At 39.2% G+C, this 288,358-nt stretch overlaps 2 protein-coding genes across 2 annotated transcripts; one reads left to right on the top strand and one right to left on the bottom strand.

The window, feature by feature from the left end:
- Positions 1-90,926: 90,926 nt before the first annotated feature.
- On the bottom strand, positions 90,927-213,896 carry asun (integrator complex subunit 13 asun). Its single transcript, XM_067149287.2, has 13 exons — positions 213,329-213,896; positions 206,578-206,652; positions 199,918-200,076; positions 188,908-189,032; positions 183,813-183,903; positions 172,544-172,754; positions 160,635-160,788; positions 160,046-160,262; positions 158,103-158,267; positions 150,296-150,453; positions 118,477-118,671; positions 113,715-114,077; positions 90,927-91,028 (listed from the first exon to the last, which is right to left on the bottom strand). The coding sequence occupies exons 1-13, from the start codon at positions 213,554-213,556 to the stop codon at positions 90,995-90,997; spliced, it is 2,175 nt and encodes a 724-aa protein (XP_067005388.1). The 5' UTR covers positions 213,557-213,896; the 3' UTR covers positions 90,927-90,994.
- Positions 213,897-214,063: 167 nt separating this feature from the next.
- On the top strand, positions 214,064-278,965 carry LOC136875967 (zinc finger protein 665). The gene is made up of 4 exons (XM_067149582.2): positions 214,064-214,313; positions 214,604-216,221; positions 255,649-256,141; positions 277,338-278,965. The coding sequence occupies exons 2-4, from the start codon at positions 215,258-215,260 to the stop codon at positions 278,641-278,643; spliced, it is 2,763 nt and encodes a 920-aa protein (XP_067005683.2). The 5' UTR covers positions 214,064-214,313; positions 214,604-215,257; the 3' UTR covers positions 278,644-278,965.
- The last annotated feature ends 9,393 nt before the right edge of the window (positions 278,966-288,358 follow it).

The raw sequence follows: 288,358 nt of genomic DNA, 5'->3' as shown, positions 1-288,358 counted from the left end.
GCTCTCATGAGACGGCTTAGGGCGCTTGCGCAAGATGGCGGCTATAAATAGGCTCTTATGAAACGGTCTAACGGCCGCTTGCGCAAGATGTCACCTGCTCTTATGAGACGGCCTAGGGCCGCTTGCGCAAGATGGCGGCCATACACAGACTCTTATGGAGAAATATGACGGCCATGGGCGATTGCACAAGATGGCGGCTATACACGGCCTTTTGTGGGAAAAGATGACGGCTATGGGCGATTGCGCAAGATGGCGGCTATTCATAGGCTCTTATGGAGAAAGATGCCGGCCATGGGTGATTGTGCAATATGGCGGCTATACATAGGCCCTTACAGAGAAAGATGACTCCCATGGGCGATTGCACGAGGTGGCGGCTATACATGGGCTCTTATCAGAACGCCTAGTGCTATAAGAAATACATTGGTTACATTTAAGCCCCTAGCAGTCGAACAAATTATCGGATAAACATGTAACTTGAAATTTCGGTTCGGAAATATACTATTTGAATCTGCTGGCATGGGTTATAAGCATGTAGCTCATGGGGAAAGTGAAATTAAACAGAACGCCTAGTGCCATAAAAAAATACATTGGTTACATTTATGCCCCTAGCAGTCGAACAAATTATCGGATAAACATGTGACTTGAAATTTCGGTTCGGAAATATACTATTTGAATCTATTGGCTTGGGTTATAAGCATGCAGCAGTAGTGGTGTGACGCCGGTTCTGATCCACTTTGGGGTGGGGGTGGGGTGTGGGTGGGCGGGGGGCGTGGTCTGTGCTCTGATTGGTTGGGGGTGGGGGCGTGTCCTGTGCTCTGATTGGTGGGTGGGTGGGGGCGGGGCTTTGCTCTGATTGGTGGGGGTGGGTAGTGCTGGGGGGAGGGTGGGTGTGTTGGTCTGTCTCTGTGGGGGCGGTGAGCGTGCGTGCGCGCGCGCGCGTGCAGGGTGGTTGGGGGGCGGGGTGTGGCCTCCACCCCCTTGGCGGAGGGGGTTACGTTTCCCCCTTTGTGCAGCTGTGTGTGTGACAGGTGCGCGCTCCCCTCCCGCTCAGTCAGCATCGTTCCCCTCCCCTCGCTCCCCCAGCTGAGTCAGCCTTAACCACGTTTCCCTTTGTGCAGCTGTGTGTGGCAGGTGCGCTCTCTTCCCGCTGAGTCAGCATGGCGTGCAGATGTACTCCCCTCCCGCTGAGCCAACATCGTCCCCCCCCTCGCTCCCCCGCTGTGTCAGCCTAGTTTCCCCCCTTCCTCTGTTCTTTTGTGTGTGGCAGGTGCGCTCTCCCGCTAAGTCAGCCTCCCTTATCTCTTATTTTTAAACATGCATGCAGGTGCGGTCTCCCGCTGAGTCAGCATTGTTCCCTTCGCAGGTGCACCCTCTTGCCGAGTCAGCATTTTTCTCTTTGTTATTTTTAAAGAAAATGTGTGCACGTGTGCTCTCCTGCTGAGTCAACATCGTTATCTCTTATTTTTAAATGCATGCGGGTGCAGCAGGAGTGCTTAAGAAAAAAGTGGGTGTTATAAAATTAGGAGCGTTGTTGGCTTGCACGTACGCTTTCAGGGGGAGCGCTCTCCCCCCTAGCCTAACCACCTACAGTTTCATCACGTGCGCTCCCCTACTAGTAAATAAGCGTGTAGTGCCTAAGAGTAGGGGTAAGAGATTGAGTATATATGCTGGAGGGTTTTGTAGACTGTATCAGAGATTCGTCTCTGTTATTGAAGGGAATACTTTTCAACAGCAAAATGGTACGAGTGAAGCAGACGTTGCCGCGATGCTATAAACCTCTGGACTTGAGGTTTAGCCTTCAGCAGCAGCAGCATCAACAACAGGAGGAGGAGGAGATGTTGCCTACACCACCACCGATGCAGAGCTTTCCTCAAGTCCAAACACTATTGGACTTGAGCTGTGGTAGCCTTCAGCAGCGACAGCAACATTACCAGGAGGAGGAGATGTCGTTGGACTTGAGCTGTAACGGTAGCCTGCGACAGCAGGAGTTGCAGACCACACCACCACTTCGTAGTAGAGTTCAACCTCAGCAGCAGCAGCATCAACAACAGCAGTGGGAGGAGGAGAAGGAGATGTTGCCTACACCACCACAGATGCAGTGCTTTCCTCAAGTCCAAACACTACTGGGCTTGAGCTGTGGTTGCCTTCAGCAGCGGCAGCAACATTACCAGGAGGCGGAGATGCTGTTGGACTTGAGCTGTAACGACAGCCTGCGACAGCAGGAGTTGCAGACCACACCACCTCTTCGTAGTAGAGTTCAACCTCAGCAGCAGCAGCATCAACAACAGCAGTGGGAGGAGGAGAAGGAGATGTTGCCTACACCACCACAGATGCAGTGCTTTCCTCAAGTCCAAACACTACTGGGCTTGAGCTGTGGTTGCCTTCAGCAGCGGCAGCAACATTACCAGGAGGCGGAGATGCTGTTGGACTTGAGCTGTAACGACAGCCTGCGACAGCAGGAGTTGCAGACCACACCACCACTTCGTAGTAGAGTTCAACTTCAGCAGCAGCAGCAGCAGCATCAGGAGAAGGAAGAGGAGGAGATGGACTGCAGTTTACAGCAGGAGGAGGAGGAGGAGGAGGAGGAGGAGCTGCGTAATAGTTCAATTGTAAAATGGATTGAAGAAGTGGTGATATTAATAAGAAAAGAAGAGGAAGAAGAGGAACGACAGAAAAAAAATCTTTTCCTCTTTAAGGAGGAGGAAGAGGAAGAAGAAGACCTATATGATGAAGAAGATAGTGATGATGATAATGATGAAAAGACATTCATCAAAGAAATGAAAAAAAATTTCAGTTTTGATTCAGTTGCTCAAAGGCGGCTTGAGGAGCAAGGGTGTTGCAAAGCACCCAATTTGGAAAGAAGTAACAACGGAGAATTTTATACTTGTAAAAATTGTAAATGCATAAATATTTTTAAATATTGTTTTGTATTGTATTTTGTGCACTATTTTTTGTAAATATATAATTAATTTTTATATCTTTTTTATTTCTTAAATCTTTATCTGTATCCTTTCATTATTACTAAGAGCAGAAGGAAGGAAAAAGGGAAACAAAAAAAACATCTTTTACTTTTTTATTACAATCTATTCCTTACAATACATTAGTTTCTTTAATCCAAGATTTATGAGAATCATCATACCCTAACCATTTTACAAGCACTTTATTTCCTTTCCTTCGAAGTACGCGTTCTACTAGGTAGATGTCTGGATGTTTAGTCTTTTGCAATTCTTCTGTGTAGAAAGCACCAGCTATTAGATGTTGTTGACAATCTTTTAAGAGGTATGTTACAGGGTTAGTAGGTTGCACCTTATAAATAGTGAAGAGCTCAGTAGTCCAGTTAGGTGTATACCCTTTTTCAAATTGATGTTTTTGCTTGCTGATGCGAACAATATCACCTACTTGAAATTTTCTCTTTCTAGTATCTACTGTTTTAATTGCGTTATACACTGTTGCAAGCAGTCGATTGTCTTTTACATCACAAGGTTTCATTTTAATAGTACGGTGATAAGTGTGATTATAATCACGGATAAGCTTTTGTAACCTATGTATCCATGAATGAGTTCCTTGTTTAGTAAACATTCTCCACATACGTTCACGAAGTGTTCGGTGGAAACGTTCTACAACACAAGCTTTCATATTGCTGTACGTTGAGTAATGATTAATGTTGTGTGATGTGGTCCATCGTTTGAACTCAGCATTGTAGAACTCTTTTCCTCTGTCTGTTTGAATATGTTTAGGAAATCGTTTGCTCTTATTGTATATCTTACGTAGCACTGCAGCAACTTCTTTTCCACTCTTACTTTTTAAAGGTTGTGCCCAAGCATATTTAGAATAAACATCTATAATGGTTAGCATATACTTAAAACCATTATTTTCTCGAGAATAGGGTATCATTTCTACTAAATCCATTTGGTGTAGATCATCTAATCCTTTAGTAATAACCCTCCGCCGCATGTAACATCTGCGAGCGGGGCGGTGTAACTCTCTAGCAATATTAGCTCTGATGTCAACACTCATTCTGATGTGGTGTAAAACGAAGACTGGTTATTTATGCAATAATTCGAGCTTCTCGAAGTTCTTCAATAATAGATAAAATTTCGTTTTCGTGTGCAGTATGACCTGCAGATTTAGAAGCCATTAACAGCTGTAGACGTTGTACAAGCTCATTAGGATCATCCCAGTGTACATAGTCAACAATAGGTTGTTGATGATTATATTTCCACTTCAAACCCATGCCTGTTCGCTTTCTTTCTCTACATGGCGAACTTTCTGTAGAGAAGAGTGGTTTAATAATGTTTGTATATTTATACCCTCGATTAGACATTAACTGTTTATCCGATCGATGCTGAACTCTGTGCGCGTTTGTAGATTCTAATATTTTTACATAATTTGAAAGATCTCTCTTTGTGTATATACTATTATTGGGGAAGGATTTAAAAATTAATTCATAAAGACCCCGTGTGCCTTTATAGCTTTTGTTATTTATGACTATGTCGTTACCGTGGAAACGTATTTCTGAATCACCAAGAAACCATCTAGCTTCTTCTTTTCGTACCCCATAAACTCGATCTAATACTTTGCGTACACTGTGTGGTTGTGTAAATACATCCAAGTAAGAAGAAGCAATATTCCCTATTATTGGCTTCTGTGCTTTAAAAATGAATGGAACTTCTGCATAGGGTTGTTCTAGAAGAGTTATTTCTTCGTTTTCTTTTGTTTCTTCTGCTTCTTTTGTTTCTTCTGTTTCTTCTTGTTTGATAGGAGGTGCTGAAGGAGAGTTGAATGAATTAGATTTTTCTGAGACGGTAGCCAGTAGAGATTTTAAGGGTTTGGATATAGGACTAAATGTTTTTTCAAGTTGATTTTCTTGTAAAAGCTCTCCTGATTTAAGCGCATCATATTTATATTTTACATTTTAATAGCTTGCGCAAGATATTGATTGTCATATATGTCTTTCTTTATGTCAGATTGTACTTGGTTTCTCGAACGGATGCTGTTTTTCAAACGGGTGTTCGTTGAACGGGTGCTGTTTTTCGAACGGGTGTTCGTCGAACGGGTGCTGTTTTTCAAACGGGTGTTTGTCGAACGGGTGCTGTTTTTCAAACGGGAGTTCTTCGAAGGGCTCCTGTTTTTCAAACGAGTGTTCTTCGGACAAGTATTCGTTGAACAATTCATGTTTTTTCAAAGATGTTCTGTAGATCTTTAGCTGTTGTTCTATATCTATGAGCAGACAAACCCATAATGGTATTGTAATACGTTTTTCAAAGCTTTTTATTCTATCATAGAGAAATCCAGGTTTGTTGTGTAGTCAAACACAATATGTAAAGGTAAAGTAGTCGTTGAATGCTTACCATCGTCTCCAACCAATTTAAATTGCAGTTTGTCTTTTGCGTGAACAGTAATTATAGTTCCTTCTCCGATTGTTATAACATTTTCATTATGTTTACACTGAATCTTGTTAGCTGCAGGAACAATAGACAATACTTCAAGTGTTCCCGATTGTGGTAACGTGTATGTAAGATGTCCATTATTGAGACGATAAAAGGGACTATCGTACATTGATGGTATGCTTGTTATTTGTAGAAGGAAATGAACAAGCAGCTTATTTTTTAAAGCCTGTACTATAGATAGAACGCGTTCATTTATAATGCTTAATATATTATCTTTTGTTTCAACGATGGATTTTTGGATCCATTCTATGTTCTTTTCGTTTAACAAATTAAGCGTTTTAGTCATGCTAGCTTTGAGTGTAGCGATGTCTTGCTTATAGGTAACCTCTATGTTATCGGTGTGCTGTTTGTTGTACGCATAATCTTCCAGGTGGTGCAGAGTGACAACATCTTGAGCTTCTTTGGGGTTTGAAACACCAGATAGTCGTTTGTCATTTATATCAATAGTCTCTTCGTTAATATGAAAATGAGCAAAGTGATTGCTAACGTTATTTTTAAGTTCATTGATATCATAGATTACTACATCAGTTATGAAATTTTTAAGATTAGCTATGTCTTGCTTATGGTAGACCTTTATTTTATCAATATCTTGTTTGCCACATGCATAATTTTCTAGATGCTGTAAAGTGACGACATCTTGAGCTTCTTTGGGGTTTGAAACATCAGATAAACGTTTGCCTTTTATGTTGATAGTATCTTCGTTTATATCAAAGTGCTCAACGTGATTGGTAACGTTATTTTTAAGTTCATCAAGATTATTGACTACTACATCAGTTATGTGAGTTTGAAGATTAGCGATGTCTTGCTTATAATTAGTCTCTATATTATCGGTGTGCTGTTTGTTGTACACATAATCTTCTAGGTGCTGCAAAGTGACAACATCTTGAGCTTCTTTAGGGTTTGAAACCCCAGATAGTAGTTTGTCTTTTATGTTAATGGTTTCTTCGTTTATATCAAACTGAGCAACATGATTGCAAACGTTATTTTTGAGTTCATTGATATCTTTGACCACCACATCCGATATACGGGTTTTAAGATCAACAATATCTTGCTTATAGGCAATTTCTATGTCATCAGTATGTTGTTTGCTGCATGCATAACTTTCTAGATGCTGCAAAGTCATCACATCTTGAGCTTCTTTGGGGTTTGAAACCCCGGATAGACGTTTGCCTTTTATGTTGATAGTATCTTCTTTTACATCAAAGTGAGCAACATGATTGGTAACGTTATTGTTAAGTTTATTGATATCATCGGTTACTACATCAGTTATATGAGTGAGATCAGTGATGTCTTGCTTAAAGTTGGCCTCTATGCTATCGGTATGCTGTTTGTTGTATGCATAATTTTTTAAGTGGTGTAGAGTAACAGCATCTTGATCATTTTCAGGGTCTGAAACATCAGATAGGCGTTTACCTTTTATGTTAATGGTTTCTTCTTTTATATCAAAGTCAGCAACGTTCTGTTTAAGTTCATTAATATCATTTTGATGGTTGGCTATCACACAGTCTGTGTATTGTTTGTTATATGCATAATTCTCAAGATGATGCAACGTAACAACATCTTGAGAATCAATTGGATTAGAAGCTTCAGATATGCGTTTATTGTGTATATTGAGGTTATCAGTGTTTACTTCTATAATGTTATTTTGCTTATTTAAGTTTGATTTGAGTTCGTTTACAGCTTGGTTTATGCTTTCTACAACAGCATTAACATCTTCCTGACTAGATGCATACAGTTCCAAATATTGTTTATTTACCGAATCAAGAGGTTTTCTCGGATCTTCTAAACCGGTTAGTCTTCTTTTCTTAACATCTATATCACTCTCTGTTTGAATATCAAAAATATCAGCGTAAGTGTCAATCTTACGTTTCAATTCATTAAGTTCTTTTACAACTGATTCGTCTAAATACTCTTTAGAATGTGTATAATTATGAAGATGTTCCAAGGTCACTGCATCAGAAGCTATGTTTTGATTTACTATTCCGGTAACTGTAGTGGATCCTAATTCCAAACTTCCTACTCCAGAATTGTTAACAATTGTTTTCTTGAATTCGTTCAGAGAATCTACAACAATTTTTTTATTACATGCATCATTTTCAAGTAGAGGGTCGGCTACACAACGTAGTCGCTTATTATTTAATGAATAATCTCCATCTTCAGTGCGGTATAAGTTATTGGCTACAGCTTCAAACAAAATACCATCCACATAAGCCTTAGTTGGTATACCATCTTCCAGTACTGGGTAAGATACAGCAACCTTAACATTTCCACATACCTCCATGATGTTTACACTCACTACTCAGTAGATCAAATGAACATGATCCATATTATATTCGCAGTATTTATACCTTCCGTGTATCGAAATACTTATCGAATCCATTACGATACCGTCCGTTATGTAATTCACTATCTTTATCGATAACAAGGAAACTGTATCGATATTCATTCCAACACTGAGCGCAGAGTTCTTTAAACTCATCGAAGCTCATATCCGTATTAACATGATCATCGTACACATGCTTTAGGTTTCCAACATCTTGTCGAAATAATATAATAAAATTTGCGTTATCTCGAAGTAAATGTTTGGGTAGACAGGTGTAAGTTTGACATAGATAAAACACGTCAACACCAAAATGTCTAGCCATACTGAAATATGTTTTCATTATACTTTGTTTATCGCACGCTACATCATCGAAAATAATCACAGAGTGAGGTTTTGTTTCTTCAGGACGTATAACATCTTCGTTTTCAGAATAGCTGTAATAGGAGATACTTGGATTGGAAGCCAGCACCTTTTCTAAGCGAGCATATTTACTTTGCTGTAACGATTTCGAATAGACGTAGACGTTGGCGAAAAGCAAACCATTTGGGTGTTCCAACAGATTAATCATAAGATTAGTTTTTCCACAATTCGATGGACCACATATGATACAACGCAAAGAGTTTGGAAGGAGAACACTGTGGCGTCGCACAGCATTTTGTTCTCCTCCTCCATCACCGTCTTCTATTACACGAACAGGTAGAGAGATGGTTTGTTTTACCGTTTTAACCATAGCGGACTGAATGATATGCATCACCTGCATGCTTATATATATATGCTTACCATGAGGTGAAAGCTTTCACACGATGTTTGTCACTCGAACGAGTAACAACAACGTTACTAGTACAACAAAGAAGACGAAGAAAAATAAGAAGAAGAAGAAGACTTGTTGTGGACGTGGGTTATTGAATAAAATTATAAACAAAGGTATTGACCACCTCCCATTTGAAGCACACATTCCAGGTTACCAGTATTGTGGACCAGGCACCCGACTCGAAAAACGATTGAAACGTGGTGATCCAGGCATCAATCCTCTAGATAAAGCGTGCAAAGAGCACGATATTGCGTACCAAGAAACTGATGCAAATCATCGACGTGAAGCCGATCGAGTATTAGCTTCTAAGGCTTGGGCTCGAGTCAACTCACGGGACGCAAGCGTACGGGAAAGGCTTGCGGCGTTAGCCGTAGCTGGAATTATGAAAGGCAAGGTAAAGCTAGGAGCTGGAAAACAAAGAAGACAAAAAAGGAAAAACCATTTATTGTTAGCTATTCAGAAAGCTCGCTCTGCGCTCGCACGTCTAGGACCAGGTGTCGGCATCAAACAGGCAGCTTCCGCAGCACTCAGAGCTGCACGCAAAGCTGTAGGAAACAACAACAAGAACAACAACAGCGTAGGGAAAAGAAGAAGTGTTATCCCATTACCACAAAAAAGTTGGGGGGATTATTCCACTTATTCCACTATTCGCAGGCCTATCAGCCTTAGGAAGCCTAGCGGGAGGAGCGGCAGGTGTAGTGAACGCTATAAACAAAGCCAAAAAAGCAAGAGAGCAACTGTCCGAGATGCAACGTCACAACCATGTCATGGAAGCAGTAGCTTTACGGGGCGGAAAAGGCCTCTATTTAACTCCTTACAAAAAAGGATTGGGTCTATACCTCTGAAACTACCATACAAACCGCTCTCTAACATTGAATTACATCAGTATGCCTTACAGTTAGGAATTCCTTATTTTCGTGGTGTTTACATGAGAGACACGTTGCCTAAGTACGCACACAAAAACGAGAGTTGTATTGTAAATCTAGAACCCTCTTCCCTTTCAGGTTCACACTGGGTAGCAATATATAAAAGAGGGAAGCATGCACACTATTTTGACAGTTTTGGTGATTTGAGACCACCTTGTGAAGTATCACGCTATTTGCGTGGTTGTAACCGTATTCTATATAACTACGAACGTTACCAATCTTTTGATAGCGTTATTTGTGGACATTTATGTCTACAGTTTTTACTATCTATAAATACTGCTGATAAGTGTTGACAACACATCATTCATCATGAAGAGTAGAAAGGAGTCGGTGTACACGTTGACTGGAAATGGGTCGGAATTGAGCATGGAACTATCTCCAGCGCTTGTTTTAGATGACTATTCGTACGAAGTAGGCATGAAGAGTTTGTATACCTCATACACGATTCCAAACATAACTAAAAATAATAATCTTCTTAGAATTAGGTATGTAGGTAAACATAAAGATATCAATCATGATATAAAGATACCACCAGGAATGTATGAAATTCAGGATCTCATAGATGTTTTAAATAGAAAGCTTGCACGAATAGGAGATACTCCTGATCAAACACATGAATACGAAAAGAATGGTACAAACAGACCCAACAGTAATTTTACTTTAACCTTTCACAAACATACTTTAAAATCAAAACTTTACAGCAAGTATACAATCGATTTCACCGTTGACGATTCTTTGGCACCTATTCTTGGTTTCGGGCGAACTATTTTGAAACCAAACACAACTAATATCTCACCTTCCCCTATCTGCATTTCGAACATTAACGTTATCCGTGTAGAGTGCAATATTGCAAGCGGTGCATTTTTAAACGGAAAACGTACACATTCCATTTACGATTTTTATCCTAACGTTGCTCCAGGGTATAAAATAGTTGAGCAACCCTTACCTATCATTTATTATCCTATTGCCTTACAAAGTGTAAACAACATCACTGTGACTCTCAAAGATCAAACTGAAAATAAGGTTGATTTGCTTGACGAAAACCTTTCGGTTACGCTTCACATACGATCTATCGAATGAACACATGGGAATCGTCTACAGAAATACAAGCGATAGAAGTGGTAGTGGAGAACGTAAAGCTTCGAACCACATCAATCTAAAACCATTGACGTTAAGCAACAAACGATATCTGGAATCTTTAGGATACAAAGTTCTTTACCCTTATAAAGATATAAAACTAAACAGACACACCTCGTTCTCACCTACAGTCAGCTAAGCCTTTATAGAGTAAACAACATATTCACCATGTCTCAAGTGCCAAAACAAGAAAAACCGTTTTTCAATCATTCTACTTCGGGTACTGCAGGATACAATGATGAAATACGAATCCCCTATTACGCGAGCAAGGATTCTATCTCTTGTAATCCTCACGTTATAAGTACAGTTACAGGCGGAATCTTAAAGTTATTACAAACGGACACACGTACACCCAATATGTACAACAGTTACAAACGAAAGTTTTAAGTTTTAGTGCTATCAGCCCTTATAAAGGTAAAACACACTCTGTGTTTTGCTCATAGTGAGCTAAACTTTTGTATGGTAAACAACACCTCCACCATGTTTCGTACGCTAAACATAGAAGAAAAACCTGTTTTAAATCGTTCTATTACTGCTGTTAAGGAGCGAACCTATCGCCCTTACGCAGGTACAACATTCGGATACAATGATGAAATACGAATCCCAGCACGCAAGCAAGAATACCATCTGTTGCCTTCAAAAAGTTCTCTTCACGTTATAGGTAAAGTTACAAACGGAGCAGGAGCTATATCCAATACTTCTACCCTAGATAGCAATTTCGGTGCTTTTCTCTTCAGCGAATGTCGATATGAACTTAATGGTACAGAAATCGATCGAACAAGGAATTTGGGAATAGCAAGTACTATGAAGACTTTTGCATCAACGAAATCTACAACCAATCTCCAAAATACTGGTTGGTTCCCTGTCAGTCCGGGTTATGCCCTAGCTGACCGTACAACAGGTTACTTTCACATCGTTATGCCTCTTTCTAATATTTTAGGTTTTGCTGAAGATAATCAAAAGTGTATCACAGGTTGCTCCCACGAACTAGTATTAATTAGAAGTAGCAACGATAATTGCACCCTCAAATCTACAGAAGATAATGATAACTCTAATATAATTATTGAGGATATTTACTGGAAGGTGCCTTCACTCTCTCTCTCCCACCAAGAACAAGCACGCATGCTTAACATTGTAGAAAGAAATGAGAACTTGCAAATCGCATTTCGATCGTGGGAATTGTATGAACTTCCTTCTCTGCCTGCAACCAAACGAATGAATTGGACAATAAAAGCATCTTCACAACTAGGAAAACCACGTTTTATTATCTTTGGATTTCAAACTGACAGAAAGAAAAAAACCACTAACGCTTGTGTGTTTGATCATTGTAATATTTCTAAACTAAAAGTCTTTCTCAATGAAGAATATTATCCAAATGAAGACATACGTGTTAAAATAAGTGGTGGAGACTTTTCCGAACTGTATGATATGTATACAAAATTTCGAGCTGCTTATTACTCATTAGAGGAAAATGAAATCGTTGGACCTATCCTTGATAGACTTCAGTTTAAAACATTGGCACCTTTGATTATTATCGATTGTTCTCACCAAAATTACTCTATTCGCTCATCTCCAGTCGACATTCGTGTAGAATTTGAAACCGACGCCGATATTCCTGCGAATACATCTCTTTACGCACTTCTTCTTCATGACCGAATTGTGGCTTATAAACCACTTAGCGGAGAAGTTACCATAAAACAGATGTAGACTTGAGAAGAAACACTCACCATGCTTGCATACTTCTCTGTTATTATGGAACATACTATACTAGAACTTAAAAATAGGTATGACTGAACAATAGCGTGGTGTCGTCATAAATCAATGCTTCCTTCACCGCGCTCGTGTCGCCATCTATAAAGTGTTTATTGATGGAGTTACTATAAAAGAGATGTGGGCTAAGAGGAAACCTTCACTCCATGTGCGTGTACTTCTCTTTCATCATGGAACAGTCTCCACTAGTTCTCATCGATCTGAAACCTTTAGATAATGGGCGAGTTGAATGTGCTTTCTGTGAATACACCAAGGATGCTGACTTTAGTTGTGCAGCTTTAATTAAATTCGACAAACAAGATAAGTTAAAAAAAAATTTAAAAGACTTACAAAACAAATGTTTCGTTGTGGTGAACGGATTGGGTGAAGAGTTTAAAACTGTTTTTTCTAAACCTGTTGCTGATTTGTCAATGTACGGATGTTCGAAAGCAGCCTTGACAGCAGAAGAAACCAGTGATGATGAATACTTTCCGTGTGAACTACATCAAGAAGAAAAACAGAAATGTGCGTTATGGCATAATAAACACATGCATGATTGGCTCTCTAAAGAGAGTAATGTTATGCGTATGGTGAGTGCTTCTATAAACAAATATCGTCATAGTGGACTTAAATCATTCAACACTCTGGACTGGTGTTATATGCCTGATGAGATTCTGATTTCGCTTGCTGATCATCAACTTCCTTTTCTTTGGAACATACTGCCAGATGAATTCAAGGAAAAACATCCTGAATATGAATATTGTTATGAACATTACTTCAACAACGATCCAAACGCTACTACTCAAATAGATGGTACTCCCAGTATGAAGAAGGACTGTCGTATGTGTAAACAAAAAAAGGTGAAGGAGATGTATTATAATAGAACAGAAATTATGCCCCAAAAACCAACACAGCTAAAAGAAGTCACCATAAATGGTAATAAAATCAAAATAGTAACTCAGTTTAAATATCTTGGAGAAGTAATAACACATAACTTAAATGAAAAAATCTCAATCCAAGTAAGAACAAATAGATTAGCTAAAGCACAAAAATTAACATGGGATATCTACAAAAAGAAATGTCTATCAATAAATACAAAAATAAAACACTACAACACAGTTATAAAACCGGAAGCTACATATGCAGCAGAAACACTCTTTTACCTGAATAAACAATCAAAGACTGACAGACTTCAGAAAATTGAAAGGAGGATTGGAAGAACCTGTATCAACAAAAAATATCAGAAAGATGGACAGTGGCGGTTAATACCTAACAAAGTCGTGTACAAAGAGATAGAACCCATTACAGATACTATGCGTAAGAGGAGACTGGGATTCTTTGGACATATCATGAGGATGCAGGACTCGAGACTTCTGAAACAACTAGTACAACACAATCTCGTCTCAAAAAATACCACAACAGGATGTAAATGGATCAGAGAAGTAAGAGAGGATCTGAAGGAAATAGGCCTTACAACAGAAGACACCAAAAATAAGATAAAATTGAATACAAAACTCAAGAATACAAACCTCCGCTTTACCCTTACACAAAACAAACCAACAACACGCACATTTTCAACTGAGGAAAGGGCACGAAGATCGGAGCGTCTGAAGAAGTACTGGGAGGACCGCAAAGCCCGAACAATCCCTTCAAAGAGACCTGAACGACGGACTGACTAAAGTGATCCTATGTGGTCATAAAAGAAGAAGAAGAAGAAGAATAGTCCTTGCTGTTCAAAGGAATAAATAATAAAAAAGATGGTGTAATTATGTTTATATACACATTTTTCGTATATGTGTCTTGATTAAATAAATATCATATAACCTCTTTTGTGTATTATTTATTTCACCACCTTCCTTATTGTTAAAATAAAAACAAGCAATATATATAAATTTATTATTTTTTATTTTTACAAACTAGCTCTTTTACATTTAATTACATATATAATCACTTCATTTATACTTTAATAACAATCAAATAGGTACACAAATAATTTATTAGTTCCTGTACATACATTTTAATTAGTACATGAAACATCATACTTCTTATACTTGTTTACTATTACCATCGATGCGGTAATGACCCCACGCTAAAGTTGAAATACCATCTGATTGGATGTATCGTTTATCATCATCTGGTGTTAAAACTACTTTGTTTTGACACACAGTAAACACATGATGAAGATTTGATTGTATAGAATACTGATTTTTCATCATATGCTTATTTTCTCTGAAACACTCCTCATAATCATCTATTGTCAAATTCGCTGTAGATTTTACACCTTTGGCTTTTGTTACAGTTTTCTTTTCTGTTTTTATAGCATACATTTTTGCTCTAAGTCCAATAAATTTACAAAACAACACACCTGACAATTCATCCTTCATGTAGACTATTTCACGTCTATTCATTCTAGGAATTCTGTAAGGATTATCCTCTGAATAGTCTCCTGTATCAAACCATTCAGCAATATCTTCCTTTATATCTGCGTAAACATCCTTAGTTTTTATATGATAAATAAGGCTATCTGTATCAGTATACACTAATGTAAGGTCCCCCTCCTTTGGATACTTTTGCTACATGTACGCATAATGAAAATCAACTACCTTTGTTTTAGATAAGTCTAATATCGTCATTCCTACAAACATTGGTTTATCGCTCTTGACTATCACCCTTTCCATTTCAATAGCCGCACACGATTCATCAAAAATGACTCGTTTCTTAAAGGTAGGTTGCGCTATTAAACGCCCAGCACCAAAAGGTCCATCCCAACGTGTTGTCAATTTAACATCCCTAAACTTTCTCACATTCATTAGTGTGCGACCAAAAACGGAATTATTCATTAACTTGAAAAAGTTTTTATCAAGATCGTTTGTGCTTTGCTTACGTTTTTCTGTATTCAATTCAATGTAAGGTTTCATCCAAGGAGCTTGATTAAATTGTAGTATTCTGTAAATTTTTAAACATTGCAAACCATACTTTAAACATTGTTTCAAGTTTCGATAATGCAACACATACCGATGTTTATTATGTAGTGTTGTCATAAGTTTAGGAAGAGCCTTTTGTGCAGGAGATTTCCTCATTTCAGGACAAAGTGGAAAATCGTTATGCCAATCATGTATTTCTCTAGGATATAATAAATCCACTTCTAAAATATAACCTATTTCAGATTCATCATCTACATTTAGCACATCAAATTCATCTACATTTTCTACCCAAGAAAAATTGCCTACTGGGAGATACTGCATCATAGCCCACCCATATAGGTTATTTACATCCAAGTACAGTAAATAAGAGTCGGGTATTTCTGGGTTGTAATCGCTCATGTATTTATTGTTAGCTTCAACATACCTATGAGCACAATATACTACTCCTCCTCGAATACCTCTTTCTACAAATTGCATCATATCCACATCGGTGATGAGTTCTATGTGAACTTTTGTTGTCTTTAGAAGCGAACTCCAAGCTAAACCAGGAGCAGTAAAATAATGAGCAGGATCCAACCCATAAGTCTCTCTGCACACCTTTCTAAAGTTTTCAAAAATATCTGCTAAAATAGCACATCAGTTTTCAAATACAAATCTGAATAGTCACCCAAAGTAACACAATTAAAAGTTTTCCATACACGTTGTGCTCGTTCATATTCTATCTCAGAAATAGAACTACCAGTAAGCAAACTACCAAACATATCTTTTGGTGGTAAACGTCTTTCATCTAATACGCTTATTTCCTTTACATATTCGTAAGGAAAAACACCTTTTTGACACATCAATTCGAAATGAACAGCATCTGGAAAATATTTCCGCGTGATATGTTTAGCATCATTGTTCATGTACAAAGCACATTTCTCTAATGAACTGCCTAAGAAGTTGAATGAATCAAGAAATCGTAATTGCAGCGACCTGAAAGCTTTACTATCAACAACAGGAACAACTTTAGTAAACGACTTATAGCGTTCTGTATTAGTAGGTATTAATGTTACCCTTCCTGGATTAAATACCTCACTCGCATTATCATCATTCTCCTCTACCTCTACAATCTTCTCACACAATCGTTTGATAATAAAATGACTATCGTATCCACTCAAATTATGAAAAAAGACTGGTATGTAATTCGGTAAGGTGTACTGTAGATTACAACACTGGTGACTAGCACCAAGGAATTTTCCAGTTAAGTAGTCATGATCTTTAACTTTAACATCTGTTGCGACAAACTCTTTTTCGCAAATATGACAAGTAGTTGCTCCTAAATATTCTTCTTCCTGATCTCTATTAAGTTCCTCTATCGGAACTACTTGAGCATAATAATGTGCTATATCTTGAACAATACTAGATAATTCTCTAACAAACCATTCGCAACAATCGTCTCCGCGATATAAATTAAATCTACTGTATGTTTCATTGTAAGAACAATGCAAATAGTAAGCGATACTGTGCGCTCTGTGATAATTCAAGGGAGCTGTATAGGAAGTTTCATTGTTTGGCATAGCCGTGTCAATCGGGTTCAAAACGCATTCGATGTCAGCATAAATAGTAAAAGGAACTATTTCTTTATGTTTATAATGAATGAACTTGATTATTTTTTCATGCTCTTTCGGCATTTCTAACTTTACAGGATTAAATTGACTGCACGTAACCATGTGGTTATCTAGTCTGGGTTGTGTACCAAAGTATGATAAACAGCGTTCACACACATAGATCTTATGATTATGTTTGTTAACTGTTGAAGACACCAACCGAGATAGAGATTTGATCCACGAAAAATGGTATACAACGTTATCTTGTTCCGTTTGGAGCAGCAATAGGTTTACATGCTTCCTTGCAGAACCCTCTAATTTCTTTGTAATGTAAATAGGTACAATTGTAAACGGTTGATTGCTATCTTGTCCTGCATACATCCACTTTCCATTTTCATACATTACTCCATACACATTCACTGATATATCGTTTTGGTTTTCAAATTTAGACAACTTTTGCATTTCCATAGGAAATGAAATTCCTTCTAAGTTTAAAACACTTCTATAGTGTGGATATGATGATCGACGCTCGGTATGCGTTCTTGCTGGGTTAAGAGCAGCTACAATTGACCATGCAAAACAGTCATCATCGTTGCATTGTACATTAACAACAGCTTTCTTATCCCGTATGGCTTTAGGTAATTTCAAATGGTGACCCACATGAAATCCTACATATGAATTTATGTTTATTCGCAGTTCCAACAGCGACTTAAGAGCCCACCCAGAATCTCTCTCTGGATAGCGACTCAATTTGGTTAAGGTCTCTTGCACAACATTTTCTTCATACCAGTCTCGTAAATCTGTTGCAATAGTAATAATATGATTTTTTGTGTTGGTGTGAAGTTTAGTTGTCTGATCCGAACTAGGCAATATGTGTTCAGATATCAATGATGTGTTTACTTTAAGCGCACTACTTTCTAACGCTTTTTGCACATACTTTTTAAACCATATGTAACACCTTTCCAAAAACAATTTAGGATCCTTCAACTCACAACTATTTCTAATTGACCCTGTAAACATACGCGTCCTGTAACTAGTTTCTAGTAATGTCCAAGCCATACAACATTTTTCTACTCTTACAGTTACTTTGCTTAAACAATTGTTTTGTATACAATTCTTTAGACTGTCAACTAGATTTACCCAATATGTATTCAATTCATTTGTATTTTCAATTAACGTGGGTTCATAGATTGAAAGATGAGTTGATCGAATAACGTCTACAGACACATTCAACCCTCTGTCCAAACCACATTGTTCTAACATACTCTCTACGGAGGTGTATGTGTCACTTAAAAATTCTTCAAATTTATGATTGTTTGTTACATTATCCAAAGAAAAGGAAAGTTCTTCTGACAACCTCAAACGTTTTGGTTCCATCATTGTTTACCTAATTTCTCTATTTTTAATAAAAAACAGCAATAACAGTTATGTACTTCCGCATGAATCCACCATTGTGGAAGGAATGTATAATGCTGCTAGAACAAGGAATTAGTTTCAAATCACACTTGTTCTCAAGACTTCATAACAAATGCTAATGATATACCTTACTGTACATATCAATAAACATTAATACATTTGGCATAATTTCTTTACTTTAAATAGACAGTAATAACAGTTGCTGTACACAGTATGTACATCCGTATTGTAGTTCAATAACTGTTTTTGAATCCACGAATACGGGGAATGTATAACGTCACAAGAACAGTGAATTAGTTCGGAATCACACTCATCTTGAAGACTGCATAACAAATGCTGTTGATATATCTTACTGTACATATCAGTAAACACTATCACATTCGATTCAAACCTTAGAGTTTTGTAGTTATAACCAGAAATTATTAAAAAATGAGCATTTTTATCCAACCCTGGAGTCTGTAATATCACACGTAACACACACTCATCAACATTTTTCCTGTGCTCTTGATAGTATTCTTTCGAAGAATCTGATGTGTATACAGTAAACGTTAAGGGTGTAATATTGTTTAACCAACAGTCTTCTTCTTCTTCTTCTGCCTTACAACCCTCAAGACATGAAGAAACTATAACTAACTGTTCGATTCCTTCTCTCTGTCTTACACTTATATGCTTATATTTCATATTTTAGACACACATATAAACAAAAAAACAGCTTAGGCACACATATAAACACAGCTAAAAACTATGGTAGATAAAACATAGGTAGGGAAGATTCTAGCGCCTTCTCCTCCTCAGCAGACTACCCTTCCCCTTATACACGCATGAACAATGTTAGAATATTAAAGCAAACATTTTAAACTTTCTATTTAACAAAATCTACCTCGTTACGTGAATTTATTTTGCCTTTATATATGAGCTTCAATCCCCTTTGATTTAATTCCTCCACGTCGTTATCGGTTAGTTCTTGGTACTGAACTGGTAAAAATACTGATGTTGCCACCTCTTCGTCACCAGATTTTTCTAAAATATCTGCAACAATTCGCCTCCCGTACCGAGTTTTAACAGCTCGGTACGAGAGTACATTGTAAACTTCATTGACCGCTAATTGATCTAGCGGTCTATACTCGCTTCCTCTTGATTTGGATAAAGTAGAAAGTTTCTTCAACAAGTCCATTACTTGATGACAAACAGTTAAATCACACAATCTGAAACCAAAAAAAAAGAAATCCTAATATTATCCTCTCTATTCAATCAAGTTATAACTTATTACATTGCGTTACAAAGAAACAGAGAGAAAAAACTTACCAAAAGATTAGGTGTGAATCAAATCTCTGGTCAATCCCGAACAGCGCAACAGCAATCAAGGATATATGTAACAGATCACTGATGTACACAAGCAAGGTCGCAGAACCAGCGAATACGTTTCCACAAACGAATGTTGGCTATATATATACTAAACTCATCGCAGCAGGAGAGCGCACATGCAAACCAACTCAGCGGGAGGGCGCACGTGCATGCATGTTTAAAAATAGGAGATAAAGGATGCTAGCTCAGCGGTAGAGCGCACGTGCAAACCAACTCAGTGGGCGAGCGCACCTGTCACACACACAAAAGAACAAAGGGAGCGGGGGAAACAAGGCTGACTCAGCTGGGGGAGCGAGGGGAGGGGAACGATGCTGACTCAGCGGGAGGGGAGCGCGCACCTGTCACACACACAGCTGCACAAAGGGGGAAACGTAACCCCCCTCCGCCAAGGGGGTGGAGGCCACACCCCGCCCCCCCAACCACCCTGCACACGCGCACGCGCACGCATGCTCACCGCCCCCACAGAGACAGACCAACACACCCACCCTCTCCCCAGCACTACCCACCCCCACCAATCAGAGCAAAGCCCCGCCCCCACCCACCAATCAGAGCAAAGCCCCGCCCCCACCCACCCACCAATCAGAGCACAGGCCACGCCCCCACCCCCACCCCCCCAACCAATCAGAGCACAGACCACGCCCCCGCCCACCCCCCACCCCACCCCCCACCCCAAAGTGGATCAGAACCGGCGTCACACCACTACTTGCAGCTCATGCGCAAGGTGAAATAAACAGTTCGCGTAGCACTATAAGAAATACATCGGTTACATTTAAGCCCCTAGCAGTCGAACAAATTATCGGATAAACATGTAACTTGAAATTTCGGTTCGGAAATATACTATTTGAATCTGCTGGCATGGGTTATAAGCATGTAGCTCATGGGGAAAGTGAAATTAAACAGAACGCCTAGTGCCATAAAAAATACATTGGTTACATTTATGCCCCTAGCAGTCGAACAAATTATCGCATAAACATGTAACATGTAATATCGGTTCGTAAATATACTATTTGAATCTGTTAGCATGGGTTCCTCCTCTGACGGGAAACAGCCGCCCTCCTGCTCATCCTCCTCGACGTGACGTAAGAGGTCAGCTTATAGCTTTATGTCTGTATCCGACAAGTATAAACATGCATAACAATAACGACGCGATCTTATGCTTAAGGCTTTCCGCATTACAGTGTTAGCACGTATTATTATTCTGTTTTTAACTTACAGTTATGACGTTATATGGTTATTCATGTTTGGACTTGTCCGTTATCAAGGTCACTCACTCAAGCCTTTATAGATGGAATGAGTAGGTGTAAGGAGGGAAAGGAATGCAATAAGTACAACGTTTTGAATGTAATGCAATTGTTATTGTATAATGATTTACAGTATTAAAACAATCTACTGCAACAGTCTTGGTTTCGCTGCTGACAAAGTTGCTATGCTCTTTAACAGCTTTCTGTGAAGAGGTAGCATGCTTCTGAAATTGTACGTAATGCCTCCTGCAGTATTCAAATTAAACAAAATATTTAGTGTTTAAGAAATATATTATACTATGTATGTTATGCTTTACAAAGAAGATAATGCAGTTCTTACCTTGTTGTTATTCATGTGATTTGTTCCTTTTCTGAATTATCTTGATTATGTACTGAAATGAATGGAAAAAGTTCATCCATACACTGTGTACATTGTTTAATCCTCGGATTTTGTCCATCCCAAACATCATGACTCTTTTTACCTCGATGCTTGTGACGACGTTGACAGGTTCTGTATAAAGCTACATCGATTTACATCTTACTGTGGAGAGGAAGGATATCACGAAAATTGCTTACGAAAGGAGCAGCGTACGTAGATAAAAATCCTGGTGGTAAACATTGAATCAGATGTTTCAGCATCTGTGATAAGGTTCCATGTTTATAGAACATCCTAATAGCCTTACTTACTTGTGTGAGATAAATAAGATGTTGCGTTTTCTTTTTTTCATAAATTGGCATGCGAACAGCATGCACATTGACAGTTTTGTTTGTTATTAAGACGATTGTCTGTAACCACGTAGACTTTTTTCTTTCTCTTCCATAGCGTACGATGTCGAAGCACACACTAATGTTGATGATAAAGGACTATTCCGTAACAGTGAGGAGGAGGGGGGGGACGTTGCTGACCTGTGAGACGGAGGAGAAGGAACACGGCTATGTCCGGTCGAAGAAGGGGGAGGATGAAGCTGTTTTCTTATCAGGTGTTACATTTTAAAATATAATGTCGGGAAGGGATCATGTCGAGGAGGGCCGCTTGCTTAGTCCTCTCTCCAAAATGATGTGAGGAAGGAACTATGTCTTTGACACTTCTGTATCTAACAGTGTGACGATACGGAGGACACCACAATACCTTCTCCTCCTGTTCCTTGTCTTTATTACAGGTATAGAGGTCCGCTCAATACCCTCCTCCTCGTACAGTTCTGTATCCGACAGCGTAACATGATAGAGAACAGTACAATCCGTCCTCCGCAGCGATGACGTCAACATGGTTATGCTTGTTTAGTTATGTATTAGCAAAACTCTGTTACCCTACGCACATGTAAGATACTGTAAAGATGTTAACTTACTCGTTGAACGATTACAATTCCTAAGAGCTTATCAAAATGCTGGATACACAGTGTATGTAGAAGAGATTCAAAAAATAGAAGACGAATAACGTCGTAGGCGTATTATTGTGTAAAGACGCGCCTAAGTTACAACAATAATGTTATTGTGGCATTACATGTAGAAATAGGATAAAAACCAGTGAATAAATGTTCTACTTATTGCATTCCCTTTACACCTATCGTAAAGGCTTGAGATTACTAGAGAGTAACATTGTTAACGAACATAACTAAATAAGGCTGTAAAAGTAAGAAAATCCTTTTAAGATGGCGGATGTGAGGTTAGGCACGCTCTCTTAGGTGTTCGGAAGGGCAACTAGCCGTTAAAGTGAGGTTAGGCCCGTCAAGATTGCAACCGTGAGGTTAGGCTCACCCTCTTATACAAAATCCGCAACTCGTCATTGTACATCTTCTTTACTAGGGGTCAATGACCTCGGGTCTGGACCCGGCATTGCTACACTACTAGACCTCGGGTACTGACGCAGCAAAGAATTGGTGACTGAGCAGATTCAGTAACCCCTTTGCCCTACTACTAAAGTTCTCTGCGAAACGTAAAGAGTTTCACATTGTTTTCTTGACACGGCATAAGCCCAAAAGCCCATATTATGTCTACAAGTACGGACCGTGAGAGCATCAACTCATAATACAATTACAAACTAATATCCAGGCCACGAATGTAGTCTATCGATCCCTCCGTCATAACCTGGAACTCTGTTGGATCGCCAAAGTGTTCTCAAAGGACATTCGTGAACCACATGGTGAGCAGTCTGCTTTTCAGTGCCGCAGTCCCAATTTAGAGAAGTTATTTTCTTCAACTTGTACAGGAAATATGCACTCCTGCCAGTGTTGGATCTTATTCGGTTAAGAACCAACCAGATCTTGCGTGGCAATTGAAAGCCAGGTGGCTTTTGACGATATGCATGGCACCTTAAGTTGTTCCGTCGTAGCATTAATCTGTATTCTTTTCCTTATTACTATATTATGTCTATTACTATATTAAACCTTAACATTAAACTTATTAACTATTTCAATCCAGTTTCTAAATTTTAGTTTTTTCTTTAAAGTTTGCCAGCCCCGTGGTGTAGGGGTAGCGTGCCTGCTTCTTACCCGGAGGCCCCGGGTTCTATTCCCGGCCAGGTCAGGGATTCTTACCTGGACCTGAGGGATTGTTCGAGGTCCACTCAGCCTACGTGATTAGAAATGAGGAGCCATCGGATGGTGAGATAGCGGCCCCGGTCTAGAAAGCCAAGAATAACGGCCGAGAGGATTCGTCGTGCTGACCACACGACACCTTGTAATCTACAAGCCTTCGGGCTGAACAGCGGTCGCTTGGTAGGTTAAGGCCCTTGAAGGGCTGTAGTGCCATGGGGTTTGGTTTCGCTTGGTTCTTTAAAGTTTATTTATTTATTTATTTATTTATTTATTTATTTATTTATTTATTTATTTATTTATTTATTTCCTAGATGATAAGAGAGTTATATAGTCTAGAAAACATGTATCTTACCCTCCTAAGTTGCATTAGTGCTTACTTAAGCTCACCAGTCTTTACACAGTTGTCCTATAATTAAAACATGTATTTTGAATGAATGAATGAATGAATGAATGAATGAATGAATGAATGAATGAATGAACACTCTTCTCACCCAGATACCAGCTGGGGAGAAGCATTCATTAATGAGTGAATGATGGATTGGGGAATGAAATTAACTGAATGCACACCTACCCGCTACCGAACCCGGCCGTCAAGTGGAGAACATTCCATTTTGTATAAATGAATGAATGAATGAATGAATGAATGAATGAATGAATGAATGAATGAATGAATGAGTCGATGAATGAATGTACTGGGTTCCTGTGAAAAGAATCACGCCGGTTATCGTCCGATCACCGTAGTTAAACATCACTGGACGTGGTCAGTACTTGGATGGATGAGTGATCACACGGTTTTTCTGATTATGACAATAACAACAACCCCCACCGTTGCCAGTACATTCGTTACAATGACGAATGAACAATACTGCTCACTTCAACAAAGTTCACTATTGGTGGACTTGGCAATAAAAACTTATATTCGTGATTATCGCCATTATTATAGCTCGTACGATAAAACTCTGTCAGCCATTAAAAATGTGAACAGAAGACATTTTTATTACTTTTGTTATGTACTGCTAATCGCCTGCTAATTTGTCGGAAGATATTTTGAAGCTTGTGAAAAATGTAATAATCACAAATACTTCCGCAACTGCAAGTTTTATAATGTGCAGTATTTCGATACAGCTAGTCTAATATAATCGGAAAAATTTAACATTTTCTGTACGGCTTCCCTTAATATTGATACGCCAGTGTATATTAATCAAATAATACACAGAGCGTAATAATGAGGTACGGATAAACTTTCAGGACACACACACGTAGAAGAAAATATGTTATAAGGACATGGGTCCAGAAAGGCTTTATTTCCATGTTAGAAGCTGCTTCTGTAGATCAGTGGTAGAGTGTCGGCCTCCGGATCCCAAGATAGCGGGTTCAAACCCGGTAGAGATAGTCGGATTTTCGAAGGGCGGAGAACGTCCATTTGACACCCCATGCCGTACGATGTCGGCAAGTAAAAGATCTCAGGTGACACATCTGATGTTTGCCCGACAAAATTCATTAAATCTCAGCCATAGACGCCGAAAAGAGTTTCGGTTTACACGGTCTGCCATCTAGTAGGCCTAGAGTAATACGGAACGTCGAAATTGACGAGCAGACAGCCAGATGGCGTCAAATTAAAATGTCTGCACACGGTAGTTGAGGCCATAAGATTATTATTATTATTATTATTATTATTATTATTATTATTATTATTATTATTATTATTATTATTATACCATGTTAGAACTCATTTTATACGACTCTACAACTGTATATAATATATACATCATAGGAAACACACAGGAACAGAACGGACCAGCATACTACATGAAACTCTTTCTTACATGAACTGTTCAAAATGCCCTCCGTTAGCATTGATACATCTATACATGATGTATCAGGGCATCCGGGTTTCAGTGCGACGGCGGTTGGATGCATATATCAGTGCTAACAGAGGGCATTGAATATTTCGTAGTATACTCGTACGTTCTGCTCTTGTGCATTTCCCATGATTAATGTACTACCTACCTACAGATAAAACACAATTTTATATTCATAGAAATAGATAAATTAATACCAGATCCATTTCTGGTGAGACGTTCTTGATACTTTCGGAGTACAATTTTATATTCATAGAAATAGATAAATTAATACCAGATCCATTCCTGGTGGACGTTCTTGGTACTTTCGGAGTACGGCCCATCAGAAACCTTGTAATTTATGTTACTCTCACTACATAACAGAATTAGTTAGAACCAATGGCTTTTTTTTTACGTCGCACCGACACAGATAGGTCTTATGGCGACGATGGGATAGGAGAGGCCTAGGAAGTGGAAGGAAGCGGCCGTGACCTTAACTAAGCTACAGCCCCGGCATTTGCCTGGTGTGAAAATGGGAAACCACGGAAAACCATCTTCAGGGCTGCCGACTGTGGGGCTCGAACCCACTATCTCCCGATTACTGGATACTGGCCGCACTTAAGCGACTGCAGCTATCGAGCTCGGTAAACCAATGGCTTAGACAACGTGAAAGTGACTGAGATATATGCAGTACTAGTAATACCATTCGTTATCCAGCCAGTCTTTGTTGCGAATGTTGTGAAAGTGTAGCTCATAGGGTCAATTATAAGTGTACGCATTTTATTGGGCTTGACAAAATTGTACCATATGTCGTCGTTGCGCCTGCGAAAACTGCTACGTGGGAGAAATACTGACCCGCATCACACAGTGGTGGCTGAAAAGAACGCAGTCAATTCTCGCAATTTCAGTTTAATTGGAGTGATGAATCTAAGTTCAGTTTCTTTGGATCTGAGGGGAAAACGTACGTGAAAAGGCTTAAAAATACTGGATACGATCCCAAATATACAAAGAAGACAGCTAGATTTAGATGAAGAAACAACATTATTTTCTCGTAAAAGTGCAGATCCCATGTTTTGGACAAAAGACCTGATGACAAAAGAGATTCTAAAAACATGTCAGACAACTGGGTTATCAGCAGGATAACGATCCGAAAAAACTTCTCTAAATTAGTGAATAAATGGTTTGAAGACAACTAGTTGTCTATTATGCCTTGGCCGGCACAGTCGCCTGATTTAAACGCCATTGAAAATCTATGGGGGAAGTGAAAAAAACCATACGGATAGAAAAAGTTGCCAATAGAAATTAGTTGAAGCAAGAAGTCCAGAAAGCCTGGAACAATATTCGAAAGGTAATATGCAAGCATTTGATGGACTTCATGAATCGACAAGGTAGTGCTAAAACACAAGGTAAATGCTACTAAATATTGACTTGAAGTAAAATAAACAGTTGTGGTCAAATTTATTCTTGTTTTTCATCATATTTGTGACACAGGCACTTTTTGTAAAAGCCGTTGATTTTGTAGTTCTGAACTATGAAGTAGAATTATTTTCAAAAAATCACAATAGTCGTTGTATCAATTTCTAACTTGACTTGCTGAAAATATTCACAAATTCCCTTGTAACGTTTAAAAAATCAACTTTACGTCGTCGTTGGTATTATTTGTTCCATCGGTGTATATCATCAAGAGCAAGAATCACATAGCGGTCTTCGCAGGCACAACGGATGATATATTATCACTAGTGTCCGGATTTTTAGGCAGTAATGGGCTAGAATGTAAACTTACCGAAGCGGGTAACAAATATATTCTACCCTGCACAACGGTTATGTTATGCACCTTGCATAAAGTTTAGGGGCACGACCTATCAGAACCCCTAGAATTTATGTTACTCTCGCTACATAATTGAAGAAAGGACTAGGGGACACTTCCCAATAACTTAGTTTGCATCTAACCTAAAAATCCGCAATCTAATTATCACCCTCTGGCTTTTGAGGAAAACAATGAGGAAACTACCTGACTTCTAAGTCTCTTCAGCAGAGGCTACGCCGTCTATAACAGCCGATGGTGAAGCTACTGAGGTACCAAACAGCGTTCGAGCCAAGTTCTACACATACACACATAGATAACTTACAGAATGACTTCAATGATACATTTTTCCAGTAAGACGCCATAATATTTCTAAATATGCAGACTTCAGAGCAGTGAATATCGGCGTACCAAAACATGAAATAGATCATTCTAGCATGAGAGACAAGAATTCGCGCGCTATAAATCATTCAATGTTCTCGATTACTCTGGCCTGCTAATGAATGCAGTATAAATGCGAGTTGAGCTGAAAGCTTACGGCCTGCTCATGTCATAACTCATATGTGCGATTCAATTGTAACAGTCACACATTTCCCATCACTCGATATGTTATAATGAGTCCATTTCAAAGAAGAGAGGGTCGTAAATTGCAAAGCACTCCTTTTCGAAACACAGTGAAATGACTCTCCATGAGAATGTATAACTGAATGTACACATAAATCTAGGTTAGTAAGTGTGTCTAGATAAAAATTCGATTGAATCACTAAACTTCAATAAAAATTCACCATTCTAGAATCGCTAAGGAATGTTATTGCTTTTACGTCCCTTTAAAGGGCTATTGAATATACTTGACGTTTTGTTTTAAATAACTGTTGTAAAACACTTTGGAATGAGTCAAAGATTTGAGAGTTGAAGTTTGGAAACTACAATACTTAATAAAATTACACGAACAGTTCGTAAGGTGGCCTGATTAGCGCAGAGATTTCGGTTGCAAGATTTCCACCCGGACAGTCGAGGTTCGAATTACGTAGCTTCAGAAAGACATCAAGCTTTAAATTCTTAATCAAATCCCTTAATGAGTCACGATGTCTCCATTAATCCTATAAATATTTATGATCAGCAGAGAAAATTGTATATCAACATTGTATATGAACTTCTTTTCGAATAAATTAAGACCAACGCGGAATAAAAATGTAAGCAACAAATCAGTAATTTTTCAGGAGAAATGAACATTATTTTATGGGTTTATACTTGTATCAATTGCTATGCAAGTGTACAAACGAGTTCATCTATTAATAAATACATTTTATTCTTATAAATTAAGGTTTCAAAAATAATGTACGAATTGGAAGTGATCCAAATGCAAAATAATCTGCAGGTACGCCTTACGTTTGTATACAACAGAAGAGAAATCCTGTACATTCACTTGGAACGTAAACGATAGTAAAAAATATTAATGTAATAACAATAAAAATGCCATGAAATTATTTCAAACTATAGATGTAATTTCGTCTATGGCCTTTATTTAAATGGTCTATTACACCTGGTGATGAACCAACACAAGCATGGACCGCCACCTTGACTGATGTCCCATTCTTACACCACGGAGCACAAAGTTCTGCTGGCTGCAAGCTAGCTTGAAGTTCAAATATAAAGCACGAGATGACACCACAGCACGGAGGAGTGATGATACACCCTATTTCCACTGAAACCTCACTTTTTTTTTAATTTGTTGATCACACCCATATTGCGGGGAGATCTTCAAATAGTAAGGAACTATTTTCTTAATATAATGATTTATAAATAATAATAATAATAATAATAATAATAATAATAATAATAATAATAATAATAATAATAATAATAATAATAATAATAATAATAATAATAATAATCACTCACTTTTTCATTTTTCCCTAGAGGTTTACCACTATATAAACTCATATTGGATTTCGGAGTCAATGAAATAGGAAAGGGCCAGGGTGAGTGGCCGTAGTTTTAGCCTCGACAATTATCTGATGTAAAAAGAGGAAACCACAGAAAACTATACAAAGAGTTGCCGACGGTGGGGCTTGAACCCACCTCCTACACAGCGTGTTCTCAAACATGTGAGAAGTAATCACAGGGGGGATAAGGGTGGATAGTATACCCCAAAAACACGCAATGTCCCTATGAACATAAGCCCTATGGTCGATCGTTTACGAGCAATGCCTGTTTTAGTTTTTTGTTAGAATGTGGGGATAATTTATATTTAGGATTAAGTTTAGAGTCAGGCTGTCATTACGAACATAGCAGTACATCGCCCCAAAGTTGCTATCGATGCCTGGAGTGTTCGAATATGTCCGACAAACAGCTAGGCGGCATCTTCAGGCATGCATTCATGCTCAAGGTGGACATTTTGAGCACTTCTTGTATTGGAGTGCAATATCCTTGCTGGAACACCAACGTGGTGACAGTTACTCGATGTGGGATGTGCCAGGGCTAGGATTTTCATGATCAGATATTTCTTGGAAAGACTGATGTCTGTTAGGCTATCAGCCCACAGGCTGGTTGGATCCTCAAATAGCACCAACAAGGGTTATGCGGTTACGGGGAAATCGCAACAACCGATTGCGGCGCGAAAATGAGGCGTACTGGGCAAGATGAGGATTGACGCAGTTTGCCATTGCTTTCCTCATAGGGAAAGAAAGTGCTATTGCAGCACGACTGATGCTATGAGCAACATCTTATCAGACGCTCTAGTCATGCTCCTGATATGTTCCTTTAAATATATATAAATACTTGTTATGACAAATGAAATCTCATTATAGTACTTTGTTAAGTCATGTTTTTGCGAATGTTCGTCTGCACGCTTTAACGCATGCACAATAGTGAATTTGTAAGGATACAGATCCAGGGTGCCTTTGCTGGCGGGACCTAGTGTTTACAGTGCACTATGTCTTCTGGTCTGGGCTGGAGCAATTTTGTTACTTTCATTGATCTGTCTCAGCTTTATCCTTGGCTTTGACAAAATGAAAGTGACTGAGGTATGAGTGATGCTAATAATGTCATTTCTTCTACAGCCAGTCCCTGCTATGAACGGTGTGAAAATATTGCTCATAGGGTCGGTTGTTGCATGTATTTCAGTGGGCTTGGTAGACTGGTATGTAATAGCAACTTCTGGCTCGGTGAGGAAAGCAACGGGAAACTACCTCACTCCTCATTTCCCTAGTACGCCTCTTCAGTGATACCTAGGCCATCTATGACAGCTGATGGCAGAGCTGTTGAGGATCCAACCAGCCTTCGGGCTGAGGACTAAACATACATACATACAGATCCAGGTCATTTTTTTTATAATGTTTCGACACGACGATCTCTTAATTGCCACTTGCACAGGTAAACGGCGCTGAGATTTCATCGGCCTTCGTTGCAGGCTTCCCTTCACTCGAGCAATGTAACTCTTTTCGGATAGTTATAGTTTTATTCGCTACAGAGCCCGTTTCGCGCAATTTTTCAACTACGTTTGCATTGCAGACTTTGCTGGAGGTTTTGCCAAAACATTTCCAGTTTTAAACTCTTGCGCAAACCGTTTCACACACATTTTCCACGAATCGGTCTTCGGATAACACTCGACAATGAACACGCGCTGTTTTATCGTGAATATCATTTTGTATTGCATTCAACTGGTCACTAAACACGTCTGCTCTTCCGATTCACTCACGTAATGAAACAGCGATGTAATCGGGAGATGCGCACAGGCAGACATGTGACAGCAACCGATTAGTGCATCGAAATCAGGGTTTCCAGCATTTTCTGTAATGGGCGTTTCTCCTGTTCATTAACAAGGGCCAATTCCGCGTGAGTCTTATAAATATTTTCCGGGACAATTTTATTTTGCCCTTCTGAAATTAAAAATGTAGTCGGTTGGTCATCATGATTGACGAGTGACGTACCTCATTTACTTCTTGTAGTGGTGCCAACCTGAAATATAACTGTTTAATCAAATCTTGCGCTGGCCTACCTATAGCGAACTGAAGGTTCCTCCGCTCTCACACACACTGCACCACATGGACTCGTCAGCTTACGAAAATCATTTAGTGCGTGGCTAAGGTTATTTTGCCATCTGACAGTAAACGTGCTCTACCTATCTCCTCGCAGGTGATGTGGTCTTTCCGTGAGATCTGAGATACATCTACAATTCAAAACACCCGCACTCGGTTCATTGGCGAAGCCTTTAGTGACCATCTTGCGAGACCGTAAAGCAGTACTGTTTACGCAGAACACTTCAGGAGACGCCAGCGAGCTTCGAATAGGAGATACGGTTGAACACCAGATGTGTTACTTTCAAAACATTTCTTGCAGTCTGGATTCTGGTTTCGATTTAACACTTATTGCAGTGCGGATTCTGGTTCAATTTAACACTTCTTGCAGTGTGGATTCTGGTTTTGATTTAACATTTATTGCAGTGTGGATTCTGGTTTAATTTAACACTCCTTACAGTGTGGATTCTGGTTTTTATTTAACACTTCTAGCAGTGTGGATTCTGGTTTTGATCTAACACTTCTTGCAGTGTGGATTCTGGTTCAGTTTAACACTTCTTGCAGTATGGATTCTGGTTTTGATTTAACACTTATTTCAGTGTGGATTCTGGTTCAAGTTAACACTTCTTGCAGTGTGGATTCTGGTTTTGATTTAACACTTCTTGCATTGTGGATTTTGGTTTTGATTGAACACTTCTTGCAGTGTGGATTCTGGTTCAATTTAACACGTCTTGCAGTGTGAATTCTGGTTTTGATTTAACACTTCTTTCAGTGTGGATTTTGGTTCAAATTAACACTTCTTGCAGTGTGGATTCTGGTTTCGATTTAACACCTCTTGGAGTGTGGTTTATGGTTTTTATTTAACAATTATTGCAGTGTAGATTCTGGTTTAATTTAACACTTCTTGCAGTGTGGATTCTGGTTTTGATTTAACACTTCTTTCATTGTGGATTCTGGTTTTGATTAGACACTTCTTGTAGTGTGGATTCTAGTTCAAATTAACACTTCTTGCAGTGTGGATTCTGGTTTTGATTTAACAATTCTTGCATTGTAGATTCTGGTTTAATTTAACACTACTTGCAGTGTGGATTCTGGTTTTGATTGAACACTTCTTGCAGTGTGGATTCTGGTTTTGATTTAACACTTCTTTCAGTGTGGATTCTAGTTCAAATTAACAGTTCTTGCAGTATGGATTCTGGTTTCGATTTTAACACGTCTTTCAGTGTGGATTCTAGTTCAAATTAACACTTCTTGCAGTGTGGATTCTGGTTTTGATTTAACACTTCTTGGAGTGTGGATTCTGGTTTTGATTTAACAATTCTTGCAGTGTAGATTCTGGTTTAATTTAACACTTCTTGCAGTGTGGATTCTGGTTTTGATTTAACAATTCTTGCAGTGTGGATTCTGGTTTTGATTTAACAATTCTTGCAGTGTAGATTCTGGTTTAATTTAACACTTCTTGTAGTGTGGATTCTGGTTTTGATTTAACAATTCTTGCCAGTGTGGATTCTGGTTTTGATTAGACACTTCTTGTAGCGTTGATTCTGGTTTTGATTCAACACTTCTTGCAGTGTGGATTCTGGTTTTGATTTAACACTTCTTTCAGTGTGGATTCTGGTTTTGATTTAACACTTCTTTCAGTGTGGATTCTGGTTACTATTTAACACTTCTTACAGTGTGAATTTTGGTTTTGATTTAACACTTCTTGCAGTGTGGATTCTGTTTTTGGTTTAACACTTCTTTCAGTGTGGATTCTGGTTTAATTTAACACTTCCTGCAGTGTGGATTCTGGTTTGGATTTAACACTTCTTGCAGTGTGGATTCTGGTTTCTATTTAACACTTGTTGCAGTGTGAATTTTGGTTTTGATTTAACACTTCTTGCAGTGTGCATTCTGATTTTGATTTCACTTCGGTTTGGATTCGGTTTCTAGTATAGCGCAATGGAGCAATGAACCTCCAGTTTATATCAAATATTATTCAACTACTTAATATTTATAACTCCCTTGTCAATCTCGACGCTCTTGCTTAGCCCATCTATCCGTAATATACTCGTACTGACTTTCAATTCATGTGAACTGCGCACGTTCCGTGGCTGGATACTTGTCTGGAATGAACCCCCTTGGAAGGCGATCTCTCCGTCCGTACCTGGGCGAATGGAGTGGCAAGGTGCGGGGGGACATCGGCCGCCACGTAGACAAGACCAGGATATCGCAGAAACAGATATCCGTGGTTTACGCATGCGCAATATGCCACTCTCTCTAGTCGTGTAGTCGGGGGTGTTGGAGCAAGGTCTGTCTAGACTGACCTTGTGTTGGGGTAAGTATGTGCCTGCTATCTGTTGCCCTTACAGGAATTCAACTACGTAGCAGAAAATAGTGCACATAATTAGCGCTAGTGTTGAAGAGCATCAGTACTGCCAGCAGTCACATTAAACTGCCAAATTCCAATTGATGTATTTTCCCAAATACATCAATATTTACTAAACATCTGTTCATTTGCCTTCTTTGGAATAATTTCTTTTTGGAGAGAAAATTAACTTAAAAATCACCGAGGCAAAGAGTAGCGGGAATGTAATACCAAAGAAAACGCTAATTGCCTAGCCACAGGATCTTAAAATTATGTTACCAACATTGCGAACATACATCCCTAAAGTTTACTCTGTTTTTCAAGTGTGATGCTAGTGTTTACAACAGTTTGCAATAGTTATCATAATTCGTGTGAGTGTTTTTCTGCACCGTTGTGCCGTTCAGAAACTTAATTTTTAGGACATAAAGAAGTTAAAATGTTTTCTCCGTGTGTGTATTTTTGTGCACTGTAATTGCGTCCATAATTTTTGTTCCCGAGAAAGGTTAGGAGCTAAATAATGAGTTTGGGCAGTAATATGATACTTAACAAGACAAACTTTTCTTCTCTCTCTCTCTCTCTCTCTCTCTCTCTTGAGCGTAAACTTAAGATTAATATTAAGGATGCCGGACGCCCAATGCCTGATCTTGATATAACGAGGCATCCTAAAAGTAAAATTAATGAAATCATGCGTAAATGCAGAATGGAGTTATACCGTATAAAAGAATCGAGTGGATCTGTGGGTGCGAAATTACTAACATGTTGATTTGTTTTCCTTTTTTATGATTCATGAGTGATGAAAGCGAAGGGCTTGGACCAAAGTCGGAGAGGTAGATATAGGATATTTGTCCAAAAAAATAATAATAAAGAAACACATAAGTTCTAAATCTCATATGCTTGCCCAGTTAAAATTCGATCTCCTGGGAAGGCACGATAACCGTCAGTAATTTGACTGTGCTTACAGGCAGTCTGTGGAAAGAGACAACGACCAAGTACGGAAAAATCGTTATGTGCTGTGTAAAGTTCTGTGGCGCGTTTGAGATGGCATTGCGTGGGCATGACGAAACAAGTGAATCATCGAATCCTGGCATATTTCGAGGCCTCGTCAATTTTAGTTCTGAAATTGACGTTGCATTAAGAGACCATCTGTCCAGAGCTACTGTTTTCAAAGGCACCTCGAAAGACATTCAGAATGATTTGCTTTCGTGCATGTATGAAATCTGTCGTGAGAAAAAAAGAAAAAGAAATCACCATAGCGCACTTCATTTCGGTAATCGCAGATGCGACCACCGATATATCAACTACAGCACAATTTGTTATCGTTCTTCCCAACGGTAAGCCAGTTGAAAGATTCTAGGGTTTCCTCTACCCTCTAGTCATGATGCTAAGACAATAGCAGAGTGTTTAAAATTTTCTTTGAGCGATATTGTGAATAATCCAGATAAGTTAATTTCACAAGGTTACGATGGAGCAAATGTAATGAGTGGTCACCATTCAGGGTGCAAGTTCTCATCAGGGAAGATTTTAGGCAAGCACATTATGTGCACCGTTATGCCCATTCTCTGAACTTAGTCATGGCACAGGTGACAGGGGGAAGAGGAGATATTGAGGGGGGGGGGGACTTTTCCTTCTGTTGAACCCCCAGTGACGAAGGTCACGCACCGCCACTGGGATTCTGGTTATAATTTAACACTTCTTGCAGTGTTGATTCTGGTTTAATTTAACACTTCTTGTAGTGTGGATTCTGGTTTTGATTTAACAATTCTTGCAGTGTGGATTCTGGTTTTGATTAGACACTTCTTGTAGCGTTGATTCTGGTTTTGATTCAACACTTCTTGCAGTGTGGATTCTGTTTTTGGTTTAACACTTCTTACAGTGTGGTTTCTGGTTTTGATTTTACACTTTTTACAGTGTGGATTCTGTTTTTGATTTCTACTTCCGTATTCCTTTCTTGCATTAGCCATCATCTAGAAACGTGAAATGTGACACCCTTTAAACGGACTTTCCGTCCCGGGTGACAGCACAGTTAGTGAATTTCCCTTGCTGATAACTGTGAAAATGTTAAGGTTCTCGTCAAGAAGGGCATCCGGCCAAAACTCTAGACTTAATCTACACGAAACTTGACCCTCAGATAATTGGAGAAAAGTCCGGGAGAGAAGAAGGAAACTATGAATTTTATTTCCCGGATATTTATTTTTAAGGTCAACTCCTTAATTCACTGATGTTGTTCAAAATGAATTGAAAGTCCTCTAAACCGACAAGTATCATGGTGTCATTTGTATAGCGAATGGTGTTTATTTGCTTCCTGTTGATATTCGTTCCTTTATCAACTTCAGCATGGGCTATTCAAAAAATTGTTCCAATGCATAAGTTACAAAGGATTAGAGAGAGGACACAACCTTCTCTCTCACCTGATATTCTGATATTCTACAAAATAAGGTAAGGGCCCTCCTTCTTCCTTCATTGCACAGATTATAAATACCCTCAATCAATCAACCAATGATCGCTGAGCTGAATTTAGCACTGTTGCCTAGGTCGTGGTGGTGGTGGTGATTATTGTTTTAAGAGGAAGTACAACTGGGCAACCATCCTCTATATAACACTAATCAGAGAGAAAAAATGGAAGGGGTCCGACACTTTGAAAAATGAAGGTATCGGCCAAAGGAAGACAAGGGCCACGAAGGGCGTGAAAATGAAAGACTCCCTAGGCCTCCATACGTAATACCGTCGGGGTCGGAAAAGAACAAGAGTTGACCAAGAGAGGTCGGATAGGATAGATGAAAGTGAGGAGCCTGGCACTGCCTAGGTCGTAGAATCCCTATCAATTTTTTTTTTTTGCTTTACGTCGCACCGACACAGATATGTCTTATGGCGACGATGGGATAGGAAAGGCCTAGGAAGTGGAAGGAAGCGGCCGTGGCCTTAATTAAGGTACAGTCCCGGCATTTGCCTGGTGTGAAAATGGTAAACCACGGAAAACCATTTTCACGGCTGCCGACAGTGAGGCTCGAACCCACTATCTCCCGATTACCCCTATCAATTGCCTACCTAGTCTTTTCTTAACTGATTTCAAAGAACTTGGAAACTGATTGAACATTTACCTTGATCAATTATTCCATTCCGTAATTCCTCTTCCTATAAATGAATATTTACCCCAATTTGTCCATTCCAAATTCATCTTCATATTAGGATGTTTCCTACCTTTGAAAACTGCACTCAAGCTTATTCGTCTACTAATGTTACGCCATGCTATCTCTCCGCTGACATCTCGGAACATACCGCTTAGTCGAGCAGCTCGTCTACTTACTCTCAAGTCATACCAGCCCAAAATGTGCAACATTTTCGTAACGCTGCCCCTTTTGTCAGAAATAACTAAGAACAAATCGTGCTGCTTTCATTTGCAACTTTTGCAATGCATCTATTACGGAATCACAGTGTGGGTGCCATACACTAGAACCATACTCTAATTGGTGTATTACCAGAGACTTATACACCTTCATCGTAACCCCTATAACCATAACCTTTATTTGCACCCTCATCAATGTGATTACCCCAATGAAAATGTTGCCTTATACCAGGGCCTCTCAGGGTGCATGCGCGTGGTGCATGCACTGTGCACGGTGCAAAAGACGACTTGGCTTGGTTGACCAGAGTGCAGACCCCCCACTCCTCGATTTGGAGCAATAGCGCTTACTCTCTCTTTCCTCACGCCTCTCTCGCTCGCTCCGCCTGTCTCCCTCTCCCCCACTTGCGCCGTAGCGCTCCAAATCCGGGCTGAGTTGAGCCGAGTATAGCCGAGTAAAGCCGAGCTTAGCCGAATAGCCCAGAGACGAAGCGTTGATCCGAGCTATACCGAGCGGCACCGATGCACAGTGCACGGAGCTCTTGCGCCTCGCTCTGCACGTGTGAGATTTTGGGCGTTTCAGAGGCCCTGCCTTATACTTTTTTTGCTAGGGGCTTTACGTCGCACCGACACAGATAGGTCTTATGGCGACGATGGGATAGGAAAGGCTTAGGAGTTGGAAGGAAGCGGCCGTGGCCTTAATTAAGGTGCAGCCCCAGCATTTGCCTGGTGTGAAAATGGGAAACCACGGAAAACCATTTTCAGGGCTGCCGATAGTGGGATTCGAACCTACTATCTCCCGGATGCAAGCTCACAGCCGCGCGCCTCTACGCGCACGGCCAACTCGCCCGGTCTGCCTTATACTAACACTTAAGCTCTTCGCGAGGTACTTTCAATTGATCAACACATATTTAAAACTGAGAGGACTTTTTCTCCTGTTGAAACTTACAGCCTGACTTTTCATCCTGTTTAACATCTGCTGTGCTGCCTTATCTCATAACTAGGGCTCGAAAGTTGAAGAGCTATAAATTGACTAAAAAGGACTTATAAAAAGACTTAAAATTTCCACAAAACGGAACTAAAAACTGGCAAAAGGGTTGTAAAACGCCGGTCCCAATTCATGCTTATTTAATGAAGGATTTAAATTATTAAGAATGAATATCAATGATATGTGTAAAGAAGTGGAATCAGAGATAAGGCTTTTTGCAGAAGATGTTATTCTGTATAGAGTAATAAATAAGTTACAAGATAGTGAGCAACTGCAAAATGGCCTCGATAATGTTGTGAGATGGACAGTAGGCAATGGTATGATGATAAACGGGTTAAAAGTCAGGTTGTGAGTTTCACAAGTAGGAAAAGTCCTCTCAGTTTTAATTACTGCGTTGATGGGTTGAAAGTTCCCTTTGGAGATCATTGTAAGTACCTAGGTCTTAATATAAGGAAAGATCTTCATTGGGGTGATCACACAAATATGATTGTAAATAAAGGGTAGGCCTACAGATCTCTGCACATGGTTATGAGGTTGTAGTAAGGATGTAAAGGAGAGGGCATATAAGTCTTTGGTAAGACCCCAATTAGAGTATGGTCCCAGTGTATGGGACCCTCACCAGGATTACTTGTGTCAAGAACTGGAAAAATTCCAAAGAAAAGCAGCTCGATTTGTTCTGCGTGATTTCCGACAAAAGAATAGCGTTACAAAAATGTTGCAAAGTTTGGGCTGGGAAGACTTGGGAGAAAGGAGACGAGCTGCTCGACTGAGCGGTATGTTCCAAGCTGTCAGCGGAGAGATGGCGTGGAATGACATCAATAGACGAATAAGTTTGAGTGGTGTCTTTAAAAGTAGGAAAGATCACAATATGAAGATAAAGTTGGAATTCAAGAGGACAAATTGGGGCAAATATTCGTTTATAGGAAGGGGAGTCAGGGATTGGAATAACTTACCAAGGGAGATGTTCAATAAATTTCCAATTTATTTGCAATCGTTTAAGAAAATGCTAGGAAGACAATAGATAGGGAATCTGCTACGTGGGCGACTGCCCTAAATACAGATCAGTAGTGACTGATTGAACAAAATTCTGGTGGTATGCAACATGAAGTGCAAAAATATATGAGTGAAATATGTTATTCTTTCAGACATTATATTTTTAGATTAACATAATTTAAAAAAAAGAATTCCGTGTTTGTTAAAACTACTTGCAGAATTTAGAATGAAATATTTTTTCTCTAGAATGAATTCAGCGAGCCCGCAGCAGACATCCTGGAGAAAGAAATTGAAATTAGTGTAACTGGAATCATATTTGGCTTAATCGCGCTAGAGTTAAAGAGAAATAGGAATTCGGAAACTTTACTACAGTTAGCTTTTCAGTATATCACAATAGTCATGTCCAGGTTGTTTAGGTGTAAGGAATCGTCAGTTTTCAAACAGAACGTTGTGAAACATCGAGAAACTTCAACGGATGTTAAGAGTTCGTACTTGAAGCAAGTGAGATCTTCCTCTTCAAAAACAACCACATGAAAATATTCTCCTTTCAGTATTACACTCTTCTTGAACATAATTTGATACCGCTGGTTTTTTCAAGCACTAGTTTCATTTTTAATTCAATTTCATTTTCTCTTCTGTCAGATACGGTTCAAATATATTTACTAGGTAAAAGATGTTTTAGAGGTAATGCATGAACTAATGATAGTTCTACTTGAGAATAGCCAGTAAAAATATAGTCCAAAGAAGGTTGGGTTGCAGAAAAAGCCGTTAAGAACAAACAAAAGTTAAAAATAAGTTAATAAGCCAAAAACTCCGAAAATGGCAAGAAAAGGGACAAATAAACGCCCCCATTTTTTGGCCTACAATGTGCCAGAATGAACATATATTATGTTGGCCTCGTCTTCGGTCACTCGAGAAATAAAAAAAGGATTTTTCCTTAACTTCCGAGCCCTCCTCGTAACATTATCGAGGGTCTTTTTGCACTCGCTCACAATCCTGTAAATTATTTACTACTGTATACAGCACAACATCATCTGCAGAAAGCCTCGGAATGAAGTCTCTTTTTTTTTTTTTTTTTTTTTTTGCTAGGTGCTTTACGTCGCTCCGACACAGATAGGTCTTATGGCGACGATGGGACAGGAAAGGCCTAGGAGTTGGAAGGAAGCGGCCGTGGCCTTAATTAAGGTACAGCCCCAGCATTTGCCTGGTGTGAAAATGGGAAACCACGGAAAACCATCTTCAGGGCTGCCGATAGTGGGATTCGAACCTACTATCTCCCGGATGCAAGCTCACAGCCGCGCGCCTCAATGCGCACGACCAACTCGCCCGGTTGAAGTCTCTTAAAGCGAATCTTCACTATCATAAATTTCACTACCTCTTCCGACAACCAGAAAACAATAAACAGAAAAGAATACGAACTAGACGATGAAGAAATATAGCTAACATAAGGATTTGTGTGAAATGCCAGATCATCTCAGCATTCAGTGATCCTTTCCCTCTGTTGTTCAGTCCTCAGCCCGAAGGCTGGTTGGATCCTCAACAGCTCCACTACTAGCTGTGATAGATGACCTAGGCGTCACTGAAGAGGAGTACTAGGGAAATGAGGAGTGAGATAGTTTCCCGTTGCTTTCCTCACTTAGCCAGAAGTTGCAATCATATATCAGTCTTCCAAGCCCACTGCAATGCATGAACCAACCCACACTTTGAGCAATATTTTCATACCATTCATAGCAAGGACTAACTGCATAAGGAATGGCATTACAAGCATCGCTCATACTACCTCGGTCACTTTCATATTGTCAAAGCCGCGGATAAGACTGAGACAAATCAATGAAAGTAACAAGAATGTCTAGCCCACATCAGAAGACACAGTGCACTGAAAAACATTAGATCTCGCCAGCAAAGGCATCATTTTCATCTATAGAGCTGGAAATGGTGTAAATTATCTGCATTGTATTGAAGCATAACGGCACGACAATAGTGGTCCACTGCTGATCAACACCGCGTGTAGCGAAGGACATTGATATATTTAATTACAGCTTGTCACACTGATACATTCACTCCGTAATTAATATAGATGCTACTGCTAATGTGAAGTACATCAATTTTAATAACTGTGTGGCATCATTCTGTTCCAGAGCGAACGTTATAGTGAAATGCAAATTTGATTTCGAGCTCTATCCATTGGACATCCAGACGTGCCCGCTGGATTTCATGTCACGTAAGTCTCTTTATGGCCGTTTTAATTGCATCACAGCCACCTGCATGTATCTTTATCGCTGTAACTTTCGTATTTTGGGGGCAATGGATCATAACATTTTTATAACAAGATGTTTATGCCTTTCATGGAGTCTCTTATGGGAGTAAGTGCCTAATTACTGCAAATTAGAGTTACATAAAAAGTATATCACCTAAAGATGAAGCTCAGGTTTATAGTGTTAAGACTATGACACGTAACTTTAAGTTTCTGAGGGCTCAGGGAGGAACACGAATCTGGTTTCCTAAGTTTCGTATTTGATATGAATGAAGTCATCGGCTTCATTACTAATTAACTATTGTGGGAACATCCTAAAGAGCACATGTGAAAATTATTCTTTAACTGCAAAGCAGAGTTATTATTAGTAAAAATCAGTTTAAATAACTATTATCACTTGTGTCTTGGAAAAGGTTGTCATTCATAAGAATACAAATGTTCTACAAATCCGACTGTTCTAGCTGTAAAGTTTTTTTTGCTAGTTTCTTTACGTCGCACCGACACAGATAGGTCTTATGGCGACGATGGGACAGGGAAGGGCTAGGAGTGGGAAGGAAGCAGCCGTGGCCTTAATTAAGGTACAGCCCTAGCATTTGCCTGGTGTGAAAATGGGAAACCACGGAAAACCATTTTCAGGGCTGCCGACAGTGGGGTTCGAATCTACTATCTCCCGAATACTGGATACTGGCCGCTGTAAATTTAAACATATAAATTCATTCATAATCATCAATAGACATTAGAGTGAAAAACAATAAATCGTCTCGCCAAAAGAGGATGCCCTGTTACAACAGTCGGTAAAAATTAAGTTCTTGTTGTTGCTGTTATTTGAGTCATCAGTCTATAAACTGGTTTAATCCCGCTCTCCATGCCACCCTATCCTGTATCCTGTACTAAACTGTTCATGTCTAGGGAAACTACTATATCCTACATCTGCTCTAATCTTGTCATATTCATACCTTGGTCTACCCCTACCGTTCTTACCACCTACACTTCCCTCAAAAAACCAAATGAACAATTCCTAGGTGTGTCCTGTCATTCAGTCTCTTATTTTCATCAAATTTAGCCAAATCGATCTCCTCTCACCAATTCGATTCAGTATCTTCTTAATCGCGATTCGATCTACCTATCTCACTTTCTACTGTAACACCATATTTCAAAAGCTTCTATTCTCTTTCTTTCTGAGCTAGTTATCCTCCATGTTTCACTCTCATACAGGGCCACGCTCCAAACGAAAGTCTTAAAAAACATCTTTCTAATTCCTACAGTATATCATTGTTCGAAGTGAACAAATTTATTTTCTTAAGAAAGGCCATTATTTGAGGTCTTATTAGGAAAGGCCTTTGGTAATAAGCTACCAATGCAAATGTCTCAATGTCCGGTATCAAACTGTGCCTGTTCTTCTATCACTTTTCGAAATTAAAATCATTACCACTTTTTCTGGTATCAACACTGTGTATGTGGTCTTGGTGTGTATTAGCGAACTGCCACATGATTTAGTACCTACTGAGTCACAATAAAAGGCAAACACGTTTTTATGAAGCGAAGAGGACTGAAACATTTTCTGAATTTGGTAAAACTAACAGCAGTGGAAGAAAGGTACCCACTTTTGAAATCATCTTCATTCTGAGTTCATCACACAGAAAGCAACCGCTGTGTCCATGACACAGGCAACTCTTTCTCAACTTTAGGAAAAGTTTAAACTCTAAATCTAAAGGTCTACCCCTACCGTTCCTACCGCATACACTTCCCTCAAAAACCAACTGAACAAGTCCTGGGTGGCTTAAGATGTGTCCTATCATCTTAATGTCTTTGGACATTATTTTTTTTTTCCCCGTTAGGTACACATTTTCCAACGCAGAGTTTACTGTTTTAACAGTGCAAGGGTAGAGCATTAGCTCAGCGTTGTTTCAACTTGCCACTCAGCACCGCCGTCTAATAATCGTCAGTTACTAGAAGGAAGAAGTTAGAATCTGGAGCATGAGCGAGTCTTCAGTCCTTGCTCGATATAGGCACGATAATGTCTCTTTCATTAAGAGTTTCGTTTACTCTAAATCATTCAAACTACACTGAATGATGTACAAGAAATAAATCATTAACACAGGATAAGCAAAGACGATTATGGGGAGGAACACATCTCACTTGTCCTTATCTCTACCTCCTTCTAACGCCGCACATGAAAGAGGTCAGCTGCTAGTGCTTATGAGTCATTGTTGTGGTGGTGGTAGCGATTGTTTTTTTAAAAAAAGAAGGTTTTCTTACGATTTGCTTTAACTCGCACCGACAGAGATAGGTCTCATGGCGACGATGGGATAGGAAAGGGGATAGGAGTGGGAAGGACGCGGACACGAAGTTAATTATTTTATAGCTCCAGCATTTGCCTGGTGTAACAATGGGAAACCACGGAAAACCATTTCAGGGCTGCCGACAGTGGGGTTCGAACCCACAATCTCCCGGATGCAAGCTCACAGCTGCGCGCCCTAACCGCACCTCCAACTTGCCCGGTTAAAGAAATTGCAACTGGGTAACCATTCTTTCTTGAAACTAATCCGATAAAAAAAGGGCAGGAATTCCACACTTCGAAGTAAAGGAAGTGACACGAAGAGAAGCGAAAAGAAGAGAACAAGGGCAGACTACGAGAGGTCAAAGAAGAAATGTGAAAGTGAGGAGCAGCACACAATTAAGTGGAAGTAATATAAGGCTCAGCTAAGAGTCCCATGGACACCAACTGACGCTCCCCTGCTGAGTACTCCTCTTAAGACAGACAGGAGATGCCATGTATGCATTCTATTGCTCCAACACACACGATGTTTCAAGAAAGATAAGCACTGTGATATTCAGCCCCAGTCAATCTACTCCATAGTCCCGTTTCCTGATACGGGATCAGGGGTGAGATGAGGAGGAACTACAAGACACGTTTTACTGCCGGATGGTTCGTTCTCATTTCTGGTGCGGGGGAGACGTCTTCTTCGCGATGATGTCTGCTCGGCGGGCATTGAGGTCTCGTCCTTGTAGCGACCCTCTTCCCACCCTAAGGAGCACGAGAGCGCCGGTTGACCCGCAGCAACTTTGAAATCTTCCTCTTCTTGTTCCTGGCTGGCGACATCACTGGACGCTGGCACGCTGGTGTGTTCCTTGTCCTGTAGAACCATTCAGGTGTCTGCGTCGTGAAGTGGCGCCAGCAGACCGCGAGCCCTAGATAACAGCCTCGGAAGGACAGAGGGCGTCCACCTTAATATCCGTAATGCTGTCCGCTGACCGGGGCGCCGTCGTGGATTGGGTCTGGGTGATAGGACTTTCCTAAGTGGCCCGTGCAGTTGGAGGACGTTGCTGGCAGATAGCCTTGGGGCCTGCGTCCGTTTCATGAAATGGGGTAGTATGGCCTGCGCCTTCTGGTCACGGCGCCATGGATGCCTCCCCCAGTCTACTCCGGTCGTCGAGTCCCTGGCCTCCACGGCTGCTGAAGGGCGTAAGTCCGTGCCCACTTACTTGTGCCTCTGGCTTCTGGCGGTCTGCGTGGTGTTCGTTGTCATTTTAGGTCTGATGTCAGGTGGCGACCTGGTTCACCATCCAGGCCGGGTGCTTCAATCATTAATCAATCAGTCAATCAATCAATCATTGATCTGCATTTAGGGCTGTCGTTCTGGTGGCCAATTCCCTAATCAATTTCTTATAAAGTATTTTCTTAAAGGATGTCAATGAATTTGGAAATCTACCGAACATTTTCCTTGATAAATTATATCATTCCCTTATTCCTCTTCTTATAAATAAATATTTGCCCCAATTTGTTCTCTTTAATTCCAACTTTATCTTCATTTTATGACCTTTCCTACCTTTAAAATTTCTACTCAAGCTCATTCGTCTACTAATGTCATTCTACGCCCTTTCTCCACTGACGGCTCGGTACATCCTGCTTAGTCGAGCATATTCCCAAGCCTGCCAAGCCCACATTTTGCAACATTTTAATAAAATTACTCTTTTGTTGAAAAATTACCCAGAACAAATCGCGCTGCTTTCCTTTGGATCGTTTCCAATTCTTGTACGAATGGATCCCATACACTGGCACCATACTGCAATTGGACACCCTTCTTTAACGTCCCTACTACTAGCCCCTAAATACCCTGATAACCATATCGCTCGTGGGTTGCAACAGTGGCACAACTCCATAAAACACTAAATCGTAGTTATTTCAGACTATAGCAGTGTCTTTAAATTTGTTTTATTATTATAAGCCGCGTCCGCCTCTGTGGTGTAGTGGTTAGTGTGATTAGCTGCCACCCCCGCAGACCAGAGTTCGATTTCCGGCTCTGCCACGAAATTTGAAACGTGGTACGATTGCTGGAACGGAGTCCACTCAGCCTCGGGAGGTCAAATGAGTGAAGGTGTGTTCGATTCCCACCTCAGCCATCCTGGAAGTGGTTTTCCTTGGTTTCCCACTTCTCTTCCAGGCAAATGCCGGGATGGTACCTAACTTAAGGCCACGGCCGCTTCCTTCCATCTTCCTTGTCTGTCCCTTCCAATCTTTTTTATCGCGCTGACATTCTTTGTAGGCAAGTGCAACCCATTGCGCCTGCAATATCCCAAACATTAAAGAATGGATTCACATTTAGAATACAGTCCATTTTACAGTATTTTCTGTACTGATAGCACGTTGTTTCTTGGTGTTCCAGCCATGTTCAGAGCAGAAGATTTGCTATTCACGTGGTACGATGCACGAGTTCCTGTCACCTTTAAGTCACCTAGCGCGAACGTCACCGAACTAGAAACAGCACAGTACAGAGTGTCCCTTTTCATCTGTTACGATGGCTTCCACACCAAGCACGTCTCAGGTGAGTTCCACATTAGTTTAAAACATTTATTTGAAAAATCAACCTCTATAATATGGGCGTTTGAAAAGTCCATGCAAAAATAAAAACTACTTACGTGTTTGGGGTAAACCTTTTTTTATTTTTCGACATAGTCTCCTTTTAGGCTTATACACTTCGTCCAACGATATTCTAGTTTGTTGATCCCCTCCTAATAATAGAATTTGTCCAAGTCTGTAAAATATCCATTAATGTTTGCAATCACCTCCTCGTTTGAATAAAATCTTTGTCCCGCCAGTCATTTCTTCAAATTGGGGAACAAATAGTAGTCCGAGGGAGCCAAGTCTGGAGAATAGGGGGATGTGAAAGGAGTTGGAATCCTATTTCCATTAATTTTGCGACCACAACTCCTGAGGTGTGTGCTGGTGCGTTGTTGTGATGGAAAAGGACTTTCTTGTGGGCCAATCGCGGGCGTTTTTCTTGCAGCTCGGTTTTCAGACGGTCCAATAACGATGAACAATACGCACCTGTAATAGTTTTACCCTTTTCCAGATAGTCAATGAGGTTTATCCCTTGCGAATCCTAAAAGACAGTCGCCATAACCTTTCCGGCCGAAGGAACGGTCTTCGCCCTTTTTGGTGCATATTTCCCCTTGCTAACCCAGTTTTTAGATTGCTGTTTGGTCTCAGGAGTACAGTAATGTATCCATGTTTCATCCACAGTGACGAAACAACGCTCAAAGCCCTCCGGAATCTTTTTGGAACAGCTGCAAACCATGCTTGCAACACTTCACACGATTCCGTTTTTGGTCAAGCGTGAGCAATCGCGGCACCCATCTTGCGGATAGCTTTCTCATGTCCAAATATTTAGGCAAAATATTATGTACCCGTTCAGTCGAGATGCCCACAGCACTAGCAATCTCACGCACCTTAACTCTTTTGCCATCCATCACCATCAATGATTTCTGGATTCGTAACTTCCACAGGCCGTCCGGAACGTTCAGTGTCACTTGTGCCCATATGGCTAGTCCGAAAATGTTGAAACTGTTCTAATCGAAGGTGCAGAGTCACCATAATGTTTATCAAGCTTCTCTTTAGTCTCCTGAGGCGTTTTCCCTTTCATAAAGTAATGTTTAATCACCACACGAAATTATTTTTCGTCCATTTCTTGAAAATCACTCGACTCCCTTGATTCACACAAATGCCAAACACAAAGAAATAGACCAATACGGCTGAAACTTGGTGTGCGTTCATTCAAGAGATGCTACTAACTAAACATGACCTCGATACGCGCCGGTGGTGCCATCTCTCGGACTTTGCATGGACTTTTCAAACCACAAAATGCATATTATGCAATGTCGTAGCGGTTTCCGGTAAGTGGTGCTGTAAATTAATCACTTGCCGCACGTTCCTGAAACTAGTAGTTATCGCTCAGCAACTGTTTACGAGTGTATATAGTACGTGTTGTGATTGCCGACATGTCCGAATATTATGAAGAGCACCGTTCCCGGACATTTTTCCCAACCATTTTCCCCTACTCGCTTACGTCAGCCAGAAAGGCTAGAATATAAAAGGCCAAGGTCAGGGCCACTCTAGTAGTGTAAATTTCTGCCTGGGAGACTGATTACCTCGGATCGAGTAGGAGTATTTCAGTCGCCTTGACAAAGAATACTGCAATGTATTCGAAACGTCGGCAAACTGTACGCGATATGCGTACAAGTACAACACGGTTCAACCCGGAAATTAAATTAAATAATTCTTCACACCATGGAAGCTTCACTTCTAAGTTACTAAGTAGTTTGGCCTATGCAGACTACACTTAGAACATAAATTAACCGTGATATGATCCGATATTTCATATCTGTCTTTTACATGCAGGGTAGAGTGCTACGATTTCGATATAAGTAAAATTCCGATCAAACTTAGAAAACCCGCTGTATTTCTTTCTTCAGTGTTAGTAGCACTTACGTGTGACCGGCTGTGGGAAGAGTTAATCTTCTTTTTTGTGACTGTGAAAAACAATACATCTGTTTCTGTTTGTTTACAAGGAACAGCCCATTTTACATTGCAAGGTGACCGATGCTTCATTGCATTTCACGCTGTTATAAATTTGAAGCTGTCTTAGCTAAGCTCGGGACCTTTTTTTGAAGTGTAAAATGCTATTTATAATAAGGCCATATCTCTACGAGCCTCAAGACGGGATTATGATACTGCAAGCACTATCTCTTGTGTCTCTCTGTTACTGGTTGATGTATCCAGTGTTGAAGTACATACGGTACATTTTCGATCGGATGGAATGGTACAATTTCAATCGTTGATATTTGCGGTTTTCTCACTGCAGATGCCGCACAGATCAGAGAAGAAATTTTGTATTAAATGGTCAATTATGCACCTTCATTGAGATTAAGTCAGTTGGTTATGGAAGAAAAAATACCCTTTCCTAAAATTCTTAAGACTCCTTCAAGCAGTCAACCCAAAATGAATCATCATCCTGTAGCCGAATGTAATGAAGGACTGTAATTCAACACCAGATAATTGAACCATAATAGAAACTGCTTCAACGTTAACTCTTAATGCTACAAGCTGTGTATCTTCCAACGAATCTACGAAACATGTCTTACAGTAACCTGAAAAGAAATCCACGCCAAGAATGTGAAAAGTAATAACTTCATCCTATTTAATATCAGGTCAGCATTTTCAGATTTTTAAATTCAAAAAAATCTCTTCTTAAGAATGGCAACAGCGCAAACATCAATCAAAAGATAACCGGCATGTCAAGCACAACAAATCTTCAAGACGATACATCTCAACGAGAGCAATCGAAAGGCAACCAATGTGGATTTGTCAACTGGGTTATACGTGAATTACCATGAATTCAATGCCAGGACTGCAATGCGTGGTATCTTCAAATACGTGTTGGGGAAAAAAGAAAAGAGATTTTTGAGTATGGGAAATGTGTGTGATCCAAATTGAACATTGTGTGATCAGAATTGTATCACCAGCGGTACAAAAGCGATTAAAGACTAAATAATAAACAAGGTAAGGGTTATTCTGCCCGAAGGCAGGTCCGAACCTCCGCAGAGGCGTTCCTGAGCCAGAGTTTACGTGCGGTAGGGTGGCCAGTTCCTATCCGCTCCTCCATTCCCTTACCCCCACAAACAGCGCATGGCAACCCGTCCAACTCCTGACCACGCCCAATGTTGCTTAACTTCGGAGATCTCACGGGATCCGATGTTTCAACACTGCTACGGCCGTTGGCTAATAAATAATAAATAATAAATAATAAGTAATGTTTGTCATTGCTTAAGGTGGCTACTTCATTTTGAATGTAAAAGAACGTTGATAGTATCTCAAATGAAGTGTAAGTGCACGATTAATTAAATTTTGATCGAAAATGTACCACCTTACCCTATTTTAAGTATAATCATCAACATGTATATGTACGTGGAAACTTTAAAATAAAATAAATTTCCTATGCTGGATGTTCCAAGGTACAAGCTGAATTGCTTCATAATAATAATAATAATAATAATAATAATAATAATAACATGCATACATCTTCGTCACAGAGTATTGTGCCTTTCAGCGTTCAGTCAGCAAACCTCTGTGAATTAAAACTACGCGCTTCCACGATCCTCTATTTGAAACTAGCTCTGAAACCTCGTTGATTCTCACGTCTCTTATTATTACAATTGTACCGGGAGGTACACCTCTACGTCGCAAGTTTAAATATTGCGCCAATTGGAACTCATCTACAGGAGAAACTCTGAACTTTAAAAACTGTATCAACTCATAAGTTTTCTCAGAAGATGTCACTACCGTAAATTTTGGGATTACGAAGTTGTCAGTACTGTGTGGAGTTCAACTTGTTTTATTTTCTATTGATCAAGAAGTGTGGACATTCTCTGATAGATGTCTCTACACAAAAACTATGATCATGCACCCTGGTGCGAAGTTAAGGATCTTTTTGAAGAAATTTTGTATTCATAAGTTTTCTCTTTACTAAATTTGGTTCTTTCATTTGTGGGTTGGCAATATTAATCTTTTCTTTCAGCCAGTTTTGAATTGAGCCAATCCAGAATGTCTGTAATTAATTTTTGACCAATCATGTATTTCTTCTTCGACTTTGAGTGTATTTTCAAGACGGACCAATAAAGAAAGAGGGCGTGGCTTGATTATTCATGAAAGGTCTCGAATCTTCCACGAGGGTATAAAAACTGCTGATTTTCTTGTCTCTCGGCCACTTCATCAACATTTAACTTTGTGTATGGACATGTAGCAGGAGGCGGGAAGCACCCCTTTCGTCAGGCAGCAGCACTTCAATAAGGTAATGGCCATTTAACATCTTTATTTCTTGCTAGCTCAGCAGTTTAACCCGCGGGGATGGTCCGAAACCTTTTACAAATGTAACCTATCTTTTCAAAATGTAAATTCTGCCGGCTTATGTAAAACTTAAATCTCTAACTGTAATTCGGGGATAGAGAGTGCTTTACCCTCTCGAGCTTCCCTTCATTTTGCCTTGAGGTGACTACGTTTTGGTAACATTTTCTTCCTTAATGTATTAAATTTTCTTTACGTGTCACCTCCATAGTTTGGGAATAGCCCCTGGTTCATTGGCCTAGTGCCTCTTAGGTTTTAAAAAGCTTTCATGTAGGAGTGCAAGTACACGCCTCCATTCTACTTGGTGTTGCGGGCCATTTACTTAACCTTTTCTTGTCGGCTAAGGCCCAGTAGGTTGGGTACAAGATACCCCTGTTTTATTGTAAGTTGTGCCTTTATGGCAATCATGTGTAAAAGTCTGGTATTGCCTTTAATAGGCTTGAAAAATTGAGAGCGGGTCAACTCTTTCTAGTATCTGGATATGTGCCTCTAGGAGGCCTGACATTGCTAGGTGGGAGCAAGTGCTCCATGTTATTAGGGGTTTTCTGCCCTTTGATAAATATGTGGTTGTGAGCTGAGAGCTCAGAAATTGTAAAAAGTGGGGCTTGAAGCCCAGATCGTTAATTTGTCTCTAAATATTGGCTTTCCTGGTCTTGTACCCGATTATTTGTTGACTTGTTGTTATTTGTTGAATGTTCAAATTCCATGTGAAAATTGTTAAGTTTTGCTATTTTCGAAAATATAACATTAATGAAATTTTAATTCATATCTCGGCTTTGTGGATAGACCCATTCCAGCCCGCACCTTCTTTCACCTCTGCATTCCACGGGTAGCCCGGAAACAACAATTAAACGCCGATTCTAATCATTGTCACCTTGCTCTCCCTCTACTGTACTTCTCCTGCTCTCCAAGGCCGAGTCGGTTATTCTCATAGGTAACCTATATTCCCCAGTTCATCTCATATGACCCCACCACCGACGCCATTTTTCACGTGGAGCTTCATCCTTCGAGTTCATCCATAATTCAGCCTTTATCTCCCTCATTTCGAGTAGCTTTCTGTCCTACCATTGATCCCTCGTATTTGTACCCGCAATCATTCTCGCTAGTTTCATGTCTGTTACTTCTAACTAATGAATACGATGTGCTGAGTCCACCCAGTTTTCACCTCTGTACTGCAAATTCGGTCTGAAAACAGACCAATGTAAAGACAATTTCGTTCGAGATAAAAATAATGACATATTTGTCCGACTCCTTGGGTGAATGGTCAGTGAACTGCCCTTCGATGCAGAGGGGCCCAAGTTCGATTCCCGGCCGAGTCGGGAACTTTAATAGCTTCTGATTAATTCGTTTTGCTCGAGGACTGTGTGTTTTTTATCCTAACACTCTCATATTCATGTTCAGACAACCACCACAGAAGCACGCAAAAGTGGTTATATCCCTCCATATAGTGCTGGCGACAGGAAGGGCATCCGGCCGTAAAATAGAGCCAAATCCACATGTGCGACGCAGTTCGCACCCGCGACCCCACAGGTACGAGAAAAGTGGTAGAAGAATTACATGTTTTCAACAATGTGTTCATTTTAATAAATGAGTCTTCTATTTCGTTAATTAACAAACGGTACGAATTTTATCATCGACTGCAGGAGAAGCAAGACACGAGCGTATTGTCCGCCAGAAATGGTATAGTTACGTGTAACGACACTAGAAGACGTGTTTCTTACATTGTTGAGTCAAGTGGGGAAGCAACCTTGTTATCAAAATGACACAATTGGAGCGCGCATTCAATTTCGGGAAAACTGCCCAGAGGAGAGCTCTTGAGAGAAATGACAGTCTGTTCCCTTAAAAGTTGGTATGTTATGGCTTTAAGACATATATAATATGGCCATACGAGCAGACTGATAGGTATGATACTAAGCTATATATTGGCTTTCTTTAATAACACTTATTGCTAATAATCGTGGGGAAGACGAAACGATTAGCCACCATGTTCCATTATTATATTTCCCTTGTACCGCATTCATGTGGAGAAGTCATTTCAATTGTCCTTAAAAATTTCCTTGCCAAGGGCGATGACAGTCGTTTGCCAGTGATGGTACAGGACTCTCTCATCTGCGTTCTTTAATATTTCATCTTCCCTGTGCTCACCGTCGGAAACAAGAAACAGTCGTTCTTGCTTTAAAGCCATCTTCCTCCTATTTGACTTGTTCGAGTTTGAGACCTCCGTGGCGTAACGGTTAGCACTATTATCTGCCGTCCTCGGGGGCGCGGTTTCGATTCCCGGCATTGTCAGAAATTTAAGAAAAGGCTGGTATGTGGTACATAGTACATGCAGTTCATCTACATTGGGGGTGTGCCTGAAAAGAGCTGCACCCTCTCGGGACGAGGACGCCGTTTATTTGTTCGGTTCCATGGCTAAGTGGTTAGCGCGCTGACCTTTGGTCCAGAGGGACCCGGGTTCGATTCCCTGCCGGGTCGGGAATTTTAACCTTCATTGCTTAATTCCGATGGCTCGGGGGCTGGGTATGTGTACAGTCTTCATCATTAGAATTCATCCTCATACACGCGCAGGTCGCCTATACGGCGTCAGTATGGCTCGAAAGACCTGCACCAGGCCTCTTCGAAGGCCACACGCCATTATCATTATTATTATTAGAGCCAAGACCAGGTGGGTGGTGGTGGTGATTATAGTTTTAGGGGGAGGTACAACTCGTAACCGTCCTGTCTTAAGGGGGAGTAACACATAACTCAAACAGTCAATTTCTCTTCAATTGGTGTGCATAAATAGCATTTCTTACATCACATGTAGCTAAAAACGGTTAATAATTTGTTATGTATATTTTATCTTTCTTTCTCAATCCGTTTATCCTCCAGGGTTGGTTTTTCTCTCAATCCCAGCGACGGATCCCACTTCTACCACCTTAAGGGCAGTGCCCTGGAGCAGGCGACCTTGGGTCGGGGATATAAATGTGAAGGAGGACCAGTACCTCGCCCAGGCAGCTCACCTGCTATGCTGAACAGGGACCTTGCGGGGGATAGGAAGATTGGAAGGTCGTGGTCTTAAGTTAGGTACCATCCTGGCATTTGTGTGTAGGAGAAGTGGGAAAGCGCGGAAACCACTTCGAGGATGGCTCAAGAGGGAATCGAACGCTCCTCTACTCATTTGACGTCCTGAGGCTGGGTGGACCCCATCCTAGCCCTCGTACCACTTTTTCAAATTTCGTGGCCGAGCCGGGAATCGAACCCGTACCTCCGGGGGTGGCAGCTAATCACGCTAACCACTACACCACAGAGGCGGTGGATATATTATCACTTGACTAAAAATAGTGTGTCTTTCCAAGCCTCTGTATTTATTCTAAGTTGCTTTAACAATCAGAATAAATTAATTTTCGGATTACCTTAATTTTTCATTATTAATATTTATTGAAGAGCCTCCGTGGCTCAGACGGCAGCGCGTCGGCCTCTCACCGCTGGATACCGTGGTTCAAATCCCGGCCGTTCCATGTGAGATTTGTGCTGGACAAAGCGGAGGCGGGACAGGTTTTTCTCCGGGTACTCCGGTTTTCCCTGTCATCTTTCATTCCAGCAACACTCTCCATTCTCATTTCATAGCATCTATCAGTCATTAATAATTCGCTTTGAGAGTGGCGACCCCATCCTACTAGGCCTAATAGCCTATATCTGCTTCATTCATTCCATCCCTGATCCGGTCAATGACTGGAAAACAGGTTGTATGTTTTCATTTTCAATATTTATTGAATTAAAATTTAAAATGTACATCAAATTCTGACATTAAATTTTTGTATATAAGTAGTAAACAACTCCTTGACATTCTAAATATCAGATTGTTTGCAAGGACATAAAACACGTTCAGGAAATTGTTCAAGCTAATAGAGCAAATAGTTCCATAGAAAAGATACATTGTATCTGAGAAAAAATATTTTGTGAGAAAATGTATAAAACTACTTACGTGAACAACCAGTACACAAAGACAGTAGACGCACTGAAGTGTTCAATGTGCAAACAACACATGAAAAAATAGATTTCGTCAGACATTTTTTTCCACAAAGGTGCATTAGACCATTCGAAATAAAACCGTATGAGAAACAAAAAATATTTTGCATATTTTTCCGGTTAATGTCCCATCAGCAATTAGGCGAGAAAGGGTCCGACTCATTGAAGAATGGATCAATCGGGAAAAGAAAGGGAAGGTCATGGACGTGAAAATGAAGGACTCCTTAGGGCTCGCAAGGAAATACCGCCGGGATCGGGGAACGAGAGTTGACCAAGGGAGGTCAAGAAGATCGAAGTGAGGAGCCAAGTAAGTAGAAACAATGCCAAAATCAGCTCAGGGCCCCGTGGTAGCAATCCAACGTTGCCACCCCCGCAGGCCCGGGTTCGGTTCCCGGCTCTGCCATGAAATTTGAAAAGTGGTACGAGGGCTGGGACGGGGTCCACTCAGCCTCGGGAGGTCAAGTGAGTAGAAGTGGGTTCGATTCCCACCTCAGTCATCCTGGAAGTGTTTTTCCGTGGTTTCCCACTTCTCCTCCACGCAAATGTCGGGATGGTACCTAACGTAAGGCCACGGCCTTCCAATCTTCCCCTGGGGATTCCGCTTTTAGACGCCTCTTTTGCCAGGCAGAAGATGCTGGTCGTGGTGGTAATAATTATTGTTTTAAGAGGAAGCACAACAAGATAACCATCCTCTATTAATAAGAATCACATCAGATGTAGTGGGTATGTGGGAAACTGGGAGTGACATTTCAAGATCCTAAAGGGTGGGTAGGAGATAGAGATCTGCGCTCAGATGGCCTTCACTTATACCGCAGTGGTACGTATAAGTTAGGAAATTTGTTTAGAAATATCATAGAGAAGATCATTTGGGGAAACAAGGTGGTCTAAGGAGCGGTGTAGGGATCGGGATGTGTTATATATATATATATATATACACACACAAGTTGCTTTAAGTCGGGCCGACACAGATGGGTCTAATGGTGACGATGGGACAGGAAAGAGATACGGGTGGGAAGGAAGCAGTCGTGGCCTTAATTAAGGTACAGCCCCAGCATTTGCCCGGTGTGAAAATGGGAAACGACGGGAAACATCTTCAGGGCTGCCGACAGTGCGGTTCGAACTCAGTATCTTCCGAATACTGGATACTGGCCGCACTTAGCGACTGCAGCGATCGAGCTTGGTGGACGTCAAGTAGAGATAACATAAAAATGTTAGTGTTGAACTGTAGAAGTATCGTAAAGAAAGGAACAGAATTAAGTAATTCAATAGATATATACTTACCAGATATAGTAATAGGATTCGAATTATGGCTGAGAAATGATATAATGGATGCAGAAAATCTTCTCACGGAACTGAAATAGGATGTGAATGGTAAGAGGGGAAGTATTCATTCTGGTGAGAGAAGAATTTTAAGCTACGAAAAAGTTAAAGATTACAAACATGAAATTCTAGGCGTAAGACTTATCTCTAACTATAACAGGCAACTTGATGTTTTGGAGTGTACAGACCGAGAAAACGTGGCGCAGACACTGATTCGGAATTATTTAATAATAATGTTATTTGATTTACGTCCCACTAACTACTTTTACGGTCTTCGGAGACGCCGAGGTGCCGGAATTTAGTCCCGCAGGAGCTCTCTTTGCGTGCCAGTAAATCTACCGACACGAGGCTGTCGTATTTGAGCACCTTCAAATACCACCGGACTGAGCCAGGATCGAACCTGCCAAGTTGGGGTTAGAAGGCCAGCGCCTTAACCGTCTGAGCCACTCAGCCCAGCCCGGCTCGGAATTATTTGATAAGATAATCAACTATGTGGGAAACGATATGGAAAGAAACGTGATTGCAGTAGGTGATCTCCATTTACCAAATGTCAATTGGGAAGGCAATGCGAACGACAAAAAGCATGACCAACACATGGCAAATAAGTAAATCTGAGAAGGACAACTGAATAAGAAAGTGATAGAACCTAATAGAGGGAAGAATATTCTGGACGTGGTGCTAGTAAAACCAGATGAGCTCTTAAGAGAAACCAAAGTAATAGATGGTATTAGTGACCACGAATCTGTTTTTGTCGTAGTCAAAAATAAATGTGATAGAAAGGAAGGTATTAAAATTAGGACTATTAGTCATAAGGGAGTTTTAAAAAAGTAACTATGATCGGTGGAAAACGGTAAATAAAAATGTAAACATATTGTGGAATGAGTCAAAGTAACTGTTGATGAATTTGAAAACAGGTAGGTACCTCTATGGGTGTTAAGGAATGGTAAAGCCCCACTATATTATAACAGAGAAGTAAAGAGACTAAGAAGGAGGTGCAGGTTGGAAAGAAATAGAGTTAGAAATGGCTGCGGAAGTAAGGAGAAATTGAAAGAACTTATTAGGAAATTGATTATGGCAAAGAAGTCAGTTTGCATTATGGCAAGCATAATTGCCAGCCATACAAATTTTAGTGTAAACTGGAAGGGTATGAATAGGTAATTATAAAAGGCAAAAACAGATTCCAAGAAGGACATTCCAGGAGCCATTAATGAACAAGGGGAATGTGTATGCGAGGAACTTCAGAAGGCAGAAGTATTCAGTGAGCAGTATGTAAAGATTGTTGGTTACAAGGATAATGTCCAGATAGAGGAGGTGACTAATACTAACGAAGTAGTGAAATTTACCTACGATAACAATGACATTTACAATAAAATACAAAAGCTGAAGACTAGAAAAGCAGCTGGAATTGATAAGATTTCTGGGGATATACTAAAGACAATGGACTGGAATACTGTGCCATATCTGAAGTACTTATTTGACTATTGTTTGCATGAAGGAGATATACCAAATGAATCGAGAGTTGCTAAAGTAGCCCCTGTGTACAATGAAAAGGTGAGAGACATAAAGCTGAAAGTTATAGGCCAGCAAGTTTGACATACGTTGCATGTAAGCATTGGGAAAGCATTCCTTCTGATTATATTACACATGTTTGTGAAATTTATAACTGGTTAAAATCCTCAGACCGTCCGGGAATCGAACCCATGGCTCCCTGTACCGAAGGCCAGTACATTGCCAAGCCAGCCAGGAGCTGGACTAATATTTCAAACCCACACTAAGAAGATACTTTATTTCGACATTGCCTACCACGTGGAACGTATTCTACGTGACCTCAACACAGCCCCGTTCGATTTTCTCTTGCCTAAGCATCCTTTGATTTGCGTTTCGTTTTCTTTTGTTTTGTTCTCTTTCGTTTAGTTTACTTCCGTTTCGTTTCTGTTTCCTTTGGTCTTGTTCCGTTTCTTGTCTTTGTGTTTCGTTTCGCTTAATTTTGCCTTGTTTTTAGTTTCACTGTTTATGTCAGTTACTTTCGTTTTGTTTTGTTTTGTTTTGTTTTGTTTTGTTTTGTTTTGTTTTGTTTTGTTTTGTTTCGTTTCGTTTCGTTTCGTTTCGTTTCGTTTCGTTTCGTTTCGTTTTGTTTTGTTTTGTTTTGTTTTGTCTGGGTGTCGGAATACACGGAACACTTGGTTATTGAGATGCTGGAACATTTCTAACGTTGTTTCAAAACTTAACCTTAGATTTTATTTATTTATTTATTTATTTATTTATTTTTATTTTTTTTTTTTTTGCTGAAGTAATATTGTTACTGCACATTATTGTGTTACAGGCGATGTGTCCGTAGTGCGCTTCGCGCTAATTTTGGAGCGTATGCTGCAGCAACACATCTTGGAAGTATACGTACCCACTGCCATGTTTGTTGTGATGTCGTGGGGCAGCTTTCTCGTGAAGCCGGATGCGGTACCAGGCCGCATGGTGCTGCTTGTAACCAACTTACTCTCTCTCATTACCCTCTTCGAGTCGTCAACGTAAGTCTGGCAAAAAATTGACAATATTTATTTATTTATTTATTTATTTATTTATTTATTTATTTATTTATTTATTTATTTATTTATTTATTTATGTATTTATTTATTTATTTATTTATTTATTTATTTGTTTCAAAAATAAAGTTCCCAGATATAAACCATAATTTAATTTCATCGATTGCAAATGTCATAATCATTTAAGCTCTTTAGATATTTTCATTCGTGAAATTACCAGCGTTTCACCCCAGTGTAGCAGTGGACTCATCAGTTGTGTCCGGCTCCATGGCTGAATGGTTAGCGTGCTGGCCTTTGGTTCAAGGAGCCCCGGGTTCGATTCCCGGCCGGGTCGGGGATTTTAACCTTAATTGGTTATTTCCGCTGGCTCGGGGACTGGGTGTGTGTGTCGTCCGTAAGCAGAAATTAAAACGAAAACAAGGAAAGAATGAGAAAAAAAGAAAATATCGGTAAAAATAAAAAGTCTAAAAATAATTTTTTTAAAAAGTTGGATTGCTACGCCTTTCCAAAAAGCTGGTGGTTAGTATGTCGTTGAGACACCATGCATGCGCCAAGCATGTGCCTCTGACAAGCCGACTGCTGCACTGAGGCGATACGCTGGTACTTTCACGACTGGAAAGGCCTAAAGCGCTTAAATATTTTTTTTAAAATTTACTCTTGACTTACATTTCCGGCGAACACTTCACCAGTTTCAATAACACCGGTAAAGTTTAAAATATAAATATAAAAATAAGACATAGTACAAAGGGCACTAGAAAATTTTTGCAGTGTGAGTGAAAGCTTTAGACTTTTTCAAAATAATTTCCACCACACTCAATACACTTCTTCATACGTCGAAACCAGTCACTGAACCAACTCTGCTACTTTTCTTCGGTTACATTTTCACACTCTTGATCCCATGCTGCCAGAAGCTCCTCGTCGGATGCAAAACGCCGCCCTTTCAGCTTCACCTTCACTTCTGGGAAGAGTGAGAAGTCACATGGGGTAAGATCAGGACTGTATGGAGGGTGATCAAGCACAGTCTAGCCTGATCTGGCAAGAAAATCCATTGTTACATTAGCACGATGTGCTGGAGCATTGTCGTGATCCAAGAGCCAAGTGTTGAGCCGTGACCTTGGACGGAGCTGCTTGAGAGCCTGGATGACCTGAGGCAGACAATTCTCACTGTACCACTTCGCAGTAACTGTCCTTTGTGTTTCTAGCACAACCCGAGTCAGGATGCTCCGTTTAGTGAAGAATACTGCAATCATCCTTTTCTTCACTGACCTCGACTTTCGCACAGTCACAGGAGTACCCTCATCTTCAAACAGCCACACCTTGTTCTGGGATTTTGTTTGGACATCGTAATAATAAAGCCAAGTTTCGTCAGATGTAACGATGCTATTGACGTTACGCAAAGTCCCATTTTCAAACTGTTTTAGCATTTTTCGGCACCATTTCAGTCGATGTGCCCTTTGTTCCTCTGAAAGTGAATGGGGCAGCCAAAGGGAATAAACCTTTCTAACATGGAGATGGTCGTGTAGAATTGAATGAATAGTTGGTGCAGGGATATGGAAGGTCTCTTCTACCTGCCGATATGTCAACGCCTTTCTTGCTGCAACATTTTCCTCGCAGCTTCAATGTTTTCCTCAGTCACTGATTCAGATGGTCGCCCAGAACGAGGATCGTCTTCAACCCCAACATTTCCCCTCTGAAACTCTTTGTACCAGCGGAAAATTGTTGTCCGATGTGGACAGTCTTTCCCAAGAACAGGAGTATTTCCGTCAGGCACTGGTCAACAGTTAATCCACGAGCAAAATTGTAGCGGATAATTGCACGATATTCACCTTTAGACCGCACTGACATCTTAACTTGCTTTCAGTCCCACTGCTTGGTAACAACTGGTGTGAAGGTTGCACCTTCCTGTCTCCTAGACCGGTTTTTTACCCCTCTTTTCATCCCTCACCATAACAGGGGTGTCCAGCCAACTGTTTTTGCGTATTGCAAAACTTTCCTAGTGCCCTTTGTAAATTTCACAAAAAATGAATACTAGGGACAAATACGCTAAGATCAGGTTACAACTTGGTAAGGCAATAGGATTTATTTTTTTTTTTTTTTTTTTTTTTGAGGAAGTGTGGAAAATCTTTCATAAGACGCTTGTGAGGGTCCGCACTCAACAAGTGTGTGGAGATTCTTACCCACTAAAAACCACACTCCCTTTTCCCACGACGTTTATCTCCGCCCCGGAAACCGCTTTCGCATTACTTCAGGACGGATATCGTGCGTAATGCATCTAGTGCTTCTTCTTCCTTCTTCTGCTTTACTGTCTGTCGTAATCATCCAGCTCCTTCTTCTTCTGAAGCAGAATATTTTCTACGTAGACTGCCACCTGGTCCCAAGATTCTTGACTTCGTAGCATTACTGACACGATCCCTTCTGGCGTCAATTCTCCCTGCATAACTTCTAAGCATCTTCTTTGCGGCAGCCAATGAACACACACAAAGAATGTAATACGTCAACGATATCACCTCAGTATATGCACACCGGACTAGTTGCTAGCCCTCATGAAGAAATTTTCGGAAGTATCCATGACCTGTCAAGAACTGTGTGAGATAGTAGTTCACTTCACCATGATTTCGGCCAACCCATACGCCCAGAGAAGGTATCAGTCTTTTCGACCATTTCCCTCTAGAATCATCTTCCCATCTTGTTTGCCATCGTTGCATTCTGCGACTAAGAGGCAAAGTCTTTGCCCTTTTCCTTCCTAGCTCTTCTTGTGTGAGCCAAATTTCTTGTCTTTCGAAGGCCAACAAGTCAATACGAGCTACTGCTACTACTACTAGAATCGCAGTTTCTGATACTGTACGATATGCGCAAGCAATTCGTAAAGCTGCTCTCCGTTGTACATGTGCTATATATAAACATTCATATCAGTTCAGTTAATGTAAATACTTGTAAATTAATGTTATAATTTATTCTTACCTGTATATATAAATTGTAATCCAGAATGGTAATAGGCACGAGAACGATAGAGAATATTCCATACATTATAATCTATGTATTATGCACTCTCGAGTTTTCGAGAAGGTATTGCTTGTGATGTACTGTATCTTTCTGGAAGCCTGGTCAGGATACCTATATAAAGAGACGATCTTGAGGGTGAAGTTAGTTACTGTTAAGTGAGTTGTTGGAAGAGAGTTATTGTGTAGCAAGGTTATGCATGTGATCACATGTGGACATGCTTTTAAGCAGTCAATTGTTTTATTTGTGTTCCAAGGTTGTATTCTCCATGTGCAGCGATTGGCTTTTGTCAAAATGGCGGCTTGGTGATGTGAGTGTTTTGTTGTGACGGCAGTGATGAAGGTTATTTATTTATTTATTTATTTATTTATTTATTTATTTATTTATTTATTTATTTATTTATTTATTTATTTATTATAGAATGTCCCAGTGAGCTAGAGGCTCAAGGAGGAACTGCCTTTTACAATCACAGCTTGGCAGCTTTCAGTTTCAGTTAACAGATAAGGTTGATGCTTGTGATGATGCTTGTTATTTAAAGGGGCCTAACATCGAAGGTCATCGGCCCAACAGATAAGGCATAGGCCTACATATATAGCAAGGAATATTTTACAAATATTGATTTACATCATAATATCATTATTTTACATGGAAAAAACAAGATATTTAAAATAAACTAAACTTAGGAGGAAAAATAGGTACCCAGTGGTTATCAATTTATTCTCCAACATACTGTTCAAGGAAGTACCTGCGTACTTTTTTCTTAAATCTGTACAACGTATTGATTTGTTTCAATTTTGGAGGTAGATTGTTAAAGGCTGTGCTTGCTGAATAGGAAATGCCTTTAACACCATATTTTGTAGCGTTAGTGGAATCTTTGTAAAACTGGTTTGCTGATCATGTGTTATGGGTGTGAATATCTTTGCTGTATCGTAGTTCTGTATTAACAGAAATCATATTATTTTTATACCTAACATAAATAAAGCTTGAGAGTATTTAATCTGGCATTGTACTAGTAATATGTTTGTTTCCTGAAAAACTTCCACAGATGGTTTTAGTAAATCATATCTACTCGTATATATAATTTTTAAAGCTCTCTTTTGGTGTACTTCCAGACCCTTTACAGCTTCCTGTGTACAATTTCCCCATACGATATGCATGTACATAAGGTGTGAATGAGGGAGGTATATATGCTTCTTAAGTGTTGCTTGTTTATTCCATAGTCCTTCAATCTTTTTAGTACTCCAATTACACTAATAATTTTTTCTTTACATTTGAGGTATGCTCATTCGAACTTTAGTTATTGTCTAAAGCCGGGCCTAAATATGAAAAGTGCTTTACTTTTTCAATGGGCGTATTGCCAATTTTTACTACATTACAGGAATATTGGTAATTTGTGTTGGTTTATGGAATATCACGTGTTTTGTTTTTGAGGTGCTTATTACTAGATTATTTTTGTTCAGCCATGATGTTAGTATGTCCAGATCTTTTTGCATATACTCCATAATCGTTTGTTTGCAATTGCTGTCATAAAATATAAATATATTGTAAATTTGTAAATACATGTAAATAAATAATTGTACCAACTGACATCATCTCGTGTGCGTCTTTGTGGATTCGTTAAACTGTCCCGAGATTTACCTGAAAGGGGAAATCGGAAAACACAGAAAACAATTCTCAGGACAGACGACGATGGGATTCGAACCCATTTGCCTCTGGAATGCAAATCTTGGCTCCATAGCCATAGCGAAAGGAAACAACCACTCTATTAAATGAACAAAAGAAAAATACCCGAAAAACCACACATGAAAGAGAAAACACGTAGGTCGCGGGTTCAATCCCTGGCCGGGTCGAGAATATTTAACTTTCATTAGTTAATTCGTCTGGCTCGGAGACAGGGTGTTTATGCCATCTTCTGTAACAGAATTCATCTTAGGTAGGAGCCCATCATCACAGACACTCAGATCGACTATATGGCGTCAGCACGAAAGACCTGCCCCAGGCCTCTCCGGTGACCATACAGCATTATTATTATTATTATTATTATTATTATTATTATTATTAATATTATTATTATTATTATTATTATTATTATTTGCGTATGGACACTGTTGGATCACGCAGTGATTTTATAATTCGCCTTTCTGCTCTTCCTTATGGCTCTCAATTTTTCTCCGTGGGCTCTCTTCCTTTCTTCAGTCCATTTGGTTCCTGGTCTCCTCCCAGATGTTTACTTTTTCAAGGAACGGATGTCTGTCTAATATTTCTGATATATCTATCTAGGCTTTTTTCAGGCCTTCTTTGACTTCTTGGCTCCACGGTAGACTCTTCAATTTTCTGCTGTATGTTTCATATTATTAGTATTTATTTATTTATTTATTTATTTATTTATTTATTTATTTATTTATTTATTTATTTATTTATTTATTTATTTATTTATTTATTTATTTATCCGTTTATCCTCTAGGGTTGTTTATTCCCTCGGACTCAGCGAGGGATCCCACCTCTACGCCTCAAGGGCAGTGTCCTGGAGCGTGAGACTTTGGGACGGGAGATACAACTGGGGAGGAGGACCAGTACCCTCGCCCAGGTGGTCACACCTACTGTTTTGAACAGCGGCCTTGTTGGGAGATGTGAAGATTGAAAGTGTTAGACAAGGAAGAGGAAAAGAAGCGGCCGTGGCCTTAAGTTAGGTACCATCACGGTGTTTGCCTGGAGGAGAATTGGGAAAAGCACGGAAAAATACTTCGAGGATGGCTGAGGTGGAAATCGCGTGGCTGAGTGGACCCCGTTCCAACCCTCGTAGCACTTTTCAAACTTCGTGACAGAGCCGGGAATCGAACCCGGGCCTCTGGCGGTGGCACCTAATCACACTAACCACTACACCAGAGAGGCGGGCATTATTATTATTATTATTATTATTATTATTATTATTATTATTATTATTATTATTATTATTATTATTATTACACTACAAAGCACCAAACACGCAATAGTGAATATATTCCTTCACAAAGGGTTGGCATCCAATCGTAAAACTGAGCTAAGTCCAAATACAAAGTGCCGATGGGATTTTTACCTGTACCTCAGGGCTGTTTCGAGGTCCACTCAGCCTATGTGATTACAATTGAGGAGCTATCTGACGGTGAGATGGCGGCCCCGGTCTAGAAAGCCAAGAATAACGGCCGAGAGGATTCGTCGTGCCGACTACACGACATCTCGTAATCTGCAGACCTTCGGGTTGTGCAGCGGTCGCCTGGTAGGCCATGGCCCTTCGGGACTGTTGCTTCATGGGGTTCTTATTACCACTACTGCTACTATAGGCTGTGACTTGCCTGTGAAATTAAACACGTTATTTTTTTTCTTGACTTTCTTATACCCACACGCGACACGATATTTTATCACATTAGATTTTACACCACAATAATTAACCAAGAGAAAAGATAGAGTAGAAACACGCCCAATGACGTCGCACAACAGAAATTAGGAATCAGGATTTTTCAGTGGTTAATAGCGGTTCGAAGTAGAACGTAGCCTATTTTGTATTGTGTCGTGTGAAACATTCACCTTATACAGAAATTTCACATTTTCTTTTAACTGTATAATACTGTTTTCCCTGTTTCTTACAATTTCAATACTTTCAGCATTTCCTTCAGATGTCTGGGTGTTTTTTTTTTTTTTTTTTTTTTTTTTGTTTTTTTTTTTTTTTTTTTTTTTTTTTTGTGAATTTGGGATTTCTGACAAAGGAATCCATCCCCCAAATCTTGAATCTTGAAATCGTGTATAGTATCTTGCCCGTCTTTACATATCCTCGACGAATATCGATGACTTATTCTAACAGTAGAAGCGATTGGGAATTGGAAATTGGCAAAACATTACCAGACAACAAAAAAAAGTACTAGGGTTTGTGGGATATAGCGGCGAGAGGGGGCCGGGATATGTACATCAAAACTGAAAACATATAGCTACAAAATTGTAAGCTCTTGAGCGAGTTTTTACAGAAAGATAAAGTTTGACAGTTTACCAACTTAAGGGCGGTAGTATTTTTATTTTTGAGATCTTGATTCAATACCATACAATAAATCTTCCGCCAAAGGAACAATATTACACATAATTTCGTGTGACTATTTCTAGCCGGGTGCAGCTCTTGTAAGGCAGACCCTCCGATGAGGGTGGGCGGCATTTGCCATGTATAGGTAACTGCGTGTTATTGTGGTGGAGGATAGTGTTATGTGTGAGTTGCAGGGATGTTGGGGACAGCACAAACACCCAGTCCCCGGGCCATTGGAATTAACCAAAGAAGATTAAAATCCCGTATGTATGTATGTATGTATGTATGTATGTATGTATGTATGTATGTATGTATGTATGTATGTATGTATGTATGTATGTAAGTTGAGTGCTCAGCCTGGAGGCTGGTTTGGACCTCAACAGCTCTGCCATCAGCCGTTAGGTGGCTCAGGTATCATTAAAGAGGCATACTAGGGGAATGAGGACTGAGGTAGTTTCCCGTTGCTTTCCTTACTGAGCCAGAAGCTGTTGTTATTATTACATATCAGTCTGCCAAGCCCACTGAAATGCATACACCAACCGACCCTATGAGCAACATTTTCATACCAATCATAACAGGGACTGGCTGCATAAGGAATGGCATTACTAGCATCACTCATACCTCAGTCACTTTCATGTTGTCAAAGCCAAGGATGAGACTGAGACAGGTCAATGGAAGTTAAAATAATGTTCTAGTCTACACCAGAAGACATAGTGCACTTTAAACACTAGGTCTTGCCAGCAAACGCATAGTACATACGCATTACAATTGAATAGAAGTATAGCGTAATTATACAATTAAAAATCAATAAGCATTTGACTACACACTAAGAAACTAACAGACACGAAAGAGACTGTCAGAAATGCGCGTGGCAAGCGGGTGAATCATACTTCAGTGTCCATGGCCTTGGCAAAAAAAAAAAGAAATATCCCTGCTACCCTTCCTCACAGTGTCCACTACTTAATAATAATATAAGAAAATTTATTGGACTCCAACCTATTCAATACATTACAGGATGTTAACGTTTTAGTGTAATGTATTGAATAGGTTGGAGTCCAATAAATTTTCTTATATTATTATTGAGATTCTTTCAATACGGAAAATAAAATGATTTTCATTAATTTGCAATGTCTACTACTTGCCATGGCGCTATACAAATCGGTAAGCCACGACGAACGACATTTTATGCATATTTCCGCTAATAATTGTATTAATAATTAAAGAAAATAAAGGAAAATTAGACAGATAAGACAACAAGGCTTGTACATTTATTAAAATAATTCCTATAATTCCTGCTTTCAGGCGCCTAAAATGGAATACAAATGGAATAAAAATATGTTTTCTCCACAAAGTGAGGGGTGACTGCACCATCTCCTAAGAGCCACCGCTGTTTTTTAACTTGCTCGCATTTTCCCACAGAAACTCGTCACCACCAGCCAATGGAGTTAAGTGTATGGAAGCATGGGTGCTGTCATGTATTGCCTTTGTGTTTTTCGCGCTGTTGGAGTATGCGGTGCAGTTGTATACAACGAGGGGAAGCTGTTTCAAGCGACGGACTTCAGGTCTGACTAAACTGAAGCTTTTCGTAGCTGCTACAACATACAACAAGCAACAACTACAGGTGAGAATCAAATCAGCATGTTGTCTGATCCCTCTTCCAACTTTCTCTTTAATCTATGACGTACTCTTCTCTCAAAAGTAGGAAGGTCCGCCTGTTAATACACGTCTTAATTTGTTATCTATATTGTATTAATTGTGCGACTAGTTTCGACTTCTTTTTAACATATAAGGTATCTTCAGACCCTTTGACCTCTTTTTTTACATATAAGGTATCTTCAGCCATTTATATCATAATAGGAATAATATCAAGTACAGTATAACACAACCAATCACCAAGTATAAGTCCGACTCAATGGCTAAATTGTTAGCGTGCTGGCCTTTGGTCAAAGAGGTCCCGGGTTCGATTCCCGGTAAAATCGCGAATTTTAACCATAATTGGTTAATTTCGCTGACACGGGAGCTGGGTGTATCTTTTCATCCTCATAACGACGCGGTGCACGTCGCCTGCGGGCGTCAATTCAAAAGACCTGCACCTGGCAAGCCGAACTCGTCCTCGGATACTCCAGGCACTACAAGCCATACGCCATTTCTTTAACAAATATAAAATCGAAAACACCTGGTATGTCCTAATACCTACCATAGAAATTGAAACCAATGAAACGTATCAATAAACACATTGAGTCTTGCACAAGGTTGATGTAGATCAACTGATAATTTCAAAACTAAACTGGGGCTTGTACAACAGCTTAGGTCCCTACATTGGAATAACTAGAATGTCAGTTCATGAAAGTATGTACGTGAATATGAAACAATACACTTAAGAAACAGCGTGGAAAACACATTAAAAAGTATTTTCTATTAATTAATCGTGCTAAAGTGGTGATATTGTCCGTATATTTGCTTCCTAATTCTTGTCGTAGCTTGAAGTCCGTTGATCGACGTATTTGTGGGAGACGATTAAATTGTAGCAAGTTGATTCTTGGTGAGTAAATGATGTTACTTCGTGAGTTATTAAAAGGCCGAGGGGGACATCTACAGCTTAAATCAGTGTACCTTTTAGTCCAATGAAAGGATCTTTTTGTCCATGAATCAGTGTGAAGTAGATGTCTGAAAGAGAAAGATGACAGTGATTTAAAAATAAGTTTTTATATTTAAAAAGGAGGAAAAGAAGACAAGTACGAAAGAACATGCAGCTGAGAATGAAATGTATTACTTAATGTACTCTTCTCTTGAAATCACAACATAGGCAGAGACGTGGGAAATTACTTACAGAGAGTGATTGGGCGTCTTCTAATTTATTTATTTATTTATTTATTTATTTATTTATTTATTTATTTATTTATTTATTTGTTTATTTATTTATTTATTTATTTATTTATTTATTTATTTATTTATTTATTTATTTAATCCGTTTATCCTCCAGGGTTGGCTTTTGCCCCGGAATCAACAAGGGATCCCAACTCTACCGCCTCAAGGGCAGTGTCCTGGAGTGTGAGACATTTGTTGGGGTATACAACTGCAGTGGAGGACCAGTACCTCGCCAGGGCGGTCTCACCTGTTATGCTTAACAGATGCCTTGAGGGGGATGGGAAGATTGGAGGGGATTTGGAAGGAAGAGGCATAGAAGTGACCGTCGCCTTAAGTTAGGTACCATCCCGGCATTTGCCTGGAGAAAAATTGGAAAACCACGGAAAAACACTTCGAGGATGGCTGAGGTGGGAATCGAACCTCCTCTACTCAGTTGACCTCCCGAGGCTGAGAGAACCCCGTTCCAACCCTCGTACCACGTCTCAAAGTTAGTGGCAGAGCCGGGAATCGATCCCGGGCCTCTGGGGGTAGCAGCTAACCACTACACCACTGAGGCGGACACATATTCTAACTAACCAGTTATACCCACATTTTTTGTAATAAATGCTTTTGAAATGTGATAATATAGCTCCCGACATAACTTCTTTTTTTTTTTTGCTAGGGGCTTTACGTCGCACCGACACAGATAGGTCTTATGGCGACGATGGGATAGGAAAGGCCTAGGAGTTGGAAGGAAGCGGCCGTGGCCTTAATTAAGGTACAGCCCCAGCATTTGCCTGGTGTGAAAATGGGAAACCACGGAAAACCATTTTCAGGGCTGCCGATAGTGGGATTCGAACCTACTATCTCCCGGATGCAAGCTCACAGCCGAGCGCCTCTACGCGCACGGCCAACTCGCCCGGTGACAGAACTTTTAAATGTTATTTTTGACGGGTTGGTACTGGTGGTTCTGATGAATGGAGAAACCATGGCATGCTGAATAGACAGTAAAATCCGTCAAGTTGACCACCTCTGTAATATAACCGCGCGATGATATTGAACACAGTTTCATGGAACCGGCAAATTTAGATTTTAAGTACAATTTGTTCTAATTTTTTTTAAGAATAAGAAACCAATTTCCTAACAGAAATACTGATATGCATCTTGAATTACACTGCATTATTCATCAACAAGTGCTTTGTGGAAAAGTATTATTTATTTATTTATTTATTTATTTATTTATTTATTTATTTATTTATTTATTTATTTATTTATTTATTTATTTATTTATTTATTTATTTATTTATTTATTTATTTATTTATTTATTTATTTATTATTTCCCTCCAGATCTACAGTATTTCCTACCTTAGTGATCCTTAATGGATAGAAATAATATTGCCCAACCTAGGTGAACACCTTCAAATTAACTGTCCTAGATAAAATACTAATGTGATAATAGATAAGAGTACTGGAATAACCAGAACAATAAATTAAATATAGCGGACCTTTCCTGCAGTGATCACTGCTGGCTGGAGCCTGAAGATTAACAAAAGATTAACTGTAGAATGAATTGTGAGCCCTCCCCTCCTTGATCACTGCGCGGTGGAGTCTGGAAAATACCATATAATCGGCGATTGCCGCGGAATCGCGAGGTTACTCACGATAATAGAAATGGTAACTCAGCACCAGAAGGTTTAAAGACCTCCACCTTCCTTTTGGCTGAATCTCGCGAACCTCGCACATTCCGTAACTACTCCCTTCCACACTCGCTGACCTACTAATGGTTCGCTGATTCAGCCAATGCCCTACATAATCTGCTGCATTAGTGTGCCGTAATTTCCTCGCTTATCAGTTCCTGTATGAACTGCTTTACTCCACACATGATACATACAATAACATTCTTTAATTTACTATTCCTACTTACAACCACTATAACTACCCATTATCATCCAAACTCAATCTCTTGTTGTATCACCATTATTTATATCCATCAGATATCCCGAACTCCCCTGCAATTCCTCCCAGTCACCTCATCACTACCTCTCTTATCAATCAGACATTTAAACTCCATATTTCAAATTATCATCTAACTCCTCAACTGGTTTCTCGTCCATTCCAATTGCTCATAGTCAGATTCCACGCTTAAATTCCAATCACATATCCATCAATCGTCACCATACCATATCTATAAAATAATCATCACTACCACTCTTATCAATCAAACATCTTTAGCCTATATATACAAAACACTAGACATTTCAAATACAATTACCTCTTACCAAACAAATACCACTCATAATCACGTTCATCATCTCTCTAAACATCATCTTCGCCAAATCACCTTATCACTACCTCTCTTATCAATCAGACGTACAGACCCTAACAAACTCCACATTTCAAATTATCATCCAACTCCTCAACTAGTTTTCTTCCATTCAAATTGCTCATAGTCAAATTCCACACTTAAATTCCAATCACATATCCATTCATTTTTACCATATTATGTATATAAAACAATCACTCTTTTCTCCACCATACCACCAAATCTGCCTCTTGCATGTAACAAAACCTCAACCGCCAACCACATCACCACTACCACTCTTATCACTCGAACATCTTTAGACTATATATAAAAACACTAGACATTTGAAATACAATTACCTCTTATCAAACCTATATACCATTCATAATCACGTTCAACATCTCTCTAAACATCATCCAACATTATCTTAATTATAATCATTCTCCACATTAAATTATTCTACAACTTCTTACTCCTTCAATAATTACCATACCATATCTATAATTTAATCACTCTTATTTCAGCTACACTACAAAATCTACCTCTTATCAATAACAATACATTCCACCATTAATTTACTTCCTCTTATACAACTAACATACACACTCCACCACTTACCATAATCACTCTCACATATCACCAAATCCATCCCTTATGAATAACAATCCAATTACATTAATCCATACTTCACATTAAATTACAATTAAATGACATCTTCACTTTTAGCTCACATGCCATTAATACACACACTCAACCACCTCCTCATATCGCCTTTTAATATCACCTAGCTTACTTACTAATACTACTTGACTTTTTACCTCTCGTTACTATGCCTTCATCACTTTTACCTTTTTTCCCCATGGTTCCTTTAAACTCGTGCTTCTCCCCTTAATCATAGTTCATCTTACTTCTTCTGCTTCTTCCCTCAAACCATTATTTTCACTATGCGTGTGTCCACTTGCCATTTCTTATGCTTTTCTCTTCCTCAGCACCTCACTGATTCCTTTTACAGTCGACTCGCTGATCTCCTCCGATCTCGACGCCATACTAAGATCACACCGCTCACTGTTTCCATTGGATCTTTCCTTTCCACCAAGACCGTCTTCTCCAGCGCTGCTTTCTATTGCCTGTCTTTCTTCCACTCTCTTCCATATCACTGCTTCCTGCATCAGGCCCTCCTCTACCATCTCATAGTGCCCGTCATCTCCGCCGTTACATCTCGCACTTGGTACTCCACGCCTTATACCAGCATGCCCTCGCCGTCCCTACTCGTTTCGTTTTTACTTAAATCCTCCTCCATAGACTAAAGTTTCGACACTCCCCACTTCCGAGTCCATCTTCCATTGGACACCACCAGTACTTGGCCCCTGTAGTCTTGCCCTAATCATATGTTTCTTCAAAATTCTGAAGTTTCTATTCCCATCTCTACTCCAGTCTCTCTTATTCCACATTTTTTTTCTTTCTGCAGGTTACCGGCGTTTCTGATTACTATATCTGCCATCAGTGATGATAGCAACGTGACCTTTGCACGCCTGCACCCCCTCAGCCTTCCTATCCTCTGCACGTCATCTACATCGACCTCAGTGAAGTCGATTTTCATTTTTCTCTGTATTACATCTACCACCTAGTATACTGTGTCCTCTTTAGTCTTTACCTTCTATTCTTGTACTCCATAAATAAAAATGGCTTTCTTCATGCTTTCAAGTCTGTAGGCTTCAACTTCTTTCTTCAAATTTTGCACCTCCTCATCCATATTTTTTTACTTTCTCCCTTAGAAAAACTACATCTCTCTCACATTTTAATGAACCACCAGTCTGTAAGACCAGAAGTAAATTTGATATTTCTGCAGTGGCCAACCTCCCGCGAAGTATTTTCGTCTCTCCGTACCCACTCCTCCAAACGATCGTCTTTGTTTTGTTTAGGTGAATCTTTAATTGGCAATATATACACAGATAAAAACTAACTGGCCTCACGTACTGGATACCGGTAGCTCTAGTAACGTGCGATTAGTGTTCATTCTATCAACATTTTACTCTAGTGTCTGTCATGGCTTGTTTAAATTTTACATACCAACATGTTAAAAAGGCCTCTCAACAGGAGTCACATGTACATAGTCTGACGTTTTGTGAATTAACAGTAAGAATATGTGAGAAGTGTTTACCAGTATATGAGTATGAGAACCATCTATTAATGTACACACAAAACTCAATATTGTCACGAATATATGTTGTTGTTTTTTAAGTTTCTCTTATGGTATTCTAAATTTTCTGCAATTATATTTTAATTTAAAATATAACTGCATAATATAGAAATATATAATTTACCGGTCTCATAATGTCTGCAAGAGGGATGGCTTCATTGCAGTGTCCAAAGGCATTTTCAAAATTTACTGCTGTGGGGAGTGAACTATAGCCCAAGCCGGTTAGAATATTTGTTTCTGGTACTTTAAGTGGATAGATAGGCCACCATCCACCAAAATATTTAACATAACATTTGTCACTTGCGTTAGAAACCCTGCCGATAATGAAATGAAGAACCCTACCTCTTAATAGATTAGAAACATTAAAACAATTTAGCTTCGTTGATTACCTCTGTAACTATATTAATAAGCAATATTTATATGCTGTATTTCTTGTTGTTTGGAGAGGAATTCAGGTTTTTTCCATTCTTCCTACAGTGACCGAAAATATTTTCAATGTTAATGTAGCAATTGAATGTCTGTCTGTCCGTGTGGTGATTATAATGATGATGAGGTATGGAGAGGGTGAAAGATCAACAAAATCACTTTTATTTGACTACTGTACTACAGGCTATGCTATGGAAAGATGAAAATGAATGAAAATCCACAGCCTGTTTCCAGTCATTCGACTAGGTCAGGTGAAAGCCCCCCCCCCCCCCCCCCACCTCTAGCGGCGAGAATAGGAGATGTACCGGCTGCTGAAGCCTGTCGCACTCGTCTGCGGCAAACATTAATGACTGACAGATCAGAGTGTTGCTGGAATGAAGGATGACAGATGACAAGCGGTGAAAGGCCGGCGCGCTGCCGCCTGAGCCACGAGGGCCCATTTTGGGAACATAACTCTATCAATCAGTTGTTCTTGTAAAATACTTACTAGTGCCACATGAATATGCGTGTTGTATATAGAACAAAGCCTTTATCTCCTCACTCCGAGTACCCTCCTGACATTGTTCCCACCTGTTTGTACCAGCAATAATTCTCACTATTTTCATGTCTGTTACCTCTAACTTATGAATAAGATATCCTGACCACCTCTGTGGTGGAGGGGTGTTGGAGTGAGATGTGGCTGCCTCTTACCCGGAAGAATTCGGGGACTTTTAATTTTTCACTGAGGGTTGGAACAGTGTTTATTCAGCCTCGTGAGGTCGTCAGAAGAGTTGTCTGACACGAGAGGCAGAGGACCTGGTCAAGAAAGCCAAGCAATACCGTCGCGGTCGGAAAACAACAGTTGACCAAAGGCGTTCAGACAGGACAGATGAAGGTGAGGGGCCTGACACAAGTAAGTGGAAGCAATACTAGGACTCAGCTAAGAGCCCCGTGGTCGCCAACCCCCGCTCTCAAGTTAAGAGCCACTGCAGCCCCTTTTAGTTGCCTCTTACGACAGACAGGTGATACCGTGGATGTTATTCTACCACCCCCAGCCACAGAGGGATTCAACAGACGAATCACAATCAGGCCCGTCATATGCCGTCACTCCGTAGGAACACTGTGGAGAGGTCTGGAATTGATCCCAGGGTTTTGGTGGCGCGCAATACAGTGATTAGAAATTGTATAACACCACCTCCTCTATCCTGTCGGTCAATATTCTAGTAGTGATATTTTTTCCACCAACGGGACTCGAACTAGTAAAGCACAATGTCAGAACATAAAGACTGAGGATGATTTTAAGAACAAGGTATCCTTACAGACGACGATGGTAGTGATTTTGATGATGATGATGATGATGATGATGATGATTGTTGTTTAAAGGGACCTAACATCTACGTCATCGGCCCGGTAGTGATTTTTAGAGGAAGTACAACGAGGTAACCATCCTCTCTTAACACTCATAAGAAGAGATAAAGTAAGAGGTCTGACACTTCGAAGAAGGAAGATATCGGCAAAAGAAAGGGAAGGATCAGAAAAGGCGTGAAATGAGACTCCTTAGACCTCCCAAACCTACAATCGGAGGGGACGGAAGAGAATAAGAGTTGGCCAAGAGGGGTCGGATAGGATGGATGAAAATTAAGAGCCTGGCACAAGTAAGTAGAAGCAATTTCAGACTCATATAGGATCTCCATGGTCACCAAACCACGCCCTCAAGTTGAGGCGGCTTCTTTACAGGAGCATGTCCTGTAAGGATAACCCTAGTGACCTACCCCATTATTTATCGAAAAGATTATACGTTCTCTGTTTGTACTGTAATTACTTTTATTCTTCTTCTCCTTTATCTGTTTACACTCCAGGGTCGGTTTTTCCCTCGGACTCAGCGAGGGATCCCACTTCTACCGCCTCAAAGGCAGTGTCCTCGAGCTTCAGACTCTGGGTTGGGGCATACAACTGGGGAGGATGACCATTACCTCGCCCAGGCGGCCTCACCTGCTATGCTGAACAGGTGCCTTGCGGGGGCATGGGAAGATTGGAAGGGAAAACCACTTCCAGGATGGCTGAGGTGGGAATCTAACCCAGCTTTATTCAGTTGACCTCCCGAGACTGAGTGAACCCCATTGCAGCCCTCGTACCACTTTTCAAATTTCGTGGCAGAGCTGAGAATCGAACCCGGGCCTCGCAGGGTGGGAGCTAATCACACTATCCACTACACCACAGAGGCGGACAATTACTTTTATTACAATCCTATCTTACTTTATAATTCTTCTTCTGGTACTACTTACGTTACCTGTGGGATCACTGGTGCGAATTGTGTCACACATATGGATTTGCCCCTCCTGATGTCAACCCTATGAGGAGAGATGTAATCACTATTGCGTGTTTCTGTGATTGTTGGTAGTGTGGTTTGTTGTCTGATTATGAAGGGGAGAGTGTTGGGACAAACACAAATACCCAGTCCCCGATCCAGAAGAATTAACCAGACTCGATTAAAATCCCCGACCCCGTCGGGAATCGAACCCGTTACCCTCTGAATCGAAGGCCTCAATGCTGACCATTCAGCCAAGGAGTCGGACCCTCTTTTACTTCATAATGATCTCTAAAGTTAGTTTTGATTGACAGGTACATAAAATTTGCAATCAAATTAATACGGTATATTGGGACAAATATATATATTGTATGCAGAGGCTTCTAATACTATTGTACACTGCAAATATACCTTATATTTTCTGCATCAAATATAAAAATCAATAAATACACTGTGGAACATATAAAATATAGGCAATATTTAATTCTAGCTCCATCGTATTTAAAGCTCTGATCAGAGTGGATAGGCACCGCTTATGCTCAAAGACCATAGATAGAGATGGGCTGATCCTTAAAGCAACAACTAAGGTAAATGATTTTGGATAACCGAGCGAGTTGGCCGTGCGGTTAGGACGCGAAGCTGTGAGCTTGTATTCTGGAGATAATGGGTTCAAGCCCCACAGTCGGCACCCCTGAAGATGGTTTTCCGTAGTTTCCCATTTTTGTACCAGGAAAATGTTAGGGCTGTACCTACCTTAATTGACGCCACGGCCCCTTCTTTTCCACTCGTAGCCCTTTCCTATCCTACGTCACCATAAGTCTTATCTGCGTCGGTGCAACATAAAGCAACTTGTAAAAAACAATTATTCCGGATATCTTCTATAAATCTTTTGATCCCAGACATGTTTCCTTTACAAGTTATGGATGTACTCCCTTGCTTACAGTTAACCAGTCTTAACCTAATACACTCTTACTAATAAGAATTATTTTTAATTATGCAAATCATAATGATAATACTGTAATATGAAAAAGAATCATGTTATTAAATACAATAAAAGTAACAGTATGAATAAAATAATCTAATCTGGTGACAAGAAGATAAAATCGCGCACACACACACTGTACCTATACAACATACATATGCACAGTAAATTCAAATCGATGTAAAGGTCAGTATTGTAGAAAATAACTTAATTTAAGAGTACCGGTACTAGATTTACTAACTGAAAGAACGAGTCAAAAAGATACAAATTTGAAGAAGATACCGAAATGTCGCCTCCAATGTGGAGGTGAAGAGAAGGAATACTAAGCAGAAGAGGAAGGAAGTTTTGAGGTCACAGCTAGATGATACATTTATGTTTTCCTAGTATTTCGATATAGTAAGCTTGGTTGCTACAGAACATGCTTCTGACCTTAGCCTACAAGTAATACAAAGCCTGCTCCACAAACATGTTGATTTAGACTGGCAATGAACAGCAGGATTCTGAAGCCTGAGCGTGCGGCCGCGGCCATCTTACGTCACTACACTACCCCGATGCATTAATGTAAAATAGTAGTCGAAATGGGAATATTGGACAGGAGATCATTAAAATAATTAAAAGCCCATAGAAATAATAACAACAACACTGATCAATTAGACCTATTAGGTCCTTCATTTTACTGTTAAAAAGGGAAACACTGGTATATCATGAGGCCCAGAAAACGCTGACATGACTGGTATATCAATTTACAAATGCTTAAAAATAGCCAATCTGTTTTAGACCGATCTATGGTCAAATCTGTTTCCAATCAACTCTCTTACAGGACGATCCACACGTATTTTCAAGTTTGTTTGTTTGTTTGTTTGTTTGTTTGTTTGTTTGTTTGTTTGTTTGTTTGTTTGTTTATTTGTTTGTTTGTTTGTTTGTTTGTTTGTTTGTTTGTTTGTTTGTTTGTTTGTTTGTTTGTTTGTTTGTTTGTTTGTTTGTTTGTTTGTTTGTTTGTTTGTTTGTTTGTTTGTTTGGCCAATCCTTGTCCCGTTTCTGAACAGGGTCGGGTATGAAGTGAGATGAATCTGTCGTGGCGAGTTATTATGACCGGATGCCCTTTCTGACGTCTGATATATGATAGTAAGAAGCGAGAGGGTGAAATACGATGCCGGCACAGAGCCTTCTCCTGTCGAATAGCACCAAGGGGTCTGCTTAAATCTTAACGTCCCCATCTGACGGACGAATCACCTTCAACAGCGTCATATACCCTCACACCATATGAGCACTGCGGAGAGGTTTGGAATTTAATCCAGAATTTCGGCACGCAATCTAGTAATTATAAATTGTATGCCACCACCTCCCCTGCCTTGCCGGCCAACATTCTGATAGTGATTTTTTTTTTCGATCAATGGGACTCGAATCGGTTAACCACGGTGTCAGATTGTTTAGACTTCAACGCCACCAGTAGGGCTCTCACACGTATTTTCAGGTACAGTAATGAATAGGGCTCGGATGTTTAGGAAAAATATTTCTTCTTTGTCTCTATTTTCTTGTCGGATTGGTTTTTGGTGCAATTCAGGTGAAAATCGTCACAATTAAGTGATTTTTATTTGTCATATAAATGCATGTTTTGGTTATTTTTGTCATAAGGTCATATTTTGACCTATTTTCGTAGAAACGTCATATTTTGGCAGTCTGACGACAGATGTAGCTGAGCAAAATTATCTTCAACTTATCGAATGCGAACTAGTGTTCACAAAACTGCTTCTCGGTATCACATCTGCAGTTAATACAAGTGGAGTACCTTTTGTATAGAATGAAGTCCATAGACTTCACTGCACCTTTTACGTGATTAAATATGCACCAATAATCTTGTGACATAGAAAGGAGGTTCTGTTCTTACAAGAATGTGTTAAGTGATAATCGGAGGTTTTTCGCGCCTGATGATTTGAAGATGAATCTTGTTATACACTTCAGTTCCACCCGCGGAGAAGAATGAAAAAAGTATGTTAGTTTGCACTATAGGCCCTGCCGCCCTACCACAATGTATTGAAAGAAATCTACTTAATTCGTTTCATGGTGCTCAATGTAAACTTTAATACATTTAATAATTTTAACGAAATCTGGCTTGAACGTTCCAAAATATTTAAAAAAATTATTGATTTCTAGTTTTCTCGTATTTTAAACCACCACAACAGGGTGCAAATATGTTTCGACTTTCAAACTATTGTGTGATCTGATAATCTTAGTACCGGTACTTTATAGCTATGTATTCACAAATGTTCGATAAGTGAACCAAGGACAATAGACTGTGAATAACTGCTAAACATGTATATTCAGAAAATTAGTCTAATATGAAAGTAAGAATAAATAATTAAGTTATCAAATATGTACCAAAGGAATTGTCCTTTCGATTTATAACTTATTAAAAATGTCAATATTTAGATTAATCATTTTCCGGTCATATTTTGTCATTTTTACGTCATATTTCTCCAATTTTGACGTCATATTTCGTCACTTTTGAGGTCATATTTGCTTGCTTATTTGAGCTATTTTTAGGTCTTAAACATCCGAGCCCTAGTAATGTAAAAGTGCGTGCGTTGAGTTTAGATCTAAAGCATGTTTCATGTTCCATACCACTGATCTGTGACTTCATTAGGTACGTTCCCTTTCATGGCTGAGCTAAACGATTACATTTATTCTCTCCGAAATACATCTCAGTAAGTTTGCACACATGAATAACATATTTTGTAGGAACATGCAGATTACCTCCATTCTTGAAAGAAAGGAATGGAAAATGATTTTCTAATAATAATGTTTAATGTTATTTATTTTACGTCCCACTAACTATTTTTACAGTTTTCGGAGATGAGGTGCCGGAATTTTGTCCCGCAGTTCTTTTAAGTGCCAGAAAATCTACCGAAACGATGCTGACGTATTTGAATACCTTCAAATACCACCGGACTGAGCCAGGATCGAACCTGCGAAGTTGGGGTCAGAAGGCCAGCGCCTCAACCGTCTGAGCCACTCAGCCCAGCTAAGGATTTTCTTTTTGTACAACAGCTTCCTTGGAAATATCACACTGTAGATAATTGACTAACATCTTTACCACAAATCCTGAGATATATTCAATAATATTCTGTGATAATAAACCTAACACCTATTTCGATTGATGCAAGCTTACCTATCCTTCCACTCTAATTTTAACAGAAAGTTTGACATCCTTACAATATATCTTTAAAGAATAGAAGAGATCGAGACCACAGTTATCCAATTACTAACACCACCGAAACAAAAACTGAACTTAAAGCCAAATTTATTATTATTATTATTATTATTATTATTATTATTATTATTATTATTATTATTCCCCAGCCGCACTCCATCCCGGCTCCATGGCTAAATGGTTAGTGTACTGGCCTTTGGTCACAGGGGTCCCGGGTTCGATTCCCGGCAGGGTCGGGTATTTTAAACTTAATTGGTTAATTTCGCTGGCACATTGTCTGGGTACATGTGTCGTCTTCATCATTTCGTCCTCATCACGACGCCCAGGTCGCCTACGGGAGTCATATCGAAAGACCTGCATCTGGCGAGCAGAACTTGTCCTCGGACTCTCACGGCACTAAAAGCCATACGCCATTTCATTTTTTGCTAGTTGCTTTACGTCGCACCGATACAGATAGGTCTTATGGCGACGATGGGACAGGGAAGGGCTAGGAGTGGGAAGGAAGCGGCCGTGGCCTTAATTAAGGTACAGCCCCAGCATTTTCCTGGTGTGAAAATGGGAAACCACGGAAAACCATTTTCAGGGCTGCCGACAGTGGGGTTCGAACCTACTATCTCCCGAATACTGGATACTGGCCGCACTTAAGCGACTGCAGCTATCGAGCTCAGTCATTTCATTTTATGCTGCACTCCATCATAAAGGGGCTAACGCCGACAAATATACACCGGAGGGAAGTGAATTAGGCATCTTTAATAGTTAATTTAATTGCATTAATGTCCGACTCGTTGGCTGAATGGTCAGCGTACTAGCCTTCGGTTCAGAGGGTCCCGGGTTCGATTCCCGACCGGGTCGTGGATTTTAACCTTCATTGGTTAATTGTAATGGCTCGGAGGCTGGGTGTTTGTGCTGTCCCCAACATCCCTACAACTCACACACCACAAAAACACTATCCTCCATCACAATAACACGCAGTTACCTACACATGGCAGATGCCGCCCACCCTCATCGGAGCGTCTGCCTTACAAGGGCTGCATTGCGTCTTCATTCCGAGAGCGAATATGCTGCAAAGTGTTCTTCACGTTGAGGATGGTGAACCATTTATTAATTATCTTCAGGAACTCAGTAGTACCTTCAGCATCCTGAAATTCTTTTATTCCAAACTGAGACCCATATTGCCTGAAAAAATCGAGCACCAAAATGACATCTGAAGAGAAAATATCCATGGCTCTGCCCACATGCATCATCTCAAATGTTGTTGGATAGACATGTTTGTGTGTCAGTCTTCTTACTAATTTTACTTTCATGCCCTTCTGTAAGTCGTTTGTCTATTACAGCATCAATAAGAAATGGATTGGTGATTTTCATGAAACTTGCTATTTATGTTTAGGATAAAGGGTAATAGGATGTTAACTGTTATTGTTCAAAAAATTAGGTATTATAGGGTGCTTCAGATGGGGACGAAAACATAAAATTTGAAAACTGCTCATGATAAAACAGTTTTAGAATACAAACCTCCTTTTTCTATAGGCCTAAGGTATGTTAAAAAAAGTCCCATCTTTCCTCTTCGGTTTAAGGACAAAATCACTGCAATATGTTTATAATGCTTAAATCAGCAATTTGGTAATATGTGTATGTGTTTTCTTTTTCAATGACACTGTATACTATGGTATTATTATTGTCATCATCTTTATCATCATCAATGGGCTTTCAAGATGGAATTTTTGAGACAGTTCTATAATATTTGTTGAATTTTTGTTTTTAATACTTGTTACGGTGTTGAAATACATCTAATGAGGTGTTCTTCTGCAGTATGATAGTTGTCGCTGGATTGAAAAAGTGCGAGCCAAAACACGGCATGTAAAGTCCTGCATCACTACAACAATGTGTCACTGGCAGCTGAATAACAAGTCCTGGAGCCTCCTCGACCAGATAAGTCTTATCGTCTTCCCACTCTTCTTCATACTCTACAACATAGTCTACTGGAAAGTGGTTCTAACAATGAGAGCCAACATCTTCAGAGAGGGGAACTGTGATGCTAGGCTCAGTATGTGAACAAGAGAATCTTCTGCCTCATCATTGAACATGCAGAGAATCAGGTATTATTTAGGACTGCAGCTGCCTACAAGTTGAGACAACATACCTGTATAAAAATACTAAATATTTTTGATGATATATTTCTGTTTGTAATCATTAATATGTTAATGTACAATGATGGATTTTACAACCACTGACAGTATCATCAACACAACATATTCTTTCTACTATAAAATACATATCTAATTTCTTAAAATAAGCTTTAAATTATTGTATTGTATTTTATTTTATTTCGTCCAACTGATCATACAGTGATATGGGACATGTCAATAATCATATTTACAATAACAAAGGATAAAACAGTAATATACATGCCATGATAAATAAAGAGAAATATACAATGTGGTAAAGAGGCACAAAAGTGATACATAAGTTAATTTTCAAGAGCTAAGTATTCTTCAACAGAATAAAAACAATGGTTAGAAACAAATTTGAATAATTATTTCTTAAATTTTGAACATGGTTTTATCTGCTTAATGTAGTCTGGTAATTTATTAAATAAATGTACCACTGCATAACTCAAACTTGATTCATATAGCTTAGTTTTGTGTGGTTCTATGTGCAGACTGTGTCTATTTCTAGTATTATACCTATGTACATCAGAGATTATGGTGTAACTGTTTACATTCTCCTTCATATATACAAGTGTATGGAAGATATAAAGGCTAGGCAATGGTAAAATAAAATAAAGTTTAAAGTATTTCTTGCAGCTTGTCCTGCCGACACCGGCCATTCCTCTAATTATTTTCTTTTGTAACTTAAATATGACTTTGCTATATCGTGAATTCCCCCAGTAAATGATTCCATAGGTTAGTATGGGACGGACGTATGCAAAATACATAATTTGGCAAGCCTCTAAATTAAAACTATTTTTCAAAGATATTATCATGAAATAAATTCTACTAAACTTTTTCCCTATAAACTCTGTATGTTTTTCCCAGGTTAATGATTCATCCATCCACAAGCCAAGAAACTTTGTTGATGATGAGTACTCAATTATGGTCTCTCCAAATGATATTGGACTAATTTCCATATTTAAATTAATCTTATGGTGAAATCTAATCACAGAAACTTTCTGTTTACTTAAAATTAATTTATTATCTTCAAGCCAGCTCAGGATATTACTCACTATTTTGCCTGCCTTTAAGGGCACGTGTACGTGAATTATTTTCAAAAAATTGAATTTTTTATTTTCATGTATTATTATTCTTTGGAGTTCTCTCTTTCAGAATATATATAGTTTACATATGTTAGCAAGCATATTTTGTCCTAAATGTTGTTTTTAAGAATGTCTGCGCTAAGTAGCCAAGCCCCTTTAAATGTCAAACATTTGAAAGTGTCAACTTTTCCACCAGTAAAGATATCGGGAAACGGTAAGTAGTATTTTATCGAAAGCTGCCCTGCGTAAGAATTGATTGCTCTTAGACCTGCCAGCCGCAACGTGCTAGGTTGTAAACAGAAGCCAGTATTGTATTGTATTGTATAGTAGCGTGCATGAAATTCTCTATTTGTAAACATCCAGCATTTGCCTGGAGTGAAAATGGGAAACCACAGAAAACCTCTTCAGGGCTTATTAAAACTGTACTATAGCTTAGCTATAAGGAGAAACCAGGGTAATTTGGAAGCTATGAGAAAATCTGTATGGGCTAGTTTAATTCACAAAGCATCAACTGATGACCACCCACAACACGTGGTATGTCCTCCAGGTCCAGACTTCTGGTGTGGGTACCAGATAGCAAAGACAGAGGGTAAAAGATTATTGTCATAAACATCCATTACCTTATGTTGTTATTGAAGCCATAAAACATATTTATATAGATCTTAGTGCGAAAAATCTCTTGGAAAAATGTTTACATGGACGAACACAGAGCCCTAATTAGAGTTTCCATCATTGCATTAGGAAACGTGTGCCAAAAAGCTTATTTGTAGGCCTTCCTACCCTAAAAATGGGTGTATTGGATGCAGTTATCTACTTCAATGCAGGTGCTGCATCCAGATGTAAGGTACTGGAGTCTTAAGAATATCTCCAGGGGAAAATATGGCATCAGCATTAGCTGCAATTGGTCGTCGTAGGGTAATTGACGCTGAGAGGGCTGTATTTGAAAGCTCTAAAGAAGCCAGAACAAATAGTAGAAATAGGAAAACACAGCAGGATGATGAGTGTGTCCTAAATCATGAGGAATTTGGAGCTGGAATACATCGAAACTGTAGGGGTTGGTCACAAACTTAAATTTTTACTTTAATTGGCTCTCCTGAAAAATTGTATTTTTTAAGAATATTTAATTTACTATCTCAGTAACCGTTAATGATAGAACACTGAAATTCGGCACACAGTTTTAGTGTGCTATTGTCTGAAAAGTAGACTACAATCATGAACGTAGCTCTTTATTTACGAAAAATAGACCATAAAGTATTCAACAAAATTTATGAAATTTTTAATAACAATTTTCGAACTTTTCCCACAAAAGAACCATTTTACTGCATACCATGATTGTAGTCTACTTTGTAGCTACATGCTGTGGGTAGCATCTGTAAAAATATCATTCATATCACACAAGTAGTTTCCGAGTGTACCCTTCCGACAGCTTGGAGTGATTTTGCAATCTTAGAAAACATCACAAGAAATAAACTCTCATAAAAAATTAACAATGAACATTAACCAACAATTAATGATATAACAACAGTCTACAATGTTCATTCATTGCACATAATAATATTTGTCCACCTAGAACAAGTATATCTGTTCAAATTATGATGGCAAATATAGTGATTTATTACATTTTTGCTCAAATCAGTACTGGTATATGATATTTCAACAATCTGCTTCTATCCCCTAAAAATGATTTGAACCAGTCATAGGCCATTCCCCGAACTCCATACATGTATAACTTTTCTAAAAGCAAGCTGTGGTCAATTATATCAAAAGCTTTTGTTAAGTCCAATATGGCAACCAGCTAATATAATTATTATGCTTCTCTAAGAATAATAACAGTCTATCATACATAATTCTTTCCAGTATTTTGGAGAATACAGAAGGGAGGCAGACAGGCCTATAGTTACCAGCATCTTCTTCACTACCCTTTTTATGTATCGGAACAACTTTGGTTACCTTGAATTTGTCTGGAAATGTACCAGTGGTTAGTGACAAATTTATCAATTCTGTTATAATTAACCGCACATTTGTCTCTATTTTTATTGTGATGAATTGCTGTTAATTATCATTTAGCCTTTCACGGCCCGTGTAACTATTCATGAGTTATATTTTGGGCTTATGCCGTGTAAATAATTGTAAACACACTCAATGTTTCAAAAGGAACCTTGCCTTTCTTCATCAGGAGACAAATGAGTAAAGAAACGACGTATTGATGGTTGCTAGGAGAGAGCAACAAGGAAGCTTCAAATGGTGCCCGAAGACAATGAATAGTAACAGCAAAGCATTACTCTCCAATGGTTCTGATTATAGGTAGCCATGATTCACTGAGGTTGTAATCTGTATCGCGGTTGAAATTATCTGGGTGTTTACGTATTTCAACCGCCTCCCTGATAATTCTTGGGCGATATTGCTTTATACGGGCAAGAACATCTATTTCTTGGAACAAGACATCATGACCAGGTGTTAAGGCATGATCAGCAACAGCTGATTATCAGGTTGGTTGAGTCTGATACATCTGGTATGTTCTTTGATGCGAGTACACACCGTTCTCGAAGTCTGCCCAATATAAACCTTGCCACAAGTACAGGGAACTCTGTAGATACCAGGTTGTTGTAATTTAGGCAAACTATCCTTAGTTGGTCGCAGGAGTTGCCTAATCTTAATTGATGTTCCAAAAACAGTTTGTACATGGTACCTACGTAAGATTTTAGCAATACGATCCGTCGTGTTATGTATGTAAGGTAGGTAAGCAGTTCCTTTTACATCTTTTTTCTTAACAGATGTGCGATTATGTGCCGATTTCAGAACCCTTGAGATCAAAGCTCTGCTGTAACCGTTGCTCTCAAAAGTGGTTCTCAAGGTGTTAATTTCCTCTTGTAGATCTGACGCTTCACAAATCCTCCTGGCCCTGGTAGTCAGAGTTGTAAGGATAACATGTTTCTGGGCAGGGTGATAGTGAGAATCTGCGTGGAGATATCTATTGGTGTGTGTAGGCTTACGATACATGCTGTGTCCTAAAGATCCATCCTCTTTCTTGGTGACGAGAACATCTAAAAATGGTATCTTGCCGTCAGATTCCATTTCCAAGGTGAAACAAATGGAAGGGTGCTGGCGATTAAGGTGATCCAGATAGTGACCAAGATTGTCTTCACCTTCTGTCCATACGACGAACGTATCATCCACATATCGCCAGCAGATCTTCGGTTTGCAAGGTGCCGACGACAAACCTTTCTCTTCAAAGTTTTCCATGAAGAAATTGGCCACAACAGGAGAGAGAGGACTTCCCATGGCCACACCATCTGTCTGTTCATAATATTTCCCATTCCATAGAAAGTAGGAGGAGGTCATGCAGTGATAGAAAAGCCTTGCGATCTCTCCAGTAAAAATATCATTAATGAGAGACATAACACCATCAACAGGAACTCTCATAAACAGAAACACCACGTCGAGACTCACCAAGATATCGCCTGGCTGAAGTGATATAGTTTTTAACTTCTCAATGAAGTGTGTGGAATCCTTAATATATGAAGGGGAGTTATCCAGGTGTGGTTGAAGAAGACTACCTAAATATTTAGAAAGGGCATATGTCGGGGAACCAATCGTACTGACAATAGGCCTAAGAAGAACAGCCTCCTTATATATTTTGGGAAGGCCATACAGTCTCGGAGGAATAGCATTCCCTGGAAGGAGACTCTTTGCTGTATCTTCTGGAATAGAAGACTGCTTGACCAATTTGACGGTCATATTTGAGTAGCGAGTTGTGGGATCACGACTGTTAATCCTGTATATAGGATCAGCTAACAAGGATAAGATCTTGTTGTCATATTCATCTTTATCCATCACCACCGTCGCGTTACCCTTGTCAGCGAGGAGAACGATTACATCAGAATTGTCCCTTAGATCTTTTAGTGCCCAGATTTCACCTTGTTTTAAGTTGGACTTAGGTAGGGTTACAGTTTAGCAACTTGGATGTCTTGTCAGATAAAGTTCTTCCTGTCGGTTTTATTTGAGAGAGTCTGTGGTGATATGATCATCCAGAAAGTACGGTCAGTTGTGCCTGATATGGTATTGAACTGGGAGATCAGTACATTGAGAGACAAAAAAAAAACTAAGAATAGGACTGGATGTCGCGATAGAATAGGCATGCAATTTTTCAGTTTTGCTGAATGAGTTGTGGAAGTTCAGTCCCCACCGTTGAGTCAGAAAGGTTCTTCTTGGAAGATCTCGGCAGGTAATGCATGGCGAAGCACATGATTCGAACTTGGGTCTGCAAGATAAGAAATGTGATTTATTGAGAAATAGCAAAGATGCTGCAGATAGGCCTATCCGATGTTGAATTAGGAGTCTGGAGAGAAATTGTACCAGACCAAAGAGAGATTTTGTTACGAGATATATAAGAGCCTTGGCTGCTCGCACTATTGAGATGTTTCCTCGAGCGCGGAGATAAGAATGTAACCAGCTGAGGGGAGTGTTCCCATGTTACCGCCCAGGCGAAGACCCATTTAAACCATGTGTTACGTTACAGCTGTGCAGTGACCTTCCCCGAATAAATAAGTTCCTGCAACAAAAAGGAATGTTTTGTTTGGAATGTAGAAAGATGGACGATCTTGTTAACTGCCCATCTCGGCAGAAGGTAATGAACATCAGCTAAGCAGTCGACTGGAAAGACGAGCATGTATTTTGTCTCGATAAGACAAAGGTTTATTTTTATTTCAGGTATTTGAGTGTGACGTATTTTGTTGCCCATGTGTCATGCATTGTTATTTGTCATTTGTTGTCATTCGTGAAAGGGGAGAGCTCGTAGGCTTGTTTTGGGATTTGAGGATTCATTCTCCTTGATTATGAGAGTGGGGTCATATTTAACTTCAGTGATTATTTTGGGGATAGTATGGTGGTCTGAAGCCAGTGTGTGTGTGTTTTTTGTTCCCTAACCATTAGGAGTCATATTAACAGTGTAATGTGCGAATCTTACATTCCTAATTTCATGTGGTTGAACGTTTTAAATGACAGCATCTACAGTGTTCAAACTTATTTGTCAAATAAAATCACGCCATGTTAATTACTCACGGTTCCAAGAATGTTAAAGACTTTCACATGATTTGGGCAGAGATCCGCAACTTTCAAGGCTATTTGGTTAAAAATTTGTGTTTCTTGTCTGTTTAATGTTTTTGATATCTTTTGGAGGAAGTTTTACCTTAATTTTATGTTTTCGAAGATTAAACTTCTCCATCTCGTATCTCTGGATTCTCATTCACGTATACCGGTAGTTGTTTGTACATGTCCTACTTCAATTTTAGATATTTATTAGAACCATTTTACGGACAGACCATCGTTCTACCGACTGACCAGCCATGCGAAAGAAGAGGACGCCAGGTAAGGTACAGTACACAGTACAGTAGAACACTTAAAGAACATTCCATCCCCTCTACTTCAAATATTAGAAGCCAAAAATACAACTGAAGTTTAGCATGAATGCAAATATGTGATTGATTATTTGTTAGGATCTGTAGAGAAATTATTATCAGAAGAATGTGTAAACGTAACAGTGGAATTTCTTGAAAGACAAGATACAAATTGTGTGACTGTAAAGTCAGTTTTCAGACCTTTAGGTGATGGGGGTAACAAACATATATTTAAAATAATGTGTGTATTAATGATAATAGGGCACTAGAAATTTCTGTAACTATTTGCAGATAGGCAGAATGTCCAGAATGATTTCAGGAAAGACAAGCTCACATTTCAGCGAGCAGTAAGGCACACAGAAGGGAAAATTTAGATAGCCTGGATAGTTCTTTCTTGACAGATCTGAATACTGTAGGAGTTGGCTTAAGAAATATAAACTATAGAAAATGGAACCAGAGGCTATTCAGAATTATATTTTTTTTTAAAAAACACATGGTGCTAAAGATGTAATTATTCTTAAATCAGTGGCAGCTCAGATGGCATTTTCATTAACCATGGAAAAGCTTAGTGCAAAGATGAAAGAATACCAGAAAGAACAGAAGAGGAAATAATAATAATAATAATAATAATAATAATAATAATAATAATAATAATGTTAATAATAATGTCATTAGATTATTCCTATAAAGTATCATTTGATTTGAGTAGTAAATACACTGACATAAACAGCATTAATGTTAATACACTGACTGACAGAGCAAATGCAACACCAAGAAGGAGTGGTCAAATCTTTATGCCAATTGCAGGGTAGACTGACGTCACTGAGGTATGCTCATGATGTGAAATGCGCCGCTGTGCTGCGCACGTAGCGAACGATAAATGGGACACGGCGTTGGCGAATGGCCCACTTCGTACCGTGATTTCTCAGCCGACAGTCATTGTAGAACGTGTTGTCGTGTGCCACAGGACACGTGTATAGCTAAGAATGCCAGGCCGCCGTCAACGGAGGCATTTCCAGCAGACAGACGACTTTACGAGGGGTATGGTGATCGGGCTGAGAAGGGCAGGTTGGTCGCTTCGTCAAATCGCAGCCGATACCCATAGGGATGTGTCCACGGTGCAGCGCCTGTGGCGAAGATGGTTGGCGCAGGGACATGTGGTACGTGCGAGGGGTCCAGGCGCAGCCCGAGTGACGTCAGCACGCGAGGATCGGCGCATCCGCCGCCAAGCGGTGGCAGCCCGCACGCCACGTCAACCGCTATTCTTCAGCATGTGCAAGACACCCTGGCTGTTCCAATATCGACCAGAACAATTTCCCGTCCCGTCGATTGGTTGAAGGAGGCCTGCACTCCCGGCGTCCGCTCAGAAGACTACCATTGACTCCACAGCATAGACGTGCACGCCTGGCATGGTGCCGGGCTAGAGCGACTTGGATGAGGGAATGGCGGAACGTCGTGTTCTCCGATGAGTCACGCTTCTGTTCTGTCAGTGATAGTCACCGCAGACGAGTGTGGCGTCGGCGTGGAGAAAGGTCAAATCCGGCAGTAACTGTGGAGCGCCCTACCGCTAGACAACGCGGCATCATGGTTTGGGGCGCTATTGCGTATGATTCCACGTCACCTGTAGTGCGTATTCAAGGCACGTTAAATGCCCACCGCTACGTGCAGCATGTGCTGCGGCCGGTGGCACTCCCGTACCTTCAGGGGCTGCCCAATGCTCTGTTTCAGCAGGATAATGCCCGCCCACACACTGCTCGCATCTCCCAACAGGCTCTACGAGGTGTACAGATGCTTCCGTGGCCAGCGTACTCTCCGGATCTCTCACCAATCGAACACGTGTGGGATCTCATTGGACGCCGTTTGCAAACTCTGCCCCAGCCTCGTACGGACGACCAACTGTGGCAAATGGTTGACAGAGAATGGAGAACCATCCCTCAGGACACCATCCGCACTCTTATTGACTCTGTACCTCGACGTGTTTCTGCGTGCATCGCCGCTCGCGGTGGTCCTACATCCTACTGAGTCGATGCCGTGCGCATTGTGTAACCTGCATATCGGTTTGAAATAAACATCAATTATTCGTCCGTGCCGTCTCTGTTTTTTCCCCAACTTTCATCCCTTTCGAACCACTCCTTCTTGGTGTTGCATTTGCTCTGTCAGTCAGTGTATGTAAACAGCATTATACATACCGTAGTTATTTTTTAAGTATATGTAAACGATTGAAGAGACAACATTTATACAGTTTACTGTACTTACTTCTTGCGGTGTACTGCTTGTTCCATAGTTTTCCTCTTACCATTTCCGTTTTCCACATGGGAAATGAATAAAAGACATTACCTGGTGTAGTTTTCTTCTAGGTATTACTACACCCAAAAACAAGAGTTTTTGATCCCTTTCTGATTTCCTGTAGTATCTGCATTTCCAGGAGTTTTGATATTTGACATCTTAGCATGCGCTTACATCAGGGGCGTAGCCAGAGGTGGGGGTGTACTTTGGGTTAGAAACCAGCCCCCCATAGAATTTTTACAAAAAGACAATAAACAGAAACTGACAATAAACTAAATAAACATGCAGACATAATTGTAGAACCAACAGATCTGTAATTCACTTATATCAGTGTCATTAAAATGAAAAGTCAAGCATGCACCTTCATTGTGTTTTACCATCATTTTGTAACTATAAAAAAAAACCATTGGCCGATTCTGGCTATGCTACTGGCTTACATATTTATCCCGCTATTTCTGTTACCCACCAATTAGTAATCAACCTTTCCATCAGAGTGGTGCGCACTGTGTCTTTACTATATTTTCTTCTCTCACAGAAGCTGCTGTTATGTTGTTGAGGGAAGGAGGAATAATCTACAAATACGTTATGTACATATGGTTTCTTTTAATTCAAAGCAGTATACATGGAAATTAGAGTGCATAATATCACTGAGACTTCAAGTATTTGATGATTCAGGCTCAACAGATTCTCTGAAACAAATCAGAACATGGTGTGTTAAATAATGGACTTCAACGTATTTGATATAGTTCCAAAATATTCTCCTAGACAGTTTGAATTTTGTGTGATATATTACAGCTATAGTTTCATTTTCTCTGCCATGTCTTGAAGAAATTGGTGAATGACAACACAAGGTTGATGTCCAGGTTAGATAACAATAGAGTAGAGCTCTGTTCTCTTAAGCACTCTTTGATGAACTAGGCCTTGTTGGTTGGAACTGAAACTCAATTCGCAGGGGATCTTCTTCTATACACAACTGAGTTTCATCTCTTTCTCAGTATTTTAATCTTAAGTTAACATTGATGCTTTCATGGTCCATACTTGTGGATATTATATGGTCTTTTGGGTTTATGCCGTGTCAAGAAAACGAGGTGAAACTCCTTATGTTTCGCAGAGAGCTTTGCTCCACATCTTCAGAAGAAAATCTCGACTGTTCTCCAACAATGAATTTACATGTTATATGGGGTATTTCTTAAGATTGACTAAAGAACACATATGTGCTTACTTTTAATGTATTATCACCAAAGCTTCTGATCGTACAGCTGATGATGACTGCAAAGCAGTTGAAACATGTACTGTATTTGTTAATTTTCTTAATAGATTTGCCAAAGACAAAGAATAAAACGTATTGATTAGGTGGAAAAACATTATTGTGATTATCAGACAAACCTATGATTTGGTAGAGGTATGTTGATGACAAATTTGTGATATGGACAGAAGGTCCTGAGAAACTTCATGTATTTTGAAATCACTTAAATCAGCAACATCTTTCATTTAAATTTGCTATGGAGATGGAGTCAGATGGATGCCTTCCTTTCTTGGATGTTCTAGTAAGAAAGAAACTGGATGGCTCCTTAGGGCATACCATCTATCGTAAGCCTACTCACACAAATCAATCTCCACACAGATTCTCACCACCATCCAGCACAAAATAAGGGTATTCTCACAACACTCACCATGAGAGCGACACAAATTTGTGAGCCATCAAATACCTAGGAGGAGATGGACACACACAAAGTCACGTTCAAGGGCAATGGTTACAATGACGTACAGATTCATAGAGCCCTGCATCCTAGAGGGACAACTAAGCAAAGGTCACAGAAAGAAGTGAAGGGAACTGTGTACCTGCCTTACATTCACAACACCACAGACTAAATTGCCAACGTCCTCCGCAAGCACAATATAAAAACTGTGTTTGGCACAGTCATCAAAACTGCTCACAGTTTAGGTAAAAGCAAGGACAAATTGTCCCCACTATTGCACCCTGGGGTGTACGAAATTCCCTGTACTTGCAGTGAGGTATACATTGGCCAAACATGGCAGTCCATTGGAACTCACATCAAGGAACACCAAAGAAATAACCATCTCAACCAGCTAGACAAATCAGCAATAACTGAGCACATCCTATCATCGGGTTGTGTTCCAAGATGTTCGAGCTCTTACCCACACTAGACAGTACAGGTCTAGGATAATACAGGAAGCTATGGAAATATGTAGAAATCCTAACAATTTCAACAGGGACACTGGCAATCAATTAAGTAATACGTGGTTGCCAGTCATTAAGGATTTACATAGGTAATTCTCTTCCCTGTCCTTTCACTATTGTTATTTCATTTTGGTGTATTCCAAATTCATACATTTCTCATCACCAGATGTTTCATTCCAGGCTTGTGTCAGTGTCATACTTTCATAATATGTGTACACCTGTTATGTGCCCCCACTCCCAGACTGATTCTGATGGTGCTGTCAGCGTCCCCTTTGAATGCTAGCGCTGTTCCGTGTACGGTGAGCCATCTGGTGATGAATGCACATACCACTTACACTTCTATTACTAACATCTAAATTCAAACTTTCATTACTGGAGAAATCTTCCATATGAACAGTCAAGATTTTCTTCTGAAGACGTGGAGCAAAGCTCACTGCAAAACATAAAGGGTTTCACCTTATTTTCTTGACACGGCATAAGCCAAAAGCCCATATCATGTCTACTTTAATCTCATTTCACTTCCCACTTAACTACAACAGAAATACAATGATGAAATGAAATGGCGTATGACTTTTAGTGCTGGGAGTGTCCGAGAACAAGTTCGGCTTGTCAGATGCAGGTCTTTTGATTTGACTCCCGTAGGCGACCTGCACGTCGTGATGAGGATGAAATGATGATGAAGACGATACATACACCCAGCCCCCGTGTCAGCGAAATTAACCAATTAAGGTTAAAATTCCAGACCTTGCCGGGTATCAAACCCGGGACCCCTGTGACCAAAGGCCAGCACCAGGACCCAATTACAAGTAGTTAGCGCCCTGGGCAATCAATACTTAGCCGACCGCCCCCACCGCTCGTTTTTCTGTTCCTCTAAAAAATATAATTGTTTACAAATTAAAGATTACATTTTTCAAGATCATGAGTTTTAAAACAGCACATTATGCAAATAAGGTTAATTAAATTTATCAAGCCAAATAAAGGTAACAGCCACATAAGAATCAGGCTGTTTTTATTTCTATTTAAGAAGCCGTTGGTTCAATTTTATAGTTTGTGTGTAAGGAAATAATTTTAGAAATAAGGCATTATCATTACTTTATTGTAATATATTTCGATCACATTTAAAAATACAAGTTTTATTTATAGGGTACTTGCATATAATACTACTTTACATAAAATATTGTTTCCTTGATTTTTTCCTAGCGAACTCTTGAACAGTTTCATCAAATTTGGTTTTCAAGGTTAAATCTTTTAACTTTTCATTAGGAAGTGTTACCCTCTTAGCATTTTTTACTCCACTCAAAACCGAAAAATCCCTTTCTGTAGTACAGTTGGTTATCGGTAAGGTCAAAAACATCCTAATTGCAATTTCAAGGTTGGGAAAAGTACTTGACAAATTGGTTTGCTTAATATAAGTATACACTTAGGCAAGTTTTGGAATACCTCAAGTTCAACTACATTTGAAAGTATACACACTCATTTAAAAAATCTTGACTGATGTCTTTAGGGTACAGCGAACTAAGTTTCAAAGCAGTGTTCTTCACTTCTGATGATTCGGATGAGCAAGTCAGTAGTAGAGGTAACACTCGAAATTTGGAAGCTACGAAATCATATGCTTCTCTTCTTCTTGCTAAGTTTCCTATAAGTGTGTCGATTATTTTAAGGAACACATTATTTTTGAAATTTGTTCTCTCATCTAGGTCTCCTTCAATCCCGCGTGTTTCATCTGCAAATATTTTTCATTTTCTTACTCTTGAGTAGCTTGAAACATCCACCTATTTTCAAAGCAGATTATTCATATAAGTCAAATTCATCCCTTTTCACTTTGATGAATCCTTCCAGGGTTTTCAATTGTTTTACTCCTCCCTCAATATTAAGATGTTCATACTGCAAGTTTTTAGAACACTTGTCAACTTTTCCAAAATGTTGTTCCACACAACTGACAGAAAAATGGTCTCGAAATTCTGAAATTTAGTTTCAAGGTTTTGTGCCTCAAGTCTGCAAGCAGGTTTTATACTGGAGTCTTCAGACAGCTGCCTCAACGATTGTCGTATTTCTTACCTTTTACCAAAGCTCTGACCGCGTCTGCTCTTGCAGACCATTTGATTTCTGATATGATTTTACCACTGGCGTACCGTTTCTTGCCAAGAATTGCTTCAAAATATTCCACCTGTACGTTGACACAGAAAAGTAATTATACAACTCCTGGGCGAAGCCAAAGAAAACTACTGTGGCAGTGTAGCATTCTGTGGCAGGCGAACCAACAAGATTTAATGAATGTGCTGCACACGGTATGTATTCAGCAAAGGGACTTTGCTGCTTTATTCGGGTCTGAAGACCTGAGTAAGCTCCTGACATATTAGAAGCATTATCATAACTTTGGCCCCTACAATTCTTGATGTTGATTTCAAAACTCTCAAGACAGTCAACTACATCTTTTTCTAGTCCCTGTGATATTCCAGGCAGAAGCTTAATGAGTCGTTCTACAGGCTTTGGCTCTGTTTGAGGTACATATTGTAAAACAATAGCCAACTGGCCAGTATGAAAGCGATCAGGCGTCGAATCTACAATGAGAGTGTAGTATCTAGCTTCTTTTACTTCATCAACTACATTTGTAAGCACACAATTCCCCATAACTTCAATAAATTCATTACATATTTGAGAAGACAGGTATGAGGTGTGCCCTTGACCTTTGTTACCATATTTCCTGATGTGTTGGGCAAGTAAAAGGTCATATTCACTAATTAACTCGAGGCATCCAAGATATAATCATTTGAAGTTGATCCAAAATCCTCATTGTCTCCTTGAAAAGGTAAATCCCTAACTGCCAAAAATCGTACAACAGAAACTATTCTTGAGAATATACTTCGCCAGCAGTTTACTTCATACTGAGTAAACAGAATTTTATCAACCTGCATTAACTGTTTTTGTCTGGTGATGTACGTAAGAACATTACGCCTGTGGTCATGAGGATGTTCATGATGTTTCAATAGTTTGTAGCTGTGCTTCCAGTCAATAAAACTGGTAGAAAAATGTGTTTTTGCATTGTCTGGTTGAAATAAACAGCACTGAATACAGAATACTTTCCCAGTTGACTGTGAATACAATAACCAATCTCATAAAACAACGTCCCCACTAGTAAGAGTACTCTTAAACATGTTTTGAGACAATGTTCTTTTACCATCATTGTAAGTTCGCAGAGATTTTGAAAAATCCACCATTACGTTCTGTTTTGGATATTCTCAACTACTGAATTTAATCGGCATTCCAAGTAGCAGGATCATCTATAGAAAATGAATTAGGTAAGGTTACCTCAGGTTGTGATTGTGAAATAGTTCCAAACGGCTGCTGGACAACTTCAGGCTCATCGTCCAATTTAATAGTAACACAGGGCTGATCAGGCTGTATATCTAGGCCTTGTAAGTCTTCTTGTGCAAAATTAAATGGGACCGATGACGAAGTCGAAAGTTTCGTTAGTCATCATGGCATTCCAATTCCGAGGTTGGAGTTGAATGAGTCTAAGTAAAGAACTTCCCCATTTTTGGCACTTTAAGTAGTCCGAGTTCATCACTCTGCTTTTTAGCAACGTGTTTTTTGTATTCAGCACCACTAAACTTTTGGTTAAATACTGAAGAACATGTTGTAAGAATTACACGAGACAATGAGTTGGCTAGGTGAGGTTCAGGTTGATGGTGAGCGGATGTAAACAACAATACGCACATGAGCCATCACGAGCCAATGACAGACAGGGCAGTGGCTGTCTAGACTAACAGGGTTGCCAAGGCACCAACTACAATTGCTCATCCAGCACCAGCACGAGTTAAACAATACCTTTATTGTTAGCAGTTATTTAATTTTCTTCATAAAATTTAAATATATAAATTAAATTCATGTTTTAAAGTTTAGTTTAAATTGCTTTATATAGGCTAATAAAATAATTGGAATAAAGTAAAAGTAATTTGAGTATAATGAATTTAAGACGTAATTCACACAGGCCATAATTACTCGATCCGCCAGCCGCCGCCCCTCAAAACCTGGCGCCCTGGGCAAATGCCCAGTCCGCCCATTTGTAAACTGGGGCCTGGCCAGCACGCTAACCATTTAGCCATGGAGCCAGACAATACAATGATGAGTACTGAGTACTGCCTCATGAGCCAGTAATACATGTCTGGCTCGCTTTTATCCATGTGTGTCATTTGTTATGTTCTTTTTTTACTCAGCTAGATGGCAGAGACCCTCCTACTGTTGAGTTTTAATTAATTTGTTGGATGAACACCGAATGTGACACCAGAGGTACTTTACATGCCTATGTTGTATGGCACTGAGTGCTGAATGCTATCTCTTTGCCCTTCCAATATCCTACAGTAACATAACACAATTACCACTGATCTACATTTAGGGCTGTCACCTAAGTGGCAGATTACCTAGACCATTCTTAAAATTTCAAAGAAGCTGGAAATTTATCGAAGATCTCCCTTGATAAATGATTTCAATCTCTAATTCCTCTTCCAATAAACAAATATTTGCCCAAATTTGTGCTTACAAATTTAATTTTCTTCATATTTTCCTACTTTTAAAAACTACATTCAAGTTTATGCCATTCTACGCCATTGCTCCACTGACAACTCCGAAAATACTGCTTAGTCGAGCACCCCAGTTTGTCAATATCTGAGGAAATTTTACCGGACCACATATCTCACAATAAATTGTACAGCAAGTGACAGCCCAGTGATGTCAGCGGCTTCTCACTGAAGAAGTCACAGTACAACTGGGCAACCATTCTGTCATAACGCGAATCAGAGGAGGATATGGAAGAGGCTTGATCCTTTGAAAATGAGTCTATCAGCAGAAGAAAGGGAAGGGTTGTGAAAGGTGTGAAAATGAGACTCCTTAGGCCTTGCAAACACTGGGTCAGAAGAGAATACGAGTTGTCCAAGAGAGGTCAGATTGGAACAAAGGAGTTGGGCACGAGTAAGTAGAGGCAACGCCAGATTCAACAGGGAGCCCATGGTCATCAACCCTCGCTGCCAATTTGACAGCACCTGGCGGTCCCCTCACAGTCTTTTCTTATAACAAACAGGGGACAGCTTGGATATATTCTACCTCTACCACCACCACCTATGGGAGAAACACCAAGGAATGCATATAGGATATTTAAAATTAAAAGTCACGATGCTGTGGTTAGGTTTCTTCATAAAACTGAAGGTCCTATGAACACAATTTCAAAGGTTCCGTAAAACTAAAAGCTTGCTTCTTGCTTTGTGGCCAAAGCTTGGAGCTGTTGTCTGTGGTGAATCTCCACAAGCTTGCTACCATGCTTTATTTATCAACAACTAGTTATTTCTGCAAGATGGCACAGCAGTTCATCAATCACCACTGCTCTGCATTGAGGGCTGTGATTAAAGTGGCATATTCCCTGTCAGTTGTTTATGTATTCTTTCCTTAAATGATTTAAAAGAAGTTGAAAATTTATCAACGGTCCCCCTTGGTAAATTATTGAAAATCCACAGCCTGTTTCCAGTCATTCGACCGGGTCAGGAATGGGATGAATGAAGCCTTCATCTAGCGGCGAGGATAGGAATTGTGCTGGCTGCTGAAGCCTGTCGCACTCCTCTGGGGCAATGATTAATAAATGACAGGTGAACTGAAATGATATTGGATAGTATTGCTGGAATGAAATATGACAGGGAAAACTGGAGTACCCAGAGAAAAACCTATCCTGCCTCCGCTTTGTCCAGCACAAATCTCACATGGAGTGACCGGGATTTGAACCATGGAACCTAGCGGTGAGAGGCTGTTAGGGGCTTGCGAGCCTTGCAGTACTTTTTCATGTGTTCCGATCTTCATACCCTTACTGGTGTTGAAAATATTTGTGTTGCAAGCTTCTTTCTTATTGAGTATGCAGCAGATAATACATGTCCCAGATTTTTTGTTTAATTTTATCTTATCTATGTTGTCTTCTGGTGTAAAGATAATTTCCTTCAGATCCTCTCTTATTTTTCTGATCCATCTGCAGCCTGTTGTAGTATATTTTGTGTCAAGACTATGCTGTAACAGTTGCTTCAGAAGTGATGATAATGATGCTTGTTTAAAGAGGCCTAACATCTAGGTCATCAGCCCCAAATGGTACAAAATTAGACGAAATGTAATGACAATTTAAAATTCTAAAATTCATCCAATGACCATAATTCAAACTTGATGAAGAAGAATGAATTGCTGAATATGAACGTAAAATAATCAGCGGATCCAACTCACAATATTAAAAGTTAAAAACATTTCCAAAATCACTTCAATTACTAGAATTAAAGAGACGACAATGACCAATGATTATGAACTTAAAACAAACAGTGGATCCAACCCGCAATGCCCCTCCTTCCCAGAAGCAATCTTAAAACAATGGTAGATACTGACCAAGAGGCTGCTTCCAAAGCACAATCCTGAATTGATGATGCTTGTTGTCTAAAGGGGCCCAAAATCTAGGTCAACGGCCCCTCATAATGGTACTTATCACTAGTAAAGTAGAATCATGGTATTTCTCATGTAACAGTATCGTACTAATCACAAGTAGTGTAGACTCACAGTGTTCCTCACACTGTGGTCCTACACACAGGTAATGTACTATGCACAGGTAACGCAGACCCATGGCGTCACTCATCACAGACAATGCCCAGACCCGTGGTGTAGCTTGAAACACAGCCCTATGATATCCACAACCAGATGCTGAAACACCCCAGTGAGGATACTCCCTATTTATTTTTATTTCCCCTTGGGGTGTTCCAACTGAACCTGGACAGAGGGGAGCCTTCATCATAGTCGTGAATACTATACACGGGTACTGTAAACCCATAGTGATCCATCCACAGACCCAGGGTATTCCTCACATAGTGGAACTAAGTGCAAGAAAAGTCGACTCATGGTATTCCATGCGTGATGGTACTAATCACAGGTAATCTCGTGTTCTAATGTTATCATTCCTCAGTCGCCCCTTTTAGTCACCTCTTACGACAGGCAGCGGATACTGTGGGTGAATTCTTTGTCTGCGGCCATCACCCACGGAGGGTGCTTCAGAAGTCTTGAAACCTGCATTCTCATTATGTGTCCAAAGAATCCCAGTCTCCTCTTATGCACAGTATTAGTATTGTACATGACTTTGTTCGGTACTATCAAGGCAAACTAGGTAGACAGGCCATTAGGTTCCCCCTCCGTCTCAGGCGCTATGTCACACTAGAAGCTAGCCGCTTCACTGCTCGTCAGTGACTTTTAGGCTGAGCTGAACCTCGCAGTAATGAGGCTATCAATGGTGTTGAATGATTTAGACATGTGTGAATATTGTGAATTATGCCCACAGCACGTTCTTTATCTGGTTGTAGAAGCAACTATAGTTCCAAAACAGCCTAATATTTCAGTCTTTAAATTTCCTACTGACTTGGTTCGGAAACAAAAGTGGATCTTAGAGCCATCCATTGAACCAAATTTTCCCCTTCAGCAAGCCCAGCTGTATGCATAAAACACTTCGACGAACGTTTCATACTTAGGGAGGATTCTGTTAAAAGACCTCATGGGTCTATTTTAACAGTAAAACGTAACAATTTAAAACTCTCAAACAATGCTATTCCTACTAAGGTTGAAAATGTGCCTGCCAATTTGTCTAAAAATCTTCCAACACTGAGGAAAACTCCTATTCAAAGACAAGAAGAAATTGAAAAACGGGAAGAAAAAAAGAACATAAGCTGAGGAAGATGATGACAGAATCAATTATGTCAATTATGTTAAGGGTAATTTCAGTATTAAATATACATACATATTTTCAAAATTTATGTGACAGGAAAATATTATGAAAATTGGTACTTCTTTATCATTAAACGAGTCTTTTGATTTTAAAGCCAAAAACCATAGTATTTTCATCAATGATAACCCTGATACACGTGCATTAGGTGACGGGGGCAAGGTATTAAAATGGTCAAACTTGAAAAGTATCTGTAACTTCCTCTTTAGCCCTGCTTGTGACTCAAAAGTGACTGTCCACGACAAAATAGGAACTGTGAAAAAAAATAATCGATGAAATTGAAAGTGAAGTTGATGACTGTATCATTACTGATAAATTAGAATTTTGCAAGGAACATTTCAATTTAGCCTTTGTAAAGAAAGTGTCTTCCTCCTGTACACTCATAACATGGTTCGCTTCAATATTTTTCACATTTCATGGGGTATATAATAAGATAAGACAGACAACGTTCATTACAATGCCTCACCCTGTGTATTTACAGTATTTTACTGCAAAACTAAGTACAGGAAATTTGGGTATAGATGAATCACATTGGAATTACTTGAAAAGGCTGGTCTCCACTGTTTAACATCTAACAACAACAACATGTTAAATGTTAAAAGTGTTAAATGTTAACTGGTAAAACCATCAACATGTTAAATGTTAAATTGTGTCCACACTTAATAAACAACTTCCTTTGTTTATATACAGTAGTTCATCATATCAATTTGTGGTAATACATTTAGGTGGTGTCTAGTATTTTCAAACAAGGACAATGGACTCGGATGAAGAGGATTTGGCCTCTGTTATTGCCACTGTTGCTTCTTGTCATGATTTAGAAATGCAGTTTTATTAGTCACATTTCCTCTCCTCATCCTGCTCATTGCTTCAAAGGCAAATCACTTTGATGTATAAACATCATCCGCTCCCGACTTCCGACTTTTCTGAACTTTTCGCAATTCTCGACTGTACTGGGAGCGGAGAGATGCGAGTTATTTTCGATGCACTCACGGGAACAATTACAGATAATTTCGAGTTCCTGGAAACTCCGCTTTATCTCTGTATTCCTTTGATGAGTCATCCCACAAACAAGGCCTTTCTATTATATCATTAATCAAGTCCAGAGTAATCTTCCCTGCTCCACTCCATTTCTAACTATAAATTTTAGTATAGTGCAGAGAGAACGACACACGTGCGTGTACTGTATTTTGTAGCTTATAACCAAAAGAATGAGTGTTGCGGAGTGTTAAAAGTGTTAACCTTAACATTCTGAGTTAACATGCAAAGTCAATTGGAAGACACAATCACAATATACATGTCAATTGTAACATGTTAAATTTAACATGTTGGTGTTAAATGTTAATCAGTGGAGGCCAGCCTAAAAAGAAACTAAAACTGTTAAATGAACATGAAAGATTTTGTAACTTGTTGTTGGATAAAGTCTATGTAAAACCTGACTTAACTATAAAGGAGGAAAGGTAGAAGGAGTTGCCTTTAGTAGTAAAAGTGGAGAAAATAACACTACTTTAGCTACAACTGTACAAACTTTATGTTGTCATTCATTCTTGAAAAAATAATGACATTGTTGGTTTGTTTCCATGTAAGAACCTAACGTCACATTTCTTAGAAGAACTAACTTTGCAAGTCCTTAAAGTATTAACAGATTTAGGTAATAATAATAATAATAATAATAATAATGACAGTATTAATAGGAAAATGTTTGGAAAGCTGTGCAAAAGCAATTTATAAACCACTTTGCAAAACCCATTTTACAAAACACAAAATACTTTCGTAATGTTTAATACTGTTCATTCATTAGAAAGCTTAAGAAATAACTGGCTTAATCCAGCTGATAACTTACAAACTTTCATGTCCAACCGACTTTCACAACCCTGAGTCAGACAAAAAAATGTTTTGCTAGTGTTGGTCACATTAAACAGGTGTACAGAGGAGAAGAGAATAATGTACTTAAGCTTGCTCCTGCTCTGAACCAAAAAGTGTTGTATCCAACTTGTTTAGAGCTACAAAATTTAAACCTGTATACTAATGTTTCTACATGAAGATTCTCAGAGAAACATTCTGATTTTGCTTGTCAACAATGTTCTGGAAAACAAAAACGTCATATCTGAAACATGCAGTGATTGTAGAAGTAGTTTTAAACATTTTGTTGACAAATGTATATACAGTAGAAGTCCGTTATAGCAAGAATTCACAACAGCAGAAAATTTACTCACTATAACGGATTGTTGTTATATCCGATTTTTGTATAAAAGTCGGAAATCCCTCGTATACATTAAAATCGGTATGAAACGGCAATGAGTTTGTTCAAAACTTGCGTTTCCGCAGATGATATCCACACTACGGCTTACTTGTTTGTTATTTTTTGAAATCCAATACTATGTGAAAGTGTATGTTTAATTTCATTCTGAAAAAAGTACAGTATCGTATTTCTCTGAATCCAAGATGAACCCCACTTTTTCCTTCAAAAAATTTTAATCAGGCTCAAAAACTGCTTTGTAAAATCATATGAATGCCTTTGTTGTACAGTACGCATTTTTAGACTATTTTCATACGCCGAACATTGGCTTTCGTTATGCCGCGTCTTTTGCGGCTGCACAATTATTTTTTATTTCTGCGGGTTTAATGAGCATTAACTTAAAATTGGCATCATAATATCGAAGAGAACCCGTTGAAAATTTGCCGGCAATACCTATTCTATGCATCTCTACAATATGGTGGTCCATCAGGAAAATATTCTTGCTGTCTATAAAACTGTTACAGTACTTTTTCTCAGCGTCAGATATAACCGGCTACCACTACATGCACATCTCGCTTGCCGTGTTCGGCCAACTTCAGTGGCTAGCAATGTATAGGCCTAATCGTGGACATTGAAGGTCAACGAACGAGTTTATTGCGCCACGGTATGGCCATTTTGCTCTTGCATTTTCCGCGCACATACCTCACAATTTCATCTTCGACTTCTTTAAAGCACCCTTATTGCAGACCACTGAATGCATTTTTTGTACAGTACACATTGTTTTAGCTAACTTTGTCTTCACGCTGACGCCAAATATTGGCTTTAGTTAGGCCTATGCCATATTTTCTTGCGGCTGCGCAATTATTCTACATTTCCGAGTGTTTAATAACCATTGACTTAAAAATGGCATCATAATATCGACAAGAACCCGTTGAAAATTTGCCGACAACACCTGTTCCACGTTTCTTTACGACGATCCACCACGATAATATTCCTGCTGTCTATAAAACTTAATTTTACTAAGAGTCAGGTACAGAAGACGCATTATAACTCTGCCACTGAGTAGCCGTAGTCTTTCTAAGAATTCGAAGGCTCGCATGTTTTGATGCCATTCTGCAGATTTGAGAAACGTTTTTGTGAGGGCTAACAGAATGTCATTCTACCTTCACTATTTCCCAAGATCCAGTGATGTTACATACAGGCACTCTCACAGGTTGTCACGGCTAGCAATGTATAATAAAGAGACGGTCGTTTATCGTCAACAAATTTTGTGCGTGCGTGTGCGTGCGGGGTTGAAAAGAAGCAGTGTGGTTACCCTGAGAGTTGCCAGTGGTATTCATTACTGTTAGGCTGCGAATGCAAGACGACCCTTGATTTTTCACACGAGATTCTGAGGAAAAAACGTCGTCTTGGATTTCAGAGAAATACAGTATCACTCCAGAGTTTTCTTCTTTAAATGGTGTCACCTAACCTAACCGTATATGTGTCATGAAGACATATTTGAATCACATGTAGAGAAATTTACATGTGAATAGCCATTCCAAAATTTTACTAGACACGAGAAAATATGAACTATCCTCTGAAATCAGTGATGTACTCTCCCATATCTTGAGGTGTATCACATTCCTACTTAATTTCAGTATATAACATTACAATTAAGAGATCGTTTACTTCAGCCGTTATTTTTAAGGAGTTGAAATGAAATGAAATGTTGTATGGCTTTTAGTGCCGGGATATCCCAGAACGGGTTTAGCTTGCCAGGTGCAGGTATTTCTATCTGACGCCAGTAGGCGACCTGCGCATCGTGATGAGGATGAAATGATGATGAGGACAACACATACACCCAGCCCCCGTGCCATTGGAATTAACCAATTAAGGTTAAAATCCCTGACCCGGCCGGGAATCGAATCGAATTAATTATTAAGGACACTTCCTCTAAAGCATTACTTTGTCAATTTATATTTTTCATCTAAACAGTGTTATGTGGCTGAAGATGTTGATAATATACAAAACATGTACAACTTTTAACCATTAAATTGCCTTAAGCAATCATTGTATCAACTAGGTGGAAAATAAATACAGTAAATACTTAGTTGAAGTGTGATACGGACCATGAAGCTGATTTTATGTAACTAACAACTGCTATCGGCCACGTTATTTACGCATTTATTGCAAAAACTTGTTATCCTCTTTCATTTTGAATTTTCTTTAGATAACAGCAGTCGGGTATTACTAATCGACTCCAACATCGTCTTCGAATGTCGACGAGAGAGCTTGCAAATGCACATACTGAGAGAACTATACCGTACCAAAAGCTGATTTTATGTAACTAACAACTGCTATCGGCCACGTTATTTACGCATTTATTGCAAAAACTTGTTATCCTCTTTCATTTTGAATTTTCTTTAGAGAACAGCAGTCGGGTATTACTAATCGACTCCAACATCGTCTTCGAATGTCGACGAGAGAGCTTGCAAATGCACATAGTGAGAGAACTATACCGTACCAAAGATTATCAATCGCATTTTGTGGCGAACGTTTCAGTTTCCTTATTCAAACTGCGTCACCTATCCTAACTTAACCGTACTTTACATATGATGAAAACATACAGTACTTCAAGCACCAGTAGAGAAATGATAACCTTCTCACTATAAATTTACATGATAATAACCTTTCCGTAATTTAACGAGGTGCGAGAAAATGTAAACTAACCTGTGAAATCAATTATGCACTCCGCCATATCTCGAGGTGTATCCCAGATTTACTTAATTGCAGTATTTAGCATTAAAATTAAGCGATCTAGTCAGCCTTTATTTTTAATGAGTTAAGAACCGTTATTGGACACGTTATTTATGCATTTATTACGAAAATATGTTCTCTTTCACTTTGGATTTTCTTCACAAAACAGGAGTCGAAGAGTATTACTTTTTTTTTTTGCTCTAGGGGCTTTACGTCGCACCGACACAGATATGTCTTATGGCGACGATGGGATAGGAAAGGCCTAGGAGTTGGAAGGAAGTGGCCGTGGCCTTAATTAAGGTACAGTCCCAGCATTTGCCTGGTGTGAAAATGGGAAACCACGGAAAACCATTTTCAGGGCTGCCGATAGTGGGATTCGAACCTACTATCTCCCGGATGCAAGCTCATAGCCGCGCGCCTCTATGCGCACGGCCAACTCGCCCGGTAAGAGTATTACTAACAGACTCCGACATTGCCTTCGAATATCGACGAGAGAACTCGCTAGTTGACATAGCGAGGAAACGATATGGAAGATAATCAAATGCAACATAATTGCTGGGGTGCATAAATATCGGTAACGGAAAAATTTGCATGCGCTTAATCACTCATAATAACGGATGCGTCAGTCATAGGGCTCTCACTGTAACTGAAGGATAATACACAGTTTAATATAGGAATTTTGAAGGGACAGCACAACATTGTTGGTAAAACAAGGTTCTCGTTATATGCCGTACTCACTATATCGGACTTCTACTGTACATCTTTTGTAATATATTATTGAATAACTATAGAAAAGTTATTGCAGACAAACTCATGTCTAAGAAGAAGAAATACTCAAGTAAGGATACCCATAAATCACCAAAGAAAAGAAAAATGTATAAACTGAAACCTTAGGAATTGTTAGATAAAGTTTAAGCTCAAGCTTAATTTCTAAGGAATGATCCAGACTATTGTTGTGAATTGCTATCATGTATTTGCCTAGTAACATTAAAACTATTTTTATACGTATTATGGGTTTTAATCTTTTACATGAAACTGTGTTCCATTACAAATGACAGATGTCAGCTTAATTTTACATAAAGGAATGTACATAAAACTGCCCCACCAGTTTTCTCCCCGCATAAAACTTGTGTAGTACACAAGCCTAAATACAGCCACAATCAAAGGCATGTTCAATTATCATTAAGGTTCAATAAATGAACAATATCACGGTGATAGTGAGAGCGGGCCGTACACTGCCATGCTGAATGCTGGCCACTCTTGTGAGGTCACGGTCCGAGCCTTGTGACCTGTCTATCTAGTGCATCCTTGGTATTATCCACCACTGTCTGTCTTTCTGGTATTTTTTGTTAATGCAGGTTTTTCCCATTCTTCTTTTGATCTTCCATCCCTCTTTGATTGTTCATTCAGGTGAAAGAGTGCCTCTGCTACATATCTTGCTTCTGGTTATAAAACTATGTTGTAGTGTTTTAGTTTTATGCATATGGATAGACATTTTTCTGTTTTGTTTTGTAGATGTCTCAGGTTAACTTTTAATAATAATAATAATAATAATAATGTTATTTTGCTTTACATCCCACCAACTACTTTTACGTTTTTTGGAGACGCCGAGGTGCCAGAATTTAGTCCCGCAGGAGTTCTTTTACGTGCCAGTAAATCTACTGACATGAGGCTGACGTATTTGAGCCCCTCCAAATACTACCAGACTGAACCAGGATCGAATCTGCCAAGTTGGGGTCAGAAGGCCAGCGCCTCAACCGTCTGAGCCACTCAGCCCGGCAGGTTAATTTTTATATCATTTATATATACAAGAAAGTAGAAAATATTTTGATCATTACAGTTCACATTGTTTGGCAACACCCCAGTTTTTTTCAAAACTCTTATTTGCAAGAGAGAGAGAGAGAGAGAGGGGGGGGGGGGCGTACACTGCCATGCTGAATACTGGCCACTCTTGTGACGTCACGGTCCGAGCCTCTCTCTCTCCTTCCAACAAAATCCCATCAGCAGCCCATCTTTACAGCATAGCACAAGCTGTTTGGTCATCTCCTTAAGATGGAATTCGACAACCATGACCTCAGTGTCCAGATTGAGCAATATGTGACACCAACATTTACTGTATTTCTCCAAATCCAAGACAACGTTTTTGTTTTCTCAGAATCTCATGTGAAAAATCAAGGGTCATCTTGCATTCGCGACCCAACAGTAATAAACACTACTGGAAGCTACCACAGTAACCACACTGTTTCTTTTCACCTCCCACCCCCTCACAAGCACGCACAGAAAAACTTGTTAACAATCGACGTCCGCATCTTTATTATACATTGCTAGCCGCGGCAACTGGATCTCATTTTTTTTGCTAGTTGCTTTACGTCGCACCGACACAGATAGGTCTTAATGGCGACGATGGGACAGGGAAGGGCTGGGAGTGGGAAGGAAGCGGCCGTGGCCTTAATTAAGGTACAGCCCCAGCATTTGCCTGGTGTGAAAATGGGAAACTACGGAAAATCATCTTCAGGGCTGCTGACAGTGGGGTTCGAACCTACTATCACCCGAATACTGGATACTGGCCGCGCTTACGCGACTGCAGCTATCGAGCTCGGTAACTGGATCTCAGGAAATAGTGAAGAGAGAATTACATTCTATTAGCCTCTACAAAAACGTATCTCAAATCTGCAGAATGGCATCAAAATATGCCCGCCTTCGAATTTTTACAAAGTCCACGGCTATTCAGTGGTAGAGTTACAATGCGTCCACTGTACCTGATGCTTAGTAAAATTAAGTTTTATAGACAGCAGGAATCTTTTTGTGATGGATCGTCATATTGTAAAGAAACTTGGAACAGGTATTGGCGGCAAATTTTCAACAGGCTCTTGTCGATATTATGACACCAATTTTAAGTTAATAGTTGTTAAACACATGGACATTAAAAATAATTGTGCAGCCACAAGAAAATACATATTGCATTGGCCTAACTAAAGCCAATATCTGGATGCACACTTACCTCGGTAGAAGTGAGTCCTTCTCCGTACATAATAAGGAATAAAATTATATCCATTACCACACAGAATTTTACCATCACGGCCCCGATCTGACTTTAAATTCTGAAGCATTTAAATTTTAGTATACCATCTAAGGAATGCTTATTAAGTTTCAACAAATCTTTCACCAAGTGATACAAATCATGTGTGGTATTTACAACAAATGATATTTTAAGATTTTATAAGCAAAACTGGTATTTTCCAAGAACATCAACAAGAGAAATATGGACAATTTAACTGTTTTACCTGTCTTATGACTTACAATTTTAACAAAATTTGAAGATCTTATTTTAAATTGTCAAAAATTTTAATGTGTCTTTTGTTAATTTATTATTAGCTGATGATGTCTCTTAGGGGACGAAACATGTCCTAGATATAATAAATTATATATTGTATTGAATAGGCAGACCGCTTAATTATAATATTTAAGTTTATCTTGAATATTCATTGATTGATTATAGTCAATACAGGATTAATATTACTTGAAATGAAGCCGTTAAAGCTTATCACTTGTAAATATCTGGTGTTAGGGAGACGACAAAGATAGCTTAAAAAATGTGTACTCTACAAGAAATGCATTGGTATGATTTTACAAAGGACTTTTTAAACCTGATTTAATTTTTTTTGAAGAAAAAAGTGGGGGTCATCTTGATTTCAGGGTAGTCTTGGATTCAGAGAAATACGGTACTTATCGATGCGAGACTTGGATGCCTGGGATGACTGTCTTAGAAGAATACTACCACGTCGCCTCCAAACCTAAAACGCCATCCAAAGCAGGTAATGTGATGTATTCTCAATTGAAGGATGGACAACAAAATCAGGGAGGGCAGCAGAAACAATACAAGGACATTATGAAGACTAATACTAAAAAACTGCCAAATTGACTTTTGAGAGGATATAGCATCTGATGAGACAATGGTGTGTCATACGGTCTAAGAGGGCACAGAATATTTAGAAAAAGTCCAATAAAAGGGATTCTTGGAAAGAACTAGAAAAGGAGGAAAAAGCAGACTGCATGGTTCTACAACAACAAGGAACTTTGGTAGATTTGATGTGCCAGTATTGTGGCAGAACTTGAAGAGCTATAATTGGTCTCTTTATCCCTCTAACTACCCACAGTTGTCAACAGTTGGTAGCAGTGATACACTCAAAAGACAACTGTTATACTTGCCAGTCAGGGAATGCCTATGATATGATGATTCAAAACACATGTCAAAGCCACCACAGTTGATTTTGCACAGATTCTCTTGGATCAGTGTAATGCCACAATGTTTTCCTACATTTACATCTGAAATACAATTCAACCTAGTGACGTCGGCTGAGCATTTGAGCATCTTTGCTTCCATGATCCTTAGTTGATATTCTGCCTTTTCTATACTTGGGGCCAATATTCTGCACCATAAACAGGGCAGATCATGATGTGACAGACCTTTGATTTGAGACTGTTTTTCATCCAGCAATTGCAAGTTAGTCTAACCTGGACAAAGGATGTAACTAATCTTGAAATTGATTTTGGTATTTTATGACAGTCTCTTGAACCATTAATGATAAGATTGTGTATAATCATAGCACCCCAGATAAATTAAACAGGCATTTAATCTACAATACTGACTCCTACCTTGCAAGTTAGAGAAACAGCCTTTTAGTTGGAAACCATGCAGAATATCATGCATGTAAATACAAGATAAATAAGATAAAATCTCTACATGCAGGATGTAGCAATATGCAAGCAATCAGAACCTACAAAGGGAAACATACCTAATTGAGCACATAAACATAAATGGAAAAGTAGGGAAGGGAAATGATAGCATAGAAGACCAGAGAACTTCTTGATGTCTTGCAAAGGAAACACCTCTCTCTCAGTGATGATGATGATGATGATGATGATGATGATGATGATGATGACGACGATAATAATAATGTTATTGTTTTTACGACCCACTAACTACTTTGACTGTTTTCGGAGATGCCAAGGTGCGAGAATTTTGTCTTGCAGGAGTTCTTTTATATGCCAGTAAATTTAGACATAAGGTTGACATATTTGAGCACCTTCAAATACCACCAGACTGAGCTGGGATCGAACCTGCCAAGTTGGGGTCAGAAGGCCAGCACCCCAACCGCCTGAGCCACTCAGCCCAGCGGAGACACCCCCCCAAGCCTCTCGAGAAGATAAATAATAATAATAATAATAATAATAATAATAATAATAATAATAATAATAATAATAATAATAATAATAATAATAATAATAATAATAATGTTATTCACTTTACGTCCCAATAACTACTTTTTCTGTTTTCGGAGACGCCAATGTGCCAGAATTTATTCCCGCAAGAGTTCCTTTACGTACCAGTAAATCTACCGATATGAGGTTGACGTATTTGAGCACATTCAGATACCACCGGACTGAGCTAGGGTCGAACTTGCCAAGCTGGGGTCAGAAGGCCAGCACCTCAACCGCCTGAGCCACTCAGCCCAGCGCGCCGTATTTTGAGATGTATCACATTATTACTTAATTTCAGTACATAACATTAAATTAATCGCTTGTTTACTTCAGCCTTTATTTCCAACGAGTTAACTACTACTATCAGCCAGGTTATTTACGCATTTATTACAGAAACATGTTCTCTTTCATTTTCGAATTGTGTTTACAGAACAGTAGTCAATGAGTATTACCAATCGACTCTGACATTCCCTATTAAAGAAACTATTTAAAATAATTTATGTTGGGTCCACCTTGTCAATATACTTTTAATGATTGAAAATGATTTATTCTATCATGCATGTTTCAGGAACAATATGCATTCCCTTCATCAGAGAAGTCAAATCAAGGAATTTTAAATAGTTTCTTTAATAGATTTAGACAAGCCAAAACAGGATCAAATGAAATACCTATTATGGTTAAGTTTATCAACAGTGCCATGATTCTTCGCATTCAAAGTTTGAATGTCGGCGAGAAAGCTCGCTAGTGCACATAGATGATAAAGATGTTGATTCCCATAGGGAACCTGAAATATTTGTTCCGAATGAGTAAATTTATAATACCAATATAGTTTGTCCGTTATTGGAAATTATAGATTTTCCAGCTAACTCATTCCTGGTTGCCAGCGTTTCGCCCCAGTGTGTTAAGTTGGTATTATAAATTTACTCATTCGGAACAAATATTTCAGGTTCCCAATGGGAAATCAACATCTTTATCATCTGATGGCCAGGCAGGCATCAATTTTTGAAAATGTGACAAGGTTTCTCATAGTGCACTGGCACTGCCAGTGGCTCCAAGTAGCCTACGCAGTGGCTTCCACAGTATGCACTAGTCATGCGTCTTGGTAGGTGTGCTATTTACCAACTGATGAGCGCAACTTAGCACACTGGGGCAAAATGCTGGCAACCAGCAATGAGTTACCTGAAAATTTATAATGTCCAATAATGGACCAACTATATTTGTATTACTGCACATAGTGCGAAAACTACACCGAAGATGATCGTTCGCATTCATTGTAATTGCTGGAGTCCATAGATATCGATAATGGCAATAATAACGCACGCTTAATCGCTCGTAATAACGGATGCATCAGTGATAGGGTTCATGCTGTAACTAAAGGATAATGCACAGTTTAATATAGGAATTTTTAAGGGACAGAAAAAATCTGTTGTTATAACGGAGTTCTCGCTATATGCCGTACACACTAAAACGGACTTCTACTGTACTTTCAATTTCCGGAGTTCTACTGTATGGTGGAATTTAATGAAAAATACATCCCATTACAGTCAACTTAATATCTTTGTTGACTGCTCCTTTTTTTATTTCTTTATTTTACTTTTATTTTACACCAAATCAGACAGGTCTTATGACTACCACGGAATTAACATCAGTTTGTTTGTCCCAACCTTGTCCCGTTCCTCTATGGGGTCGGGTATGAGGTGAGATTAATTGATTAATACAACTTCCCCCAAGAAGAGGCTGCCACAAGTCAAAGTATGTTGACTAGACAGGTCTTCTAAGTTATTGGTGAGTTTGCTAGTGTGCCAGATAGAAATAACCATCACAAGGCTAAGGAATAAATTTGGAATGTGCCATGATTCTTCAAATGTTATATAGATAATTGCAGAGTATGGTTATTGAACCTCGTATTGTGGCAATAGTAATGTCGTGAAGTTGTGCCCGGTTGAGACCAAGAATCCCATAGCTGTACAAGAAATTTAGGAATTATGCCTTGAGCTCCGATCATGAGTCCATGGACGGAGATATTGTCTAGGTGATATTTGTCTTTATAATAGTTCACAGTTGGCTGGTAAATCGAATCTGTCGTGGTGGGTTTTTATGACCAGATGCCCTTCCTGACATCAACCTCATCAAAGGAGTTAATGAGATGAAATGAATGATGTGATATATGATAGTAGGAAGGGAGAAGGTGAAACCTGGTGCCAGCACATAGCCTACTCTTGTCGAATAGCTCAAAGGGGTCTGCTCAAGGCTTAACGCCCCCATCCAATGGACGAACCATCATCAACAGCATCATATGCACTCACTCCATATGAGCACTGCGGAGAGGTTTGGAATTAATCCAGGCTTTCGGCACAGAATCTAGTGATTAGAAATTGTATACAACCACCTCCCCTACCCTGCCGGCCAACATTCTGTTGGTAAAATTTTTTTCGACCAATAGGGCTCGAACCGGCTAACCACAGTGTCAGACCGTTTTGACTTCAACGCCTAAACGATCATGGCTACCAGGCAGGCTACTGTACCTAATCTGTTTTGTTTTCATACAGAACATTTTTTGGAAGAATTTTTTTTTTTAATCCTAGAATATGTCAACTCAAATTTAATTCTGTATTTACATACAACAGCTGTTTTGATATTGAGAACACTGTGATGATTCCAATCCTTTTTGGTACAACAAAACAGACTCAATTATATTCAGAATATTCAACAATTATATCAGCTCTGGAACTGTACATAGATTGAATGAAATAGATTGAAGTGCTGGTAACTGCACATGTATGAACCTTGGCTGAAAGTTTTCAGCTCTAAACTGGAAGAAGATGTCCAGCAATTGTAACAATTCTCAGCTTGTTATACTATCACAGAAGATTTTATAAATATTTAAAATTCTGATAATTTATATCTTTATAATCTTATGAAGATTAGCATGTTTTGTTTCAATCATAACACTCACACCACTCACAATTGCACAAACTATTACTTTTCCTCACTTTTTAACTGCTTCACCACATGCCTATAAAATGGAGTTTGTCTCACTTTGTAAGTCCCTGTGAACTTGGTAGTTAAATCTATCGGAATGTCACAATCCTCAAAGTGTTAGTCACTCAGTGTTGCAAGCAAGCCATAAGCAGCACATCACAAGAGCCTACCCTTCCACGTGCTGTTCTGAACTCCGCCCGGAGCGATCTCCATCCTTCACGAGGGTAGGGTAGAGTTGTGCCATGCTGCCTCCACCAGGCAGAGGTTCTGCTGTCAGCCTACCACTGAACTCCTGGCGTGATTCCCGAAGAGCCCGTTGCTCAGAGTTCGACCGACTCACCCACATGTCTAAGAAAGTCCGTGGTCCAGAATAGATACTTCCACCTGCTGGAGGAGTGCGATGAAGAGGACGACCTGAAGGAGGAGTTGTAGAGGAGACGGGAGGGGGAGACATGGGGGAGTCAGTTGTGGCTCGAATAACGCTTGCTCGGGAAACATACTCTCCTTGTTGAGACTCGTTGAATTTTCCAAACCTAGGAAAAGGAAACAAATGTTAAATACAACATATTATGCATACATATTTTTTTGGTTTGGATAGAAGTTATGATAATCAATAAACATACACAGAGTAAAGAAAAGGCCTCAGACAACAAAGCAACACAAATGAATCAAAATGGCAGATATGAAGGTACAACTTTTTAAATTTTGTGGCACAGCTGGGATTCAAACCCAGGCCTCTGGAAGTGGCAGCTAATCACACTAACCACTACACCACAGAGATGGATATTTTTTTAAATATTTATTTATTTATTTATTTATTTATTTATTTATTTATTTATTTATTTATTCATTTATTTATTTATTTATTTATTTTGGCACTGTTCTAGGCTATCAGGGCCAATTATGTGGGTGTTTTATAAGCAGGGCTGGGCAAAGACAGAATGGTTGAAGGTTTGAATTCACTTGAACTGACCAACAGCCTACTAGTGCAGTAAGTGTTCGAACAGCTGGCCTTCTGCAGTAATGCATGTTTCAGCATGCCGTTGAACCGGCATTGTAGGTGTTTACAGATTCATAGGTATCCGTAATAAGGTTTTGAAGGCTTTCAGGATTTTCTGGGTGCTGAGTGTACACTACATCCTTCAAACAGCCCCATAGGAAGAAGTCCAGTGGTTTCAAATCGGGCGATCTAGCAGGCCAGGTGACAGGTCCTCCTATTCCTATCCATCGACCAGGGTGTGTAACATTCGGGTAGTTGTGAACATCTGCCGACATGTGAGAGGGAGTTCTGTCGTGTTGATAGCACATGGTTACACACTCACCCAGGCATACATCCTCTAGCAGCAATGGTCGCTGGTCTTGAAGAAACTGTAGGTACTGGGCTCCTGTTAAATGACCCTCAAAGAAATATGATCCAATTAGGTGATCGCCCAGTATACCACACCAGACATTTACTCCCCATTGTGCCTGAAATGCTGCCTGCCTTACCCATTGGAGATTTTCAACACTCCAATAGTGCATATTATGACAATTCACAGAGACATTGTCATGAAATCGTGAGTCATCCAAAAATAAAATGAGACATACAAACGTGGAATCATTTGTCACTTGCGTCTGTATCCATGCACAGAAATCAACACGAGTTTCAAAATCTCGTCCGTGGAGCTTGCATTGTTGCACAGAGTGACATACACGCCAGTTCCCATGATGTTTCGACATGCCCCATTTGGATGTGACCAAATGTTTATCATATGGCATTCCCTAGACAATGTAATCTTAATCATAGCTTCATGATATAGATGTGAATGTATTGCTCAGCTGAAGATGACCCTATGTAGGGGGTCGAAACCGGTACTGTAGCATAATAAGTGCAATAAATAAGTATTGATAGGTGGAAATCCTTTCCTATTTCTAATTGTGCTGCTTGACTTGGCGTTACGGAGATTAGATTTTTCAAAGAGCTTGGCTGATCAAAGTAGCTGAACTGAAAGAAGTTTTCAGAGGAAACTGACAAAGTTTCCCCGGAAAAACTTAATGTAAAGTTTCAAAATTTTAAAGTTACGTGCCGGTAAGTAATGTTTAAAGCCTGCCCCGCGGTCTAACTTGCCTGCCTCTCACCCGGAGGGCCCGGCTTCGATTGCCGGCCAGGTCAGGCATTTTAACCTGGATATGAGGGCTGGTTCCAAGTTCACTCATTCTACAATTACCTTTGATTGAGGAGCTATTTAATGGTGAGATGGCGACTCCGGACTAGAGAGCCAGATATAACGGCCGAGTATTCGTCACACTGACCATGTAGGCCTTCGGACCAAGCAGTGGTCGCATGGTAGGCGGAAGGTCCATTGGGGCTGTAGTTTGGTTTGGTTTGGTTTAGGGGCGTTTGTAAGATTATTAGTACAGTATACATATTTCATTTTTGTGATGTTTAGTCAAATTGTTGATGGTTCATTTGTTACTGGATTTTCCGTTTTCCCGTGCTTTCCAAAAACAGAGAATCGAGGTTCCACTGTATTAGAGACAATTTCTTCTTCTTCTTCTTTTATGACCACATAGGATCACTTTAGTCAGTCCGTCGTTCAGGTCTCTTTGAAGGGATTGTTCGGGCTTTGCGGTCCTCCCAGTACTTCTTCAGACGCTCCGATCTTCGTGCCCTTTCCTCAGTTGAAAATGTGCGTGTTGTTGGTTTGTTTTGTGTAAGGGTAAAGCGGAGGTTTGTATTCTTGAGTTTTGTATTCAATTTTATCTTATTTTTGGTGTCTTCTGTTGTAAGGCCTATTTCCTTCAGATCCTCTCTTACTTCTCTGATCCATTTACATCCTGTTGTGGTATTTTTTGAGACGAGATTGTGTTGTACTAGTTGTTTCAGAAGTCTCGAGTCCTGCATCCTCATGATATGTCCAAAGAATCCCAGTCTCCTCTTACGCATAGTATCTGTAATGGGCTCTAGCTCTTTGTACACGACTTTGTTAGGTATTAACCGCCACTATCCATCTTTCTGATATTTTTTGTTGATACAGGTTCTTCCAATCCTCCTTTCAATTTTCTGAAGTCTGTCAGTCTTTGATTGTTTATTCAGGTAAAAGAGTGTTTCTGCTGCATATGTAGCTTCCGGTTTTATAACTGTGTTGTAGTGTTTTATTTTTGTATTTATTGATAGACATTTCTTTTTGTAGATATCCCATGTTAATTTTTGTGCTTTAGCTAATCTATTTGTTCTTACTTGGATTGAGATTTTTTCATTTAAGTTATGTGTTATTACTTCTCCAAGATATTTAAACTGAGTTACTATTTTGATTTTATTACCATTTATGGTGACTTCTTTTAGCTGTGTTGGTTTTTGGGGCATAATTTCTGTTTTTTCAAATGATATTTTGAGGCCAATTTTATTTGCAATGTTTTGAAGTTCTGATATCTGGGTTTTTGCTTCTTTTATGTCCACTGCTAGTAATGCTAAATCGTCAGCAAAACCCAGGCAATTTGTTTTGATTTTTCGGCCAATCTTTATTTTGGGGGGACATTTTCTAAACCATTCCCTCATTACCATTTCTAGAGCACAGTTAAATAATAGTGGTGAGAGCCCATCTCCCTGCCGTAGTCCAGTTTTAATTTCAAATGTCTCTGATGTTTCCCCCCTAAACTTCACTTTTGACTTGGTATTGGTGAGAGTCAATTTTATCATGTTTATTAATTTGGGGTGTAGTCCAAGGTGTCTTAAAATTTTAAACAGAGATTCTCTATGGATGCAATCATAAGCTTTCTTGAAATCTACAAATGTTATCACCATATCTCTGTTTCTTCTCCTGTTATAGTCCATTATCAACTTAAGACTCATGATCTGATCAGGACAGCTCCTCCAGGGTCTGAAACCTCCTTGATATTCTCCTAGTTCTTTCTCAAGTTGTAAACTTATCCTATTAAGGATGATTATTGAAAATATTTTGTATGTTATGTCTAGGAGAGAGATTCCCCTGTAGTTATTAGGGTCGGTTTTGTCCCCTTTTTTGTGCAGAGACAATTTATTTGACAGCATAGCGTTTTACAGCCAGCATCTACTAGACAGGTGTTGTCTTTCAGGCTGTCAGGCTGTGGTCACATTTTGATGTTCCACCTACTATACAGCAGGCATTTGTCAAGACAGAAGTCTGGCCATAAGATGGAATACTTTACCACCATTACAAAAATAGCCTAACAGCTAAGGTCAGCCAAGGGCCAACAGGATCCTTTCTCCAGCCCCACAGTTTTTCATATTTCTTGTTCCCGAGGAATGTGAGGAATCACCACGCACAGTATTAACACTAAAACAAAGGAACACAAGCATCAAGTCATCTGAACCAACCTGAGAAATCTTCTGAAGCTAAGCAAGCACTCACTCAATTTGAGGAAAGGAATGCATTGGTGACCACATACCAGTTGCATGCTCATTTACATCGAAGAGCAGCTGGAATGCATTTCAATCACAAAGAATCCTGTGCTTCCACAGAGTCTGATTCTCAGTATTCAGAAAGAGACACAAGTTAGGCCTCAATACCATTTCTCTAACATTACAGATTGCACAATGCATACTCATGCCTCCAATTGTATAAAATGTCAATTCCATCTAACTGACAGATCAACTTGACAAGGCCTACTGTTATAGTAGGTGAAGCATTGAATCTCATAAAAATATCACCACTCCCTAACTATAGGAAGACAACACCTGTCTATTAAGAAATATAATTTAAACCAAACACATAATGATAGATAAATAAATAAATAAATTAATTAATTAATTAATTAGTTTCAAACCTTTCTTACTACAAGAGGCTTTACTTGAGGAAGACCAGATTACATACAGTACTTAGGATATAACACTATGGTGGACTGTCGTCATTAAGCAAACAAAGAAGCCCACCAATCAAAGGTTAGCAGCGTGATAAAGAAATAATTACTCACTCATCTAACTCTCGGATTGCTTGGTCCAATTCAACTTTGTCCTCTTTGCCATTCTTTTCAGTCTTGATCTTCTCCTCATCAGGTTTATTCCGACACTCGAGCAAACAGTTGAGAATTCTGCTATGCTGATCTGTGCGACAATGAGCTCGGATGAATCCTTCAAGCTCTGTCCACATTATGCGGTACTGTTCCTCCCTTAAAAAAAAAAACAAAGCATGAATGAATCTAACAAAATTGCTTTTAAATACTATGAACCAGCTAATCAGTAGGGAATATAGGGATTCTGCAGTAATACTGACGATGAGTAAACTCATTGTTATTATTTTAAGGGGGAAAACAATATGAAAATCAGCACTATCTTAGGTGAAAGATGTCTGACTTTTGAAAAAGCAAAGCATCACTAAGAGGTAGGAACAACATGAAAATGAAATACATACTCCCTAGATCTTGCAAGCCCAATACCACTGAGATCAGACAAAAACAAGTGCTGAGCAGGGGAGGTCAGAATGGTGACAGTAGCAACCGAGACTTGTATCCAATCGCAGGCTTCACACCGGCATAAACTATCCACCCTATGCCAATGTTGATGATGGCTGAACATGCCAATCTTCAGTAAGGCAACCATCACACTTCTATGGCTAACGTGCAGGTCTACACTAGAAGCTCCTAAAACCTACTTTTATCATCCATCATTCCTACCCCATCGTTGTTTGACTTCAAAAAGGAATGACAGCTCAGTTCGAGGTTCCATAGTCATCACTCCATACAATTTGTTGGCCTCTGGGGAAGTCTATATTCATGAATTTTTTGGAGCTTTAACAGTTTCAAAATATATAAGCCTATATATATTTTTAAAAGTAATTACTTAAATTTGTGGGGGAGGTGAGAACTGATAACTAAATATCTATTGTGTCTAAAATAACATACAAAAATCATAGGATGAGCTACATAACAAATCAGTAAGTATACCTCATCCATAAAAGGGAAACAAAGTGATTTTATTCAAGGAGTACCTGCCCTAAAATAAATTGGTTTCTAATCAACAGGGTTTAACATTCAGTGATACTTTAAAATTATGTCAAGGAGTGAGTGGTATGATGGACTGAAACTGGTGGCTAATGCAGCAACTGTACAAGCTGTACCTGGCAGATCCCAAGACAATAACCATTGTAGGTACTGTCTCAATGACGTTTTGGGATACTGTTTGTACAGTTCTGTGGAACAGTAGGCATCATTGAGTCCATTCACTGATTGAGGCAGGGCTTGAGGACACTGCATATTTCATTCATGAGGAAGTTTATGATCTGCCCAATGAAGGAAGTACATGGAAAATAGATCACTGTATGCAAGGATGATGACAGATCTACATTCACTATAACCCAACAATCAGATTTGAATCTCATGCTAACCAATCTATGGAAGTAGACAAAGATAGTGTACAATCCCACTGTTCCTTATTACCTTTAAAAAATACAAACCTAAGAGTATTGAAGTTACTGGACTCATGGTTGTCGCAAGGGGAACCATAAGATCTTACTTTTAAAGCACCACTCAAAGGCTGCATATCACTAACAGTATTATGAAGAATGTAGCCCATACAGGATCTACTGAAATACTCAGGCACCACCTACATCAACAGTGATTCTTCCATAACAAGCTCAAGAGGCCCGGCGACTAGCAACCTCCATTGCTGGCTATAAATGCGACACTTTCTGCAGCTTTAAATATGCTTATTAAGATTTGTGGATGTACTTTTAAACTGTGATGCTCCATTTATATTATATGAGCAAACATTAATTCTTATAATGCAGCAGCCCATAATTGTGGGAAGTAAATAAATAAAATAATATTTTCCCTAATTCCTTTATAATGTTGTACTTATTATGACAATTATGACAAAGAACCTCCATTTGAAAAGAGAGTTTTCAAAAGAAAACAAAATACATGATAGAAAACTAAAATTGGTCATGAATGCTTTGGTAACAAAGCTAACAAGAGCAATATACATATAGGTAACAGAAAGAAAGTGACTTAATAGGTAAGGATGCATAAAAAGTGTACACTTAAAAGGAAGGCAATATCACATAAATCCAGATTTTTTAGTTACAGTTTTCTTTGGTGGAGGATAGAGAAATAATTTACCACAATAATCTAAGAACGAGAGTGTAATAGCAGACTTATACCGCTACTGCATTATCCTTGTTTTCAAATTCCTTAAACCTTTACCTATAAACCAATCCGAGTCTTACTTTGCTCTTACATTTCTACAGGTCTGAAAATTCCTAAAACTAGTGCTAAATGCTATGCAGTTGCTGAATGAAGCAAGCATCAACAACTGTTGTGATATTTGAGGAATAGGTCAACTCATGCACTTGCGACTGGTGTCAAACTCTCTAATAATACCAGTTCTGATTTGTCATTAGGAAGTGATGCAAAGGTATCTGCTGAATTTACATGGAAGTTTTAATCATAAAGGTAGGAGAAGAAAACAAAAGAAAGAAAGAACGAAAGAAAGAAAGAAAGAAAGAAAGATCTTGATTCACGGAAATGAAATATTGCAAATGGAGTGTAAACAGTGACAAAAGTTTTTTCTCACAAATGTAAGAATATCAGTATGGAGAAATTCAGAAGAGAAGAGAAGAGAAGAGAAGGTTGCACAAGAAGGTTGAATCTTCAATCTTATGTTAATTTTAAGGACACTTCCTCTAAAGCATTACTTTGTCAATTTATATATTTTTCATCTAAACTGTGTTATGTGGCTAAAGATGTTGATAATATACAAAACATGTACCACTTTTAACCATTAAATTGCCTTAAGCTGTTGTATGTCCGGCGCTCCTTTCTCGCTCCGCCAGCCAGCTACACGCGCGCCAAGTGTCATTCTTCTAGCCTCGACGCGCAGCCCTCAGTGCGCGTGCCTGAACAGTCGTGTGTGTACTATAAAGAGGAACCCCAGCCTGTCCAGAGGCCCACTTGCCCCGGTGTCCAGCTCCAGAATACACCCTACGTCGAGCACGGAGGCTACTCCTCTTGAAAATGTGCTTCGACCAGGTGGACTGAATTTCTGGCAGTACGAGGTCTCACCTCTGGTCACCGCTCCTCTTCCGCTGCCTATATCCAGTCATACTATTACATACCGTTATATTTCCCTAATTAATGCGAGCTCCCTTGGTTTCGCCAAGTAAGAATTCTTCCAACATTGAACTTGCCTTTATGAACTCAACAAGGAAGGACTTTCCAAAACATTTATGTCAGTACTTCGGATAGTTTTCGACTATCGACTTTTCTTATCACAAGGACTATCTTTTCGAGATAGAAGTGGATGTAAATACTGTAAACTTGTATATAGTGTACCAAAAGATAGACTCATTCTCAAGATTCCTAATTCATTTGCTTCAAGTTAAATTTCATTTTATTTGTGTAAATAGTGTATTTTGCATTTGAAGCGAATAATAAAGTTGTGTTTTGTAAATCTCAACCTTGGTTACAACACAACTCTATGGCGACGAGGTAAAAAAAAAAAAAAAAAAAAAAAAAAAGGGAACGCAACAAACACTCCAATTCATCGGCCCCAGTCACCAACTCTGTGGCGACAGGATAATAACTTGCTATTCATCCACTCCTTCACAACGAGGTACAGCAAACTCAGTGCCCTCATACGCTTAGACATTGGCGACGAAGTCAATCAGTGCCCAGTGTGTCGCCCACTTAACTGACATTCCACAGCTCTCTGTCGCGCGCTCCACCTGTGTGGCACGCTCCAGCGTGTTTGCTTGCGCTCTCTCTCTCACTCCCAGCATATACCGGTCAAGGTCGCACCTACAACCAGTTCTGACACACAGGTCTCCTTGCTCTTCATTGCACGCATCTCGCAATGGCTACAGCTGAGCAACTCGCTACGGTATTCCAAGCCTTACAGCAGCAACAACAACAGTTTATGCAACAACAACAGGCAGCATTAATTCAGGCTATTCAAGCTATTTCTGTCACTACACAGCCATCAGCTATTCCTCCGTTCTCTGCTTTTGATCCGGCTAAGGAAGAATGGTCAGTTTATTTAGCACGATTACAACAGCATTTCATCTGCCATTCTGTCACAGATGATCAACGCCGCCGAGCACTATTTCTTAGTTCAGTTGGCAATGCTACGTGTGAATTACTACGTAAATTAGGTCCAGAAGAAAACCTTTCTGAGGTACCATTCGCACTGCTACTGGCCCGGTATTGATGCCGCCATCGAAAAGCTCATCCGTCATTGTGAACAATGTCAACTGAATCAGAACGCCCCGTCTTCTGATCTAGCTTCATGGCCTCCTGCTACTACTCCATGGGAACGAGTTCACATCGATTTCGCAGGTCCTTTCCTCAATTCCATGTGGTTAATAGTCATCGACTCACTATCGCACTTTCCATATGTAGTGGATATGCATTCGACTACTAAAACCGAAGCTACCATTCGTGCTCTACAGAAGATATTTACTACAGAAGGCTTACCTCAAGTCCTCATTTCGGACAACGGACCTCAATTTACAGCTACTGCTTTTAAGAAATTTTGTACATATAATGGCATTCGTCATATCCTAGCACCGCCTTTTCACCCTCAATCTAATGGTGAAGCTGAACGCTTTGTACAAACATTTAAGAGAAGTATGAAAAAAGCTGTCTCTTCAGGCTTAACTAAAGACCAAGCATTGCTCCAACTCTTAAGCAACTACAGAACTCTGCCCGGCGCTGATAATATCACTCCTGCACAGAAGCTCCATGGACGACCTCACAGAACTTTGCTTTCTCTGTTGCAGCCTCTTCCGGCCCAGTCTCAAATCTCACCAACGAAGTTCTCAGTCAACGACAAGGTCTACACCCGGACATTCAGGTCAAACCCACTCTGGATACCTGGAGTCATCTGCAGATCTTTGGGTCATCGTCTCTACGAAATACAGACTACGGAGAAACGTATCTGCCGCCATCAAGACCAGATACGTCTGCGCTACCGCCCATGTCCAGCGATTGATTCTATTGCTCAGCCAAATAAATCTATTGCTGAACGAGCTTTAGACCATTTAATAACAATGGGTTCCTTTCAGGACGAGACAGCGCCACTCCGCCCGGTCCCAGCTCCGGACAATCCAACAGAGACATCAGCAGCTCTGGCCCAGCATCGCAGCCGTCGCCAGCGCCGCCGCCGTTTCACGCCGTACCGGCGTATTTAGGAGGGGAGGGTGTTGTATGTCCGGCGCTCCTTTCTCGCTCCGCCAGCCAGCTACACGCGCGCCAAGTGTCATTCTTCTAGCCTCGACGCGCAGCCCTCAGTGCGCGTGCCTGAACAGTCGTGTGTGTACTATAAAGAGGAACCCCAGCCTGTCCAGAGGCCCACTTGCCCCGGTGTCCAGCTCCAGAATACACCCTACGTCAAGCACGGAGGCTACTCCTCTTGAAAATGTGCTTCGACCAGGTGGACTGAATTTCTGGCAGTACGAGGTCTCACCTCTGGTCACCGCTCCTCTTCCGCTGCCTATATCCAGTCATACTATTACATACCGTTATATTTCCCTAATTAATGCGAGCTCCCTTGGTTTCGCCAAGTAAGAATTCTTCCAACATTGAACTTGCCTTTATGAACTCAACAAGGAAGGACCTTCCAAAACATTTATGTCAGTACTTCGGATAGTTTTCGACTATCGACTTTTCTTATCACAAGGACTATCTTTTCGAGATAGAAGTGGATGTAAATACTGTAAACTTGTATATAGTGTACCAAAAGATAGACTCATTCTCAAGATTCCTAATTCATTTGCTTCAAGTTAAATTTCATTTTATTTGTGTAAATAGTGTATTTTGCATTTGAAGCGAATAATAAAGTTGTGTTTTGTAAATCTCAACCTTGGTTACAACATAAGCAATCATTGTATCGACTAGGTGGAAAATAAACAAATACTTAATTGTGAAATTTAGCCAAATCGATCTCCTCTCGCCATTTCGATTCAGTATCTCTTCATTGTGATCCGATCTATCCCTCTCACCTTCAGCATTCTTCTGTAACACCACATTTCAAAAGCTTCTATTCTCTTTCTTCTTGAGCTAGTTATCATCAATGTTTCACTTCCATACAATGCCACGCTCTACACGAAAGTCTTCAAAAACATTTTCTGATTCCTATATCAATGTTTGAAGTGAGCAAATATCTTTTTTCAGGAAAGGTCTTCCTTGCTTGTGCTAATCTGCATTTTATGTCCTCCTTAATTCTGCCATCATTAGTTATTTTACTCCCTCCAGGACACGAGGAGCATTGGTCTACGTGGAAATCGTTGAACAGGCTTCGCACTGGGGTTGGTAGATCAAGAATCAATATGGTAAAGTGGGGCTTTTCTGGCACATCCATACAATGTGAATGTGGTGAAGACCAAACCACAGCCCATTTCATGAACTGTAGTAAATGTCCTTTAAGTTGCAGAATAGAGGACTTGATGGCTGCGACACCTAATGCCCGTGATTTGGCAAAATTCTGGGCAGACACTATTTGATATGTGTGTCATTAAGTACCATTATGCTATGTAAAATGTATGCTTCTGATACGAATAAATAAATAAGTTATTTTACTACCCAAGTAACAATATTCATTTACTTCCTTTAAGACTTCATTTCCTAATTTAATATTTCCTGCATCACCTGCCTTCATTCGACTGCACCCCATTACTTTTGTTTTCAACTTATTTATTTTCATCTCGTACTCCTTACCCAAGACTACCATTCAGCAGCTTCTCAAGATCTTCTGCAGTCTCAAATAAAATAACAATATCATCAGCCAATCTCAAGGTTTTGATTTCCCCTCCTTGGATTGTGATTCCCTTTCCAAATTTCTCTTTGACTTCCTTCACTGCCTGTTCTAAGTAAACACTGAAAAGGAGGAGGAGGGACAAACTGCAGCCTTGCCTCACTCCTTTCTGGATTTCTGCTTCTTTTTCAAAGCCCTCAATTCTTATTAGTGCAGACTGATTTTTATACCGATTGTAGATAACACTTCATTCTCGGTATTTGATCCCAATCACCTTCAGAATCCTACATAGCTGGGTTCAATCAACATTATCGAATGCCTTTTCTAGATCTACGAATGCCATGAACGTTGGCTTGTCCATCTTGATTCGATCCTCTAAGATCAGACGTAAAGTCAGGATTGCTTCATGTGTTCCTACATTTCTTCTGAAGCCAAATTGATCTTCTCCCAACTCAGCTTCAACTTGTCTTTCCATTTTTCTGTAAATAATATGTGTTAAAATTTTGCAGGCATGAGATACTAAACTAATGGTGCGGTAGTTTTCACACCCGTCAGCACCAGCTTTCTTGGGAATAGGTATAACAACATTCTGACGAAAATCGGATGGGACTTCCCCTGTCTCATACATCTTACACACTAAATGGAATAACCTTGCCATGCTGGTTTCTCCGAAGGCAGTCAGTAATTCAGACGGAATGTCATCAATTCCAGGTGCTTTGTTCCTATTTAGGTCACTCACAGTTGTCAAACTCCGACCTCAAAATTGGGTCTCCCATTTCATCAGCATCAATAGCTTCCTGTTCCAGAACCAAATTATCTACATCTTTACCTTGATACAACTGTTGGATATGTTCCTGCCATCTTTCTGCTTTGTCTTCTTTTCCTAAAAGTGGTTTTCCATCTGAGCTCTTAATTTTCATACACCTAGATTTCCTTTCTCCAAAGGTTTCCTTGATTTTCCTGTATGCAGCATCTACCTTTCCTAGAACCATACAACCTTCAACATCCTTGCACTTCTCCTTCAGCCATTCTTCCTTAGCTACCTTGCACTTTCTATCCACTTGATTCTTTAATCGCCTGTATTATTTTCTGCCCTCTTCATTTCTAGCATTCTTGTATTTTCATCGTTCATCAATCAGGTCTAGTATCTCCTTAGTTATCCACTGATACTTGGTTGATCTTTTCTTTCTTCCTAACATTTCTTCAGCAGCCCTACTGACTTCATTTTTCAAGACTATCCACTCTTCCTCTATAGTGTTTCCTTCAGCCTTTTCGTTTAGTCCTTGCGCAACATGTTCCTTGAAACAATCCCTCACACTCTTTTCTTTCAACTTGTCTAGATCCCATCTTTTTGCATTCTTTCCTTTCTTCAATTTCTTCAGCTTCAGATGGCATTTCATGATCAACAAGTTGTGTTACATAAAATTAGCTTCATGGTCCATATCGCACTTCAATACATTCACAACTAAGTATTTATTTATTTTCCACCTAGTCGATACAATGATTGCCTAAGGCAATTTAATGGTTAAAAGTGGTACATGTTTCGTATATTATCAACATCTTCAGCCACATAACACTGTTTAGATGAAAAATACATAAATTGACAAAGTAATGCTTCTGAGGAAGTATCCTTAAAATTAACATAAGATTGACAACATTAAAACAAACAAAAATCTCAAGAGAAAATATATAAATTATTTCTACAATTGAAAGCAGTCGTCAAGGAAACACTTGTACAATATTCCATAGAGAATATAGTCGGCCATACACGGAAAGGAATTCTGACAGGCGAGGTCTTTTGTGACGCATACCGACAGGCTAGGGCTGCTCGTTAGTGAGCAAGGTCAGTTTAAGGCGTTATCCGCTACAGACCAGATCTGTTGTCAGCACCTCAACGGAAAGACCTCGCCTCACAGATCAAGCCTCCTGTAAGGAAAGCATGGAGTGGACAAAGGCACTGCTAGGGAAATTTATTGAAAGTACAAAGAGCGGCTGTGTCTCTGACAATTAAAACATGAGGTGTCGCAATCAAGCGTTCTTCAGTATCCTCCTTTCCTCCTTCTTCAGCTTAGAAGCTACAATATCCACAGTAAATACGCTTTCAACTAGACAATTCTCCAGTAAGAGCTACGCAAAACAAGTCATTTTTTACTAGTGGCTTACGTCGCACCGACACAGATAGGTCTTATAACGACGATGGGATAGGGAAGGGCTAGGAGTTGGAAGGAAGCGGCAGTGGCCTTAATTAAGGCACAGCCCATAGCATTTGCCTGGTGTGAAAATAGGAAACCACGGAAAACCATTTTCAGGGCTGCCGACAGTGGGATTCGAACCCACTATCTCCCGGATGCAAGCTCACAGCTGCGCGCCCTTAACCGCACGGCCAACTCGCCCGGTAAACAAGTCCATTATGTATGTGTTGTGTATGTTTGGTATTCAGTTCGAAGGCTGGTCTGATCCTCCACAGTTATGCCAACAGCTGTCATAGATAGCCTAGGCATCACTGGAAGAAGCGTACTAGTGAAATGAGGAGTGAGATAGCTTCCCGTTGCTTTCCTCGCCGAGCCAGAAGTTGCTCGCATATCAGTCTGCCAAACCTACCGAAATGCACGCACCAGCTGACCCTATGCGTGATATTTTCATACCATTCATAACAGGGACTGGCTGCATAAGGAATGGTATTACTAGCATCGCTCGTACCTCTGTCACTTTCATATTGTCAAAGCCAAGGATAAGACTGAGAAGGATCAAACATTTAACGTAATAATGAGAAAAATCCATTCATGCTTACTTTTTTGTTGCTAGCTGCTTTACGTCGCACCGACACAGATAGGTTTTATGGCGACGATAGGATAGGAAAGGCGTATGAGTTCGAAGGAAGCGGCCGTGGCCTTAATTAAGGTACAGCCCCAGTATTTGCCTGGTGAGAAAATGGGAAACCACGGAAAGCCATCTTCAAGGCTGCCGACAGTGGGATTCGAACCCACTATCTCCCGGATGCAAGCTCACAGCCGCGTGCCACTGACCGCACGGCCAACTCGCCCGGTACATGCTTACCTAACATCATATCATAATCGCTGTTGTCCATTCGCAAGTAATTCTTGTAATCGTCCGGTTCATTTTCTCTCAGGTGTTGTATCAGACTCATGTGACTAAAGCTGTCTCGCTGTCCTATCCATGATTTCATCCACTTCGATCGATTCCTTTGTTTGCATGATTTAACATATAGCAAAATGCACATTCCAACAGCCGCAACAGCATTTTTTCCCCCTCTGGACACTGTCTGCTTCGATGTCCATCGCACAGTTCTAAGTACGGCAGACCCGACCGGCAAGGATTTCAAACTAGTTTGAAAGGCCAGCGGATGAGGCTTGGCCTGCTGAGAACAAAGGGATCATTCCATTAACGAGAGGGTCTGGAATGTTGACAGATTATGTTGCACAACACGACAGGCTTGGTGTCACAGTTGATGGCGAGCAGCGGGCCGGGTCTCTGAAGGTCACGCCTGGCAGGCGGTCTGTCGGATCTGGCCCCAAAGGCGAGGCCTGCCAAAGAATCTGTCCGTGTATGGCCAGCTTATGTCCTAATGAATATTCTCTTTTCTAAATAATTCATGAAAAAAGGGTCAATTTATAAATAAAAAATTATACAATTTATAAGTAATTGTCGAAATGATACAATAAATCTCTCGGAAAAAGATACATTTTTTGATTCAGGAATATATAAACTCACATGCTTTGAGTGCAAGAATACATGCATAGGACAGTCTGGCCGCAATTTTAAAGTAAGATATTTAGAACATGTGAATGCTGAAAAACATAGAAGATTCTCAGCTATGGGATCACACATGACTGCCACAGGTCATAAATTTACCAACTTAGAACAAGACCTGACCATCATAAAAAAAAAAAAATAATAAAAAAAAAAAATTAAAAAGGCAGCTTAATGAACATATATGAAGATCTATACATTCATCTAGACCAACTTGTAAAGAAAAATGATAACCTTAATGACGCTGTAGAATATAAAATTCCATTATATTATCAAATTCTAGTATATTTGAAAATGCTTGAGAAAGATCACGAAAAAAGAATTGGAATTTCTCCACCTACAGATAGCCCTACAACTTATGCCTCCTCTGTTGAAGCTACAGGTGACGAGGTTCTTGACACACCTATATCCCCCCACTCCTCCACCTCCTCAATGCAAGAGCAAGGAAGAACGCATCATCAATATTACACCAGACACAAGACTGTGAAATAACGACAGGAGTTACTGTTCCAAAGGAAAGCAGGCTTAATAAGAATTGACAACTAGGAATTAGTAATATTTTCATCTGCATTAATAACAAGAGCCACAATGTGATAACTGGATTTCTTCATTTCGACAATTACTTATAAATTGTATAATTTTTAATTTATAAATTTACCCTTTTTTCATGAATTATTTAGAAAAGAGAATATTCATTAGGACATATTCTCTATGGAATATTACAATATTGTACAAGTGTTTCCTTGACGACTGCTTTCAATTGTAGAAATAATTTATATATTTTCTCTTGAGATTTTTGTTTGTTTTAATGTTGTCAATCTCATGTTAATTTTAAGGATACTTCCTCCAAAACATTACTTTGTCAATTTATGTATTTTTCATCTAAACAGTGTTATGTGGCTGAAGATGTTGATAATATACAAAACATGTACAACTTTTAACCATTAAATTGCCTTAGGCAATCATTGTATCGACTAGGTGGAAAATAAGTAAATACTTAGTTGTGAATCAACAAGTTGTGGTCGGAGTCCACGTCTGCTCCTGGGAAAGTTTTGTAATCCAACACCTGGTTTCTGAATCTCTGCCTAATTATAATGAAGTCTATTTGATACCTTCAAGTGTCTCCAGGTCTTGTCCACGTACACAGCTGTCGTTTGTGGTGTTTGAACCAAGTATTGGCAAGGACTAAATTATGATCAGTGCAGAATTCAACCAGCCGACTTCCTCTTTCGTTCCTTTGTCCCAATCCGAATTCTCCTACTGTATTACTTTCTCTTCCTTGGCCTACCACTGCATTCCAGTCTTCCATCACAATTAGATTCTCATCACCTTTTACATATTGTATTAAATCTTCTATTTCTTCATATATTCTTTCGACTTCCTCATCAACTGCTGAGCTAGTACGCATATAGACCTGCACTTTTATGGTGGGCATTGGTTTGGTGTCTTATCTTGACGACAATAATTCTTTCACTATGCTGGTTATAGTAGCTTACCCGCTGCCCTATTTTCATACTCATTATTAAACCAACTCCTACATTTGCCCTGTTTGATTTTGTGTTGATAATTCGGTAGTCGCCTGACCAAAAATCCTGTTCTTCCTGCCAACGTACTTCACTTATGCCTATCTTACTCTTTCGATGGAAGGAATTTTAGTTTGTTTCATTTTTTTTTTTTTTCAAAATGAGCCTTCCTAAAATGAGGGTGCGGGCATTATTCAACGACGGGGATTATTCAGGTAAATACGGTAATTCTTTTTGCTCTGTTTCATCTACATACATTTCCCTGTCTGCATCCGTCTTCCTTTGGAACCATATCTGATATGCCTTCTTTTTAGGTTTACAAACTGTTCTCACTTCACGAGCAAAACAAAACTAAAAAATAGGTATATCTGGAGTAACTACTTAATTGGGTAACAAGATCTGAAGCCTAGGTGTAAACTATTTCTACTGTTTGTATTACAGATGCAACTGAGGAGTGTACAATATTCCTTGCATACAGATAGGTGTAATGCCTCACCTTAGTGTATTACAATATTAAAAAGGCATATGCTCAGAATGCAGACAGATGGGCTTCACTGAGGGTGTTACGCTGGAGGATCACAGAGGAAACCATAGTAGCTGCTAGGACATACTCACAGAAAAGGTGTGCCAACTTGTGAAAGAACAATGAAGACTCTTTACTTCTAGCAGGGCAAAAAAAAAAGTATTACCATCTTTTGGGGAGACACAAACACGGACATCAATCAGTGTGCTCTTTCTTACTTTCAGTTTATCTGAAAACTAGTAAAGCGCAACAAACATACAACTCATGTGATTAAAACAAAAATGTTATGGATTTATTCACTATTTGGCTGTTTAACACTAGGACATCCATGAATTTCATTTACCTACAATGCTCGACATGTGATAATTTTACCCTTGTTGTGTTAAGCTTGCATTCTGAAATAATATAAGTAGAGTTCGTGGTTTATAGCATTTAAAAATCAGAGATTTAGCATTTTGATTTTCAAATTTAGCGTTTTGTAGCATCTAAACTTCTCAAATTTAGCGTTTTGTAGCAAATTGGTTAAAAATAGGCATAATTTGCTAAACTGCACACACAACAGTTGGGAGTAAAATCATACTGTTTAATCACACATTGCTCGTCATGCAGTTTTGAATTCACTATGGAAAATAAGACAAACATCAACATAAGACTGCAAGAAATATTAACGAACACAAAGGAATATGCTTATTTTCAAATTTATAAACACAATTTCAAAGTGAAAAATACTATTCTGAACGTATTTATCACAGTGCAACACACCTACAAGAAAGAGGAATTTCAATGATAATTTAAGTACAACATGCCAAATGTTTAAAAGGTGTCCTCCATTTGAGACCGCCTATCAGTTACAATTATGCTGTACTTGCTAAAAAAAAAAAAAAAAACTCTACATCGACACTGTTCGTAGAGGGCCAAATGTACAGAAGTGCTGCCAAGGCAAAGGAAGGCCTGCAAAACATTTTTTTTCTTCTTCAAGTTTTTGATTGCAGAGTCAGCACATCAATATAGGGCATCTGTATCCTTACATAGAAATGTCCCGATTTGTGACTTTCGGCATGCTGTTTGATCGTCACTTTGCTTCTACCCATGGCTAACAGACAATAAAATAAATCGCTACCGTACTTTTAAACAGAACTACTACTCAACACCAATGTCAAGAATAACCGACTAAGATCAAGGGTCAACACACAAAGAGAATGAACGTGGTGCTTGAAAGTGTATAACCCAGTGAAAGAAATTCCACACATTGAATGATTTAACCCTTTGTCCTGCTATTACATATGAAAGGTAATATTCCCTTACATACTATTTATTTTTTCGTCACTTTAACATAATTTGATTAACCACATAGGCTACATAAGAATACACAAAGCAAAGTGAGCTTTTAGCTTGTCTATAGTAACAGGAAACCAATGTTTTTGTTCATAAGTATTACTGGTTTCAAGGGAAGCAGATAAATTAGCAAGAAATGTAGAGGCATAGGCATTGGTTTCCTTAGTAACGTGATCCCAGAACTGTGGGGTTAGAAATTCATTCCCTAAGTCCATTTCTTTCGGATTATTACCCAACTCCCTTCTCACTATAGAGTGAATTTCAAAAACTGGTTTACATGTTACAGAAAGAGGCTTATTGTCACAAAGATCATAATTCCAACTTCTCACTATAGAGTGAATTTCAAAAACGGGTTTACATGTTACAGAAAAAGGCTTATTGTCACAAAGATCATAATTCCAAGTATCATTTTACTAGACTTCTCAACGGGCGAGTTGGCCGTGCGGTTAGGAGTGCGCAGCTGTGAGCTCGCGTGGGTTTAAACCCCACTGTCGGCAGCCCTGAAGATGATTTTCCGTGATTTCCCATTTTCACACTCGGCAAGTGCTGGGACTGTACAGTAATTAAGGCCAAGGCCGCTTCCTTCCCATTCCTAGGCATTTCCTGTCCCATCGTCACCGTAAGACCTATCTGTGTCGGTGCGACGTAAAGCAACTATGATATAGATGTTGATTCCCATAGGGAATCTGAAATATTTGTCCTGAATGAGTAAATTTATAATACCAATATAAATGGTCCGTTATTGGACATTATAAATTTTCCTGCTAACTCATTCTTGGTTGCCAGCGTTTCGCCCTCGTGTGCTAGGGTGGGCTCATCAGTTGGTACCTAGCACACCTACCAATACGCTGGCTAGTGCATACCGTGGAGGCCACTGCGTAGGCTAACTGGAGCCACCGGCAGTGCCAATGCACTAAGAGACTTTGTCTCATCAGCAAAAATTGATGCCTGCTTGGCCATCAGATGATATAGATGTTGATTCCCATAGGGAATCTGAAATATTTGTCCTGAATGAGTAAATTTATAATACCAATATAAATGGTCCGTTATTGGACATTATAAATTTTCCTGCTAACTCATTCTTGGTTGCCAGCGTTTCGCCCTCGTGTGCTAGGGTGGGCTCATCAGTTGGTACCTAGCACACCTACCAATACGCTAGTGCATATTGGTATTATAAATTTACTCATTCAGGACAAATATTTCAGATTCCCTATGGGAATCAACATCTATATCATCTGATGGCCAAGCAGGCATCAATTTTTGCTGATGAGACAAAGTCTCTTAGTGCATTGGCACTGCCGGTGGCTCCAGTTAGCCTACGCAGTGGCCTCCACGGTATGCACTAGCCAGCGTATTGGTAGGTGTGCTAGGTACCAACTGATGAGCCCACCCTAGCACACGAGGGCGAAACGCTGGCAACCAAGAATGAGTTAGCAGGAAAATTTATAATGTCCAATAACGGACCATTTATATTGGTATTATAAATTTACTCATTCAGGACAAATATTTCAGATTCCCTATGGGAATCAACATCTATATCATCTGATGGCCAAGCAGGCATCAATTTTTGCTGATGAGACAAAGTCTCTTAGTGCATTGGCACTGCCGGTGGCTCCAGTTAGCCTACGCAGTGGCCTCCACGGTATGCACTAGCCAGCGTATTGGTAGGTGTGCTAGGTACCAACTGATGAGCCCACCCTAGCACACGAGGGCGAAACGCTGGCAACCAAGAATGAGTTAGCAGGAAAATTTATAATGTCCAATAACGGACCATTTATATTGGTAAAGCAACTAGCAAAAAAAAAACTAGACTTCTCACTCGCTCTTGTTGCATTCTGGTTTTGTCACGTAGTTTCAATTGGCACTGTCATCTCAGAGCTGAAATCGGAATCACTTTCATCACTGTCATTTGAAGAAGAAGTATTTTCACTCTGCAGAGAATCTTTTCCACTTTCAACATCACTATTTTCAAGCCAGTTACGAATAAACTCATCCATGCCGCGCTTGGATGCCGCCATGATTGTTTACAACAAGCGGCAAAATGAGGTGCTTTTTATTTCCCATATTTCAGCTCAGAGTTACTATTTACCCAGAGAAAATAGCTTCAGGTATCATCTGACATCAATCGGTTAGGCTGCAAGACAAAGAGAATAAATCTCTCCGACCAACTAACTGCGATAATGAACTCATAGATGTTCCGTGCACCAAGACGGAAGTGTCCGTCAAAGCATGTTACCACTTTACGATCGCAATGGGTGCCGTAATAATTATTTCTCCTGAAATAAATAACATTTATATCTTATTTTTAAGAAAAATACATCGTTTTTAAAAATATATATGTTTATTTCGTATAAAACTGAGAGTTTCGCATCTATTTCGCATAAATTGTATAATTTTGCATTTTGAACCAATTTTGCATTTTATCGCGAAATTCAGAATCGCTAAAAACCACCCGTACGGGTCATATAAGATGAAGGCACATACACTGAAAAAGTTTCGGCATATTTCGCATTTATCGCAAATGCTAAAAATCACAAACTCTAAATATAAGGCTATTTTGTAATATAGTGCAATACATTATTTTGTAGGTACCAGGTAGGGACCCTCTTCAGAGGCAGCCCTACCCAGGGAGTGGCACCCCTCTCTATGCGAGTCCCAGAGCACAGTGACCTGGTGTGTAACATCTGGTATGGGTGTCAGTTCAGGGTTACGAGTGAAGTCCTCAACGGCATCCACGGCAGAGAAGGTGGACTCCGGTATGGTGGAGATATCAGAAAGGGCCAACCCGTAACTTCTGTACTCCAGAGAAGCAGCCACAAAGGCATCTGTCTCCATGTTAGGAGCGGCCTAATTTTGAACCTGGCAGTAGGTATAAAATGCCTTTGGGTGTGGCGAGCGACGCACAGTTCTTCGGGTGCTGGGGGAACTGTGAGAAATGACCAAGCTACATCAAGATTGTGACAGTAAATGTACTGACACTGATGGGAAAGACAGAAGAACTGGTTGACTTCATGAAAGAAAAAGATATAGACATACTTGGACTGTGTGAAGCCAAGAAGAGGGGTACAGGAGAGATTTCTCTGAAAGAAAGATACAGGCTGTATTACAGTGGAGGAACTGAAGAAAAAAATGGAGTGGCCATCATACTTAGAGAAGAAATTCAAGAATATGTGGAATATACAAAATGTGTCAGCGATAGGATGATGGTGATGAGACTCCAGTTTGAAAATGGCATGAAAGATCAATTTCATTTGTATGCCCCAAAAAACGGGTTGCATAGATGAACATCTAGAGGACTTTTTAGAAGAAGTGGAGAGACATATAGAAAATAAGGAAGTGCTTTTGGGAGATCTAAATGCACAAGTTGGAATGGAAAGACAAGGATAGGAAGATGTTGTAGGGCCCTTCGGATATGGAAATGTAAATCAATAAGATGAGTTGTTGGTAAATTTTTGCATGAGGAACCAAATGATTGTTGGAAACACCTGGTTTAGGAAGAAGAACAGTCAGAAGATTACAAGGTATGGTTGCGGAGACAGACGAAAAAAGACCATGATTGACTATATAATCATACAGAAAGAACACCAGAATAACCTTTTAGATGTTACAGCCATGACTGAAAAAGCCTTTAGTGATCATAGAGTTGTGATAGGAAAACTGAAAGTGGGAAAGATTGAAAAACCCCCATTAAGAGGAGAGAAAAGAATTAAAGTATGGAAGTTACAGGAGAAAAGCATATGAGAAGAATTTTGAAGGAAAATAGTACCCTTGGTACCCAAGACGGAGATGGGGAATGTTGAAGATGAATGGAAAAGATTTAAGGAAGCATTGGTTGGATGTGTAGAAAAGGTACGTGGTAGAACATCAGGAAATGTGAAAGACAAAGAGACACACTGGTGGAATGATAGGGTAAAGATTAAAGTGAAGGAAAAGAAAATTGTATGAAAAGCATGGACAACATTTAAGAATGAAGAAAGTAGAAGAAAATATGTGGAGGCAAAGAATTTGACCAAGAAAGTAGTTGAGGAAGAAAAGAGTAAAAGGCAGAAATTGAGAGATGATATGCAGGGTAGCAAGAAATTACTGTATGGTATCTTAAGAAACAAAAAGATAGATGAAGTAAACACCAGATTTGTGAAGGATGAAGGGCAGCATAATATTAATAAATCCAGAAGAAATAAGAAACAGATGTAGAAAGTATTTTCAGAAGTTGCTGAACATAAGAACTAATGACAGTCATTCAATGGATGACCAGGAAAGGCAATTAGTGAAACTCTGTTAAGAAGTTTTTCAAGGGACCACAAAAAAACTTAAGCAGGAAACTTCTTAAAGGGGGTAATGCCCAAAAACTTATTTTGTACTATGACATACTGTACATGTGAAACAGATTTCCTTGTTTGTGAACAATACCGAAATAGGCTTTTATTAATTCGTGTGGCTATTTCTAGCCGGGTGCAGCCCTTGTAAGGCAGACCCTCCGATGAGGGTGGGCGGCATCTGCCATGTGTAGGTAACTGCGTGTTATTGTGGTAGAGGATAGTGTTATGTGTGGTGTGTGAGTTGCAGGGATGTTGGGGACAGCACAAACACCCAGCCCCCGGGCCATTGGAATTAACCAATTAAGGTTAAAATCCCTGACCTGGCCGGGAATCGAACCCGGGACCCTCTTAACCGAAGGCCAGTACGCTGACCATTCAGCCAACGAGTCGGACACCAAAATAGGCTGATATATAAGAGCTGCTAAAAGAAAGCCACAATATAAATACAGTATTAGATTATCATGACAAGTATTTTTAGAAATAAAGTAAAATACTGTAATTGAACATACTGTATTATAAAAATTCTTGATAAGAGAAAGGAACATATTATATAAAACCTTGCACAAGAGATAAAAGAAATACTAAGAACATTAAAACGGTAGATGGTTACCGTACATTATGTAAATTCCATACTGCATTAGACATTAAATACATTTCCAAACACAAAAATCTAGGCTCCTACTTGGAAAAGAAATTGTCCAGGGTTGACTGTTTTTAGGTTTTTACTGCTTTCTTGAACTATAAACCACCGAGCTGGATAGCTGCAGTCACTTAAGTGTGGCCAGTATTCAGTATTCGGGAGATAGTGGGTTCGAACCCCACTGTCGGCAGCCCTGAAGATGGTTTTCCATGGTTTCCCATTTTCACACAAGGCAAATGCTGGGGCTGTACCTTAATTAAGGCCACGGCCACTTCCTTCCCATTCCTAGCCCTTTCCTGTCCCATCATCGCCATAAGACCTATCTGTGTCGGTGCGACGTTAAGCAACTTGCAAGAAAAAAAAAAGAGAAATATAAACCTCCCACATTCCCACATTGTCTTCCATGTGTCCTGAGGCACACTGACTGAACCTTCCATAAACCGCCTCAGTTTTTCACACCCCTCGACATCTTCAAGTTAACGGCAGCAGACGGGATATCGGCAACTTATTCTTAGAGATTCTTAGAACCTATTCATAAGCCTATATCGCCCCTGCATTACTACTAGAGCCCAGCAACTCGAACTGCGACCCCGCAAGGAATGCGAACTTGGAATAACTCCCTCCTACCCTTCTGTCCCTTGTCATGTACGACCAATAGTGTGTACAAGAGTGTGTCTCCTCACGAGCCAACAGAAGTGAACATTTCCCAATGTTGCCGATTAGCGACTGCAATTCAGTGCTCGCCTAGCTCTCAAGGGAGACGTTTCCGTTAAGTCAGCATTGAAGTGCTCTAGCTCCGTGCTTTGTCTATCACTGCGCACGACTTGGCAACACCAAGCGTGAACCAGGCCTAAACCAGGCCTACCCGCCATTCTCCCTCTGTCACTCCTACTGACGAAACTAGCGCTTACATCGCTCACATTCCAGGGTCTTACTTCAACTTGCCGTGCTATAGTTGTCACCTCCACGGGCGTAGTTTCTGACTGTTTCGCAAGTACCGCATGGACAAGCCGATAGTGAGTTTATTTTCCTGCTTTAATCCTCTTCATGCTAAAGGTAATGAAGAAAAGCTGGTTCGAAGTTGCAGAAATGAGTGCATGGGAAAGTATTGGGGTATTACGTGCGAGTTATAAAGGCGCAGTAGCAACACTAGCACATCTAAATGTAAACAGTTTATTTCCCCGCGAGAATTTTATTTCCTGTCTCCTCATCCTTGTGCTAAGTTCTAATAATGCGATGTAATAATTACAAGTGACACGATAATACAATGTTTAGCTCGTATAAAGGTAAAAATAAAAATAACTTTCAATTTTATGCCAACACGTGGTATCACAATGCCTCTGAGTGCATGTATCAGGCCCCCTCTCACCAACAACCAGCTGGTTATCAACATTCGTTCAACTTCATAGACGATCAGGATCTTTTGGCCTGCTGTTTGGCGGCATATGTATCAGCTGGCAAGTCGGCTGCATTCTCTTTGGTCGGCTGTTTCCTGCATAGAGTCAGGATGTTTCTTTGTTTCGTAATAGTTTATTCACCTAACTAATAATGGACACGGAAAATCTTATCAGTTTAGTTCCAAAACGTAATTTCCTCTACGACAAGACCTATGAGCATTATTGCAACAACAACGTAAGAAGGAAATAAGCAAGGGAAGGTAAACCAAACAGGTTAAAATATTCAATTTTGTGGTAGATTAGGCCTATACGGAACTTTATTTCACAATTATTGTTGACCTTATTTCAAATCATATTATCATGTTGGAGTCCATATACAGTACAGTATGTCAGTACGATAATTGACATGGCTTGGAATGTACAGTATTTACCGTGAACAATTTTGTAAGTGGCATTCCCTATGGTTGTCGTTTATGTATTCCTAACAAACAGTATGGTAATGCATAAGAAGCTGCTGTGTTGTGGACAAATACATTTTTCGGTTTTTAATTAATTAAACGATAATAGGATAATAAAACAACTATTTAATTACTTTTGGAAAAGTAAAACAAAAAATAATTGGTTTAAAAAAGTTCAGAATGATTTAGAAGAGCTGAATATTACAATGAAGCAAATTGAAAATAGAGAAGAAAAAAGGATTGTCAAGAACAAACAAATAAGATTGTCATTAAAAACTGTACAACAGAAACAATATGTCATATCTGATGAAGAAATGGCAGCTAGGTCAGCCAGAATGAAGAGGTTTTGGGAAAGGAAGATGATGCAAGCTAAATCTTCAGTTAATTCTTTGTTAACGTAAATGGATTTGGGTTTGATTTAAGTGCTCCAATGTGGGCGTAAACTATATAAATAAATAATGTTGATGCCACCTCGATTAATGACTTCACCCTGTCGCGGCACGCAACTTACTGCATTAATGTTTTATCAAACCATCCATTGCGTGCTTTGTGTTTCCCGCGTAGAATTCCATTCGATTCTATTCTGCTTGATGTAAACGGTGGAGTGGAAATTACGACTGATGGGTTCAATTTGATTCCACAAGGTGAGAGTGAGCATCTGGTGGTGGTGTTGTCACAGCGTGATGTCATATGGCCTTGGCAAGCCTGGAGAGGCTCCATGACAGGCGCAAATGGTCTAACACAGGGTTCAACTTGCACGGGGACCGGAGGCTTCTAACCATGAGCTGCATTGAGCGGACGTTTTCTATCTCAAGGAGCTCTAAAATTTGAACTGTTTAACCGGGAAATATTTTTACAACAGAACACTTTAAGCGTGATAAATATACATATATCTTAATGCAACCAATCAAGGGACCAAGAATATCACACTTCTTAGGCAGGAAAACTTCTTATGCGGGAACTTCTTAACCGAGTTTCACTGTAGTTGATGAAGAAATGGATAAAGAAATTACAATTAATGAAACTGAAATGGCACTAAAAAAGATGAAGAATGGAAAACTGCTGGAATAGATGAAATTTCAGTGGAGATGATAAAGGCAGATGGAGCTGTAGGCCTGCAGTGGACATATCGAATTCTCAGGATTGTCTGGGAGAATAGGGAGGTTCCTGAGGATTGGCAAAAAGGAATAATCATCCGAATTTTCAAGAAAGACGGTAAGAAAGTATTGAAGAACTACAGGGGAATTACTCTGATATACCATGTTGCTAAGATAATGGAGAGGATACTGGAAAGTAGGATAAGATTGAGGGTTGAAAATCAGATACAGGAAAATCAGTTTGGTTTCAGAAGTGGAAGGTCAACTTTTTTTTTTTTCCCCCTGCTATTGGCTTTACGTTGCACCAACACAGATAGGTCTTACGGTGACGATGGGACAGGAAAGGGCTAGGACTGGGAAGGAAGTGGCCATGGCCTTAGTTAAGGTACAGCCCCAGCATTTGCCTGGTGTGAAAATGGGAAACCATGGAAAACCATATTCAGGGCTGTCAACAATAGAGCCCATTTTTATTACGAGACAACTAATGGAAAAGCAATGGGAGTATGGAAATGATGTGGTGATGACATTCATTGACATTGAAAAGATATATGACAGTGACCCCAGGACTAAAGTTTGGGACAGTCTGGTGCAAAAAGGAATTGGACAGGGATTAATAAAAATGATCATGGCAATGTACAAGGAATGTTATAGTAGCATGCAAAAACAAGTTGGCAGGATAAGTTGGTTCAAAATCACTAGTGGGCTGAGACAGGGAAGTGTTCTATCACCAATCCTGTTTACAATAGTAATGGATGACATCGTGAGAACAGCAAAAGCAACATATGGAGGAAGAGAAATGAACATCATGTTATTTGCAGATGATATTGTGATTTGGGAAGAAGAGGACATGAAGGTTCAAGAACAGATGGATGTGGTGAATGGGAATATCGAAGAATGTGGATTCAAAATAAGTGCAGAAAAGAATAAAACTCTTGTTCTGACTAGAGGGGAAACAAAAGGGAATGGTCAGATTAGACTTGCAGACAAGCTCCCTGAAGTAGTGAAGACATTCAAATACCTGGGGAGTGAATTAATAGATGCTGAGATTAGTAAGAGGATTCAAGTTGGAAGCTGTTTCTATCATAGTGTAAGAAACATGTTATGGGACAAAGATGTGCTTCTGGAAGAAAAGGAAACTGTGTACAAGATGTATTACATACCCATAACAACTTACAGAGCAGGAACTTGGACAATGACAAAGAAGGATGAGAGTCAAATACAGGCAGCCAAAATGAAGTTCTTGAGGAGTATGATACAGAAGAGTAGAAGAGACAAAATAAGGAATGAGATAATTTGGGAAGAAACTGGAGTGGAAAAAATTAATGATAGAATAGAGAAGAGCCAACTAAGATGGTTTGGGCACATAAAGTGAATGGTGATTGAACCGTGTAAACTGTGATCCCCCTCCCTGACTATCTTTCTCCAGTGTTTTTACAGTGTATGTGCTTGCAAGCTGTACTATGTATTGTGTAATTTGATGTATTTACATGTATTTTATTTCCTATCCTTGCCCCTCTTATGGAATAAATGTATTTTTGCCCGTTCCGCATGTCTTCAGGGAAATGTAGAAGTATTCTCGCCCTGAAGAGTCCTCCCTCCCTTCCGAGCTCACTCTATCTCTCTTGCTTCGCGCCCCTCTGCAACTCCCTTCTCTTCTAGAGGGGAGTTTCGGTCCACGTGACCGCTGCTCGGCTCGCGGTCGTTCTCCTCGGCCGGCCGGGCGATTCGGCTGTTGGCACTCTGAGCAGTCTGTTATCTCCTGGGCTTGCCTTCTTGCCCCTCGAACCCGGCACGCTAGCGCGGAGGTAAGAGAGAAAGAGGGATCTTGCTATTGTACTGTCCCCTTAAGATGTCGAAATTTAAGGTGCCTGAGGTAAAAACGAGGCTTGTCACTGTGTAATGATAGGAACTTTGTGCTTTGGATTCGATCTTTATTTAAGATTTCTAGTTGATGTGTTTGATTCAGTTTAAAGAAAGTATTTTCATGGCCGAAACATTCCATTGTGGGGTTAAGTAGGTGTTGCTTTTCTACGTTATTGTAATCCACTACGGATTCTCTATGTGCCTTCGGGCGTTGCGTTGGTTAAGAATTCGGAAGGCCATGCTTAATTTATTCTCAACCTTATTGTAATATTAGAAGGTCTTTCATATTATGTTCGGAAAGTTGCAAAGCGAAACCCTTCACGTATGCATGTGAACTTGTACCTGGTAGAGAGGGCTGGCTCCCTCATTAGTGTTTTGTAATAATTCTGAATGTATATACGGGTATTATCCTCTTAATTGTAAATTGTTGTTACTTGATGTTTTTAAAGCAGTTAAAGTTTCCAAACTTGTAATTAAAGAAGCTTGGCGAGATATCGTTGTTAATTGGTGTTGGTATCTTTCGCTTAATGCGACCTTCATCCAGCCCCTTCGGGCCGCCGCTTTTCCTAGCCCGTACCTGCCGTTCCAGCTGGTAGCAGAGCGTGGTTGTATGGGGCTGGTGTCGTATTAGTAAATGTACTTGATCGCTTGGGAGGGGGTCTCTCGGTGTCCCTCCGCCACGTTGCGCCCCATTTTGTCCCTTAAGTTATCAAAATGTCTACTCGAGATGTAGCTTATCCGGGCTCACTCCGAAAGGAAGAATTACTGTATGAGTTGACCATTCGGAATCTTGAATCTCGAGGTACGGTCAAGAACGATGAAGCATTATTACGAACCAACTTAGATAAGCCAGTCGTTGTACCCTGTTATACCGATGGTGAGGTGGGCAGTGCCGCGTCCTTGATTGATACTAATTTAACTGATATTGCTTCAATTATGGAATTTTTGGAAAGCGACGTAGTGTCTAGTCATCAGTTGAGGAGAGTTCAAGGTCGCCTCACGCATTATGTTCAGCGTATTAGGGACCTTTTGTCATTGGAGTTAAAGGATGAATTGAGGACCCAAATCAAGGACTTGGAAGGTAGAGCGCTTAGCTCGTTGGAGAAAACTGACTTATGGTTGACGAAATTGGCAGGCAAAACCAAACCTGTTTTGGTCTCCGTGGTAGGTGGAGATGATTCGGATAAACCTATAGGGAATAGAGAGGTTGGAGAACAGCAAGAACAGCAACCTTTGCAATCTATCCCACCGTCAAATGTGTCTATATTCTCCAATATTCCTCATCCATTAACGCTAATGTTGAAGGGGGCCCCATACTACTCTGTCAATTCGGCGAGCGACACTGTAGCCTTCCTTCGTTTCTTGGTCGAATTCCTGGACCATGCCCTGGTTTTTGGAATTTCTCATAGTCATATATTGCAGATTATCTATCCCTCCGCGAGTGGTGAGTTGTCGTATAGGATTGTTAAGGCCATTAAGGAACAGGAAACTATTCAGCAATTCCACGCGCACTTATTGACGCATTTTATTCCAGCTAGGGCGTTAAATTCGTTTGTGCAGAAATTTTACTTCAGAGTCCAGCGTAATGATGAGTCATTGGCTGATTTCATTTTGGATATTAAACATTACGCCAGGGTCTTCGCGCTCCATTTTTCCGAAGAGCAAATCGTCTCGACTATTGTTGAGGGCATAAACCCCTTGTATCGTTCTTGTTTGTGTTTCGCGGCCCATCCCCGCAATTTTTCGGAGTTGGAGGCAATGGTCGTCGCCGCGGAAGGAGTTCGTCATGCGGACACCTTGCGTACGGGAAGTAGTCCTTCATCGCCCTATGTATCCGGCGCTCCCGCTTCCAGAAAGCCTGCAGACCTGAGAAGGTGTTATGAGTGTGGATCACGCGATCATTTGCGGAACCGTTGTCCCACTAGGACTCCTGGTCGTCGCCCGGTGGGCACGTCGGCTAACGCCAGTGTTCCTAATAGGAGTAGCAATTTGGCTTGTTTTAAGTGTGGGCGTCCGGGGCATTTTGCGAAGAACTGTGCTGGAACTTCAGCGTCAAGCTGACTAGGTAAGGGGGCTTCCGTCCCTCACGGTCCCCCAGTTGATGACAGCCCTCGTTGTGCTTCTGTTCAGCCTTTATGTGATACGTTTCCGCCCGAGTGTTTACGGATTTCTGCGGATTTGAAAGGTAGTGCTCCCTTCATTAAGGTTGAAATGGGGAACGAGCCTGTATCGGCCTTGCTGGACTCGGGGAGTGTAGTTTCCTTGGTCAGCGAGAAATGGTATATCGCACATAAAGCTATATGTAAGTTTTCGGACTTGCTTCCTGTCTCTGTTTCCTGTGTATCAGCCAATTCTTCTATGGTCGATATTATAGGTAGCTTCACTAGTAAAATTAGAGTGTCTAACTTTTCTTGGAAGTTCTCCTTTTATGTAGCCAAGGATTTGTCATGTCCCGTAATCCTTGGGACAAATTTCTTTTCTTACTCCGGATTGGTTCTGGACCTACAAAAGGGGGTTTGTTGGTTCAGATTCTCTCAATCGGTAAAGATTCCCCTTGGTTCATTTAATTCTGTCTCTTTCCGGTCGGTTACGTCCCCTCAAGAGGAGATGGTATGTGATCTTAGCCATCTCCCTGAGGATCAGGCGCGGAGTGTGAGGGAGTTGTGCGACACTTTTTCGGACGTATTTTCTGAGGAATTGGGCGTGACCAATCTTTTGGAGTATAAAATCGAACTCTCTGATTCAACTCCAGTAAGGATTCCTCCTTACCGTTTGTCCCCACCTAAGATGAAGGCGCTCAAGGAGACCATCGATAAGATGCTTGACCAGGGGATTATTCAACCATCTACGTCCGCTTATTCCTCGCCCATCTTCCTAGTCCCTAAACCTCAGGGCGGGTTCAGGCCTGTCCTGGATTATAGGGTCCTCAATAAGAAAATTGTGTTGCAGTCCGTGCCGCTCCCCGATTTACACTCCTGTTTCTCCTGGTTTAGGAAGGCTCGATATTTTACTATCTTGGATTTAAATCAAGCCTACTACCAGATCCCCTTGGCTCCTGAGTCGCGGCATGTGACGGCATTTGCCACAGACTGGAATTTATATGAATTTTTGCGCGTCCCTTTTGGCATATCGACGGGCGCCGCCGTTCTTACTAGGCTTCTGGATAAGCTGTTTTCGGACATTAAATTTAACTACCTATATCACTATCTGGATGACCTTGTGGTCTATTCTGAAACTTTCGAGGAGCACCTGTTGCACCTTAAGGAAGTGTTGATGCGCCTTCGGGAGGCGGGCCTTACCGTCAAGCTTTCTAAGGTCTCCTTTGCGAGGCCCCAGATGTCTTTTCTTGGGCATGTGGTTTCACCTGACGGTGTTTCCGTGGACCTCTCTCGTACTCAGTCCATTCGTGAATTTCCCCCCCCTAAGGATGTGAAAGGCGTAGCACGGTTTATCGGCATGATAAATTTTTTTCGCAAGTTCATTCCGGACTTCGCTAAGCGTGCCAGCCCGCTTAACTCCTTGCGTCGGAAAGGGGTTAAATTTGATTGGGGACCCTCTCAGCAGGCCGCCTTTGAAGATCTTAAGTTGGCCATCTCCAACGCGCCTATTCTTGCCATGCCCGATTTTTCTAAACCGTTTATAGTCCAAACCGATGCTTCTGCATCCGCTGTCGCCGCGGTGTTGTTGCAGGAGTCAGAATTTGGCAGACGCCCGATTGCCTATGCATCCAGGACCTTGTCCGCCCAGGAATCTAAATACTCGGTGTACGAGCTTGAAGGTTTAGCCGTGTTGTTTGCCCTCGAGAAGTTCCGGATGTATTTAGAGCACGTTAAATTCCAACTTGAAACGGACAACCAGGCGTTGAGCTGGGTTCTGGGTCGTCCTCGTAGAACTGGCCGTTTGGCCCGGTGGGCGATCAGGATCTCTGCCTTTCAGTTCGAAGTGCGCCACATCCGGGGGTCGGATAATATTTTGGCTGATTCTTTAAGCCGTATGTACTCTCCCGAGGGGGTTCAAGATGATCAACCCTTTGCTGTTGAGTCCCTTGCCCTGCCGATTTCTGCGGCGTTTCTGTCAGATACCCCCATATTGTATCATGACATTGGAAAAATTCAAAGAGAAGACCCTTACTTGGGACCCATCATCCAAGATTTAGAGCTAGGTAAACCGGTTGCTCCCTACGAGTTACGGAACGGAGTTCTGTGTTGTACGGCTCGCCATGATAAAAGGATGAAGGTGGTGGTACCTGCCGTTCTCGTGCCCATGATTTTTAAATATTTTCATGAGTCTCCCCTTGCGGGCCATCTCGGGGTCTTTAAAACAAGAGAGAAAATCCGTGAGAATTTCATTTGGAAGGGATTGGATGGTGAAGTGCGCGAATTGGTTAGAGCTTGCAAGCTTTGTAAAATTAGCAAGCCACCCCTGAATACTAAGGTCGGATTTCTATCTTCTTCTCAAGCTACTCGCCCTATGCAGCGTATGTTTATAGACTACGTTGGGCCCCTCCCCAAATCGAAAGGGGATGGTAATAGGTTCATTCTTGTTTGTGTTGATGCTTTCACTCGCTTTACCTGGATGTTTCCTACCAAGCTTGCTACTGCTGACACCACGGTAAGGTGTTTGAAAAACATTTTTTCTTCGTTTGGGCCTTGTCAAGTTTTAGTTTCCGATAATGCGAGGGCTTTTACGTCCAATTGCTTTAAAAAATTCTGTTTCGGCCTTTCTATCTCTCACGTTACGACCTCTGCTTACTATCCTCAGCCGTCGTACGCGGAGAGGGTAAACCGTAATTTGCGCTCTGCGCTTATCGCCTTCCATCATGAAGATATTTGGAGGTGGGATACGACTGTTCCTTGGTTAACCTATGCTTTCAATACTGCTGTTCATGAGGCGCATAAGTCCTCCCCGTTTTCTCTCATGTTTGGTTTCATACCTAACTCACCCTTGTCAAATTTGTGGAATATAAATGATCTGTTGCCGGAGAATATCGATCCTCCTAATGTTAGGGCTACGTGGAAACGTGCTATGGCTAACCTTAAGGTCTTTAATTTAAGGAAGCAGCAACGTTACAATCAGGGGCGAAAACCTGTCAGCCTGGCCGTCGGTGATAAGGTTTTTGTGAAGAATTTTGTACCTTCGAGTAAGCTCTCCCCCCGCTTTTGGGGGCCTTGTACTGTCATTAAATTTTTGACTCCTGTCACATTGCTCCTGAGGGACCCCGTGGCGGAGAGGGTGTTTAGAGTCCACCTCTCTCAAGTCAAGCCTGCCTAAATTGTCGGTGCCATTTGCACCAAGTTCGCCTCGCTTCGAATCACTTGTGGAGGGTTTCCTTAGTTAAGGATGATATCTTGTTGTATTTTAAAATGTTTACCATTGTTAAACGGTATCTTTTGATTAATTGTTCTTGTATTTCCTTTTACCTCACGCCCCTTCCGGCCTTTCTCTCCCTCCCTTCTTGATTTTCCGCCTTACCTCCGCGCTGCTGCCGGGTCCTTATGCGGCCTGGCGTTGTCGACCTACCCCCGGTCCTTCCTTGAAAAGTGCAAAAGGACAGACTTCTGTTGGCTCTGTTATTTTTCCAGTCATTTGGTGCATCCTGTTGCCGAGCTCTCTGAGAGGGCCCCTCGGTGGAGCTGTTGGTACGTCTTGCCCTGGCTGTGACCTGTTTTTCGGCTCCTCATGGACCATGTTACGCCTTCGGAGCCCCTATCTTCGTGCCTATCTGTTCTTATGGCGCACAACTCTTTCTGGTTGCTCACCTGCTGCGACCTAGCTATGTGAAGGACCGAGTGGGAAATTCGTCGCTGTCACTTATTCGCTAAGTTCCTGTGCCGCTTATGAACTTTTGGTGTGGCTCAAATTCCTTCTTCCGAGTCCACTTGTTATTCTACAAAAGTCTGCTCCTAGTAACAGGAAATTTTTAAGGCACAGAACCTCTTTATGTGCATTTCTATTCAAATTTGAATTTGAAGTTTTGAAGTGATTTTGGGAATGTGTTCTCCTTGAACTGGGAGTATTTTCCAACTGCATGGAACTCTTTTTAGAAGAACTGCATTTATATTATATTTTTAAGGTCTACTCTCATCTTCTCCGGCGTCGGCTTTTAGGCGGGGAGGATCTGAACCGTGTAAACTGTGATCCCCCTCCCTGACTATCTTTCTCCAGTGTTTTTACAGTGTATGTGCTTGCAAGCTGTACTATGTATTGTGTAATTTGATGTATTTACATGTATTTTATTTCCTATCCTTGCCCCTCTTATGGAATAAATGTATTTTTGCCCGTTCCGCATGTCTTCAGGGAAATGTAGAAGTATTCTCGCCCTGAAGAGTCCTCCCTCCCTTCCGAGCTCACTCTATCTCTCTTGCTTCGCGCCCCTCTGCAACTCCCTTCTCTTCTAGAGGGGAGTTTCGGTCCACGTGACCGCTGCTCGGCTCGCGGTCGTTCTCCTCGGCCGGCCGGGCGATTCGGCTGTTGGCACTCTGAGCAGTCTGTTATCTCCTGGGCTTGCCTTCTTGCCCCTCGAACCCGGCACGCTAGCGCGGAGGTAAGAGAGAAAGAGGGATCTTGCTATTGTACTGTCCCCTTAAGATGTCGAAATTTAAGGTGCCTGAGGTAAAAACGAGGCTTGTCACTGTGTAATGATAGGAACTTTGTGCTTTGGATTCGATCTTTATTTAAGATTTCTAGTTGATGTGTTTGATTCAGTTTAAAGAAAGTATTTTCATGGCCGAAACATTCCATTGTGGGGTTAAGTAGGTGTTGCTTTTCTACGTTATTGTAATCCACTACGGATTCTCTATGTGCCTTCGGGCGTTGCGTTGGTTAAGAATTCGGAAGGCCATGCTTAATTTATTCTCAACCTTATTGTAATATTAGAAGGTCTTTCATATTATGTTCGGAAAGTTGCAAAGCGAAACCCTTCACGTATGCATGTGAACTTGTACCTGGTAGAGAGGGCTGGCTCCCTCATTAGTGTTTTGTAATAATTCTGAATGTATATACGGGTATTATCCTCTTAATTGTAAATTGTTGTTACTTGATGTTTTTAAAGCAGTTAAAGTTTCCGAACTTGTAATTAAAGAAGCTTGGCGAGATATCGTTGTTAATTGGTGTTGGTATCTTTCGCTTAATGCGACCTTCATCCAGCCCCTTCGGGCCGCCGCTTTTCCTAGCCCGTACCTGCCGTTCCAGTGATGAAAGAATGTCAAAAAGGGTGATGGAAATGCAAATGCAAGAAAAGAGAAACCGAGGACGACCACGATTGGGATGGAAAGACAAAACCCAATGCAGTATTATAGAAATAAACCTGGCCTGGGACACAGTGTTGGAGGAGGAGTGGTGGAAAAACCAAAGACAGTGGAAAGGAACCAATCTTGCCCCTACCCGACTACAACTGGATAAAGGAAAATGATGATGATGAGTGTAATACATTTATTTCAGTAACACTATGAACTAAAAACTGACCCACTTTTACAGCAATGCAATAATTATACTGTAATTCAACAATTGTAACAAAACACTAAATGCAGTAAAGAGAAAAGTGATTTTTACACGAAACATTTTTAGTCTTCACAAAGGTAATACCAATATGCATTATTTTGAGCAAAATGTTAAATTTTTTTAGACAGCTATCAAAATTCTTAAAATCGCACACCTCTGACACAGATATATTGCACTTTCTTGGTAACTTTAAACAGACCATTTTCATGCAAAGTGAACATTTCTTAGTACATTTACCATATAATCCTGAATACCATCCACTACCGAATAAGACCCGCACCCAGAATTTCTAATGGCTAAATTCAGGGGGGTGGAATAATCACATGTTTGTTGACCAATTTCATTAAATTTTGGAAAATGTATCACAAAACTGTTAATTTTAAACTCTTTACAGTATGAGTCCACTGTTAGCGAGAACCTTGTAATAAGTTCTTTTAAAGCCCCTCGAAAATACCTACATTAACCCATGTAATATCCTATGGTGCATTAGTTGTGTAGTGAACCTCACAGGAAACTAAAATGCTAACCCCAAGGCCAAGGCAGAGGCTAGAAAACATATGCCCTTATATCACTCAAAATAGATTGGACAGTTTTTATAAAAACAGAACAGCATGTTCTTACCTCTTTGGACCCTTGCCCCTTTGACCCATGCTGGGGGTCTGCAGTGGTTCATGTTTAAGCTCAAGACCAATCAAGTTGTAGATCACTTTTTTACACTGGACCACCTCATCATCTGTCAACTCCTCTTTCACCAGGAGATTAGGCAATGGATCCATGTACTGCAACACAAATATCATATATATCCCAAAAAGTCAATGTTTTTCACGAAGTCAGACAGACAGATATCGCTAATTATGAAAAACTATAGGACCTGTAATAGTGACAGCCCTATCTGAAATGGAAACATAGCTCCCCGCCTACTACACCTCCATCATTTACTTCCGTATCACAATTAACTACCAAATACAGCGTTTCTCTTATGAACCCAGACCGAATGCAAGGTGTTTGTACTCCGGGCTATGGCAGCTGCAGTATGAGAGGTACGTACATAGTTCTTGACCTTGCAAGCAGCCTGCACGTGTTCGACATGGCAAACATCAGTTGCCAGTCTGAATCTCAGCTGTTAACATGAGACAGTTATCATTGCAACACCGTATTTACTTTTGTAAAAGTTCTGGTTTCATCTTGATGGTCGTGTGAACAGTCAAATTGGTGAGCAGAAAATCCTAATGGTGTTTATGAAGTCCCTCATTATGATAGGAAGATTGGTGTTTGGTGTGCTGTTAGTGCAAGCCGAATAACTGGGCCTATTTTATTGAAGACGACAGTAAATGCAGAAAGGTACCAAGATGACATTTCGACACCGTTCTTCCATCAGTTAACGGAAGATGAAATATTGCATAGGTGGTTTCAACAAGATTCATCCCCTGCTCATACAGCTGAAGATTCCCTTCTTACAATCTCGGAGGTGTTTGCAGACAGAATGATCAGTGCTGGTCTATTTTCCCCCCTCATTCTCCAATCTAAGAGTGTGTGATTTTTACTTGTGGGGTAAACTGAAAGAAAAAGTGTATTGAACACATCCTCACACATTGGAAGAACTGAAAGAAAACATTACAAACAAAATCAGAAACATTACAGTGGCAGAACTCGCTGACGTCAGTGAGAATGTGGTTACCAGATAAAATGACTGTATGACCCAGGAAGGAAAAAACTTCCAGCATCCTTTACAAGGTAAAATTTTGTATAAGATTGTATACAAGCTTAAAGCTGAGCTGCCGTAGCAGAGAGTACAAACACTGTGCGTTTGGTCTAGGTTTTATAAGAGGGACCCTGTATGTGCTCTGTATGTTTCAAAATACATAAATATCTCTTCATGCAACTGAGGTGATACTGTATTATTATTATTATTATTATTATTATTATTATTATTATTATTATTATTATTATTATTGATTTTACATCCCACCAACTTCTTATATGGTTTTCAGGTTAACTGAGGTGCCGGAATTTTGTCTCACAAGACTTCTTTTATGTGCTAGTAAATCTAACAGTATGAGGCTGTCGTATTTAAGAACCTTCAAATACCACCAGATTGGGCTGGCATCAAACCTGCCAACTTGAGCACAGAAGGCCAGTGCTCTACCATTTGAGATACACAGCCTAGCAGACTATATTTTGAGATCTAACTTAACATTTGTTGAGAGATGGCTGCCAATGTAAGGAAAGTGTTAGTTTTTAGATGTTGTGGAGGACCTCTCCACTGACCATGGTAGGAGGAGCTGCCTTGGAGTTTGATGCAAGTTAGTAAAGATGTTATGTTTTCTTAATGTTAAGTTATAGCCCACCTTGTTAAGGTGTGAAGTCTGTATAGTAGACACTGTGGTTGGCTGGTTTGAGTTCTGTTGGTGGAAAAAAATGTCACCATCAGAATGATGGCCAAAAGGGTAGGAGAGGTGATGGTATAGAATTTCTAATCACTAGATTGTGTGCCAAAACCCTGGATTCAATTCCAAATTTCTCTGCAGCATTCATATGGAGTGAGGTCACATGAGGTTGTTTATGGTTATTTGTCCATTGGATGAAGATGTTAAGCCTTGAACAGACCCTTTAGTGTTATTCGACAAGATTAGGCTATGTGCCAACACCAAGTTTCAATCTCTCCCTACATCATCATCATCCCATGTCTAGATACGCATGTCACCCAGAGGCATCAAATAGAAAGGACTGCACCAGGCGAGCCGAACATGTCCTTGGACACTCCCGATGAATGAATGAATGAATGAATGAATAAATAAATAAATAAATAAATAAATAAATAAATAAATAAATAAATAAATAAATAAATAAATGGCATATTATTACATAAAATCAGCTTCATGGTCCGTATCGCACTTACACAGATTCACAACTACGCAGTTTTTATTTTCCACCTTGTCGATACAAGGTGGAAAATGAAAAATACTTAGTAGTCAATGAGGCCATTTTACGCCGTTTATCCGCGAGTATGGTGAAAATTATAGGTCTCCCTACCACTTCTAAAGATGAGAGGAAAGTAACAAAGTGTGAAAAACACGAGAGACCAAACATGAAAACGTTTTCCACTGGGGATTATAAAATAACAAGTACCAGTACACTGAAGGGTGGGAAAAACACTGAATAACAAATATGAAAATGTGCACAGGAGCCAACAAAAATATCGAAGTATTAATGCGGATCACACTCTTTCTTAAAAAAAATGTTAGTAAAGGCCACATCGGAGCAATGGGTTATTAAACATTATTTTGTGGTCAAACTCTTAGACAATGAATTGAAGGTTACATTTGACCATGTGCAACTGTGAGGAATGACTCTGGCCACCATTCTGAATTGAAAAAACTTTGATCGTGGTGATCGAGTCGAAACTCAAAGGTGCAAGTTTCAACATTTGAGACCTCTGTGCACTTATGCCAGTCCACTTTCTGATAGATTTTAATTCTGTCTTGATTAAGTCATTAAGGAATTTCACATTTTCCATGTCCATAACTAGGCTATCACAAGACAAATATGCACCACGCTAGTCAATTACACACGATTATGTTCCTAATCCAGATATAGGCTATCATATCACATGACAAATATTAGCTACACTTTACTGTACCACTCAACACAAAATACATTTCTGCCTTCTGAATGGAATGCAAAATACAAGCACAAACAGGCTCGCTGTTAACCAGCAAGCAAAACTGAACATTCTTGAGGCTAATGGCTTGCTCCCCTAAAGTGCAACTTATCCTTTGAAGTTCAGGAATGCCTTTTCCCGTAATCACGCAAATGTAGTGACAGCTCTTACCCGAGTTGGAAATCATGTTTCTTTCGGAAGGGGTAACAAAGATACAGCTACGAAAAATGTGATCATACTAAGTTGTAACAGCGAAAATGTGTGACGCGATAAGTGAGGTATTTTTATATAGATTTATTATGATGAGAATTGGGACTTCGAATTTACAACGTGCTAAGTGGGAAAACATGTTAATGAGGAATGCACTAACGAGGTTTCACTGTACACAACAATAATTCACTAAACTTCAGGGATATCTCAAAAAGTATTTTAACTTTAATTTTCAGATTTGTCGAAAGCTTTCTTTCAGCACAATATGACTTTCTATAAAATACTGAAAAAACATTTGCAAATGGTTCTTCCAGCAATATTTCAGGTTTTTCCATTATCAAGTTAATGCTGTGATTTCACAGCTGAAAGGAATGCCAACTGTAACACAGTGCTATGTGAGTCAAATGAGTGATTCATCCATATTCATTTCTAATTCAAGAATCCAAATATATATATATATATATATATATATACTGACTTTAAAATTAGTGGATCGTGCCAAATTTAAAACAAAAAATAGTTATATAACATTACCCTGAAACCTTGTTTGTTACTGATTACACAATACACTGCATTGATTGTGCCCTAATGTGCTTTTATCATCAAAGGTCGGTAATCTCTTTTACCATATTTTATGTTATTTTTCAAAAACTTGCAAATTTTTACATTTTCAGTGAATTCCAATGAATAGAATTAATGGAACAAAGACTTATCTTAATTTACGATCTTGCAACTGAACCTTCTCTTGCTGTCACTGATAAGTTTCCACACACTAGTGATGTGTGTTTCCACCCCCCCTCCCATGACGACGACAGACTTCATGCAGTATAGCATTACCCACAAGGTCTTGGATCATTTCCTGTGGAATGCACATTCATTCCTTCAATAGTGCTGGTCTCATTTCATTTAGTGTGTCAAAATTTCACAGTTGAATATTTTGCCCAAGCATATCCCAAAGGTGCTCAATGCAACTGAGGTCTGGGATATGTGTTGGCCAGTTCAGGGTTTGCATACTGACACTGCCAAGGAATTCCGACACACAACGAGCAACATGGGGACATAAGTCGTCGTGCATCAGTTTGAAGCTTTTGCCGACAAATGGAGCACCTTTTTAATGTATCGGTGTGTAAAGCACCTCCATGAATGATGACCAGCTTCGTTTGCACCTGAAAGCTGACACCAACCCTAACTATGATGGAGCCAACTCCAAACAGAGTCCACTTGGAGATATTGCATACTCAATCTACCATCACATCACGTAACCGGAGAAAAAAATCACGATTCATCTATTACCAGTACTGTTGACCAATGGTCCACAGACCACTAGACCAGTGCCGGTACTGCAATGCAAATTCTAATCATGCTGTTCGGTGCTGGAGAGTAAGCTTCACACCAGTGGTGGGTCTTCTTGACTTCAAACATGCTTCAAGAAGTCTTCGTCTTACAGTCCTCTCACTTACAGCAAGCTCCTTACCGCATCAAGATGATTTGGTAATCTAGAAAGACCTGAACGACTAGGAACCTGTCATCCCTGGCAGTTGTAGACTTATAATGACCTCATCCACACCATCTCTGTTAGGTACCGAGTTCAATGAATCATCTCGGAGCATGCTGAACACTCCCAAATGATGCACCAATCCCTTTAATAGCATAACAAATGCTTCATCCATTTTTGATTTATGTGGCAGCTCTCAAAGCATCTTCTCAGCTAAGAGATATCTTCACTCCACAAACATGAGAGAAATTGTCATAAAAGGAAAAGAAAGTTCCACCTGATCAATACTTTTTATTTACATGTAATGCAGGTTATCACATGTCTAGGACCGGTTTCGACCTCCTGATAAGGTCATCCTCAGCTACATTAGAATCTTATTTGCATTTTCACCTTTTGCCTCATAAAGATCTTTATGACATACTCTATTGTTTAACAATATCATTTAAAAAATTTTATACTCTTGCTAAAAAAAATTTAAAAACATTACATCATAACTGAAATTGTGACAAAACAAGCTTATATCTTAATATACACATGCAATAGTAGTGGAATGAATTCGTCTTTAAGCTTATTGAGTGTAAATGTTTACCATAGGCATGTTGCCTATTCAGTTGAAATGAGCCCCATTTTACAAATGTACAGTCATATTTGAGGGGAGCTTTGTTTATATTCGTGAATGTAATAGCAATGAGCTGCCAGTAAAATATACTAATTAACTAGAGTTACGTGTTGATTTCCATAAAATATTATATTACATGTTCACATTAAATATTGAAGTATGATAATGTACTTAGTAGACTATATTGCGTGTTGACTTCAATAAAATTTTCCATATTCACATTAAAATATTATGAAGTGTGATTAATGTACTTCGTGACACTGTGAATCTAAAATAGCTGTTGGCCTTAGTTCTTGCATTATATTATGTTGTTGCATTAAAATACTACACAATTTGCCTTTTACACAAAACATATGACACACTGTAAGATATGCTATACCCATGAATGTCTTTAAGTCCAAATAGTAAGTGACAGCACTTTCTTATTTTATACAATGGATTGATGCAAATTCAAAACTGCAAGCTTTAATATGCACTTTGTGTATGACTCAACCACTTTTTAATTGACTTGAACATATTCTGGCCTGTCCGATGTGGCTGTTGTTCTGGAATTTTCTCACTATGAATGTCGTAAATGTTGGTGGTTCCTTTCCCTTTTTTATGAAGTTGGCAAAATTGGAATTTTGTTTATATTCGTGAATGTTATAGCAATGAGCTACCAGTAAAATATACTAATTAACTAGAGTTACATGTTGATTTCCATAAAATTGGAATTTTGCCAACTTCATAAAAAAGGGAAAGGAACCACCAACATTTACGACATTCATAGTAAGAAAATTCCAGAACAACAGCCACATCGGACAGGCCAGAATATGTTCAAGTCAATTAAAAAGTGGTTGAGTCATACACAAAGTGTATAAGCATTGCATATTAAAGCTTGCAATTTTGAATTTGCATCAATCCATTGTATAAAATAAGAAAGTGCTGTCACTTACTATTTGGACTTAAAAGACATTCATATATAGCATATCTTACAGTGTGTCATATGTTTTGTGTAAAAGGCAAATTGTGCAGTATTTTAATGCAACAACATAATATAATGCAAGAACTAAGGCCAACAGCTATTTTAGATTCTCAGTGTCACGAAGTACATTAATCACACTTCATAATATTTTAATGTGAATATGTAAAATTTTATTGAAGTCAACACACAATTTAGTCTACTAAGTACATTATCGTACTTCAATATTTAATGTGAACATGTAATATAATATTTTATGGAAATCAACACGTAACTCTAGTTAATTAGTATATTTTACTGGTAGCTCATTGCTATAACATTCATGAATATAAACAAAGCTCCCCTCAAATATGACTGTACATTTGTAAAATGGGGCTCATTTCAACTGAATAGGCAACATGCCTATGGTAAACCTTTACACTCAACAAGCTTAAAGACGAATTCATTCCGCTACTATTGCATGTGTATATTAAGATATAAGCTTGTTTTGTCACAATTTCAGTTATGATGTAATGTTTTTAAAAATTTTTAGCAAGAGTATAAAAAATTTTAAATGATATTGTTAAACAATAGAGTATGTCATAAAGATCTTTATGAGGCAAAAGGTGAAAATGCAAATAAGATTCTAATGTAGCTGAGGATGACCTTATCAGGAAGTCGAAACCGGTCCTAGACATGTGATAATCTGCATTACATGTAAATAAAAAGTATTGATCAGGTGGAACTTTCTTTTCCTTTTATGACAATTGGCAACTATCAATACGGAAAAATGAAATTTATAAATCAAGAAACATGAGAGAAAAACTTAAAAAATTGCAACATAAACTATACCATATATTGATAATCCATCATAGCTTCTGCTCTGGTATTGCAAAGGCTTGTAAGGTTTTATTGCCAGCTCACAAAAGCTCCCTAAATACAGGCCATCTATGGATTTCCCATTCAAGTTTCACATGTTATATATGCATTGAGTAGTTAAAACTGTAACTAGTATAAACATAGTTATTTTCTGAAACTTTACATTGTGAAACAGAAAATTCTCCACTAGCACAAAGCTATTTTAATATGAAAGACAACAAGAAAGTGTTAATAAATAATAATAACAATAATCGTATGGCCTCAGCTACCGTGTGCAGACATTTCAATTTGACGCCATCTGGCTGCCTGCTCATCAATCTATTTTAATCCAAGCCCACTACATGGCAGACCGAGTAAACGGAAACTCTCTTGGGCGTCTATAGCTGAGAATTAATGAATTTTGTCGGGTAAACACCAAGCGTGTCACCAGAGATCTTTTACATGCCGACATCGTACGACATGGAGTGTCGAATGGACTTTTTTCCGCCCTTCAAAAATCCAACTACCTCTGCCGGGTTTGAACCCGCTATCTTGAGATCAAGAGGCCGACACTCTACCACTGATCCACAGAGGCAGCTAAGAAAATGTTAAGACAGCTGAAAAGGAAAAGCTTTTTGAACTTACATTTCTTAAGTTGAAGATGAGAGTTGCTGATATGGTGATAGGCCAGAACTTGGTGTGGCGATCTAATCTTGCTCTCATTTTACTTAGAGGAGTTTCTGTCTCGCATTCATCAAACTTTCGTTTCATAGGAGCCAACTTGTTGTTCTGCATCAAGACTCCAAAATCCTGAAACAATATAAGCATCCTTAGATTTTAAATAGCCAGGATGTGTGGCTGAGAAGGTCCTGAGCCTAAGAGAAATATTTCAAGGGGATGGACAGCTTTTATATTTATTACTGTACAGTAACCTATAAGTAAACACTATCAGCGATGTTCAATTTATGATGATTTTTTCGTATTATTATTATTATTATTATTATTATTATTATTATTATTATTATTATTATTATTATTACTGAATTTCTAATATGTTTTCATGTGATAAGATATGAATTTCCATTGCATTGCAATCATTTTTATTCAATGCATGCAAGTAAATGCAACATAACATAACATAACATAACATAACATAACATAACATAACATAACATAACATAAGTATGGCCAGTATCCAGTATTCGGGAGACAGTGGGTTCGAACCCACAGTTGGCAGCCCTGAAGATGGTTTTCTGTGGTTTCCTATTTTCACACCACGCAAATGCTGGGACTGTACCTTAACTAAGGCCACAGCCGCTTTCTTCCCACCCCTAGCCTTTTCCTGACCTATCGTTGCCATAAGACCTATCTGTGTCGGTGCGACGTAAAGCAGCTTGCAAAAAAAAAAACATAACATTTGCAAATTATGTTATGACAGTAAATATATTGCAAAAATTATGTTGAAGGTAACCACATTAATCTTTTCCCCGTGTAAATTATGCTTTATTGTGCATTTCTCTTCATATATCCAACTGCTAGTCCAAGAACCACAACTGCTGCTTGCCTTCCTTCCATTTTTAAAACAAAATGCTATCAAACCCTGCCAAATCTTTTAAAATCTTGTCAAACCTTCACCAATGTTAAATAATCTTTGACAAGAACTGACAACTTTTCCTGTGAAGTATTGAACTGAAAGTAAAATCTGATAGTGTACAACAGGCATAAGTTATAGGAGAGCCTAAATATGTTATAATTACATACAGTACTTAATTTTTCTTGTAAATACCTTTAAAAAATGCAAGACTGCCTTAAATGTGAGGCTGTCTTATATGTAGGTCAATATGGTACATCAGTTTAATTATATTGAACACTCCCCTTAAGTTTCCATATAGCAGCAGAACTTGAAATTTATTGGCCAGAAAATGACAATCGTCTTTGAATACTGAATTTTCACGACCGCATTGTAATCGAAACCGACTTTCAACCTATTAGGTCATGTTACGTACATTTAGTACATGTTGAAGAGATGTTAAGTATAGAACAAAAATGGCCAAATAGACACCAGTGGGATTCGATTACAATTGTCTTTCTTTCTAAGGACAAGTTTGCAAGGTAACATTTCAGATTAAGGAATTATCTGAAATCCATAAGACATATGAAAGATGAAAGACATAGTCAGGTCTGTCTTTCAGTAGTAGTGTACAATAACTGATGTGACAGTTCCACAGCAGTTCCAAGTATGTCAAGTTCTACATCACCAACACAGAGAACATTAAACAGAATTACAACAGAGATGTCAACAAGAAAAAAGTTGCACATTTAGTGATGAGGTAGAGCACAAAATACAATCAGTATTTGTGGTTAAATCAAGGATCACATGTTGCACCATGTACATCTAAAATAATGTGTGCAGACAAAGCATTTGGATTGCATCCATTGACTGCCAAAACAGAAAGTGCTGTAACTTACTGGAGTAGGTACAATATCCTATCTTGTTTTTAAATAAAAATCATCTACTCAACTTCTGGACCAAGATGTTTTAAATATGAGTGTGCAGCCAGTATCATATGCACAGAGCAATTACTCACTGTAATCCTGTAGTCTGTCACCCTTCCACCACAGCCCTCACTGATGGATGGAGGATCCTCCAAGACGCTTCTTGCAGTGACCAAAGTATGGATGAAGATCTCCCCACCATGAGCAGCTAGGAGGTGTGATATCATCTTCCCTCCAGCTTTGCGAGGCATTTCTAGCATCACAGAGCGGCCATTGAGCAGGAAATTGATCAGGCATGATGATGGGCGACTACAAACAACATAATAAAAAGAGTAATGAAAACTGTGAAGGGAATGGTTTCAGATGATATGAATGAAAACTTTGTTTTATTACTTGTATAAAACATACTCCATTAATCAACCTACAAAAATGGATGGTTTCAATGAATGAACTCAACTATAAAGGCAATAGAGAGAAAGTAATAAATGTTTTTCATCCTTTGAACTTTAAATTATCTGATTTTAAGTGGCTGCAGCTGTGGCAAACATAAAGACAAGCCACATTCATCCTGAGGGTTTGTGCATAAATGTACTACAAGGTTAAAGAAGAGCTTCACAGCAACATATGAAAAAGTAGTAATTTAAGAGAAAACAAAGAAGATTTGATTACATGATTTTCTACCTGTTAACATCAACAGGGGTAATACGATGCATGGCTGTACAGTTCTGCATCTCGGAAGCACTGCATCCCCGAGGTGTGCACCATTTGAGGGTGACAGTCTCATAGTCTGCACCTTCTCTCTGGGTGCGAATCATGGCAGAATCCGCAGCATTACCTACAGATTCAACATCATCTTATTTATTTGGAAGACACAAGCTGAAGTCACATAACTATGAGAAATATAAACAACATACATGCCAACTTTTGAAAAGGGCTATCAGTAAAACCCAAATTTTAACACGGTAAAACTCATGTACGACAAAAAATCTAACGATTCTCGACATTGTGAATATACTCCAGCCTGACGAAAATACTAATACTTCTGGGCTACAAAATAAAATAAGTCATGTTTTGAACAGGATACTTCAATGAAATCATATCTGCTTACATCATAGGCCAATGATTTGAAGATGAACATAACAATCAAGAAGAAATCCACGTTAAACAGCAGCAGGTATGGTGAATATTAGTTTGGAGCATACATAACAGGACTTCCTTGATAAATGAAGCAGATATGCGTTAATTGAAAAAGGCTTTACACAATAAAACTTGTTCAACATAACACAGGCAAGAAATAATATAATACACACTGCAAATCACACGCTAGTTCGACTTTAAGGTCATAAATGCAATGAGAAGACGGCTTCCACCTAATCAGTACTTATTATTATTAAATTAAAATTAGGACCGGTTTCGACCTTTCTAGGTCATCATCAGCTGGTCACACAATCACATATAACATACCGTGCAATACAAACATTACCAAATCCAACAAGGAATGTCATATAGCGACAACATGTCAAATGGTTCATGAATGGGGACAATCGTCGGATTAAAACTTAGTATACATTGTCTTAACATAAGTGACATACATAAAAACATATCTATAAAAGTTAAATTGCTCATAGGCATGAGGTATCAAGTTAGGTGCTAGTTTTTGTAAAAATATATATGATATCATAGAAGGCATGTGTATTAATCACAATTTGTTGGTCTTGTGGAATGTTGTGTGTTGCACTTCCTGTTCCGTGTGCCTTATACACTGTAATGAAATCTTTCCATGAGTAACATACATAAAACACGTTGTAAGAATATGAATTGTTCATAAACGAGAGTTACTTGATTTTAGGTCCTATCTTTCCCAGGAAGAGTGTATGCGTTGATCACAGTTTATTGGACTTATGGGTTTCTCTCCTTATTTCCTAGATCTTCAGTTGTGATAGAATCTTATGCCCCAAATTAATACCTTAACTTTTAAGGCTGAATAGCTCTGTTCTTGGGGTCTTAATGAATAAGCATTTTTATGTACAATTGAAGTTGACTGTTGGAGTAAATTGTGTTAAAAGATCAGTGACCTGCATTGTAGGTATGAATTGCACTTAAAACCAGGTTCTCAAGTGTGAGTCTTGGGTCACACATATACACATACGAAACATAAAGTTACATGTCAAATTCATCATATGGGATTGTGTGGACTCAGTTGAAACTTGAGCGGAGAGTAGATTCTAGAATGTGCACACATAAATCTGTGCTGCTTATATTGGAAGTTGAGTCGTGACATCCTATGTTAAGTTGCACTATGGTATTTGACTGAAGTAGAGGCTCCTTCCCTTGGCAGTTTTGTGTAAATGTAGATGAACCATTTGACATGTTGTCGCTATATGACATTCCTTGTTGGATTTGGTAATGTTTGTATTGCATGATATATTATACGTGATTGTGTGACCAGCTGAAGATGACCTAGAAAGGTCGAAACCGGTCCTAATTTTAATTTAATAGAAATAAGTATTGCTTAGGTGGAAGCCTTCTTCTCGTTGCATTTGTGTACAATATCAATATGGAATTAAGCTTATAGATTACGATTTAAAGTTATAGTTGTGGCCTTTTTAACTTCCTGCAAAAAAAGTCTTGAGAAAATATCTTGTTGTTACAGGGACCAGAACTAGCCTCCGTGGCTCAGATGGCAGCGCGTCAGTCTCTCACCGCTGGGTTCTGTGGTTCAAATTCCAGTCACTCCATGTGAGATTTGTGCTGGACAAAGAGGCAGGACAGGTTTTCCTCCAGGTACTCCAGTTTACCCTGTCATCTTTCATTCCAGCAACACTATCCACTATCATTTCATTTCATCTGTCTGTTATTAATCATTGCCTCAGAGGAGTGCGACAAGCTTCGGTAACCGACACAATTCCTATCTTCGCCGCAAGATGTGGGCTTCATTCATTTCATCCGTGACCCTGTCATTGATTGGAAAACAGGTTGTAGGTTTTCATTTTCAGGGACCAGAACTCCTGGTCTTCAAAATAGAAATAGACTACAGAGATTCATTGGCCATGGATGATCTGACCTCTGTTCTATTTTTCTTCACAAGGCTGAAATCGGTTATACTTAAGAAGTCCATCGGCTCCACGAATTCTTGATATTTGTGTCCAACTGGAATTTGTTGCAGCATCTTGCAACCAAAGCGTCATCTACGTGAAGAGCAGTGAACTGCCTCTGAAGCTCATTCACCACCTCATATGTAGTTTCATTCTCTTCCTTACATAACATGATAGGAAACTTTTCCAAGAAAATACAAATGGAAAAAAGCTATGCATCTTCAATTTTGTCTAACCTAGCAACTTGAGCATGCTTGAACACATCATCCTTAAGTGGAAGCTTGTTCATGATGTAGTCACAGGCAGTACAAAAATAGTTTCTAAACGATGAAAAGAAAAGGGATTTATCTGTATCCTGGAGATCATTCACTATGTTCGAAGTCTGAATGCCAATAACTAACTTCTTTGATTTTTAATCAAGTACTGTTTCTTGTTGGATTTATTCATGATAATCTGCAATAGGAATATAGCGTATGAAAATGTCCAAGAACAAATGTCTTTATGTCTACTAAAACATTGAAAGGAATCTGGATCACTGAACTTCACATAAAACAATAACATAAACACTCAAGGCAGTCAAACACTTCAACATGTCAAAGCACACAAAGTCTTAAACCATTAAATGAACACGATGCCAACCTCGTGAACAAAGAATATGCACATGGTAAAAAATATACACACACGTGGAACAAATGTAATTCTTATTCTTCTTTGGTTATGTGAACGAAAGGGATCCACAAAATGTCACTGTAATATTTGTCCCAAATGGAAGATAATAATTGATTTTACTCAAATATAGTGTAAAGTCTGCAGTAAATTAAGAAATTACAAGTAACTAATCTTATTTTGTTCCATATTGAAGATACAATACGTAAAACTCTTTCAAGATTAAAATATTCAATACAAATATATATTTGTATTGAATAGGTGGACACAATAGTTTTAATCTTGAAAGAGTTTTACTTATTGAAATTAAGAAATACCGTCATTACTAGAGAAATATCTAGAGAAATAAGTATACGCACTTACGAGCTGTACACAGGTCTCCCTTATGTTGCATTTCGTTGCCTGTGCAGTCTTTTATTTCTTTCTTGAAGTCCAGGGCTAGCACCGACGAATGGGAATGCTATGCCTGTGAATTCTCATTATCGTTGTCCATATGACTAGCGCAGGCAGTGAAAACAGCAAAATAGCATGATCCCTGGACCAATAAATGTACACTTAAGAAAATGGAAATTGCAACACCATGAAGGCATTGGTCGTTTGTGTTGATTTTCAAGATATGGAACGATGCCATGTAGATATGTAAACGATCAAAGTTTCAGACCCATTGGATTGTTGCCACAGGTTTCCCCACGTGATTGGTCACGGAGGAATCAACTCCAGTATACGGACTCTGGTGTAGTGTAGTTGACTTGCAGTCTGTGCAGTGAAGTGTTCGCCGTCAAACATGCCTCGACGACAGAGAAGAGCACGCTATCAACAACTGTCGCCGTTTGAGACGGCTCGGATAATTGGGCTGTGTGAGGCTGGATTATCGCTAAGGACTGTTGCTGCACGTGTTGGCCGACAGGCATCTACGGTACAACGTGTATGGCAGCAGTGGTCAAATGAAGGTACCCACACTTGTAGACCTGGCACAGGCCCAGCGCGACAGACATCTGTGAGAGAGGATCGCCGCATCATTCGGATGGCCCGGGTGGAACCCCATGCAACAGCAGCGCAAATTCGAGCAGCTGTGGCACCCCACGTTACACAACAAACAGTTGGTAATCGCCTGCATGCAGCTGCCTTACGAGCCTGTGTCCCTGCAGAAGGTGTTCCATTGACCTCACAACAGCGATGTGTAAGGCTGGCCGGGTGTCAAGAAAGATCAACGTGGGTCGACGAATGGCATAGGGTCATCTTTAGTGATGAATCGCGCTTCTGTTTTGCCCGCAGTGATCGCCGGAATCGTGTCCGCCCAGATCTTATTGTTGAGAGGCACACAGGGCCAACACCAAGCATTATGGTCTGGGGAGCTATTGGCTTTAATGTGAAATCACAATTAGTGCTTGTTGAGGGCACTATGACTGCTCGACAGTACGTTGATAGGGTACTCAATCCAGTGGTTGTACCTATGATGGCGAACATTGCTAATGGGTTGTTTCAGCAAGACAATGCCCGGGTTCACACTGCACGCATCTCCAGAGAAGCTCTCCACGACATCACAACCTTAGAATGGCCTGCCAGATCCCCGGACCTCAGTCCTATTGAGCATGTGTGGGACATGATGGGTCGACAACTGGCCAACCGTCCTCAGCCACCCACAACTCTGGAACAACTGACCCGTGCAGTGCAGCAAGCATGGGCCACAATTCCTCAGGAAACAATCCAGAGCCTTATTGACTCCATGCCTCGACGAATTCATCAATGAATTGCAGCTCGTTGTGGGCACATCCTGTATTGATTGTTGTCCAAACTTGCGGTCAGAAGGACCTAAAAGTGTAATCATTGAATCACAACCGAACACTCGTCCTGCATGTTCAATTGCAGCAATGTAGCACCACTCCTTCTGGGTGTTGCAATTTCCATTTTCTTCAGCGTATAATTTAATGAATGAGTTAGGGCACAAAACGAATGAGCAACATGAAGAAAATGACACCTAATCAGTTCGAACAATTCAGTGGAGCAAAGACATTGCACACAAAAGTGTTAGACAAAAAAAGAACACATACGGAAGCGCTACAACGTAGCAGAAAAAAATAGTTATAAGGTAGTAAAATATGTATCCATATTATTCTCTAGAAGTAAAATATTTCTTACTATTTCTTAATTTACTGCAGATTCTACAATTTATTTGAGTAAAAGCAATTATTATCTTCCATTTGGGACTAATATTACAATGACATTTCAAGGATCCCTTTCGTTCACATAACCAGTCTAACGAATACAAACTGCAGAACACAAAGTTATAACATAAACATAAACACTTCTTTAAAAAATGTCATAACCTTAAAAGGCCAAAACCTTCAAGGAATCCCAACTTCGTGAACAAAGAACAACACTCACGTGGTCAAAGAATATAGGTTAAATCACAACAAGTGAACGGAGCGGAACAAAGTATTTGTGGAGCAGAGCCTGTCAACACCTAAGATTCACGCAAAAGAACTGTTATCCCGGCTTTAAATTAAATTCCAATAACGACACAAACATCACACGGTTAAAAATACCAATCATATCAAAGAATGAGTTATCGACTATCGTGGACTTGCCTTCGACCCAGGCAAACGATTGTACGGAAGTGGAGTGATTATTGAATGTTAACGTTTCAAATGTTTGTCCGTGAAGTAGTAAAATGACACCGTCCATCCATAAAATTGTAAAATGCTGCAATTTCTGTAAATTTTACGGATAAAGTGTAAAAGTGGGCAGGTGTGAACAAGGTAGTCTATAATTTCCAGTTGCTAAAAGCACAAAATTCATTATTCATATATACAAATAAAATTACAATTTTGTCTGTACACTGCAAATTTTTGCCTATTACTTTGTTTTTATCTCAGATTAGGTTTACAAAAGTTGAAAGTGGATTCAATTCAATTTTTGTCTGTTTGTCTGTTGAACATCACAAGAAAACGACGACGAGAATTTCTTCAAACTCGGTATTTTAAGTTCAGAAATATCCAGAAAGTGTACTAAGCTATACATTACCTATTTGATTAGTGTATAGTGCCATAGCAATATTAAGGGGACCAAAACAAGAAATGCTAAATTTCTCCGTTAATATTAGCCGTACTGAAAAACTGTACATTATATCATTTCTGATCTTTTATGTTTTATGCACTCTACCTTGATGATGATGATGATTATGATGATGATGATGATGATGATGATGATAATAATGGAGATTTTTTATTATTAATTTTTTCACAAACCTCCAAATATCTCTGGAAATATTTGTTCCAGTTATATAACATACAATTTCCAGTCATTTATGTCTCCTACATTTTTACTGCATGATGAGATTGCAGAGAGATCCAGTCCCCAGAGCACCTACTCACATGCCAAGAGATGAATGACTCCTGGACTCAAAAAGAACACATACCCGTGACAGACAGACAGACAGACAGACAGACAGACAGACAGACAGACAGACAGACAGACAGACAGACAGACAGACAGACAGACAGACAGACAGACAGACAGACAGACAGACAGACAGACAGACAGACAGACAGACAGACAGACAGACAGACAGACAGACAGACAGACAGACAGACAGACAGACAGACAGACAGACAGACAGACAGACAGACAGACAGACAGACAGACAGACAGACAGACAGACAGACAGACAAGAGTTGTTGAGATTTGGAAAGTGAGTGAGTGCTGTATGGGTTATGATAAAAGAGATATTCAAAAATTGAGAATTTTAGTGCAAAGTTCATCAACACCAAACATCACTGACATGGAAATATTATTCAGTTGCCATGGTAACAAGTTAAATGGCAATGATATAGATGTTGGTTCCCACAGGGAACCTGAATATTTGTCCCGAATGAGTAAATTTATAATACCAATTATACACTCATGTTCATAAAAACCAGAACACCTTAAACACTAGAGATAGGAAGTTCATATTCACAGGACACATGCATTAGTATGCTCTGAAGAAATGATTAGCACATGAACCATGTCGACCCTCAGGTTCAAGGTCCACATCGATATCTATGGTTTTTCCAGTGTGATGTACGGATGTGAGACCTGGACCATAAGAAAAGCTGAACGCCGTAGAATAGACTCCTTTGAATTGTGGTATTGGAGGAAAATCCTTAGAGTACCATGGACTGCGAAGAGAACAAATAGGTCAGTTTTACAGCAAATAAAACCAGAGTGTTCCTTGGATGGCCTAATCCTGAAATAAAAACTAAGCTACTTTGGACACATCATAAGAAGACACAATTCATTAGAAAAGACCTTAATGCTGGAGAAGATCGAAGGCACAAGGAGAAGAGGGCAGCAAAGAATGAGATGGATCGATGGCATCACAGAAGTACTAAATTCCAGCTTGGAAAATCTTCGGGAGGCAGTGCAAGACAGAAGAAATTGGCGTATTTTAGTTCAAGGGGTCACGGAGAGTCAGAATCGACTAAACGAATAGAGAGAGAGAGAGAGAGAGATGTAATATAGTGTGGAAAACTAGTGAATGGCCCAAGGACTGGTCAACATCTGTACTCTCTTCACAAAAAAGGGTCCGGAAAGGATTGTTCTAATTATCGTACTATTGCATTACTATCTCATGCAAGCAAAGTCCTGGTCCACATAATATATCAACACCTAAAACCATTCCTGCAACCTCAAATATCCACAGAACACGCAGGTTTTGTCGCAGGTAAAGGAACACGAGAGTCAATCCTGAACATGAGGCAGATAATCGAGAAAAGTCATGAGTTGTGTGTCCCTTTTTTGCTTCCTTGACTACAAAAAGGCCTTCGATTGTGTTATGTGGGACAAGTTGTGGCAGGTGCTACAGGAATTTGGCATTCCACTGCATTTAATATCATTATTGAATGGTCTCTATAAAAACCATGCAGCAACCATAAAGGTGGATGGTGATCGATATTCTCAATGTGACAAATGGAGTAAGGCAAAGCTGCATATTATAACCTCAACTCTAAAACATCTATGCAGATTGTGTCTTCAAGAGAGCTCTCGATGGTTGGGTCTGCAGATGACACTTCCCTTATAGCTGGAAGTGAAGACCTGTTTACAAGAGTGAAGAATATTAGCTCCCAAGATGGTCTAGAAATAAACATAAGAAAGACCAAACTAATGGTAGTTGATCAGCAAGGTCAAATCCAACTTACAGGTTGTCTAAAGGACCTGGAGATAGTAAATGAATTTGTGTACATTGGGTCAGTCATCAATGACATGGGAAGCTGTGAATTAGAGATCTTTTTTTTTTTTTTTTTTTTTTTTTTTTTGCTAGTTGTTTTACGTCGCACCGACACAGATAGGTCTTACGGCGACGATGGGACAGGAAAGGGCTAGGAGTGGGAAGGAAGCGGCCGTGGCCTTAATTAAGGTACAGCCCCAGCATTTGCCTGGTGTGAAAATGGGAAACCACGAAAAACCATTTTCAGGGCTGCCGATAGTGGGGTTCGAACCTACTATCTCCCGAATACTGGATACTGGCCGCACTTAAGCGACTGCAGCTATCGAGCTCGGTGAATTAGAGATCAAAAGACATATTGTTCTAGGTAGTGCTGCAATAGTTAAACTCACTAAGATGCGCTTGGTGAAATTACTAGTGTTCTCAGTCTTTTTGTATGGTTGTGAAACCTGAACCGTGAATGCTAAAGACAAAAATCGAATTGATGCCTTTGAGATGTAGTTTTGGCGGAGAATGTTGCGTGAGCCCTGGACAGAAAGAAGAACCAATGTTTCCATTCTGAATGAACTGAGCATCCAGAACCGTCTATCTTCCCGTGTGAGTGAGTGTTACCACCAGTTCCTCAGCCACATTCTCAAAAGAGAAGGAGGAAACTTGGAAAAGACCATTTTGCAAGGCAAAGTTGCAGGCAGTAGACCACAGGGAAGAAAAGCAAGTAGATCGTTAGATCAGGTGAAGATCACTGGCCTACCTCTTCAGATCATGCTAAGGAAAGCTGAAAACCACTCTCAAGAGCGCCATCTCGTCAAGGCTGCAACGCAGAAATGAGTGAGTTATGAGATCTCGACGCTCAGCAATGAGCAAAACAACTAATGCCGATGATGATGATGATAAGATGGAGAGGGGGAAAAAAAAACACCTGTGACAAATTCTTCTGTTTGAATTTGACTACGGAGCAAAAGCAGAAGAGATGCTCAGAATATCTGCACTATGTACACAGAGAATATTATCAAGGAAAGTACGGCAGGAAGTGGCTTAATCTTTTTAAACAAGGCCACTTTGACCTGCATGACTGACCATGTTCATGAAGACCATCAGGCTTTGATGAGTATTTCTCAAATATTGATCTGCAATAATTATTCGTATCAGTCAACCAGAGAATTGGTCAATTTAATGAATTTGCACTCCATGGGTAATGTTTAGTAATTGTGTATGTGGGTAACACATATTTTAAGATTATAAGAAAAACCAATGCAAAAATCAGTGGATATCCATTTGTGCTTCTTTACTTGCTCGTTACTGGCTAGCTCATGATCAGAAACATCATTCTTGCCAGGGCTGTTATTGGTGGCAAGAGATGGTGCCTTTATGAAAATTTAATAAAGAAGGATTAGCTGAACCCTAGTGAAAAAAGCAACTCCCAATCTTAAGCCAGTGTCCATTCACAGAAGATAATGTTAACCATGACAAACAGGAGAGGAAGTGAGCTGACTGTGGTTGATTTGTATGTTCCTGTTCTTATGCAGCACTAGTATTACCACCTGGCAATAATTCGAACAGCTGATTGTAAATGAAAAGTAAGTAAGATGTGAAGTTGTCCGTTACAGTGTTTTAATAATCAATAAATGCATGGTGATGGTGTCTATGTTACATTTTTTTTTGCTAGTTGCTTTACATCACACCGACACAGATAGGTCTTATGGCGACGATGGGACAGGAAATGGCTAGGAGTGGGAAGGAATCGGCCGTGGCCTTAATTAAGGTACAGCCCCACCATTTACCTGGTGTGAAAATGGGAAACCACGGAAAACCATCTTCAGGGCTGCCGATAGTGGGGTTTGAACCTACTATCTCCCGAATACTGGATACTGGCCGCACTTAAGCGACTGCAGCTATCGAGCTCGATAGTTACAATTTATCCACTTATCAACACTCATGATTGAGTTTCCTGATCAAATATGACTGAGATTTTTTTTAAAAGAGTAAGTGATCTGCAGGTCCCAGTGAAAATAAGTTAACTTCATTTATTTAACAGAATATTGTTATTTTATTGTAATAATTTATTTGTAGCTTTCATCAACATTTAACCAACAGTCAGGAATATATTTAGGCCAATTTGTGCTAATAAACTGAAGCTACTCTGCAGTGATATTTATCACCATAACCTGAAAGTGTTGGGCCTTAATATATACCGTCTATCTGCACACTAAGTACATAACATAAATTAACCAATAGATATCAGTACTTAGTAACCACAAACTACTCAAAACCTGCAAGTACACAAAAAATATAAGGAAAAGTACACTAATTAGGTCTAAATAAAGCAAACTTGTACCTACACTGATGTAAGCTGCAACATAATAAAAATCTACTTTTAAGATACGGCTTCCAACACCCTAACAGCCCCACAGTATAGAGTAGCGTGCCTGCCTCTTACCCAGAGGTCCCAGGTTCAATTCCTGGCCAGGTCAAGCAGTTTTACTACAATTGAGGAGCTATCTGACAGTGAGTTAGCGGCCCCAGTCTAGAAAGCCACGAATAACGGCCAAGAGAATTAGTCGTGCCAAACACACGACACCTCGTAATCAACAGGTATTCGGGCTGATTAGCGGTTGCTTGGTAGGCCAAGGCCCTTCAGGGCTGCTGTACCATGAAGAGGAGGGGAGTTTCCCACATCCTGCCAGTAAACACACAAAATGTGTTAGGTACATGCATGCATAATCACTGATACATTTTTCCTTAATCCTAATTTTACCCTAATAAGCAGATAACTGTAAATTCTGAACAGCTTTCAGACTGCATTAGAGGATTAATTGGCTTGAATTTCCTTCCTCAGTTCTTTGGCTTGAAATAAAAATCGACATCTTAAGTAGTGAAATATAAGTTTTGGAATTACGTCCAGCAAATGTTCATTGCTGCAGGCTAATCCACACGTGACACTACTTATAGGACTGAGTTTTTATTGCTTAAAGGCAAATGTTGACACAGTATAGTTTTTGACCACTTAAGATAGATATTCTCATCTTTTGGTGGCACAAAGAAATGTCTCTTTTCCTGTCTCTCCTTATTATAAACACACTTTCAGCCTGGAACAAAACAATGTGCCAGCATTTTCACAACATATAACACATTCACTTAACACTACACACCTTCATTGTTTAATTCCAATGGCTTTTGTATGTGTATGTGCATGAGAGCGCGCGCGCGCGCGCGTGCTATGCCGCCTTCATTATTAGAATTCATTATAGTTAAGGCCCCATCCTCACAGATGCATGGGTTGCCTATACAACATCAACTCGAAAAACCTACACCAGGCATCTTCAGAGGCCACATGCCATTATTATTATCAGTAAGCATTATTAGGTATATTATAACTCACGCTCAACTTAAGAACATTTCATGAAAAACTTTACACAATGTAGAAGACGAGAAAAATTATTTGGCTCATATTCACTACTTTTCAAACAGCAACAACAGTGAGCAATAGCCTGACTATGATAGCAGTGTCCACAAGTGGCAAGAACACAGACACCCTAAATATTAACAAGTGACAGAGATGAAGTTGGCACACTTGAATGTTCTATTCAATGAGCATTAACATTAAATAGGAAATTAGTTGCTACCTTTCAGGATAGAAGTGTGGGCTGCAGATGAGTGAAATATCTCCACATCATAATTAGCTGATGAACTTGCATTCTGTTCTTCCTTCATAGGTATCCCAGTGACTGTGGTCGAGCCTAGGTCATAATGGTTGAGGATAAGATGAGAGAGTTTGGCTGCAAGCTGGCCTCCAGCCTTAACAGAGTGCACTTCTGATGTCAGTATAGCCGACAGCTGTAACACATCATCTCGGTCAGAAACAACATTCAGACATTAGTCTCATAACCTCCTCACTACCAATCTTTCAAAGACATTTATGCATGCATACCGTGTACAAATGTTAAAATAGCTCTTCTCTAATCTATTGCCTCATATCTCCTAGAAATCTTCCTCTCACATTAAAGAGGATGAAGAATACATTGGTTTCATCTTATTCAAGTATACTGTATTTACTCATGTAATTCTTGCATTACTTAATTTATGCATCCTGATTTCTTTTTGGTTCAAAGTGGGGAGGAAAAATATTCTGGGAAATGTGACAATTTTATTTTCTCAAGCATTTACCATGCAGTTCCATGAGTGTTGCAAAATGTAGGTGGCAAGTAGTAGCCTATATATTTTGAGATCTAGTATTTCCAAACTGCAATGCTAGCTAGACTAGTTCATTGTGTGAGTCAATGCTGGCCTGATGCAGTAAAGTCTGTGCAGTCTGTTACAAACATACAGTATATTCAATGTGAATCCTTCGTGTGTGTTCTGTGATCTTGTAACGGTTTTTTATTAAATCCAGAATGAGCAGTTCTGTAAGTAACACTGTACCATATAAACTCACGGTAATCAATTACACCAAGATTCACAGGAATGGAGCAACAGGCCGTAAGTTTTCAGCATCTGGGTGCAATGTGAAGTACAGCGTAAACAGAAAAATGTAGCTACTAAGAAGTGTTGTAAAAATCTTCACATACTGAAAACTGGTAAGTATCTGGGCAACAGAGATATCCTTCCTCCTTAACGTGGTTTCAGCTGTGCGTCACCATGTTGATCTTTGGCGTCCTTGGCCTATCCTTGGTTCTGTGATGGCAAGAGCTTTCTGTACAGTATGATCTTCATCAAGGCTGCTTGACATGCCCATACCAGCAGAGTTATCTCTACTCCAGTTTCTCACCAACAGTGGTGATTACAAAGAATCCTCTCAAGTGCTCATCATGCATCTGGTTGGTTCGCATAGCACCCACAGACCATCACAGCATTCACATCTCTGTCGTCTGCATTGGTTGATAGAACTTCTTCTGCCTACCCAGCATTCGGAACCATATATGGGTGCAGGTCTAACAACCATCTTGTAAACTTTCCCTTTCAGCTTTATGAGCATTCATCTGCTGCACAAGACAATGGATACATGTAACAATGGATCAGAAGACTTAACAAACATTATAAACTTTTCCATAGCAATCATCAGAAACCATCTGTACGGATGTCACAGCACTTGAAATTTCACTAAGAAACTATGGCTTGAAATTAATTACGAATACAAACACAGTATATCACTTATGTGTTATTCTGAGTCTCATGGCAATCACATTTTAGTGTCAGATTAAATTAATATTAAAAGAGGTGAAATAACTGCAGCACATAAGATCAGCGCCATGGATTTTTAGGTAAGCTGAAGATGGATAGTAAAGTTTATGAGGAGAAATAATCTTTCTCAGTGACAAAGAAAGTTCATGTGCCAAAGAATGCTGAAATATTTAAACCAAAAGATTATATCGACTTTCATCATTTTGTAATAAGGATGCATATAGTGAACAATTATATCCTTTCCCAAATTGGAAAAGCAGACCAGACTCATATCAGCATCGATATGCCACAAACTTGAACAATAGATACAAGGTAAAACGAGTGTTATTATACGAATGTCTGTAAATGAGAAACAGATATGCATGGTAATGCTTACAGTAACAAAACTTCCAACATATATGGTATTAAAATGAAAAACCATGCCAGAAGTTACATTTCCAATAAGGACTGATGTTCGTGTACAAGAGAAGGGGTGGATGGACACGTCGCTTGTTCACAAATGAATAAGAGTAGTTTGGGGAAATCAACCTGGATATCTCTTCAATGTCTAGCTCTTCTCTTGTTGAACAGCTTTCATGGCAACTTGGCAAACATCATAAAATCACTGGAAATTATGAAAACCTATTTTGTAGTGATTCCTGATAGAAAGATCTCAGTATTTCAAACCTACAACATTTCAGTAAATAAGTCTTTCAAGGACTATGTATGAATGAACTATCTGGATGGCAGAAAGTGTGCATGAAATAACTACAGCAGGCAAGAAAGGGAAAACATCTGTGGAATTTCTTTGCTAGTGGATACTACACAATTGGGACATGATTTCTTTGAAGAAAATTGAAAACAGGTTCAAGAAACCAGGAATCTTAAACAGGTTAGAAAGGAGTGAAGATGATTTGCTCTGGAAAGATGCAAGTGGTGACAGCAGCAGTTCTTCTTGTAGCAAAGAACATATAAAAAAGCAAAGGATTTGCTTCTTTTCACAAGTATGTTATTGTGTAAGGATGTGATTGATACAGACCTGGCAATTCTTCGAGCAAGGAATCAGTTATCAGGGTAATCGCAGAATAAAGGGAAACATCAACATGAGTGCCTAAATTTTAATTTTTAAAATACAGTAGAACCTCAATTATACATTCCCGGAAACTACGCTTTCCTGTATTATTCGTTCAAATCACATGGTTCTGCGAGCATTCTAATTAAATCACGTTGTAAAAATCCTGCATTATCCGTTCTTTGAAGAAACTATTTCCCGGATCAAACATCCAGAAGTTTCAGTCAACGTTAAAACCTCATTCATGCGTTTTTCAAGAAACTGTCTCACGAAAGGACAGCTACGGCATAGTTACGGATCTTGGTGTTAACGTCCCGTTATTGCGATAATTAGAGGAAGTACTGTACTGGAAAAGTGATCAGAGGTGAACTTGCATAAGGGACCATCTTAGCATCGCATTTGGGTGGTATTGGTTAGAGAAACCTCGGAAATCATAAAGCAGAGAGTGGCCACAACAATTGGAAGGAGACAGAGCGCATTTCGACAGCTCTCCTTGATGACAGAACGAGTTTGGTCAAATGTTCGTACTTGCAAAACATCTACATTATGTCCAGCATTATATGTTTATTTTTTACTAACTTTCTTTTTGGTATAATGGAACAGGTTTTCGGCACTTCCCTTAGGGCACTGTATAGTCACTGGGCTTTCAGGCAGGAATCGAAACTGCCCCTTAAGTAACTTAAATATAGTATTTTCATATTATCGTATACGATTATGTCATGGAGACCAGAACAGATGTTGCACCTTACATACATAAAGCCATGGGAGGTTTTGGGATTGCCTATTACTGTTTTGGTCCTAATATAAGACTGGGAATTTCACTTTTTTGTGTTTAAATGTTATGAAAACCGCAGTCGTTTTATATGTGCACGTTACATTTAAAAAGTTTGTATCATTTCGCACTCGTTCTGACTCGTACAGCGAGCATGTTTTCCAGCTGAGCTCAAGGTCACGAATAATGGAATTTCTGAAATTTTGATGATATTTTTTCTCTTCCTAATTTTATTGTAATTAGTGACGGGCAGAATTGAATACAATGCATTCACGAACTTTTCAGAATCGATACTTACATTTGAAACCATATTCTCGAGTTCAGCATGACCTTTAAAAGTCGATGTAGGCCTAATTTACATGGTACAAGACTTCCATAAACTGAATATGAACAGTACACCGGTGACCAAATTACAATGGAAGATTAAAATAAGGGATTTTGCCATCATGTTGGGCGCTTTTGTATCTAGTGTGCTTTATTTTATTAGATTGTAGAATTATAAAAAAACTACTTGTGGTCAATTGTTGTTTGGCTTAGCGTTACAAGTATTAGATGTTTAGAAGAGTTTGATCAAAGTTGCTGAACTGAAAGAAGTTTTCACAGGAAACTGACAAAGTTTCTCCGGTGAAACTGAATGTAAAGTTTCGAGATTTTTAAGTCACGTACCGGTAATTAATGTTTGAAGCCGGCCCCACGGTCTAACTTGCCTGCCTCTTACCCGGAGGGCCTGGGTTCGATTCCCGGCCAGGTCAGACATTTTTACCTGTATATGAAGGCTGGCTCCAGGCAAAGAGAATGAGGTTCACTCATTCTACGATTACATTTAATTGAAGAGCTATCGAATGTTGAGATGCTGACACCAGTTTAGAGAGCCAGAAATAACAGCCGAGAGGATTCATCACACTGACCATGCGTCACGTCAATAATAGTTGAATATTTTATTTATGGATCCACTTTTTCAATACAAAGTTGTGCAAGATGTCACATTACATTTCCTTTGGGACTAGTTTCAACCCTGACGTCGGCTCAATTGAACTTTTTAAGAGAATGCAACACTTGTAAAGTGCCAGCCTTAGTTCAACTTCTATGTGTTAGCCTTAATCAGTATTAAGAATCTTCATCTAAACAAACTTTAGTGGACTGTATTACATTCTAGTGCCTAGAGGCATACATGCTATGTATATAGTTTAAACATTTTTAATGTTATTGTCACTACATTAAGTCTTGTTAACAGAATGCATTCAAGTAACTAATTTTAATTTTAATTCCCAAGGGTTATACACATGTTAACGACATTGTGTCTGTACATTGTTTTGGATCATTCAATGTAATTGTGTTATCCGTGTTATGGCTGATGATGGCCTACAGTTAGGTCGAAATTAGTCCCAAAGGAAATGTAATGTGACATATTGCACAACTTTGTATTGAAAAGGTGGACCCATAAATAAAATATTCAACTATTATTGTAATCATAGTTCAATACAGATCAACTATCATGAAACTTATATCTTATAGTTATGTGTCACGTCGTAATCTGCAGGCCTTCGGACTGAGCAGCAGTCGCTTCTTGGTAGCCCATTGGGGCTGTAGTTTGGTTTGGTTTAGGTGTGTCTGTAAGATTATAATTATACATATTTCATTTTTGTGATGTTTAGCCAAATTTTTGATGTTTCATTCTTCGTTTTCCCGTGTTGTACGTTTTCTTTTTATTTTAATTTTTTCCGTAGTCCCTCCAAAAACGGATTTTCGAGGTTTCACTGTACATCTAACCTAAAACAAAATGTTCATGTTTAAATACCTGTTTAGTTATTCTATTGTATATATTGTGTTGTAGCATGCTTTGCCTCTTTTAACTGCTTCTCAGTGAATTTTTCTTGAAACATACAGCACTGTCTGATGCCATCTTTAGTTTCTCGATGAGGAGCAATGACAATGTATTTGTACTTAGTGAGGACCGAAATTCAGTTTGTATATTTATTATTCTTAGGATTCTTTCTGTTTGTGCATTACTGTGTGCCACTGGTAAAACAGCATATTGAGAGTGTTAAGACTTCATTTGTCCACTTTCATTCTTTAAATTTGCAACTTCACTCAAAGCAACATCAATCCTCATACAATCTAATATGTCATCAAATAAAATGTCACACTGATAAGATGCAAATTATGATTCAGGTTTATCATGTTCTGAATCTGCTATTATTTTGGAAAACCTATTGATCAAATATTCAACAGAAGAAAATGAAACACTTTGTCTCAGATTTAGCTTAGCAATCTCTGCATGTTTCAAAAATTTTATCACGAAGAGGAAATTTTGTCATAATGTAATAACAAACCTCAATGAAAAACTCTCTAACACAGGAATGAAACTCTTGCTTATTACTACCGCTTAATCCTTCTTCTTCTAAATAAGCCCTACAATTAGCACCAACCACCAAGTCCTCATCTTGTTTTTGGTGCTTTCCTTCTTTTTTAATTCCAACTCAATAATTGAAACAACTCCTACTTGTACACATGACAGTTTAATAAATCTTAACAGCAGATCTGTTAAAAGACCATTAGGTTTACTGTACTTCTCAACATATGCACAACTGGAGCATCTTGTTGCAAACATAAATTTACATTATTAAAAATGGGCGGTAAACTCTAAAGAAAGTAACAGTATAACTTTATCCTGGGATCAAGAAACAAAAGCCCTCATTGTTTAAAACTGGTTTGTGAACTTTATTTTTCTTGTTATGTTTAGCACCATATATCTCCTGATATACTTTCAAAGTGCTAAGTCTTTTGGAACTATTTTTACATTAAAAAGAAAGTTGAACCATAAAATATTCAATATTGACTGGCAAATAAGCATAAACATTTTAAACAGCTAAATGGATTTGATGGCATGACATGTCTTTTCTTAGAAGACTTTGTCACTGTCAAAAGCAACAGCTATACACTTTTCCCAAGGAATATTTAAAGTAAAAAACTCACTGTTAACGAGCAAAAAAGTACTCGGACCTGTATTATCAGCATTCTCTAATAATGATAAAAGTAAAATACACACCTGACCTTGCTCTAGATTATAAAATGAAATAACCAAAGGATAAAGCTTGACATCATTGGCATCATTTTTAGCATCAGTAGCTGAGGAAAATGGCATGCTTTACACATACCAAATTATGTCTTGTTTTGTGTTACTAACCAAACAATATACTAGTGCAGAAGTTTTCGTTCCACAACAATCATACTTGAGCAGTTTTTGAATCTGGAAACACTGCTTTGAACAAATTCCCTGCATGGTCAGCAACTGCAAGTGGAACAATATGTTCTGCAAGGAATGATGTAAAAGCCAACTATGCATTCATAACACTTTTTTCCCCACTACTGACAGAGAAATTATTTATTATCTGCCAAATTTTTCCCATGTGATTTGTTTTTCAGTGATTCATCTCTATCACCATGGGCTACAGAAAAATCACACCACCACATGCTACAGAACATGTGATAAACACTAATTTGCAAAGATATTAAACTTGGCCGTTCTCCACCTCCTGCAGCCAGCATTTCGACTGAACTCAAGGATTCTGCTATCACCCTCAGCCAATGTCATTGCCTTCAAGACTTCATACACGCCTCAAAGGTTACAGCAGTTCTAATCCGTTGCCTATCGGTTCGGTGATGTGTACGTCACATCTCCGCCTCAGCCCCTCTTCTCTCTAATATGCCTATACATTTGGTCAGTACCATCTACAATTTAGTGGTACAGATGATTTGCAATCGTCTTAATACACAGCTACATACAGCACATCACACTACCAAATACCACAGAAACATGCAATACGACAGAGAAAAATCCACAAGGGATGAGAGCAGAATTCAAGCCTGCAAAATGAAATACCTAAGAAGTATAATAGGAAAGAAGAGGAAAGACAGAGTGAGAAATGAAGTTCTTAGAAAGGAAATTGGAATAGGAGACCTAAATGAGAGAACTGATAGGAATAAACTATGATGGTTTGGACTTGTAAAGAGGATGGAGGAGAATACCAAAAACAGATGATGGGGACGAAGTTCAAGAGAAAAAAGAGTGAGAGGGAGACCTAGAACAAGTGAATCAATTCAATAAAGAGGAGTGCAAGAAGAAGAAACCTGGACTGGGACAAAATGATGGAAGAGGAATGGTGGAAGCAGACAGGAAGGTGGTAAGGTGCCATAAATGCCGCGACCCAGCAGGAGTTAGATAAGGGGAAAGGCGGATGAGGATGATAATCTAAACAAATGTCTTTTAAAAACTAAACAGGAATACTAAAATGAAGGAAGAAATTAACTGAAAATTTTGTGATAGGTCCTTGTGCACCGAAGAGCAATCTCCCAGCAAATGGCGACCCTCCACACAGAGTTTCTTGTAAGTTATCTAAACAATTAGTGTTATCAGCGTTATGTTCTGTGTAGTACCAAGTCTGGCCATAAATGCTGTTACCAACTACCTGCCAAGTTTCATAATTTTTTCCTGTGACACCATACAGTGGCATATACAAGAACCTCTTCTGTAAATAGTCCACATTAACCTCCAGTATGTCGTAACCATGAAGTGGGGTGATTATAAGAATCATAACACGGTAATAATGTTACACAAGGCAGGAGACAACCTTCAGATATCTTTAATATCCTTAACAATCTGGGCATTAAAGTGTTCATCTATCGAACGCTTCAGTGAAATGGAGTCCTACACTTGTTTGAGCCTGTCTACAGTTCACCAATACCATGAGACAAAAAATTTGCCAAAATCATGTGCGAAAACAAGAGGTAACGGCAGAGAGATGAACATTGCACGACAAACAATATCCCGGGTGCTAAGAAATTACATTGGTTTGAAGATGCTTTGTTGCAACACTGGGTACTTCCTAACAACACAACTGAAGAAGCATGGTCTGGTCAAATGCAGAGACTATTTTAACACATTCACTGCCACCTGATGTGTATATGCGTCACCTGGTTCCTGCGCTACACACCGATGATGCACATTTGCATCATTTTAAGTGATCTGGTTTAGAGAAGAAAACTTATTGAGTCCTGGGGCAATTTGTAGATTTAATTAAGGCAGCAGTGAATGGGTTAAGCGGTAAACGTAAAAAGGGTCATACAAAGATTCTCTTACTGATGACGATATTTTCACAACTGAAGATCATCATGTAGCTCCAAAACTCCAGAGAACACATCATCCAACAGTAAAGATGGTTTGGTAGGGAATTATTTACGATGATATTTTGGACATTCAATTTTGTAAGAAAGATGCCAAAATATTTGCTAAAGTGAAGCCAAACATAGTGCTATGTTCTGTTGTAAACACATTAAATCTTTGTTCATGGGACAGAAGTGGAGTTTTCAATAGGACTACGCTCCAACCCACTTGATCAAGACCACTCAAGAATGGTTGTGAACACATGTTTGTGACTTCATTTTTGTTGTTAACTGGCCATCATCTCATTACTTTGGATTACAAATTGTGGTCAGTTCTTGAGGAAACAGTCTGCAAAAAGGAAGGTCCTAATGTCCACAGCCTAAACAAAGCCTTGAAGATTGCTGTAGCACATCTTCCCCATGAACTTTATGTAGGACAAAATGGATGCATGGACACAAAGATTTAAATCCCATGTTCAAAAACAGGTGGACATTTTGAACTGTACAACTAAAATTCTTAGTATAAATACAAGCTCACTCTTAAATAAAAGTGGTATTTCTCTTCTCCAATCTGTACTCCATAAATTGTTATTACAATATGTATGGTCAGAATAAATGTACAGTGAAACATCGCTAGTGCATTCCTCATTAGCACGTTTTCCCGCTTCGCACGTCGTAAGTTCACAGTCCCGATTCCCATCATATTAAATGTACATAAAAATACCTCACCTATTGCGTCACAAATTTTCGCTATTGCCACCCTTGAGAATGTTATTTGTCATTCCTTATGAAAGGAATGTAATTTCCAACCTGGGTAATAAAGAGCCCTCACCACAGTTGCATGATAACATGAAAAGGCCTTGAATTCCTGAACTTCTTTAGCTTGCTGGTTAACAGTGAAATTGCTGAATAAGATGGTGAGCCTGTTTGCTCTTGTATTTCACATTCCACTGAGAAATTAGAAATGTATTTTGTGTTGAGTGGTACGTGAAGGGTAGCGAATATTTGTCGCCTGATAGCCTACATCTGGATTAGGAACGTAAACGTGTAAAGTTGACTAGCGTGGTGCATACTTCCCTTGTGATAGCCTAGTTATGGATTCGGAAAAAAGTTGTAAATTTCCTTACTAATGAAGACAAAATTAAAATCTATCAGAAAGTGGACTGGCAAATGCATTTTTAAGCGCACAGAGCAAGTACGAATGTCGAAACTCGCACCTTCGAGTTTCGACTCGATCATTCGACACAATAATAATTAAACTTATGTCGTAATAGTCCACCTTTTCAATACTATATTATGCAATGTTTACATTACATTTCTATTCTAGGAACTAGTTTCGGCCTTGGCTGGCCATCATCAGCCTTAATACAAAACTGTGCAAACACATCCAATAACTAAAACAAATGTACAAACACACACAAATGACATTAAATTATTATTTTTTTTTTTGCTAGGGGCTTTACGTCGCACCGACACAGATAGGTCTTATGGCGATGACATTAAAAAGTGTTAAAAACATCTGGAATGAACTATGTGCACAACATGTAAAATATGATGAAATTAAAATCAGGCTCTAAAATTCTTAGATGCATTGCATCATGTCAAAATGTTCCATTAGTGCTTGTTGTTAAAATATCATGAAAATGCTGAAAAGTTACTCTGTTGGACATTGTCAATGGTTGAATCAAGGACGGCACACAAAGATATGGTTAAATAACTGGCATATTTTAATTTGTAGCTGGTAAACATTCTGCAATACAATGCGGTGTCCATGAAGTTAACCTGAATGCATGATGCATGATGGCCAGCCAAGGCTGAAACTAGTTCCTAGATTAGAAATATAATGCAAACATTGCATAATATAGTATTCAAAAGGTGGACCATTACGACATAAGTGTAATTATTATTGTGATCACAATTCAATATGGATCAAAACCATGAAGTTTATATCTTATGATCGATCATTCAAGTTAGTTGAACCAAGTTTTGTCATTCAAAATGTCGCAGCCACACATGGTCGAGTGTAACCTCCAATTCATTGTCTAAGAGTGAGACCAGAAAATAATGTTTAATCACCCACTGGTATGAAATAAAAGGCTTCTACTACCATTGGTTTTAGAAAGAGTGTGATCTCCAATAATACTTGATATTTACATGGACCGCCATGCAAATGTTTTCATATTTGTTGTCTTTGTTTTTCCACACCTTTCAGTGCACTGTTGTTATTTTATAATCCTTAATGGAAAACGTTTTAATATTTGTTCTCTCGTGTTTTTCACACCTTTTAATATTCTCCTCTCATCTTTAGAAATGTAGACACAGTTTTCAATATACCCGTGGATACACAACGTAGGTATTGAATAGGTGGTCTATAATAAAATTATAATCATTTTGTATCAGAAGTAGACCTTCAATATGGACAAGAAACTAAATTTATAACCTGCAAATGCTGTCATGTCGGAAAAAATTGTATCTAATGTTTCTATGTCCCTGTTGGATAGTTTTTATTGTGTATTCAGTAGTACGTTTTCTCGCTTGACACGTTCTGTTTCCTTGTCCCCTGCAGCAATGTCTTAATGAGGTTTTACTGTATATAACAAGTATTTACAACACTGTTTATATTAACAAGTTAATTTAAAAATTCATCACATGTTGACCAACTGAGAAGACCAAATAATTATACTCTCTACCTGTATTTTTAACTTCAATTATCAGCTCATATACTTACATCTCTTGGAGGATGCCCAGTAACTTGACTCTCAATGTTGTTTGGATATACATTGATGACCACCAGATGGCAATGGTGCACTGTTATCAAACTATAAAGAAAGAAAAGCAGTACAAATATTCATCATCTCACAAAACTGCTGAAAGATGATTGACAATGGCATTGTCCAGAATGATCAGGAAATGGAAACAGTGAGAATCTCCCGCTGGCCTAAATAAAGATTGGGACTGGTGCAAGTCAGTAAGTCTTGAGTCAGCCATATGTGAGTTACAAGACGGTTGTGAGTCATTTGGGAGTGCACCAGCAGAGAGTAGTAAGTCTGTGTTGATTACAGGAAGTGCAGTGAGCCGAGTAGTAAACTTCTCTGTGAACGAGGCTGTGTTGTGAGAAGCCATGTTGAAAAGCAGAAGTCCGATGTGTCAGATGGCTGTATGCTTGATTACATTCATAAGCACAAACCGTGACAAGTGGAAAACTCAAATGTAAGTGAACATGTAAATAACTGCAAACAGTTTAAAAAACTTAGTTGTTAGAAAAATATGCTACCTCTCTGAGTAGTGATTTTAGTTTTAAGGACCTTGATAACCTGCCACATTATACAATATTTGGTCTTACATATTTGTTGCTTTTGTTGTTATGATCTTTATTTCATGAACAGTTTTTATTTTAAGTTCAAGAAATCGAATCAAGTCATTGGGAGCCATACCTACAGTTATAAAAGCAACAGCGCAGAATCTTAAGGCTAAAATCATCTGAAGACTGATCAGCAATGACATGGCAAGGCATAGGCATGTCCACATTTAAAGGAACTTATGGCTGCTATTAACTTTATAACAGAGAAGTTTCATCTAACCTCCTACAAATGGACAGCCCTCTTAAAACTAAATATGAGCTACGTCATTCTTCGTGGAGTTCTGGAAATGGCAGTGAAAGGAGAAAGAAGCACCAAACCATGTACTCAGGATCTATCCCTTCTGCTTATTTATCAGACACACCATAAAGTAAAATATTTACTCACCAAACTATTGACGAACAAAGGCTACGATTGCTTTTAGGAGGTTCGTGTATTGGATGAAATGGACAACAACCATTTTACTGATATTGTTGCTTTCGAGAGGAATTCTCCTACAATTTGATACAAAACAAATTCAACAGATTAAGCTGCAGATGTCAAACAGGAAAATAAGAACATCTACGAATGTTGCATTCTATTCTTGAAAGAGAAATAGAGAAGTACTATGGACACTATGGGGACTGCCATTTTATTGTCCTTGGCCTTCTGTTAGAGGCCTGAGGAACGGTATAGCAATTTGTAACTAATGTCTTCAATGCACTGGGGATTATCAAGAAACATCTAAGCTCTCTCGTAGAAGGCATTACTGCTGACTCTGTAGCCACTGTTTGGCATTATATTTACTCAGAAAAGTAATCTACATGCTACTTTATTATTAATTTAATAATTTCAAATATTTTACACTATCATGATATTGTCATTATCATGATTAAATTGGTACGCTGTCTCTTTGGGCAACTTGTGTAGAAGCAGGCAGCTTCATTTCACAAATAAAAATGATTTCTCTATATCCACAAATAGTAAAATATGTACTTCAGCACCTTGAAATACTAGCCCACCTGGTGGCTATGATTATTAAGGCTTTATAGACTGACACCAGGTTAGTCAGTTCAAGTCCAACTGGTCAAAAAAAATCTTCACCATCAGAATTTTACCCAGCAGGGTATACACTAGATTACATGCAAAAAGCCTGAGATGAATTCCAAATCTCCCCACTGTGCTCAAATGGAATGAGGGCAAGTGACACTGTTGAAGCTGATTTGTCCGTCAGTTCAGGATATTAATCATTGAGCAGATCCCTTGGTGTTATTCAACAGGAGGAGACTATGGGCTGACACCAGCTTCCACCCTCTCCCAACTTCATCATAATCATAGTCATAATCATCATCATCATCATCACAATTTTAGAGTACATACTGTGCAATCATTACACTGAACACAGAAACACATACACTCGCATAATGATCTTCATCTAAAGCAAAGATGGTGCGCACAAATAAATGAAAATCATAAACCACCCATCGTCACGACCAATGGATTCGTATACAAGTGCCTGGGCATTTGAAAAAACACATACAGTAGAAGTCCGTTATAGCAAGAATTCACAATGGCAAAAAATTTACTCGCTATAGCGGATTGTTGTTATATCAGTTTTTCTATAAAAATCGTGAAAAAACCCACACACATTAAAACAGGTATGGAATGTCAATCCGTTTGTTTAAAACTTGTGATTTCGCAGATTTCCATACGACGGCTTACTCGAAAATTATTTTTCTAATTCTGAAACAACATAAATGTGTATGTTCAATTTCATTCTGAAAATTTTGAGTAGTATCACTCCAATGGCTTCTGTGGCAAACGTTTCAATTTTCTTTTTCAAACAGTCACCTAACCTAACTTAACCTCATATGTATCATGGAAACATATTTCAAGCACCAGTAGAGTAATGATAATGTTTTCGCTATAAATTACTCGGGAATAACCTTTCCAAAATTTAACCAGACGCGAGAAAATACATTGAAACCTCATAAAGACGATTTCTCGCTTAGCATGTCGTAAATTCGAAGTCTTGATTCATATTGTGTTAAATCTGTTTAAATATACCTCACTTACCACATCACAAGTTTTCATTGTTACCGCTCAGTACGATCACATTTTTCCCAGCCCTGAAATTGTTCTTTGTTATTCCGTGTAAAAGGAATGTGGTTTCCAACACGGAGCCAGGTCGGGGAAAGTTACATGAAAACAGGAAATGGTCTTGAAATCCGGAAATTTAGAGAGTAGCTTCGGGAAGCAAGCCATCAGTCTCAGGAAAGTTAAGTTTTGTTTTCTAGTTTTCATTGATATTGCTGAATAACCCAGTAAGCCTGTTTGTGTTTGTATTTTGCATTCCATTCCGAAGTTAGAAATTTATTCTGTGTTGAGTGACACAGTGAAGGGTAGCGAATATTTGTCGCGTGATAGATTATGTAAGGATTAGGAACAAAATCGTGTAAGGTTGACTAGCATGGTGCATATGTCTCATTATAGCCCCATTATAGATAGTGAAAAAGTTGTGAAATCACTTACTAATGAAGACAAAATCGAGTAAGTGGAGAGGCATCCACATCTTTCAACTGTGGTGCGTATGTTCAAACTCGCACCTTCAAGTTTTAATTCGAGTCAATTGAAGTGTTGCGCATTCAAGATAATGGTCAAAGTAATTTCTCTCGTACATGGCTGAGTTTAACTTCCAAATTCATGGTTGAAGAGCTTGACCTGAAAACAACGTTTAACCCACTAGTCCGAAATATAAGGCTTCAGCTGACATTTGTTTTAGAAAGAGTGTGATTTGCAATAATGCGCCGATACTTTTATGGGGCCCCACTGCAAATGTTTTTATATGTGTTGTCAGGTGTTTCACACACCTTTTAATACACTATTTTTATTTAATATCCCCAGTGGAAAAGGCTTTCATATTTGTTCTCTTGTCTTTTTCACGCTTTTTAATATTGTCATTGCATCTTTAGAAATGGTAGATAGCCTATATCTTTCACTGTACCCATGTATACACGACATAAAATGCACGCATGCCGTGGGGGAGGGAACATATCAAGTGTTTACAAATTCATGTTGGATAGTTTTTATTCATATATTCAATAGTATATGTTCTCGCTTAACACGTTATCTTTCCCTGTCCCTTGCAGAAACGCCTAACGAGGTTTTATTGAACAAACCAACTTCCGAAATCAGTCATCCACTCTGCACTGTATTTTGAGGTGTATAATATTCTTGCTTACTTTCAATACATAGTTTTAAAATTAAACTATCATTTACTTGTCTTTATTTCTAACGAGTCAACTACTGTTACCGGCCACATTATTTACGCATTTATTACGGAAACATGGTCTCTTTCATTTCGAATTATGCTTATTGAACACTATTAGAATTAAGGAAGGTTCAACCTTTTCAATACAAAATGTGTTGTACAAGATGTTCACAACATATTATATATAATATAATATAATATAATATAATATAATATAATATAATATAATATAATATAATATAATATAATATAATATAATATAATATTAATATAATAATTCTAATTGTGAATTTCAGTTCAATACGGGAAAATGAAGTTTATAACTTATAATATTGAACACTAGTCAACGAGTATTACTAAAATTGGCTCCGATATCGTCTTTTAGTTCGAATGTTGATGAGAGTGTTCGCTAGTGCACATAGTAAAAAATCTATACCAAAGATGATCAATCATATTCAATATAATTACTGGAGTGCATAAATATTGATAATGGAAAAAATTACGCACACCTAATCGCTCGTGATAACGGATGCATCAGTGACAGGGTTCTTGCTGTAACCAAAGGATAATACACAGTTAAATATAGGAAATTTCAAGGGATAGAAAAAATCTGTCGTTATAATGGAGTTCTTGCTATAGCAGACTTCTACTATCATCATCATCATTATCTAAAGGCTTCACCTTGTCGCTGCAACCATTGATCTCTTCTCTCTGCGATCCTTTTCATCTCTCCATAACCTTGGCATCCCATCATCTCAACTTCCTCTTCAATGATCTTCTTCCGTGGTTTCCCTCTGCCTTTCTTTCCCATCACCTTGCCTTCGAACAAGTTCTTTATGAAGTTATTATGCCGGAGAATGTGACTGAAAACTGACACTTTTCTCCTTTTTATCGTTGTTATTAAATGTCTCTTAAAATACTTTTTCAACATATCTGCATGTATTAAAAAGCATTTCAGCTATAACTGAAATAGTTTCAATCATCCTTAGAATGTAAAAAGCAAAACATTGGACGATGTTCTGAATTTTGTTTTGTTTCAATGATAGTGCCTTCTAAAATGGGATCTGCTTATAAACAAACTCAAGAAAAGAAGAAAGCCATGTATTCAAGAAATGTATAAATGTTCTTGAACAAAATGCCCTTATCACGAAAAATCTCTATAGTATACTTAAAAACCATGAAGACTTCAGAATACAGATATAATAACCACTCACTGATCAGATCCTGCAGCAATCTTGTTTTGTTGTATGAGAACATTCTGAAAGATATCCTCCAAGCTCTTCATGCTGGCATTGTCTCTCGCTGACGTGATGCAAATTACTCGACAACGATTCAACACCTGCAAGAAAATATTATGAAAACACTACCAGAATCTGGGTTATAACTAGATAGTAGCCCTAAACCACATCAAGACTGCAAAGTAAATGTCCTGACACTGACGGGAAAGACAGAAGAACTGGTTGACTTCATGAAAGAAAAAGATATAGCCATACTTGGACTGTGTGAGACCAAGAAGAAGAGTACAGGAGAGATTCCTCTGAAAAAAGGATACAGGCTGTATTACAGCAGAGGACCTGAAGCAAAAAATGGAGTGGCCATCATACTTAGAAAAGAAATCCAAGAATATGTGGAATATACAAAATGCATCAGCAATGGGATGATGGTGATGAAACTCCAATCTGAAAAAGGCATGAAAGATCTACCTTAGTTGTATGCCCCACAAACGGGCGGCTAGAGTGACATGCGCAAGCTTAGTGCTGCTGCATTTGTGTTGTTTGTGTGGTAACAATCAGAGTTGTTGTGCTTTACAGTTCTCCGCATGGTTCTATTCGAGTTAAGGAATCAGTGTGCGCAAGTGAAAAAGTGACTTCTCCTTTTACATGGCTACTAAAGAGCATCCAGGCCTTATGGGCCTGCTGCCTTCCACTGTTGCCAAACTCGCTCACTCACCGCGGCTCGGACACTGTTTGTGAAATACAGTGATGAAAAAAATTATACATCGCTTGGTACAGCTGTTGCAAGACTAATAATAATAATAATAATAATAATAATAATAATAATAATAATAATAATAATAATAATAATAATAATAATAATATAAATGCCAGATTATCTCCAGTCGTTAATGAAATTACAGTCATGAAATTTCGTTTTGCCATAATGTTTCTAAGGATAACAGCCCACCTACCCTTGAAACATACAATTTCAATTGCAAAATGGAAAAGCCACTGAAAGAAAGCACTACCCCAGGTGGCAGCTCGGAAGAGAAATCCACCATTGCGTTATGCAATGCATTGGGACCTGGGGTTCTGGGGAGTCCCAACCTCTGCAATAAGGATGAGTCAGAGCATTCTTGGGATCCGTCCAGACTTAAGTCTAAACAGAGTTTTTTGCAGGCACTTTGAATGTAAATTCTTTGTTGAAGGTTGGTAAACAGAAGGAGTTAGAACTACTTCTAGATAGAAATGAAATTCAAATCTTAGCAATACAAGAGACAAGATTTTTGGATGAGAATGTGACAGAAACAAAAGATTATCAAATCTTTAAAGGAAAACCTGCGATTAAAATTATGAAAGGAATGCCACTCTTGGGAACAGCCTTTTATGTCCGTAAAAGATCATTTGACTTTGTAACTGAATTCAAATCCCACTCAGAACGGATATCTCTTTTAACAATGAACTGCAAAAATAAAAAATATACTTTTATTAACTGTCATGCACCAATAAATTAGGACAACAAAAAGATCCCAAATAAAGTAGAGGAATTCTGGACACTCCTGGATGATGAATTATCTAAAATTCCAAAATCAAATGTGGTGATATTACATGGCGATTTCAATGCCCAAGTAGGAAGAGAGAGAATTTATAGACCTATAGTGGGAGAATATGCCGCACACCAAAGAACAAACATCAATGGAATGAGATTAATTACCATCTGTAAAAATTTTCAGCTGAAGTTAATGTCAACTTTCTTCAAGAAATTGCCAAGGAAAGCTAAAACATCGATTTCTCCAAATCCAATACTAGGTGAATTGCAACTGGATCATGTAGCTGTATCCATAGGAAACATGAAAGAAATTATGAATGTCAAGGTAGTAAGAAGCAGAGAATTTGATTCCGATCACTACTTGTCTAAAATCAAACTAAAATTCTTACCCAACAGAAATCACAGAAGAAGGGAAAGAGTAAACAAATATAACACAAACAGACTTCAAATTACAAAAGAAACATTGGAAACATTTCAGGAAGAAATAAAAATATCTCATCATGGGAAGTGGCACGATTTATCTAAAGAAATAACCAATGCAGCCCAGAAAACATTTGGGCTAGTCAAACCTAAAAAGAAACCTTGGTGGAATCAAATATGTGAAGATGCATTACAAGAGAGAATAAAACAATGGGAAAAGTTTAAATCCTCTGGAAAGACTGAGCACTATGACCAATTCAAACAGCAAAGGAAAGACACTGCTAGAATAATAAGGGAAGTTAAAAGAACTTTTGAAAAATCACAACTTATTGGCCTGCAAGACAGTTTTGTTAAAAATAACTCTCAAAACTTCTACCAGACTTGTAAGAGTCAGTTAAAGGGGTATCAAGCACCCAGCTTATGCTTCAAAGATGAAAATGGTAGACTTGGCCTAAGCAATGCTGAGAATTGTGAAATATTTGCGAAGCACTTTGATCAACTTTTAGACTGCTCTGAACCCGACCATAAGTTGGAATTCTCTCAAACAACTGAAAATCTGGAAGAAGATATACCACCCACTGCTGAAGAAATTAAAGAAGTAATTAACAATATGAAAAATAATAAAGCTAGTGGAGAAGAATCTATAACAGCTGAACTTTTGAAATGGTCTCAGTGAAAAATCATTGAAGAGCTGCAGTCAATCTTTGAAAATATTTGGAGAACAGAGAGGATTCCAAGAAGAATGGAAAGTGGCTCTAATACACCCATTGCATAAAAAAGGGGACAAACAAAAGGTTGATAACTACAGAGGCATCTCTCTTCTGCAAATTGTATACAAGGTATTCTCAAAAATATTGCTGAATAGAGTAGAAACATCACTTGACAAGCAACTGGGTGAGTATCAAGCTGGATTTTGAAAAGGTAGATCCTGTTCAGAACAAATATTTAACTTAAAATCCATAATTCGCCATAGGATGTTGAATTCAAAAGGCATTGTTGTAACTTTTGTAGATTTTAAAAAGGCCTTCAACTCAGTTGATAGAGAAACCATAGATAAAACAATTCATGAATTTGGAGTGAAAACTACATTGGCAAACCTAATACGTGAAACCCTTACTGACACAATTTCAAAGGTGAAATTTATGGGTGAGATATCCAAACCTATTAAGATAAATACAGGCGTACAGCAAGGTGACGGTCTGTCACCGCTTCTACTCAACTGTGTTCTAGAGAAAATTGTAAGAATTTGAAACATAAAGCTTAAAGAGCATAACATTTTGCAGGTAACTTTGGGGAGAAAAAACAAAGGCAATGAAATAAATTGCCTAGCATTTGCAGATGATTTTGCTATATTGTCAGAAAACCTAACAAGTGCAACAACACAAATCAATCTCTTGGAAGAAATAGCCAACAAGACAGGTCTGAGAATCTCTGTAGAAAAAACAAAATTTATTACAAATATCAAGAATGCTCCAAAATTTTTTGGCAACAGATACTGATCCAGTAGAAAGAGTAACAAAATTCAATTATCTGGGAGAAATAATTCAAGAAAATGGTTTAGACAAATCTGCAGTAGAAGAAAGGGTACACAAGATGGAAAGAGCATATGGTATCACAAATAATTTTAAAAACAAAAAGTGTCTATCTAAAAATCTTAAAATAAGGCACTACACCCCAGTGGTGAAACCGGAATGCTTATATGCAAGTGAATGCCTGGTACTAAACTATAGATTAGATAAACTTGAGGTACTACAAAGGAGAATCATGAGAAAAATCTTAGGCGCTGTGAAAACAACAGAAGTATGGAAATTAAGATCTAAAGATGAAATATACAGGAACATAGAAAACATAACAGAAACCATAAGAAAAAGGAGATTGCAATTTTTTGGACATATTTACAGAATGGATGATTCCAGATTAACAAAAAGGATTTTCCAAGTACCTTTGGGACAAAAAGGCAACAACTAGCTGGATTCAAGAAGTAAGGAAAGATTTAGAAAGAAATAATATAAGAAAAGAAGAAACTATGGACAGAGAAATTTTTAGAAAGAGGGTAGTAAGTATGGAAGGATTCCAAGGAAGATTGAACAAGAAGCCTGGTGCGAAGTGGTCCGAGGACAGAAGGAAACAACATAGTGAAAGGATGAAAGAATATTGAAAGGAGTGGAAGAGAAAACAACACAATATGAACTGAATTGAAATTGGCATGTGGTCCTTAGCAGGCCTCATCGGAAATAATAATAATAATAATAATAATAATAATAATAATAATAATAATAATAATAATAATAATAATAATAATAATGATGATGATGATGATGATGATGATGATGATAATAATAATAATAATAATAATAATAATAATAATAATAATAATAATAATAATAATAATAATAACACGCGTGTCCAGAAACCGAAATGATTGTCTTGTTTCTTAAATATGAGAAAGTTTCATGATCATTGTTGCTTTCAGGAAGCACAGTGCTGAGTCTATTAGCCCCCAGAAACATATCACTATTAAGGCAAATACTGCATGGTTACAACACAGGAAGCTGACGGCGAGATATCTCTATCTCGGTGATGAATCCTTCAGCTCACTTCAGATAAATTTACTTGTAAGTGACAACAGATGCAAGGGCTTCATGTTCATCACAAAATACGATAAAAATATTCTTCCACAACATAAAATACAGAATGCTGAATCACCCTATTCGTATTTCTTAAAATCAGGTAGTTTGGGGTTGCTGTTCACGGAAGTGAGGATTGTGTTCAGAGTTGGCGATTCATCTCTAAAATAGAATTCATGAACAATGCGCTGTATTCCACTTGTGACAAAATCATCATATTTATTGAGTCTGGAATTACTGCGAATTAACTTTTTCTTTTCCCGCTTCTTGCTGGGACTCTGGAGTGGCCCTTCGCTGGCTTCCTTCCTTATTTTGAAGACGGAAGACCACTAAATTCCTAAAACCTTTGCGGCTTCATCTACTACCCAGCTTACACTTTGTCCTGGATGCTTTGTTTTAAAATATGAAAATGTATTAAGCACCATTTGCCGTTCCTTTCTCCTGACAACTTCACCACTTCTCCTTTTCACATGTTCAGCCATAATTTTAATGTATTACTCGCTGATTGATTATATAAATTACTAAACAGGCAAAAAAATACACGATACACACAACCAAAAGCAATGCAATGCACGAAAAATGAAACACAATATACTGTATTTATGACGAAACACTACGCGCCCCAGAAAGACGATCACTTCAATCTGCCGAATATCTCCCTTACATAAGCAATTACTGTAATTAGTGACACACGCAAAACGGGAAACATCCCGCGCTGACCTCACCAATGATGATTCGCAGTTATTACACATGTTGGCTACTGTACACACTTCCGCACTACACGCTGAAATGTGGCGCACGATGCGACAAGCATGGCCGGCTGTTCCGTGTACTGAACCGGTTATATAATATTTAAAAGGATAAACTCAAAGATATCAAAATGATTTTACGTCTTCTTCAGTATTGTATGGCACAACCAATGCTTGTTTCATAAGAAAAATTACAAGTTTTGATAGATATTCATCATAATTCTTATATACATGTAGAACTATAGTGGGTAACACCAATAGAAGTAAAAGCACATAAGACTTGCAGTCTTTTCTTAACACTGGATGCCCTATAGCAGAGAGTAACTACTACATTCTGGCGTACTCTCTGACTGGATGTGCCATTTTCCAGACTTATAGGCGCCTCCCTACTCGCTCTGAGCCAAACGAGCCTCGGCCTGGTCGCTCAGTGATTACGGGCTTGCTTTGCCTCCTACTACTGGCTAGAGATGTCCACTTAAACCCTGGTCCCACCACTTGTGAAATGAAAACAGATCTAAACATCTATTGTCAGAACGTGCAAAGCCTAAACAATAAGCTGTCTGATTGTCAGACTTCCTGCCACACTTAAGAGAAGTTGACGTGTTCGGACTTACTGAAACATGGCTCTTGTGGGCTAGTGACTTAGCACTAATTACAACATGTCGTGATCACACTACTCTAGGTGGTGGAGTGATGCTAGCAAAGAACAGTGAGTTACCATGTAAACGAAGGACAGATCTCGAACGGAACTGTGAGATAGTATGAGTGGAGCTACTCTTTCTTCGATGCCCTTACTTGTGGGATGTTACTATAGAGCACCAAACAACCCATTCTGTGACCTTGAACAGTGCCTGAAATCAGTCATTGCAGCTCTCTCTCATGGTGAAGTAATTTTAATGGGTGACTTTAACTTGTCTATAACGTGGTCTTCTCCAACTATCGGACTGTCAGCTAACAACTGTGACACATATTTTTATAGACAGTTTTACTAATGGCTGTGGACTGAAACAGTTTAATATGTACCCAACCCATGGACCAATCACCCTGGACCTAATGCTCTCCTCATTAGAACTCAAAACAATAACCCCAGGCAGAAACCTCTTTCTCTGTGACCACCAGTCTCTCAATGCTACATTCCTCGCACCCCACCCCTCCTCAAAGCCCAACAGCAGGACATTGCCCCACCCTACCTACATCTGGTGCTGTGCTGACTGGCCTGCAATGTGTCATGCCCTGGAATGCTTTCCCTGGAGCCATCTCAAAATAGCTGTTATAGAATCAGCTCTTGGCCTGCTGTACGACTGGCTGCAAGCCACAATAAAAGACTTCGCACCTGCACAACAGGCTACTACCAACCAACATCAACACTGGATATCACAAGGGACCAAACTGATACTATTTAATCAGAAGAGAGCTTGGCGCCTGTGGAAAGACTTCCCTAATCCACACACTCACAATACCTGCGTTAAAATCCGCCACCACGCAAGGTTTATGGTCAGAAGAGACTACAAAAAACCTGTAGACACTGTCACTGAAAACGTCCACAGCAACCCCAAGCGCTACTGGAGTCTCATCAACACACGGAGAAGGACGGAGCGGATTCTGTCAGCATGAACCACAACGATGCAACAGCAGACGGTGCTGATCGCAATGAAATGTTCAACAGGTATTTCTTCTCCAATTTCTCCCCTCCCCAACAAAACCAACCGCTCCCTCACATAGGTACAGTTTCAAACAGAACCCTATCAAGCATAACTACCACACCAAGTGAAGTTCACAACCTTCTTCAAACTCTTCGTACCTACAAAGCTACTGGTCCCAACAGTATAGGTCCTCTTTTCCTAAAAAATACTGCCAGCACCCTTTGCGTCCCTCTTTCTAAATCATTTAACAGATGTTTTGCCGCGGGCTATTTTCCTATTACCTGGAAGCAGGCAAATATTGTTCCACTTCTCAAATCAGGCAACAAATTTCATGTTTCATCTTACCGACCAATTTCTATTCTCCCCACACTATCCTTCATATTTGGAAAAATTATACACCAGCGTCTCCTCACATTCACCTTGCCCCATATCTCAACCAAGCAGCATGGTTTTCTACCAGGCGGCTCTTGTCTAACAAACCTGGCCACTCTGCATAGGTTTGCATCACATGCCACTGCAGCTAAATCACAGCTGGATATCTGCTACATAGACATTTCGAAAGCTTCCAATTCTGTAGACCATACTCTGTTGCTCCATAAACTCTCTGAACGATTTAATATACGTGGCAGTCTTCTGACATACAGTGTACCATATTTTAAACTTTAAAAAGGTAATATCCCAAGAAATTGGAGGATTTCCACTCACAAAATCCTCTACAAAGGGCATGGTGACACTAAAGACCGTAACTTCTATTGAAGTATAGCTTCGGAATGCACCCCGTTCAAAGAGCTCAAAAAAATGTATCACCAAGAGATTAACAGAACAAGTAGTTGCCAGAATCCCAATAGAACAGTTTGAACACACTACAAGTAATAAACTGCCTCCTAAAAGACATCGAGGAGGGACTTTAGAGACGTGAAGAAAACTGCACATAATTTTCACTGATTAAACAAAGGATTTTGACACCCTGAGCAGAAAGAGGGAGTAGTTCCTCATAGATGATATAAGAAACATTATGCCACTGCCATCTACACCCAACTATGACATGCTGTTACAAGAACGGAGGGAAAAGACAACAAACATATAAAGTAATTTCTAAGTGACAGATGCTATGACAACAGAACGGAGACAACCCAGCTATGAACTGAGACACATTATGACACATTTTACATTGCATGTGTTCCATCTCAAAGTGTGCCCCACCAAGTAAAAAAAAAAAAAGTATGTGTTGTTTATATGGGAAAATCTGTGTTACATATCACTTGAAGTGGAGTGAAGGATGGGAAATGACACTCACTAAATTCTGTTTATCTGAGTACCTTATTGTAGTAGTAAACCAAACCCCATAGCACAACAGCCCCAAAGGGCCATGGCCTGCCAAGCAACCACTGCTCAGTCCAAAGGCCTGCAGATTATGAAGTGTCATGTGGTCAGCACGACTAATCCTCTCGGCCATAATTCTTCGGTTTCTAGACCAGGGCCACAATCTCACCGTAAGATAGCTCCACAATAGTAATCATGTGGGCTGAGTGAACCTTGAACCAGCCCTCAGATCCAGGTAAAAATCCCCGACCTGGCCAGGAATTGGACCCAGAGCCTCCTGGGTAAGAGGCTGGCATGCTACCCCTACACTAAGTAGTAGTAGTAGTAGTAGTAGTAGTAGTAGTAGTAGTAGTAGTAGTAGTAGTAGTAATAGTAGTAGTAGCAGCAGCAGCAGCAGTAGTAGTAGTAGCAGTGTCTCAGAAGTGACCAGTCAGTGACCAGGTCAAGGATGGGATGAATGAAGCCCCATCTTGCGGCGAGGATAGGAATTGTGCCGGCTGCCGAAGCCTGTCGCACTCCTCTGGGACAATAATTAATGACTGACAGATGAAATGACATGATATTGGAGAGTGCTGGAATGAAAGATGACAGGGAAAACCGGAGTACCCGGAAAAAAACCTGTGCAGTCTCTGCTTTGTCCAGTACAAACCTCACATGGAGTGACCAGGATTTGAACCACGGAACCCAGCGGTGAGAAGCCAACGTGCTGCCACCTGAGCCATGGAGACTACAAGGTCTGAGAAGTAAAAATCATTAAAGCCATGTACGACAAGTCTGAGCAGTATCAAAACCAAAACAGTATAAACAAAATGGTTCAATGCAGAAACAGGACTTTGGCAAGGAAATGTATTACCCCTCTGCTCTTCATCACATTCATGGATGAAATTCACAAGAATGTACAAAAAAAATGAGAAACAAAGAGGCAAATGGCATATTCTTTGCATATGACACAGTAATATGGGGAGAAGATGAAAGGAAAATATGAGAACAAGTTACTGTATGGAATGAGGAGAGAGAGCAATATGGAATGGAAGTATGTGGGAAGAAGAGTAAGATGGTAGTGATGACAAGATGTAATAGAGAAGAGTGAATATTGAAGTGAAGTAAATACCTGGGGAGTATACTCGTAGAAGAAGGAAAAATAAATGAAGGAATCGGAAAGAGAATCCAGCAAGACAACGGATTTTAGCATTGTGTGAGAGGTGTAGTGTGGAATTGGGAAGTCCCAGAGAAACACAAGGAAATTCTGTACTCCATATATTACACACCAATTTTGACATATACAGTAGGGTGCATGGGATACAACAAAATGTGATGAGAGCAGAATCTAAGCAGCCAAGATGAAGTTCCTTAGAGGAATAATTGGGAAGACATGAAGAGATAAGATCAAAATCATAGAAATCAGACAGAGAACCGGATTCCCAAAAAATGGTATGGACACATGATCAGAATGGAAGATGATAAAGTTGAAAAGCGAGTATTTACAGAGAAAATAATAGGAAGAAGACAATGAGGAAGGCCCAGAAAGAGGTGGATTGATACAGAGAAGGAGAGTATGGAGAAGAGAGGAATAAAAGTAGAAGAAATACTGCAGAAATAAGGGAGTGATGGAGAGATAGACAACTGTGGAGGTCCTAGATTCACAACACAACCAAGAAGACTGGAAAAGGGAAATGATGAAGAAGAAGAGAAGATATGCAGAAAATATGAGAGGTATAAATGACTTAATGTCTGATATTTCTTTGTTTGCTGCCTATATTGTAGGCATGTCCTGCAAAAGCAGTGGGCATTATCAACAGTTTGCATATAAGCACAGTCCTATTATAACAATGCCATTCGTTCAACACATGAAATACATAGATCTCTCATGTGATGAATGTAAAACACCTGGCGCATGCATGATATGGCAAAATGAACAATTAATGCTAAAAGCCATGCTACACGAATATAAAACAGGATAGAATTAAAGACATACTTTCCCACTAGATTTTTCTTTTCTGTGCACCATTCTACAGCAAGATGTGAAAATATAAGACCTATGACAACTACCTTTCAGCTAATACTTCAAGGGAAAAGGATCAATAGACAGGGACATGTAAAATGATGGATTTCATGGCTAAAAAATTTAAGAACATGGTTTCAGACTTTATCTACTGAACTGTTCTAAACTGCAGTGAACAAAGATAATATTGCCAATGTGAACTGCCAACATCTAATAACAAGCTGGCGCTTGAAGAAGAAGACGACTATTTTTTTTGCTATTTGGTTTACGTCGCACCGACACAGATAGGTCTTTTGGCAATGGCGGGAGAGGAAAGTCCTAGGAATTGGAAGGAAGCGGCCATGGCCTTAATTAAGGTACAGCCCCAGCATTTGCCTGGTGTGAAAATGAGAAAGCACGGAAAACCATCTTCAGGGCTGCCGACAGTGGGGTTCGAACCCACTATCTCCCGATTACTGGATACTGGCCACACTTAAGCGATTGCAGCTATCGAGCTCGGTGAAGATGACAACTATATGAATATAGTAGAACAAATCAGCATTTACAGAGAAAATAATAGGAAGAAGACATTGGGCAAAGCCCAGAAGGAGGTGGACTGTTATGGTGAAGGGAAATATATAGAAGAGAGGAGTAAAAGTAGAACTTGCAAAGTCAAAATAAAAAAGTATGCCAACCTTGCTTTATGCACACAAACCTTGCTAGCATTCTCTGTCAGAGAGGTCCTCTTCTCGTGTTGAATGTCCGAGCATTCACAGAGAGCCTCTATTGCAGCCCGCAAGCCGAGGATCACAGAGTATTCCCCAGACTGATGGGCTCGAGGTGGTACACCCATCGATGCCATGCCAGTCAAAATCTGAAAACACGAAACATGACAATTTACGAAAGAAAATTGAAACACCACATTCAATTAACTACAGACTATAGAATAAAATGTTCTTCTTCATTAGTATTCACAATACATGAACATTACATTAAAATGTCCTAAAACTTTCTTGTAATGTATTCTCCATAATACGTATACTCACAAACATTAAAAAACAACTGACATTCCAGGGAGGGAGGAGAAGATAAAGAGACACATACTTCCCCACTAGCTTGATGAGTAACAGGGCAGTGCAGAAATGAGGGTCAATATCGTTCAGTCTAACAATTAGGAATTAGAATTAGGCAGCTGGAAAGGGTATGTCAAGATCTTTTTCAATGAACATTTCTCATATGATCAAATAGTGAAACGTTGAAGGGAAAGTGGCTTGAATATCAGGAAAACCACTTGAAAACTGCAGTGTCCTGGTGGTGCACACAACAAAGGACTTCTTCTTCTTGAGGCGCCTTCTCCTAGCGGAGGTTGGTGGTCCACACAGCCAGCTCTGGACGTGATGTTGCAGCATGGAAAGCATCTTCTGAAGTGCAGTTGTGCCATCTTCGGATGTCCTCCAGCCATGAATTCCTCCTCCTGCCAAAAGACCTTTTCCCCTGTATTTTACCTTCAATGATGAGTTGTAATAGCTGGTACTTCTCGCCTCTCATGATGTGCCCTATATATTGTTTTTTTTTTTTTTTTTACAGTAAGTAGTAGTTCTTTTTGTTTCTTCATGTGATGAAGGACTTCGTCATTTGAAATTTTCAGCACCCAAGGTATTCGGAGTAGGTGGCGATATAGGTACATTTCAAAAGCATCAATTCTTTTTTCTAGATTTTGGCCAAGGGTCCAGCTTTCACATCCAAAGAGAAAAATGGAGAATACATAGCACTGAATCATTCGCATTCTTAATTGCACAAACAAAGGACACTTGGTAAATATTCAGCTACAAAAGGCTGCTGTAAGAGGACACTGGTGAAATTGACCCTCCTGTGCTTTGTGACATCTGGCAAATACCGTGCTAGGAAAATCCATCAACCCAATGTGAGATGGTCCGGAGAGTAAATAAAATGGCAGAAAAATATATCCAAACATCAAGAAAGGGTTGTGCTAGATTAACGAATGTTGGTAGGCGTGTTTATACATCTGAAAGATGACGTTGATTCAAATTTCCCGCAAATCACATTAGTGTGGCACTAGTAGCGGCCTCATGATGTTGCACATCAGGTTTGCTTTAAATATGGGCTGTACTGTGCGAGAGCGTTAGTTACCTGTGAGATTGGACGGAGTGACTGTGAGTGGGTCAAGAATGCCTTTATGACGACGACGACGACGACGAAGAGGCCAGTATCAACAGCTCACTGCGGTTGAACGAGACCGTATAATAGGGCTACGTGAAGGTGGATTTTCCTTCCGTGCTGTTGCAGAAGGACTTGGCAGGAATGTCTCCACTATGCATGCATGCTGGCAGCAGTGATCACAAGAAGGTACGCTCGCAAGAAGACTGGGCTTCAGACATCCCAGTGACAACACTGAGAGAGAGGACCGCGATATTCGGCATATGGCTGTGGTGCAGCAGACTGCGTCTGCAGCAGCAATTCGAGCAGCAGTTGGCACTACAGTAATGCAACGAACTGTTCGAAATCTGTTACCTGAAGGATATCTCCAAGCCAAACGCACTGCAGCGTGCATTCCACTCACCTCAAACCACCGACATCTGGAACTTCAGTGGTATCAAGCGACAGCTCACTGGAGGATGGAGTGGAGGTCCATTGTGTTTTCCAAAGAAAGCCGGTTCTGCCTCGCTGCCAGTGATGGCCATGTGTTGGTTAGGAGGAGGCCAGGTAAGTACCTGCATTCCACCTGTCTGTGGTCTGTGGTGTCGACACCGGGAGTTCTGGTCTGGGGAGTAATTCTCTATGACAGCGGGAACACTCTCGTAGCTATCCCACGCACCCTGACTGCAGATGTGTATGTCAGTCTAGTGATTTGGCCTGGTGTGCTGCCATTCAAGAACAGCATTCTTGGGGGTGTTTTCCAACAGGATAATGCACGCTCCATGCCACTGTTGTAACCCAACGTACTCTACAGAGTGTTGACATGTTGCCCTGGCCTGCTCAATTCCCCGATCTGTCCTCAATCGAGCACGTATGGGACATCATTAGACAACAACTCCAGCGTCATCCACAACCGGCCCTAACTGTCCTTGTATTGATCGACCAAGTACAACAGGCATGGAACTAAATCCCACAAGCTGACATCCCATAAGCTGACATCCGGCACCTGTATGACACAATGAATGCTCATTTGCATGCCTGCATTCAAGAGTCAGGAGATTACACCAGTTATTAATGGAACAGCATGGCATATTTGCAATGGCTTTTCTTGCACGGATATTACCCTCTAGTCTTGTACCTTTACCTCGACAAGTATACTGCCAAAATGTCCGTATTCTACATTCCTTATTTCATTGTGTTTGGATATTTTTTCTGCCAGTGTATTTCTCCTTCCATTGTGAATATGACCAACCATAACTATCTTGAGCTCATGTACAACACCTTCTGCCACACTGCATTGTTAAACACAGCACCAACTTCACTAAACTTTATGAAAGACACCTAGTGGGGTCCAAATAGAAGACTGTGATCACAATGGATGAAGCATTCATTTACCTGAGTAGTCACATTCGGTCAGTAACATACCTTAATACCAATGCTTAGCAGCCCTATGAATTTCTGTGCATTCTGATTCTTGAAATAACATCTGAAAATACTTCTACCTAAACACCCTCACTGGTGATTGGAAATTCTGTTATGAGGAATCCAAGAGGCCCCTCAAGTGATTCTCACATGCAGTTTACTACCATGGAAACTACAACGTAGGGCAATAGACCACAATACTGATGGCATAGCATTTAATGATATAAAAATTATAAAAACCAGTCAGATTGATTCCGAACAATATTTTGAATTTGTGTGTTGACATTATTATTTTTTTTTTATTATTATTATTATTATTTACGGTTCATGGTGTGGGTTACTGTAGTCTACTACCAACAATCTGTGGTCACTGTCCATGCTTTTACTAGGGATGACCTTTACATCTGTGATGTATCTGCCACCATCTTTATTCGTGATTACGTAGTCAATCAATGTTCTATACTGGCCATCCCAACTATACCTTGTTACTCTGTGACTGTCTCTTTTTGTTTGAAGAATGTATTTTTTATTATAAGATCATTTCTTCTGCACAGATCTAATAGTTGTTCTCCTTCTGGGTTCCTTTGTCCAAATCCATGTGGACCAATGATGTTCTCGTACCCAAGTCTGTCTACCCCAACTTGCGCATTTAGATCTTCAATAATAATAACAACATTTTCCTCATTAACTGTATACTCCAGGTCTTCTGAAATTTCTCTTTGTCTTCCTCACTGCAGCCTGTTTGTATGACACTTGTATGACGGTGTACTTAGTGTTCTCCAGTTTCACGAACATTTTAATGATTCTATCACTTTTGCAGATAACTTCAGCTGTAGCATCAGTCCCTTCATTAATTAAGAATCCAACACCATTTTTCGCTACCTTTTCCTGTCTACTCCAGTATAATTTATATCCTTTGCGAAGCGTCTTACTTCCAATCCCTTTCCATTTGGTCTCACTTAATCCCAATATTGATATTTTTCTTCTATCCATCAAGTCTAGGAGTTCTTCTACCTTTCCAGTTAATGATAGAATGTTAATAGTTCCAACTCTGTATTTGGGTCTCTTTTTTATTTGGGGTTTCCTTTCAGAACATTGTATATCATCAGCCTTACAGTCATCATACTTTACAATTATCAGAGAGGATGTCAGTCCGGTCTATAATCTCCTTTCTGAGGCTCTTTTTCTTATTGAAAGCGACTGTACTCAATACTCTCCTGTTGACTTGCTAGGCCTAATGCATAAGAGGATTTCTTTCAGGGTTTACTCCCTTAGCCTTTGAGGATGCCTTCCTCATCCTACAAGGCAGTAGGTTCCATCTGTACACCCCAGAAGGATGGGTTACCTCTTCCGCCATCTCCACCGTACCAAAGTCCATCTTCTCCGCCATAGATGCCGTTGAGGTCTTCAGGGCAAAGGCCCTCCATATTTATGACCCCTGGAGAGAGGGTGTCCCAGTATTTTAAAACCCCCAGGAATTGGGCTACCTGTTGGTCTGTGGATTGTATTGGTTATTTCAAACAGCCCTACTTACTGTAGGGGCCCCCTATCCGCCACCTGGGGACGCGCTCTGTAGGGGTCAGGTCAGGTTCCCCTGGTTACTTACTGGAAGTTAACCTAACCCACAAGGAGTGAGGTTATGTGCAGATACATTAATTAATTAATAATAATTTATTGATATACAAATCCCCGATAATGTTAACAACATTGATCCCACTTCTAGTGTTATAAATTTATCACTCAATTGATTAAGAACATTCCTTGAACTACTAATACTTCCCCTACTTTACTGATTAATTCCATCATGAATTTCTATCACCTGATTTAGCTGAAATCCATTCTCATTTCAATAGGTGTTAGGTAAACATCCTACAACTGAACTAGGCTACATTAATTATCTCACAATTCATAACATCTAATCTGACAGAGGCTAGATTTGATAACACATGAAACAAAGAAAACAGAAAATACAGAACTAGAATAGCTTACCTTATATTTAATTGGCGACAGTGTACAGTATACTGTTACCTACTATGTTAACTTGTTTTTGTTCTGTTTGTCATATTAGACAAAGAACTAAATTCACAGCATTACATTGTTGTTAGCAATGCTTAACACTACTTGAAGTCAGTATCAGAAAAAAGTCAGAAATGCCAGTCTGTTTCACATTCTTTATAGACAGGTAAACAATTACGCAAAGATCTTATTGCATTGGGAGCCACCAAATAATTCTCCAAGAACATACGCAAAATTTGAAAGAAAATTCTGGAGTATATCACAAGATGCAATAACTTCTGCAGGAGTCATATTTTGTTCACCCCTTTTTCATCTTCCATCTGGTTGCTCTGGATTTCATCCAGAATTATTTCTTCCGTTACGTCCAGAAAAATGATGATCTCATCATTAACAATCGTCGATCAGGTATTCCTTTGTTGTTTGCCATTGTTTGGAAGAGCACCAACACCCTCCCTCTTATCTTCAAAATCACTGATGTCAACTTGTTCCTCAGATGAGAAACCTCCCCTCATCCAACAGTTCTATATAGCTTCTGGTTTTACTCGTCAGCTTACGGCTATTATCTCGCACGCTTGCATTACATAAACTTAGTGTGGGTTTACCATATTCCTGTCCTAACTGGTGATGATCCTCTCCACTCAACTAGTTCCGTAGTACCCTTTCAAGCACTTTATTCCCATGTCCACAGGCTGCAGGACAGAGGTGCAATTTAATGGGAAGTAGAACACCTATACATTTTGCAGAACTGGCAACTGTTTGTGTGCTGCATAGTTATCTACAATAAGCCTGATGTTCCTTTTCTTCATTTCTTGATTTCTCTCTCAATCCAGCTTCACAAGCCACTACGAGAACATAGTACTCATTACCCATACCTTCTTACCTGCATTGCAGCGATTCAAATTTTGAGAAGGAGATGCATACCAAAACCTGAAGCCATGCTGACAAAATTTTACAAATTAATGACATTTAGAACCCCTGACCACCTAACATAATCATCATAGGCATTTATTCATCAAAGAAATTCACGGTAAATATGTCTTCTGGAACATCAATTACGTCTTCTCAATTGACTATTAATCCAGTTCTAGACCCACAGACTCTATTACACTAATAGCACACACTAGTTGTAGCAGCAGAGGGTTGTAAGAAAGCACCCTCCTTCGTTCTTGCTCGTTCTTTCCTGCGATTCCATCTCTCAGATTCTAATCTTCTTCTATCCTGTGTCTAGTGAGACGACGAAAGCGCTATTTTGTTTTGAAATAGTAGTTTAAATCATTTTGGCATGCAGACTAAATTTCATGAAATTTAGTAGCCTAATGTCAGTAGCCCCTTTCTGAACTCTCAAACACTGCTCAACAAGAGCACAGGTATGACAATGAGGTGGCTGGTTGTGTTAATAGTACAGGCAAGATCAAAGTGGTCCAGTCCGCTCTTCAAATGACAATAACATGTTTTCTAACTCTTTCAAGGTTCGTATTATCATAGTACCAGGAGGGAAGCATATCAAGAGGGTCTGAAAGGCAAATGTAATAGAGAGACTTATCATTATCAAGAAGAATTTTACAATGAATTACTGGAATTAATGCCGGGAACAGAATACTTTATCTTTACAGAGGAGATTATCGTTGTATCGGTAATCACTGTAAGGAGATTTCACTATATTTGCTTACTTATACTAACTCTTCACAAAATTCTGAAGTGTATAATTAAATTAATCAGTCATGAAATACATCATAGGGAAAATTGAACTTACAACATGACAAGATATCGATAAACTTACATGAGCTAAATTCTGCTGCTGTGTACTCCATGTGTTTAGATTATGAGCCGCTGAATCGCTGATAACAAAACGAATCTGCAAACAAAAGAAAATGCAATGAGGGGATTAAATGCTTATTTTATTCACAGAAATTAACAGACTGAACATAGAAAAGCATAACGGTCTACAATAAAGACGCATTATGTAAGCATCTTTCTTCATATCACCGGTGGGGCAGGTATTAAGAGAAAATAATTCTGAAGGATGTCTCCCTCAGTTAGTGTATTTTCATGTCTGTTCTTTCTGTTGTTCCCTCCACCCACATCAGGAGCTGATAACAACAACAAACACCATCACAGTCATCTCCTCACTTTAGCCAGTCAGTTTTTCATTGTATGTGTTCCCATCCTCTCTCCTAGCTTTCTTCTTCGACCTTACACCAGTTTATTTTATTTCCATTATTTATACTTGGCAAGAATTTTAAAGAATTCTCCACTAAATTATCCTTAAATTGCTTAGACCTGTTATGCTTTGCAGAAACAAAAACTGAGGGTATTACGAGCATCTTACTCATAACCTGGAAGCTAGAGAAAACATAAGATAGACATCATCAACTCAGTTTTTCCCATATTTGTGCAGCATGGTCCAAACCACAGTATAGCATCCAGGGAAGGCCGACTCTCTTATGGTAGTGGAAGAATGTACACTGCTGGCACGTGAACTACAACTGGTCTTTCTGAACCATCAAAGCAGAATAGAACTTCAACTCCAGTTTTCAATCTTGAATGTGAGGAAACATTTCGCCAAATATAACCATGACAAAGTGCTTAGTATGCCACAAAATTGTAAATGTGGTTAAAAAAAAAGAAGAAGAAGAAGTAATTTAATTTTCATCAACACTACTCTTCATGTCATACTAAAAAGTTTGACAAATGTTATGAAGAGGACAGAATAACGAATAGGAATGAAGAAGACAATCTAAAAAAAAAGAAAAACTCACAAAAATAAGTACAGTAGCAGAAAAAACATATTTTGTTCGATAAGCACTGTAAACACCTTCCACAGATAGCCTACTCCTGTCATAACTTCGTAGCCTGAATTTCTTTCCAGAATGTCATACAGTTTATTTTGTTTTTGTTTTTCTCTCCAAACACTGTCCATTGTTTCTAGGAACACACTCGAGTTAACGTTTTACTCTCTCCAACATCTCCCAGGAATCACTGAGCTGCAAGCCACGGGCTTCTTAATTGATTCTGGTATGATTTTGAAGTGTTTGATGACTGGCAGATCCCTATGAACAGTTTTATTGTTGAAAGCATCTTTGGCCTACTGAATAGTAGGCCTACTTACTGCATCAAGACTCTGGAATACAGTTCCAATAGGCATATATTAAAATCTGCCTGCTGAAAGATTTTCTCAGGTACATAAATCTGAGTTGTGTGTCAGTGTGTGCATGTTGTGCGAATGGTTTTACTATTATTATCTACTAGCTGTAGTAACCATCACTGCTCAGGTACTTTCTTTAATGTTTACCAGTACTTTTAGGATTTGTATTACCTGTTTGAAGTGAATTTTTGTAGATATCTTTATTCTGATAGTTCACAAACTATTTTGTAGATTTAGAAATATTATCCTGTATATAATTTCAAGTTTTAATTTGAGATTATTTAGTTTTGCATTAAAGTATTTCCTTGTGGCACACCAGATTGTCTTGGAAGTAGGTGATCCTTTCAAGCAACTAATAAAAGTAAATTATAACTAAATGAATTTAGGCTCCGCGCTATAGATATGATGTACATGATTCCAACTGTCGCTGCGACTGTTGCCAATCAACTTAGGCACCCCAAAAAACTATGGAATCAACATTCTTTTCTTTTCTCTCATTTTGTACATTTTCTTTTTCACTCCTTCTGAATCCCCATGCCAATGTACGACTTAAATGGCATCCAGAGAATCACAGTTCATCTCAGTGACCCTTACAACTATGGATTCAATACTAATATCGGTCTTTTTTTTTTTTTTTTTTTTTTTTTTTTTCCCTAGAGTTGCTGGGGATGTCTTACCCCCACAGAATTTTTTCTAAATAGTAAGTTATATGTGCACCAAGTTTTCTTGAGAACTACACTGGAACATACATGCATAAGTTACATCCACAATCACGATCATATTGTACATTTTAATTTTCACCCCCTCCCACACCCATGCCGACGGGGACTGAACTTGGACTGAAATGACATCCGGAGTGTCACAATTCATCTCAGGACCCCAACAACTATAGATTCTACATTAATATGGGTCGTTTTCTATTATTTTTATAACTCACCCCCTTCCCATCCCCACCCCTAAGGCTGCTAGTGGTGCCTTTCTCCCACAGTATTTTTGCCATATAGTTAGTCATTCACATACATCCATTATCTTGGTCATTTTGGACACTATTTTTCACCCCTTCTCAACCTCCATTCCAACTGGGGCTGTACAGTACTATGACTTAAACGGCATCCAGAGTGTCACAGTTTCTTTCGGCAACTCATAAACTATGGATCAATACTAATATTAGTCATTTTCAGTTATTTTTCTTTACATTTGATAATCACCCCTAAGGGTTTCTTTCTCACTTTACAAATAAAAAAGTCATATTATCCTCTTTTTCAATACAAAAAAACCATCTGTATTCAGTTTTCCTAGAATTACTATTTGTCTTACTTTTATTTTTAAATTTTTATTTTGTTGTTATTTGTTCTCCAATCCAGCATTATTACTGAAAGTGGTTAGGTGCAAGAGGGGGCCATGAGCCCTAATTTTTCCACAAATAAATAATTATTTTTTTCTTTTTTTTAAATCAGTATGTAATTTGAAGCTATCTGGGTTTCTTTCCAGTTAGTAAGTTAAGTCTTTATGTGTATCAAGTTTGGCTGAGTTATACTGGAACATACACACATTTATTAGTAATCTCGGTCATTTTCGACATTTTCACCCCTTCTCACTCCCATGCCATCGGGGCTGAACTTGGACTGAAACAATATCTGGAGTGCCACTATTCACTTCAACGACCCCAAAAACTATGGATTTTACATTAATATTCGTCGTTTTCTATTATTTTTATACTTCACCCCATTTCCATCCCTGCCCACAGTATTATTTTCCAGATAGAAGTCATATGTGTACCAATTTTAGTTAACAGCTATACTGGAACATATATCCATACTCTCGCTTCTGTAGAATCCTTAGCTGATGTTGCCATGGATATGGTTGGTCGTTTCTTTATCCGATTCCTAGAGCGAGCTAGTATGATGCCAATATCTCCATAACAGTTGGTTTTATGCCCTTAAAACATGGTTTTTGGGGCCATGGGACCTAACCGAGTTTTGTTCTTCACGTCATGAGGCTTAAAATGAGCTTTGTCTCATCCTTGTACAACAAATTTGATATGTCGCCTATGTACGTATGTTAATGTGCCAAAGGGCCTAAACCAACGGAATGGAAAGGCAGTTACCCGCAGCATCCTAAAAGGAAAATATATAGAATTTCGTTCAGATTGATGGAATGGTATGGATTTGTATAAGGAATGGACGAACGAACAGACATTCTGCTTGTTATAAATCATTCCGTATTGACGTTATCACTTTACAAATAAAAAAGTCTTATATTATGCTCCTTTTCAATCAGAAAAACCCATCTATATTAGATGGGATAATATCTATACATGTTTCAGCCTATCTAAAGGCCATCCTCAGTAGAAGCTCAAATATTACATTTATGTAAACCAATGAAAACACTAATAAAATGTATGGAATTAAAAGACGATCATGATTAACATATTAAACATTTTGATGGACTCACTACGCTGTGCAACACAGATTTCCACTTTTAAAAGGATTACCAAGTTTTATGTCAACCAAATGAGTTTTTAGACTAGAGAATCTTCCTACCTCAACATCTTTTTATTATGTTTTTAATATGAAAATCATGAGAGAATAAAAATTTATATTAACTTCCTCTCACCAGAGGTTGCCTATTGACAACGTATTAATGTAGAATCCATAGTTTTTGGGGTCGCTGAGGTGAATAGTGACACTCCAGATATTGTTTAAGTCCAAGTTCAGTCCCATCAGCATGGGGGGTGAGAATGAAGTGCATAATCTATATCTAGGCCTATATATACAGGGTGAAGCGAAATTCACGCAATCGGGCATTGCAGCGCGACTCTTCACATGCCAGCAATAAAAAAAATGTCTCTAACAAAACTTCGCCCTGCAAGTATATCCGGCAGAAAAAGGACGTTGAAGAGTGGAAATCTGGCAACACTGTAACCACATGTAGCGTAACTTACCTGTGTCAGCACATATTAGTCGTGCTGTACAGTTAGCACAGTGGACAGAGTTTGGGTTAGCATGCACGGGGTCGAGTGGTCGATCCTGAGTTGAGGCGTATGTTTTTTAATTCGTAAATGTAGTCCAGGTGGTATGGTATCTGGCATCTAAATCGTCAACAGCGAATTAATTCACGCCTACGACTTGGAAAAGGCGGCTTTCAAAGCTTATTCTTCTTAATCTGTTTACCCTCTAGGGTCGGTTTTTCCCTCGGACTCAGCGAGGGATCCCACCTCTACTGCCTCAAGGGCAGTGTCCTGGAGCTTCAGACTCAGGGTCGGGGATACAACTGGGGAGAATGACCAGTACCTCGCCCAGGCGGCCTCACTTGCTATGCTGAACAGAGGCCTTGTGGGATGGAAAGATTGGATGGGACAGGCAAGGAAGAGGGAAGGAAGCGGCCGTGGCCTTAAGTTACGTACCATCCCGGCATTTGCCTGGAGGAGAAGTGGGAAACCACGGAAAACCACTTCCAGGATGGCTGAGGTGGGAATCGAACCCACCTCTACTCAGTTGACCTCCCAAGGCTGATTGGACCCTGTTCCAGCCCTCATACCACTTTTCAAATTTCGTGGCAGAGCCAGGAATCGAACCCGGACCTCCGGGGGTGGCAGCTAATCACTACACCACAGAGGCGGGCGTCTTTCAAAGCTGATCAATGAAAACGACATACCATACCACCTGAACTACATTTACGAAATAAAAAACATTCACCTCAACCCAGGATCGACCCTTTGACCTCCTGCATGCTAACCCAAAACTCTATCCACTGCACCAACTGTACAGCATGACTAATATGTGCTGACAGAGGTAGTTACTCTACATGTGGTTACAGTGTTGCCAGACTGCCACTCTTCAACGTCCTTTTTCTGCCAGATATACTCGTAGGGCGAAGTTTTGTGATATACCTTTTTTATTGCTGGCGTGTGAGGAGTCGATGCCCGAGTGCGCGAATTTCGCTTCACCCTGTATATAGCAGAATGTCTCACTTTACAAATAAAAAAGTCATATTATCCTTCTTTTCAATACAAAAAAACATCTGTATTCAGTTTTCCTAGAATTGCTATTATATCTTACTTTTATTTTTAAATTTTTATTTTGTTGTCATTTGTTCTCCAATCCAGCATTATTGTTAAAAGTGGTTAGGTGCAAGAGAGGGCCATACACCAACGTGGTAAAAGCGGTTTATTCTCAAATAACTTTAAAGGCAGAAAAATTCATTTTCCAACACATTTGCCTCTCTATAATATTCAAAAACTAAGATAATTCCAATAGTTACTTATGGTTTAGAACTCACGTGGGAATTCTTAACTAAAAACGACCTGGTAAAGCTGGAACAAGTAAAATCCCTATATATAAAGAGAATCCTATGTGTTTCAAAATATTCCCGGGCAAGATTGGTATATGAGATGGCAAGGGAACCTTAATCGAGGATTTGAGATATGAAATGACGTTGCCGTGTACACAGCAAGCATCGCACTATTAGAGCCAGGAATCGAACCCGGACCTCCGGGGGTGGCAGCTAATCACTACACCACAGAGGCGGGCGTCTTTCAAAGCTGATCAATGAAAACGACATACCATACCACCTGAACTACATTTACGAAATAAAAAACATTCACCTCAACCCAGGATCGACCCTTTGACCTCCTGCATGCTAACCCAAAACTCTATCCACTGCACCAACTGTACAGCATGACTAATATGTGCTGACAGAGGTAGTTACCCTACATGTGGACTCTAGGCCTATATGAAAAGAAGAGGAATATTACTATAGAATTCTATGCCACAGAAGCTATGACATCTAGGCCCCTAATGAATGGAAAAGCACTAACTATGAATTGAGGCATACGGTTACTCGTTTTGCGGTGCATGGATTTCACTTCAAGGTGTGTATGAATATAAAATTCCATGACCCAACCCCAGATTACAAGTGTAAATGGTGTGGGGGACAGTGTGACAGATATCATGCTTTAGTATGTAATACAAGGACTATATCAATAAGGCAACTGTGTAGTGAGTAATAGTAGAATTGTATTAGTATGTATCATGCACATTGTATGCTTTCTATTTAATAAATAGAATCTGGCATTCTGATACATTAGCTTCCTATCTTCATGCTTCTAAAGTTTGACGTGCAGTATGATATAAACTTACAGTTGTTCATTTGCCTATCATATTGATAAAATTAGTATATGCTATAAGCAAAACATTGTTAACAAGTACTGGTAAGTTACATCAGAAATGATTATACTCAGAACTCCTAAGAATTTGAACATGAATGAATGCAACTGGCTTATGCCTAATCTCATGACAAGGTTTTCTGAGAACCTGGATCGAGTAGGCGACCACCGAAAGTCCATGACGGGAACTAGAAAAAACACAATGAAACGTATCCTTACCAATTTTCCTTGTGGGAAAAGGTCCCAAACAATCCTGCAATATTCAACAGCAGCTTCCACGCTACAAGTCCACAGAGATTTTGAAATAGGAGCAAGAGGGATAAATCCAGGGCTACGCGACTTACTGAAGTCGAATTCTATTTGGCATTCACACGAAATACCGAAGTAAGGCGTATGGTCTAATACGAACACAGTTTTATGATTCGAAGGATACATCTTCTCAAACATGCTTTCTCTCAGTAGACACACTGATCACGGTTTCAAGTTAAGTTCAGCAAGTACTTCTGAATTAACGACATAGAAAATAACTTTCACAGACATTTCACAATAAAACCCAAATTATGAACGTTCGAAAATAATTTATAACACTTTACAGAATACGACACAATTTAGCTATATAGGCTACCGTACCAAACGTTAAAGTGCAAAATTTATAAAGATAAGGAAACGTTATAACCCCTCAGAGAATACGTTTCATTTAACGTATTACCGACTAAAACACATTGCTGTCAATAACTCCACGTTGTGGTTATGCTATATGTTTATGTTTACACCGGCCACGAGCCACCGCCATGTCACCGCGCCATCATAATCCCTAAATTTTCCGAAGTTTCTAAGAAAAAAATACCCTGTACGGTAATATTATGAGTTTGTTGGTACTAATGTCAGAAGGAAATTTGCGGATTGGTAGTCCATGCAATGAAGGGGGCGTGCCCAGGGTTCTATTTACAAGGGAAGCGGTACGGTGGTGAATTATTTCGTATATTTTGCGTACCAATACTGTAATTTGTCGAGATGCATGTTTACAGCACTCTAAGCTATGTGGGCAATAAAATTAATCGGTAAAAAACTGATTCTACCGTTGTTTCTGGAGATCATGCCTTTCCTATGTTTTAAACGACAGCAACACAATATTGCCGGTGTTGGTAAACAAACATTGCGTTTGACGTACGCGAGACTTCTTTGTTGATGCGGGTGGATGCAGGTAGACTTATTATGTCACTTAGAATGGTTTGGACTCTAGCTTTAAAAAACAATATCTAAACCAGCAGACTCATTAGGCGTCTCAGAAATCGTATTGTTCTATTGTTTTTGGGGCGTATTTAAGTTCCAAAAGATTAAATTCAGTAGTAAAGAATGTTTTAGGTTAGAGTTTGTACCTCTTAGTAATTGAACAAAGATGCTTACATTTGTAGGTGTTGTTATATGATTTTTATTTCATTTTTTCATGTATTTCTTAAAATTAATTCGTGTATGGTATATTTCATGTTCTAGGTTGTGAAGCTAATCGGAAGAGAGCTAGTCAGAGGGAGACTATTACAGTTACAAATTGAATATAAAATCACCATGCACAATGAAGTCTAGTCATCTAAGAAAAAAAAGTGAAAAGAAATTGTATTCACTTAAAAAGCAGCAATAATGACCTAATTTCTGCTTTATATGTATTTCTAACTTGGAAAGTTCTGCTGTTAATCTCTACACTCAAAGATGAAATCCAGTATCCCAGAATGGCAGAACTTTAAATGTGTGAATTATGGTTATAGAATAGTAGTGTGTTGGGTCACCAGACCGGAGGCTGGTTGGATCCCCTAATTTTATCACCAAAGGTTATGCAGTTATAGGAAAACCGTGAAAACTGATGGCAGCGCCATAATGAGGCATATAAGGCAGGATGAGGAGCAAGGTAGTTTGCCACTGGTTTTCTCAAAATAGTACAAATTAAAAAAAAAAAATATATCCCCCCTTATAAAGTATTCATTGTTCATAAATAGCCTTTAGATAGAGTTGAGTGATCATGGAAAGAAATATTTTCATGTTTGTGAATGATCGTTTAGCGATGTGCATAGTGGAAGTAAAAAATGAATGGAATAGCACTTATACTTAATACTTTTGTGTTATTACCTTTATCAAGGAGGTAAGTTCATCTTTATGGGATATATTGATACTTATCTGCTGCCTGATTCTCTAGTTCCTAGCATCAAAGTGGTGCCGAAGTGTACAAATATGAAACATCAAAATCTCATTCCATATAAGTCAAGATATACATCCAAACTTAAATCTCGCAAAAGGGAAAGTATTATTTTAAAGTTACCTGTTGTGAACAAGTCAGATCCAACTCATTTTGCATGCACCTTTTGTGATGAGTATTTTACAAAGAAGCACTTGTTATTACGTCACTTAAAACTTCATAAGACTGTAAACAGCCATATTAGTGATAGTGTAGCAGAAGAAAGTAGAGAAAATGATGAGGAACATGTCAAGACAGTGGACGGGCAAGAAACAAAGCAAACTTACACATGTGAACATTGTGGACTCAGTTGCGAGTCTAAATCTGTGCTTGCATTACATTTAAGTGGTTTAGATGAATCTGATAAGGAAAGAATAGAATGCAAGATTTGTCACATAGAATTCCAGTTTAAGTGTCTTCTTTCTCAGCATACAAAATGTCATGACAGGAAAGACAAACGGACAAAGTCTCTACCGTGTCGAATATGTGGTAAACTTTATGCCAAAAGAGGAAGCCTTGTTAAACATGAACTGCAGCATGAAGGTAAAGGGCGTTTTCGATGTAGACCATGTGGAAAAGTGTTCACAACCGAAGCAGAAAGAGCTTCTCACAAGGAGAAGGAACATGAGAAATTGTGGAAATGTACAACTTGTCATCATCACTTTACTTCAAAGAGCAAGCTGGATTCACATCGTCAGTTGCACCACACCAAAGAAACTGGAACATTCCTGTGCAGTTTATGTGGTAAAGGGTTCAAGCTCAAAGTGAACTTGAAGGTTCATGTGGAAAGTCGTTGTGGCACTGAGCCACGACATGTTTGTAAGATATGCAACAAGGCATTCATGACTCGAGGTACCTTGGTCACCCACCATCTGCTGCATACAGGTGAGAATTTTAGGCTCAAATTAGGTAAGTTCTATTCTTCTAGTACAAACATAGTGCACAATAGTGATCCACTATATTTAATTTGTATGTCACTAAGGATTAGGAATGTCAGTGAACCTTTGTCACATTGCTGGACCTGTCTTCAATCAATCAATCAATAGTATGCTATGCCAAGCAATCCCAAAGTGTAGTGGAATACTACTGTAGTCTGTGTTCAACCTGCACTATTCTTTGATGTACTTACTTACCGTATTTATCCGGCGCTACAGCCCTGTGTGAGCCTTGGCCTCTTCTACGATAGTCCGCCATATACTTCGATCCTGAGCGGCTGGTCTCCATGGGCGGATGTTCATTGCCCTCAAGTCGGCTTCAACTTCATCGCTCCATCTATTACGGGGCCTTCCTTGTCGCCGGCTTTTATCTACTCGGGATTTAACTACTTTTCTTGGAATTCGATCTTCCTCCATTTTCCACATGGCCAAGCCATCGCAGTCTCTGTCTAACTATATCCTCCTGGTCTAATATGTTCTGTATTTCAGCATTCGTCCTTATCCTCCAACCATTCTTGTCTTGAATTGGGCCATATATTCGTCCAATAATCTTTCTTTCAAATATTCTTAATTTATTTGCGTCATCAACTAAAAGGTTCCAGGCTTCTGAGCCATATGTCACTACAGGTCTAATAAGGGTCTTATACATTTTGAATTTTGTAGGTTTAGGCAATAGATGAGATTTAAATCATGTAAGATTTGCATAATAGGCCCTGTTTCCAGCTATTATTCTACGATGTATCTCCTCACTTATTCTATTATTGTTTGTCAACATGGTTGCCAAATACTCAAAAAACTTTGTACATTCTCAAAATTATGCCATTTATTGTCAGATTATCTTGACTTCTTCTGCCCTCTATAATAGTCACATGCATATACTTGGATTTACTGTCATTCACCTCCAATCCCATCCGTTTTCCTGCTTCCTTCATTTCAAGAAACATTTCCTTCAAATAAGTTATCTATCATTCCTGGCCATTAACACTATATCATCTGCATACGCACAAATTTGTTTAGATTTATATACAATATTTCTGGTATCCATTATTTTTTCAAGGACTTGGTTAATTGCCAGATTAAACAAACTAGCTGAGAGTGCATCGCCGGCCCCCGTGGTGTAGGGGTAGCGTGCCTGCCTCTTACCCGGAGGCCCCGGGTTCGATTCCCGGCCAGGTCAGGGATTTTTACCTTGACCTGAGGGCTGGTTCGAGGTCCACTCAGCCTGCGTGATTAGAATTGAGGAGCTATCTGACGGTGAGATAGCGGCCCCGGTCTAGAAAGCCAAGATTAACGGCCGAGAGGATTCGTCGTGTTGACCACACGACACCTCGCAATCTGCAGGCCTTCGGGCTGAGCAGCGGTCGCTTGGTAGGCCAAGGTCCTTCAAGGGCTGTAGTGCCATGGGGTTTGGTTTGGTTTGAGAGTGCATCACCTTGTCTGACTCCTGTATTAAGAGCAAACTCATTTCCAATTCTTCCATCCACCATCACCTTTGCCCTTACTTCTCCTAAACTGATTCTGAACATCCTAATCAGTTTCTGTGGTATTCCTATTGTCCCCATATATTCATATAGCTTATCCTTGTATATACTGTCAAATGCTTGTCTAAAATCTACAAACAACATATGTAGATCTATATTATGCTCATAGCATTTTTCCATCGTTTGACGCACCACAAACTGTACTTCTTCCAATCATTCTTCAGCATATGGAGTCAGATATTGTAATAGGATATTTGAAAATACTTTATAGATGATATTCAGTAATGTAATTCCCCTATAATTAGTGCATTTGTATTTATTTCCCTTCTTATATATTGGGAAAATATTCCTGTATTCCACTCATCAGGTATCTGTTCTTCCTCCCAAATCTTAATAATCAGTTCATGTATCTCTCGTAGCATTTCTTTGCTACTATTTTTAATCAATTCACTTGTTATTCCTCTCCTCCTGCTGCTTTATGGTTATTTAATTTTGCAATAGCATTTTCTACATCTTTCAATGTGGGGGCATTTATCCATTGTTCTGGCCCACTCTGCTCCATATGCCTTTCACTTTCTTCCACATCTTCTCTTTCCTTGTTAAGGAGCTCACGGAAGTATTCGGTCCATCTTTCACTTATTTCCTCTTGTCTCTCTATACTCTCTAGTTTCTTCTTAATCATCTCTCTTTTCTTCTTCTTACAGATGTTATTAGCTTCACGCCTGCATTTCTCATAATTTTCCCTATTTGACCTTGTATCTCTCTGTAACATTTTTGCTCTTGCCGCATTCTTCTTTCCAATCACTTCCTCACACTCCATATCAAACCAAATATTTATTTTCTTTTTAGCTATACCCCAGTGTTTCTTGTGCCGCATTTTGTATGCACCTTTGAACTTTTGCCCACTTTTCTTCTATTCCAGATACTTATCCAATCGTCGTAAAGAATTATTCATTTTTGACTGGAATTCTTGTTTTCCTTCTGGTTGTTAGGCTATAGTTTTTCCAAATTCCATTTCCTTCTTTCCGTAGGTTGTCTCCTCTATCCTGTTGCCAATTTTTGTCTCACTATTGCTTTTACTAAATAATGATCAGAATCACAGTTTGGCCCTCTGCATGTCCTTACGTCAATAATGGATGCTGCATGCCTCCTCGTCACTAGTACATGATCTATTTGATTTACCACTGTGCTTGCTGGCATCTTCCACGTTTCTTTATGTATTTTCTTATGATCAAAGCAGGTGCTTTTAATTATAAGACCACTCATAGTTGCAAACTGTCCCAAGTAAAAAAACCATTCTCATTTGATTCTTCATGTAGTGTATATTTCCCAGTTATTGGTCTCATACACTCTTCCTTTCCCACTTTGGCATTAAAATCTCCTAAAATAATAATCATGTCATATCTTGGTCCCTCTTCAACGGTTTTTACTAACTCATCATAAAATTGTTCCTTCCTTTCCTCATCCGCATCTTCAATTAGTGCATGTGCTGATATAACAGTTATGTTCCTAAACTTCCCCTTAATCCGAAGCTTACATATTCTATCTGAGATCAGTTCAAATCCTATTACACTCTTCTTCAATTTCCCATGTACTATAAATCCCGTACAGAACTGTCCTGTTCTTTCTTCCGGCCCACTGTAATAGAGGTTATAATCTTTCTTTTCAATACATCCTTGCCCTTTCCATCTTATTTCCTGAATCGCTACTAAGTCGTATCCAAATCATTTTGTTTCATTTACAATTTCTTGCATTTTTCCCGGTTTCAACATTGTTCTTACATTCCATGTTGCCATGTTTATATCCGCTTTCCTTACTCGTGTCCTTTTCCTAAGCTTTTGTCGTCTTTGATTTCCGGTCGGTTTTCTCGTAGAAGTCTTCTGAACAATGCTTTTTTTACAAGGTGAGGCCGTTAACCCCACGCTCAACCCTATCCACTGGCTGGGGACATTGATTTTGGAGCATCCTACTCCTAGACAGGTTGTCTTCACCTCGACTAAGGAGTCCCGTCTACCCTGTCTTACGTCCTCAACTAATTAGCCCCAGTGAGGATGGGTTGCCTCATCCACCTTTTTCAAGATTCCAAAGGTCTCCTTCTCTGCTGGATCTGCCGTTAAGGTCTTCACCCGTAACCCTGGGCATGGGTTCCACGTTATACCCCGTGGGACTGGGTCCCCACCTGAACTTAGCCATCCTTTTACACCGGCGTACTGGAGTAGAGGATGCCCACCCCCGCAACGTGGATGTGCCAGGCAGGAGTTACTCAAGTGGAGAATAGGAAAGGTGGCCCTATCTCCCTTGAGTCGGGTTAATAGTTGTGTATGGTACCACAACCAAAGGCTATTCTTTCTTTGATTGATTTATTTATTTATTTATTTATTTATTTATTTATTTATTTATTTATTTATTTATTTATTTATTTATTTATTTATTTATTTATTTATTTATTTATTTATTTATTTATTTCTGGGCTGAGTGGCTCAGACGGTTGAGACATTGGCCTTCTGATCCCATCTTGGCAGGTTGATCAGTCTGGTGTATTTGAAGGTGCTCAAATACGTCAACCTCGTGTCAGTAGATTTACTGGCATGTAAAAAACTTCTACGAGACAAAATTCTGGCACGTCGGCATCTACAAAAACCGTAAAAGAAGTCAGTGGGACGTAAAGCCAATAACATTATTTATTTATAAATCTAATTGTCTACTGTTAGATGTAGGTACTGTATATCAGTGGTATGGTTTGACCAAGGCAAGTACTTCATGGATTGTAAGCTAGCTGAATTAACTTTCTTCAGAAGACAAAATAACTTATGGTAGGCCTACTTGGCCCAAAGATAAAGTTTGAATGTTTTTTATGTGCTTATTATTTCCATGCATAGCCCTACAGTTACAGAAAATAGGTAATCAAGATAAGGTTGATTTGTTTGCTTCCTTCATATAAAACAATGAATGGAGAATTTTTTTTACAATACTTAACAATACTATTAAGTCATATACAGGGTGAAGCGAAATTTGCGCACTCGGGCATCACAGCACGATTCCTCACATGCCAGCAATAAAAATATATCTCTCACCAACTTTCATCCCGCAAGTATATCCAGCAGAAAAAGGACGTTGAAGAGTGGCAATCTGGCAACACTGTAACCACATATAGGGTAACTCACTCTGTCAGCACATATTAGTCGTGCTGTACAGTTGGTGCAGTGGATAGAGTTTTGGGTTAGCATGCAGGAGGTCAAGGGGTCGATCCTGGGTTGAGTCGTATGTTTTTTATTTCGTAAATGTAGTCCAGGTGTTATGGTATCTGGCATCTTAATCGTCAGCAGCGATTGCAGCGGGTCCTCTAGAAACCATTTGCACTTACATACTACGATCCTAGAAATGGACAAACAATAGTTTTCATTGGTCAGCTTTGAAATTTGGGCGTGAATTTATTTGCACCACTTCATCTACTAGATACGAAACCTGTTTTCTTTGTACCCTCCTCCAGTGGTCCCATAGATTAGTACCAACTATTATTCTTGCCTCGTTCAGGTCCATTACATTTCGTTAGGGCCGTACGTTACCAGTAGGCCTAGCAACGTGCTTTGCAAATAATGTCCAAACTCCATTACAATTTGTATGTGTTATCACCATGGTCCCACTAATTATACCTTTCAACATTGCGTCTGGTAACCGCATGCTGTTTAGTACATATCTCAATGCATTATTATTATTATTATTATTATTATTATTATTATTATTATTATTATTATTATTATTATTATTATTATTATTATTATTATTATTATTATTATTCTATTGATGGGATTGTGGAAACATCATGTATATTACTGTTAGGGAAGCAGTGTAATTCAAAACTGACCATTTCAGAAGTAGCGGCGTCAGGATGAATCATGCAGAACAATATTTGTCAGAGGGGTAATGCGCGTAGATGGAACAGGGTGCAGGACTGACAGTATGTTTATTACGTAGTGTATGCGGTGTCCACCAGACAGGGACTAGTGGAGAGTGGAGTAATGCGCCCATGACAGACTCCAATTTACATGCGTACACGTATAGAATGTCCTTTAAACTTCTAAACCAGTGTGGCAGACGTGTGGCATACACAAACGATGAATATGTGGATATGCTTCTGGTCCTTAGTGCATCTGAACGGGCTGGTGTTTCCGCTCGTGAATATGCTGCTAGATATCCTCGTCAACGCCATCCTGCGCCTTTGGGAGTCAGGTTCTCTCTTTCCACCATCGCGTGACAGAGGTCGTCCACGGACTCGTCGTACTCCAGCTACTGAGGAAGCTACTCTGGAGGTCATACACCAAGAACCTCAGCGAAGTACACATAGCGTAGCAAGGCAGCTGCATGTCTCGCAACGCGTGGTCGTTAACATGCTGCATGAGTATGGGCTGTACCCCTATCATTATTCTTTCATGCAACACCTGCATCCTGCAGATCGTCATCAGCGGACGCAATTCTGTGAATGGTTCCAACAACAACAGGAAGCCAACGTGAACACCGTACTATGGTCGTATGAAGCAGCATTCACTCGTGAGAGTGTCTTCAATATGCACAATGCCCACCATTGATATGAGGTTAACCCGCACGTCACCCGCAACCGTGGATATCAAGTTCGCTTTGGTATCAACGTCTGGGCCGGAATATTGGGCGACAGGTGTTTGGGCCGCTACATGTTGCCTCACCGGTTGACTGCATGAACTATCTGCCTGATGCGCTGGAAGATGTTCCAGTACATGTTCAGCAGAGGATATGGTTCCAACATGATGGTGCACCTCCACACTCTGGAATTACTGTGCGACAGTATTTAGACAGAAAATTTCCAGGGAAATGGATCGGACGTGGAGGTCCAGTTGTATGGCCACCGCGTTCACCTGACCTAAATTCCCTGGATATCTTTCTGTAGGGACACCTAAAGGAGCACGTGTACTCTACTCCGCCGACAAATCTGGAGGAATTGGTAGTGCATGCTGCTCTTGTTACTGTGGACGCAACTATGCTGCAAAGGGTCCAGAGCTGTATGATCCGGTGGATTGTGCAATGTTTGGACGTGCAGGGAGGTCGGTTTGAGCATTTGTTGTTCTGAGGACAACGGATTCTGTTGTGAAGGTCATGCGGTCATTAATACGGACAGTATTATTGCTAATGTGCTACATCTGAGCGCTCATAAAAATTACAGATGTGTAAATGACAAGTAGATGTGTTATTGTACTGTGCTCTCATCTTTAGCATCTCGAAAGTGATATTGTTTGTGTAGTTATTCTGTCCTATGACAGGTCATTTGTTTCAACTGTCTAATTCTTGTCTAACCAGGTATTTGTTTTCAGCGTTACAAAATGTTGTAAATGTAGGATACATCTGACCTAAGATATGGTGTCTTACTGTATTACAGTATGTAATGTCCGATGGAAATTAGCAAATAAAAAAATTCACCTCAACCCAGGATCGAACTCTCGACCTCCTGCATGCTAACCCAAAACTATCCATTGCACCAATTGTACAGCACGACTAAGATGTGCTGACAGAGGTAGTTACCATACATGTGGTTAGAGTGTTGCCAGATTGCCACTCTTCAATGTCCTTTTTCTGCCGGATATACTCTCAGGACGAACTTTTGTGAGACACATTCTTTTATTGCTGGCATGTGACGAGTCGCACTGTGATGCCCGAGTGCACGAATTTCGCTTCACCCTATATAGAAAGATAGATTCACACAATAGGATAAACATAATGACAGATCAGCATCGGAAGAGGAAGCAATAGAAAAGGAGACAAGGAGAATCTCCACATCTTCAGCTTCATCAGGTGGGCGGGCTTCAACACTGAAGGAGGGGCCATCTTGACAGATCTTAAGTCTTACTGTAGGAAGTGCAATATAGGTCGACTTGCCATCATGTTTATCTTATTATGCCTTCCTATTCAAATTTCGTCTTTTTACATATGACTTGATTTGCCCCATGTTAGTTCCTTTCTGTTACATAAAACAATTGAACACAATTGTGCTTCACATGTGTACTCACGGTAAGATTTGATGCAAATTTATTAGCACTTATTATGCTTTTTGTAATCTAAGAACAACTGAATTTTGATTATGACAAGAATACTTTGCATTGTTACAGTGGAGTGTCATAATTCTATCCATCTCCCTGGGTTTACACTGCTTCTGAAACATATATGTCATTGTTAGCCGGCTTTGACATTACTTACACTCACTTTGTCCTATGTGTCTCCTGTCCTTCAGCTTTCCTGTCTGATATTCCTTGATCAATCCTTGTTTTTTCCTTATTCTACCGGAATTATGTATGCGAGACCTTGAGAGACTTTAATTTTTTCCACCTTTCAGGATCCTACAGGGGGCTGCCAAGCTGAGGCAGTTAAGACTTGCTTGGTTCACCTTGGAAGGATGTAAGTTTGATTTCCCACCAGGAAGTCAAGGAATTCAGAAATGAGATCCCCTTTTGGAGCAGTAAATGGCACTGAGGTTTTAACATTTTTTTCTTCCTCTTCTTTTACAAGTTGCTATACATCACACCAACACAGGTAGGTCTTATTGCAACGATGGGATAGAAAAGGGCTAGGAGTGGGATGGAAGTAGTTGGGAAACCACAGAAAACCGTCTTCAGGCCTACCAAAAGTGGGATTCAAACCCACTATCTCCTGAATGCAAGGTCACTGCTGTGCACCCCTAACCACATGCCCAACTCACTCGGTTTAACTTTTTTTTTTTTTTTTTTTTTTTTTCACAGGAATAAATATCTTGGGGCAAAGGTAGGAAGGTATAAAGCTAACCACTTCTATCTCACTAAGTGCTGAGGTTACAACTTGTGAAAGCCATTACCTTCCATTCATCCAAGAGCCTCCAATACCTATATTGGAGATGGCTTTGCCTTTCTCTTCTTCCCCACCTCACCCCCAGAGTCTACATTACCTTTATCCAATGCCCTCATTATTAAATCAGTGGGAACTCTTCCTCCTTTATTCAGTGTTGTTGTGATGGATAATCTTATTGTTTTGTCCCCAAAAAGCCCAACAATTTCTCTTCCACCTACAGCTTTTCATCAGTACTGCATTTGAGGTTTACTAAATTGTTTGAGAGGTTTCTTTCCTATAACTGGTATCTACTTTTATTTATTTATTTTATTTATTTAGCTTATGGTACATGTTCAGCGTCCAACTCCTTGACTAAATGGTCAGCGTTGGGGCCTTCAGTTAAGAGGGTCCTGGGTTCGATTCCCAGCTGGGCCGGGTATTTTAATCGCATGTGATTAATTCTTCTGGCTCAGGGACTGGTTGTTTGTGTTTGTCCCAACACTCTCCTCTTCATATTCACACAACACATCACACTACCAGCCACCACAGGAACATGCAATAGTGATATCCCTCCACATAGGGTTGGCGTCAGGAAGGGCATCCGGCCGTAAAACAGGGCCAAATCCACATATGCGACACAGTTCGTACCTGCGACCCCACAAGGTATGGGGGAAAAGCGGTAGTAGTAGTAGTAGTAGTAGTAGTAGTAGTAGTAGTAGTAGAAGAAGGAGGTGCATGTTAACCAACGCTTATATTGTAGCAATTAAACACAATGAATAACTTACAAACAGTTGGGAAGTAATTGAGTAAGGGTAATCAAATTATTTGTAATGCATACTTTTTTAGTAATTGTTACTTACTTTTCACAAAATATAATTTTTATTCGTAATTTACTTTTTGAAATAAAGTTGTAATTATTACATTCTAGTAATTGATATACACTGCATCAAGAGTTTGGCGCAAGGCGTCACGCCAGGGGGATACGATATGGTCTTGTTCATTTACTCGTAACTTGTTGTTCTCCTTTCCCTGAAAACAGCATAATATGGGCACTTTGAAGAAGCTGTAGTGACGGCTTCATGTATCCTTGAGTGAGAGGTCATTTTCAATGTAGTGTAATATAATATCTGATAGGAGAACAGCTCTGACTCCCAGCAATGTAGAACTCATGGTATCTCAATATTTTACAGACTTTATATATTTAACATGTTTTTCAGCAGAAGCATAACTCTCATTTTTCTTATACTGTACATATCATCATCATCATCATCATCATCATCATCATCATCATCAGTTTGCCCTTCCAGCGAGCCGGGTAGGGTGTTTGAAAACGAGCGTCTTCCAATGTTGCCTATTCAAAAACATTTTGTTGTCCAAGACAGATTCCCAATTCCATCCTCTTCTCTCCACGTCTTCCCTCAGTTGGTCCATCCATCTTCTTCTTGGCTTTCCAGCTGGTCTTCTACCTGTTATTCTCTTTTCCAAATAAGCACATGGTAACCTTGTGCTATTCATTCGTTTAACATGCCCAAACCATTTAAGTCTAGATGACCTAAGTCTTTCCTCCATCAATTCATTTAGACCTAGGTTAGATCGGATCTCATAATTTTTCACATGATAAAGTCGGGTCTTTTGGAGGGCAGTTCTAAGAAATGTAATTTCACAGGCCTGAATCCTAATACAATCCTTTGATGTTAGTGTGCAGGTTTCCAGAGAATATGTAAGAATGGGAATGAAATATGACTTGTACAGGGTCATTTTTGTTCTTTGTGGGACCTTCTCACCCCATAATAGGTGTCTAACGATACTGTAAAAGTTAGAGCCTTTGGTTACTCTGTTTGTTATTTCTATCCCAGCTATGTTATTACTAGCCATTACGCTTCCTAAATAACTGAATTGGTGTACTACTTCAACTTGGTGGTCCTGTATTTTTATGTTACATTCTGTATTATGTCTGCTTATTTTCAATGCTACTGTTTTTGATGGGTTCAGTTTCATTCCATAATCATCAAACTTCTTACACCGTGCATTCAGATTATTTTGCACTCCCTTCTCTGTTTCATCCCATATTGCCACATCGTCTGCAAACACCAGAGCCTGAAGATCTTTATTACCTTTTCCTTTTAGTTCCTTTAAAATTGTATCCATAACTGCTATGAATAGAAGAGGTGATAAGGCACTTCCCTGTTGTACTCCTTTGGTTGTGTTGAACCATTCAGAGTGACCATCTCCAATACTGATACAACTTTTGCAATTAGTATATAGCATTTGGATCTTCCTAATAAGGTACTCTGGTACACCAAGTTTTCTAATACTTTCCCAAATAGTTGATCTAGGAACATTATCATACACCTTTTCAAGGTCCGTAACACACTAATGAGGACTTTTCCTCTTTCCCAGTGTTTCTCTGCCAATGTCCTCAAAGCAAATTTCAGATCTGTTGTTCTTCTTCCAGTCCTAAAGCCATGTTGTTCCTCTTCTAAGATAGGCTCTAGTATATCCCTTACTCTGGCTTCAATGATTTTCTCCATAATTTTAAGGCCGTGTGATAAGAGGGTAATGCCTCTGTAATTTTCACTTTTCCTCTACTCCCTTTCTTAAAGATAGGAACTATCACCCCTTTTGTCCAATCTTCAGGTATTTCGTTATCCTTCCGTATTGTTCTGAGAACTCTATACAGCCACTGTATTCCTGGCGGACCAGCAGCTTTAATCATGTCAGCTGTAATTTCATCAGCTCCTGCTGATTTACCACTTCTCATCCTATGAAGAGCTTGCTCTACTTCTGTCCATGTAATTGGGATATCTTCCTCTATTGTTTTCTGTCCTACATCCTCAACAGAGATCTCTTTAGGGCCATTTAGGAGCTTGTCAAAATACTGCCCCATTGTATCCGTGTCTTATACTGTACATATGTAAAAATAAAATATGATGTTCTTCTACAAATATCCTATCAATTATCCTTTAGTTTCACTTTTATTGCTGAAAAGTGGAAATAAAATTTGGCAAAATTATTGACAAAACAAAATAAAAATAGCAAAATGTATACCCAACTACCTTTTAAAAACTTGACAAAATTAGGCAAAAGTTTTCACCACAAACAGATGCATCTAGTAATATATAATAGAGTGAAATATTTCTCAGGTAAATGTAATTCAACCCAATTACTTTTATGTTATACTTCCCATTCACTGCTTACAAAACAGAATAAAACATGAAACAGAATAACTGAGCGAGATGGCCATGTGGTTAGGGTCGCGCAGCTGTGAGCTTGCATTCGGGAGAGAGTGGGTTTGAACCCCACTGTTGGCAGCCCTGAAGATGCTTTTTCCATGGTTTCCCATTTTTGCATCAGACAAATGCTGGGGCTGTACCTTAATTAAGGCCATGGCCGCTTCCTTTCCACTCCTAGCCCTTTCCATTCCTATCGTCGCCATAAAGCCTATCTGTATCTGTGCAACGAAATGCAAATTGTAAAAGATAAATTAAGAATGAAAAGAAGCACACTGTAGAAATGGAAAGAAATATGTACAATACTGAAAAGGGAAGGAAAAATGCAAAAATAAAAATAAAAAAGTTACACTGACAAGGAATTGAAATAGACATACCTGGTTAGTATCATGTAGCAACCCCTTTTATCCTGATGACTGTGGTGAGGCTTGGACTCCATAAGACAGCGGAAACATTGGGAAGCCTTACTGCTCCATGACCACTGCACAACCTCCTATAATGTTTGGAGCTAGGTCAGAACAGAGTCCACGGTTCTCACAACCCTCTCACAAGCAATCGACCTATGTTCAGTAGGATTGAGATTGGATGAACGTGGGAGTCAGGCAAACATCATATCTGTGGAGTGTTCATCGCACCAATCAAACACAGTGCATTGCCTTGCTGTAGGTTCATGTCTCATGCAGTGAACTGGAGGTCAACAAATGGGTCAACATGATCTGACAGCAGGTCCCTGTATCGTTTGTTTGTGAGGGATGTTGGCAGATGTACCAGAGGTTTCATTTTATGCCTCATGAACAGTCTCCATATGAAGTTTCCATCATCAGCTCGAACTGCACCCTAGTGGTAAGAGGGATCCATTGCGCATGCTATCGGTATATACCAACTGGTACCTTAACTCGTCTGTCCAGGTGGCTTTTCTCCATGCTTCAAGAGTTTAATAACGGTATTCCTTTGTCCATATCAGCTTTTGTGCCTTGGATTTGTGTAGAGCAAAGGTACCCTGGTGAGACAATGGATTCTGTGGCCCTTTACGGGAAGATGGTTGTGGATAGTATGGCTGTTCACACTTCATTATCCAGAAAAGAGTTTGCGAGTAATTTGTTGCTCTGTTGCCCGTCTAACTGCTCTTACCGTCCAAAATAGCTGAGTGGTACCTTTGCCATCAGCACATTGTACATGACAGCATTTGGTACAGGTGGAAATGGTTTTGCCTGAATCTACATACCCATGATACACTCTTCACATTTTGGTCCGTGGAAAGCCCACTGCCTGCATGTCTTCAGAAATATATAAGGCACCAAAATCTGGTTGCATTCAATGCACTGAGCTCGCATGTCTTACACAACCTGTGTCCAGCGGTTACCCACAGGGCAAGTACAAGGACTGACAACATCACAGTCTCATGCCACATCATACCATTACATTTGCCACGCCAGTCACAGTGCCATTTCTTCAGATCAGCAGCTATCTCTAATTCTGTTACTCTTCAGTAGCACCTATACAAAATATATTTCAAAATAAAGACTAATCATTTTCAATGACTTTCACCCTTCTTTCTGCTTGCTACTGAATTTTTTGACAATACCAGTCTTTGGAAGTGGAGGAGGATGGACATTTTTGACATCTTTAAGATCCTGATTGGTTAGAAGCCATGCTTTCCAGTATCGACTTGTAAACAGTGAGAACGTAAAGTGTCTCTCCAATCATTCAAGCAAAAATTTTAATGTTAAATTAAGATATGTGCGCTAATATAAAAAATATTTGATTGATTGAAAAAAATGTTAACATTCATTTTTAAGTGTGAAACTGCCAAATATTCTTCCTTTGAGTGATTGTGCGATAGATGGGATCAATCGTAATCTATAATCTTCATATCCGTATTGACGAACTACACAATTATAAATAGGTAAGGAATTCCAGCTTATCAATACTTGTTTTTGAGATGGGATCAAACCGTAGTCAGAAGGTACAACATCTGGACTATGTCCTGGATGAGGTAGCAATTCTAGTTCGTTTAATCCTGGATTTACCGAGCTTGATAGCTGCAATACCAATATAAATGGTCCGTTATTGGACATTATAAATTTTCCAGCTAACTCATTCTTGGTTGCCAGCGTTTCGCCCTCGTGTGCTAGGGTGGGCTCATCAGTTGGTACCTAGCACACCTACCAATACGCTGGCTAGTGCATACCGTGGAGGCCACTGCGTAGGCTAACTGGAGCCACCGGCAGTGCCAATGCACCAAGAGACTTTGTCTCATTATCAAAAATTGATGCCTGCTTGGCCATCAGATGATATAGATGTTGATTCCCATAGGGAATCTGAAATATTTGTCCTGAATGAGTAAATTTATAATACCAATATAAATGGTCCGTTATTGGACATTATAAATTTTCCAGCTAACTCATTCTTGGTTGCCAGCGTTTCGCCCTCGTGTGCTAGGGTGGGCTCATCAGTTGGTACCTAGCACACCTACCAATACGCTGGCTAGTGCATACCGTGGAGGCCACTGCGTAGGCTAACTGGAGCCACCGGCAGTGCCAATGCACCAAGAGACTTTGTCTCATTATCAAAAATTGATGCCTGCTTGGCCATCAGATGATTTAGATGTTGATTCCCATAGGGAATCTGAAATATTTGTCCTGAATGAGTAAATTTATAATACCAATATAAATGGTCCGTTATTGGACATTATAAATTTTCCAGCTAACTCATTCTTGGTTGCCAGCGTTTCGCCCTCGTGTGCTAGGGTGGGCTCATCAGTTGGTACCTAGCACACCTACCAATACGCTGGCTAGTGCATACCGTGGAGGCCACTGCGTAGGCTAACTGGAGCCACCGGCAGTGCCAATGCACCAAGAGACTTTGTCTCATTATCAAAAATTGATGCCTGCTTGGCCATCAGATGATATAGATGTTGATTCCCATAGGGAATCTGAAATATTTGTCCTGAATGAGTAAATTTATAATACCAATATAAATGGTCCGTTATTGGACATTATAAATTTTCCAGCTAACTCATTCTTGGTTGCCAGCGTTTCGCCCTCGTGTGGCCTCCACGGTATGCACTAGCCAGCGTATTGGTAGGTGTGCTAGGTACCAACTGATGAGCCCACCCTAGCACACGAGGGCGAAACGCTGGCAACCAAGAATGAGTTAGCTGGAAAATTTATAATGTCCAATAACGGACCATTTATATTGGTATTATAAATTTACTCATTCAGGACAAATATTTCAGATTCCCTATGGGAATCAACATCTATATCATCTGATGGCCAAGCAGGCATCAATTTTTGATAATGAGACAAAGTCTCTTGGTGCATTGGCACTGCCGGTGGCTCCAGTTAGCCTACGCAGTGGCCTCCACGGTATGCACTAGCCAGCGTATTGGTAGGTGTGCTAGGTACCAACTGATGAGCCCACCCTAGCACACGAGGGCGAAACGCTGGCAACCAAGAATGAGTTAGCTGGAAAATTTATAATGTCCAATAACGGACCATTTATATTGGTATTATAAATTTACTCATTCAGGACAAATATTTCAGATTCCCTATGGGAATCAACATCTATATCATCTGATGGCCAAGCAGGCATCAATTTTTGATAATGAGACAAAGTCTCTTGGTGCATTGGCACTGCCGGTGGCTCCAGTTAGCCTACGCAGTGGCCTCCACGGTATGCACTAGCCAGCGTATTGGTAGGTGTGCTAGGTACCAACTGATGAGCCCACCCTAGCACACGAGGGCGAAACGCTGGCAACCAAGAATGAGTTAGCTGGAAAATTTATAATGTCCAATAACGGACCATTTATATTGGTATTATAAATTTACTCATTCAGGACAAATATTTCAGATTCCCTATGGGAATCAACATCTATATCACTTGATAGCTGCAGTCGTTGAAGTGCGGCCAGTATCCAGTATTCGGGAGATAGTAGGTTCGAACCCCACTGTCGGCAGCCCTGAAAATGGTTTTCCGTGGTTTCCCATTTTCACACCAGGCAAATGCTGGGGCTGTACCTTAATTAAGGCCACGGCCGCTTCCTTCCTACTCCTAGCCTTCCTGTCCCATCGTCGCCGTAAGACCTATCTGTGTCGGTGCGACGTAAAACAACTAGCAAAAAAAAAAAAAAAAAATCCTGGATTTCCTCTTAGCTTAATCTTGCTCAATGTGCTGGAGCATTGTCTCACTGCAGTGCTGTGCAGTATTCTTTCTATTGATTAAAGCTGATTCGTGTCATCTTAAAACATTATTAACCCAATCCCCTTGCTCAGAGTCGGATGCATGACCATTTGCGACCAGTTTGAAGTGAACAACACCTTTGAAAAATCACCACATACAGAACACCACAATTTGTCCAGTATAACTTTGATGTCTACTGATTGAGGTTTTTTCCTGCATAATGAATTATCTTCTGTGAAATAAAAATAATTCAAGAACTATTTCTGTTTTGTCACAACGTATTTCCAGAACTGGTCATATGTGGGAATTTTGGAGAAGTTTTGTTTACCATAAGTATCAACTCACCTGAGCTGCTGTCGGTTCATACCAATCAATTTATTGACACAGGTGTCGAGTTGGTGGTGATACTCAAGCATCTGTAGCTTTGGAAACACTAAAGCTTGCCAACAATTAATAAGTTTAGGAAAGTGGCTGTTCTGCAAGCACAGTGAGCAGAACCTCAGTTTCTCCAATGGCTGGGAAGGAAGTAGTGGCAGTGTATGCATATATACGAAACCATTTATTGTAGAACCACCATACTTCTACAGACCTTCAATGTTACCTCCTGCAACATCGTGCACCTGTTGCCAGAACTGTAAAAGGTGCAGGATACCAGTAACAGAGCGTCCTATGTTGATGTTCATGATGGAGCATTCTGCCACTTGAAGTATGACATCTCATGAATGAAAGTGCTTCCCTCAGAGTGTTCTTTTAGTTTGAGGAACACCGGATGAGTTGGCCGTGCGGTTAGGAGCGCGCAGCTGTGAGCTTGCATCCGGGAGATAGTGGGTTCAAATCCCACTGTCGGCAGCCCTGAAGATGGTTTTTTGTGGTTTCCCATTTTCACTCCAGACAAATGCGGGGGTTGTACCTTAATTAAGGCCACGGCTGCTTCCTTCCCATTTCTAGGCCTTTACTGTCCCATCGTCGCCATAAGACCTATCTGTGTCGGTGGGACATAAAGCAAAATAGCAAAAAAAAAAGTCTGAGGAACAGATCAAGTCACTGGGACTCATGTCTGGTGAATAGGAAGGATCCTCTACAATCTCCCATCTCCACCATGCCAACAATTCCCTCATAGAACAGCAATGTGACAGCGTGCATTGTATTTTCACCCTGTCCGACAGGAAATAGTCCTATTTCCAATTGCGTTTGTCTATTTTCCTGCACGACAAGGCCCACTGTCACAATGCTACTCCTGTGAGGGAATTGTTGGCATGGTGTAGGTATGAGCTTCTGGAGCATCCACAATATTCACTGCACATGAGTCTTTGTAACTTCAATCTGTTCCCCAAACTAAAAGAACCACTGTGAGGGAAGCGTTTCCATACAAGACGCCATACTTCAAGTAGAAGTAGGAGACACTGCGAAGGATATCCTGCGCCTTCCCCACATTTGGCAATGGGTGTAAGATATTCCAGGGGATTACATTGAAAGCCTATCGAGGTATGGTGGTTCTACAATGAGTGGTTTAGAATATATGGATATGTTTCCACTACTTTTTTTATCCAGCCCTTATACATAATTGAATGTTCTTCAGAGGTAGGTTTGTCTTCAAACCTAGTGTCTCCATCACTGAATTCTTCTTCTTCGTGGCTCTGTGACTAAATGGTTAGCGTGCTGGCCTTTGGTCCAGGGGCTCTGGGTTCAATTCCCAGCTGGATTGGGGATTTTAACCGTCAGTGGTTAATTCCAATGGCTCGGGGGGCTGGGTGTGTGCGCCATTTCCAGCCTTAGCATCCATCATAGATAGGGCCCCATCCTCACAGACGCGCAAGTAACCTATATGGTGTCTACTCAAAGGACCTGCGCAAGCCCTCCTCAGAGGACACACACCATTATTATTATTATTATTATTATTATTATTATTATTATTATTATTATTATTATTATTATTATTATTATTATTTTTATTATCATCATCATCACATACCCTGACCCTGTTGAATTACTCACTGTACTACTACCAGCTATCACAGAGCCATCTGTTGTTCTGCATACACACTATTCCTGCAGAACTTCCACACGACACATATACGTTTGTGATTCATTCACATATCTACAAGAAAAAAAGTAGTTGCCATGACTTTTGCCCCAATCCTCGTACAAATAACATTGAATCAGCTGCCCCTATCAGTATTTTGTTCTGCAGCCTAGCAAATGTGTGAGATCATTGTGAATTCAATATTTCTCTGCTAGCATCCTGTATGGTACTAATGCACTGTAAGCATATCCTGCAAACAATTCTGAACAATATTATCAAACTCAACATGTGGCTATAGACTGTTCGCAAAATTAGACACCCTTTCAATCATTTATCGTACTTCATTCTACCAAGTAACTATGCCAGGTGACTGGGTATAGCAGAACATCAAGTTAAGGCTTAAAAACTATGATTGATGTTGAGAGCATATTCAACAGCAAAACTGAGGAGTAACTACTCTAAGGCATACTTAATTCCTTGCAGATGGAAACATATATATACATACATGCTCTACTTTTCTTTCTCTCAGGGCAGAAACATATGTATGTTCCGTTCAAATTTTGCAGCTTTACTAGCTGAGGAGGTAGCCTACATAAATATGGCAAAAGCTGTTCCTTCAACTCTACTGATGGGGGAAATCCCCTGGTGTCTTGAAATATTTCTTCTCCCGTTAGTGGGAGTTGCGAAATACACACGTTGCTTATTACTTATTTTTCTGGTTTTCCGGTAAAACGGTGTTGCAAAAACAGATTAGTGATACCGATTTAATGTCAGTATTGGATGATACAGACAAAGAAGTGTTAGTTTATGTGACTCTGAAAGCAAAAATTCTTTCTCCAACTCACCTGAAAGCAACAGCCACACAAGTGACACTGGCAGCGACGTAAGTAATAACAGTTGCCATCGAACTTTGATAAACACACCCTGTAGAATATTTATGTGGAGCGCGGGTTCAATTGCTGTGACTATTCTTTGACTAATTTTTTTCCACTTTTTGACAAACAAAGACATAAAATGAAACCAAGACATCATTAAAAGTAGCTTTTAGTACATATATTTCATAATAGTGCACTTAACGTATACATATATTTCATAATAGTGGACTTAACGTATACCAAGCGGAGTGGCCATGCTACGACTTTGGAGCCAGGCTCTTGCATTCGGGAGACACGCAAGTTCGATACCCACCATCGGCTGTCCTGAAAATGATTTTCTGTGATTTGCCATTTTCACTTCCAGGCAAATGCCAGGACAGTTCCTGTTCATAGGCCACAGCCGTTTCCTTTCATCTACTTACCAAATTTCATTCAGCATCATTCATTTCATCTTCGTTAGCTCCTCAACTCAGGTTGACTTCGGGAAGGGCAGCCGGCCGTACAAACATGCTATATAAATTCATCTTGCCTCATCCCCGACTCCATATCAGGAAATGAGAATAACGGGTAGACATATAGAGGACTAATGTGTACTTAAAGTTAACCAGTGTCAGATCATATTATGGAGTGTCCCTTGTGCCATTCTTCCAGTGAAATAAAAATAATAATAATAATAATAATAATAATAATAATAATAATAATAATAATAATAATAATAATAATTTCACACAATATGCATGGAATAATTAACTTTCACAGAACTATCTTAGAGAGGAACCGCGTCGGTTACACTACAGTATGTGATATCTGTCGCATGGCCGTCCACATAGTTCACACAGACACTGTATATTCGGGACATGGAACTTCCTCATGCTACACACTCTGTGGTGAAACCCATGGACCGCAAAGTGGGTCACTACATGTCGCAGCTCATAGTTTGAGTCCATGCAGTCAGATGACATTATTGCGTTGGTCGCATAGAAATCATCCCATATTTCCTTCCGCTTCTCTTGCAGCTCATGCAATAATTGTTAATAGGTCTCAGTAGATGGCAGATGCAACTGCATGCAGAGCTCTTCAAAGTAGTATTCCTGTCAGGCCAGGACATACACCAGGCGGGAAGGGGTGAATTTTGAGAGCTTCATAGCCTTTTTCAAATACCTTGCTTTGATGCTTTCTAATAGTTTCAAGTCTTTCTTCTTCTGGTGGTCCCATATACATTCCAAAGCATACGTCAAGACTGGTGTCACTTTCATCTTGAATAGGTCCATAGCTATTTTAATACTAATATTCTTCACTTCTCTCATTGAAGCCACTGTGGACACTACCTTCTCCTTCACATGTATAGTAATCACCATGGGTTTGGAATGACAGACCCAGATACTTGAAGCTGTTCACTATTTGCAAGTTTGTCCCTTCTAATTTGATTTGGCCTACTTGGTTTGTAGCTAGTCTTCCTCCCTTTATGAAGGTCATCATGACCGTTTTCACTTTATTCATTCTTAGCCCATTCTCTTTAGACCATTTCAGTAATTTGTCGAAGGCTGCTTGTAACTGCTCATTTGATTCCGAAGTTAGAACCATGTCATCCGCATACATATAGATAGCGACGTCGTTCATGCTAACTACTTCTACTACATCCAGAACAGCTATGTTAAACAGTAGGGGACTTAGTGGGTCACCCTGCAATATACCGTTGGTTTGTTCTAACGCAATGGATATTGATCTGTTGTCGTCGATCTGGACTACATTGTTCGCAAGAATACTCTTTATAAACATTGCTACGTAGTTTTGAGGTCCAATTAGGGATTCTAGTTTCTTTATTATAAGCTTTCTGTTCACCAGGTCGAAAGCCTTGCAGTAGTCAATAAATATGGCATGTAATTTGCCACCTTTTAGTCTCAATGATCTCTCAATATCATTTTGTAGGCATTTTATGCCGTCAGTTGTTGAACGACCCTTCCGGAAACCAAGATCTTCCTCAGGTATTCTCCTATCCACTAAGTCTGATAGTCTTTCCATCAATAGTCTTGTCAGTATTTTAAAGCCTGCACATTCCAAAGCAATGCCCCTATATGAATTAGGGTCACCTGTGCCACCTTTTCCCTTGTATAACACTCTTAGTAATGAACATCTCCACTTGTCTGGCACGTAGCACTGTAGTAGGAGGCAGTTATTAAGCAAGTGTGTCCAGTCTTCTGTCAGTACATTTGTGCTCTCTGTTATGTGTTTGTTGAAAATCTGGTCAGAGCCGCATGCTTTTTTTCTTCAGTTGTTTTCTGGTCAGAGCCGCATGCTTTTTTCTTCTTCATTTGTTTTAATAATGCTGTTTCTACTTCCTTCCAGTAAACAGTTCTACGTTTAAGTTATTCTTGTGATCTTCAACTGATTCTGGACTTGTTTCTTGCTTCTGTAACACATCCTTGAAGTGTGCTTCCCAGATCTCCATGGGTTATCCCTGGGAAATTGAGCTTGCTTTGCTTTCAAGGCTTTATATGTATGTTCATTAGCTTCTTTTCTTCAGCCAGCAGAAAATCTTTCCTGGTAGCTCTCAATATGGTTTTATATTCCCTATTTTTCTTTTTATATTCCTGAAGGCCAAACTGAGACTGGAACTTTCTGAATATGTGCAGCGCTTGTAGCGCTTTCTTACAGGCTTTGTAGCATAACCTATTAAACCATGGCTTTGCATGCCTGGTGTTAACTAATGGTCGTTCAGCGGCTATTTTAATAATGCTCTCAAGATGATCCAGTATCTGATTCAAATCTCACACATCTGTAGAATTTATCTCTTCGCATGCCTTTGTGAGAATCTCTTGATTTAGTTTCCTGGAGTATGGATTTCTAGCCTCAGTCATTCTATACAGTGTGTGATTTCCACTGGTAAATGTTTTCTGATAACCACATCATCCCTTACTCTACCACCTGTTATTGTGCACCTTTTCGTGTTTGTTAAAACAAGGTCTATTGTGCTCCTCCTGTTGCTGCATAAATACGTCTTGCATTGAGGATCATTTACAAGGGACAGCCCTTCCCTTTGCATATAACCCCAGTATACTGTCTGTTTTCTTGTTAACTCGGTCCACCTGACAGTTTAAGCCTCCTGCTAGTATAACTGTCTCACTACTGCATACTCTAGCCAGCATTGTGCCTATGTCGTCTATTATATTTATTTATATTTATTTTGTCCTCAGACCACTTTAAAGTTGGGTTTCCACTCATATACAAGGTATGTAATTAATTTAGGTATATTTTCATGGTTTTAGTAAATTTTCTAGCCAGCCCTGTGGTGTAGGGGTAGCGTGCCTGCCTCTCGCCCGGAGGCCCAAAGTTCAATTCCCGGCCAGGTCAGGGATTTTTCTCTCGACCTGAGGGCTGGTTCGAGGTCCACTCAGCCTGCGTGATTAGAATTGAGGAGCTATCTGACGGTGAGATGGCGGCCCCAGACTCGAAAGCCCATTGTAACGGCCAAGAGGATGCATCGTGCTGACCACATGACCCCTCGTAATCTGCAGGCCTTCGGGATGAGCAGTGGTCGCTGGGCAGGCCAAGGCTCTTTCAAGGGCATTAAGTGCCGTGGGGTTTTTTTTGGTAAATTTTCTAAAATTTTGCATGCGTTTCTTAATTTTTTAATTTTTGCTACCTACGGCCATGAATTACCACCGCCCATGAAAGGTTTATATAAGTGTCGTTCTCAGCTGTGGCGTAGCGCATGTGGTCAAATGCCAGTCTGCCGTTAATGGAACACAGTATTGATAGTGCAAAGCGTACATCGTACAAAAAATGTAACATCAATATGAAACTTCGGTGCTTAACCACAGGCTAGTGTGTGCCACACGCGGTAAAACACTGCTATTAGTGTTTTTGTACACTACGCACAATGCACTGTGATACAGTCAGAATGAAGTCACTTCAGTAATTCGCCATGTATTCTATGCTAACATCCAACTGCAAAGACTTTCCACAGTGTTGAAAGGACGCTATGAACGACAGGGGTACTTCAGATGATACAGCCTGTCTGATAGAAGACTGTAACATCAGGAGAGAATGAAGAGGCCGTTCTGGACACAGCTCACAATAACCCATACACGAGTACACAAGCAATTGCACAACAGACGGACATCAGCCAAGCTTCCGCACTATGAATACTGATGTGCCTAAAATATCACCCCTACTATCTAGAGCTAAACCAGGAGCTCTGCGGGTGGTATTTCAAATCTCGAATTAATTTCTGTCGGTGGCTGTTAGGAATTCTGGAAAATGGTGCTGCATTCATGTCAAAAATCCTGTTCTCGGACGAGTCGTGATTCCATAATAATGGTACTGTCAACCACTGCAGCACTGTTGGAGTGTTGACAATCTCCACTGGATGCGACAGACAGCCTATCAATTGCAGTGGGGACTGAATGTATGGTGTGGAATCTTGGATGATCACCTTATTGGACCGTATTTCTTGGAGGGGCATATAACAGGTTCATGCTACCTGCACTTTCTACATCATGAACTCCCATTTCTGCTAGAGGATGTACCACTTGGAGAATGTTTTCCAATGTCATTTCAACAGGATGGAGCTCCACTACATTGAACGTTAGCCATTTGTAACCATCTGAATTAGACACATCCAAGAAAATGGGTAGGAAGAGAAGGAGCTATCTCTTGGCCCACTACGTCACCAGATTTAACACCATTAGACTTCTTCCTGTGGGGAGGCATTTGAAACAAATAGTTTACACTGAGGAGCAAGAAAATTGCCAAAACCTGCAGATTTATAACACCAGCTATGCTACAGCACCCTAGAATATCCATTCAGCTACATGCCCAGATGTGCATAAACCAAGCAAGTCATTTTTGGCCACTTGCTAATGTAACTAATCATTGTATCACAGATGTTTAATTTACATATCAAATCATTGAGAGACTGGAACATCTGGAGGAAATGAACTGTTCTGGACGCAGCTTACAATAACCCATATGCAAGTACACAAGCAATTGCAATTGGTTTCTATTATTTAATGATATTGTGGCATAACTGCTTCCTATTTTTGTGTAGGCCATAAATTCAAATATATCTGTTTTAATGTGCATACCTGCCAACTGGTTTTTCTGTAAAATGTACGGATTTTGAGTGTGTTTTACGCTTGTACGGATGAACAACATTATTGTATGGATTTTGAAAATCCACGCTTGTTTTCGCTTTCTGCGGTCAAATCAGATTTCAGTTTTGATAGTAGCTAGAAATAGGAGCTGCAGTCTTTGAAATTAAACCAGTAAATGTATATGTATAATCATATGATCGATTATCACCGTACTTTCGTCACCTGTTAAACCTCAACTGCTACTTCATTCTCTGAGATGTCCCCAAACAAGTAGCAGGCTGTGATTTTGAAGAAAAGAAATCGGTGAAAAGTAAGCAGGCTGTGAATTTATATATACCAACCTTAGTAACTGTGTCATGCTTCGTAGCAGCTGAAAGGCTTTGTTTGTGTGTGGGTGTGAGTAACATTGGCGGTAGTTCTGAAACTTATGGAATTGTGTGCCGAATTTGTAAGCGATTTAGTATTTTTAGTAGTGTTCGTAATGAGTTCAACTAAGAAACGATATTATCAATCTTTTAGGGAGGCATATTCTACTGAATTTCCTTGTTTTATGAATGTACTCTTAATTCATCAATACGGACAATGAAGCTGATAGATTATAGTTCCTTGTTTTATACGATCACTGAAAGGCAAAATATTTGCATTCTGTTCCATATGATCGTGTGAAATAAATGTTTCTCACGGAGGAAGAACAGAACTAGTAAATCACATTTAATCTGTCAAACAAGTCTCCAATTCAAAATTTAAGGATGGCAGTCAGAAAATTAATTTGCTTTTTACCTCTTCTGGAGCGGACCTTGATATAGTAAGAGCGGAATGCTTGTTCACCGCATTTTAATTTAACATAATATCCTGTTAGCTGCTGCCGATCATGCTGGTGCTCTGTTTAGGAAAATGTTTCCAGGTTCAGAAATTGCAAAAATATTTGGCTGTAGTCGTACGAAAACGACACACATTTTGAAAGAAATGGCTACAAATTCAAGAAGTGAACTCGTTGGTTACATGCTATGGATGGAGCAATAATAGTAATGCTAAGCTTTACCCTATAGTCATCACCTGTTTTGTGGCAAAGCAGGAAAACATAGTTAGCTCAGTGTTGTCTGTCCCAACCGTGGTGGGTGATTCAACGGGACTTAATATAGGTAATTTGGTAATTTCACAGTTAGTGTTACAAAATATCAATTCAAAATTGTGTAGCGTTCTGTTCTGACTATGTTCCAGTCATAATTGGAAAGAAGAATGGAGTTGCTGCTGTTTTAAGGGAAGCACAGTCATCTGTCGTCGTAGAGGGTTGCTCATGCCATTTGATTAACTTGGCTGCTGAGAAAGGTGCAAGCAGTTTGCCTGTTAAAGTTTATGAACTATTAGTTGATATCTTCTATTTAGAAAACAGTTGTAAGGAGGAACAAACGCCTTAAGACATTCCAAGAGCTTCACAACAAGGCAATGAAGAAGACACTGAAATATGTTTGCACAAGATGGCTATCATTAGGAAGGTGTCTGCATAGGCTAGAGCAATGGGATCCACTACTTCGTTTCTTTTAAACTGAGGTGCTTGTTAACGCTCGGTGTGCATCAACTGCTAGCCATCATTTACGATCCCAAAAGCCGAGCCTGGTAGTTCCAAAGACCACGAGTCGTCAGAATTGGTCGCTCTCAAAAGATTTGCATGTGTCTCAAACTCTGGCACTCCTGTGCTAAAGAATAAGAACATTATTCAAAATCGTTAATTTTTTTCTTTTTAAGATTCTGTCATCAGGCTTAAATAAGGCATACTATGCCTTCCTGTATGCTGTCATTCCTTTATTTGAGAATCTATATTGTACACTTCATCGTGCTTCCCCTCACATTCATAAACTACTAGAACTAATGACAAACCTGTTAAAGCAGCTGCTTTCCAGATTTTTTAAGCCAAAAGTGATAAAAATTTCCCTTTTATTAAAAGTTCCGTGCCATTCTGTTGAGAATCAGAGACAATGAATAAGCTAGTCATAGGCGTTGAGACAATGAACTTGGTGAAGAAACTTAAGGATAGAATAAATCAACATCCATTTCCTCTCCTAGGGTTACTTCTGTACAACGTGTGATTATATTATTAACAAGTTCCCTCTCAATGATGAAGTACTGAAACATGCAAAGGTTGCAGATGTTTCAAAAGTTGAAGATGCCCAGTTTTCTTCTGTACAATTCTTTATAGAAAGATTTCCATCATTGCTGCTGAGGAAGGACAGTGAGTTGGTTGAGGATGCAATGAATGAGCTTGAATGAATGTGTAGCTCTTCAGGTTGATCGCCTATATGATTCGTCACGCAAAAGAGGAGGGAAGCACGAGCTATAGGTAGGGGTAATATCTGACCCGGGAGGAGTGGCTGATAGCGGTGCTGGGTGGGATGGTTCTCTCCTTACTTGGGAATTCCGCATGCAGTCAGTGTCTTTTTCTTCTTCTTCTTCTTCTTTTTCTTTTCTCTCTCTCTCTCTCTCTCTCTCTCTCTCTCTCTTGGTTTAGTTAGCTGTAGATAGTAGAATATGTGTTAGTACATTAGAATTGAGGTAGGGGATGCCCTAACATGCGGTAGGTGTTCCTCGCATGCCAGAGACATCTCAATAGTTTTAGGCAAGGTGGTGCAGTACATGGTACGGATTCCTCCGGTGCTGTCACCACTAAATGAGTAGAGTAGATAGTAAATAGTTTTAGTGTAGATAGTAAGAAGTTTTACAAGATATATAATAGTATGTTAGTTTATTTTGTTTTGTTTTGTTTTTGGGTTTAGGTGTATTTCACGGTCTTTATTGCCTGTAACCGATGGTGTACACTAGGGTGTTGTAGTGTTAGTATTAGTAGCTCTTCAGGTTGATCACTGTGCTACTGTTGAGATTGAGAATCTGACAGATGACACCAAATGGGCTCGCTTGATGAACATTCGTGAAACTGATGGTGTTCCTAAGTATGATAGGATATCCAGGCTAATGCTTTCTGTTCTGACTCTACAGTCAATCAATCAATCAATCAATCACTACTGATCTGCATTTAGGACAGTCGCCCGGGTGGCAGATTCCCTCACTTAATTCGTCTACCGATGCCATTCCACGCCATCTCTCCACTGACAGCTCGGAACATACCACTTACAAGTAATGAAAATCATTTTTGGTCCATATTGAAAGTGTCATATAATGTATATAGGAATATATTTATTATTTTTCCACCTATTCAATACAATACAGGTTTTTTTTTTTTTTTACATGTTTCGCCTCTTCTTATGAGGCATTCTCAGTCAATATCAAAACCTTATTTTTTACCAGGTACCTGGTTAAAGATTATTCTAAAATATGTTTGAAAATGATGTGTGTGAGATAAAATTTACAGTTCATCATAAAAATGTTTTTGAAATAATTAAAACTCTAATACAGTGATAAATTTGTACGTAGTTCACTTAATGAAGGAGACGTCATTTGATTGTAAATAATATACTTGACGGCTTGAAGCCATAGTCAATGCTTGATGTTGAAAGAAATTGACAAGCTAATACATAGTAGAAAGAATATAAAATCGGTTCAATGTTTTTATACAATACAGTTACATTGATAAATTCGTTTGTAGTTCACTTAAAGAAGGAGACGTCATTTGATTGTAAGTAACATAATTGATGGCTTGAAGCCGTAGTCAATGCTTGATGTAAAAGGAAATTGACAAGCTAATATATAGTAGAAAGAATATAAAATATGTTCAATGTTGAATATAAAATGGGAAGGAAAAGCATTCCAATTGCTGGGCCAATGTCATATTTGACGTTGGCATGTGTTGCCCGAGACATTTATTAGTCGACAGTTCATAAGTTGTTCATAGTTTAATCCGGCGAGATTGCGTTGACATGGAGTTCAACAAATGCTTGTAGTTGGCCTGATTTGTTGTGAGTCAAACATGTGAGTTTGCTGAAATGATGATGGGCCGTCACTCGCTACGTTGATATGATTTTGACGCGAAGAGGGTGATAATATTCATTGTATTATATTGAATAGGTGGAAAAATAATAAATATTTTCCTATATACATTATACATACCACTTAGTCGAACAGCTCGTCTCCTTTCTCCCAACACTTCCCATCCCAAACTTTGTAACATTTTTGTAACGCTACTCTTTTGTCGGAAATCACCCAGAACAGATTGAGTTGCTTTCCTTTGGATTTTTTTTCAGTTCTTGAATCAAGCAATCCTGGTGAGGGTCCCATACACTGGAACCATACTCTAGTTGGGGTCTCACCAGAGACTTATATGCCCTCTCCTTTACATTCTTACTACAACCCCTAAATACCCTCATAACCATGTGCAGAGATCTGTACCCTTTATTTAAAATCCATATTTATGTGATTACCCCAATGAAGATCATCCTTTATATTAACACCTCGGTACTTACGATGATCCCCAAAAGGAACTTTCACCCCGTCAACGCAGTAATTAATACTGAGAGGACTTTTCCTATTTGTGAAACTTACCACCTGACTTTTAACCCTGTTTATCATCATACCATTGCCTACTGTCCATCTCACAACATTATCAAGGTCATTTTGCAGTTCCTCACAATCTTGTAACCTATTTATTACTTTGTACAGAATATCATTATCTGCAAAAAGCTTTATCTCTGATTCCACTTCTTTACACGTATCATTGATATATATAAGAAAACATAAAGGTCCAATAATACTGCCGTGAGGAATTCCCCTCTTAATTATTACAGGGACAAATAAAGCTTCGCCTACTCTAATTCTCTGAGTTCTATTTTCTAGATACATAGCCACTCATTCAGTCACTCTTTTGTCAAGTCCACTTGCACTCATTTTTGCCAGTAGTCTCCCATGATCTATCCTATCAAATGCCTTAGATAGGTCAATCGCGATACAGTCCATTTGACCTCCTGAATCCAGGATATCTGCTATATGTTGCTGGAATCCTACAAGTTGAGCTTCAGTGGAATAACCTTTCCTAAACCCAAACTGCCTTCTATCAAATCAGTTATTAATTTTGCAAATATGTCTAATATAATCAGAAAGAATGCTTTCCAAAAGCTTACATGCAATGCATGTCAAACTGACTGGCCTGTAATTTTCAGCTTTATGTCTATCACCCTTTCCTTTATACACAAGGGCTACTATAGCAACTCTCCATTCATTTGCTATAGCTCCTTCATGCAAGCAGTAATCAATAAGTACTTCAGATATGGTACTATATCCCAATCAGCTGCTTTTCTAGTTTTAAACATTTGTATCTTACTGTAAATGTCATTGTTGTCATAGGTAAATTTTAATACTTCTTTAGTATTAGTCACCTCCTCTATCTGGACATTATCCATGTAACCAACAATCTTTACATACTGCTGACTGAATACTTCTGCCTTTTGAAGATCCTCGCATACACACTCCCCTTGTTCATTAATGATTCCTGGAATAACTTCTTGGAACCTGTTTCTGCCTTAAAATACCTATACCTACTCTTCCATTTTTCACTAAAATTTGTATGACCACCAGTTATGCTTGCCATCATGTTATGCTTAGCTGACTTCTTTGCTAGATTTAATTTCCTAGTAAGTTCCTTCAATTTCTCCTTACTTCCACAGCCATTCCTAACTCTATTTCTTTCCAACCTGCACCTCCGTCTTAGTCTCTTTACTTCTCTGTTATAATATAGTGGATCTTTACCATTCCTTACCACCTTTAAAGGTACAAACCCTATTTTCATATTCCTCATACCTTCTTTTCATTCACATTTATTTTTAACTACAACAAAAAAGTCTTCATGATCACTAATACCATCTGTTACTTCAGTTTCTCTATAGAGCTCATCTGGTTTTCTGGTTTTACCAGCACCAGCTGTAATTTCTTCTATTCAGGTAGCATAAATTTGGAATTTAAGAAAAATCACCCAAAAAAAAAAAAAAAAAGAAGGAAGCGACAGCAATGCTGAGTGTGAACTTGTGTTCAGCTTGGTGAAAAGGAGCCAAAATCAGTTTGGATCCTTAATGTCAAATAAAATTCTAGATTCTATTTCTATTTTGAAAACCAGAAGTACTGGTCCATGTTACTCGAGTAGTTTTCCTCCAGAATTTCTGAAGAAAGCAAAGAAAGTAACTCATCTCCATGTGTCCTCTCCAACCTGTGATGGATAATAGGCTACATACTGTGAACCTGACAGAATTTTATAAGTGTACATGTTTAGTTTTATTTTGTCGGTGACATTCATATTGTGACGCGCAAGTTTTAAGTGCAGAAAAACACTGTTTGTGTACTGCATGAACTGTTCCCAAAGTTGAATAAAAGGTATTTGTAACATAAACACGTGCCCTAATTAGTATTGAAAAGGTTGAACCTAATAGATATCTTATCGTTAATCTCAATTCAATACGGAAACATTAATGAAGTTCATATTTTTAATCTGTTTCCAGTGTTAAGTGAAAACAGTTGCGTACTCATCAAGATGTAACTTTGTGTATTTAATTTCAGAGGTGATCATAACATGTATTTGACTTGTATTAGTATTGTTTGTAATCTCCCCTCTTGCCATCCTTTTTCACTATGTCTCAAGACTTTGAGACGCATGCGTGTGTTGTTAACATTTTTACGCTTTAGGATGTTCTGGATTTCTCTTTTTGAAAGTTGGCAGGTGTGAATGTGCATACCAAAAGGACAGATGTATTTAGGACGTATATAAATCTGCTGTTGACATAAAACAGTATTGGTCGGGGCAGTTGATTCACCTGGTATATATTAAACTACTTCGTTCTACTCCTTTCCTTACAATACTTCTACTGTTTAAACTAACAACTTTATGCCATCCTTATTTGACTTACTGCTCCCTGTGCGCTCGTCACCACTTCTTAGTCTTGAATGTTAATCCTTCTAAACAAACCCCCTAACTTACATGTTTTCCTGTGGTTCAAGTGAAGGCCATCTGAGTGTAGATCCCTATGTCCTACTCACCCATTCCCACATACTCTCTTTTAAATCCCTGATCGCCTTTTAGTGAGTATCCCTCCTATGCAGTATCCCACTGATAATCTGTGCTCCATCTGATGGGTCGGCATATGGTTCGGGTTTGACTCAGTTTTTCAGACAGTGCTCTTCCTGACACCAACCCTATGTGATGGAATATGTTCAGTATTGTGCATTTACCAAGCGAGTTGGCCATGCAGTTAGGGGCTCGTAGCTGTAAGCTTTCATTCGGAAGATTGTGGGTTCAAACCCTCTGTCGATAGCGCTGAAGATGGTTTTCTGTGGTTTCCCATTTTTACACTAGGCTGTACCTTAATTAAGGCCACAGCCCCTTCCTTCCCACTCCTAGCACTTTCCAATCCTATCATCATCATTTTGTGGATCCATTATCCTCCCGTCTTCTTCCAAAGACTTCTTATCATTATGGTCGGTGACAGTGTTGATGGTTCCTGGCCGCATAGGCAGTCATTCCTGCCACTTATAACTCCCATCATGAAATGTCATGTGTGCTCAGACAAGTTTTTTGTAGTCAGTGCGAAGTAAAGCAGATTGTAAAAAAAAATATATGTATTCCTGTGGAGGTTGGTAGTGTGGTATGTAATTTCGTGTGGCTATTTCTAGCCGAATGCAGCCTTGTAAGGCAGACCCTCCAATGAAGGTGGGTGGCATCTGCCATGTGTAGGTAACTGCATGTTATTGTGGTGTAGGATAGTGTTATGTGTGTTGTGTGAGTTGCAGGAATATTGGGGACAACACAAACACCCAGCCCCCAGGCCATTGGAATTAACCAATTAAGGTTAAAATCCCCGACCCGGCCGGGAATCGAACCCGGGCCCTCTGAACCAAAGGCCAGGACGCTGAACATTCAGCCAACGAGTCGGGCGGTAGTGTAGTTTGTTGTATGTATGTGAAGAGAAGTATATTAAGTCAAACACAAATACCCGGTCCCCAAGCCAGATGAAATAACTAAATGCAGTAAAAATTCCTGGCCTTGGGCACAATAAAACCGAAGGTCAGTGTGCTGACCATTCAGCCAAGTAGCTAATGTATACAATGAAATGCTTTTAACCATAACATTCATTTTGAAAACACAATAAATATGTTAGGCCTATTCTTCTTCTTTCAATTTTATAACTGCATAGGATCACTTTAGTCAGTCCGTAATCCAAGTCTCTTTGAAGGGACTGTTTGGGCCTTGCAGTCCTAGTACTTTTTCATGTATTCCAATTATCGTGCTTTTTCTAGTGTACCGGGCGAGTTGGCCGTGCGCGTAGAGGCGCGCGGCTGTGAGCTTGCATCCGGGAGATAGTAGGTTCAAATCCCACTATCGGCAGCCCTGAAAATGGTTTTCCGTGGTTTCCCATTTTCACACCAGGCAAATGCTGGGGCTGTACCTTAATTAAGGCCACGGCCGCTTCCTTCCAACTCCTAGGCCTTTCCTATCCCATCGTCGCCATGAGACCTATCTGTGTCGGTGCGACGTAAAGACCCTAGCAAAAAAAAATTTTTCTAGTGTTGAAAATATTTGTATTGTGAATTTATTTCTTGTAAGTGTGAAGCAGATGTTCGTGTCCTGGATTTTTTGTTTATCTTATCTATGGTGTTTTCTGGTATAAGGCCAATTTACTTCAAATCCTCTCTTATTTCTCTGATCCATTTGCATCCTGTTGTTGATTCTTTGAGTCAAGATTATACTGTACCAGTTGTTTCAGAAGTCTTGAATCCTGCATTCTCATTATGTGTTAGGATTATTATTATTATTATTATTATTATTATTATTATTATTATTATTATTATTATTATTATTATTATTATTATTATTATCAACAACAACAACAACTTTATTGGTCTCTTTGTTCTATGTTCACTTTCTCTTTGAAGGTTGTACTGTTTGGTTCTTATAATCTGCCCAGTACTTTTTTCATTCGTTCTGATCGTAATTTTATCAATTTGTCTGAAATCATTATAGCTTTTCTATGTGTCATTTCTTCTGAAAATTTGTGAGCCTTAAGATAGGTGTTAATTTTATTTTTATTCTCTGCATCTGCTGTCTCACTTCCAACTGCTTTGAGATCTTGTTGAATTTTATGGATCCATTATCCTCCTGTCTTCTTCCCAAGACTTCTTATCATTGTGGTTGGTGACAGTGTTGATGGTTCCTGGCCGCATAGGCAGTCATTCCTGCCACTTATAACTCCCATCATGAAATATCATGTGTGCTCAGACAAGTTTTTTGTAGTAGGGACTCTTCACATAGTTAGGATGAAAGCAAATATCATTTTGAATATATAGAAACAAAAATCACACTTGTAAATGTAGTGGTTTGTATTTTATGGTCTGTTAACAAGCTTGAGTTTTAGGAATAGGTAACACTCTGTAAAAATAACCTATGATTTTGCATTTTAGGCTCTTCTAAACACCTAAAGAGCCTGGATGTGACTGTTCCCCCAATGTTCAGATATTGGGAAAATTGTATGGTCATCAGTGAACTGAAATTATGAACAGCTAAGTTTCTAGTTTGAAGAGGCTATTGATATCATGATCATGGCCATGGGACCTCCAGTTTTATGGGGAATCCAAACCACAGGGACGTGACTTCCTCATTTAAAAATTTTGCATGCACAATAGGTTTGGGTCCCTCTTTCACTCTCTTCCACTCCCGAACATCAACAACTAAGTAGCATAGCAGACTACGTGTTAGGCTTGTAGTACTTGGTAATGTACACTTTAGGTTCAAAAAGTGTAAATATGTTAGGATACGTAGGCATTTCTCTGTTATATTTTTGTGATTATTGCTTTTAACCTTTAACCTGTGCATATACTGTACATACACATCGTAATATGCATTATGCACTGGATTATACAGTATATGATATACCAATAAGACAAAGAAATTGAACTAGCGGTACTACTTAATCAAGGCCGATGTCCTAGATGTTAGACCCCTTTAAACAACAACAACTTAATCAACATGCATACCTGCCAGGTTACTTTAAACTGTCAGAATCACTAAAATCAGAATCAGAACTTGAATTGCTGGATGTTCCCGCCACGTTGATGATTGATGTAGGGAACCTGAAATATTTGTCCTGAGTGAGTAAATTTTCCAGCTAACTCATTCCTGGTTGCCAGTGTTTTGCCCCAGTGTGCTAAGTTGGGCTCATCAGTTGGTAAATAGCACACCTACCCAGATGCATGGCTAGTGCATACCGTGGAAGCCACTGCGTGGTCTGCTTGGAACCACCGGCAGTGACAATGCACTATGAGAGACCTTGTCTCATTTTCAAAAATTGATGCCTGCCTGGCCATCAAATGATATTGATGTTGATTCCCATAGGGAACCTGAAATATTTGTCCCGAATGAGTCCAATAACAATATTGGTAACATTGATGATTATCGACTCCATTAAATCGTCTCTATCCAGTTCTTTACAGAAATTGTCCTCCTGCAGTTTGTCTGTGTGACGTATGCAGGCTTCCCAATCTGCAGCTGAGACTCGATCTATCACTTCTTGAGTTAACCTTTCAGTATCAGTATTTTCAATGTAGTATTCTTTTCTGCCATGTACTCGTTCGCTTGTGCCCATACTAACTCAATAGGGTTATACTGACAATCGTACCACCTGTGACCCCATTACTGAGCTATGATCTAAAGTTCATATGTTTTCCCACTTCCCTTTGCCTCCTTCACAAGCTGCAATAATTCGATCCCTGGGTTGTGTTGCGGCATGCGGTATCTTGTTGCTACTTAGCCATGTAATGATATCATTCTTCCGTGTATTTGTTGTAGGAGAATTGCCCAGTATGACGGAGTGATAGCTTGCATTACCTATTACAATGACAGATGGTTTAAAAACTATTCTCATCAAGCGAGTTGGCTGTGTGGTTAGGCACACAGCTGCCAGCTTGCATTTGAGAGATAGTGGGTTCGAACCCCGTTGTCGGCAGCCCTTAAGATGGTTTTCCATGTTCACATTTTTATACCAGGCAAATGCTGGGGCTGTACCTTAATTAAGGCTATGGCTGCTTCCTTCCCACTCCTAGCCTTTTCCTATCCCATCATTGCCATAAGACCTATCTGTGTCGGTGCAAAATAAAGCAGATTGTGAAAAAAGTTTTAAAAACTATTCTCGGAATATTTTCCTGTTCATTTCAGTGTGGTAGTCCGAATTTTTCAACACTGATCTACTCGTGGATACAAATCCAGTTGCAGCAGAACCAACATGACATATAATGAGGTAGCCACCTTTAACTACAAGAATTTTTAAACCTTATCGTCCCTCCATTGACTGCAGAATCATTGATCTTGTATGGTTCTGGTTTACCCAGGTCTTATCTAAGTAATAAACATTGCAAATCTCTTCTCTCTCAGCAGCAATATCACTACATTCCATAACAAATTTCCTCCCATCATTATATTTTACATACCTGAAACCTGCATGTTTTAACATTTTCTGCATAGAATGAGAGCTCTTGGTAAAACCAGTGGTTTCATGCATTAAGGCACGCTCACACTTAGCGGAAGGGAGACACGGCGCGAAGGCAGGAAAATATTCTTTTACTGCGTATTAGATGCAGTGCCTCACACTTACACAGACTGGAGGGAAAGCCCTCCGCACCAAAGACGAGGAAGTTGCTTGGCGAGAATATTTCTTCCGCTCCTCCCGCCGGAATATAACTTCGGTAACATTCGTAAATGGAATAATATCAATAAGTTAATTTATAGGTGGTAAATTCAATAAATTAACTTATTGATATTATTCCATTCAAGTACCATCAATATGGATCAAGAATGATATTTATCACATGTAACATTCCTAAAGTCGGGTGTTTTCGTCGAGTCCATGCGGTACACTGGCAGTAGACAGCACTGTGCTTGCTTCCTCTGCAGATATTCACATTCCTGAGAGACGCTTAAACTGGGCTGTGTTGAAAACGGATTGGGAGAAACTTATTCAATTAGTTGAAAAGTACACGTTTCTATATGATAATGTCATAAGTTATATAACAATACCATTGCAAGAGATAATGCGTGGGATGAGATAAGGAAGGAACTGGGAAATGCAACAGGTAAGGTACTTTTAAAATTGAAAATTCATAAATGTTGATATTTTAGCATAACAATGTTCAAGGAAGGGCTGTTTATCCACAAGTCATCAACTAAAATCACAATCTCCATTTAAGGTAACAGAATACGGTGTTTAAATATAGTCACTCGCATATCCAGCATATTGTATCTTACGTAACTATTTTAGAGAAGGTAATAAATATTATTTATAATTACGTGTATTTCAGAATACAGTGGAAATTTAATAGTTCTGTCGTTATCGTAAAATCAGATCATTGTTATGCTTTATTCTTTACAAATTTCATTTGTGCAGAACAGGATAGTATTATATATTTACTAATATTATCATAGACTACATACTACATTCTGACTTTAGAGAAATAATGTTCAGTCTATTAACTGGTTGACGTCCACGATTCACATGTTCTTTTGCCATTCAATTGCACCTAATAGTCTTTAAAATTGTCTCTAATTACCATTGCCTCTACTGAAGCATTTCCCCCGATATTTTCTAGCGGCTGAAAAGCTATACGTCCTGTGGCAGATGTTGGCTCTTGCGGAAGACTAGTAATATCATCTTTCAAAAAGTTGTGGATAACGCACGTTGCTAACACAGTGTCTGTAGCGTGCGCTTGTGTTAATTGCAACCGTCGCTGGTACACTATAAATTTCTGAGTTATTATAACAAATGTATTTTCAACGACATTGCGAGCTCGACTTAAACGATAGTTGAAAACCTTTTTCTCATAGTTATTTTCTAACTGGGCTCTTGCATAGGGCCTTAGTAAGTATTTTGGAGAGGAAATGCTTCATCCCCGATCACAACATGTGGTATTGCAGGACCAGTCCCTGACAAAGGGTTCCCATGTGGTACATTAAGACTGTTGTTTTCCAATCCTTTTCCCAGATCAGAATTTCGAAAAACGGCACCATCACTGTTAGAGCCATATGAACCGACATCCACGCAAATGAATTTGTTGCCAGCATCCAGAACAATGCAAAAGAAGTGTTTATAATTATAGAATGTAGATCCACTCCCAGCAGGTGCTTGAATTGATACATGTTTGCCGTCTATTGCACCAATACAGTTTGGAAACTCCCATTTGTCTCGAAAGCCTGCTTCAATCCTTTTCCACGCTTCCGATGTTGGTTGAGGCATTACTATTGGCTGAAGAACTTCCCACAAAATCCGGCATGTTTCATGAACAGTAGTGACTACTGTTGAATGGCCAAGCCGGAAACTGAATGAAATTGTTTTGAAACTGTCACCAGTAGCAAGAAATCTGAAAACAAACGAGAGTACAATAGTCCAACTGTCCGATTTTTGAGACTTTATAAATTACACATAGCAGCATGTTTTGTTGCCCATGGTCTTGTTTTATTATAATTTCAAGTATATCTTTCTTTCAGGAAATGAATGCAAGGAAAAATGGAAAAAGTATTAGGGAATGCTATAGAAAAACTATGGCTTTAAGAGAAAAGAGTGGCAGTAAAGGGGGAAAGTGAAAAAACCCTGGAAATACAAGGAGGAATTATATTTCCTCAAACCCTTCATATGTCAACAAAGTCAGGTATCAAATATTGAGACACTAGACACACAAAAGGAAAGTGATGCCACCGAAGTACAAGCCTTTACTAGTGTGTGTAAGGAATCTCCTCTTTCAGCATCGTCATCCCTAATTAACAGCCTGCTTATGAGAGTCATAAGGGGAAGAAGTATCAGAGTCTTTCTGTAGCTAAAGTGTTCAAAGAGTACTTGGAAAAGACTGATATTAGTTCGGCAGTGCAAGATCCCATTTCTAGTTTCTTTCAAAGCATGGCTGAAACCGTGAAATCCTTCCCCCGCCCCCGAAATTCAAGTTGAAGTAAAAAGAAAAAGTGCTAGATACTGTTACAGACTGCGAAATGCGGGTAATTAGAATGGCACAGGCCACTGTATCATTGGAATGACCATAATTCAGTTCAGTGGCAATAACTTAAGTTAAGTTTAAATTTTATAAGTTACTACTTTTAGTAGTAAATTACATTATTCATAATTATTTAAAATTATATACATATATATTAACAGAACCACTTGAATAATACTAGTACATCGCTGATTTTAATATTTAATATATATATTGGCATGTAGTTCTAGTCGTGTTTATTATTTATGTATGCCACTATAGTTTTGTAATAAATGGAACATTAAGAACTATTAAAATATTCAACATTATTAAATCACCTTAAACATACAACCAGTCATAGGGGCACTGATATAGGTTCACGAAATCTCGTAAAATGTTTATTTAAATGTTCTTCAACAAGCTGAAATAGCTGTTGAAATTTCACAATGCTCATTCGAAAATACACTTTGAATTTCTCTTCATCGTGCAACAGCGATTGAAACAATGTACAAAATTCACCGTTTAAATTCCTGGATAAATTTATGTCGTGAACCCAAAATCTTCGATTTTGCCCTTGTTCTTCCCTTTCAGCGTCTTCAGCCAACAGAGCAAGAGCTAACAAGCGATCCATTCGTTGCGTTCGACTGAGTCACGCGTCACACACTACTGTGACAGATGATAACAGCTGTCCAAATGGCAAGGCACGCTTCCGGTAGGTATGAGTGCATACAAGAGAAATCTTCTCAGAACTTCTTCTCTCCGCGTCTCCCTTCCGCTAGGTGTGAACGGGCCTTTATACAGACTAACTTCTTTGCTGTAGGGAACTTACCTGTCATAAAACTCGGCATAAAACATTTTGATCAAAATCGTCAATTCCATTTACTCGTATTGGTACAATATGTTTTTTCCCTGGATATCTAAACTGCACACTTCCACTTGCCTGTTCAAATAACTTGGCCTATTGAACTATTAATTTCACACTGCGTACTCCTGTATCACCACATGCATGTGCCGTGCACTCCTGATGTCTTTTGTACTCCCAGAAGCACTTTTGAGGAGATAGATGACATCTGAGACTTTGTCTGGTTTTAGCAGACAGAGCCAGTACATTCTCCAATTCTTGAAATAGTTTTTAAGCGTTGCTTCCCATACTTCTCTTTTGAGAAGAATCACTGGTAAATTATATGGATGGTCATGTTATTGTTTCTCTTGCCATAATATTTTCCTTGTTCTTCTGGAACTTCTTACTTGTTTTGAGATTCTTGGGACCTGAGTTTTCAAAATAACATCAATAACATCTTTATGACAAATAAATGAATAAAATGATTATGAGCTGCAGCAATCTCGTTCATTAAGATTCGCTTATGTACCTGCATACTTCAAGGTAAAATATCTGTTTGGTTCCTCTTTTAATACAAGACTTCTGCACATCTGCTGTGTAAATACATTTATTATTTTCATTATGAAACTTACTAGAAGGATTTTACTTGTGAAACAGCTGAGAAGTATTAAATACTAGTAGGAACTTGGGTACATCTGGCATTCTACTCCTCAGTTAACTGACTTCAGTATAAGCCTACGCGTGTTTGCAGTAAATAAGATAATGTAACTTTTCTGTTTTTGTTGGAATGATCTTTATGATTCTGCTATAGTGATAGCCATGATTGTTGTTTTAAGAGAAAAAAAATTATGGTTCTGCAAGACAACTGTAAACTCTATTTCTATTGCAGGAGAGAAGACCTTTCTGTGTGGCTATTGTGGAAAGAGCTTCCGGCTTAAAGTGGAGATGCAACGTCATGAACGGTCACACACAGGAGAGAAGCCATTTGTATGTAAGGTGTGCAACAAAGCATTTGCTCATCGTGAGAGTCTTGTGACTCACACTACACTTCATACTGGTATCAGACCATATATGTGTGAAGCATGTGGGGCCACTTTCTCTTGTATTGGAAACCTCATCAAACATCGTAAGACTCATCAGGACAAATGTGGAACTGACATGGTCGACAGGAAACTTGCTCAAGAAGAGACTCAGCCAGTGGTCAGCAATACTCCAAGTGAACCTGCTTCATTCTTACCAGGAGATTATGCTTACAGAACAGCTCCTTATGAAAACAGCCACGAATGGATACCTCCTATATTCACTCCCAGTGAGCAAGTATTGGACCGCATTCCTGGTGTATCTGAGCTAGAATCTGAAAATATGGACCGACATTTGAAAAAGTAAGTAAGCTTATGGTATTTTTCATTACTTTCTTAGGATAATACAAAAGGCAATCAGAGTTAAGTATTGGGAATATATCTCAACCTATCAGTAAGAGTGTGCTGCAGTTCATGGTATTGATACCTATTATCATATCATTATTCATGATCTACAGTGGAACCTCGATTATCCGTTCCCAGAAACTACGTTTTCCCGGATTATTCATGAGCATCCTAATTAAGTTATGTTTTAAAAATCCTGCATTACCGAATCCACTCCTCGAAGGAACGATTTCCTGCATCAACCGTCTAGAAATTATAGTCCTGTAAATGCTAAAACCTCAATCAAGCGTTTTTCAAGAATCAGTATGTCTTGGAAAGACGGTTACGATATGACATATTAATGGATCTTGGCATTAACGTCCCGTCATTGTGATAATTAGAGTGGAGATCGGCAGTGAACTTGTATAAGGGACCATCTTAGCATCGCATTTGGCAGGTGTTATTTAGGGAAACCATAGAAATCATAAAGTAGAGTGACTGCAACAATTGGAAGGAGACAGAGCATATTTCAACAGCTCTGTTTGAAGAAGGAACGAGTTTCATTAAATGTTCGTACTTGTGAAACATCTATGTTAAGTCCAGGGTTAGATGTTTATTTTTTTTACTTTCTTTGATTGCATCACTGAACAGGTTTTTGACACTTCTCAGGGCATTATATAGTCACTGGGCTTTCAGACAGGAATCAAAATTGCTCCTTCCTAACACGAATCTTAGTATTTTAATATGGTCGGATACGATTATGTTCTCAACACCAGAACAGATGTTGTTTATATATATATAAAGCCATGGGAGGTCTTAGGATTTTGGTCTTAATACAATACTCCAAGTGAACCTGCTTCATTCTTACCAGGAGGTTATGCTTGCAGAACAGCTCCTTATGAAAACAGCCTCAAATGGGTACCTTCTATATTCACTTCCAGTGAGCAAGTATTGGACCGCATTCCTGGTGTATCTGAGCTAGAATCTGAAAATATGGACCGACATTTGAAAAAGTAAGTAAGCTTATGGTATTTTTCATTACTTTTTTAGGATAATTAATGGTCTTGCCAATAATGCGAAAAAATTAAGGTACTTGCTCAACCTGCCCCAGGATTAACACTTCCTGAGTTCAGTATTTCCATCTTAGACACAACACTGGAACAGGTTGATCACTTTTCATATCTTGGAAGCATCTTGTCTAAACGGTGTACCTGTGAACAAGACGTTGATGAAAGAATTGGGGCTGCTCATGCAGCATTTGGACGGTTAATGCACATGTTGTCATTTCCACGCTGCTGTATGGCTGTGAAACTTGGACACACTGTCACCGTGATATCAAACAACTTGAGCGCTTCCACCAACAGAAAATGAGATTCATCTTGAATATTAAGTAGGAGATAAAAATTTCATGATCCGTATTGAACTGTATCACAATTAAATTGAAATAACAAATAACGTAGTTCAACCTATTCAATACAAGTAAATAAGAAATGTGGTGTTACATTCCTATTTAATTATAGGCAGAAGCAGTACAGGTTTCGACCCCAATCTGGGTCATCATCAGCCAAATAAAATGCAAAAACAATGCATAGGTAAATAAGAAATTAAAGAATGAGTCTTTAACAAAAACAGTTGAAGAAGCAATATAAGGTAAAGGGGATAGGCACTGCACGATTTTAAATCGTAAAATTTAGAAGAAGTAGAAGGTCAGTCACTTAAGGGGCAATCTTCTGAATAGTAGCACAACACACGCAAAATTCGGCTCTGTCTCAAAATGTTTACGAGAAGGGGAGAACAGTTAAGTGAGCCAGCCTGCATATACTATCAGGCGCGAAGTCACAACACAATTTAGTAAATATGAAGTCCCAGAATTGTGTAGAAGTCGAAGACAAGTCGCTTGACTGAAGCAAATTGCTAGCTCCTGAAGATCAGCGCAACATATTCAATGTCCAGCACTATGCTTTCAATGCCGACAGAACTCGGTGAATAGCTTAGTGATCCAGTCTGTAATTGTTTTGGTTGCATGGAAAATTGAATTCAGGTTTAGAAATTTAGAATTTTTGAGAAGAAGAATTAGGAAGTCAAATAGGATATTGGGTTTTTCAGAAATATTGTTTAAATTGAAATTAGGGTTGAAGTATTGGTCAAGGTGAATAAAACAATTTTCAGTAGTGTTTAGAAGGGGGCCTTTGTTAATGATTTTGAGTATTTTTATGTCTTTTTCAATATTGGTGAAATTATGCTTGGAGTCTTGTATGTGTTGTCCTAGCGCAGAGAATCTGTTGTATTTAATGGCGTTGATATGTTCGGAGTATCTGATGTTGAAGTTGCGGCCAGTCTGACCGATGCACGAGAGCTGCAGTTGTTGCATTTAAATCTGTATACTCCAGATTTAGAAAAAACATTAGATTTATTTAGTGATTTAGAGTTGTGTAATATATCAAGATTTCTGTTATTGGTTCTAAAAGAAATGTTCATGTTGTGTTTTTTAAGAATATTAGTTATTTTATAAGCATCTTGAGTGAAAGTAAAAGTGGAAAATGCAGTGGGTTTGGTTTTGTCTTTTGATAACATAGTTTTAGGACAGTGTTTGAATTTGTTGATTATACGGTTTATGAAAGAGTTGTTAAATCCATTAAATTTAGCGATAGTACGGATGGTGTTCAATTCATTATTTAAATCTTTTTTAGACATAGGGGTGTTGAAAGCACAAAAAATAAGGCTGTTATAAGTAGCACGTTTATGTGCTTGAGGGTGTGAAGAATCTTGCCGTATTGTGGTTGCTGTTTGGGTTGGCTTTCTGAAAATTTTGTAACTTAAAGAAGAAGGATGTCTAGTTATACCGTGGTTAAGTCTAGAAAATTAAGAGTTTTGTTGTGTTCTGATTCAAGGGTGAATTTAATGTTAGAGTCAATGTTGTTAAGGAGAAGAAGAAGAAGTGTAGAGGCTGCGTTGGTTGATTCTTCATTTAAGATTAGTAATGTGTCATCAACATATCTGGCCCAAAAGAGGATATTAGAGAAATTATTATTTTTAATTTTTGTGTTTTATAAGAAATCGAGGTATATTTCGGCTAGAATGCCTGAAGCTGGTGATCCCACAGCTAAACCATCTTGTTGGTAAATGGTGTTATCAAAGGTGAAATAATTATTGTTGAGAACCAATTTTAAGATTGACATGAAGTCTTGAATTTCAAGTTTACTCAGATTACTGAATTTCTTAAGTTGTTGTTTATTATGGGGAATAATTTGGAAACTGGAATACTAGGATACATGTTTATGATGTCAAAAGAATGGAGAGAAAAATTTGGTTGGATGTCAAAGTTCTTTAATTTATCGATTAATTCAGAAGTGTTTTTGATAGATTTGTTGGATAAAAATCGATAATTTTTTAGTAAAAATGTTTGGATGAATTTAGAAGTATTATATAAGGGACTGGGTCTGTAATTGATTATTGGGTGGATGGGAATGTTAGTTTTATGAATTTTTGGAAGTGGGTAGGCCTGGGTTCATGTTTATTAATTTAGTGTTTTCTTGGTCTGTGAGGAGAAAGGAAGTGTTTTTTAAGGTTTGTTTGAGCAGGCGTTGGATTTTAGTGGTTGGGTCTTTTTTTACTATAGAAAAAGAAGAGTTGTTGAAGAAATCTTTAGTTTTAGCTATGTAGTCAGTTTTTTCCATTATGACAGTGGTGTTGCCTTTATCAGATTTGGTAATGATGAGATTATTGTCATTGATATTCTTTTTAAGATCTAAAATGTATTTATTGTCATTAATTAAATTTTTAATATTATTACTATTATTATTATGATTTAGGGAAGTGTTTTTGTTATTATTAATGAAGATTTTTTCAAGTTTTCTTTTTACTTCATATCTGATTTCATCTTTTTCTTCTGTCGGCATACTATTAATGGTTATTTCAGATTCAGTTATTAAATTGGTGACTATATTGAGAGTATTGAGGTTGGGCCAATTGTGTTTGAGGCCCTTAGAAAGAATTAAGTTTTCATCATCACTCAGAGTTGTTTTAGATAAATTGACAATGGGAGGATGGAATTGTTCCATGGTTTTGGAAGGTGTGTTAATGTTCTTGATATGATATTTATGTAAAGAATTGTTCTTTAAAATGTTGAGTTTTTTCTCAAGGGTTTGTTGCTTAATTTTCCATACCTTACACAGTTCCTACCCACGTTTTCTACCTCCAATAACCCACCCTCCTAACCCACCCTAAACTACCCCTCCTTTATTTCCCTATCTTATCCTTTCCCATCTTCTTTTAACTTCCAATCCTTTTAATCTTCTCTTATCTACTAATCCTCTTCCATTATTAACTTATCCTATCTTTTCTTTTCACCTCTCCTCTCGGAAAAAAAAAAAAAACCTACTTTCCGAATTGAACTGTATACTGGTATACTATAGTGCCACCTGTATTTTGGGTCTTTACATTCAAATTTAAACTCATGCCTTGCACTGCCCTGGACTACCTCAATTACGACCTGAATTCTTATCTTCAAGAAGTAGTGCACTGTGCATATATGTTTTTCATTTGTTTCCGGTATTGCGCTTTTTACCATTTTTCTCTTCACAATTGTTTTTTCTTATTTACTTGAACTACGTTATTTATTATTTCAATTTAATTATTAAGTAGGAGGACTATGTGACCAACACGACAGTTCTCGACAAAGCGCAGCTAAATAGCATTGAGGCAACAATCTTCGCTCATCAGCTGACATAGTTAGGCCATGTTCACCGCATGGGTAATACCAGGCTTCCCCGCCAAATTCTTTATGGTGAACTTTGCTCCGGCAGTAGACCTCATGGAGCCCCTCTTAAGCGTTTTAAGGACTAGCTGAAACACACCATGAAGACAACTGGTATAGGTATAGACATGGGAAGAATGTGCTGTGGATCGCTCACTGTGGCGGAACACTACATCCACCGCTGTTAACTTGTTTGAAAACGCCGCAGACATCAAGAGGCCAAGTGACAAGCAAAACTCTGTCAATTACAATCCTGCCCTCCTCCATCCATTCAGTGTGATTTGTGTGGACATATGTTTTATGCCAGGATTGGTCTTTTTAGTCATCGTAAACACATACATAAACTGAAGTGAACTGGCCAATGTATGCAGGAAGAAGTTATATATACTTGGATCAAGTTACAGCCGACGACGATATATAAAGCCATGGGAGGTCTTTGGATTTTGATCCTGATATAAGGCAGGGATTCCCAGTCGAACTGGCTTGTGCAGCCTCTCAATGCGCTTTCCAGCTGAGCTCAAGGTCACGCATAAACCAAAATTTCTGGAGTTTTTATGATTTTTTTGTCTTTCCTGTGAGCTTGTGATTAGTGACGGGCAGAATGGAATATAATGCATTCGAGAACTTTTGAGAATTGGTACTTACATTTGAAATTTTCGAGTTCAGCATAACTCTTAAAAGTCGATGTAGGCCTAATTTATGCGGTACGAAACTTCCAGAAACTTACAGTACTATAAACCGTATACCGGTAAACAAATTACAAAGGAAGATTTTTTAAAAAGAAGGGATTTGGCCATCATGTTGAGTGCTTTTATACTGGATGTGCTTTATTTTATTAGAACAGCGAATTAAAAACTGCTTATGATCGATTGTTGTTCGGCTTGGTATTATTTAGATAGTTTTCGATGGGCTTGGCTGATTGACGTTACTGACCTGAAAGAAGATTTCTCGGGAAACTGACGAAGTTTCCCTGGTAACATTGAATGTAAAGTATTGAGATTTTTAACTCATATAATTAATATCCGAAGCCGTCCCCGTGGTTGCCTCTCACCTAGATGCCTCGGGTTCGATTCCTGGCCAGGTTAGGCATTTTTACTTGGATATAACGGTTGGTTCTAGGTTCACTCATCCTACATGATTACCATTAATTGAGGAGGTATGTAATGTAGATATGGCGACCCTGATCGAGAGAGCCAGAAATAATGGCCGAGTTGATTCGTTACACTGACCATGCGTCACTTCGTAATCTGCAGGCCTTTGGCCTGAGCAGCGGTTGCTAGGTAGGCTCAGACCCATTAAGGCTGTGGTTTGGTTTGGTTTAGGGGTGTTTGTAAGACTATAATTATGCATATTTCATTATTGTGATGTTTAGCCAAATTGTTGATGGTATATATACAAGTAAAAACTTGTTAAGACGTTTCTGCAGGGGACAACAAAAATTAACGTGTTAAGCGAGAAAATGTACTACTGAATATACAAATAAAAACTATCTAACGGGGATACGGGAACACTAGATAAAAAATTTTTCTGACATGAAGGCATTTCATTATTTATGAGCTTCATGTCCATACTGATACATTACACATATGTGGAAAAGAAAGAATTCCACGTGATCAATACAATTTATTATACTACTAGTATACTATATTACTATATTAAACTGCTATACTACTATATTATACTACTAAAATAATAAATTGTATTGATCAGGTGAAATCCTTTCTTTTCCATATATGAAGGCATTTTACATTGTGTATCCGCGGGTACAGTGAAAACTATGTCTACCATTTCTCAAGATGAGAAGAAAGTATTAAAAGGTGTGAAAAACACGAGAGAACACATATTAAAACCTTTTCTGCTGGGGCTTGTAAAATAACAAGTGCTCTGAACAGTGTGGAAAACACCAAACAACAAATATGAAAACATATGCACGGCAGCCAATAAAAATATCCAAGTATTATTGCAGATCACACTCTTTCTAAAACAAATGTTAGTAGAAACCTTTTATTTTGGAGCAATGGGTTATAAAACATTATTTTCTGGTCACACTCTTAGACAATGAATTGGAGGTTATATTTGGCCATGTGCGACTGTGACAGAACAGAATGACTTTGGCTGCCAGTTTGAAAATCTTCGACCAAGTTGAATGGCAAGAGACTACCCTCATTTTCCTGTGTTGAAAGTCTATTAAAAAAGAAACAATAAAACTTTTGTATCCACCTATTCAATACATTAAAAGCAATTATAAAATTAGGATCTTATCCTTATTTTATTGCTTAAAGATTAAAACATAGGACATGTTTCGTTCATATTTTGAACAACTTCAGTTATAAATATTCTTACAAGGTTAAATGATTGTTTTAGAACTTACACTTATGGTTCACCATTGACAAACTTATCCATTATAAGCTTTGAAAAACCTCTTAAATATTAAAACGTTTGTATATTACGTCGTCTTATTGGAAATAATAATTAGGTTTCAACCTATAAAACCTTATTCTATTATTTAAAATACAATGTCAATACATTTACAATCTGTTGAATTGCTTAATTTTCAAATTATTCGTTGTATACACACTTAAACATTTTGTTACTACTGGTGTAACTTTTCACATATTATACTGTATGGAATTGGAATCTTAACACACTCTCAAAACAGTTGAGGTTAGGTTTTAATATTATACTATTCGTCCATAAAAGTGACAAAACTGATGTGCACTGTTGATTGTAGGTTATGAATTTTGTCCTACATTGAATATTTAACTTCAAAATTTGTCGAATTCATAAATTGCTTGTAGTCTTGACCAGTGTAGGGCAATCGTACAGATGTAAGCAGGGACTCTGTCAATTGGTGATAAACAAGCTTTGGTGACATTCAAATGGTAACAGACTTTCGTACATAAACTTTGTTGAAATTACCATTTGAATGTCACCAAAGCTTGTTTATCACCAATTGACAGAGTCCCTGCTTACGTCTGTACGATTGCCCTACACTGGTCAAGACTACAAGCAATTTATGAATTCGACAAATTTTGAAGTTAAATATTCAATGTAGGACAAAATTCATAACCTAGGTACAATCAACAGTGCACACCTGTTTTGAGAGTGTGTTAAGATTCCAATTCCATACAGTATAATATGTGAAAAGTTATACCAATAGTAACAAAATTTTTAAATGTGTATACAACGAATAATTTGAAAATTAAGCAATTCAACAGATTGTAAATGTACTGACATTGTATTTTAAATATTAGAATAAGGTTTTATAGGTTGAAACCTAATTATTATTTCTGACGTAATATACAAACGTTTTAATATTTAAGAGGTTTTTCAAAGCTTATAATGGATAAGTTTGTCAAAGGCAAACCATAAGTGTAAGTTCTGAAACAATGTTAACATTTAACCTTGTAAGAATATTTATAGCTGAAGATGTTCAAAATATGAATGAAACATGTCCTGTATTTTAATATCTAAGCAATAAAATAAGGATGAGATCCTAATTTTATAATTGCTTTTAATGTATTGAATAGGTGGATACAAAAGTTTTATTGTTTCTTTTTTTCAAGTTGAATGGATCAAGTCGAAACTCAAAGGTGTGAGTTCAGCCAAGACCAACTACAATATATCAGACTGCAGCTATCGATATTAGCTAAAATGGCGCCGCAATTGGCTTGTTCAAATGTAAACATGAGCCTATGCGAAGCTTCAGTTTAGTTCTTTCTGTTAGTTTGGTTTGATTAGGAATCTTTTGTGTAGCGATGTATTTATTGAAATGTGGTTTTAAATCTATATATATATATATATATATATATATATATATATATAAAAGATATAAGATAATAGATAAATATACCCATAAATATACACATTATATCTCTCTTAGATCTCATTTATATCTCATTTATATCTGTTTCTTTCCAGGCCATGTCCTTTTGTTTTTTTTTGGGTTTTTTTAAAAGGAGTATTCATAAGAATTAAGCCATCAATATGGTGGTCATGCAGGGCTGATCTTTGTCATACGACAGGTTATCTCAGAAGCTCAGAAGCTTCCGATTCCTTCTACCAGATATAGTTTATTTTTTGAAAGAAATTTCCATATGATTAAAGCTTTTAAATATTCCGATGTGGATTTGGTCCCATTCCTATTCCGAGGCCAGAATTTCAATCTCCCTCAGTCAGCACACTGAAACTACCAGCTGCCAACACTGCATGTAATATTTTCAAGAAAGGTCATTCAAAATTTAACATTGAAGAAAGATTTTTTACAAGGAGTGTTGAACTATTTTATTGTAAATAGTGTGTTTATTTGTCTTTAGTAATTCTTAACAGTTCATAAAGGACATGGGTTCTTCCATTTTTAAATTACTAGACAGCAGCAATGAGCATTGTATTCTGTTACGACACATTATGGCTGGCATGTCATGTTTCAAGAAATGTTTCAGATTTTAACATCGAAGATTAAAAAGTTTTTTGCAAGAAGTGAGGACAGTTTTGTGTAAATAATGTGTATATTTTATCTTTTTTTGCTATTTGCTTTACATCGCACCGACCCAGATAGGTCTTATGGCAACGATGGGATAGGAAAGGCCTAGGAATGGGAAGGAAGTGACCGTGGCCTTAATTAAGGTACAGCCCCAGCATTTGCCTGGTGTGAAAATGGGAAACCACGGAGAACCATCTTCAGGGCTGCCGACAGTGGGATTCGAACCCACTATCTCCCGATTACTGGATACCGACCGCACTTAAGCGACTGCAGCTATCGAGCTCGGTATATATTTTATCTTTAGTGCATTCTCAAATAGTTTTTAAAGACACGGGTTCTTCCATTTCTTTCAGTTACTTGACAGCAACAATCAGCTTTGTTAGCTATTACGAGGCGTTATGGCTGAAGAAGTCTCAAATGAGACAAAACATGTTCTAGGATATGTTTAATATGTTTTTATATTAAATAGTTTTCACTTGTGATGTGAGGTGTATTGATTAGGTGGACCATTGAACCTAACATTGTTTCTTATTTTAAACTGTATCAATACGGATCTATATGATGAAGTTCGTAAATTGTACTATATTAGAACATGTCTATCATATTGTGTGTCTGGATGTAATTCATATTACAGCAGGTGCGCTCACATTCAGATCAAGTGTACTTAACCTTCATCGGCTAATGTAAATTTTTTAACACATCGGCTATCGTTAGCCGCACTTGCGTCTTTCTAACTGTCTGTGCTATTGTTTAACTTAAATGCATAATAGATAGCAGGTCTCTTAAATCAGTATTAATAAGTACTGTATTAAGTAATATACTCTATTATTTTTCAGAATGATTTGTCCATTACAACATATTTTAGAAGCTTAAACATTATCACAATTTTTATTGTTCTAAGACATCAATTTTCAGTTGGTTTTAGTTCACGTCAATAAGCTGTCTTTTCTTTGTATGCACAATATCAATATGTTGATCATATAAATATAATAAAGGCAAAAAGAAATCACGAACATTCAAAATATCTATTGGCTAAAATGTACATGTCCTAACAAAACAAATATACCTCACATATTACAAACAACCGAAACAAAACTTTTCTTTTCAGTCACACACTTGAGGGGGATAGCCACCTTCCGTCAGGCAGAATCCCAAGGAATATAATAGTATTCTTCAGAAGATGCTCAGCAAGCGGTTAGCTACAGAAGTAGTAGTTGCTGGTCAAGTTTCTAAAATTCTTCATCAGTCACAAAGTCGTCCACATTTTCAGAACTTTCATAACAATTATGACAGAACAATTTAGCATGTGTTTGGCAAACATTCTTTTGGCATGTGTTGCAGGAGATCCGTGTTCGATGATTCTTATGTGTCCCGCAAATATAGCAAATTCTTGGTCGTATCAGCGTTTCTCTTGTAGAGTAGCTTTCTTCTTTGTAATCCTTCAAAAATAGAGCTGACTCTGTAGGAAGCCTTGGTACTAGTTTGGTTCGATCTTGAAGGTTTTGTTGCATAAGTTCAAGGGACAACTGGTGGAGGTACTCTCTTCTCAATGATTTGTCCATAGGATTGTTCATCTGTAAAATACGCATTGAGTTTATTCGAGCTAGATCTAGAATGCGGAAGAAGTAATTCATTGTCCATCCGAGAGTTTTCCTTGGTGTAGTAATACATGAACACATCAAGTCAACTGTGTCTACGCCACCTTTTGTGGCATTGTAATCCATGTTGTGTACAGGTTTACCGGTTTCTTCGTGTATATCATTGCGGTCGTGCATAGTGGAGAGTAAAATTACAACTTTCTTCTTTCGGGTGGCAAAGGAAATGAAAAATTTATCCTCCTGACACCCAAACAAGTGACTTCCTGATAGAAGATTCTTGTTTTCAGTCACAAACTCGGGGCGATAACTGCCTTATCCTTACACAGAGTCTCAAGGAATGTAATACCATTCTTCAGAAGATACTCAGCAAGTGGATAGCTACTGAAATAGTTGTCGATAGTTAGGTTCCTATTACTGCATTCAATTGGAGCACATAATCTTCTGATAATATCAAAACATTTGTTGGATGCTTCGAAGGGACCAGGTTTTTGTTTCCCATGGTACAGTTCGAGATTGTAGGTATAAAATGTTTGGGAGTCACAAAGGGCATAAATCTTTACTGTACTTAGCTGGTTTCTAAGCCATATATTGAAATAACCCACAACGTCCTCGAAATGCGACGAATATCTCGTCAGTGGTTACAAATTCCCCAATGTTGTACACTTGTTGGCTGTTGGTTATGAATTTAGTTTGTAGATCTCTCACTAGAGCCAACTTGTCAATTTTATTCCTCTGTTCCCTAGTTGTTATGTCACTAAAGCTAATACACCTCAGGAGACATTTAAACCGCTCTTTGCTGAAATTCGCACACAAAATAGTCAATCCAGTATCGTTGCAAAATATTCTGAAAAATCAGCACGATTTCCCCTTTTCATACCGATTAGAAACAGAGCACCCATGACAGCAATAATTTCGGCGTTCGTCATTGACTTGAATCTGCTCTCTTGAATTTTGTCATCTGTTTCATTTCTTTCGTTCTGATGTTTCTTGGTTTCAATATGAATGTTGGTGAATCTAACTATATCAGAAATTATGTCAGGACTTATAATTTTCAGGAAACACTCAAGTGGTCTTTGGCATTGTCTAGCTTGTGCCCTAGGCCCAGGAATAACCTTCACAATGTTCTTTGACTTCACTTTTATCTGAGGCCATAAAATTTTACTTGACTAAAGGGTCTTCCCATCTTTTCCTAAGTAGAACCGCATTCCTCTTCATCATCCACTTTCATTGCGAGGTCACTCATATTCATATCAGTCTCTGAATCAGAATTATGATCATCGTCGAGAATTCATTGAGTTTCAAAGTCAGGATCTTCGTCGTCATCTAAATCGCACTTGTGTTCTTCTCCAGCAGCCTCTTCAGCTTCTAGATCCCTTGGAATTCTTTGGATGACCTCGGGAGTACTATATCTGGCCCTAGAAACAAGAAACCAGAATTACGCTCTACAGAAGCATTGGTTCTATTATTCGGTAAAGATATATATTATTTCAGAGCGATATAGTAATATACTACTATTTGATAGCGTAATAGGCTTAAATAGTACAAAGGTCACTGTCAGAAAGTTCAGACTTCCAACGAAAATTTATAATCCACCTAAGTAAGGAAGCGTATATTTTATATTACAACAAAAGTTTTATAATATGTACTTATTTGTATTAGACATCAATAATTTTATAGTTAATGTCGTTGAAAACACCTATTCACAAAGTAATCCACAAAACAAAATAATAATAACATACACTTAGATTGTGACCAAAAGCTGAGACACACCGCCTAACGTGCGGCAGACAGCCGCCGATCTGACACCTATGAACTTAGAAGTCACAGCGGGCGCCTCCTTGTCGTGGAGACTTCTGCAAACCGTGGCACCTAATGGGGAAGGGTGTAACTTAGGAATACGGGCTCCTTCCATTACACTGCGATGCGCCGAGACGGAACGGCGAGTTGGTTTCAAATTTTGCGGCCAACAGCCGCATACGTTAGCCGATGAAGGTTAATGCATCGTGATGGTTTCGTAGTTACAAATAATTTATTAGGGTGCATTAAAACATTTGAGGATAAATTTGTCAATAGAGAGGATATTTTTCGTGTACTTAGTGAGCTGTTTTTTCTGGATATGGCCAGATTTCTGTGTTGGTGCCTATCTTAGTACATTTCTCAATTACTGTACTTTTTGAGGTTTTTAAAAGTAAGATTATAACAAGTGATAAAGCTATTTATTTTATATGTGAATGAAGATTACATTCTCTTTGTTAAATTAGAGGACAAGTTATCAACTGATATACTGTCACGTATGGTACGTATTTATGTTGCCAACGATTTGGGTGTTAAAGTGCTCTATACGAAAATGCGTATGCCACCAGAGAACTTCAAATTGATTCTCCTATTCATTACCTGAAGTGAAACAGATGTAGTATAGCAGTTTGGTGAGTCATTATCAGAATCATTGTTATGAGAGAATTGAAATTCGTGACAAGGTTATGTTTCTAATAAATTTCTTGAACGAGGTAGGCTATTATGTTTAAAAGTGTATAGTAATATAAAGGTCATTCAGATAAATGTATTTCTGAAACAAGATATATAAACAAGTATTGATTTATAGGAAGAAGAATTATGGTCTGGAATAATTTACCAAGGGTGCCCCCTACAATATCTACACCAATTCCAACTTCCGTAAAGTGGGGTAACTTCAGCCATACAGGGTAACTTTGGCCACTGAGGAATAGCAACAATTATTTTCTCCTGCCTCCTATATTGAAAAAGATGAACCACTTGCAACAACTAAAATGTACGTACAATGGATTGCTCTATCAACACTTATTCCAGAGAACATTGGCGGGCTCATTTTTGAGTCAATTTTTTTCGCAGCCCCGACTATTGTCTTGTCTGGTAACAGCAGAAAACAAACTGTTCTCTAGCCCCAGCATTCAATGCTCTATTCCAGTGATTTATCGGGTCAAAATGTAAGTATGTCTGGTAAGTGATCAACCCAATTTGATGCATTTTATTCAAATAGGTTTTTCAGGAAATAATTTTGTGATAAAAGTTGTCCTCTTCCGGGGTAACTTCGGCCATGCCAAGAACATACAGGAAAATATTACGCGGCAGCAGGTATTGTAATTACAATCCTGTGTACTTCAAGAATGCTTTAGAAGGGATTAATAAAGCCACAATAACAATACACAGGGAAGTTTATCCCGACAGGGAGGGGAAAGACGGATCCCATTTTCAGTGATAAATAGACAGACATCAGTTGACATGGATGATGCACATTTAAGAACCTGATTGATGGCCCAGATATTTTCTAATTTAGAAGACAGTGCATTATGAACAGTCTACAAGATTGTGTCTTTTATGATCTCCTTTTCTCTCCATACAATTGGGCTTTATGATTTTCGTACTTTTTATTTATTTTCTTTTGTATCATTACAAATATTTATGCAATGCAACGTGTATTTTGTAATATCATACAATGCTTGTACGCTTAGGCCAAATAAAATAGTTTATACTTTGTGGAAAATGTGAATTTGATCACTATACTTCTGTTTCACCACAAATCATTTTAATTTGTTTGTGATTGTTGATACTGGGCATTCTGCAGGTTTTTATAAAACATTCACATCGAAGAAAACTTCGTTTCTTGCGTTATTTTTATGGTGGCCGAAGTTACCCCAAAACATGGGGTAACTCCGGTCACTCTTTTGTTAATCAAAATTCATTACTGAATAACAATTAGAATTATGTTCATATTTAGAAATGAAGAACAAACATGGAAGAACTTATATTATATTTTTCAGAAAAATATTTCACATTTTAATTTTAAAAAATATACGAGAAAGCGGCCGGTTACCCCCTTTTACAGTTCTTTGAAATCTTTTAAGAAAAGACTAAGTAAACAATTGATACATAATCTGCCACTTAGACAACAGCCCTAAATTCAGATCATTGGTGGATGATTGATATATTGATTGAATCTAAACTGCCACACTTTGAAACACATCAGATATTTCTCCAGGACTGTTATTTTAGAATGCAATCCTATATTACTTATTTCCTGAACCATATTAGTTCATAGAAAAGACTTATATTTTGAATTTTCCACATATTGCTTATCTAAATATAGGCTATTTGTAGATAGTATTAGTCTATTACCCAAAGTAAAGTATTCTGTTTGTGTTATTATTGACAACTTAGCAATTCAATACAATAATCAGAAGGTGATGTTTATGTATCACAGGCTTGTTTACATTCAACTGATGCATTGGCCATGTTGATTTTGTATTAAGATCTGATACTATTGTAGATAGTCTTGGTTCAACATTTGCGATCTCTGCGCACTTAAAGATGTGGATGCCAGTCCATTTTCTGTAAAATTTTATTGTTGTTTTCATTAGAAAGGAATTTCATTTCTTCCATATCCATACCTAGGCTATCACAAGACAAATATGCACCATGCTAGTCAATTTCAATGATTATGTTCCTAAGCCAGATACAGGCTACCATATCACGCAAAAAAACTTCAATGTACCACTCAACACAAAAAGAATTTCTAACTTCTGAATGGAATACAAGCACAAATAGGCTCACTTTTTCCGTGATCACACAACTGTGGCAACGGCTCTTACCTGAGTTGTAAATGACAAATAAAATTTTCATGGCTGTAAAAAATGCGATCGTACTAAGCTGTAATAGCGAAAATTTGTGACGCGATAAGTAAGGTATTTTTACATACATACATTATCATTATAAACTGTTATGCCTTTCAGCATTCAGTCTGCAAGCCTCTGTGAATTTACTAAACGTCGCCACAATCCTTGATTTGCAACTAGTGTTGTGGCCTCATTTAGTTCTATACCTCTTATCTTTAAATCGTTACAAACCGAGTCTAACCATCGTCGTCTTGGTCTCCCTCTGCTTCTCTTACCCTCCATAGCAGAGTCCATTATTCTCCTAGGTGACCTATCCTCCTCCATTCACCTCACATGACCCCACCACTGAAGCCGGTTTATGCGTACAGCTTCATCCATCAAGTTCATTCCTAAATTAGCCTTTATCTCCTCATTCCAAGTACCCTCCTGCCATTGTTCCCACCTGTTTGTACCAGCAATCATTCTTGCTACTTTCATGTCTGTTACTTCTAACTTATGAATAAGATATCCTGAGTCCACCCAGCTTTCGCTCCCGTAAAGCAAAGTTGGTCTGAAAACAGACCGATGTAAGGATAGTTTCGTCTGAGAGCTGACTTCCTTCTTACAGAATACTGCTGATCGCAACTGCGAGCTCACTGCATTAGCTTTACGACACCGTGATTCAATCTCACTTACTATATTACCATCCTGGGAGAACATACAACCTAAATACTTGAAATTATCGACCTGTTCTAGCTTTGTATCACCAGTCTGACATTCAATTCTGTTGAATTTCTTACCTACCGACATCAGTTTAGTCTTCAAGAGGCTAATTTTCGTACCATACTCATTGCACTTATCTTCAAGTTCCAAGATATTAGACTGCAGGCTTTCGGCACAGTCTGCCATTAAGACCAAGTCGTCAGCATAGGCCAAACTGCTTACTACATTTCCACCTAATTGAATCCCTCCCTGCCGTTTTATACCTTTCAGCAGATGATCCGTGTAAACTGCGAACAGCAAAGGTGAAAGATTACAGCCTTGTCTAACCCCTGTAAGTACCCTGAACCAAGAACTCATTCTACCATCAATTCTCACTGAAGCCCAATTGTCAACATAAATGCCTTTGATTGATTTTAATAATCTACCTTTAATTCCATAGTCCCCCAGTATAGTGAACATCTTTTCCCTCGGTATCCTGTCATATGCTTTCTCTAGATCTACGAAACATAAACACAACTGCCTATTCCTCTCGTAGCATTTTTCAATTACCTGGCGCATACTGAAAATCTGATCCTGACAGCCTCTCTGTGGTCTGAAACCACACTGATTTTCATCCAACTTCCTCTCAACGACTGATCGCACCCTCCCTTCCAAGATACCAGTGAATACTTTGCCTGGTATGCTAATCAATGAGATACCTCGATAGTTGTTGCAATCCTTCCTGTTCCCTTGCTTATAGATAGGTGCAATTACTGCTTTTGTCCAATCTGAAGGTACCTTACCAACACTCCACGCTAATTTTACTACTCAATGAAGCCATTTCATCCCTGCCTTCCCACTATACTTCACCATTTCAGGTCTAATTTCATCTATTCCTGCTGCCTTATGACAATGGAGTTTATTTACCATCCTTTCCACTTCCTCAAGCATAATTTCACCAACATCATTTTCCTTCTCCCCATGAGCTTGGCTGTTTGCAACACCACCAGGATATTTTTAATTTGCGTCATGCTAAGCGGGAAAACGTCTTAATGAGGAACACAGTAATGAGGTTTCACTGTACATTTAAATTTCTTAATTCTGTTCCTTTCTTTACAGTACTTCTACAATTTAATACTGAAACAGGAACGCCCGTGCTTCAATTGTTTGGAGAACATGGATGACGTCAAGGCGTGTACGGCCCATGCTTAGAGAGTATGAGAGAAGAGTAGTGCAATACATCTATGATTAATGGGGAACTTGCTGTTTATTCAAGAGATAAGCAAAGGAATTATATCACCTTTTACAGATGTATTGTGAGATTGTCCTTGAAGGTGCGGAGAAGACGTTATTCTGCGACGTCGGCGTCGTTCTGCGTCGTTGGTGTTGTTTCAGCACTGGACGTTGACGACGACTCGGACCTGAGGCAGATCGTGCAGCGTGAACCAGTCGTTAAGGAGCGGAGAAGTAAAGAACTCCCGCACAGAATGCCAAGGGGATCTGGTGCGACATTTTTCTACCGCACCGCGAATTAAGGCGAAGCACTTTTGAATAGTTACCCCAGTAATAGCGTTGGACGCACTTTCGAAGATGAAATCAAAGTCACAGTAGACACTATCGTACTTGAAATAAACAATGAAAGCGATCTGGAACCTTCCGAGATGCAATGATTAAACACTTCGCACAATCTCAAAAAAAATAAATTCCTTGGATACAGTCTTTGCACTGTATACATAAGTACAGCACGCATATTCTCGATGAAATATACTAGAGCTTCGATGAAAATATAAAGAAATAGTTTATGACAGTCTAAGTCCTGTTACGTCGTAATTTTGCAGAGACAAGGTCATCACTGAGGCGCAATTTTTGACAGTTTCACGAGGGGATTTGACACAGTCTTCGAATGAAGTGAAGGTTGGCACAGTTTATGTTAGGAAATATTAACACTTTTCACGCGGAGCGATAGGCACAGTCTTTGAGGGAGAAGAAAAAGTAGACACTGTTCTTTATAAAATAACGTAACACTATTCGTAAAAGAACTGCTCAGTCACTAGGACATAATTTTACGAGGTAGCTTAACACGGTAGAGGAAACAACTACAGCACAGTTTCAAACGTACAGTCTCTTTAAATTCACAGTCCACAAACAAAATACAAATGCACAGCTCTACAGACTGATAGAAACGAAATTAAGCTTTCGTTCACGCGCAAAGTCCAAGTCCACGGAGAAGGCTTTCAACACTAACACTTTCGAACGCAAGTACCCATCCGGACAGAGTGACGAACCGTATAGCGATGTGCTTGCTTGCTTGCTTGCTTGCTTGCATACTGCACACTGCTTTACTCAAGGCTAGCGACTGCCTTGTATTGCCGAAGGTCGGAAGGCGTGGTTGCACATGTGGGCATCTAGAAAAATTTATACCTCGGCCATCCTTCCGCCGATTTACGTGAAATTTCGGTTAGCAGCATTTATTGTTCAGGCTTACAAGGTGACGTCCTCGAAATTATGATATTACATTCCGTTCGTGATGAAATGTCATGGAACACGAGAGAACCTTCGGTGTGATGTCACTTGGCCTTGGTCGGCGTTCTGGAGCAGTGTTAGCTTGCATGTTGTCTCCCACAATACCTGCGTGTTCGGCGCTCGTTTTGAATGCATACAGCCGGGTGTTAGTGAGTTCCTCTCAAGAAATGAATGAACGTGAATGCTCGCAGGGCATTCCCGTTTCAATACTAACAACCTTTTGTCATCCTTACTGGACTTCCAGGTCCCTATACTCTCACCGCTCTCTAGTCCACCCCATTTCCTTGAATGTACCACCCTGTAACTTTTCTAAACAAACCCCCAACTTATACATATCATTGCAGTTAATTGAGCACCATTTGAGTGTAGATCCCTATCTCCTCACCACCCATTAGATCTACAAATCTCACTTCCAGTTTCCCACATACCCACTTCATAGTCATTTAAATTCCCTACAGCTTCCAGTCAGCATCCCTTCTGTACACTATCCCACAATATCCTCTCCCTTAAACTTCTCCCATGCTGTCCTAACCCGATCCCATACATCCCCAACTATGTTAGTATCTATTTCTACTTGTCTTACATTGTTGGTACCAACATGGAAAATTGCCACTTTCTTTCCCTCCTCCTTCCCTTCTACTTTCCTAACATCTAACTTAACCTAATTCCTGGATAACACTCTACCGTGGTTCCCTTTCCTCCACATGCTTAACAAAAATGTTGCCCAGACCAGAGCCCTAATCCCTCCCACCTGGAACAAGCAAGTATTGCGAGTCTCCATTTACAAATAGCCCACAGGTTTTCTGTGTGATTAATGTAATGAGAGTTTCTTGACCCCGCTGGCACACGAATAATGTTATCACTGAAGAATTTCTTCACTTTCTTTGAAGTGTGGCAAGGGGCCAATTCTTGCTGAAGAATTCCATTGCCATCTGGAAACATGCAAAACTTTCATTTCCAGCATTTCTGTGTATTGGTCACTATTTATCATGCACATTGGCACCCCCAAAACATCATCATGAAGCGTTTCACTGTTTTTTGAAAATTTGCTCAATTTGTTGGTTCATTCTTCACTCAACACATATATTGAACACTCTGCCCTTGCCCTTCAGATTGACGTTCATCAAAGAAAAGAAAACTTTCTTCCAGTTTCCCCTTGATCAATCCTGATGACTTAAGTGCCCACAAAAGGTGGTTCCTGCATATTTCTCCCATTATCTGGTGTTACCTGCACCTACTAGAAGTCTACAATGCACATTAGTCATAGGCATATTTACTCCCCTGTCACCCGGTTCACAGGCCAAATCCAAAGCGGTTAGCCTGGGATTTAATTTGCTTCTTCTGAGGAGAAAGCAATCATCAGTTAGTAGTATTCTCTTTCCTGCCAGAGTTTCCCTTTATCTCAGATGTAATTGCGCCAATTTGTTTATGCCATTGAATACTTCGATTTACAGTGCCTACACCAATACAGAATTTAGTAGTTCTCGTATCATATAAGTACTCTGTAATAATGTTACACTTGCATTACATTTCCTGGGAGCCACTGAAGACAGATATTATGAACCTCAAAATTTGACAAAATTAGAACATATGCAAAATGCTCTTTTAACCTAAAGGTATCATAAAGCAGAGCAATTACTATTTCATCAGTGAACAAAGCATCTTCACAAGGTGTTTTACGGTCTTTGGCAAATGTGCTGAATTGGTTGGTTCATTCTTCAGTCAGCACACATATTGAACACTCTGCCCCTGCACTTCGGAATAACTTTCATCAGAGAAAAGAACTTTCTTCAAGTGCACTGTTGATTAGTCCTAATGACTAATTACCCACAAGAGGTGTTTCCTGCACCTGTGACAAACATTCATCATATGCAAATAAATGCACTTTTAACACAGTGCAATTACTATTCACATAACAAACAATTAATGCATCAAAAGCATGGGATCTAACAATAAGCAATGTGTAGCATACTGTTGCCAACCATTGGGAAAATTGTGAGAAAGAAACCTTGTTCCAATTAATTTGCATGGGACTATATAATCATAAATATATTTCTTATGTGTTATGTACTATGCCAGTTATTCTTAGTGTCTTTCTGTGTTTCAGTTCTCAATACCCATGGGGAGGAAGTGGAGAAATTGGGATGCCTTCTGATGGACCACCTCAGCCATTTACATCATATGGAAATTTAAATCCAGATCCTTTGGTAAAACCAGACCTATCACTCAAAGATCTTCCGCTATATGAACCAGTGTCCAGTAGACAAACAGGGAATATGTGCCATAGTTTAGACTGGAATAAGTTTGACTCTTGTCTGAGGAACGAGACCGCATTGGATATGGGAAAATTGCCCAGCAATGATAAAGTTCTGGTGCCTTACACTCAGCAGTATCAGGTTCCTCAGACTATTATAATGCTAGACATTCCAGTACAGGCAAACTGTGACAATATACCAGCTTTAACAGTTCCAACTCAATTACCTAGTGCTCCATCTCCTGTGATATTTCCTCAAACAATGCCAAATGATGAGAAGATATTGATATCCAGTCCAGTTCCTAACGAGTGTCCTATTACAACTGATAAACCTCTTCTTCAAACAGATATCAAGCTAGGAAGTTTTCCAAATAATACTCGCATTCCATCCTTGAAACATACTATGGTTCAGATACCACCAAGTGATGCTGTTGGTGTGAAGTCAGAACCACCCCCCAGTGAGCCTGTAGGTGTGAAGTTAGAACCACCACCATGTGAATTGTTACTGTCTTCAGGTGATAAAAAGTCTGAGTGTAATTCTTGTGAGGATCATCTTAGTGGGGAGGAAGATGCATCTTTGAATGAGAGTGGCAGTGAATCAGATAGTGATGACTTACCAAGTGAAGATGTGACGGAAATAAAGACTGAGGAAGAAGGTGTCGATTACAAAAGTTCAAATGAAGAACTAAAACTAGAATCTCCCAAAAGTGAAAAACAGAGTAATGAGAAGAAATTTCAGTGTTCTTATTGTTCCAAAGAGTTTGACTTGATAACTTGCCTCAATCGTCATGAGAAGTGTCATGTAAATTCAAAAGAAATGTTATCATGTCAGTTTTGTGATAGAAAGTACGCAAACAAAGCTTGCCTTGCAAAACACGAATTACAGCACTCCAATAGCTGTATTTACAGGTGTAAAGAATGTAATGAAACATATGATACAAAGACCGAGTATCGTTCACATAGGACTAAACAGCATGCCAAACAGTGGACTTGTACAATTTGCGACCGTTCCTTCTCAACATCAACTAATCTTAAGAACCACACTAACAGTAAACACCTAGGACAAGTTACGACCCCTTCATATGTGTGTCATATATGCGGTAAATTATTTAAGCAGAAGGGGAACTTGAAGCTGCATGTTGATAGTCGTTGTGGAACAGATCCACAGCATATTTGTAACGTATGTGGTAAATCTTACATGAGTTTTGGCTCCCTTGGAACTCATCAGCTCCTGCACACAGGACAAAAGACCTTCCTGTGTGGCTATTGTGGTAAGAGTTTCCGGCTCAAAGTGGAAATGCAGCGTCACGAGCGATCTCATACGGGAGAGAAGCCATTCGTTTGTACAGTTTGTAACAAAGCATTTGCTCACCGCGAAAGTCTTGTGACACATAACACCTTGCACACGGGGATCAAACCCTATATGTGTGAGGCATGTGGGTACACCTTTTCCTGCATAGGTAACCTTATTAAACATCGCCAGACTCGGAACAGACGCTGTGACCTGGCCAGGAGTGAAAGCAGTGCACCTGACTAGCCTCAAAATTTGTACAAGAAAATGTTTTGGCATGAATGTTAAGACTTCCACTCTACAGAGTCTCCTTATATTTTGTCATGAAAACTGATTCTTTCCCTTTTGTCATGTGTGACAGTTAATAAGCTGCCACCATTACATCCAGGTACAAATATCAGTCATCAGTTGATTGGGCTGCGACATTTTCAGACTATAAACAGCTGCACTAAATCTGTTAGTTGATGGTGTGAATTTTTGGTTGGTCTGGTTTTCTCCAGAATGAATGGTACTAATAAGGCTATTGAGTACAGCCTTTGTATATTGTAAACCAGTATTTTTATTTTGACAAGACTGCAGGGGTAGCGAGCCTACGTCTTACCAAGACACCCCAGTTTCAATTCCTGGCCAGGTCAGGGATTTTTACCTCAATCTGAAGGCTGGTTCAAGGTCCGCTGAGGCTACACGAGAACAGGTGAGGAGTGATTTGACTATGAAATAAGGGCTCTGGTCTAGAAAGCCAAGAATAATGGTCAAGAGGATTGGTTGTGCTGACCATGTCACATCACAATTTGCAGAGTTTTGAGCTGAGCAGTAGTCACTGGATAGGCCAAGACGTATCAGAGTAATACTGTCATGAGATTTGGTTTGGTTAGGGTTTTTTTCTTCTTTCCCTCCCTTCATGCCTTTAATGGTATAGTGCTCGACTCATGATCTCAAGTTTGAATCCCACTGATATTAGGCCAGTTAAAAATCTTGACATTTCATAACGTTGTTGGCATGTTAAAGATCTCTGGTGACACTCTCATTGTCAGTCAACAAAATTAAAATAATAGACATGATATAGGCTTTTTGGAATTGTGCAGTCAATAAAATAAGGTGAAATTCTTCATGTTTTGCAGATAACTTTGCTCTGCATCTTCAGAAGAAAATCTTGACTGTTCATGTAAGAGCTTGAACATCTTGGAACACGACATTATGACCCGACGATGTAGCATGCTCAGTTATTGCTGATTTGTCTGGCTGGTTGAGACGCATATTTTGTTCATGTTCCTTAATACGAGTACCAATGGACCGGCATGTTTGACCAATGTATAATTTGCTGCAGGTATAGGGAATTTTTTTTACACCCCAGGATGTGAAAGTGGGGACAATTATCACTCGCTCTGAAGGAACTTTAAGATGATTCTGAACTGACCATTCTCTCACCTGATAAGGGTAATGTGACGGTGTTCTAGTAAGAAAAAAAACAGACGGCTCTTTAGGACATACCATCTATAGCAAGGCCATCCAGTCATTGCAATCCGAGAGCGCGCCCGCGCCCGCGCCCGGGGAGCACTGGGCAGTCAGACTAGCACTCCTTCCCCTACCACCACTACAGTCTGGCAACGAGGAGATCCGAGACAGACAGACGATGTTCAGACCACGCTGACCAGATACATACGTACAGTTGTGCGGCCGATGGCTTTTCTGGGTTTGTTAACAACATATTTATAGGGCTGTTTTGCCATAACAAATATACCGCATATACAAATCGAAAGGTACTCCGATGTATGGAATATGCAGGAAACAAAATCAAGTGTTAAATAAATAATAAAGTAATGTATTCAAAACTGAAATTTGAACATATCTGAGAGGAAATTTCAACAAAATTTTACCAATATGAGCAGATAGTACAGACCTTGAGTGACTTTTGCTCAGTTGTTTTTACGAGCTTTTAGTTTTGGTGCAAACGACCTTCTCCAAATTGGGTACCATATTTCTGGACACAGCTATTCTTAAACAATTGCACAAGCTTCTATGCTCATCGTTGCACGATGTTTACTTTTGGTAAGCTTAAGAACCGAAAAGAAACTCTCACAAATATACGCTGAGCCAAACATTGACAGAACTTAACACGCATGTTTATACAAAAGGAAATATTTTTCTTGCGGAAAGCCACTGTAAAATTTTTCTAAACTTCGTGACATTAGAAAGCGGTCTTTAAGACGAACATTGCACTTTAGTTCGATCAAGTCTAATTGAAATAGCTGTGGAGCACTGTCTGCACTAAGAGAAAATGGTTGAACAAATCCATCTAACACCGCTTGGAGTTCTGATAATTCTGAAAATCTTTTTTCAAACTCTTCTTGCAATTGGTGAATTACCTGAAAGTACTCATCAAAGTTGACACCTTCTTTCACTGTTTCAAGCAATGGAAAATGTCCTGTGTTCTTGCACACAACTGGTTTTCCCACAAAATCAATTTTCTTTTGAATGCTTGAATTTTTTTCCCACCAAATCGCAGATATTGTGCTTTTCACCCTGAAGCGTAATGTCACTTAAAAATGCTAAGTCCACCACCCACTTAGGATCACGCAAAAGAACTTCAGGCCACCTTTTCATGTCACAAAAGGTATCTATTGCATTCCGCAAGCAAGAAACACGATGAAGCACCTTCGCCTTGCTCAGCCATCTTACTTCTGCGTGGTATGGGATATCTGGATACTCCACTTCGATGCCATCCAGGAACTCTTTGAATTGACGGTGTGTAAGTCCATGGGAGCACAGAAAATTTACCATTCGCACAACTATTCCCATTACGTCTTTAAGCTTGGCGACTTTTGCACAGATTTCCTCCTGGTGTCTCAAGCAATGGATTGCCACCATTAGGGTACTACTGCTCTCAGCCATTTTTAATTTTACATAGCCGAGGAACCCCGTGCGTAGACCACGTAAAGCAGGAGCTCTATCTGTCATTACACTCGTCAACTGCTCCCATTTTAATCTCGTTGACTCAAAAACACCTTCCACAGCTTGGAAAATATCGAAACCGTTAGTGGTATCTTTGAGAGCTACCAAGTCTAGGAAATCCTCGGCGACCTGAAGATCATCATCCACCCCTCGAATAAAAATAACATGCTGAGCTGTGTCCGCAATGTCGGTTGATTCGTCGAGGGCGTTGGTAAAGCATACAAAATTTGTTGCCTTCTCCATTAATTACTGTTCCATATCAATGGCCATATCGTCTATTCCGCGAGCCACAATTTGAGGAGAAAGAGAGGTTTTGTCAAATTTCTCGACTAGCTCCATAAGATAAATACATGCTGCCGCGTCCATTATGCACTCCTTGATTAAACTCCCTTCTGTGAAGGGTTTCCCAGCTTTGGCAATTCGCAGCTAACATTTGTAGCTTGCTTGTATAATGGGTCCACCAACCTCACTCTCGTCAATCTCTTGTCAGACAAAAATACGGCAAGTCACAATTTCAGTGTTCTTCAGATAATTCAATCATTTCTTCATTCCCGTTTGTAAACAAGCATTTTAAAATTAAAACAATAATACTTACAGAATAGTGCTGCTTGAAATTTTCTTTCAATTCTTCCAACTTCGATTGGCGACGGGCGTCTGTCAAATCACCGTAATCATCCCTATGGTTGGCGCTGTAGTGCTGTTATACATTACACTAAACATTTGACATGCCCTTTATAAGCTGTACAGAAAAATGAAATTTCCCATTCTGCTTTAAAGGCTGCTGCTTCACCACTCTTTTTTGTTCAGTCATAACAACTGTCAAAGTGATTTAGTTACACACTGTCAACAAAGCGCATTGGACTAGACTAGCAACTGATGGATCGGCTGCTCACTTCAGCGCGGCGGGCAGACCTCTCGCTCAGCCAGCCAAGCTCCTCCAACCACTACCGAAACTACCTTCCCCCAAAGCGCTTAGAGCACTGGCTTAAAGTGCGGCCAGAGCACTAGCGCTTGAGAAGCGCTGTTTAGATGGCCCTGATCTATAGTAAGCCTACCCACACTAATCACGATCTTCATGCAGTTTCTCACCACCATCCAGCACAAAAACAAGACATTCTCTTGACACTCACCAGAGACAACCACGCAAAGCTCACCGGAAGTTTTTTTTTTTTTGCTTTACGTCACACCGACACAGATAGGTCTTATGACGATGATGGGATAGGAAAGACCTAGGAATGGGAAGGATGCAGCTGTATGTTTTAACAATTAAGTACTAAAATAAGGATGAGATCCTAATTTTATAATTGCTTTTAATGTATTGAATAGGTGGAGATCAAAGTTTGTTCTCCTTTTTGAAAATGGGAAACCATGGGAAACCATCTTCAGGGCTGCCGACAGTGGGATTCGAACCCACTATCTCCCGGATGCAAGTTCACAGCTGCGCACTCCTAACCGCACAGCCAACTTGCTCAGTAAAGAAAGAAGAAGTAAAGGGAAATGCCTACCTGCATTAAATTCACAACACCACATATCAAATTGCCAAGGTCCTCCGCAAGCACAATATAAAAACCTTGTTCAGCACCATCACTAAAATAGCTCACAGTCTAGGTAAATCCAAGGACGAATTGCCCCCACTTTCACATCCTGGGGTGTACAAAATTCCCTGTACTTGCGGCAAGGTATACATTGGCCAAACATGCCGGCCCACTGGTACTCATATCAAGGAACATGAATGAAATATTCGTTTCAACCAGCCAGAAAAATCAGCAATAGCTGAGCATGCCCTATCGTCAGATCGTGATGTCGTGTTCCAAGATGTTCGAGCTCTTACCCACACTAGACACTACAGGTCTAGGATTATACGGGAAGGTGTGGAAATATGTAGAAATCCAAATAATTTCAACAGGGACACTGACTATCAATTGGGTAATACGTGGTTGCCAGCCATTAAGAACTTTACAAAGTAAAAAATTAAATGTATCCTCCCAATTCAATACAAAACATATTCCATCATTAGATGTAGCTAAAGGTAGTTCTCTTCCCTGCACTTTCACTACTGTGATTTCATTTTGGTGTTTTCCAAATGTTACATTCCAGGCTTATGTCAGTGTCACACTTCCATAATGCGTGTACACCTGTCATGCCCTCCCTCCCAGACCAATTCTGATGGTGCTGTCAGCTTCCGCTTCGAATGCTAGCACTGTACCGCATACAGTGAGCTATCTGGTGACGAATGAATGTACTACTTACACTTCTATTATGAATGTCTAAATTCAAATTTTCATTATTGGAAAAGTCTTCCGTGTGGGCAGTTGAAATTTTCTTCTGAAGACGCAGAGCAAAGTTCTCTGCGAAACGTAAGGAATTTCACCTTATTTTCCAAAAAGCCTGTATCATGTCTATAATTACGGTAAAATTAAAATAACTTGGCCATGAGAACTGTCCAGTAGAATTCCATTTTGTTAGCAGCACAATCTGAATGTTGGAATTCATAGACAGGTCGACTAGATGGAACCACTCCAGAAAGTCTGCAGCTTGGTATTTAAGGCCATGCAATTGTTATTTATTAATGGTAAGGTTTGCTGTACTGCTTTCTTCCTCAGCCAGAGTTTCCGTGTGATAGTGTTACTAATTTATTACTTTCCCTCTATATTCTGATTTGTTGCATAACTTATTCCCCACCAGCAGTGTGGGTCTCAGCCCATAAGTGGCCACGGTTGGTCTGTGGTCCAACAGCTCTGCACTCCGAACGGCCAACCGAGCAGAAGAGCGGTGGCAACGGCTCTACGCCTCTGCATTCGGGAGACGGGAAAGGGCTGGATGTTATGGCTGGCCCCAACCGTTGGCTGTACTGAGAATGGTTTTAAGGCTGCCAACCCTCTCACCTCCTCCGCACATCTTCCTCACCGTAACAAATCTTCTGGCTTGAGAGACGGCGTCACTGTCTAAGAGGCCCGCCTTTCCCTTCAAGGGAGGAATGAATATGTTTTAGTAGTAGTAGTAGTAGTAAGACTGAGATTAGGCCTACGATTTTCACTAAGGGCGAAACCATTACAGCTAACTGGAAGAGATACCAGGCTTTACATATACCTTATAATAATCATCCTGTTGCAAAAGATGACCTACCGGGGATGATTTGCAAGATCTTTGAGGGGAGAACAAAACCACCTTGCCAAGGCATAGACATAACAGATAAACACAACATAGAGAGTATTGTGGAGTGTGTTTGTTCACACCCTATTTTCTAGTGCATAAATCTTTAGCTGATCTCAGTAATGTTCTTGTCTTTTCACATTAAACTTTTCAGCTTGATTTCTTCTTCTTCTCTTTTTTTCTTCAACAAATTTGTGAATCATTTATAACCTGCTGGCAAACTTAATTTGTTGATGAAGAAGAAAATGGAAAATGAGAGAAGTTTGTTTCCTATGCATATGAAAGGCTGAGTGCAACAGTGGTCTAACCCTGTTTTTAAAAAAAACTGAGATATTTTACAGCAAAGTTGACAAAGCCAGTTTTTCATATTTTACTATTACATCCATTTAATTTCCATCAGTACTTAGTCTGAACCATGGTAATCTTCTATACATTAAACAAACTGTCATAAGATGAAATGTAAAGGCTAAAATTAAATAAACATAAGTACTTGACACATAATGGTAATGGTTAGACCACTGTTGCACAAAACTGTAACACTGGATGTCAGATAAACATTTTCTACTTCAGAACATAACATTAAAAATACCTTTCAGAAAAGTACTTATATTAACTACTCTTGCATTACTGGTACTTCAAAGTATCATAACATGTAAAAGGAAATTTTAGAAATGGAATTAGTTAAAAAAGAGATTTTGATGAAACATAACCAGGTGTATCAAAGCCATCATCTTCATGACTGTGTCAGACTATTTATTATTTTGAGAAATAAGATTTACAAAAAGAAAACACTGTGATTATACATAATCAGAATCAGATATATCAAAGCCATCATCTTCATGGTCTCAGAATATTTTGAGAAATAGGTTTCAAAAAAGGAAACATAGTGAATACTTAAACATAATCAAGTAGGTGTATATCCATGCCAGCACCTTCATGACTGTGTTGGACTATTTGAGAAATAAGATTTACAAAAAGAAAACATTGTGACTATACATGATCAGATATATCAAAGCCATCATCTTCATAGTCATCTCAGAATATTTGAGAAATAGGTTTCATAAAAGAAAACTTTTTGAATACTTAAACATAATCAGGTATATCAATGCCAGCACCTTCATGACTGTGTCCGACTATTTGAGAAATAAGATTTACAAAAAGAAAACATTGTGATTATATACTGACTGAGCAAATGTCATGGGATAGCGGAGCACTGATGCGCAGATGTGTTGTCTGCGCACCACACGCCCCCTGTGCCAGCGGCAGTTGTATAGGAGACCTTGTAAGCAGTGGCTGTGCATGTGACAGGTGTAACATGGAACGTTGTCGTGAGCTGACACCGTTCGAACAGGGTATGGTGGTCGGTGCCCGACGGATGGGAAGTGCGATTTTGGAAGTGGTGCGGGAATTCGGCTTCACACGATCAACCGTGTCCAGGGTGTATAGTGAATGGTTGAGTGAGGGTGTCACCGCCCACAACAGACGAAGGACCGGCCGTGCAGCCACCCTCAATGACCGTGACCGGCGACATCTGAGACGGATTGTCAATAGTGACAGACGGGCAACCGTGCAACAAATCACGGTTCAATTCAATACAGGCCATGCTAGACACGTCTCCCAGTGGACAACCCGTAGGAACATGGGTTCTATGGGGTAAGGGAGCCGGCGCCGCACACGGGTGCCACTGTTAACCCAACGTTGTCGGGCACAACGACGCGCATTTATCGCCAGTCACTAGGGATGAACACTGGAACAATGGCGTAACCTGATATGGTCGGACAAATCACGATTTCTACTGCACCATGCCGATGGGAGGCACCGTGTATGGCGCAGACCACATGAAGCAATGGATCCCGCCTGCCTCGAAGGTGTGGTCCAGGGCGCTGGTGTCTCTGTTATGGTCTAGGGTGCATTTTCCTGGTATGAAATGGGCCCCCTAGTTGTTCTGGAAGAGACTTTGAATGGTACACGGTATGTTGAGCTGCTCGGAGACCATCTCCACCCAATTTTGGCCTTCCAGCGCCCGGACGGTTCTGCGGTGTTTCAAGATAATAACGTGCCACCACATCTCTCCCATGTCGCCTGGGAATGGTTCCAGGAACACGCAGCGGAGGTCCAATGACTGCCATGACCCCCCAGGAGCCCCGATATGAACCCTATCGAGCATATCTGGGATGTCCTGGAACACAGGATCCATGGATCCTGCACCCACGAACAGACTAGCATTGGCGGCCGCTCTGCAAACGATTTGGTGTCAGCTGCGTCCAGAGGACTACCAGGGACTTGTCGACTCACTTTCACGGCGTCTCACTGCAGTTCGCAGGGCCAGGGGAGGCTCTACACGCTATTAGGTGACTATCCCATGACATTTGCTAAGTCAGTGTACATAATCAGATATATCAAAGCCATCATCTTCGTGGTCATGTCAGAATATTTGAGAAATAGGTTTCAAAACAGAAAACATTATGGATACTTAAACATAATAAGATATATTAAAGCCATCATCTTCATGATCATGTCCTTCCTGAACAGCATCAGAAGTTAGACCATTGAAGAAAGCATGATGTATGGGTGGCACATATTTTAGCAGCTCTTTAATATCTTTCATTTTACTGGCTTTGATTGGCCTTGGAGTTTTGTGCTTTACAGGGAGCATAATGGTAGCAAGATTAAAAGTGTGTTTCTACGTATTTGCCCCTTAGTACCATTTACTGAACTGTAACTCTCTAGTTATGACTGTAAATGTTTATAAAAGTATTTCAGTGGGTGCTACTTTAGTAAATTAACTGCAGCTTTATCTTCTTCAGAAAACTTTCTATTACATATCTTATCCACTAGTGGTTGTGCTGAAACAAAGTCATGCTGCTTCATTTCTTTTACCTTGAATGGGTGTTTAAGTCTTGATTGCGAGATTACACTGACCCATTCTGAAGGAGTAAATACACACTTATGTACCTTTTATCTTTTTTCAATAAGAGCAAAGTGTCTGTCACAGGGTAAATAGCTGTGGCCAGAGACAAGATATTTATGCTCCACAGATTCAACGAAAAGTTTGTGAATAATATGTAGCCAAAATAAAACAACGTTAATGTTCTTGTTCTGACCAAAGCAGTTGTCCGAATATGCAACTAATGTTTTAATACCCTGTGGGTATTCATCACAAAATTCCCCCAAACAAGTAATTATCTCATCTGCACCCCTTCCTGCATAATTTTCAGGCCACACATACATATACACTACTTTACTTGTGCAGTCATGTATACAAAAGTTATATGTCCATAACCGATGCTTATAAAATACTTCATTAGTGTGAAGATGAGGGGTCGGTAGTGCTTGTTGCATATAAAATGTAATAACCTTCATATCATTGACTTCTTTTGACTTTTTAATGTCATCCTCAAGATTTTCATAGACCTGTGTAGCCTTTCTTTGGTGCAGTTCTAAATCTACTTTTAATGTCATTCTACCTTCCTCCTCATCTGCACACTCTAGCTTAGCATTTAACACATCACATGTCTAGATATATTTAACCCCTCTTGAAGATATCTTCTGTGAGGAATCACTTTCACTGACTAATAAGTTGCACATGTAGTGTTGGACTCAATATGTTCCTGAACATATTTTTCTTGGTTTTCAGTAGTTTTATTAGGCCTACTGTTGTGTTTTCCCCTACCATCATGTTTGGGAGTTCCTTCCACTTGTCTTGTGGAAACACGACAACTCAGTCTACCATCACTTATTCCCAGTAACGAAATGAAGGCTTCTTTACAAATTTGCCTATCACAACCCTGAACACAAACAAAATATTCTCGAGAAAATTGACGTCTGCTGTTTACTTTATTTTCACCATGACGTT

This window comes from Anabrus simplex, chromosome 6 (genome assembly GCF_040414725.1).
Source record: "Anabrus simplex isolate iqAnaSimp1 chromosome 6, ASM4041472v1, whole genome shotgun sequence".
In the NCBI taxonomy this organism is placed as follows: Eukaryota; Metazoa; Arthropoda; class Insecta; order Orthoptera; family Tettigoniidae; genus Anabrus; species Anabrus simplex.
The sequence above is the reverse complement of the archived record's forward strand: the minus strand, read 5'-3'. Positions and strand labels throughout refer to the sequence as shown.

Bases quoted from the DNA above. Each gene is read 5' to 3' on its own strand.
- asun (XM_067149287.2), bottom strand. From the start codon at position 213,556: ATGTTTGAGAAGATGTATCCTTCGAATCATAAAACTGTGTTCGTATTA. The intron at 114,078-118,476 runs GTGAGTAATTAT...TCCTTTTCCTAG, and splicing joins GCAATCCGAGAGTTAGATGA to GTTTGGAAAATTCAACGAGT. The intron at 91,029-113,714 runs GTAGGCTCTTGT...GATTTGTTTCAG, and splicing joins TCAGAACAGCACGTGGAAGG to AGAATCTGTTGAGCCTGAAT.
- LOC136875967 (XM_067149582.2), top strand. From the start codon at position 215,258: ATGGGATATATTGATACTTATCTGCTGCCTGATTCTCTAGTTCCTAGC. The intron at 216,222-255,648 runs GTGAGAATTTTA...TTTCTATTGCAG, and splicing joins CCACCATCTGCTGCATACAG to GAGAGAAGACCTTTCTGTGT. The intron at 256,142-277,337 runs GTAAGTAAGCTT...TCAATTACCTAG, and splicing joins ATGGACCGACATTTGAAAAA to TGCTCCATCTCCTGTGATAT.